General features: G+C 46.7%; 12 protein-coding genes, 1 long non-coding RNA gene and 1 other non-coding gene across 35 annotated transcripts in view; 7 read left to right on the top strand and 7 right to left on the bottom strand.

Annotated features, from left to right (window-relative positions):
* RRP12 (ribosomal RNA processing 12 homolog) overlaps window positions 1-12381 on the bottom strand; it is a 23880-nt gene extending 11499 nt beyond the window's left edge. Inside the window, exons 1-17 of one of the 2 annotated variants that reach the window (XM_032491171.1) lie at window positions 12139-12381; window positions 11336-11568; window positions 9489-9572; window positions 8295-8371; window positions 7719-7824; window positions 7423-7539; window positions 7058-7196; window positions 6826-6953; window positions 5656-5754; window positions 4911-5002; window positions 4149-4260; window positions 3837-3934; window positions 2490-2604; window positions 1304-1446; window positions 1003-1124; window positions 627-691; window positions 375-537 (exon numbers count right to left, since the gene is read on the bottom strand). In XM_032491171.1, coding sequence (XP_032347062.1) covers window positions 375-537; window positions 627-691; window positions 1003-1124; window positions 1304-1446; window positions 2490-2604; window positions 3837-3934; window positions 4149-4260; window positions 4911-5002; window positions 5656-5754; window positions 6826-6953; window positions 7058-7196; window positions 7423-7539; window positions 7719-7824; window positions 8295-8371; window positions 9489-9572; window positions 11336-11568; window positions 12139-12277 — 2032 coding nt within the window. In that variant the 5' untranslated portion in view covers window positions 12278-12381. The remainder of the gene's footprint in view (window positions 1-374; window positions 538-626; window positions 692-1002; window positions 1125-1303; window positions 1447-2489; window positions 2605-3836; window positions 3935-4148; window positions 4261-4910; window positions 5003-5655; window positions 5755-6825; window positions 6954-7057; window positions 7197-7422; window positions 7540-7718; window positions 7825-8294; window positions 8372-9488; window positions 9573-11335; window positions 11569-12138) is intronic. The other variant, XM_006185106.3, reaches the window with a different exon arrangement.
* Window positions 12382-26825: 14444 nt separating this feature from the next.
* On the top strand, window positions 26826-33429 carry PGAM1 (phosphoglycerate mutase 1). Its single transcript, XM_006185105.2, has 4 exons — window positions 26826-27099; window positions 30537-30811; window positions 31388-31568; window positions 32337-33429. Exons 1-4 carry the CDS (start codon window positions 26961-26963, stop codon window positions 32504-32506), a joined length of 765 nt encoding a protein of 254 aa, XP_006185167.2. The 5' UTR covers window positions 26826-26960; the 3' UTR covers window positions 32507-33429.
* A 1951-nt stretch (window positions 33430-35380) lies between these two features.
* Window positions 35381-42985, bottom strand: EXOSC1 (exosome component 1). Of its 2 annotated transcripts, XM_006185104.3 has the most exons (8): window positions 42902-42985; window positions 42680-42795; window positions 40743-40817; window positions 39546-39634; window positions 38729-38762; window positions 38179-38229; window positions 37962-38046; window positions 35381-37618 (listed from the first exon to the last, which is right to left on the bottom strand). In XM_006185104.3, the coding sequence occupies exons 1-8, from the start codon at window positions 42930-42932 to the stop codon at window positions 37512-37514; spliced, it is 588 nt and encodes a 195-aa protein (XP_006185166.1). In that variant the 5' UTR covers window positions 42933-42985; the 3' UTR covers window positions 35381-37511. The 2 variants fall into 2 exon arrangements, with proteins under 2 accessions (XP_006185166.1, XP_032347061.1); XM_032491170.1 differs by lacking the exons at window positions 40743-40817; window positions 42680-42795; window positions 42902-42985 and having other exon boundaries at window positions 38722-38762; window positions 39546-39591.
* A 116-nt stretch (window positions 42986-43101) lies between these two features.
* Window positions 43102-52095, top strand: ZDHHC16 (zinc finger DHHC-type palmitoyltransferase 16). Of its 8 annotated transcripts, XM_032491162.1 has the most exons (14): window positions 43102-43307; window positions 43665-43702; window positions 44530-44573; window positions 45105-45189; window positions 46537-46784; window positions 46964-47158; window positions 47284-47372; window positions 47773-47801; window positions 48425-48558; window positions 48696-48743; window positions 49580-49665; window positions 50303-50447; window positions 50630-50700; window positions 51503-52095. In XM_032491162.1, the coding sequence occupies exons 5-14, from the start codon at window positions 46542-46544 to the stop codon at window positions 51615-51617; spliced, it is 1155 nt and encodes a 384-aa protein (XP_032347053.1). In that variant the 5' UTR covers window positions 43102-43307; window positions 43665-43702; window positions 44530-44573; window positions 45105-45189; window positions 46537-46541; the 3' UTR covers window positions 51618-52095. The 8 variants fall into 8 exon arrangements, with proteins under 8 accessions (XP_032347053.1, XP_032347052.1, XP_032347054.1 ...); XM_032491161.1 differs by lacking the exon at window positions 43665-43702; XM_032491163.1 differs by lacking the exon at window positions 43665-43702 and having other exon boundaries at window positions 44460-44573.
* A 214-nt stretch (window positions 52096-52309) lies between these two features.
* On the bottom strand, window positions 52310-81293 carry MMS19 (MMS19 homolog, cytosolic iron-sulfur assembly component). Of its 4 annotated transcripts, none has more exons than XM_032491157.1 (31): window positions 81138-81293; window positions 70418-70466; window positions 68405-68505; window positions 67482-67567; window positions 67017-67091; window positions 66555-66624; window positions 66047-66175; window positions 65896-65957; window positions 62179-62265; window positions 61656-61730; window positions 61173-61250; window positions 60533-60671; window positions 60126-60280; window positions 59790-59868; window positions 59383-59508; window positions 59108-59189; window positions 58700-58800; window positions 58446-58595; window positions 57177-57332; window positions 56219-56318; window positions 55630-55732; window positions 55420-55488; window positions 55066-55192; window positions 54536-54636; window positions 54335-54391; window positions 54004-54190; window positions 53616-53698; window positions 53329-53493; window positions 53185-53244; window positions 52791-52891; window positions 52310-52711 (listed from the first exon to the last, which is right to left on the bottom strand). In XM_032491157.1, exons 1-31 carry the CDS (start codon window positions 81247-81249, stop codon window positions 52684-52686), a joined length of 3093 nt encoding a protein of 1030 aa, XP_032347048.1. In that variant the 5' UTR covers window positions 81250-81293; the 3' UTR covers window positions 52310-52683. The 4 variants fall into 4 exon arrangements, with proteins under 4 accessions (XP_032347048.1, XP_032347049.1, XP_014415111.2 ...); XM_032491158.1 differs by having other exon boundaries at window positions 58700-58797; XM_014559625.2 differs by lacking the exons at window positions 68405-68505; window positions 70418-70466; window positions 81138-81293 and having other exon boundaries at window positions 67496-67537.
* Window positions 81294-81570: 277 nt separating this feature from the next.
* On the top strand, window positions 81571-130204 carry UBTD1 (ubiquitin domain containing 1). Of its 3 annotated transcripts, XM_032491167.1 has the most exons (4): window positions 81571-82196; window positions 103480-103548; window positions 127467-127694; window positions 129098-130204. In XM_032491167.1, exons 3-4 carry the CDS (start codon window positions 127520-127522, stop codon window positions 129481-129483), a joined length of 561 nt encoding a protein of 186 aa, XP_032347058.1. In that variant the 5' UTR covers window positions 81571-82196; window positions 103480-103548; window positions 127467-127519; the 3' UTR covers window positions 129484-130204. The 3 variants fall into 3 exon arrangements, with proteins under 3 accessions (XP_032347058.1, XP_032347057.1, XP_006185157.2); XM_032491166.1 differs by lacking the exon at window positions 103480-103548 and having other exon boundaries at window positions 81578-82196; XM_006185095.3 differs by lacking the exons at window positions 81571-82196; window positions 103480-103548 and adding an exon at window positions 108932-109020.
* Window positions 87612-87683, bottom strand: TRNAV-AAC. The gene has a single exon. It is a non-coding gene; the product is annotated as a tRNA-Val (tRNA).
* A 1444-nt stretch (window positions 130205-131648) lies between the features above and the next one.
* Window positions 131649-141595, top strand: ANKRD2 (ankyrin repeat domain 2). The gene is made up of 9 exons (XM_014559617.2): window positions 131649-131854; window positions 135401-135502; window positions 136859-137017; window positions 137129-137236; window positions 138737-138835; window positions 139214-139312; window positions 140172-140270; window positions 140369-140467; window positions 141297-141595. Exons 1-9 carry the CDS (start codon window positions 131780-131782, stop codon window positions 141444-141446), a joined length of 990 nt encoding a protein of 329 aa, XP_014415103.2. The 5' UTR covers window positions 131649-131779; the 3' UTR covers window positions 141447-141595.
* Window positions 141596-142005: 410 nt separating this feature from the next.
* HOGA1 (4-hydroxy-2-oxoglutarate aldolase 1) lies at window positions 142006-166486 on the top strand. 6 transcript variants are annotated; one of them, XM_014559620.2, is made up of 8 exons: window positions 142008-142575; window positions 152819-152947; window positions 153143-153270; window positions 153739-153873; window positions 154271-154367; window positions 156033-156166; window positions 165014-165077; window positions 165287-166486. In XM_014559620.2, the coding sequence occupies exons 1-7, from the start codon at window positions 142365-142367 to the stop codon at window positions 165056-165058; spliced, it is 879 nt and encodes a 292-aa protein (XP_014415106.1). In that variant the 5' UTR covers window positions 142008-142364; the 3' UTR covers window positions 165059-165077; window positions 165287-166486. The 6 variants fall into 6 exon arrangements, with proteins under 6 accessions (XP_014415104.1, XP_006185154.1, XP_014415105.1 ...); XM_014559618.2 differs by lacking the exons at window positions 165014-165077; window positions 165287-166486 and adding an exon at window positions 156640-157125 and having other exon boundaries at window positions 142006-142575; XM_006185092.2 differs by lacking the exons at window positions 165014-165077; window positions 165287-166486 and adding an exon at window positions 162342-163278 and having other exon boundaries at window positions 142007-142575.
* Window positions 142588-148710, top strand: C11H10orf62 (chromosome 11 C10orf62 homolog). Its single transcript, XM_032491164.1, has one exon. It carries the CDS (start codon window positions 146062-146064, stop codon window positions 146827-146829), a length of 768 nt encoding a protein of 255 aa, XP_032347055.1. The 5' UTR covers window positions 142588-146061; the 3' UTR covers window positions 146830-148710.
* Window positions 164515-175880, bottom strand: MORN4 (MORN repeat containing 4). Of its 3 annotated transcripts, none has more exons than XM_032491169.1 (6): window positions 175856-175880; window positions 168304-168396; window positions 166616-166730; window positions 166065-166174; window positions 165630-165810; window positions 164515-165029 (listed from the first exon to the last, which is right to left on the bottom strand). In XM_032491169.1, the coding sequence occupies exons 2-5, from the start codon at window positions 168368-168370 to the stop codon at window positions 165662-165664; spliced, it is 441 nt and encodes a 146-aa protein (XP_032347060.1). In that variant the 5' UTR covers window positions 168371-168396; window positions 175856-175880; the 3' UTR covers window positions 164515-165029; window positions 165630-165661. The 3 variants fall into 3 exon arrangements, with proteins under 3 accessions (XP_032347060.1, XP_006185156.1, XP_032347059.1); XM_006185094.3 differs by lacking the exon at window positions 175856-175880 and adding an exon at window positions 175454-175613; XM_032491168.1 differs by lacking the exons at window positions 166616-166730; window positions 175856-175880 and adding an exon at window positions 175454-175644.
* A 6194-nt stretch (window positions 175881-182074) lies between these two features.
* PI4K2A (phosphatidylinositol 4-kinase type 2 alpha) lies at window positions 182075-207886 on the top strand. The gene is made up of 9 exons (XM_032491160.1): window positions 182075-182686; window positions 189323-189523; window positions 193877-194008; window positions 194368-194521; window positions 198144-198205; window positions 199678-199777; window positions 200515-200648; window positions 201160-201219; window positions 205511-207886. The coding sequence occupies exons 1-9, from the start codon at window positions 182252-182254 to the stop codon at window positions 205670-205672; spliced, it is 1440 nt and encodes a 479-aa protein (XP_032347051.1). The 5' UTR covers window positions 182075-182251; the 3' UTR covers window positions 205673-207886.
* LOC116667091 lies at window positions 191278-203420 on the bottom strand. The gene is made up of 3 exons (XR_004323857.1): window positions 202969-203420; window positions 194184-194187; window positions 191278-191293 (listed from the first exon to the last, which is right to left on the bottom strand). It is a non-coding gene; the product is annotated as an uncharacterized LOC116667091 (long non-coding RNA).
* A 990-nt stretch (window positions 207887-208876) lies between the features above and the next one.
* On the bottom strand, window positions 208877-216417 carry AVPI1 (arginine vasopressin induced 1). Its single transcript, XM_014559624.2, has 3 exons — window positions 216261-216417; window positions 210391-210687; window positions 208877-209467 (listed from the first exon to the last, which is right to left on the bottom strand). The coding sequence occupies exons 2-3, from the start codon at window positions 210675-210677 to the stop codon at window positions 209308-209310; spliced, it is 447 nt and encodes a 148-aa protein (XP_014415110.2). The 5' UTR covers window positions 210678-210687; window positions 216261-216417; the 3' UTR covers window positions 208877-209307.
* Between the last annotated feature and the right edge of the window lie 10547 nt (window positions 216418-226964).

The raw sequence follows: 226964 nt of genomic DNA, 5'->3' as shown, positions 1-226964 counted from the left end.
GGGGATGCAGCCCAGAGGCATCCTTTAGGGGGACCAGTGACAGGACTATGGGTTTGGGGCTTCTCTGGGACAGAAGAGGCTGAGGCCAGAGCACAGAGAACCAGATGCCACCACTGTCTATGGGGCCAGCCAAGTGCCAGACCCACATAAAGCCTTCAATACTGACTGGACAACTTCCAGCAGCTGTTGGCACATTGAGAATTAAAAGAGAAAAGGGGCGGTGTTCAGCATCCTTGGGTCCCCAAGCAGACACTCAGGTCCTTGCAAGGGAGGAGTGGTGGCTCAGGCAAAAAGCTGGCCCGGAGATGGGGGTTAGGGGACCCGTACCATTGCCGCCATCCTCCACCACCCCTGACCCCAGAGCCCACACGTACCCGCCTCACAGCCCTTGGTGATGAGAGTGCGCAGGGCCTGGCACACAGTGACCCGCAGGTCTGGGCGCTCGCTGATGGCCGTGCCCAATGTCCGTGCCAGCCCTTTAAAGGAGGTGGCCACATCCGTGGGCCTCGTGCAGAACCCAGGCAGGAGAGTCCAGATCTGGGAAGGGAGGGGATGGTAGAGGAGGGTGACGCCCAGCAAGCTGTGCCCCGCCTGTCCTACCCACGTCCCCACAACTGACCCCTGACCTGCCACTGGAGCATGTCGTAGATCTTGGACTCCACAGTGCTGCCCGCCTGGGCCAGGTCCATTGCTGGAGTGACACAAACACACAGCGTGACCCTGGGCCCCCTCCTGGCTAACAGGCCTCATTTTTACCCAACCAAAAGCCCAAAGATGGGACAGGAATGTGGGTGATTACCCCCTCCATAGATTAAACATGACACTTGTTATTAAATGAACACCAATCGGGGTGCCTGACTGTGCCTCAGACCCCACTGAGGACGGCACTCAAGCACTTGCTTGGCCCAGGGAGGCTGCTGAATGTCCAAAAGTCGGGAAGCCAGATGAACAGCCCTTCCTGACCCTTCCAGCCGAGGCTCCAGGACTGCGGAGGGCCCGTACCTTTGCTCTTCAGGGTGGTAGCCAGCGGCAGGAAGTAGGCAGTGAAGAAACCCAGTCTCGTTTCCTGGACGTGGTCTCGGATGACGGGCAGCAGCCAGCTCCGAGGGAAATCCAGAGTCTCTCTGGGAGGAGTCAGGGGAGGCCCGATGAGGAAGAGGTGACATTCTGAGGGCAGCACACCCCACAGCGTGGCCCCCGCTGAGCTGAGGAGCAGCAGGCCCTGCTCTGGCCTCTCCCACTGACCCCAGACAGCACATGGAGATGTCACCCGAGAACACCCCACCGGCAGGGTCACACTTACTCAGAACCATCGATTTCCAAAGGCACAGCCTCTAAGACCACCTCAGGGCCCATGCTGGCCACCGCTGCCCCCACCGCGTGGTCCAGAGCCGCCGTGTGTGGGAAGTGGGGGGTGAGGCGCAGGTCACACAGGGACTGGAGGCACTGGAGCAAAGAGACCAGGGACCAACATTAAGATGGGCTTGTGGAGCAGGCACCATCGGCTGAGCCTGGGCCAAGTCTCCAAGAGGATGAGGTCATGAGTGTGGGCCAGGTTACACCAGTCATAGGTTACAAAGCAATAACCAAATTTAACTGTCAGATGTGTCTGAACCTCTCAATGCTTCAGGATTGAAAAAAAAAATTCTGTATTTGTCAGTAACATGTAAAAATAGGGATTTTTTTTAACATACTAATGTAGATTTCCAGTTTACCTTTAAAAATGGAAGGTCTGAGAAAGGCACACCCACATGCAACAACTGGCAAATTAGCAGGCACTGCGGAGCAGCTGCCCCTCGAGACAGAGCTGCCAGCTTTGGCTCACCACAGCCACCCAGGACCCCACTGCCTCACTCCTCAGGGACCTCTCGTAGGAGCCAAGTTTGCCAACCAAATCTACTAGGGCCCAGGCCAGGCCTCTCCAGGAAGCCCATGACCTCCCAGGGGTGGCTCCCTTCCTCTAACCAGCAGCAGGGGAGACAGTGAGGAAGATCCCACAAGGCCGGGAGCTGCTCCACCTGTCCTCAGGCACCCCCCTGCTGTCCCCCTGGAGCTGGGGAGGACCTCTGCGGGATCCCTGATCCTTCAAAGGTTTACTCTGGGCTGTAGGATCCTCCCTAGGACTTCAGGCTGCTTAGAAAACTATATGCTCATTTGTTACAGAAAATTTAAAGAAAAATGAAATAGGGGTGAGGGAGAATCACACTGATTCCCTAAGAGATTCAAAACCATCAATTCCAGCCCAGACCAGTGAGGAGGCACTGGGGGTGGGGATGAGGGTAGGGGGTGCTTCTGTCCCTCTTCTTGTTCCTCCCACATTGGCCCAGTCACCTTCCTGGGGACACAGTACTGGGCATGTGCTGTGGGCACCGGGGGGGGTGGGAGGGGAGGGAGTGCAGAGGTAACAGAGACACGCACCCCTCCAGGAGCCCACGGTCTAACAGCCCCAGTGCCACCTCCTGCCCTGGCCCAGCCGCTTCCTGACTCACCTTCCTCATCACAGGGTGGGCCTGCCTCCCACATGCCTCGAAGAAGACACACAGTAGCTGCAACACAGAGCTCCAGGCCGCGTGGAATTTGTACGTCAGGCCCTCCTCCACCGCCCTGCCAAGGGAGCGGGCAGTCAGGGCCATGGTCACGGTAACCTGGGCCCCAACCAGGAAGTCAAGGGTTGGCACCATGAATGACAGACCACAGTAAGGGTGGAGCCCCAGGAAAGGCCAAGGGGGAGAACTAATGCGTATGAAGTGCCCCTGTGCTAAGAGTTTAATTTATGTAATCCTCACACTTAAAGGAAAAGCTGTGAGGCAGGCTATTTGTTCCATCTTCAGATGAGGAAACTAAGACCCAGAGACATTAAATAACCTGCCAGGGTCACTCTGCTAGTGGCCAAAGTGGGCCTCCAAAGCCCATGCTGTCACTGTCCCACACTTTCTTAGTGTGATCAGATGTGGGAAGACAGAATAGGAACCTGTGGCCTGGACAGAAGGGACAGAGGAAAGGAAGCTGCATGCGGTAGGAGAGAGGCGTTGGCCACTACCCACTTTCAGCCTGTGCACACTGTGGTCAGTCTGTCTCTCAAAGTCCGGCCCCAGAGGCTTCGGGCAAGAATGGCCAACAGGGCAGTGTGGGGAATGTGGGAAACAGGTAAGCTGGGAGTGGGCAGCTCTATTCCTCAGCTTTCCAGAAACTCCACTCCAGGGGTATCCACAGGAAACAGGCTTATGTTCTCACCAGGAACAGTACCCATAGCACCAACCCCCTGGAGCTGAGCAGAGACCCAGAGGAGGCACTAAGGATCCTAGCTCCTTGGTGCTCAGAGGCTCCTCACTGGTGGCTGGAAGGGCGAGGGCGGCTGGTGGCTGTGTCTGTGAATGGCTCCTCTTAATACACATGACGGTGGTCTCTGCAGTCAGGCTGCCACTTACTAGTTGAGTGACCTCAGCCTTCCCATCTGTAAAATGGGGTCAGTACCCATTTCCTAGAACCATAAGGACTACCAGTAATTTCTATTTTGGGGGGGCTTAATTACATGCCAGGTACTATTCTGAGAACTTTATGTATATAACTTCATTCAGTCCTCACCTCCATTAGACTGATGAGGACCCTAAGGTATTGGGAGATAGAGAAACTTGCCCCAGATGACAGGCCCCCAGGTCCACACTCCCGAGCATGACACTACGGCACCTGGAATGTGGCCAGTGCTCAAATCGACGGCAGCTGCTCCGGCGCCATATGCAAGGCCCACAATGAGTGACAGGATGGGAACCTGACACCATGAAGAACTTTCTACAGGTACACCTTATTCCCTCCTAACATAGAGGCTACGTTCTCACCTGAACATCTTGGAGATGTACTGGGCTGGGCCTGAGGCTGAGGAGGTCACAGAGCCAATGTCAGCCATGTGGGGAGCGACACACTCTTTCAGGATCTCCTGCACAAAGAGGCCATAGCTGTCTAGGCACAAGGCAGCCCCCCCAGTGCCACCCAGCCTTCCCAGGTGACTGCTTCCTGAAGCCCATCCCCATACCGAGAGCCTCCTCCCAGGATGCAGCTGGTGGCCTGGGGCAAGAGAGACAGGGCAGCGGGAGACCCTCTTGTGCTCTCTTGCCTCCCTTCTTAAAACTGGGGTTGGGGGGCCACGGTACCTGGAGGCACTGGGTGGCCGCTGTCACCGCCTGCAAGTGGGGGGAGAGGAGGCAGGTCGTCGCAGTTCCAAAAAAGCGAGGCAGGTGGCCCAGTCCCAGGTCCCGGCGCAGCCTGCCAAGACAAAAGGCTTCTGTGGAACCTGGCCCAGGGCTTCAGGGACCCAGGTGGCCCAGGTCTGACCCACACAGCATGTGGAGCCACTGGGGCCTTGGAGACCTCAGCTTTAGGCAAAATGAAATCAACTGATACACCATTTTCTTTTCAGCCTTATTTGGAAAAAGGAATTACCTAGTGGCTACTGTAAGAGTGAGTGTTAGGACAGAGACACAAAACAGAAACTGGGTTTGCAGGACTGAGAATCCCTCAGGAGGTCCATTAACCCAGGTGGGGGGTGGGGTGGGGTGGGGCTGCAGAAAGTGGGTGATATCCTGAGAAGGAAACCACCTGCACAGGGGCACAGCCGCGGGAGGGAGGGGTGACAAGAATCAGGATGGCAGCTGGGCCCCACCCCAGGGCAGGTGCTCTCAGCCTGCCTTGCTGCTCACAGCTGGATGGCAAACACTCCGGCAGGAAAAGCATTGGCTCTGGCACGGTCTGTGCTCCCTGGCCCTGCTCCTCATGAACACAAGAGCTGGTCTGCACACACACGTGGAGACGCCGCCACCCCCAGGAGGCTGAACTGGCTCATGTCCCTCCCATCTGCACTGCAGGGCAGGGAGCTGGGCTGGAGGCCCTGGGACCGCCCTCCACTCCATCCCTACCTGACCAGGTTGATGTGGGCTTTTTCCATGACCTTCAGCCAGGCCAGCATGGGTTGTAAGTCATTCTCGCTGGGAACGTAGTCATATAAGGCCTAGAGGAGGGACAGGGAATAAGCAGGTGACTGAGCAAGTGTGTTTAGCAGCAGTTCAAGGGCAGGACCTTGTCCCGTCCCTAAGCAACAGCACGTCCCAGTGACTGTCCTGTCCCAGAGCCTGTGCACGGGACCCCAGAACTCTTAGGCCCCTTGGCCTTCCTTTCCCAGCTCCTGCCATTCCCTGCTCTATGAAGCCCTTCCACTTCTGCTTCTATGGGAGAAAAGTCTGTAGGAGCAGTCAGGAATAACTTGGGTCACACAACCCTTTGTGCACCTGACAAAAGCCAGAATGCTTCTCCGGAAACATGCACATGAGCACATGCATACATTTTGTAAACAATTTTGGGGTTTTTTTGTCCTCTTCCCCAAATCTACCTAGAGATCCCTAACATTGAGATCCCTTGTCCAAGGTACCTGTTAATACCATGAGACCATGCTAAATGGTTTATTAACCACCATGAAGTCAAGGGTCAGGGCCCCCCAGCTCCAGTGGACACTGATATAGCTTTGGTGGCCAGTGTCCTGGCTGCCTGTCTACCTGCCTCCTGCACTGGGGCAGCCCAACCCAATCCATCCAACCTCCCTCTGCAGGCAAGTTACAGGGTTGTCCCCTACACAGCCATGCCCCCAACCCTGCCACCAGGCCTCACCGTGATGATCTGGGCATTGAGCTCTGCCGGCAGAGTACTCGGGCTGGGCTTGGCATGGAAGAGGCTGTAAAAGGCCTGCATGGCACAGGCTGTCACCAGCTGGAGAGGACACAGAGGCTTAGTGGGGAACCACGATGTCCATAGTAGCCCTGAGCTTCTCAACCTCCCACTCCAGCCGAGGGGTTTGGGGGCAGACCTGGGCCCCCAGCCCTCAAACATGTGCCCTACACCTGGACATTCAGAGGACTGTTGCTTTAGGAAGTCTTGGCAGTCACTGAAAAAATTTCAAATGATTTAAACAGTGACAGTGGACAAAATGTTTTTAACATAATGGGCTAAAAAAAGCAGGCTACAAATGGTTTGCATACTATAATTATAACTGTATTTTCATGTGTATGTTTGTTTATCTAAAAAGGAAACGTCTGAAAGGATACACAGCAAGTTGTCTGCACTGTTTATCCAAGGAAATGAAACTTGGAGGAAAAAAGAAACTTCCATTTTTTACTTTATATACTTCAGAATGTTTTTTTTTCTTTTTAACAATGATTACGTTATTTATATAATAAATGCTTTAAAATACATATATGAACAAACACTATAAGAAAACATAAAAAGATTATGGGGAGGGTATATAGCTCAGTGGTATATAGGTCCTGGGTTCAATTCCTCCATACTTGTTAAACAAATAAATAAATAAATACCTAACTACACCCCCCCAAAAAAACCCCAAAAAACCAAACCAAGAAAGATTAACAGAATTGGGCTAGGATAGCAGAAATGCAGGGGATCATTTTTATGTACCTTTAAAGTCATCATACTGATGTTAGTAAGTGAAAAAAAAAATGAGAGAGAGAGAGAGAAATAACTGTGACCATGGCTGTGAAAGAGCTTGAGGCAGGGAGAGGACCAGGGCTTTACCAGACCTGCCACGGATCCATCCTCACTTTGACCTCACGTGCCAACTGAAGATGGTCAGTCTGCCCAACACTGGGGATGGGACAGTGTCCCTTGGTGCAGCTAAGAGCAGGGTCGGGGCCACGGGGCCCCAAGCCCTGTCTTTGGCCTGAACAGTGAACTCCCTGAGTACCACCACGGTGGGCCCAGGGTCTGAAGCTATGCTTCCCTCCTCCTTGGTGTGCCCCACGTGCTGGCTCTCAGGCCTGAGCTCACCACATGGCTCAAGGTCATGACTCTGAGGAGAGTCTCACTGCAGCTCTTCACCAGGCCTTCCGGGAAGCAGGGAAGCAGGTCCTTCAGCAGGGTCAGCATGTGCAGAGTGGTGGTGGCCTCCTTGGAGCCTGGCAGACAAAGGGGAGCTGGGACTCCAGCCCACCCTTTGCAACAGGCCCTGCCCTCCCCCGCTGACCTCTGCCCTGGCCAACTCTCAACCATGCCACCCCACCTCCAGACTTCTCGATCTCCTGGATGCAGAACTTGGCGGTGGAAACGGCAGCAGGGTGATGGGCTGGGGCCTTCTCACCAAACATGAACTCACTGCCCTTGAGGACTGAGCACACTCCATGCTGGGCAGCCTTCCGGATCTGAGGGCAAGAGGTGGGGACAGGGCTGCCTCAGCATCTGACCAGCAGGGTGGGTGGCTCTCACAGCCACCAGCAACAATCATTGATTGTACACCTCCTAGCAGGCCAAGGAGAAGCTAGCAGATAGGGCCTCAGGCAGGAAGAAAACCTCGGGGCAAGAGCCCAGCACTCAGCAGGCCAGCCCCAGCCCACTTACTGGAGTGGCTGCCCCCTCCCAGGTTCTCACCTTGGGCTTGGCGTGCACGGTGAAGCTCAGCAGCCCGTGGAACACCTGCAGGGTCACAGGGTAGCTCCAGGCCTCCAGGTCCTGCTTCCGCAGAAGGGTGGCCAGGCAGGAGAGGACCTGCGGAGGAGAGGCAGTCTCTCAGCTCCATCCACTTCAGCTGGGTTCTCTAGAAAATCCCACGGGGATTTCTGAGGGTTCACAGAGTGCCTACACCCCTCCCAGGGAGTGTCCAAGCTTTAGCCAAATCAGGCGGGCGCGGGAAACAACACAGGGGACACTGAGACCCAAACACTGACCCATCGGAGGGCAGAGGTGGAGCCACTGCTGGCCTGGGCTGACATGATATCCATGAAGGCTTTGGAGGTATCGGAGAACTTCTTAATGAGCACGGGGCTGGGCACGCTGTGTGAAGAGAACAGAGAAAGTCAGAAGCCCAGAGGGGCCTCCAAGAGGAGCTGGCACAGCCCCAGCCCTGGTCTGGAGGAGGTGCGGACAGAGGGAGGCAGCGCTGGCTGGCACTCAGTGAGCCTACCCTTCCTGACCCCGGTACAGTGTGTTTCCATGGCACCAGAGCCCCCCGCCTCCCTCACCTTCTCCACTACCCACCAGATGGGCCCTTAGTAAACCCCCCCAATCCTCTCCCCACCTTCCCCGGCTGCAGGTCCCCAGATCCTGGTACAACATTCCACCCCAAACCCCCTGCCCCACTCAGGGCACCAGGGCTGCCCCCTTCCCAGGCACCAGCCCTCACACCCTGTCCTACAGCATCCCAAGCCAGCCTGGAGCCTGAGCTGATAATGCCACCTGATCTTTGTGTTCTTTCTAATGATTCCCTGATCCTCTTCCTCCCTCCACAAAAAGCCAGGACTCACCGCTTCAGGACAAGGTTCAGCAGGTAAGCAACAGCGGCCAGGGACTCCGAGGACTCCACTGCTTCCATTGTTGTCATCTGAGACCAGACCATGGGGTGTGAGTGAGAAACGTGTCACATGGGGCAAATGGAGCACTGGAGGCACCGTGTGCCCAGTAGGATGGTTATGCCAAGAACCCTGGCATCAGAGCCTCAAATCCCTGTGTTGCCACTGTGACCCTGGGTGAGCAACTTAACTTTTCTGTGACTCAGTCTTCTCATTTGTAAAATAGGGATAATGAGTTGTTGGGAGGTTTAACTGAATCAATATATGTCAGACACTTAGAACACTGCCTGACACAGGGTGAAATCTATACGCTGCTATCTAATTTACTTCACTATTCTAGAGCAGAGGTTAGAAAGCTTTTTCTGTAAAGGGCCAGATAAGAAATATTTTAGGCTTTGCAGGCCACACGTGGTCTCTATTGCATATTCTTCTTTGTGTGTTTTAACTATCTTGTAAAAATGTAAAAACCATCCTTAGCACTCAGGCTGTAGAAAAAACAGGCCACGGTCAGATTATGCCCATGGGCCATAGTTGGCCAGCCCCTGTTCTACAGCAGTGGTTCTTAGACTTTTACACCCTTAAAAATTACTGAGGAGTCCCCAAAGAGGTTTTGTTTATGTAAGTTATAACTACTGATATTTAAAATTAAATATTAAAAATTAAAACAGAATTTTTTAAAACACAAGAATAGGCAAGCATATTCCATGAGCTCTCAAAATGTCATCAGACATCACGTAACTTCTGGAAAACTCAATGGTACACTCATGACAGAGTGGGACTGAAAAAGGTAAATGATGTTCCAGCCTTATTATGGAAATAATTTTGACCTAGTCAACCCCCAAGGGACCTTGGGGACCGCCCCCCCCCAACAAGATTACACTTTGAAAACAACTTCACTAGAGAACTCCCTTGGCCTAACTCAATTTCATCAGTTAGAGGAAAATACAAAACAGAGGAGTGGATTTTGTTTTACAAAAACAACGTAGCACATCCCACCAGCCTTACTAAGCCACTTAGGAAGGACTAAAGTGCTCTCCCCTGTTCTAGGTTGTCCTTCTCTCTCCCCGCATGCCAGGGGCCCTGCCTTCTCCCTACAGCCTAGATGACCTGCTACTCAGAACACCCACCCCCAAAATCACAACCACTCACCAGGGCAGCAAAGTACTCGGTCTCTGTTTCCTTCCCGCCCTGGGAGCGAATCACCTCGGTGACAGCAGCCAGGACAGCACAGATCTGCACACGAGAGAGAAGGTCCTATGACATCTATTTTCCACCAAACCCTACCCAAGGGTAGCTTCTTTTTCTTGCTCCTTCACAAATTCATCTCCTGACAAAGGCCAGAGATGGACAAAATGAGCAGCATCCAGGGCCAAGGGTACACAGCACAGGGCCCAGCAAACAGGAAGACTCACACGTCTGCCCCAAACCTGCCTCTAGGGCTCTACCTCTAAATCACGCAAACATTCATGCACAAGTGTGTTCTCTGCAGCAACCAACTGGAACAATCACGCAGCTGTCAACAGGGGACTGATGATGGACTCTTATGTAACACTGACAGATTCAAATACCATGTAACCATCGAAAAGAATGATGAATAACTACATAGATTAAATCAGAAATACTGTTCAGTGGGGAAAAAAGTTGTAGAACAGTATGTATAAAATACAACCCTGTTTCAGTAAACCTAAACAAAATGTGGGTTAAAAAAATATACAAAAAGTCTAGAACAGTAATTTGACAAGAGGCTACTGAGCCCTTGAGATGTGGCTAGTATGACTGAGGAACTGTATTTTTAATTTTTAAAGTTTAATTAATTAAATTTAAAAATAAATACTTTTAACATATACACATTACCATACCTAAAATAGATAACCAACAAGGTCCTACTGTATACCACAGGGAACTATACTCAAAACCTTGTAATAACCTATAATGAAAAAGAATCTGAAAGAGAATATATATATACACATATATATGTATCTGAATCACTTTGCTGTACACCTGCAACTAACACAACATTGTAAATCAACTATACTTCAATAAAAAGAAATAAATAAAAATTTTAAAAATGCTTTCTCACACTATCAAAAAACAGAGATTTCAAACTACTTGGGTATATGAATCTACTTTTGCAACTGGAAGTTTTATGAACTTAAATACAAATCAAGTATTGCCAATGAAGATTTAGCATCCAAATGGAGATGTCAGACTAGATTTTGGAAACTCAGTATGAGAAAAACAATGCATAACACCTCACTTTAAAAAATATTGATAAGTTGAAAAGGTAATATTTTGGGTATACTAAGTTAAATAAGATATAGAATTAAGATCAATTTCACCTGCATCTTTTTTTACTTTTTTTAAAAACACGGCTACTAGAAAATTAAAAATTACATTTGTGGCTCACATTACATTTCTGTTGGACAGCACTGGTCTAGAAAAGTTCACAATGACCTGTGAACAGTAACTGCCACAAAGGAGTTAAGTTGGGGTAACAATTTTCATATTTTATTCTACTCATCTCACTTTGATATCATTTATAGCTTTGACACTTTTCATTTAAACAATGAAAAATATAAATATGTATAATTTTAAAATATAAACTAAAAGAAAAAAATAACACTTAGTTCTCATTAAATAAAACATATTCTAACCACTGTTACTCAGTATTAATTTACTCAACAAATGTTTCCTGAAAATATTCTATATAAAAAGGCCTGTGTTAGGTACAGTTGAAGAGAAAAATGTTTGCAAAATATTTTTTGGACATTGGGAAATTTTCTATTTTGGACATTTGGAAAATGTCAGGAAAATACCGAGGGAAGGCTGAGCTGGGAAGATGCTGGTAGAAAACGCAGAAAGTGGAACCTGCCCCATGACAGGTAATAAGCAGAGGACACAAAGGGTAGGTCATCCAGAGATTCCAGCTGCCATCACCAGTGGTCAGCCTGTCCACCCCTAACCGCCAGACTTGGCCGTCCTGAGCCTACCCTTACCTCCTTATGGGCAGCCGAGTTGGACTCCCAGAAGCGCTGCACTTTGCTGAAGGTGACGTTAGTGCAGTCGGAGAGGCCACTCAGGAAAGTGCCCGCGGACTTCTCCGTGAGAACCGGCGCCACCTCTTCTGATTCCATGGCCGTCTCAGGGGCTTCGCTTTTGCCCAGGCGCAGGGACCCTGACTGCAGCTCATTGTGTAACTTCACTGCATCAACCGTCAGGTCGCTCTTTCCTGAGAACCGGGAGCACAGGGTAAGGTCCCCACGTCTACCCCAAACTCCTTTTGGTCAAGAGAACAAGCACCACCCCCAGAAAACAAATAGGCGGAGTCCAGGCCCCCAATCCGAGAGGCTGAATTGTGAACGCGGTCTGCCTCATCAGCATGCTGTACGCCTAGCACTTAGAAAACCCGGTAAGGGAACCCTCCAAGTAAATAAGTTTCTGCTTCCCAGTCCCGACGGCATAAGCGCCGGCGGGAGTCGGCTGAGGGGTGCAGCTAGGCGCTTGGGAAAGAGATGAAGGTGAAGGCGCTTTGGAAAGAACCAACAAGGTTCATCACAGCCTTGAGTACCGACTCTGATACTCGTGGTACCCTAGCCAAGTCGTTTCCCTCCAGTGGATTCAGTTTCTGCATCTGTCAAATGGGGAGGATGGACGTTTACAGTAGGCTCCAGGTGAGACATTTTAAGAGACGAAAGGTCGATGCGTGGGCTCCGGAGCCCCCAGAGAGGCCCAGACCCGTGGAGGCCCAGACCCGCCCAGAACCCCGCCTCCGGCTGCGCCTGAGTCCCGACTCTGCTACCTGAGGGCCGGCTGAAGAAGCGGCTGCGGGCGGCCTGGCGGTGGCGGCAGATGGCCGGATTGCTGTCGCTGCTATGGCCTTTCTTCCAGCGTTTCAATTTGGCCGAGACCCCCGACGGCAACTTCCCCGAGCGTCCCATGACGAAAAAGCCGGGAGTTAGTTTAAAGGACGGAGTTCTGGGGACCTAGAAACACGCGCAGAACCCACGTGGGTCCGCAACCCCTTGATTTCCTCTTCCTCTTGCGTAACTTCCGTATTCGCGTCCGTTACCATGGTAAAAGTGTCAACATCCGGTTTCACAGTTTCTCCAGGCTGGGCTCCGGGAAGGGCTCCAAGGAGATCCGTTTTTCGCGAGTAAGTTCTAGTGCTAGGGAGTCGCTGCGGCTCCTGCTCCAGGGCTACGGTTCTTGCCCATAGGAGTGAGCCTTCTAAAGCAGGAATTCCTTTGCAGGTTAAAAAATAAACAAACGTACATTAGGTGGGTGTGTAGGTATAGCTCAGTGGTAGGATGCATGCTTAGCATGCGCAAGGTCCCAGGTTCAACCTCCAGTACCTTCATCTAAAAAATAAAAATAAATAAAAAATAAACAAACGTATATTTGTATTATTTTTGAAAGTCTAATTTCAAAAGTTAAGCGTAGAAACAAATTCATTTGTAAGAGTTAATACCTGGCCGGACCTGAAAGAGTGAAAATCAGTTTAGGCTGAAAAGAAAAGAAAAGAAAAAAGCAGCCAGTGATGCTCTAAACCTGCTTAGCTATTTTCATTTATATCTGAGGATACCCATTTGTTAACCTGCGCTTGCCTTCTGACAGCGCTCCATCCCCTCTAGTTAATCTCCTCTTCGCCTAACTCCACTTCAGAACCAGAGCTGATTCCCACTCCCCTGAGACCCTCTCCGAAATTCTTTAGCCAGAGCCCAAACTTTACAAAAGATGCTCACTTCCCTCTTTTGGAGAGCAGCATTCCAAAATTCCTCCAGAATTCTCTCCCAAACTTCAGTAAATCTAATTTTGTCAGACTAAGACTTGATCCTGGGGTTTTTGGCTAATTAGGCTTTAAACAGTCATTTTACCAACATTTTTTTTTAGCTCCCACTGAGTAAGACGATTCAATGAGTCAATCTGCTAAATGAACCAGAAGTTGAGGATGTGGAGCAACTGGCCACATATGCTACTGGTGGGAGTGACAACTGGTACAACCACTTGGGAAAATTGTGAGATAGGATGTACTAAAACTGCATATATTGATTATATTTCATAGTCCAGCAATTCACTCCTGGTTTTATACTTATATATATGTATATATTATACATAAGTAAAAAATAAACAAACGTATATTTGTATTATTTTTGAAAGTCTAATTTCAAAAGTTAAGCGTAGAAACAAATTCATTTGTAAGAGTATATGTATGTATATATTATACATATATATAAGTATACAGAGATGTATACTTATATGTATAAAAGCCATATATGATAATGTTCATAATAGCCAAATGCTGGAAATAACCTAAATGTCCATCAATGGTGGAATTGATAAGTCAGTTGCAGTATATTGATACAATGGAATAGTATAGTGTTCAGCTGTGTACAGCAATGAGAACAAGCAAACTACTGACACTTGCAACAGCATGTGTGATCTAAGTTGAGTGAAAGACTCCAGACACACAAAAAAGTCCATATTGCATGATTCCACACATAGATGAAGTTCAAAACCAGGCACAACTAATCTACAGTATTAGGAGTCAGGACAGCAGCTTTCATGGTAGTAACAGCTGAGAGTGGGCACAAGGGGAGTGGTGATATTCTAACTTTTTATCAGAAGGGAGTTTACGTGGACGTATTCACTGTGTGATGACTCATTGAATGGGGCACTTACAACTTATGCACTTTTCTGTGTATACGTTACACTTCATTGGTTTACTAAAAATAAAAAGTCATCCTTGCACACTGAGCAGAGAGACCATAAAGGCTGTTAATGTGAGAAAGCATCACTGCAGAGAAGACAGCTCAGCACTGACTCTGGGCTCCGCACCTCCAGTCTCAGGACTCACCACCCTTGGGCTGGGCCCCACTCCGGCGACGCAGGCTGAGTCTTGGGTAGTAAGACTGAGAAAAGGGGACTGGTGACCTGAGGAGAAAGAGGTAGCTGAGTATGGAAACTGTTGTAAGCAGTTGGTACTCATGATCAGAGGTCTAGTTACGAGGACAGTTACTGAGAGAACACAGAGAAAGTTTTGGGTTCGAGTGGACTTACTTTCCGCATGACACTGAGCAATGATTTAACCTCCCTGAGTCTCTATTTCATAGTCTGTAAAGTGGTGATAGTTATACTTAACCCACTGGGCTACTCTGAGGATTCAATACAAAAGCTGTGTGTCTGTCAAAATACATACAACTCCAAAAATGTTAGTGGTACCTTATGAAGGGTGCCATGGCAAACTTTTGCCACCAGAGGGGGCTCTGCAAACAATCAGTTTAAGCTAAAACCCTAACAGAGACAGCAAGAAACAGACACAAGGGCTGAGCAGGCTGGCATTTTGCAAATCAGCTGTAGAAAGGAAAAGGCCCAGGGTAGTGGCAGCCATCTTATCCTTTTCCTAGACAGCAGACACCACAGGCCTCCAAACTGAGTCTATGTCATAGCTGGATACAGCCCCTGGATGAACCACCAGTCTGGAATGACCTTGGAAGGATCACAGGCTACCTGATGGCCCTCCATCCTGAGGAGCCTCCACCAGAGGCATGTGGTGCCAGGAGAGGGGAGAAGAGACATCCAGATGGCCTGAGCACACTCTCTCCCACCCTGCACCTCCGGCTTCACCTTTTTGGCGTAGGACTAACCTCCTTGCCCCTGAATTACAGGAACAGCTTCCACCCAGAGGCATTAGCCATCGCCATGATTAGCCACTTATATATGGCTAATAAGGACCATTCATGTACAGAATGGGTCCTGTAGTCACACCCTCAGTGTTAGAATTCACTTTTTACCACTTGCTGTTTGGCCTTGAGCAGTTGACTCACTGAGCCTCAGTTTTCCTCATCTATAAAATGGAGATAAGAATGTCTACCCATTGGGTTTATGAGAACTAAATAAGATAACACATGTAAAAGTGCTTAACACTGCTTGGCCTGTAGTAAGAAGGCAGTAAATGTGAGCTCATTGTTATCCCAAAAACTCGCCTTGAGTTCCAAAACACTTTCTCACCAATTATCCAGGTGAAGAGGACAGAGCACATGTTCTCATTTCACAGAGAGTTCCAAGGAGTTCAGTGACACCTCTAAGCTCACACAGTCAAGCAGTGGCCAAAAGCCAGGAGATCCAACTCAGCCCAGGAGCCCCTGCTGTAGCACTGCTCTTAAAACCCTTTGCGAGGCTCATGTGGAGGGAACGGGGCTTCTGCATCCAAAGGGCTGAGCCCAGGGCAATCAGAAAGGCCTTTTTCTGGTCAGTGGGGCTGTAATCTCTTATAACATCGGGCAGGAGGAAAGGGAAGTTGAGGCTTAGCCTCTTGCCCCAAATAAAGAGGAAGTGATGGTTTGGGCATTTGACTTAGGGCTCAGGCTCTGGGGGAGGGAGAAGGGCTTTGTCACCCTGGGCAGCCCATCATGACCCAGGCAGTGGAGTTGTGGCTGCTCCGGAGCATTTTCCTAACTGCTGGAGCTGTGTTCACACCCAGGCTTTGGGATTAGGCAAGCCTGTGTTTGGAGCCACATCCTAGGCGTGACTGGGGGCAGGTGGCTGAACTTTCTAAGCTACAGTTTCTGCATCTGAAAATGGGGCTGCTGTTTAGAGGCTGAAATGAGATCATGCATGCTAAATGCTTAGCATTGTCTCTGGCACATCACTGCTGCAGAAGGCTGGGTGTCCTTGGCTTCTAGGGCATTGACATTCCATTTGGTCAAGAAGAGCTTTTAGGAAGAAGAGCTGGCTTCCTACAGTAAGTTTGGGGGGATAAGCGAATGGCCTGGTATACAAAAAAGGGAGTGTGTTTCTCTGCAGGTGCAGAGAGGACTAGTAGATGTGCTCTTGCTCAAAGGGGGAACTGTCTCCAAAGTAGAGTCCACCTTTTTTTTCCCACCTGACAGTTGGTGTCCACGGCTGGCATGAGGGGGGTCCAGATAAGGAGAAACAGCGTGACCACCACTCTAACCTGACATCCCGAGTCCCCCAAATTCAATCTTACTGTAAAATTAAAGCTTTCCCCACTCACTATTTTGAACCCCTCATTCTTGTCAAGATCTCTTTATCAGTAAGTTACTATAACAGAGACCTTGATACTGTGGCTTAAACACACAGGGTTAATTCTTTCACATTTAGGAAGTAAGGAGGTAGGTGGGTAGTCCAGGCTGGTATGGTGGCTCCACAGAGTCTTTAGGGTCCTGGGCTCCCTCCTGTTCTGCTCCAACTTCCATAGTGTGTGACTTCCATATTCAGAGTCACCTCATGCTCCAAAGATGGGATGTAGGAGCTCCAACTACCACATCACAATCCAGGCCAAGACCCAGACTCAGTAGGATGGAAGGGAGGAAGAGCCAAAAGGCACACCTCCCAGCCACGTCAGCTCCCTTTATGCTTGTTCCACTTACATCTGATTGATCAGGACGTAGTAATCTGGGCAAACTTCGCCGCTGAAGAATGTAGTCTTTTAGCTGGAAACACTGCAGCCCCACTCCCTCCCTCCAGATGGGAGTTCTGTTGCTAAGATAGAATGGAAGACTGGATATTGGGTAGGCAATGAGTGGTCTCTGGGTCTCAGCTGGATGTTTGGAGGACTGGTTCTGATGAATTTAACTCTGTTACATGCCCAAAAGTTATTTCTTGAGCACCTATCGTGTGCAAGGCACTGTACTAAGTAAGCATATGAAAGTAAGTAAAGATGCTTAAAGACTCTCGCTCTGCTCTTAAGAAAACTGTAGGTTAATGGTGCTAAGATGAGCACAAAACCCTTCAGACTTCTTATTTGTAAATCAGAGATGTTATAACTAATGCTCTCCAGGGCCCCTAGTAACTTCAATGCTCACTGATGCTCAGTTCATAGAACTGCATTTTGCTTCTGTGCCTCCCCACTGACTGTGAACCTCCTGAGGACAAGGACCACGTCTGGTCCACTCTTGTGCCTCAGAGCCCACCACAGTGTCTGGCACATAGTAGGTATGCAATAAATTTATTTGCCAAATGAATACATGACATTAGCCAGAGCTCAGCTAGAGGCACAAGAGATGTTCAGGTAAAGCTTTGGGGGGTCCAAGGAAATGCCCCCGGATGGGGCGGGGGTTGTCAGAGGGCTATCTTTGATGAGGAGGTGACTTTTCGAAAGCAAAACTGGCAAAGTAGATTGAGAACAGAAACCGATGGACCTTGAGGGCCTGGCTAAGGAGTCTGGATTTTAACAGGAGGATCTGGAAGCACCTCACACACACAATCCCCCTGAGTCCTCACAACCACACACTGTAGCAGGTGTTATTGCCGTCAACCAAACAACAACAACAACAACAACAACACACACACACACACACACACACAGAGGGCCACAAATAAGAAAATAGTTTATTTGAGTCTTAAGAATTGTAATTCTGGAGACACAAATTCAGGTGGAACCTAGAGAGAGTTCCAGGGAAGAAAGTCAGGGGCTTATAAAGACCAAAGCCATGAGGCCGGGCTCCGACACAAAAAAGGGGGCGTTTGTCTTTAGGAGATAGGCTGTCACAAATGTTTCAGGGTAAGGGTCCAATAAGTATCTTGAGTTTCTGGAACACTGGGCAGATGCTCTGGATGTCTGCGTTCAGACAGTAAGTGCTCAGAAGGTCAGATTTCCATCTGGGCTGAAATACACGTAAGTCATGCTTCCTCAGACGCCTCCCGGCTCTAGTTCCGAGAGCTCTCTTAGTAATACCAACTCCATTTTGGTTTTGCTTTCACGTTATTGTCCACATTTTACAGGTGGAGAGACCAAATCTGGGAAAAGTCTAGTAACTTGCTTAAGTTCCCAACAGCATTAAGTGGTGGAGTTGGCATGGGACTGTAACTTACTTTTCTCTCAAGGCTGGTTCTTCACAACCACCTGGTTACAAAGAGATGAAAGTAGCCTAATTCTCACGTCCAGCGCTCACAGGCTGATTGAGACTGCAGCAAAGAAACCCAGTCGTGGTGATCAGTGCCATCATCCAGGTACGCCCAGGAGCTACGGGAGCCCGGAGCCTGGCAGGCTATGGTCAGGCTTAGGAGGAGAGTCAGGGACTACTTTCAGGTAAGGGGACTGTCTTGGTCTATTCGGGCTGCTATAACAAAATACCATAAATGAGGTGGCTTATAACAGCAGAAATGTGTTTTCCACAGTTTTGGAGGCTGAGAAGCCCAAGATCAAGGCAGACAGATTCAGTGTCAGGTGAGGGCAGCTTCCTGATTCATAGACGACTGTCTTCTTGGCCATGTCCTCACTTGGCAAAAGGGGCAAGAGAACTCTGTGGGGTTTCATTTATAATGATACTAATCCATGAGCCCTCGTGGCCTAATCACCTCTCAAAGTCCCACACCTCCTGATACCATCACATGGAGGGGGAGGATTTCAATATATGAATTTGGGGAGGACATAAACATTCAGCCCATTACACTGACACTGGAGCTGAATCTGGCAGGGTGAGTTAGAGTTGACCAGGAAGGTGACGGTGGAAGTATAAGCAAGGCCAAGGGAACAGCAGCTGCAAAGCCACAAAGGCTAGGAGGAGTATAATATGTTTGCCCTAGAGGCAGGATGCCAGTTAGAGACTACTGCACAAGTACAGGCAAGAACAATGAGGTCTCGGGGGAGGGTGTAGCTCAGTGGAGTGTGTGCTTAGCACACACAAGGTCCTGGGTTCAATCCCCAGTACCTCTGTTAAAAATAAATTTAAAAATAAAATTAAAAATAAACCTAATTACCCTCCCCAAAATAAATAAATAAAAAGAAACCCCTGTAAAAAAAGAAACAATGATGTCTGACACTAAGGCTTTGGCTATGGGAGCAAAGAGAAGAGGACAGATGGGGAAAATGTATTTAGGAGGCAGAATGGGCAGACTCACTGGCTGACCAGTTACAAGGGATGAGCAGGGTTGCTGTGTGCAGTTATGCAGACTGTGGACTGCTCAGTTTCCCAGCTGAGGATCTGAAATCCAGTCCTCATTGGAACCTTGTCTGGAAGAAGGGTTGGCCTTTTTCTAAATAACCAACAACACCGTAAAGACTAGCAATAGCCCTAGAAGGGAGGAAAAATTACTCCCAGGAAGGCACTATTCTAGAATATGAATGGAGGGTGTCTATGGAAGACACCACCTCGTAATATCTGAAACAAAAACTGTCTCTCTGACTTACTTCAGGAGGACACAGCACTGCCGGTAGGGTCAGCCTCTTTGAGTGGAGCAGGAAAGTGATCCCTTATGTCGTGCTGGGAGGTGTGAAGGTCAGGGATGGGCACACTCAGAGGAGGGAGAGTTTAGGGATTGGCTGGTGAACCAGAGTGTGGCTGCTGCTGATTGGCTGGTTTACAGAGGCGTGGTATTGGTCCCTCAACCCTGCAAATTGTCATTGTTCAGTTAAACAGCGATGAGTTGTCATTGATTAAATGGTTTAAAACCCTTTGTGGGGGTGGTTACTTGTTGCTATGGCAACAGGACAGTCTTTGGAGTCTGAGAACTTTTTTCCCCTCAAGGGACAGCTAGCTCAAACCATTCACCCCCTCCAGGGGTGTTTTACTTTAACAATGGACCACGTTTCTCAAGGGGATAAATCTCCAGAGGGACTTAGAGCCTGTTTGGGATGAGGCACCTGCCCTGTCCAGGCAGTGGCAATAAGGTTCAGTTTCTGTCATCCTCCTCCAAGTCCTGGGGCTGACATGGTCCCAATACAGGGATTGGGGAAATTGGTTCCATAGCAGGGAAAAGTCCTGGCCTAGGGTCATGTAGCAAATCGAAACAGGACCCAGGACCAAGTTAGGTTTCACTGGGGAACCTTACTGAGACCATAGCCCAGGAGATGGCTTCTCAGGTAGCTCTGACGAGATGCTCTGAAAAGGTAAGGGAAGAGCCAGAATAAATAGGAGTTTCTGCTGGGGGCAAAAACAAACAAACAAACAAACAAACAAACAAAACATGTAGTCAAACATCAAAAGGTTACTGCTAATCACAAAAAACAGACATCTCAAATTAATGATTTTAGTGCTTTTCTATGTATAGGAAGATGCAAGACTCTGGGCTCATTGAAAGTATTCCTTAGATGTGCATTTTAGCTATCTAGGGCCAGTATCCAGAGCACAGAATATTTCCTATTTTTTCTCCATCCTGAATTCCCCCCAGGGCACACCTGGTGAAGGAGGGTGGGGGCTGCAGTGTCTAATGACTTGATGGTGGGCAACATTCCCTTTCCACACTTATCTGGGAAGGAGATGTGAGGCACCAGCAGACAGTCTGCCGCCTGATGCCGACCAAACAGCCAGTCTCCACCCAGGCCTCCCCTTCCCGCCTTCGTGTCTCTTCGTTGGCTCAGTAGGAAGTGGGTGCTTGCCCAATCACACCCGCAGCATCGTCCCTGGAGCCGGCTGTGGACCAGGGCTAAAGAAGACTGTTTTTCTGCAGCACAGTGGCTGTTTCAGACTCCCCAGAGCTCTCCACACGCACCCACCTCCCTGCCATGGAGCAGTGGCTCTTGGAGGCTGGACTCACATGGGTTTTTAAAAATTATTTTTAGGAGGAGAGTGTAGCTCAAGTGCTGGAGTACGTGCTTAGCATGCATGAGGTCCTGGGTTCAATCCCCCCAGTACCTCCATTAAATAAATAAAGAAACCTAATTAGACTCCCCCACCAAAAAATTTAAAAAATTTAAAAAAAAGCTTTTCAAAAACAGCTTCATTGAAATATAATTCATATACCATCCATTTCACCCATTTAAAGTATGCAGTTTAATGAGTTTTAGTACCTTCACAGATATGTGCAACCATCACCAAAGCCAATTTTGGAACATTTCATCACCTTACAGGGAAACCCCACACCCCTTATTTGTCACCCCCAAACCCCCCACGCTAGGCAACCACTAATCTACTTTAAGTCTATATAGATTTACCTATTACTCTGGATATTTCATATAAATGGAATCCTACAACAAATCACCTTTTGTGTCTGGCTTCTTTCACGTAGCATAACGTTTTCAAGGCTCATTTATGTAGCATGTATCTGTACTTCATTCCTTTTCATGGCTGAGTAATATCCCACCGTATGGACTTAGCACGTTTTGTTTATCCATTCAACAGTTGGTAGACATTTGGGTTGTTTCCCTCTTTTGACTATTGTGAATAGTGCTGTTATAAATATTCGGGTATGAGTTTTTGTGTGGACATGTTTTCATCACTCTTGAGTATACACCTACCTAGGCGTGGAATTGCTGGGTCATATATGGTAACTGTATGTTTATTCATGTGGGGAACTTGTGTGGGTTTCTGATGGTTCTTTCTTATCCATGTTTGTTAGGCTGGACAACCCTGAACCTTAGGCTGGCTCTTGTTGTCACCTTGGTGAGTCAGGTATGTTCCTCCACTGCCAACAGAAATATAACAGCCACCAGCTCCCCTGGCAAAATCTTTAACAGGTATATTAGAAACCTGGTCACCTTGCCATTGCCATTTCCTTAGTCAGTCAGTCAGTGGTCACTAAGTGTTGACATAAAAATATTTCTGAGAAATTTAAAAAATTTTTTAAATTAAAAAAAGCATTTCTGACATTTATAGAATGTCCTTGTGGCAGTCATGAGAATAAAGCCCTCAGATCTCACTACAGCTGCTTGACTGAGGGACCTGCAGTGTCACTCTGAAATCCCTCACAGCATTCAGACAGAGGCTACGCCAACCACGGGCTGTTCACCCATGACTGTATGTAAAGGCAGGCTGGGTCCTGGGAGACCTGGGATTCCTCTGAGGGGTGATATTGGCTTGAGGATTCTTGACAGTCCTGCCGAATGTCCCTCAGAAACGCACTGTGTCTAAGACGCTTCCACCCACCCAGCCTTCCTCCCCTCCTTCCTTCACTTGAGTTGCACCTACTCTGTCAACCTTGATCACCCACCCCGCCCCCCATTTCCGGTCCCAGGCATTTCCCCTAACACACGCCCTTCAAATCCTGTCTTGGCAACTGCTTCTCAGAGATCCTGGACCAATGTACTAATAATATCTCAGTCATTTGCTGCTAATCCTCAGTCTAAACTAAGCAGAAATGATTCCCAAATGACAAAATGTATGCCTGTTTTGTACTTAGAATTTAATCCAAAGAAATACAAATGAGGAAAACAGTTTGGTGTGAAGGAAAGCAGAAGGTTTGCTTACTGCCCTGCTTTGAGCATTTTTATCATCACAGTTAACACGCACAGGGCCTAGAGGCAGGGGATCTGGTGCACCCCTAGTGGTTTCTTTTTAGGGACTGGAAGAGTTCTATAATCCAGGGAGAAGGGTTTGTACTATGGCTGGGCTGGACACTCAAGTCTGAAGCTGGGTTTTGAGGTCAGAGAAGGAAGTGTTTTGTCTGAGAAGCTGTAGGAAGCCTCACACGCACAGCAGAACTGTCTCTCCTCTTCCTTTTCCAGCAGCACCAGCTCCAGTTCCAGCCCCATTTACCCTCAGACTGTAGAAGGTTGGAGCATGCATTTCTTCCTCCTTGAGGCACTGCTTCCTTTCTTAGACTCTCAGAGTCTTGAGGCATTAGCTATGATCATCTGGTCTCACTCTCTGAGGCAGAAATCCTCTCCTTAGACACCAGCTGAGCTGGGGAGATCTGAACATCAGGCAATGAGTCTGCAAGATGTTCAAGTAAGGATGCGGTGTCCTGACTGGGAGTCCTGTGGGTTGACTGGCAGCCGCCCTGCCCTGCCTTCCACCCAGCAGAAAACGTGATTCGCCCCATTGTGATTCTAAATCGGGTTCTTCACTGAATGTTTGGCACTTGATAAGGGAGTTGTCCTTCTGCGGAAAAAATAAATGGGAAGGGAAGGCTGAGAGAGGCCTTTATTATTTTAAGGGACAGTGAGGGTAGTGGGGCTGTGATCACTGATTATCCTTATCTGGGTTTTTGTAACAGCTTAACCAAAAAGCTGGTGGATTGAAATTGTTGAGAGTCCCGGGAGGCCTGAAGGATACTGCGCTAGAATGGAGGCTGTCTGTCCCACGGGATCAGGGGTTAGAGGCTGGCTGGGGGCCCCAGATAGAGATGAGGGTTCATTACTGATGAGTGTCCCTGGCCCAGGAAATGACGGTCAGGAGGGCTCTGGAGCACAGACCTCCAACCCACACTCCACGCAGGAAGTGTGACTTACTTGGCCACAGCTGCTCCCTGGGAGGGAGGGCAGTGACTTGGCTGGGAGCTGTGCAGTGGGTCCCTCAGGCTGCTTCCGAAGCGGGCCCTCTGTTGTGATCAGAACCTCACACTGCTTTGTTCTCAGGATGTGTGAATGAGCTCCTGTCTCCCTCAACTTCTTTAGAAGGGCCCAGGAATCAGCCTTGACAAATGTCTGTGTGTCTTGTGTTCAGCAGAGATAACAATTAAGATTTAAAAAAAAAAGTAGTAGAAGGCAACACACACTGCTTTATCCTTATCGTTCACTGTCATTTGAGAAAACTTGGTTTGATAGGCTCTAAGCTTCTTCCCAGATTTGTGATGCTCTGATAGATGCTGAATGAATCCTCCCCCATCTCCACTTGGGATTCTGGCTTCCAGATGCAAAGTCTTCAGGATTCTCTCATAGTCCTCCCCAACCCCCTCCTTTTCCAGATCTCTCCAGGCTCCTGCCTTTCCTTGACACAGCAAGCCCAACTTCGGGGCCCTTCCCTGTGGATTACCTCTGGCTTCTCACTGATGAACCTGGTCCCCTACTCATCTGCTCTTTTGAAAGGTTCACCTCGCTTTCCTCATCCGTTACATGTGAACTGGAGGTGTCAGGAGGTGGGGACTTGCAGTGGAGGATTATCAGCATCTCTCCCCGCTCTGACACTTAGGGTCACTCAGGGAGTTGACCAAGGGCAAAGGCATCATGCTTAGTGCTTGTGTGTGAGTGTATAAAATAGAGACACGGTGCCCATCCTCAAGGAGCTTCTAGTTGAATGGATCTGATGCATACATAAAAAAATCTCTGATGACCCAGGGTAGATATTCTGTAAGTGAGTTAATCAGAGTTCCTCAGAATTCCAAGGAGATGAGAGATTCCTTCTGGAGGCAGATGGGGTTGGTAAAGGTAATAAAGTAGGATTCCTGGGCTTTTTCCCAAGGCTGGTGGCACAGATGACCTTGGCCTCCTGCCCACAGTATCCTAGTTATCTGCTTAGTTCCAATCCCAGTGGGCATGCCACCCCCTACCAAGCATCCTCCTAGAAGGAAAATATGTCCACAGATCTCCAGATTCACAACCTCTGAATTGGTGCCTCATTAAATCTTTTTTGCCTTCTTGATAACATTGCTAATAATATTTACTATGAATATGTGAATAACATGATTATTATTTATGTTCGCTAGGCACAGCACTAAATGCTTCCCATGCATCTTCTCGTGTATTCCTCACAATAGTGCTTTAGGTAGGTATGAATATGATTATTGTTTCAGTTTACAGATGGGGAAACTGAGGCTGAGAAGTCAAGTAACCCATCTTAAGCCCTATAGGTAACTAGAAATAGAGATATTTTCACAGGTTTCTTACTAGCTGCACTTCCTGCTCATTACAGGATTGTGAGACGCAGATTGGCTAAGAGCACAGAAACCTTGGCCAGAAGCAGAGAGCAGGGGAGGAGCCATGACTGGGAGCATGGATGAGGGCTCAGGCAGAGGGACAGAAAAAAAGTCTGAAAAGTCAAGGTTAAGACTGGAAAAGCTCTCCCTGGGAGGGCCTGGGCATCAGTGTTAGGATGACCAAGCAGAAGGAATGACCAGAAGGAAAACTTCCAAAGAGGGAGTCTTCCAAGGACCCCTATGTGGGCTGTGCCAGGAGCTGAAATGAGGAGGCCTTTGAGGACAGTTCCTACTTTGCTGACCGGGGAGTCTGTGAGCCCCAAGTGCAACTTTTACTGCTGGACCTCATCCCAGTCAATTCTCTGGTCACTGAATTCCAGCTTTTCCCAGCTGCAAAGGAGGGAGGCAGTGGAGCATTGTGGTTACAGTGCACACTACGCCATGGACTGCCTCGGTTTCAGTCCTGGTTTCTCCACTTCCGCCCTGAGCTGTGATTTTGCACAAATTATTTCCCTGGGTCTGAGTTTCCTCATCTGTGGAATGGAGCTATAATAGCATCTACATTATATGAATTGCTGGAAGGTTGAGATAACACATTAAAACACTTGACACATTAACAGTAAACTTTCATGAATAGTAGATGATATATCTACAAACCAGGCTCATGTGTTTTGGTTCATGTCATTCCCAAAGTGCCTTTTCTCTGCCTGTCAAATCCTTCTCACTCTTCAAAGTCAAAAATGCCTAAAATGCAACAAAAATGTGGAGGCCAGAGAGATTAGTAGGTAAAAGATGCATGGACTTGGGAGCCAGCCATCCTAGGTTTGAATCCCGGTTCCTGTAACCTTGGGAAAATTACTCCATCCCTCAGTTTCCTCATCAGTATTAGGGAAGTGATAGTACCGGTCTCATAAGATCATTACGAGGATATGAGGATTAAATGAGTTAATCTTCGTAAAGCATTTAACACTGCCTGGCACACAGTAGGTGCTTTGTGAGTGCATATTAAAAACTTTTTTTACAATCTGTCGAAATATAGCACATGGGACAATTTCATTGTCAGCTGTTTACATGTGGGTCTTATTTGCACTCCATCTGCTGCAAAGAGCAGAAAACATTCAACTCACCTTTGACCCTAGCCCACTGCCTGACATGCTTAGTGCTCAACAAAGTGGCTAGATTGAAATAAACTAGGAGATGGTGGGCAGCAGAGAGCGGGCCAGATAAGCAGATACTTATGCTGCTGATTAGGTCTGTATAAGAGAGACAGGCAGTGACCCTCCTCTTTTTGGAGTGTTTGACTGTCCTAGAATTTGCTTCACTGTTGTGTCCAAGAAGCACTGACCAGAGGCTGCGAGATTAGAAGAGATGGGACAAACGGCCGCGTGTTAGATAAAGCACATGACTTTTGAACCAGCAGTCGGAGCGTTTCTTCACATGTAAAATAGAGCAGTGTACATGGAAATGAGATAGAAACAACAACCATTACTGAGCATCTTTCAGATAGATAGGCACCAGCTACGTATTTACTATGTCCACTTACACATGAGGCTGAGTGAGGTTAAGCGACCCGTCCAAAGACAGAAAGTGAGTAAGATGGAAGAGTGAAGATTTAAACTCAGGTGTGTGAATCAAACTCTGCATACGGATAGGAAAGTGACCTGGCCGAGCTGGGCGCGATTCAAATGATAAAAGCCATTTTATTACAACGGAGGGCTTATGAGTAATGGCAATAAGACAGCATTCGGGCCCGCAAGCACGCCCCGGCGCCGGCGGAAAGTCCCACCGCCCTTCTGCGCTTACGTGCGCTCCGTGACCGCCGCAGCGGACGCGGGGCCGGCGGCGGAGGCCGCATGCGCCCTGGCGACCTCGAGCGAGCCCCCTCCCCCTGGCGGCCGTAGCGCCGGCACGGGGCGCATGCGCTTACCCGGGAGGCGGAGGGCGGCCCAGAGCGAGTGGAAAGATTTGGACCAGCTAGTGCGCGGGAGCTGGGCGGTGGGGCGCGAGCGCGCAGGCGCTGCCGGGGGCAGGACTGCGACTCCGGAATCTCGGTGAGCCCCAGTCTACGCCGCACCCCGAGCCGCCGCCATGGCCGCCTACAAGCTGGTGCTGATCCGGCACGGCGAGAGCACATGGAACCTGGAGAACCGCTTCAGCGGCTGGTACGACGCAGACCTGAGCCCGGCGGGGCACGAAGAGGCGAAACGCGGCGGGCAGGCGCTGCGAGGTGCGGAGCGGGCCTGGGCGGTGGATGGGGGCTGCGAAGGCCCGGGAGGGCATCGCTGGGTCGGGGCCGCCTAGTTGTCCTCGCACCCTCCTGGAGAGGGCGGAGACCTTGGGCTTCATCTCTCCAGCAGTTTTTTTTTTGCAGTTAAGAAAATGAGTCCAGGGTAGGGGATCGACTTGCTCAAGGTCATCCAGTGCAGTATGAGGGGCCGCGCGGTGAAGAGGAACCGGGAGGTCGCCCCGCGACTTGCTGAGTTGTCTACGATAACGCCTTGCGAAATTCTTCCTTTTTCTAGTCTGAGCATTTAGTAACTCGGGGACAGGATACTAAATTGGATGGCCAGTGTCTTCCAGTAGCTATAACCAAGCCTTTTAAAAAGGCGGCTGCAGATCCCGGTGAAGCGGCTGGCCACATGCTGTCCCCTCTGTGGGGGAGTGACGCTGCCAGGGTAGGGGTGGGAAACCACAGGGTTCAAGATACAAAGACATCCTCGTGCTTGTGTAGAATGCTGTTTAGCAACATTCCACAAATCCTATGTCCAGAATGCATCCGCAAATGTAATTGAGTGAGTGAGTGAATGAATGAATGAATCAATGAATGAACGATTTGAGTTAGTCCTTTTCACAATCCCATAAAGCATACAGATTTTATTCCTCTGCTTCCCACCCCTCCCTGGCCCTCTTTCATAGTTGGGAAAAGTGAGGATTGGAAAGATGACTTGTCCAAAGTCACATCTTCTTATTCCTAGTCCACCACCCTGGCCTCAATTCCGGGGTTAAGTAACAGGTAGGTGCGAAGAACTGGTAGGCTGTTGGCCAAGGACGCTGGGCAAAGGTGGAAATGGCAGTGAGATAAGCTTGTCTACCAGGCTCGCCCCCGGTGACAGACAGCTCTCTGTGATTTTGGAATGCTAACATGGAAGCATTCTCTGCTGCCAGCAATTCAAAGAATTTTTGGACTAAAGAGGTGCTTCCATGATCCTGTCCTGCTCCCTTCTAACTTCTGGATAAGGCAGCAGCCATTTAAAAGGGTCATTGATGACTGGTTGATGTGAATCAGGTATTTGGCCCCAATTTGTTGTCTGTCTAGCTTCTTGCCTTCACTGTAGATCCTTCTGAAATGAAGCAAAACTTTGGAAAGTCTGGGAAATGTAATCCTGCTGGGGATGTGTGTGACTGCTTTGGGATGGCCTGGTGTGACCTCATGCTGTTCAGAAGCCAGGATAGGGAAAGTGCTGGTAAAGGAGGCCATTTTCTCCCCTACTCTCTGGCAGGAAGAACTGTATGAGTCTGTGGTGGTTTGCTGATGACTAGCCCAGGACAAAGCAAATTGCAGCTATCCTCTTAAGACTGATCAAATGCCTTAACTTGTAATCTTTCTTAAAATAACAGACCTGATTTCAGTTTTTAAGTAAATATTAGTAGCATTAGTTATTTGAAATCTCATTTAAAATTTTAATATCTCTTAGAGGCATCACAGATGATTAAAATTAAAAATGAAAGACTAAAAGTGAAAACTCTGAATAATGAAGACCATTATGAATACCTAGTAATATAAAGGACCTGAAATAAAATATTAAATTTCACCAGGGCTTTAAGTAATAGTAATAGTAGGGTTTATAAAATCTTGAATGATCCAGGAGGAAGCTAGCAAGAACTGAGCTTCCCCATGCAGTCTTACTCCTGGGGTAGGATGGCATCCACACTACACAGCGCCAGCCAGCGCCATCCATGGGAGTGTTCTATACTATGCTTTTGTTTGATGGCCAAGTTAAAGGAAGAGGCTTTCGAGTTCTCTGTTAAGAGTCGTAAGGGGAACTGCTTTTCTCCTTGAGGATCTATTTGTGTATCCAGTGCGTGGCACTCCGTTGCAAGTGGAAATTAACTGCAGTGAAACAACCAATAGCTTTTCAGCATGGGATGAGGCTTGCAATGTGGATAGTTGCTTCCCAGTGACTCAGCTTTTATTGGGGAGCCATTCCTCCCTTTAAGGTTAGGGAAGAGATGGTAAGCCAGTCTACTAGGACTTGCCCTGAGGCTCAGTGTTGAGGTCTATATCTTTTCCCTTGTGGGGGGTGGTGAGTTTCCTGTTGATTAATCCTTCCTTCCCCCATCAGTGTAGTTCTTACTGGCCTTATGGCTGGCAAGAAAATTCACCGCAGAGTTCATTAATTACTGTTGGCAACCTCAATATGAAGCAATGCACAGGAAAGTTTGTGCTGAATTTCAAAAAGGGCCTTGTAACCTCATGGAAAAAAACAGGCATGTCTTCCTGGTCCACTTCATAAGGAAAGGGCCATCTCCCCATTAAAGTGGGAAGGAGAATAATTGTTCATAAAACTGGACATAGGATAAATAGTTGTAACTTACTGGTTGGGCCAACATAACTCTTGATACATCTTCTCAAAACTGCTCTGTATGGAGAGGTTCATTTATAAATGCGTAAGACGGTGCACAGCATTTGCTCTTTCTCCAGTGAGTGGCTTTTCTTAAACTTGGCTTAACCATTGATGTAGGTAGATACATCTTCTCAGGGTACTCAGGAATAGGCTGGCACTTTGGCTATAGTAGAGAGGAACTGTGGGTGAAGAGATTGTGATGGGATTTCCATACTTCAGGGAAAATATAATTTCATGTAACAGACTGGTTTTATCAGCATCCTCTAAGAGCTGTTGCTGTGACCTGATTGTTGAGAGTTCAAAATCCCATTCCCCTAGACCAGAGGTTAGAGAGGAGTGAAATATATTGGTAATTATCAATCAGAAGTGACAGTTACTAAAATACAAACATCAGGATCCTTAGAGGTTAGGAAAATATGGAGGTAGCTAGAGGTGGTGGTTAGGAGTTGGATTATAGTCACATAGCCAGGGTTTTAATCTCGCCCATGTAGTAGCTGTGACCTTGGGTAATATGCTTAACTCCTCCAGTTTTTATTTTCCTCATCTGGTAAGACGGGTTCTAAGGATATAACCTCATATAAGATTGGTATGAAGACTAAATAGAACACAAAGTTCAGTGCCTGATAGATGGTAAGCTCTCTATAAATATTAGCTATTAGATTAAGAGATACCACATTTTTCATATCCTCATCTGGAAAGAATTAAAGCAAACAAGTTCTTAAAATGTGCTTAAGCACAGCATTCTGGGGATTAGGATAAGCAGCCCGGGTTGCAGTTTAGCTGGTTGACAGTATGTTTGGACCTTGGGTTAGATGAATTATTGGGGAACTGCTGGGAGGTATGTTGTCAACTGCAACATAAAGCAACAAATTTTATCTTCCCTGAAGGCAGAATACTCTTTCCTGCTAGGGTAAACAAAATAAAATATTTAGCCAAATAATTTTCATTTGGGCTACCTCTATGTGAGATTCATATGTAAGAAAATTCTGGCTCCAGAGTGGACCTGATTAGCTCATCACTTTGAACTTATAATTTCCAGATGCTGCCTACGAGTTTGATATCTGCTTCACCTCAGTGCAGAAGAGAGCGATTCGGACGCTCTGGACAGTGCTGGATGCCATTGACCAAATGTGGCTGCCAGTGGTGAGGACTTGGCGCCTTAATGAGCGCCACTACGGGGGTCTGACTGGCCTCAATAAAGCAGAAACTGCTGCCAAGCACGGCGAGGCCCAGGTAAAGATCTGGAGGCGCTCCTATGATGTCCCGCCACCTCCGATGGAGCCTGACCATCCCTTCTACAGCAACATCAGTAAGGTATGGACACACGGAGATTTGGCTCTCTCCACAGGACCAAGGGATCAGAATCTGGGCCTCACTTTTAGCTTTGTTAGTGTCTGCCTAGACATTAGACACTCTCTTAGCTTTTACTAGTGTCTGCCCACTGAGTTTCTAATTTACAATAAAATAGTTAATTGTAATCCCCCTTCTCCAAGGAATGACCTTCACTTGTCAAAAAAAATTAATATTTATGTGGTTTATCAGAAAAGAATTTTAATCTTTTTTTACATCTATTGCCCTATTTTATAAAACCCACCTATAGCCGATTGGGCTGTCCTGAGCCAATTGCAAGATAAAAGTGAATTGGGAAGAACCTTGTAGTCTGCCTTTTTATTTTTTCCTTTTCTAAGTTATGTTTGTTTTGAACTGTCAATCTTCCCAGTAGAGGGTAATTGGGGAGGAAGGGGCAGGATAATCATTATCCCTTTTCTCAAGCTCTCAGTGCCCTGCTGAGAGATCTTCATCCATCACTTTGATCCCTTAGGGGATGAGGAATAGGCAGAACAGATGCAACTGCTAATAACTGGCGAGCTTGGACTTTTTGTTGTTTAGGATCGCAGATATGCAGACCTCACTGAAGATCAGCTACCCTCCTGTGAGAGTCTGAAGGACACTATTGCCAGGGCTCTGCCCTTTTGGAATGAAGAAATTGTTCCCCAGATCAAGGAGGGGAAACGGGTACTGATTGCAGCCCATGGCAACAGCCTTCGGGGCATTGTCAAGCATCTGGAGGGTATGTACGTTTTTTCAGAGGGGCCCTCAAAGAAGGATAAAGCAGAGCTGCTACCAATCTGGGACTTATTTAGTATGAAGGAGACCTTCAGGAAAGGGCTGGACATATTGATAGCCTTAGAGACAGTCCAGATTGACTCCTAGTGGAAATACACCCTCTGTCCTTGTTTCTCAAAGCATCATTTGCAGAAGCACAGGTGGCCAGACCCTAATGGGTGCTTGTTACACATGCAGAACTTCACATCCCACTTAAGCTGCATCTATCACTCAGGTGATTCAGATGCACATGAAAATTTGAGATGCCCACCTCCAGACTAGGATTGCTAGTTGAAACTGCTGATAAAACCTTAGTCACAACCCTGTCCAACTTTATACTCAATTTGCATCTTAAATTATTTCACCTGATGGCCTAGCAGCCCAGATGTGCTGACTTTTGGCAGGCTGGATGGACTACATAGGATATCTGAGACGTGTATAGTCCTGCCTCACGGGGGGCTTCCACATCCCATTTTGGGAGAGGCATCTGTGGTACACACCTTTCATCCTTTTTTCTTGCTTTTCAGTGGCTGAGAAATAAGTATTGGGGGCATTCCCTGGGTCATGGATCTTCTAAAACACAGATCATTACTGTTATCACAAATATCAGAAAGGGTGTTTCTGTTGTAATTCCTACCAAAGCCTTTTGTCACCTGGAGGGGGAATAGTAAGCCTGGGAGGGGGTCTGTGGACTCTTATCTTGCTTGACTGATCATGGTGGGTGTATTTCCAGGTCTCTCTGAAGAGGCTATCATGGAGTTGAACCTGCCAACTGGCATTCCCATTGTCTATGAACTGGACAAGAACTTGAAGCCTATCAAGCCCATGCAGTTCCTGGGGGATGAAGAGACCGTGCGTAAAGCCATGGAGGCTGTGGCTGCCCAGGGCAAAGCCAAGAAGTGAGGGCGAGCAGCAGATTACTTTCCCAAGGACCCTCCACCCCTCACCCCGCCACCAGCCCATCCCATTCCTCTGCACCTCTCCCCTGCACATGTCACACTGACCACATCTGTAGGCATCTCAAGTTGTAGTTGCAGATGGGGACTGGTGGCTCCCAATTTCGTTTTAGCCATTTTGTCTCTTGCACCCACTCCCTTTATATAGTCTAGTCAGAATGGCACCGCTGGGGCACATCCTCAGTCCAAGCCGAGGGAAGACTTTATCCAAGAGCGCTGAGAGGTAGTAACTGGGGGTTTTACTAGTGCTTTGTTTATTACTAAGGACCTGCTTGAGTAGGGGATAGGGAGGAACCATGCTAAGGTATGACCACCAAGGAGAAGCAGGAGAGCCTATTTGTGTTCCTGGGAGCCAGCTGGGTACTGTTCTATTCAGGTGACTGAGGGCTCTAGTCATTCCAGTGGAAGATGAAATATAACCTGTGTGGTGATTCAAACATTTCCTCCCTGACTCGACGATTGGGATCAATCCTAAATGTTTATGTGTTACATTTACTTTTACAAAAAAAATTTTATATATATATATATATATATAAATTAAAAAACCCCTTGTGGGGTTTCTAGTAGCGGTTGAAATATTCCCACATGTGGTCATCAGAAAATAAGTCATTCCTTATGCCATCGTGGGGTAAGCTCCTTGACTTCTAAGGTGTAGGAGTTCATCCTGTGTGTTTTAGGATCCCTCCCCTGCCTTACTGTTTTCTGGCAGTGGAATGCCTCTTGCTCATGTCCAAGTGTGTCCTCCACTGTGCCTGATTTCTGAATCATGTTCCAGTTGCTTGGCCCACCACTGGGGCCCAGAACTCACTTGAGCATGAGTATACTAAGTCTTTTTTCCAGATCAGTATAATAAAGGAGTGATGTGCAATATTTTCTGCGTGATGTGTGGTATGTCTTGTCTGAGGAATTCAGCTTGAACATTAAGTTTGAAACCTCTCATTACCTAAGTCCTTGTATGACACGTGAAGAGCTTTAGGACAACCAGTCACAACTTTATACAGCCTGGTCCAAATATTGTGTGTCTCATTTGGTTTTCCACCTCAGGCTGGAGAGCTGAATTCTCCATTCCTGTTGTCTCTCTGTAGCTCTTGCTCAGTGGTGTTGGTTACTGAACCCTGGAAAATCAAATTCTAAAACTCCATTATGCCCTTTTTAGAGTAAGGTAAAGATTTGTTTCTTGGACTTACAAAAGCCAATCCTTTTAGTAACTTGTAAACTTGATACACCTTTTTTTGGCTTCTAAAGTTTTAACCCTGTCAGTCAACTCATTAACACATTCAAAAATTACACATGCAGAAGAGTATACAGTTATCCCTTAGTATCTGCAAGGCAGGGGATTGGTCCCAGGACCCCTGTGGATACCAAAAATCCACAGATGCTCAGGTGCCTTATATAAAATGGTATAGTGCCGTCGGCCCTCCGTATTCATGGGTTCCACATCCGTGAATAGGGAGAACCGACTGTAATTATATACATAATTGGGAAGGGGCACTGCTCACATTTACCTTCTCTCTGAGGACTTTGAAAAGGTCATTGGAATGTGAGAACACCCATAATGCCTTTCTCTTCTAGTAGGAGCAAGTAACACCCTCCATGTATTAAGCTCTTATGAAGTGCCTCTGTGCTAGCCATTGGGTGAGGCACATTACATATATAATCTTTAATCTTGGCAACTTCTGAAAGGGCTGGTACCCCCAGTTTACAGAAGAGGAAACAAACCAAAAAAGATACAGAAACTTGTCAGAAGGTATACCACTAAGTACTGGAACCCAGACGAATGTTACTTCAACTAAACCAAAGTCCTTACTCTAAAATTTAATTACTTTTAAGCATATTGTTTTAAGTTTAGTTCTTTATTTCATCTATACCCTAGGAAGACCTTTAGTAATATGTCTCCAAATAGCTTCATGGGATGTTAGTTTACTTAGCCTGTACTGAATCTTAGACCAAAAGTTGGTAATTTTGTTTGATCAAGTGCTCTTCACCCAAGTCAGAGCGGATCAGCTTGGATTAATGTTATCCTATGTCCGGATACCACTTGAGTTTACAGCAGTCTCCATTCCTTGCAACATAAGAGTCCTGGCCAGAACTGCCTTATGGGCAGGAAAATAACAGAGATCCAGCCTCTTACCTTTATCACTAGGAAACCAACAACTACTATCCCTCCAAGACAGTGCTTCTTAGAGTAGCACTTCAGAATCACCTGCGGAACTGAACAAACCCTAAACACCCAGAGGTTTGCCCCATGAGATTTGTGAGCAGAGTTAGGGCACCTGTGCTCCTTCCTCCCCTGCACTCCCCCTGCCATCCCAGTGATGCTTATTAAAGGCAATTTTGAGGTTCACCTAACCTAGGCTGAGAACCACATTTCCGGTCTCTACAACCAATTTCAGATTGGCAAATGTCACCATCACTAAATATCCCTGTTTGGGCATAAAGCTGTTCAGTCAGCTATGTGTACACTCAAAAATTTTTTATTGAGCATTTGCTATATGTTAGTCACAGTGCCAGGTACCGGACACTCAAAGATAAGACAGAATGCTGTCCTAAGACAGGTACGTAGCTACTTTGTAATACAGTATTAGATGGTTAAGGGTGAGAAAGTCTAACCTGGTTTGCAGCAGTTTAGAGGTTACTACCTAGTTGTTTCAACTGCTCTTCTATATGATCCTTTATTACTGTTTGAAATTATAAATTTCCTTATTCGTTTACTTTTATTGTCTGTCTTTTCCCCATTAGAATGTAAGCTCCTTAAAGGAAAGGATTCTATCAATGTTCACTGCTTTACTCCCTAGTTCTTAGAACAGTGGTAGGCAGAGCATTTGCTCAAATACATTTACTGAATGAATGAATGATGTCCAACAAGCATTGAAAATTAATGAACCAGTGTCAATTTGGAGAGCCTCTCATTGCATGTCCAGGGTTCTATTCAATATTTGGAAAAAGGAGGCACCACAGTACAAAAGAAAGAACCTGGGCTTTAGAGTAAAACAGACCTGGATTTGAATACTGCTTTGCCTCCTGATGTCTGTGTGCCTTAGGGCAGGTTAATTTTTCTAAGCTTTAGTTTACTTCTCTGTAAAATGTGGAAATAACTGTCACTTTCCAGGGTCACTGTGAAGTTCGGAGATAATATAAGTAAAATGGTTAACATTGCTGTTGAGAGGAAATTGGTAGCATCTTCCTGCAAGGCAATAAGGGAGAATCTATCCAAAATTTTAAATGTGCATATTCTTTGACTCAGCCCTCCACTGCTAGGGATCCCTTGCAAAAGAATTATAGGCACGCACAAAGATACATGGTACAGGGGTGTTTTCTGCAGCACTGTTTGTAAAAGAAAAATCTATAAAGTTTTAAAATATCTAACAATAGGAGACTGATTATACCAACTACATCGAAGTATCTATCATAAATCCTGGTGAAGGCAATCAGATATATAATAATAACATATAACAATAGCATTGGCATGTACTGAACACTTGTATGTATTTCCTTCTCACAATAATCCTATGAGATCGTACTATTCCAGATGAGGAAACAGACCTAAAGAAATGATGCTGAAGTATGAGTGTCAACATTCTGATTATTATATTATAATAATTTTGCATATTATAATTTTGCAAAATGTCACTATTGTGAGAAACTGGGAAAAGTGCACAGAGGATCTCTCTGTATAACTTCTTTTTGTTTGCTTTGTTTTTTATGTTTTTCTTTTTAATGGGGGGAGGTAATTAGGTCTGTTTGTTGATTTTAATAGAGGTACTGGAGATTGAATCCAGGCCTCTGTCCATGCTAGGCATGTACTCTACCACTAAGCTTATACCCTCCCCCTCTGTATTATTTCTTAAAACTGCATGTGGACTTACAATTATGCCAATATTTTCAATTCAAAAAACAAAACAACCTATAACCTGGCTCAAGGCTGGCAACTGGAGGATACAAACAGCTTACCTCCACCATTCTCACTACACATAGAAGATACAGGTTCCATGATAACATCTCAAGAAGTGATGTCTCATCATTCATCTTTCCTTTCATTCTCTCTGCAGCCTCTCCATGCCAAACCCTCATTCTTTCCTTATCCTCAAACTTATGTGTTCATTCCTGATTCTGCACTTTGCTCAAGCTTCTCTCTCTGCTTTGAGTATCTTCACTTCATTTATTTTAGTTCTTTAGTTCCTTTTACCTCATGTCACAAACCCTTTCCTGGTCACTTTACATAACAGCGCTCTGTCCCTCTTTTCAATTCACGCTTAACAAACATTTCCTGGAGTATCTACCATATTGGGCCAACCCTTCTGCAACCCTGATGGCTTTTTAAAACTATTTGGTAATTATTAAAATAAATTAAAAACAAAAATACTTTGTTTACCAGAATTAGTCACATGCTACCTGAATCACATGTATCCCATAATTTTCACTAAAATATAATCTGTCTAAATGAGGGAATATATATAAAGTGCTTGACCTAGGTAAGTACTCAATAAGCAAAAGCAGAACATAAAAAATACAAAAAAGATTGTCAATTAGGCATTGTATAGAGCAAGAAAGCATGTGACACACGTCAGTTAATGACAGGCAAGACCCTGTTCTAAATGTTATGACACTGTTTAGATTCCTTTCCCTACTCAAGACGACAGAAACCGTAAAATCCTTTTCGTAAAAATGTTTTCTTTGTCACAGCAAAAAATACATATTTATAAGACTGTCAGAAAGGACAGGCTATTTCCAACATTATACAGTTTGTTTGCTGGTGCCTCCAAAAGAGAAATTTATCACTCAAGAGAATGAAATCCATTGAAATGTTCACAAGAAAAATGTTCCATCTACAGAGTATGCTGGCAGGTTTTTCTAGAGGTGGCTGCTGGCTGACCCCAGGAGCCTGAAGACAGACAACAGCATCCTGATGTCACTTTCACACACGTACCCTCCATGGGGTAAAGTATGGCTTCTTAGGTCTGCAAGAATTCGGGCTGTACTCGGGCCACTTTCCGGAATTCTTTAGTGTGGGTCTTAGGGCACTGCATCTCACACCAGCTGATAGGAACCATCTGGACACCTGGAAGGGAAAAGCTGGTGTTGGAGCTTAGACTTCAAATAATTGCTTGAGATTCTTCTCTTTTCAGCTGGGAATGAACTGAATTATCAATATGCTGCCTAGTGAACCTTCTCTCACACAGGAAAAAACCGTGTATTCCACTGACTTGCGGAGTGAGTACCTCCTTTCCTTAGATTATACAAGGAGTATCATTTTAACCTCAGTAATAAGTATCTATACTCACAATGCTTCCTAGATAATTAAAAACAAACAAAAAAACAGAGAAATGAGGGAAGACAATGGACCAACCCTAAGCCCTAGCTCCCAGGGAAAGATAAGCACGTAGAAGGATGGACAAACTCACCTGATTCACTGTGGGCCACCACCACTCCTAGCTCATTTTCAGCAGTGGTCAGCAGGTAATTGGACTGTGCATCACCTAGGGAGATCTAGTGACATAATATCGATAAAGGACAACAACGGGTTTTAAGTCTTCCCTCCCACAGCCACCTGAGTGGTTTCTCTACTTGTATTTCTTCTTTTTTACAAAGGACTGTAAGTCTGCAGGGAATAAAGGATACTACTTTGGCCAAGACGATGTCTCCTGGGCGAAAACTCTTATAAATTTCAACCTGTAAAGAAAGGAGTGTTAAGTGAAAGCTCCAGATCAGGTCTACATGAAACTATTAACCCCTTTGGTAGAGCCAGTCTACTTCTACTTCCCAGAGGATTAGAAGTCAGTGTTATTCAAGTCAATCAACAACTTTTACTGCTTCTGTAGCATCATGATATAAATGAAGGATTTTGAACTCAGTAACCTAATCAGGAATCTGACTTGGACAAAAGGTACTATAGTTGCTCCAAAAGGGTCTAAAATAAGCCTAAAGGAACAGCAAGGAATAAATACCTGGCTTCGAAGGCAAAGCATCAACTAACCCCGGCTCTGGTCAACAAACTGAACAAAAGTCATATGAAAAGCAAAGGGACAGTGAGGTGAATTCCATACTTTCTAGTAGGAAACACCTTAAAATTCCTTGGACTCCACATACCCACATATCTTTGAAATTCACTGGAATAATTTAAAAGGACTGCAATTCCTAAAGCCATGAGAAAAAAGAATCAACCAACAACCTTGTCTTTTTCAGTAGCTCGGACATCTTCCTTGCTGTAAAAAAAGAGAATTAACAGAAAATTAATTATCTGTGAGAAAGAATTATCCCGCAGGCTCCTCTCAGGCAAAGAGCCAAAAGAACAGAGAGAACCAGTTGTAACTGGCACCCAGCTGCCACCCAGAGAAGTAGAGCAGAGAAGTATCCCCAGTCCTCATCAGAAGGAAAAAAACCCACTTTGCCCATTCTTGGATCACACAGAGCAGCAATATCAAGACCTCCCACTAGAGAAGAGTAGATCAAATTTGGTAGGAAAGGGTAAGGAACTTGGCTGCCTTAGGAGAGCTTGAACAGAAGCACCACAGAACCACACGGAATCCTGAGGGTGGAAAGAGCCTCAGATGTTAAATTATCTAGCTCACAAGAATTGTCTGTCCCCTCTCAAAGAATCCATAGGAAAAAGAATATACCATTTCACCCACCAACCTTTTCATTGTTTTACAATTCTTGGGTTTAATCTATATTAAATTCAAGAAAGAAAGATACTTCCTAATGTGCCTTCTACTTTGTTTGATAGGAATCATCCCCACAGTGCTAATCTCCAGCTTAGATCAATTCTTTTTGTTTTATTTAAAGCCCTATCTCATTAATATTTCCTTTTGTCCTAACTAACATATTACAACATTTTCTTTGGATACTACCTGGGAGAATCAAACCATACAGAGGAGAGAAATAGGCAGGAATAGGGATTGTAATTGTTCTAAAAATTCCAGTCTCCTATTCTATCCTAGTCTCATTCCAGGTGCTGAGGCAAATATAAAGACAAAAATCCTTCATACCGGATAGTTCCTCGAAAAGAGTTCTTAAGTGGTGTGGACCCCACATATAGGATGTGTACTTTGGCAAAGCGTGAATTAATGCTAGAGACCTGTGGAATAGAGAAAAGAGCAACATTAGAATATTAGTGGTTGTCAGCTCAAGGAGGCAGGAATAAACTAGGAACTACCATGATTTTAGTCCAAGCTACCCTACTAAGTACAGAATTTAACACAGGTTAACTCCTACTTATCCCTGCACAACTGATATACATAAAGTGGAATAAGAGTCACTCTGGCCACCTAATAGAGTTACTGTGGGAATTGAGTAAAATAATATGGTGGGGGAGGAAAATAGCTAAGTGGTAGAGCCCACGCTTAACATGCACGAGGTCCTGGGTTCAATCCCCACTGCCTCCATTAGAAAAATAAATGATATGGTACAGATTTTGAAAAAAATTCAAGTCTAACATTAAAACACAAGGAAGTACAGCAAATCTAGCTAGACCTTTAACAGATCTTACTAAGAGCCATGTAGCGTGAATGGAATTTAAGACTCCATTTCAGCTGCTGCATAATATTTAGATCACCGCCTCTCCAGTTATTTTCAAAATAACAAAATAATAAATAAGCATAAGTAGATTTTCTTTTAGAGCGATTTATAGAGAGAAACTAAGTTAGTTTAACTGGCAGAGTGTGGAGATGGGCAGAGAGTACTGATGTATTATAGTTACTGATCAGTACAGTATTAATTTGTACTTCTCAAAGACTTTATAAAATTTTTTTCTCTGCAGAAAAAGGTTTTGCTTCAGATGTTCAAAAATAAGCCTCCTTATCACCCTTTGGTGTTCGTTTCCCAAACAAAAGTAAAACTACATGCTGAGGAACTAGCTCTGTGAAAGAACTATGCAAGCCTGAACTTGACCACATTGTTAATTATCCTAGAAATCTCTAGATCAATACAGTCCAGTAAAACTTTCTGTGATGATAAATATTCCATGTTAACCAGTATGGCAGCCACCAATTACCTATATAAGCTAGTGAGCATGTGATATGTAGCTAGCGGAACTGAGGAAATAAATTTTAAATTTTGTGTAATTTTATTTAAATTTAAATGGCCATATGTGGCTACTGGTTACCATATTGGACAGCACAGTTCTGCAATGGTCATGATTTCACCATTGGTAGGTATCCTAAGCAGGGAGGTTACAATCAACTTACCTTACAGGTTACAATAGATCCCACATCTGGCAGTAACTGGGACTCTGTTTCTCTCATCACAGATATGACAGGAAGCTAGAGAGAGAGCAATAAAACATGAGTATCCTGGCTAAGCCTCGGGTAAAGGTATCTGTGGCTTTAGAGTAAATACAGGAATGTGTTGGTCCACAGTTGAGGTCACAAAGGCAGATGGACTACATATTCATTTGTAGCCCAGAGCAGAAAGCCTTAGAAATTTTAGGACACAGGAGGGCCAAGGGGCCACAGGAAGAATGCTGCTAGAAGGCATAACCTAACCATTTCAGATGAGTTCTAAATTTTTTTGTGATTTTCTTAGAATTTCTCAGTATACAACCATATTGTCTGTAATTATGGATAATTTGACTCTTCTTCCTCCAAAGTTGTACCTTTCTTTTTGTCACTTTACTGGACAGGCTAGAATTTCCAAATAAAATATTCTATAGTAGTGGCCATACTTGTTCACTTCTACTTTAAGGGAATACTTGTAGAATTTCCTCTTTGAGCACAGAATTGGCTATTGGTGTAGGAATGATATTTCTGAGCCTCATTTTTATTAATCTCTCCCTTGTTCACTATGCTTCAGGTCTCCTAGCCTTTTTTCAGTGTCACCAACTCACTAAATTTCTTCCTATCTCAGGTACTCTGCTCAATTCATTCTATCTGCTTACTCACCCAACTCTTATCTATGCTTTAGATTCAGCTTAAATGTCACTTTTGACTAGGGTGGATTTGCCTATTCCATGTTCTAATGGAACCCTGTAATATTCTTTCAAAGTAGTCGTCACATTTGTAAGCATACATTCATTTGAGCTTTTACTTGCTTACAGTATGTGTTTGGCCCCTTGATAGCAGAGACCTTGTGAATTTGGCTCATTACCATATCCCAAAAGGTCAGCACTGTGCCTGGCACATGAAAATGCTCAACAGATAGCTAAGTGTCTACCTATGAAATGAACAAACTTTCAAATCCGAAGGAAATTCCCAAAATAGATTAAAAAGTCTCTTATTTTACAGATGAGAAAGAACCTGAAACCAGAGAGTTTAAGTTTCTCACCTAAAGCAGAATCAAGGTTTAGTCAATACTGAAGTGTTCTAACTCTGAATCCTCTTTCTGCTACGCTCCTTGTCTTTAAGCTGCTCCTTCAAAAACTGCTTATCTGATCCTGAGCTAGTCGTGGATCAGCCTCTGGAACTAGGGAGAATATCACCACTAGGGCATTCAACAAACATCTATTGAGCGTTTAGCTTGTGCTAGGCGGGGAGCTTTACGGCGGTGAGGCCTGCTTTTATGGAGTTTAGTAAGGGAAGACTCTAATGGGGAATGTATAACAGTGTTAAATTCTACGCTGAGTTAAGTGCTTAGAAAGGGAGGAATAAAGCTCTTTGTGAGAGTTCAACAACAACAACAAAAAAAAAACAACAAAAACTCCCTTTTTCGACTAGTAGTGTCTTTTTTTCTGAGAAAGTGATACTAATGAGGCTGCCTGAAGGGTAGGCAGGAATTAAATAGGCTAAGAAAGAAATGGCGTGTGTACAAAGTCGCTGTGGCGCACTGGAGACACTGAAAGAAGCCAGTATGACTAGATAGCAGAGTGAGGCAGGGGTGGCGGAGGGAGATGAAGCCGGAGAGGTCGTCGACATTCGTATAGGATTCAGCTCACTGCAGGGCTGAGCTCGCCTCCACACTTCCTCCAGCTTGCTTCCCCAGCAACATAGCCAAGCCAGACCAACACAACTGGACTGTGATGGCTAAGTGTCCAGCATTGAAGACCAGAGCTGTTAGAAACTTAAAGACCAAATCCTTCTACTGAACAAGGCACTAAAGACGTGCCCGCAGGGCCCCTGCCTGAGGACCGTGAAATCAAAGAGCCTAAGAGAAAGGCAGAGACGGAGGAGAGGGGAAGCCGACCCCTTACCGCGCCGTTCTCGCTGCTCTTCGTCATGCAGCCAGCAAGCGACGAAAAGATGTAGCCGTGCCGGGTGTAGGTGCCGCTGCCTGGGCTGCCCTCCTCCAAGTTACATAGACGTTCGCCTGCGGAAAAACGTTGCATCAACCACGGGTCCGCATAAGCTGTTGGCCGTCCAGCCTTCCTGCCTCTGCCCCCGCCCAGGAGTTGCTCTGGGCGCAACTAGCTTACCGGGGATGCAGTACCTCACGGGCGGCGCCATGACTGCCTCTGTCCCAAACCCGGAGGAAAACGAAGCCGACTTCTCATTGGCCAACATCCAGGTGCAGTTCCGCAGTAAGAAACACGACAATTGGTGCGATATATCACGTGATCTCTGGGACCTCCCCCTTGGGAGAGAAACTCCATTTCCCAGGTTGCCCCGGGACGAGTCCGGGAACGGGGCTCCGGAACCCCTGCGCTTGCGCTTGCGCCCGTGGACCAGGGTGGGCTGGCGGCAGGTCCCGGTCGGCCGGCTGGAGCTGTGGGCGGCGGGCCATGGTTGGTTGGATTGAGCCGGGCCGGGCAGGGGTGGCAGTGAGCGGCGGCGGAGGCTGTGGGGTTCGATTTAGCTGATTGAGGAGTCGGCCGGTGGCAGGTAAGAGCGAAGCCGCGGCCTTCGCTGCCCAATCCTATCCCTTTTTCTAGGGTCCGGCCCTGTTCCGGGGCCATGTCGTAAACCCGAGTTCCTGCTCTGCACAGGCATGCCCTCAGAACCGGGCGGAGCGCACTCTTAAGGCGCGGAACTGGAAAGAGGGCAACCAATGCAACACACCCATTTCACAGATTTGGAAACTCAGCCCCAGAGATAGGATTTGACTTGTGCAATATCTTTAAGGTAGTTCAGGGTAGAGACCAAACCGGTAGCCAAGTTATTTTATTTCCAGTCCATCATATTTTGAACACGCCAACCTCATGGAGAAATAAAACCTTTTCCCGGTTTTTATAATTGCAGTTTCACATCTTGCGGTCGGATCCTGTCAAGCGGAGCCTGTTAGTGCGGAAGGGAAGTCTGCACATGAATAAAATGCTGCTCTTACTGATGATTGACGTCTGCTGCTTGAGACAGCAAACATCCTGAGAGCAGCATCTTTGTCCAAATGAGATTTGTCGACTTTCATCTCAGTTTCCTCTGCCGCCTGGTGGCTTTGGAATCTGTGTTTGTACTCCCCTCCACTCCCCCCGCCCCCCTCTTATCCCCCATATCTGGTTTCCCCTTGGGAAGGAGATGGTGACTAGAGCCTTGGGAAGAGGGGAATGCTGTGGCCAGATCCCTTCTGATCTGGTGGCAGATGTTGCTATGGCCTGTGGCTCCTACTGAGGGATCAAGAATGCTCAGGGCTTGTGCTGGGGGTAACAGTGAAGCTGTGCGTTACTCTGTTTCCCACCCTGTTCACTTTGATCAGCACCCCTTGCCCTCACCACACACCATATTTTGAGTTCTGCTTTACCTCAGTTTCCTGAGATGAAAACTTCATTTGTTCAGTTGTGGTATCTGCATACCCCACAAACTCCACTAGCTAAAATAGGGGAGGTGGGCTGGGCTTCAGAATTTACACAGATCTGATCTGTAGCTCTGCATCTACAAGCTTTCAGTTTACATGTTTGGGTTGATTTCTGGTTGGACTAGTTTTCTAAAGTAACTTCTAGCACTTAAGTGCTGTGATTCTGAAAATGGTTTTCATTTCTCTCTTTATTGATCATGAAGAATGTAGCAGCAGACGCTTATTAAGTGTTATCACATTGGCAGGAGTGTGTTTGCTGTTAGTTGTAGGAGAAAGAGACATCTGACCAGCCTTTCCATTTTGGCATCCCTCCAGGTCACTCATTCAACAAGTATTTATTGAATACTTCCATGATCCAGGTATTGTGCTAAGCACTTTATAAACATTTAATTTATATGTTACCAAGTGTATATATAGAATCATAAAGGGGTAGAGCTGAAAGGACCTTAGTATTTAGTGCTAACCTCTCACTGAATGGAAACAAAAGGAAATTGAGTCCCAGCAGGGTTTGGTGGTTTGCCCAAGGTCACAGAACTATTTAAGGGCAGAATTGAGCCCTAAGTAGTCAAGTTACGGGGCAGGTGAGAGTTGGTAAGTCTAGTCGCTGAGGCAGGCATTTCCTGTAGAGCTCAGCAATTCTGGAAGTGGTTGAGAACAATCTGAAAATGGAGAATTTGAGAAGGAAGATTTCTTTTGTGGACAGGAGAGATAGCATGTAATTCATGTTTATTACAGATGAGGAATGCATCTTATTTGCAAGCTACTGCTGTAAAAAGTATTTTAGCAAATAGGAAACTATCCATTAGCCATAGTAAGGGCATGAACAATGGCGTGGATGATCTAAGTCACCTGGATTTGCTATGGGGTAAAATTTTTTGTCCCACTCTTAGATTTGATTGTGGCTGTAAACGATTTGAAAATTCATGCTTCAAGCCAAATCATGATTCCACACAATAGGAGTCCAACTCAAAGGAGGTAGGAAGTTTGAACTTTTCCTTTTTCTCTTTTCTACATTGCCCCTTAATTCTCTTAGCCCCTCAGAGGTGATGGGAATGGCCAGTTTCTTTATCCTGATGCAGAGAGCAGGTCCCTACTGAAGTGTCTGTCTTCTCTTTGCTGTCCTTGTCTACTGGATTTCTTTTTTGCCTTAGGTCGTTACAGGGCTTGTGGAAGGAGGTAATTAAGTTTTCTTTGAAAGACGTCTTGTGATGATGATCTAGGGTGCAGGGAGAATACCTTGCTCCAGTTACTGAAATGAAACCATCCCTATAGTGGAGCAGCCTCCTCCAGTTTCTGCTGGGTTTGAGCTGCCTGTTAAATAAGTCAGTGGATTTGCTGAGGACAAGGTAGCCATAGGGGAAAACCAGACCATTTCTTTGGTGGTAAGGCCTTTTATCTGGAGAATTGATGAGACTATCATCGTGGGAATCTGTCTTCTGTTCTGGGCATTGCCTGGGCAGCTGATCTCCCATGGCTGTTGGATGAGGTAAAAACCATCTAGAGGAGATGAAGGCATTTGCAGAGGAGCCGTGCAAAGAGCTGAAGAGCTGGGAAAGCTGATTGTGAAGCGTGGGGCCAAGGACAGCAGCTGCAGAAAAAGCTCTTGAGTGTCCAGCTAGAACAGTGCAGGAAGACTCATCAGTGAGAGGGCAGGCCCTGAGGTCTTCAGGAGCCACCAGCCCCCTCCCACTGCTTGTATCCTGCCTGTGGTGGTGTTCTGCTCTGAACACCAGAAGTTGTCTTGGCTTCAGTAACCTTGGAGTGGGGCTGAGACTGAAGTTGGAGACAAAGCATCTTATGTCATGCAAGGGGTAGCTGAGCTGTCGTGATAGGAGACAAGGACTCTCATGCTGCCAGGTTGGGTCTGGTGGCCTGTAACAACAGTCCGGAAGGAGTAGGGAGGATTAATATCTTTGACTAAGACTCATATAGCACCAGGGAAGATCTAGGTGCAGGGTCCACATGCGATGAACTCACTCTCTACTGGCCGTTCCTGGTGAAGACAGTTGTTAGGAAGTAGGCCGATGGGCCAGGGCAGACAAGAGACCCCGGGAAACCTCTGCTACAGTGGCCAGGCCCACAGAGGCACATTGATGGCTTTGTGCATGTTGATTGAGTTCCACCCAATGATCTGTCTACACAGCAATTCCAGAGACCCTGCTTTGGCTTGGAGCTGCCTCCCTACTTCCTGCAGCTGGTGATTGGCTCAGCTGAGGCTCAGTTTTCAGTCTTACCTCTAAGCTGATGCTCGGGGTCTCCCCACTGGTGGGGGAGGGAGGAACAGGACCCAGGCTGGCCCTTCACGGTGGTGTCCTCTCCTAGGAGCCATGCGGGGCCAGCGGAGCCTGCTGCTGGGTCCTGCCCGCCTCTGCCTGCGCCTCCTTCTGCTCCTGGGCTACAGGCGCCGCTGCCCACCTCTGCTCCGGGGCCTGGTACAGCGCTGGCGCTATGGCAAGGTCTGCCTGCGCTCCCTGCTCTACAACTCCTTTGGGGGCAGTGACACCGCTGTCGACGCTGCCTTTGAGCCTATCTACTGGCTGGTGGACAACGTGATCCGCTGGTGTGGGGTGGTGAGTGATGCCCAGGGGCAGGAAAGGGGATGTTTTAGGGTAGCAGAGGGACATCTGTCTGAAGAACCTACACTGGGTTTGGATCCACACCTGCCTCCTACCCCAGGGAAATTCCTGAGTCTACTCTGGGTGTCGATGAGCTCTCTCATGCGTCTACCTGACCTCACTGGTGTTGGCAGGTGTTCGTGGTGCTGGTGATCGTGCTGACCAGCTCCATCGTGGCCATCGCCTACCTGTGTGTCTTGCCCCTCATCCTCCAAACATACTCAGTGCCACGACTCTGCTGGCATTTCTTCTACAGTCACTGGAATCTGATCCTCATCGTCTTCCATTACTACCAGGCTATCACCACTCCACCTGGATACCCACCCCAGGTGGGTCCCCCCACAGGGGCATGTGGGAGCTGGTCCCGGGGGTTGGGAGGGAGAGTGCCTTGGTATTTTGGGGTACAAAACTAGTGCTGCCACAGCTGTCATGGTGCTTTTCTCCCTCTGCGCAGGGCAGGACTGATATCACGACAGTCTCCATCTGTAAGAAGTGCATTAACCCCAAGCCAGCCCGAACACACCACTGCAGCATCTGCAATAGGTGGGTCTCTGGGAAGCCCAGCTGCGGCCCTTTTGCTGTAGCCCTAGGGCAGAACCTAGACCTGGGGCTGGACAAGACATTTATGAGGCACCTGTCATGTGCCAGCCAGTGTGCCCTCTGTGCAGTGACACCTGACCTCAGGATGGTCCTGCAGGTTAGTCATTATCACCACTTGTGGACAGTGAGGTTCAGAGAGATGGGCCAGGGTGGGCGGGAGACCTTGAGTTACTTTGTCCAGTGTCACGTAGCCAGTGAAGCTAGGTTTGAAGCAAGGCCTGGCTGTCCTCAAAGTCTGTGCCCTTTCCACCTCAGCAGGATGCTGGTCCTTGTAGGGAAGGATTGGCACTGACATCTCAAGAACCTTGGCCACCGTAACAGAGCCTGTGTCCCTCCCTCACAGGTGTGTGCTGAAGATGGATCATCACTGCCGTATCCTTTTATTGTCTTTTCTGCCTGAGGCCTCCTTCTTTAGCTCCAGAGCACTGAGGTTTACGGGCTGCAAACCCAAGGCTTCTAGCATCACCCTACAGAGAGCACTGGGCTCATGAGAAGTTAGTGGAAGAGCGGTTGTGGGGCTGACCATCTTCTGGGAAAAGGAGGAGGCTTGCAGACTCTCTGGGATGGATCTTGGAGTTAGGCATCTATTTGAACAGTTCTCTCTTTTGTGGACTGTCATGCTAACATCTATTGGATGGAAAGAGATGTTTGGTTCAGTGGTTGTCCAGTGGGTGTCCAGTTACAACCATTGGTCCCCTTCTGCTGTCCCACGTGGATGTCTGGGTAACCCCAGCTAGGCTGAGGTGTTGGCAGATTCATTTTCCTGAAGGATTTCAGTTTTATGATTTCCTAGTGGGATTTGTGAGGGCTCTGAAAAGCTTTAACACTTTCACCTCAACGAAGTCCCGTATTTTCCTGCCTTTGGAAAATAGCTTTTGGTGCCCAGAAGCCCTCGGCTTGGATGATGTCATTATGAACCAAGGATGAACCAGAGGAGCCTAAGACACCCCCTGAAGTTGTGTGTTTGGTCTTGTCCTTAATCCTTCCCCTGCCAGCCTGGCTAAACAACTGTGTGGGCCACTATAACCATCGGTACTTCTTCTCTTTCTGCTTTTTCATGACTCTGGGCTGTGTCTACTGCAGCTATGGAAGTTGGGACCTTTTCCGGGATGCTTACGCTGCCATCGAGGTGAGCCCATAGTTAGAAGCAGGGCAGCTCAGCAGAGAGCTTTGGGGTATGGAATCTGTCCCAAAGAAGTGGGGCTGGTAGCACCCCCCATCCCAGAGGCCTAAGAGTATAACCAGCACTGTTTTCCATCCTCTTAGAAAATGAAACAGCTCGACAAGAACAAACTACAGGAGGTTGCCAACCAGGTGGGCCGTCCCCACCCCATTGCCTCCTGCTGCTCAGGCCAGGGGTTACAGAGCTGCTGAGGCAACTGAGGGGCCCACCTGCGGCTGAGTTGTAGAGACTGGATCGGGGTGTTCTGGGGGGCTGTCTGCCGTGGGCCAACTAAATGACCTGCGAGCAAGCTGGGAGTCCCTGGTTTGTGGCAGTTTTTGGCTCTCTATCCCATTATCACCTTCTTTGGGCTGAGCAAGGGCTCTGCCTTGGTGATGGCCTGAGCAGCAAAGAGTCTATGTTAGTTTGTGTAATGGGGTTCCAGGGGACAAGGGTCAGGCTGGGCCAGTCTAATCATCCTTTGCTCCTGGTCTGTCTGTATCTGCATCAGGATTGTCCCTTCTCCCCGGGCCTTTTAGAGTTCCTTATTCTGAGCAGATCTTGGGCTTGTGATTTTACCTCTACTGCCCTTTTGGTCCTTAGTGGAGCTCACAGTTCTCTCTCTCCAGTTGTTCCATTCTGGATGTGGGTCTGGTCCCCTCTCTCGGGGATTGCAGCCACACAGTGAAGAATTCTAGCTGGGATGTGGAGTGGCTTCCCCTGGAGCCCCATTTGTGTTGTCAGAGCTAAAGGCTCAGGGTTGGCCCCTCCTGTGCTTTACCATCCTGTCCAGACCTGCTCTGCCCAGTGTTTGTCCACATGATGATGCCGCCAGGCTTGGTCCACCCCTCTGGCTGCTGCCCTGACTCCTCTGTGGCTTAACCCCCCGTTTTCTCATCCTGGGCTTGGATCACTTCCCTGCCTGAAAGTGCTGGGCTCTGCTGGAGACCAGCGGAGCAAATGAGCCAGACTTTGTTTCTTTTTCTAGACTTACCACCAGACCCCACCACCCACCTTCTCCTTCCGAGAAAGAGTGACTCACAAGAGTCTTGTCTACCTCTGGTTCCTGTGCAGGTACCGAACTCCCATTTTTGATAGTTTGAGGGGCAGCTTCAGAAAAACCTTTTTAGGTGCCCACACACAGGCAGGAACCCATCCCTGGTGAACTGCTGCTGTTCTTAGTCTGATTTAGGTTGCAAAGAGTAGTGCTTAATTTTCCTTGGCATTTTGAGGCAGGGAACACTAAGGATATTGGCATTGAGTGTCTGTTATGTGCTAAGGCAAATTAAACTCCCACTTAAAAGGGTAGGTGCCTTTCATAGCTGAGGAAAATTGCAGATGTGAGCAGTGAGGTGATTTGTTCCATGATACACAGCTAGGAACGTAGAGCTGGAATCTGAGTGTTGTGCCATCTCATCCTAACCCCTGGTGCTATTATTACCCTCTCCTGTCTCCCAAGCGTGGGTATTTTAGGAAATAAGTAATGTTTTTATTACTGTTTCCCTGTCTTCCTTTCCACATAGTTTATTCTTAGCCCCTGTTGATGCTTTTTCATGGATGCTGTTTATAGATGCAATGAAGTAAAAGTTCATCTTGGATGCATAGGCTGGGAGATAAGGAAGACTTAGGCAGAGGTCCCTAGCTAATCACTATTGCTCAGCTCAATTTCAGACCTACTACGGCCTCTAACCCCCTCTATGCTACCCAACAGTCTTTGCCCCTCTTTCCTCAGTTCCGTGGCACTTGCCCTGGGTGCCCTAACTGTATGGCATGCTGTTCTCATCAGTCGAGGTGAGACTAGTATTGAAAGGCATATCAACAAGAAGGAGCGACGTCGGCTGCAGGCCAAGGGCAGAGTGAGTAGGGCTGGGCTTGGGGTGGAGGGGCGGGTGGGTAACTGAACTTGCCGTCCTGTAAACAGAGGCCATGGTCAGGGCCAACTCAGGCAGGCATCAAGGCCAGACCTTATCTTGTTAGTTTAGGCTCAAAACTGGTTTAAGTAAAAGGGTTTGTAGAAACACGTTTTTCTTGGCTCTAGGTTTTTAGGAACCATTACAACTACGGCTGCTTGGACAACTGGAAGGTATTCCTGGGTGTGGACACAGGAAGGTAAAGTAAAACATCTAGACCAGCACTGTCCAGTGAACTGTGATGAGGAGGATGTTCTGTACTTATGCTAAGACACTAGCCACTCACTGGTGACATGTGGCTTTTGAGCACTGGAATCGTGGCTCATGTATCAATGAATTTAATTTTTAATTTTATTTTCTTTTCAGTAATTTAAATAGGCACGTGTGGCTAGTGGCTACTATATTGGACAGCACACATCTAGGCTCTAGGAATAGAGATCATTGCTCATTTGAGTCAAAGGGGCTTAAGGCCAAAACTGGTTTAAGTAGCAGATGAGAATTAAAGATGACTATGAGAGTGTCCTGAGAAAGCTGTTCTGAAGGGACCTTTAGTTAGGGTATGTTGGCTACCAGTCACCTCTCATTTGTATGGCAGTGTCTGGCCTTCAAGTCAATAATTTGTGAGATTGAAGTTAATCTATTTGTGATAGAGATCCTAAGACTATAAATGAGGCTAGCTCCCTCAGCCCAAGAGACAAAGGTAAACCATTTTTCAAATTGCAATAAATGAGGCAGGAATAAGTAGGTGGCCCTTCTCCCTTTCTCACCCTCGTTAGATTCCTGCCTGTCATTGTGCTTGCAGTGGCCCCTTTAAAGTTTAGCTCAAAACCTCTAAAGGTCTTCAAGGCATCAGCAGGCACATTTATTGGACAAAGTTACTTTTGTGATGAATGCCAAGGTAGCTTCAGACTACCCTGATGTATCCTTGCTGAGGAAATGAAGATCAGGAAGGAAGACCAGGAACTCTTGGGTCTCAGAAGTATCTCTGTCTTCTCTCATAGGCACTGGCTTACTCGGGTGCTGTTACCTTCCAGTCACCTGCCCCATGGGAATGGAATGAGCTGGGAACCCCCTCCCTGGGTGACTGCTCACTCAGCCTCTGTGATGGCAGTTTGAGCTGGATAGTGTCAGCCATAACTCGAGCATCACCCTGCTTCCTGCGTTGCCTCAAGGGCTTCCAAGGATAGCTTCTGGAAACCCTCGAGCAAAAAGAGCCAGTGGGCCTGCCGCAGGGTACTATGCAGGGACAACTCAAGGACCAGTATCCTGGCCATTGCAGAAGCAAGGCACGATGTGGAAAAATCCTAGGACTGATGTCCCTTTACTCAGGCAAACAGAAGTTCCAGCCCCAGACTGGAGATTAGGCAGCTAGCAACCTTGCCGGGTGCTGACCCCGACCTCCTCCAGGTTACAGCACCAGGGTTGGCCACCACCTCTTCCATTTGCCGTCTGAGAAAACACCTGAATGGTAGAGCTAAGATCCTGGCTTCTCAACAGGGCAAAGATACCAGGCCTACTGCTGAGGTCACTGCCACTTCTCATGTGCTGCTGAAGGGAGCAAAAATAAAGGTATTTGATTTTTAAAGATATGCAACTTTTCATTCTTTGCCTTTCCTGTGGGTCAGGGAAAAGGAGATTCAGGGTCAGGGCCTGGCGAGTAGGTGCCCTGGTCATGCCAGCTGGGCTCCACTTGGAGGGTTGGATGCCCTGAAGAATTCCTGGCTGATTCCTATCATTACTGTTCCTCTAGCTTATGCAGTGACACTGCTGAGGCGTAAGTGGGGAGAGGCAGATAACTGACAGCCCCATTAGCAAAAGAAATCTTTATTCTCCAGTAGGTACACACACACCCACCATCCCTGGTCCTCAGGGCCACACTCATCTGCATTCACTCCCAGCAGCATATCCCCCTTTCTCTGACATATAAATGGAAGAGCTCCAAGACCAAGATCATTCTTCAAACACAAACGGTCTCACACTCAGTTACTTCACAAATCCTTTAGAAATCAGGGTTCCTATGTTTCTTGTACAGCCATGCGACAGAGGCCCAGCATTTGTTCTGTGTCTGTGGGAAAGGCAGTCAGAGGCCAGTGGCCTCCCTGCCTTGGGCAAGATGGCTCAATAGTTAGTAATTTCAGGTTAGATGTCTGTTAGAACAGTCTAGGCCAGGATGAACCCTCGTTCAGCTGCCTGGGCTCCCCAGCAGAAACCTGCGGGCAAAAACAGTGTTGACAGCATTAGTGGTGAGCCTTGTTTCAATCCCATCTCTCCCTGTGACCTCAAACTCACCATTCTCCCCTGGCTGATACTGCTTCCTTACGCACCAGTCTCTTCTTGTCATCCAGAGGTCTCGCTAAGGCCCGGATCACCTGCGGTTTATACGGCAGCAGCTGTGGAGTTAGAGGAGCTAATCTGAGCCTCGTCCAACCAAGATAACCGAAAAAGCTGCTGCTTTGACTCTACAACGCTCTTCCTATTCTTCTTCAGTGATTCCAGAGGAGGGTACGCAGGAGGCTGGCCGTTCTATTACAGGGCAGGCAGGCAAGTCCTTGCCTATCTGTACCCTGCAGTTCATACCTCAGTCACACCGCAGGGTGGCTAGTCCTGCTTGACTAAGGCAAAAAGGTACCTCTGGCTTTTCTAAGATGCTTCCAGGCCAGAGAGGGACATCTGAGGTACTCACCACAGGGGTGGGCAGGCGGGTCAGAGCATGCATACACTGCAGTGCAGCGATCCGGACAGCCTGCAACACAACCGTAATCATCGGTGACGGGAGACCCATGAAGGGGAGACGTACGTGCCAAAGAGTTGTTGAGGCTCAACACACCATGGAAGGGCTGGAGCTGAGGTTCAGGAACTTGGTGACGAGGGTGTCAACGTGAAGACTCATGACCTGGGGTGCTTCCAGCAGAAGAGGCTGAAGGCAGCTGAGGGTGGAGAGCTGTACCACAGAGTCGGGGCAGGACAAGGCTTCCAGCAGCAAGGAGAGCAGCTAAGGGGCATAGGAAAGGCGGGATGACCGCATCTGTGATGAGCCTGCTTCTCCCCCTCTCTAGCCCCAGCTGGGGGACAATGGCTGGGTCCCTGCTTAGAGGCTCTGACTGCAGGGCTTACCGTGGGCAGTTCTGGCAAGAGCACAGGCTTTGGCAGCCTGTTGAGTACATGAGACAGACCCTTCAGGTAATTTGGCTTCACATCTGTAAAAAATGGTACAGCTTAGGGGAAAAACTGAGTTCAGACATACAGCTTGAGAATTCAACTCCAATTTCTGGTGAAGTTGGAACATCAGCCTACAAAGAAGTTTAAAAAAAAAAATTCCCTCAAGCTCAGAATAAAATATGCCCATCAAAGGAAAAGAGTAGGGCAAGAATCTGGACGTTCAGCATTTCAGACAGACCACACTATGGCTCTAAAGAAGCCCCAGTCCGAGGTTATTTTAGAGACTGGCCTGAGCAAAGGAGAGGTCTATATATTTACAGCCTTTCCTTTAGACTCTCCTCACCTTGGGGAGCAGCATGGAAGCCCCGGACCAAAGCAGGCACGTTATCCGTGAAGAACCGCTGGCGGAACATGATCCGCACTTCGGCGTGGCCAGCACGAGTCAGCACGTCAGTGCAGTCAGACATGAGCAGGGAGAAGCCATCGGCTGCTGCTGGGCCTAGTTCTGGATCACTCAGGAGGCCCATGAGCTGGAGAAAAGAGAGCCTTTGAGGTATGTCAGGAGGAGGGATTTTAAATACCCAAGAAGAGGACAGAAGCCATTTCTGGGAGGAAGAGTGACAGGGAAGTTCCTGTTTAGGTCCTAGGTTCTGCAGTCTCCAGAAGGGACTTACCCGGTCTGTAAGGCAAGAACTGAGTGGATGGTATCTGAGCACTAGGGCCTTTGTGACCTGTAATCAGAGAGAAGAACAGTCAGGGCATGGCACCAAACCCTAGAACCCTGAGAAGCATGCTTATGGTTCAGGGTTAAATGGAGAAATTTTATTTAAGTAGACATAACTGCTCTCTCACAGAAATCCATTCCGACTCCTTACCCAGAGAAGCAGTGTAAAGGCCTGGCTACGACAGGGCCCAGAGCTCAGCCCAGCCTCCACTTTGTCCACAGCCAGCTGTAGGAATTCATCCAGCTGTTGCCCTAAAAAGGAGGGAGGAAATGCTGATGCAAAGGCTACATATGTCTCCTTTAAGAACAAAGGGTGTAAATCATTTCAATGCACATGCCCACTCAGCTCTAGGACACCAGCGTGAGAGCCTGGTATTCTCATAGTGTAGGGTGGCTGGCATTCGAAAAGAGTCAACTTCTAATAAAGAATTACCCCTAATAGCTCCCTGTAGGGAACAGGATGACTGAACCAGATAGAGCACTCTGCTTGTAACCCCTTATCTTATGTCCTATAATGCTTTGCCCAACTCTGGTCTTGACTCTTACCCAAAGGGCTGTCCCTGGGAAAGCCCAATTATATTATTAGCAAGCTCCTTTTAAAAAGCGAATGAGGACCAAACTTTAAGATTTCGTCAGTAGTCGATTCAGGGAGGCTCCCGCCCCATAGCCTCATCCCAGTACCTGCAGGGTGCTTGTTGAGGAGGCCTGCAAAGCACTTGGCAGCAGCGGTGGAGGAGAAGGGGCAGCTGTGGCAGCAGCTCAGCTCTAAAAGTTCTCGCATGAGTTGGTTCAGCTGAGGGATTTCAACCTACAGAAAACCTGGCCATGTCATGGACCCAGAGAACACTTGAACTCCCAGAGATACCCAGGAGAGAGTGGCAGCAGGGGCCGGGGGGATAAGAAGTAAATTCTCCAGTCGGAAAAGTAGAAAATCAGCTTGGCCTGTGACAAATTTCAGCCTAGAAGTCAGCCAGGAACCACCTCCCCTTGTCAGGCTTAAACTAGGACAACTCCCCAAATGTTTCCGTCACTTACAGTTCGAGGCAGGGAGCAGACAAAGGCCATAAGCAGTGCAACCAGCCGCCTCTGCCCTGAGGAGCCATCCTATAAAGGAAGAAGAGCCCTATCAAGCTAGTTCCACCAGCAAGAGGATTGTCTGCCCTGATACCCGTCCCGGGTTAGCCCTAAAAATTTGAAAGACAAAAGTCCCAAGATTCTCCACGATCTGATCCAGCAGATCCTCACCTGGAATGGCTGGAATCTGCCAGGGAAGCTGTTTTCAGGCAGGAAGGAGATGTTGCCATCCAAGAAGAGGGGCACAATGTGGGCGACACTCTGGGCAGCTAAGCTGGGGGGAGAACACTAGGTGTCACCAAGGAGCTGGGGTTCCACAGTAGCCCTGGGGTTCCCAGCAGTCACTGAGTCGGTGGGCCAGAACATGACCACTCACACCTTCAACAGCTACTGACTCAGCACATACATGCCAGGAACCATTCCCGTTCTAGGCCCTGGTGCTACAGTAGTGAACCAGACAGATCAAATCCCTATTCTAGAGCTTAGTCTAGTGAGAATCAGTGTATATATAAAAAGTGCTCCACAAGTGACTCATACGTACATCAGCAGCTAAGAACCATTAGTTCATGGCTCCCCCACCCCACAGTCCATGGTGCTAAAAAGCCCCTTCCTCTTACTTTGCCAGCAAGACTTACAAAACAAGTAACTGCCTCCATGTTAAAATCTAGGTAGCAGGACAGTTCAGAAGGTAGTTACCTGCTGCTGCTTCCCAAGAATTCTATCCTCCCTATGATCAAGTCACATCCATGATTATACTCACTCAGGGCTCAAGTGGGTGGTGGCAGTGCCAATGACAGACACCATGGCGGCCAAGACCTCATCCTCCAACAGCACTTTTTTCAGAACTGAGTGCTCCTTCTCTACAAAATTAAAACATACACACACAGAGACACATACAATCACAGGCCATGACTGGGTCAGATGAGTAGGTCCTGTCATCACTGTGACTCTGAGCCTTGACTCTGGCTTCAACAGCAGCAGTTTTTAACCTGTCCCCTAGTAGTGCTGTAGCCCTGAGAACCAGCAAGGCACCAGAAGTGGGAGCGTCTAACGCAGGCTATGGAGAGCTCTCGAGAACTTTGTGCAGTCCTTAGGTGGGGCAACAGGGGGAAATAAGGCTAACTAATATGAACATTCTTAACCCCAGAAATAGTTACCTTGGTCTTTTCAAAAACTTAAAGGTAACATGGATTTATCCTCATGGGTCCTTTCATACAGCAGCTACCATACGTATATACATACACATACACAAACATTTCTGATGCCAAGCAGTATGCATTATCTTACTTAATCCTTACCAACTACCCTGTGATATAGATATTACTCTTTATCTCTCCCTTACAAAGGGAGGAAACAGAAGCTTAAAAAGGCTAAATATCTTCACCTAAGTCAGGAAGTGGTAGAGCTGAAGATGAAACCCAACCAGGTCTGCTTGACTTAAGAGTCCAATTCTAACTAATCTAATTACACAGCAATTAAAGAGGGGAAATGTGTGCATCCTTTTGAGTGTTGCTAACACTGGTAGACTTGGGTTCCTGCCATTGGTCAGCGTGGCACTCTGTGCTTGGAGTGAAACCTCATTATGTGGACAAAAGATTGAAAGGAAGCCTCTGCTAGCACAGAATGCAATACCAGAGGTACCCTGAGGGTGGCAGTGCTGTTCAACACTAGTGGAAGGCCAAACCCAGGGGTGGGAGGGATGAGGTGGAGGAAGTTACCTGGCATGGAAGCCTGCACGGCCAAGGCAAGCAGGCAAGGTATAGCTGTCTGGTGGAAATACCAGCAGCTCTCGGGGTCTCGCTGGCATTTCTCTGCCACCTGCTGCAGGCTCTGACAGACAGCAATAACTTCACTGGTTCCTGCGACCGTATTCCCTGTGGTGAGAAAGTATTCTCTGTAAGTTTTTCTTAAAAGCACTTCCAGGTCTGTCAGATACAGAACATGGGAAGAATACTCAAAGACAAGGGACTGAAGAGACAAAGAGTGTCTTATAAAGAGCCAAGTCACTTTATTCAGGAGCCAAGACCTGCCCTGCCAGCTCTGCAACAGAAGCATTCATACACAGCTGATCCTTGAACAACGTGGGGGTGAGGGGCACCAACCGTCCCGTGCAGTTGAAAATCCATGTGTAACTTATAATCAGCCCTCTGAATACATGGTTTCTCTGTACCTGCAGTTCTGCGTCTGCAAACTCAACTCAGATTGTGGAGGACTGTGGTTTTTACTATTGAAAAAAATCTGTGTGTAAGTGAACCTGCACAGTTCAAACTTGTGTTGTTCAAGGGTCAACTGTACATTTTTGCATTTAGTTTTCATAACAACCCTAAAGTATCATTTCTCTAATTTTATAGAGAAGGATGTGGAGGCTCAATGAATTTCCAGTGGTTTTTCCAGGGTCACAGTAAGTGCAAAGTCAGGAATCAAACCCAGGCCACGCTCTGAGTGCAGTATTCTTTCTACTCTACATCACTGCGGGATCATCCACTGGCGACTAGATCTACCACAGAGGGCCAGGCAGTGCAGAGGGGGCCCGTGGGGGGCATGCATAGGTTCACAGTGCTGTCATTTATGCCACTTATGAGGAGCAGTGCTTCTCAAACTCCAGGGTGTGTACCAGTTACCTGGAGATACCGTTACAATGCAGATTCTGATCAGTGGGGCCTGAGATTCTGCATTTCTAACAAGCTCCCAGATAATGCCCACATTGCTGGTTGATGGACCCTATTTTGAGTAGCCTAACCTTATAGTGGTGCTTTTCAACGGACTCCCCTGGGCATTCTTAATAAACGTTACCCAAGTCTCATCCCTCCTGAGAGACTGATTCCGTTGGACTGAGTGAGGCCCAGGCACTCAAGAGTTTTTTTTTTAAAGTTCCCATGCAACTCTCATAGCCACCACTGGAACCACTGCTTTAGAGGCTTCAAATCCAAACCTGACTACGGTTCCCCCTTTAGCCCAGCTCCTTGATGACTGTTCCTGGTAGTTACCTTTGTTCATATGGCAGAGGTGCTGCAGCAGAAGAGGCAGGGTCTCCTTGACAATGCTGGGATGTGTTGATATAGCTGACAAGGCTTGCAGGCAGCGCAGATGCCGGGAGCATTTAGTGGGCCCATCCCCTCTAGCCAAATCTGACTCCTCTGAAAGCAACCCAGAAGACCAGGTTTCACTGTTTGATGGCAAGCATGAAGGTGCCCAAACCTCCCTGGGAAGGGCCAGGCCACAGAAGACCAGAGACATGTACCTATACACAGCTCCTCAGCAAGCTTGGGCACTAAGTGGCTGCTGAAGGCCACAGGGTAAAGAGTGGCCAGGATTCCTGATGCTTCCAGTGCTGCCACCCTGCTGAGGGACAGGACAGACGAGCATTAGCTGAGCCGTGGCCCACAGCTCTCTTGCCTAGGCCTGCCATTAGTTAGATGCAGGAGAGTGGGCTCCCGAGGCCACCTTGCTGAAGAGTAGGACTCAAGTACCTACACCACTAAGTTGGACAGCACTTCTATTAACACCCAAGAAAAGAGAGCAGTCCCACACCTCCAACCGGTTAGCAGCCAGAGCCAAGCACAGAGCCTGCTTCCCCTAGGGAAAGCCAAGGGTCAGAAGCACAGAGCTCTGGAACAGCCTGCTCTGTCTTGCCGCTTTAGATTCTCACCAACTCGGGGAATCCTCCTCCAGGAAGCTCAGTCTGTATAGGTGACCCACTGCCAGCTCCAAGTCCCCAGGAGACAGGAGATCTGTGTTAGAAGGAAACGTGAAATTCATCTTTTTTCCCATTTAGCCACCACAACCCTTCTCAAAGTCCTCACAGAAATCCCAAATCATCCATAGTTGTAGTGAGAACCAGGGAATTAAGACTGCTCTTCACTTAAGACAGAAAATTACATGAAAGGGATCAATACTCCTCTTTTCTCTTTCGCTTAAGTATACCTGGCTGGGCACCCAAGACTGTGAGTGTACGGATGCCAACAAGCTGAAGCTGGGTGCTGGGGTCTGTCAGGGCCATGAACACCAGTGAGCACAGCTGGTCCTTGAAGCCACTCAGAGGCCTTTCATCTAGGGAGAGACAGAGTCCAGGTAAGAAGGAAGCCCTCGTCAGCAGTGATGCAAAGATAACTTGGGGCATATTTAAAGAATTTAATCTATCGGGTATCAAGGGAGTAGACTAGAAAAAAATAAACAGGCCTCATCTGTTAAGTGTTCTCTTGTGCTACAACCTCAGAACAACAGGTCCACTGTTCTAGACTACTTCTCTGTAGCACTCTTTGCCTGCCATCTTTTAGAGGGCCACAGTGCTCAGCAGCCCCCAGGATACCACAGCTGGAAGGTGGCCTCACCCTTGTCTTCATAGCTCCATTTCTGTTGCAGCTTCAAGAAACCCAGGATCATTTCAAGGATTGTCCGCCGCTGGTTGCTCTGTAATGTTTTAAGGGATATTAAGAGTCAAAGAATATTTTCTAAATGATTTCACTCCTGTGACTGTGGAAGTGGGGAGAATTATCCTTGTAGGTAAGAGTGTCAGAAAAAGAGTGAATAAGGGAGCTAGCAGCGGCTAATGGGAGCAAAACACAAGGTCTGCTATCTGAGCCCAAGCTCAATGCTTAGCTTTCTCTGCGAGAAAGGGATCCTAGCGAGGGGTCCCATCATTTCCTCAGAAGATTCTGCTTCCTTACCTGAGTGTGCTTGTGGAACTGTTCCAGCAGTAGAGGCAGCACATTGCTGGTGATGTGGTCACAGGCCCGGGCAGACGCACCTGCGGCCGCCTGCAACAGTTTGGCACTAGGCCACACCAGTTTCATATCCGGTTCACACAGATGGTGCCTGCAGTCTAGAGAGGCAGCACATCACAGATCTGGGGAGTAGGCTGAATGTTGCCTGGTTCCCCTGCAGGCCACAGAAGTTGGACGCTGAGCCCTGGGACAGTTGGCTAGCAGTTACCATTCAAATTGCTTTCAATTCAAAGCAGGGCTCCAGTACCCAAATCACTGAACATGGGAGGTTACTTATGAAAGGTTATTGGCCTTAAGGAATTTCTCTTTGTTGTGCTCACTCCCCTTTCTAGCTGCCATGGCCCCGTTACCCTGTAGAATGTTGCTAAGGAAGGAGTCAAGGAGGTCCTCAGCATCAGCCCTCAGCACAGAGCGAGACAAACACGCAGTCAGGGAGTTAAGGGCGGCCAGGCCCTCGGCCTCTACCCGCTCACTTGCCGTCTGGAACACCTGTCAGGGAGGGATCCCATGGCTACTGAGGTGAGCCTGCACCAGCTACGACCCCACCCACCTGCTCCCTATTTCCTTTTGGGGGGTGGTGAGAACCTTTAGGGCACAGCAATGGAAATTAGCCCCTCAATTTCTTCTCAATTGGTATATTCTAAGTCCTTAGTCCCACTAGGACCCATACACATACTTTCTGAGAAACTGAATGCTGACCTTGAGCAGTGGTTGTTGGGATCCCCTTATCCCACGTCTCCTCCTCTCCCCCTCTGCTCTGCATGACCTGTGCTCCTTAGCATGGAAGGACAGGAGGTGGGCACTGTGTGAAGTTGATCATGTGCCATCACCAAGCTGACCCTACCTTTGTCATTCAACTAGAAGTCTGCCCCCTTGTGCTTGCTGAATAACCCGGCACAGCAACAGAGGGAAAAGGACAGGGTGTGTTATTTCCCCTCATGCCTGACAACTAGGAGTTAACAGTAGTGAGTTTATCTAAGTAACACTCACCTCTCTGCGGATAGAAGCCCAAAGGCTAGGGAGGAAGTCCTTTAGTTCTTTCTGTCCATATACAGCACAGCAAGCATTCTGCCAAGGAAATCACAGGTAACAGCTATCAACACACCCAGACTTCCTAGAACATGCTGCCACTTCAGCATAATGGCACCCAAAAGACCCTGGTTTTCAGCAGTAAAACCAGCAGGATTTCATAACCATCCTTCCTAGGTCACTGAAAAATAGGAGCTTATCCTGATAGATGAAAAACAAGCATGATGAGGGAGACCTGGTCAGCCTTCCTTGGTTGCCACTCAGATATTACAGGACACGACAAAATGCAGCTCGGGGCTTTAGGTCAACATAGAGGCCGAGATCCTGTGTATCCCTCTCTTGAAGCCCACTGAACTGTTCTCTGGCTCTCCAAGATCCATAATCCTTTAGCATCCTTAAACTGTTTAAAGGCAGCCAGATCCTCGAAAGAGAAAAATCACTCACCAGAGTCTGCAAAGAATCCAGCTTGGCACTCAGAATCTCGGAGTCCACTTTCTCAATCATCAGGGGCAGCAGGAACTGTAGGAGAGAAGGAAGAACTGAAGCCTGAGATATGGGTAGTGTCACAACCACACCAAGGCCAACCACGTCCTCGCTGCCACCACTCCCCAGGGGTAGGTGGTACTACATCAAGGAGCTACACTTGAATCAGGAGTTGTCACTCTAAACCAACCTTCCTGCCAAGCTGTGGCCAGACTCCTAGTGACCTGAAAAATGGGACAGCTGGCAAAGCTATAGAGTTTCAAAAGATAGCACCATATAGGGATTGGATTACTATTTTAAATGAAGAAATGGTAGTTTTCTACTTTGAAGGTCTGAAGATACTTGCCACATAAGCCTGCAGACACTTTCAGGAAGCCATACCCTAAAATGTATACTGGATCTTCCTTTCCCCCATGCTTTTACTGTTCTTTCTTCAGAACCTTCTATGGGCTGAGTTTGCATCTCTAACTTTGGCTAGACCCACCTCAGCAAATCGGGGTGTAGAAGCCAGCACAGCTCGAAGACTCAGGATGAGATCTTCTCTCTGGATACCATGGGGATCATTAGGTGGCTGGAAAAGGAAGAAGGGGCATGGGCTTGTATATAATTCTTCAGACCATCCCTGGACAAAGGAATGTACCCTGCAGAATAGGGTAAGATTTATACCCAATCTGGCAGAAGAGTATGGTATGAGGCCCCAGAAGGAAGACAGCTTGCTCTTACATACTCTTGGGAATTTTTGTCTGTTGGGTGTTTATTTTCTATCTGATCACATGGTTTCTATTTGATCTATCATCTCACCACTCAGAGATAAGCATCCTTAGCTTTCTGGTGCAACTTTCTTCTTTGTATATATAGTATTATGACTATGTGATTGGTAGACACTGTTTCCCTTTAAAATATATATACTTTAAAAAGATGTGATGTTTTGAATATATGGTTTGCAATCTATTCTTTCACTTAATATATTAGGTACATTTTTTTCATGGTATTAAATTATTCTTTCAAAACATTAGCTTTAGTGGCTGATACTATTTCATTGTTGAAATAGTATTTCATGGTTGAGACACAATTTATTTAAATAATCCCCCTTGATGGACATTTCTGTTTTTTCACTCTTATAAAAAGCTGTAACTCTGGCAATATAAAAAGCATTGATGATTTCTGCATCAAGAAGCCAGATTTTTTTAATTGAAATATAGTTGATTTACAATATTATGTTAGTTTCAGGTGTACAGCAAAGATACACACACACACACAGACACAACTAGGAGTTGAGCTGAGTGCTGAGATTTTCTAACCCCTTCCAGTCCTTCTGCTTGGAGCCAGACTTCTCCTCTAGGGAGATCTAAGGTCTTTTTTCTGAAAGAACCTGACTAGCCCAAGGGGAAGAACACATTGGGGGTTCCCAAACTGTCCATGTAAGCCATTCTACAGTGAAGCTCATGTTTAACCAGCCCATTCTATGTGCTCAGAGCTCCCACTCAACTTTATAATCTTCATGTTGAAATATATGCATGGAATCCCAAGGATTACCAGAAATCTGAAGAAAGCCTCTAACCTGGAAACAGAGACCAAAATAAATTGAAAAAAACGTGGGAGGAAGCAAAGGCCACATTAAGTGGGGAGTTTTCAAAAAAGGTAAGAAAGTAATTCATTCATGGATTAAATAAGGACAGAATGCCACTTAAAAACAAACAAACCCAAAAACATTTAAGAGGTCATCAAAAATGACAACAAAAGGCCCTGGGAAATTCAAAGCATAAGTGCAGAAATGAAAAAAAAAAAAATCAACAGAAGGGGTTACTGGGAGATCCGCTGGTCCTGGGCATTTCTGTCCTCAGATCCACTCCTGGGCTGACTGCATTTCCCAGGCTCCCATAATAGCCTGGGTTCACCAATGGGAGGCACTTGTAGAATAATGCACTCAGGAAGTTAATAAGGGATGTACACCACCGAAATGAGGGAGTAAACCATAAAATGAGGAATAAATAAACACAGGAAATAGGGGGTTTAATCCAAGAGACAGGATAAAGGAATCCCCATATGATGGTAAAGAAAGATTCAGTATCTCCTCTCCATTAGGAGTAGGAAGCAACCAGTTGAGACTGTATGGCCAAGTTAAGAATGGTTTTTACATTTTTAAGTGGTTGAAAAAAAACCCAAAAGAATAATATGTTATGACACATGAAAAGTATATGAAATTTAAATTTCCATGTCCATGAATGAAGTTTTATTGCAATATAGCCATTGTACCACATTCCAGTGTCTATAGCCATTTTTGTGCTAGAACAGCTGAGGTGAGGCATTTCCACAGAGACCACATGGCCCACAAAGCCTACAACAGTAACTACCTAGCTCTAACAGGAAGTTTGCCGACCCTTGCTCTAGCGTGAGCATATAGGATAGGAACCATCACTTATCCTGACGTGATCCAGTATGATGATGGCGTATGGCTAAAACAGATTTGTAAGACCATAAAGAATATTTCTAATGTAAATTGTTACACTAAAAGCCAGCTGTCCGTATTTTAATTGACAAGAGCTTTCTGCTTCCCATAGACTGCAGTGCAGAAGAACACACACAAGTCTGCTCAAACAAGAGAAATTCTTTTATCATTGTCTATAACCTTGTTTTGCCTAGAACATCTCTGAGAAAATATAACAGCTGGGAGCAGTGATTAAAGGGAAAGTGGATGTTGGCGGTAAAAGGGTATAAAGAGACTTAATTCTCTATCCTTTAGAGCATGTTAATCATGCTCATTGTATTATCTTTCAAGAAAATAAAGGACATACTCTTCCCCACTCCAAAATTATAAGTGCATATGTTCCAGCAATTCCACTTTTAGGAATTTATCCTACTGTTATACCCATATATGTATGAAATGACACATGTACAGGTAGGGGATGTAAGTGGCTTACAACAAAAAAGATTAACAAAAGATTAACTTTTATCCCATAGAGGACAAGTGAAATTAATTAGGTGTATCCATGCAAAGGAAAAGTACACAGTCATAAAGAATAAAGAGCTAATTTATATACTATTATGGAACACTCTCCAAGATGTACTGTTAAGTGAAAAAGGCAGAGTATGGGAAAAATATACTACCATCTTTGTAGGGGAGGGGGAGCATTTGATTATATATCGATGAAAAAGCTCTGTAAGACTCAGACATAATTGATAAAACTCGTCAACAATGGAGAAATAAACTTGATGGTAGGTGGATTTTTCACATTTTTGTACCTTTTTTATTTTGAATCATGTGAATGTATTATCTTTTCAAAACAAACAAAATAAGAGAGGAAAAACAGAGAAACCTAGCAGCCTAACCAAAAGTTCTCGATTTCAAAGGCTTAAGTTCTTCTGAGTAGAAAGAGTGTTATTGATTACAAAAGAGATGAAAATGGTATTAGGAGAGAGGTGGTTCCAAGCAACATGATGTCAACTAAAATAAACTGGTGAGAAATTCCCCACGGCAAAAATGGCTGTGTAACTTTAAAGGCAGTGAGAGTCAATACTCAGATGTTTGGTGTGCTGTGATATATAACTTCTTTCATTTTTTCCAAATCACTAATGCCTGCAGTACACATACCCATGCACACCCATACAGTGATGAGACCCTGAGTATCTGTAAATAGAAGGGAAATTAAGATGCAGAGTGGGAGGAAGGTCCAAGGGGGTCAGAGCAAGCACCTCTTGTACATACTATGCTCAATTGTGTCTTTGTTTTGTCAGTTTGTTTCTATTGCCTGAGATGCCCCCTCCAACTCCAAGATCATATCCTATGCATCCCTCAGAAACCAAATGAACTCCTATCTTATCTGTGAAGTCAGTTCCTGCCTACTCTAGCTCACACTGAACTCTGTCTTCTTTGAACAACTATACCACCATCTGTTTTGGTTCATAATCTCTTATTGTTACTTAAATGTTTCAGCTTTCAAGGGCAGGAATCATGTTTTATAATCCTGTAGCCCTAAGCACTAAGTATACTGTTACAGAGCTCCCCAAATACCTGCTGAATTGAACCCTTCCTCCCATGGCAAATGTTCCTCCACTCCCCAGTTTGCCAAAATGTAAGTTCTTGAAGGCAGGGATTGTTTATTTAGTTCATTGCTGTGCCCTTACAGTGCCTAGAATTGGGCCTGGCACACAATAGACAGTCAACGAATATTTGAATGAATAAATGAAAGGTACTACTTACAGGGGTAAAATCAATAGGGAAGTAGCAGGATGTCACTTCAAACAACTCCTCCACAAAGGGCCCTAGGGCAACAGAGGAACAATGAATGAGGACTTATAAACCTCTCATCTGACATGCCCTAACCAGCTAATTCATGGCTACAAGGACATACCCAAGCTGTAGTCCCTGGAGATGAGGTCATGGACGATGCGGAAGGCCACCAGAAGATTACGGGGATCCTTCTCCCCATCCATCACCTGGATGAAGCCAAAGGTGAAGTCAGCTCCTAGGCCCTTCAGCTCTGGGGAGGAGAGAACAAGGTCACTGCTGTCTTACGAGACAGAAAGCTGGGGCTTTCTTCTGGCCTGCGTTCTCCCTCTGCTATCACTGCCTCCCCTTTCCTGCGTCCCAGAGCAGACCCTTTATGTTTTCCTATTCCATGAGAGTTCTCAGTGAAGAGGAGATGCGCAACAATATATAACTGTTACAGAGGTAGGAATTTAAAGCAGCTCACACTCTACCCTTCCTTTACTGAGGAGTGTGTGGACCTCCAGTTTCCCTTTATCATTCTCTCAGAGCCCTGGCTTTTCTATATTACCCCCAGGCTAAAATGAGTCCTAATAACGGGGGGAAGAAGATGTGCTCACTTTTCAGATTTCCCAGAAAGCCCTGCCTCTTACCTTCTTCCCGGGTTCGCATGAAGTTGGTGATGATACTGTAGACTGTGTGTCGGTCCACCTGTGGCAGGGACTTGGTGGGAGAGACAGGAAGTAAGTAAAGAATGTGCCCAAAGAATACCTCAGCTGACAAAACTACTTCCTGCTTCACAATCTCTAAGTGGCCAGTGCTCTTTATCCTAGTGTAAGATAAACCTGAGAGGAGATGCAGAGTAAGGATATTGGCCCAGCAGTGGACTAATAATCAAAACCTGTCTGCCGTATGCCTTACTTTCTTTCGGTGTAAGGCGACACAGGTCAGACATACGGCATGCCTCCCTTCCTTCTACGGTAGCAAGGGATAGCATATGAACACAGTCAAAGACCTGAAAGTTCAGAACTTAGAAGGCAATGTTTTTTTGCCATCTAATTCTAGTTATGTCAAGGGCTGGGATACAGAGGAGAATACTGACTGTTATCACTCACCTGTACATGGACCTCCTGGAAGATGGCTTTAAGCACGGAGACAGCCAGCCCTGGGGGCAAGGCCACACACAGGCTCTGGGGGAGAAGAGAAGTGTGAGCAGGGAGGGAATTCTGGGAATTCTAACACAGTCTTCAAGACACACGCCTCAAACAGGGCTAATTAGCTACAGTGTGATCACAACATCCAGGTCAGGAAGAAGGGCTAACAGGGAGAAATGTGGTCCCTTTTCTCAAGCTGATTAGCTCTCTGCAGCTCCTTCCAGTTTGGCTCTGAATTCTAGTCCTCAAAGGATACTTTTACTCCCTAGACTAAAAACAGAAGTGGAGCTGGCTGATGCTAGTGTAGTCCTAATCTGGGCGTCTGCTTTGAAGCACTTGAAGTCTTGCCCGCTAAAGGTAAGGAGAGAATTCACTGGAAAAAGGTTCCTGCAAACATGGTATGTAATACAAAAGAGGAGAACTCACAAGTGCCCTCAAACCTTGTAGGACAGATGGGATCACAAGATGATGGTCCTTCAGCCGGTTCTCATAGAAGAGGATCAGATGTACCACTGCACAAACCAGAAATTCAGCCATTAGTTTACACAGGCTGGAGGAGGGCCCACCAGCTTTGTTCCTCCCCAAAGTCTGTAAGGGCTGTTCCTGCTTGGGCTTCACTACAAATCTTCCCCTTCACCAAGAAATATGTCCAAAGCCCTCTCATTTGAGGGTGCCTTCCTTGATCTGTCAGGAAAATAGGTGAACACCTTTTATTATCCGTTCTCACATGGGTCCACAGTCAAACCCATTCTCAACCCCAGAACTGCCTTTCTACAGAACTGGGGTTGGCAAATTTTCTCAAAGGGCCAGACAGTAAATATTTCAGGCGTGCAGAACATAGTATGTCACAACTACTCAACTGGGCCGCTGTGACACAAAAGCAGCATAAACAATAGATAAATAAATGGGCATGGCTATATGTGAATAAAACTTTTTTAAAAAATAAAAACAGGCTGTAGTTTGCCTACCCCTGCTATTGAAGATAAATAAATGGTTAGCTTTTCTCATGACTTCAAAGCTCTTTGATATTTCATTACTTTTCTACCCCATCTATGAAACATTTTACAGAGAGGGGAAGATATGCTGAAAAAAACTGTCTAAGGCTACTTCTTGAAATCCATGTCCTGGGTCGCAATTCTTATCTTTCATATATATATATATATATATATATAGAGAGAGAGAGAGAGAGAGAGAGAGAGAGAGAGAGAGAGTGAGGGAGAGAGAGAGAAGAATGAAGACCCTGAATTAGGAGTTCACAGATACCTTATGTCCTCCCTCTCTCCCTATAAAGTTGGCTTTAATAGTCAAGAAAGGCCTTGGCTCAGCACTCATACTAGTGATGCCAGTACCTTCCTTCTCCAGGAGCAAGGAGTGACACTGGAGTAGCACCTGTGACAAAAGCTGGATTCCTCGTGCCCGAGTTCGGGGTTCTGGATTCTCTAGAGAAGACCTGGGAGGAAGTAAGATAGAGAGAGCCTTACATTATCCAGTTCAAACTTTTGAAGTAACTATTTTGCAGTCAGTCACATGCACCCCCCACCCCGCTTCCCCGCCCCTGCATGGAAGCCAGCCCAGGAAGGTGTTCCGGAGGTACTTAGTATTACAGATGACAGTAAGGCCAGAGCCTAAAGAGCCAATTCCCAGACTGACCTGGTATCATCAGTGGCATATGTGACACCAAAGCCAACAGAAGTGTCCATCTCCAGGCACTTACTGGGCATGGGGCTTACTCTTTCTCCCCAGCCCTGATACGATTGTCACATTCCTCTAAAACAGAGCTTAGCAGCTACAAACAAGGCTCAAGAGCTGACAGGAGGAGAATAAATCTATCACCGTTAAAGCAACCGCTCTGGTCTTAGAAGAAAAAAAAAATCCTTTATTATAACTGGAAGTTTACAAAGTAAGAGGGTTAGAATAAAGATTTTAACTCTTTAGGATTACTGATATGGGATCTAGGCTGAAGCAATAAGGAGGTGATTTATCTTCCAAATAAATCATAGAGATTACATTTAAACATACTAGAAGGAATCTAAGTAAATGTAGGAGATAGAAGATTTCTGAAGGAGAGCTGTAGCTAGGGGTAATGGGGCAAAAATAAGATTGCTCTTGACAGGATCCCTAGGATAGGAACTTACACAAAGGTCCCTGCTCAGAAGTAGAAAACTGTACATTTAAAAATAGACCAAGGCACATGAATGCTCATAGTAGTATTATTCAGAATAGTCAAAATGTGGAAACAACCCAGATATCCCTCAACTGATGAATGATTAAACAAATGTGGCCTATCCACATAACAGATTAACATTCAGCAAGAAATAAGGTACTGATACGTGATACAACAGATGAACTTTGAAAACATTATGCTAAGTGAAAGAAGCCAGTTACAAAGGTTATATATTATTGTAGGATTCCATTTATATGAAATTTCCAGAATGAGTAAATCCACAGAGACAAAGTAAATTAGTGGTTGCCAAGAGCTAGGAAGAGGAAGGAATGGGGAGTGACTGCTAACGGGCATGGGGTTTCTTTTTGGAGAGATGAAAATGTCCAAAAATTGACTGTGGTAAGGGTTGCACAAATCTGTGAATACACACTTTAAAATGGTGAACTTTCTAATATGTGAATTATATCTCAATAAAGCTGCTATTTTTTAAAAAAAATGGACCAAGACCACAACAAGATGAGCAGAAAGGCCAAATGGTCTCTTACGTGGGAGAAATGCTTAATAGTGACCTACTCCCCCATCCCTCCCCAATTTTCTAGTTTTCTCTGTTTTAGAAGACATGCTGGCCATGACAGTCAATGACCTTTGCTACTAAGACTTGTCAATTTAAATGTTCTACTAAGTATGAAATATGAGGAAACTAGGCCATTAGACTACAAGCTTGGAATACTTGGTTGTAACACTGGTCTTCCAACTGTTTTCCCAAGCCTTTTCCTATAGTGGGGAATCTGGTGCAAGGTCAGCCTCCAGGCAACTCCCCAGCCTGGGCCCACAGCCAGTCTGAGTCAGATGCAGGCTGACTAGAATCCCATGGGGGAGGGTGGGTCTGAAGAAGCAGAGAAGGAATCCCAGCTCTAATTAAGTAAGAGTTGATGGCTTTCAACCACCCATTTCACCCTAAACCTGTGGGCTGACCCCAGAGCTAACGTGGCTCAGGGACTGTATTCCCAACACTTCCTTAGGTGCCTCAGTCAGGTGGCATGAATCTGTTTCCAGGAGAAACAGGCTTAGCCTGAAGCACTGATATGGAAGGGGGAGAAAGGTGTTGGGCTACAGTTGGAGGAATTCAGGACAAAATAACTTTTTCAGAGTGCACTGGCAGGGCTAGAAAGGGGCATTCTAGAGCAGAGGCTCTTACCCAAGGGCTTCCACCACTTGTAATACTGTATAGCTTCCAGATTTCACATCTAGAGGAAACAAAAGAAAGAAATATGAAAAAAACAAAAATAATACTCTATCCCAGGGTTCAGTGGCTCTAATCACCAGTGTTTCTACCTACCCTGGGATTCACACCATGGGGCCCACTGTGCTTGCCAAGAGCCCCACGTACATGAGAGGCATTACTGTAACACTTCAAATACGCAGCTTCAAGTATAAAAATTGGGGAAAAAAGTCAATATATCATTTGTAGGTAACATGATTGTTTATCTAGAAAATCCAAGAGAAATAAATGAAAAAAAATTACAAATAAAGTAATTTATTAGGGTGGCTAGGTACAAAAAATTAAGAACCTTCACATATATACATACAATAGTCTGTAAAATGATAAAGAAAAAAAGGAAAAAAGAGCCTATTTACAAAAGAAAAAGAGAGAGAAAGAGAAAAATATAAACTTAACAAAAAATGTGAATATCTGAATAACTTAACAAAAAATGTGAGTATCTGAATGTGAAAACTCTAAAGCACCAGTGAGAAAGTTAATACGTAAAAAAGAATACATAATAAAAGGCAAATTCTGAAAATGAGTAATGAGGGAGGGAGGGTAGTCCTTCCAGATAGTAGAAGACTGTTTTAAAGCTACAATAATTAAAATATTGTATAGCCATTTTAACAATATTAATTCTTCCAATCCGAGAGCAATGGGATAATCTTTCCATTTCTTTGAATAATCTTCAATTTCCTTTATCAATGTTGTGTAGTTCTCAGCATGTAAGTCTTTCACCTCCTTGGTCAGGTTTATTCCTAAGTATTTTACTTTATTAAAAAAAATTTTTTTTATTTTTAATTGAAGTATAGTCGATTTACAATGTCATATTAGTCTCTGGTGTATAGCATGGTGATTCAGTTATACACACACATGTTATATACACGAATATATATTTTTTTCATTATAGGTTACTACAAGATATTGAATATCATTTCCTGTGCTATACAGTAGAACCTTGTTGTTTATCTGTTTCATATACAGTAGTTAGTATCTGCAAATCTCAAATTCCCAATTTATCACCCCTTCTCCCCCGGTAACCTTAAATTTGTTTTCTATGTCTGTTAATCTGTTTCTGTTTTGTAAATAAGTTCATCTGTGTCATTTAGATTGCACATATAAGTGATATCATATGGTATTTATTTTTCTCTTTCTGGCTTACTTCACTTAGAATGATAATCTCTAGTCTATCCACGTCGCTTCAGATGGCATTATTTCTTTTTTATGGCTGAGTAGTATTCCATTGTGTATATAAACCATCACTTCTTTATCCAATCATCTGCTGATGGATACTTAGGTTGCTTCCATGTCTTGGCTACTGTAAATATGCAGTAACACTGGGTTCCATGTATCTTGTCAAATTAGAATTTCTTCCAGATATATGTTCAGGAGTGGGATTGCTGGGTTATACGGTAAGTCTATTTTCAGTTTTTTAAGGAATCTCTATATTGTTTTTCATAGTGGCTACACCAAATTACATTCCTACCAACAGTGTAGAAGGGTTCCCTTTTCTCCACACCCTCTCCAGCATTTACCATTTGTGGACTTTTTAATGATGGCCATTCTGACCAATGTGAGGTGATACCTCATTGTAGTTTTGATTTGCATTTCTCTGATAATTAGTGATATTGAACTTATTGTCATATCCTATTGGTATGTCTTCATTGGAGAAATGTCTGTTTAGGTCATCTGCCCATTTTTTGATTGGGTTTTTTTTTTTGTTGTTACTGGTATGTATCAACTGTATGTATAAACTGGAAATTAAGCCCTTGTCAGTTGCATTGTTTGCATATATTTTCTCCCAGTCCATAGGCTGTCTTCTAATTTTGTTTATAGTTTCCTTTGCTGTGCAAAACCTTATAAGTTTAATTAGATGCCATTTGTTTATTTTTGCTTTTATATCTATTTACTTTAGGCTGACCTAGGAGAACATTGCTACAATTTATGTCAAAGAATGTTTTGCCTATTTTCTCTTTTAGGAAATATGGTCCTGTCTTATGTTTAAGTCTTTACACCATTTTGAGTTTATTTTTATGATTGGTGTGAGGGAGTGTTCTAACTTCATTGATTTACATGCAGCTGTCCATTTGCTGAAGACACTGTCTTTTCTCCATTGTATATTCTTGCCTCCTTTGTTGAAGATCAATTTACCATAGGTGTTTGGGTTTATTTCTGGACTCTCTATTCTGTTCCATCTATGTCTGTTTTTGCACCAACACCATGTTGTTTTGATTACTGTAGCTTTGTAGTATTGTCTTAAGTCTAGGAGTCTTAAGTCTGTCTTAAGTCTGCTTTGTTCTATTTCCTCAGAATTGCTTTGGCAATTCTGAGTCTTTCATGGTTCCATGTAAGTTTTAGGATTATTTGTTCTAGTTCTGGGGATGATGTCCTCAGTAATTTGACAAGGATTGCATTAAATCTGTAGATTGCTTTGGGTAGTATGGCCATTTTAACAATATTAATCCTTCCAATCCAAGAGCATGGATGTTTTTCCACTTCTTTAAATCATCTTTAATTTCCTTTATCAATGTTTTATAGTTCTCAGCATATAAGTCTTTCACCTCCTTGGTCAGGTTTCTTCCTAAGTATTTTATTTTATTTTTTTGATCCAATTTTTAAAGGGATTGTTTCTTTACTTTTCCTTTCTGATATTCCACTGTTAGTGTAAAGAAATGCAACAGATTTCTGTATGTTAATCTTGTATCCTGTTGCCTTGCTGAATTTGTTTATCAGTACTAGTAGTTTTTGCGTGGAGTCTTAAGGGTCTTCTATATATAGTATCATGTCATCTGCATATAATGACAATTTTACTTCTTCCCTTCTAATTTTGATACCACTTTTTTTTTTTTTTTTTTTTTTTTTTTGCCTGATTGCTGTGGCTAGGACTTCCAATACTATGTTGAATTGAAGTGGCAAGAGTGGGCATCCTTGTCTTGTTCCAGATTTTAGCGGGAAGGCTTTCAGCTTTTACCACTGAGTATTACATTGGCTGTGAGTTTGTCATAAATAACTCTAATTATGTTGAGATACGTTCTCTTTATCCCCACTTTGGTAAGAGTTCTTATCATAAATGGATTTTAAATTTTTTCAGATGCTTTTTCTGCATCTATTGAGATGATCACATGGTTTTTGTCTTTTCTTTTGTTGATATGGTGTATCACACAATGATGGATCTGCATATGTTGAACCATCCCTGTGACCTTGGGATGAATCAAACTTGCTCAGATGATCATATGATCTTTTTTTAATGTGTTGTGGATTTGGCTTGCTAATATTTTGTTGGTAATTTTTTCCATCTATATTCATCCAAGATATTGGCCTGTAATTTTCTTTTTTGGTATTGTTTTTGCCTGGTTTTGGTATCAGGGTAATAGTAGCTTCATAGAAGCTCCTCTTCAATCTTTTGTAATAGTCTGAGAAGGATTGGTATATTGTTAAAATGGCCATACTATGCACAGAGGGGATTAAGCTCCATTTCCTAGAAGGAGGAGTATTTATCTGTCTATGTTATTTGGAGTTATTCTAAGAAAGAGTCATCTCTTCTCTTCCCTTCATTTATTCAATTGTTAATTTTATATCAGCAATAAGCTCATGTACATTTATTTTATGTCTTGGGTTATAATTCAATACCAGATTATTTTGTTGCTCAAATTTTCTATCTTTGGCCATTGGGAGCTTTTTTAGGTTTGTGCCAGTGTCCCTTTGACATGTTCTATTCTTTATTTTTGTAAGCGCTTTCTTACTTTCTGGCACTACGAAATACTAGAGGCTCATCTTGTAATCTTCCTGTCCCAACCACTGAATCAGTCTTTTCTCCAAGAAGCCCTGGTTCCTTTCATTGGAGAACAGTATTAAAAACCAAGATCTGGGTGTAGCTGTGCTGGTTGCTATTAGGGTGTCACTGCTTCTAGGCCCTCCTTAGCAAAGAGAGCTGGGAAATATATAAACGTATTCTAACTCATGTATACATGCATATCTATCATTATTTCCATATCTATCCATATATATTAAACAAAACATATGATCATCTTAGCATCTCCAACTCTAGTCTAGTACCACAGGGTTCATTCTAACCTTCCCCCTTGCTTATCTGTAATTTGTTTCTTTGATGGTGAGAAAACCAGTTCCCATTATCTACCATTTATTATTCTTTTCAACTCTAATATAGCTATAAATTACTTTCAGAATTGTTAGCCTCTGTGAGAAACAAATAAGCAGAGTACAGTGTTTACATACAGTTTTGTCTTTAACCTTATAGTTTCCAGACAAAATATTGTTTTCCAAAAGTCACTTAGATCAGCTTCCCCCCACATCCCCTTTAGTGAGGATATGTCATACACGGGTACTACAGTAAATTCATTTGTCACAGTCTGCATGCCGTCTTGGGATGGAAGGAAGACACCTCACTGTGGACCCTTCTGCACCTTTTGTACCATGTGAGTATACTACTTATTTTCGAAAATGCAATTTTAACAACATAACAGTAATTCACATAGATTCAACAGAAGCATGTCAGGATAAATTTTCAAGGGAGAAACAGAGCAAAAGGTGAGCAATCTTCCAAAGTGTCTGATTAACATAGAGGAGTTTTAGCTCAATAAAGTATGGCAATCAGGGAATTACTTCTGCAGCCTGTTCTGGATTCCCAACCCACCTACCTCTAAATGCAAGGCCTAACTAGTCAGCTCTCACCAACACCAGACTTTGGCTAAAGTGAAAAAGAGGTTAGAGAAAACTCCTAAACTTCCAGTTCCCCTTAAGTCTGTCATCTCTGAACAATAGCTGTGAACAGAGCTGCGCAGAGGCTCAATCTGGTACTAGAGTAAGAAGTCCAATACAACTGAGGAAGGCAGTACTCTAGTTGGGATTCATAGCTCGTGACTGGCACCAATTTAGACATCAGGCACTCTTAGCCTTACTCGTGCCAGGATGTGGAAGGCCCAGCTGCTGCTGCCCCTGCTCCTGAGAAAGAGCCAGGGGAGAAAATGTGCAAGCTGCTGGGTGGGGGAAGGGGCAGCAGCTAGACCAACAGGACAAACCAAGGCACTGATGGTTCTACACCCAATTCCCTAATGTCAACACTTAAAAGAGAGATGCCCATTTCTGGGTTACAAACATTAAGAGTACTGCACCATTTGGGACAGTGAAAAAGGGTACTTTTCTGGAACCTCCTAGCTAGAGCCCAGGAAACTCTGCTGAAAAATTCATCTAAAAACTAATTTTGGTAGTGGCCACAAGGGCGTTAGCAGTTGTACACAGGAAGCCACAGGGGAATGATAACTGTTACCAGCAAAGAATATCACTGCACTGAATCATTCTTCATCATCAACACCATCAAAGTCCTCTGTGGATGCTGGGCTAGAGTCTACCTTAGAAATACCTCAAGTGCTGTAAGACAAAGACCTGACTAATAGGCCCCACTCAGTCACCTCTAATTTTTCATTAAAAAAAAATTTGAGGTATAATTTACATACAGTAAAATGCATAATTTGACTAGTTTTAACAAAGATTACCCAGAGTAACCAACACCCCAATCAAGATATAGAATATTTCCATTACCAGAGAAAAATTCCTTTATGCTCCCTACCAGTCAATCTCATTCCTATAGGTTGCATCAAGTTTTAAAAATGAAAAAGAATTTTTCAGCATTCAGTATACATCGTTATAAAACTGGCTGCTTTATAATTACAAAGAAACATCTATTTGTGTGTGATTTCTTGAATCCCAGTATATGGGTGAGCTCTCCAGGCAGAGCCTTTTAGGCTTTATACTTTCACAAGGATTCCATCTTGAATTAGTGCAACACAAACATTGAAAAAAAAAAAAGTAAAAAAGTCACACAGAATTAGGAAAGAATGAAGAGGTAATAAAGCTATCACGGTAGTAAATAAGAGTAAGGAAAATGGCAAGGAAGGTGGCAAAAAAACTATAATCAGTATTTTGAGGATGTTTTCACAAAGGTTACTAGATCTAACATCTTATTCTAGTTCTATTCAGTCTATCTTAGAAATGTTTTTGAAATTTTCATCTTTTCCGTCTTATCCCTATAACCAGACTATACAGGGACAGCCATCATAATATCCTTTCACTTTTTAGTGATGAAAATGTTCTGGGAATTTATATCTACCTACCTATCTATCTATCTATCTATCTATCTTAAATTTTAAAAAAATTTTGTGTGTGGGGGGAGGTAATTAGGTCTATTTATTTATTAATTTTTTTTAAAGAAGGTACCAGGGATTGAACCCAGGACCTCATGTACGCTAAGCATGTGCGCTACCATTTGAGCTATACCTTCCCCCTGGTCTGGAATTTTTAGATAGTAGTGATAGTTGCAGAATATTGTGAATATACTAAAAGTCACTTATTTGCACATTTAAAATGGTTAATCTGGTGAATTTTATCTCAATTAAAAAAGTAGCCTTCTGATCCATCCGTAATCTATCTAGAATTACCTCCCTAAAATGCACAATTACTTCCCTGCTCACCAATCTCCATTTGCTCTTCACTGCCTACGACCTGACTCCTTGGCTTGATGTCATTCATGATTTAGCCCTCAGTCTCCTCTGGCCTCACCTTTCATCATAACTCCTATCATTCAGTCAAATGAAATCTCAACATGTCAAGCTCTTTCATATCCTTAGGCCTAGAAACATATTCCTTTGGTTTGGAATGCCTCTTTCCTGCCCTTGTCAGTCTGAGGAACTTCAAGTCTTCAAAACTCAGGTCAAATATCATCTCTTTTGTGAAGCTTTCCTTGGTCCCCAAAACAGAATCAATCCCTTTTACATGTTCCTTTAAACATTCTTTTAAAAACTGTCATGTATGTTTGTTTTCATTTATTCATTCAACATTTATTGAATATCTATTATAAATCTAGAACTGGAGAGAGAAATATAGACAGGGAGTTTTTAAGGAGCCCAGTCTGGTGGGGCAGGAAGACATTTAAAACAATTGCAGAACAACAAGTTCAGTGTTACCATAGTGATATAAACAGAGACTGGGGTAATATAGGAAAGGAGTAAATTCTTGGGTGTATGGGCCATATACAACTAACTCTAAGTGATTAGTTAGTTCTCTTAACACTACAAATTCTTCCAAATGAAAAATACCTTAATATCAGGAAGTATTGTTAATTATGCACTTGGGCCAGGGATGAAAGAAGCTAATTAAGAGTTAATTTTCCTAAGGGTAGTCTCACCAGCATAAGGAAAAATAAATGTAAGTTCCTTTCCCTATATAGGTAGGTCTAAGTTTTTCCAATGTGTCCAAGATTTGCTCTCTAAAAATGGACCCACTAGCACCTCCTAACTACCCACACTTTCCTCAGCAGGGCACCAGTTCATGTGGGCACTGAGGAGTCGTCAAAGGAGTATTTATATGAGCGCTGACATAGAATGCACAATCAGACCTCTGTCTGATGGAGTTGCAGCTTCTTGAGAATCTGGAGTAGCAGCCAAGGGCGGTGGGGGTAGGATGTGAAGGAGCAAGATAGAGAAAAATCCCAATCAGGACTTAGTTTCAATTAAGCTCTCAAAATGCCCTTTCTACTGCAAATGCCACAGATATTTCTCAGAACTATATTTTATTGTTGTTTAACAATTTTCTGGTTTTAAAAATAGTGGTGTCCTCATGGAATTACAAATATGGGAAAATACAATGAAGACAAACGAAGGCAAATTCAAATAACTAAGAGGAAGAAAATTTATATCCATCACCTGTAAATTCAATGTGTTCAAAATCAGCTCTTCAAAATCAGCTCCCTTTCCAATTTTTGGACATACTACTTCATTCTCTTTTGCTCATTCTCAGGCTCAAAAAAGCTTGGGGTCTTCTTAGAGCCCTCCCTCTCCTCCAAGTCCTATAACTAGGTAGGCCTCAAATTCCACAGATTCTGCCTTCAACATCTTTCATTCCATTCACTTACGTAGTTTTTTATTGAATACCTACTCATGCTAATTAATGTCCAGGAGACTTTGGTGGTAGAAATAGGAGGGTAGGATGTGGAGATGTGTTCAGAAGTAGGTACTAAACAAGTCTGCTAATAAGTATATTAGTGGCTGAGAATTAAGTACCACAAAGATTCTGAAGTGTGAGGTGATGTCTGGCTGGCGCAATCAGGAGACACCTGGGGGTAGGCAGTGAGCACTCCAGCTGGGCCTTTAACCCCACGTCTAACTTTAATTAGATGGAGCTAGTGGAGGGATCTGGGAAGGAAAGCACTCAGAGGAACAGTAAATCAAGGTGGCTGCCTGGAACTAAGGGTCCAGGAGGGGAGTGGCAGCCCCTGAATCTGGCTAAGAAGTCTTTAACCCTTAAGCTGCCAGGTCATTTCTCTTTTATCATTTGCACCTTTACATCTGACACACACTTTCATTAGGAACCCAGGTGCAAAACAAAGGTGGTAGCTGCCTTTGTGATCACAGGCTGTTCCTTCTGCATTTACATTTTGTAGGAGAGGCTGCTGTGGTGAGTGGATGACTAGAAAGCTGATCCCTTTAGCACTAAAAAGCTTGATTTAGGCTGGAGGATTAGAGAGTATATCTTATTCTGGGGATGCTTCAAAAATCTGTCAGCCTTCAACAATCCTAACTAAGGCTGATCTAAGACTGAGAACACCAATTTAATCCTTCTCAACCTCACTTTCACTATAGAACTCCCTTGCTCAAGGCCCTCCATTGACTCCAGTTACCTACAACAATCATTCAAATCCCTCTACTTAGAATCCAAGATTATGTATAATCCAACCCCATCAAACCTTTTCAACCTTATCTGTTATTACTGCTCTGTTACTTATCTGTTACTACCAACCTCCTTTCCTAGTCAGGAGGGCTAAATTACAAGAGGGCTAGTGTTGCGGTTTTAGCTGAGCTGAGTTAAATTTGAACTAGACAATAGTTTAGGCCACTTTTTTTTAGACATAAAAAATATAAATTTTACAAAAATATTTATAAGAACTTGGCAGTTCTTACTCATGCTGATTTAAGTGCGTTCTGAATTTGAAAAACCCTAAATTATTGTGTTCATAATGTATAAATGTGAAAGAATAGTTAAAAAATGACACTTTTTATAGTAACGTTCTTTATCTTGGTAGGGGGTAGGTGTATGCATTTTTTAAAATCAGTGAATGTACACGTCACTGAATACCAAAATAAACTACAAACACTAGTTAATGATATAAATACCAAAGCAGTTGGAGGGAAGTGTACTGATATCTGCAATTTAAATATGGATAGATTTGCCATAAAGCAAATTATATTAAAATATTAATGGCAGAATTTAGGTGGTGGGTGTGTTTCTCATGGAATCATTTAGACTTTGCTGTATGTTTGAAAATTTTCATAATATTGGGGAAAATGACATTGATAAAACTGTAGTTGTTCATTGTAAGCACTGATAACACTACACTGCATAAAGCTGTTAAGAAGTTGAGCTTAGTGGAATGGCTGCATCAGGTATTTGCTCCTTGATGCTTCCACATCACCTTGCACATACTTCTTGCAGCCCTTTTCATGGTGTAGTGTACTGTTGTTTGCATGGTTGTCTCTCCCACCACACTGTAAGTTCCTGGCAGGCACATATCTAGTCTAACTTGTGTTTATAATCCTATTTGCTTTGCGTTTGAGGAATAATGTGTTCAATAATGGTGGAAGGACTGAACGAAAGTGGAATATTGCTAAGGACCAAAGTATTATATTTCTGGCAGATTCACTTTATTCATTTCTCACATATTCTAAAAGTGAATATGTTCAATTTTCAAGAGAAATGTATCCTTTACTTCTTCACAACATGTAAAATTTCTAAAAATAAAGACAAAACTCATCTGTACTGATGAGATTTTGTAGTCTATTACTGAAACACAAGGTCTGAAGGCCTCCTAACATTCAATAACTTTTTAGATTTTTTTTTCTAAAAGAGAGGTCTCAGAATTCCAAGGTAATCTGTAATTTGTTTTATTCAAATCTTAGATAAGCTGTCAGAACTAAGAGATACCTAAACTCGTCAAAAGCAGTAAACTGGAGTTCTGGGGAAAAGATTAAAAACAAACACAACATAAAAAAGTCACGAAGCTGATTAATCAAGAACTTTAACAAGAAACGGAGGGAAAGGATACGCACAACATCGCAAACTCCCCCTAGGCTGGTTTCTTTCCTCCTCCTTCCAATTACAGCCAGTCAGAAATCCGGCCTCCCGGCCACTCCCAACATGCCACGCGACTGGCTCTGATGCCGCTGAAGATGTTTCTTGTCAGGTCAACCTCCCAGAAACAACGTGCTTTCGTGGCGTGAGCACCTGATTCTGAACTGGAGGGCCTGGGTCCGAGTCCCAGTTTCCCCAGCTGCCTGATTTGCGAGTTCCTTGCCTTCGCTGGGCCTCAGTTTTCTCATCTGTAAAATGGTAACGATTCTCCTAACCTCGGCGGGCGCACAGGGTGGCTATAAACCAAGATGAGGGGCGTAAGAGCGCTTTAAGGAAGACTGCAAGCGATTAGCAATTTGGTACGGCTCTTAAGCACGCGGTGCTCACAACCAGCCCAGGACCAATCTTTCAAAGTCACTGCTGTCCCTCATTCCCTTCCCGCCCGGCGCCTGTGCTGAGGCCGCTCCCTCCTGAAGGCCCCCAAGCGGAAGCCACGCGGCGCCGTCTGCCGTACCTGCAGCTACTTGGTCAGCAGGGCCTTCCTGATGACCCATGACGAAGTCTTGCACGAGGCCCCACAGGACGCCCGTAGGCGCCACCGCCTCCAGAGCGGCGGCGGCAGCCATGACGGGAACTAGAGACCGTGGGAGGGGAAGTGGGAGGTGGCACAGGACGGGCCTCTCAGCGCACGCGCCTCCTGAGCCAATCGCCTGGCTAATGCTGAGGGGGCGGGGCGCTCCCCGGATCACGTGCCTGCCGGCTCCAGGCCAGACAGTTCCAGGGAGGGATGGGAGGGATGGGAGGGATGGGACGGTTCCTCCCTAAGGGGTGGGGCCTGGAGTCGGGGCGGTGGCTCTGGGAGGGAAGGCGGCTGCTGGGCACGCAGCCGGGGACCATTGAGGGCGAATAATTCCCGGCCCAGCTCCCCGGGAGACGGGCGGTGGGGCGGGCACCTGGCTGGGTGGGGCTGAGGGGCGGTACGCACCCTGGGGGAAACCAATGAGAAAATCAGGCCCGGCCCGAGGGGGCGGTGCCGTCGGTCACATGCGCACCTGGGGCGGACGGCGGCGGCTGCGCGGGCACCGCGAGTCGGCGGCTGGGAGCGGGGCCGGGCTGGGGCGGGGTTAGGCAGGTGAGTGACAGGCTCCGGGGGGCTGGCCCCAGCTGGGAGCCCCGAACGAGCGAGGAGTAGCTGCAGCGGTGCCCGCCCCCTCTCTCCGCCCCAACGGCGGAGCTGGTCTCCGGCCGGGCACCGTCGCGGGCCCCCCTGGCCCGGCCACCTGGGACTGTGCTGGGGAGTCGGCCACCTCCCTCTCTCCCCTCGCCGCAAAGTTTGAGGCGAAGCCGGCGCCAGGGTAGAGCGCACCCCCGGGGGAAATCAGGGAGCGCCCGATGCCTGGCGGCAGGAGCCGTTGACCCGGGACGCCGCCGTCCGGGACAGGAGCGCGGGGCAACCGACCAGCCCGCCGCCTCCGGTGCATGGGGCCCGGCTGAGGAGCCAGCATGGGCAACTGCGTGGGGAGACAGCGCCGGGAGAGGCCGACCGCCCCAGGACACCCCCGCAAGCGAGCAGGTAACGACAGGGAAGGGAGCAGGGTCACCGGCTCCCCGCCAGTTGTCCCCCTTCTTGCCCGAGAGCTAGGCTTCCCGAGCGCCCTCCCACGGCTCCTGGCGCCTGGCTTTCCCCGATGGCTGCTCCGAGCCAGAGAGGAACACCCTTCCTAGTCCTGGTGGCCGGGGGAGCCGAGTTGGGGCAACTGCGAGCGCTGAGCCGGCTGCGAGCCCAACTCGCTCCAACTGGGAAGCTCCGGGTGGGGCGGGGGCGGGGGCAGGAAATGTTTGCAGACCGCAGCGGGGCCGGCGGAGGGGAGGAGGGCCCCTGGCCGGGGCGCCGCTGGCCTGGCAGCGGGGCTGGGGTCGGACCCCCGCCCGTCGGGGCACGGCGCGGGCGGCCAGACGTCCCCAGAACTCGCAGCGAGCGAGGCGAGAAAGTCGCTCCTTCCAAAGACTGTGTCATTATCGGGCTGCAGATCGTGTCTGCCGGAATCCGACTTGCAGAAGCAGCGCAGGACTCTGGGAAAGAAATCTTTATTTCTCCCGCAGGGCTTTTTAGAGCCTCTCGGCCGTCAGGGGGTCTAGGAAAGGTGGGTGCGGGCGGGAATCGCAGTCGCGTTGTTGGGATCCTTCCCAGCTTTGGGAATGGGATCTTCTCGCTGGTGATCCGCGAGGGCCGGCAGCGCCTTCTCACTTTCTGGGTACACTCCTCCTATCCTGGCGCTTCGCCTGGGTAAGAGGTCTGGCGGTCGTTTCCCCGGGTCTTGTACTCACTTCACTTCCTTCTCTGAGGGTGTTGCAAGGACCTTCTGAAAATGATAAAATCGTAGACTTTAGAGCTGAAAGAGACCTTCGAAGCTTGTCTAGAGTCCAGATAGATCTTCCTCTTCTTGTCTATTAAAAGCCCAGATCCAGAGAGGTTGAGCAACTTTCCCCAGCCACACAGCTAGTTAGTAGTACAGCTGGGGCTAGAACGCAGTCTCCTATTCCACTCAATTGCCACGTATTCTTTTATGTAAGAGGAGCCAGAGGCAGAGTTGTTAATGAAGTAGAAACTCTAGTTGGAGTTTCCTGTCTCCTTTGACACCCAAGGTGTGTGTTGCTTGGGTTTTGGAAGCTAGGAGGGAAGATGAGGGGAAACATGGGGGAAGCAGGGAAGGATGTCTGCGTGGCGGACAAGATGACTTGTACAAGAAGCAACATGTTTTTATAGGGAGGATAGGATAAAATTTAACATCGCAATTCTTTTGTCTGAAGGCAACCCTGGTCATTCTTCTGACTGAGAAAAGTTGACTCTCAAATCCAATGGCTTTCTTCCTTTCATTCATTTATTCAACAAATATTTATTATTTATGTGCTTAGTCCACATAATTGATTTGTAGCACTTTTTACTGTTGACAACCCTCTCCCACTTGAACCCCCCCCCCCCCAGCTTTTCCCTTCTTGGCATTAAACTATCTTGGTTTTTTCTCTGATCACTCCTGCACACCATCACCTCCTAGGTGTAGGCACACCTATGGTTCTGTTTGACATTCCGTTTTTTTTTCTCATGCTCCCTCCCAGAGAAATCTTACTCAGCCCCACAAGTCTTTGTCCATTGGAAAGATCCGTATACTGTATCTTCAGCTATTCCCTCTCCAACAGACTCATGTATCTAAGTGCCCACTGGACACTGATATAGTTAACCTCAGTTTTAACACATCTAAAACCAGCTCTGCATCTCTTCCTCTCAACCAGCTTCCCTTTACTCTTCCATTCTTTCAGCTGCCTAAATTTATGCTTTGAAGAACTCTCTGCTAACATTCTTTGCCTCCATGTCCTGAAGGAGTCAATCTTTGGGACCTGCTGGTTCTTCCTTCAGCAGGTCTTACAGACCTTCCCCTTGTCACCTCAAGTCCAACTCATCTCCCAGGCTGAAGTTAGTTCCCTACTAAAGGCAAGTTCATCTTCAGTTATTCATCCAATGCCTGTACACAGTGGTGCCCCAGAAGACATATGTTAAATTAATCCGCTCTGAACCCTATAGTCCTGTGTTCAGAAATCTTTCTGGGCCTCCCACTTCTACAAGAACTTTAACTTTTGAAGCTGTTCAGGTCCAATCCTTCCTTTTAAGGCATGATTTCTTTCCCTTCCTTGACATTAAGGCCACCTGTGTTTCCTCATGCCGTTTCCCCCTTTTTATCAAGAGCCTTTCTTCCCTTCATGGTGTACCTCAAATCTCTTGTCTTTCTAGAAGCACCTTGCCTGACAAATCTCCCTGCCCCCCAGTAGACATGATTGCTCTTTCTGAGAACTGCAGATGCATTATGCCACTTACTTAACAATTATCTACTCCATATTATTAGTCATTTCTTTGATGTTACAGTCTTATATCAGCAACTACATTGCAAGCCTTGAATGCCTTGTACGTGTGTGTGTCTCTCTCTCACTCATATGGTCATACACATAGACACAGGCACACGCACACACACGCTAGGCACTTAGCACAATGACTTGTACAGAGGAAGAACTTAATATCTGTTGATTTTAGAAAGTTAACCCAACTTTTCCTACCATCTAAATTTTTCACATAAATATTTTACTGAGGTATGTATCTACATTTTTTTTCTTTTTATATACCTGCAATTTTTTAACCTACTAGTGTATCATTATTTCACTTCTGTGGGTCCCACTATGAATAGCTTTATTCATAAAGTCCAAAGCCAAGGAGGAGTTCTTGGGTAGGATGACAAGTTTGGTATAAGGGACCCTGTTAACTTCACAGCATATACCTGGCATTCCTGTAACATCTGCAGTTTACCCTTTGACGAGGACATAGTTTTATATGGTAATGCTAATGCCTAAAACTCGCCTGGTTCCTACTGTAGCTCTGACCTTTCCTTCGCCCCTGCTGTAGTGGGAAGAAACCCTCAAGAGAGAACTAAAACCCAGCCTATAGTCCTGAGCCTGTAGCTAGGTGACCCTGGGCAAGTCGTCAACCCTCTCTGGGTCACACTTTCAATATCTCAGAAAGGGAGGGGGTTATACCAGATGATTAGAGCTGTTGTTATCATCTTCACAAAGGCAGTTGTTCAAAACCAGAAAGTTAATGAGCTGAAATATTATGCCTTGTTATGTCACCCTTTGGCCTTAGTTCTGTCTTCCTAGTCCCTTGATGGGTGAAGCAGAGACACAATGCCCACTGCTCAGGGAGTGAGCATTTGCTAGAAGGATTAGGTGGTCCTCTCATCTCTGACATAGTTAACCTCAGTTTGGTGGTTATCAGTCTTTTTTTTTTTATACCCCATACCTATACCCTGGGTAGATTGCTATCTCTGCCCATGAAGTGGGTGTGGCAGCCCCTCCCTTGGCCATCCCAGGGAGAAGTAAAGGTGGTAGAACAGGCAGGTCTCTTGCCTAGCTCCACCCTTTGAGCATGTGGCAGGGCAGAAACCCAAATATCTGTGATATGCCAGGCATATCCACTTGCATTCTGGAATCTCAAGCTCGGGGTGGACAGACCGAGGGCCCCGTTTTGGGCTGGCTGGGCTTGGCACTGTGGTTGCAAGAGAGCCTATTTCTTGTTGTGTGGGCTGCTATGGCTATTCTTGAGGGAGTAATTGGGCAACTTCTCCATTTGATCAGTAAATATTTACTGAGTGCCAGGCACTTTGCTGGCTTGAACAGACATGGTCCTTGGCCACATGGAGCTTACAGTTTGAGGGGGGAGCAGACAGTAAAGATACAAATTATGTATGGTCATACATGAAGATCCTGTATGATAACACATACAATTATGTGTTATATATACTGGTGATGCCCACATATATAATTTCAGCCCATTCTCTGCAACTCTAGCTTTCTATATTCCGCTGCCTACTCAACACATCTAATGTCTAAAAAGCTTCTCAGTTTAACGTGTCTAAAACAGAATGAACCCCCACCCCCACTTCCTGTCTTCCTAAAGTCTTTCCCATCTCAGTTAATGGTGATTTCATCCTTCCAGTTGCTCAGGCCCCCAATACTCTTAGCATCATCCCTGACTCCTCCCTTTCTCTCCATCCTGCATCCACTTATTCAATAGATCCTGTTGACTTTGCCTTAAATATATCCAGAACCCGACTCTCACCATTTTCACCACTTTCACCCTAGTCTAAGTTTCTGTCGGCCTTTTAACTGACCTTCCTGCTTCCTCCCTTGTCTCCCGACAGACTATTTTCATCACAGCAGCCAGAGTGATGCTGTAAACTGTAAGTCAGATTTTGTTACGCCTTCACTCCCTGTCCCATTCAGAGTCCTTGTATTGGCCTACAAAACAGGATAGGATTTTCACCACCTTGCCTTTCTTCAACCATCTCTTGTTCTTCATCCCTTGTTCCACCCACACCCACCCTGCTCCCAGTATAAGGAATGGGTCCCTCTCTCTCCTCCTCCAACGTGACTCAGTTCCTTCTCAGTCAAGCCTTTCCAGGCCATCCTTTTAAAAATGGTCCCCTTCCCTCCACTGCCTGATCTCAGCATTATCTACCACTTTTCCCTATTTTATTTCTCTCCGGGGCACTTACCACTGTCTGACATTGGCTATCTCCCCTACTACGTGCAATCTGAGATTTATTTGTTCCATGGCACCTAGAGCAGTGCCTGGTGTATAGTGGATGCCTTATAAATATTTGTTGGATGAAGTTAGTGTGTAGAACAGCGTTGGTAAGGTCTGTAGAAGAGCAGGAATGAGCAGCCCTGATCGCTCTCTCGTCTTATGTGGGTGTTAGGGCACGTATCCTAGTGAAGGGATTTAACTGCAACCTCAATGTGGAGTTCTGTTCCTGGGACTGGCTTCTGTCTTGCCCCAAGCCTGGATAAGTTCTCGAATACCTGGGATGTAATTCTCTGTGGTTTGGGAGCCTCTTGCTAGGAGATACTGGGGCTGAAGCAGGAGGACAGAGTGATGCCCCTTATTAGGGTCCCAACCAAGCAGTAGCACCTTCTTGTCATTTTATGTGTGTATCTATGTAAGAGTGGGCCTTCTTCCAGGTACACATGGGATTCATGGTCATTAACTCAAGGGGTGAGCATGGGGTAGTCTGATAGACTGTGAGGCAGGAAGGCGGGTGATGTGGATTCCAGGCCTCTCTACCCATCAAATCGACTTGCTGGGGAATTTTTAGAATCATAGAATTTTAGAGCTGAAAAGGAACTTAAAGATTTCTTTAACCTCTTTTTCCTTTCTAGCTATTAAAAAGAGAATAAAAGGTATATCTACTCCCTGCCAAGTTCACAGAAATATGGTGCAACCTATATAAAAACTGCCTGGGCTCCTTTAAGTTTCGAGTGTGCTAAGGTCAAGAAGTTATAGGGAAGTGATCATGTGCAAGTGTATACGGGGTCTAGTCTCTTTGCCACTTTCTTTTTTTGCGGGGAAGAGGTTGAATTAGGTTTGTTTATTTATTTATTTTAATGGAGGTACTGGGGATTGAACCCAGGACCTCATGCATGTTAAGCACACACTCTACCACTAAGCTATACCCTCCCCTCTCTTGGCCACTTTTTTGAAAGGTGATCTTGGTCAAGTCATTTGTTTTTTGCTCAGTTGATCATCTCAAAAAAAAAAAAAAAAGAGGATATGATATTTCCAGTTTATTTCAGAGAGATGTTATGGGGATAAAATAAACCAACACTGTTTTAAAAATTACTTGCATGGCTGTATGCTCTGCTTAAATGTGAGGTCCCAACCTAGAGCATCATCTGGCATTGTTGGGAAATAAGGCCTTAGTTCTCTGCTCCTTCTGAGTTGTGCTTCTGAGAGACTTTGGACAAGCCTCTCAATCTCTTTGAGCCTCAGTTTCCCTATTTGTACAATGGGATGACTGCTACCCTGCTCACCTCCCAGAGGGACTGTAAGAATCAAGCGAGATCCTGGATGAAAAGAGACTTTGTGAACTTATGTAGTTTCTATTATTCAAAGCTCTAGGATTTTTACACACAAAAACCATAGCCAGTGATTTTCCCCAGATCATTGAAGCTTACTCTTTCTAAAGAGCAAAACTATAAAGGAAATGTTTAAAAACTATTTTTGGATGGGAATCTTTCTGAAACGGATGATATGCTTCCAAGCAAAGTACACTGAACATGAATAACCTCCTCTTTGCAACTCGGGGGTGTTGAGTTTGTACCTGTCTGTATAAAACACCTGCTTGGTTGAGGTGGGGACCACGAAAGCCTCTTTCTCTCAAAGGCCTTTATCTCTGAAGGAAGGTGGGGATGAATTGGTGGTGAGCAGAAGGTATATCGCTGAGGGAGAGCCCATTACACAGTGGCCTGCCTCGAGGTCCCAAGTGGTATTGGTGGGGAGGCACTCTTGAACCCTGTTCTGGGCTCTGAATGAGAGCAGCCCATCCTGCCTGATCAATTATTGTGCTCATGACAGTGTGAGGCCCCTGGGCTTCTGAGACTGTAGGGCAGTGGGCCCCAGACTGTATGATCCTGGCTGCTGTGCTTTTGGGTTTCAAGTTTACACCTATAATTGTTGTTCTGTCTTCTCCCTGGTAGTCAGCGTCACTTCTCTCCCCACCCCACCATTAAAAAAATTGTGGTTAAATATACATAACATAAAATGTGCCATTTTCACAACTTTTAAGTGTACAGTTCTATGGCATTAAGTATAGTCACATTGTTTGCAGCCATCACCATCATCCATCTTCACAACTTTTTCATCATCCCCAACTGAAAATCTGTACCCATGAAACATGCATTCTTCCCTCCCTCAGCCCCTGGCAACCACCATTCTACTTTCTGTCTCTATGAATTTGACTGCTCTGGGTACCATGTAGAAGTGGAATCATGCAATGTTAGTCCTTTTGTGTTGGTTTATTTCATTTAGCATAATAGCTTCAAGGTTCATCCATATTGTACATGTGTCAGTTTCCTTTTTAAAGAAGAATTCCATTGTTTGTCTATACCACATTTTGCTTATTCAGTCTGTTGATGGACACTTGGGTTGCTTCCACCTATGGCTATTGTGAATAATGCTTCTATGAACATGGGTGTACAAGTGTCTGTTTGAGTCCCTGCTTTCAGTTCTTTTGTGTATGTGTCCAGAAGTGGACTTGCTAGATCATATGTTAATTCTATGTTTAATTTTTTGAGGAACTGCTGTACTGTTTTCCTCAGCAACTGCACCATTTTACATTCCTACCAACAGGGCACAAGGGTTCCAATTTCTCCACATCCTCACTGATACTTGTTATTTTCTGTCTTTTTGGTAATAGCCATCCCAATGGGTGTGCAGAGTCATCTGACCATAGTGGTCGCTCCTTGAGATCCTGTCTGTTGGGTTCAAATAGCAGCCCCTCCAATTCCCTGGGGAAACACATGGCTGAGATGGTTAAAATTGTTAGAATAGAGAGAGTAGATGGGCTCAGAGTGAAGCCTAGGGGACCCTCCAGAGAGGAAAGTCCAGGAGGGTAGATTCTGTGACATCTTTTCTGGTCAGTCAGAATCTGGCTTGCTTCTGGGTTTCTAACAATGTGGTCCATGGCTGGTTTGGACGGATGGGTGTCTTACAGTTTAGCAAAGCAGTTCTCTGTTATTATAATCTACATGGTTCCCAGAGAGTGTTAATGCTCTCTTGCTCGTATTGAGCGCCCGCTTTTGCATGCAAGAGATGCAGGACTATGGTTCAGATGGGAGCACTAGGGATGGGTAAAAGGCAGGGAGTGTTAGAGCGACATGACAACATGGTGAGCTTGTCTGCCGCTCCAGGCCATGTTCTACTTTCTAAGCTGTCGGGGACAAGATCTCCCTGCTTCCTGAGCGCACAAGGAACGGGGACCGAGCTCAGTGTGCCCCCACATTTCTGACCAGCCCCTCAACTTGTGTCCGTTATTGCCCTAGGAAAGGGGAACCTGTCAGGAAAAGGGCTGGAGCACCTTTCTGCAGGGTATGGGGTTGGGGTTGTAGGGGGATGGGGATGGCTCCTCATTTGTACCTGTCTCCTCTGGGAGGTTGGCACCGGAGCCCAAACCTAGGCAGCCAGACACTTACCAGGCAGCTTGGATCTTAAAGTCAAGACTGTGGACTTGGAATTTTGTTGCGTTTAAGGGCACATAGAGATGCAGTTAGCAACAGCTCACCTTTGCTGGGTGTCTACCAGGAGCCAGGAGCCTCACATTGCAGTTATCTTGGTTAATCCTCACAACCATCCTATGGGTGGATACTGTTATCACCTTTTTACTAAGAAATTGAGCCTTAAGAAAGGTAATGTCTCCTCCCTAAGGCCATGCAGCTTGTAAACAGCTTGGCCTGATCTCAAGACTGAACTTCTGGCACTGTATAGTTTACCTTGGCAGGAATGGGAGGAAGAGAGCACGTGGTTTTTGTTTTGTAAATAAGAGTTTATTATTGAGTACCTTCAGGCACCGTGCTCACCATCACCATTCAGTCATCTTTGATTTCCCTTGTTTTGCCAGTGGGAACATTTCTACCCAGTTTACAAGGGGGAAAGTTGATGGTTAGGAATGTAAATTGATTTCTGGTGGTCATGAGGCTGTGATGTGGCAGAGCTGGAACTCAGATTAAGTACTCTGACTCGAATTCCAGTGCTCATTCCATTGTGCTGCCGCCCCCCACCCCCCTGCAAAGAATCTGGGAGGTCGGTGCCTGTGAAGCCTGCAGGGCTCCAAGGGCTGTAGCCTCTCCACTATCCCCCGCTCCTGTCACTCCCTAGCCCCTAGACTACAGCCTCTACATCTAGGCGTTACGGGAGTCTGTCATCCTGGACCTAGTACTCTGCACACAGCAGGTGCTCGTGTTAACTGTTTTTTGAGGGCTGAGTGTGGTGGAAGCAGTAGAATCTCAGTCAAGATAGTGTTCCTGAAGAGAAACACGAACAGGATGCAAATATCGTTGTTTTCTCCCTTTTCTCCCAGAAGGAACCTTCACTTCCTAATTCCCAGATGCCAGGGACTTGGAGAAGAGTGCCCTGGCTCTGCAGACTTTGAATTATCCTCAAATTCCCAAGGGAAAAGAGGCACCAGCGTCACATTAGCAAAGTGCTTGCAGGATCAGGTGTCACTCTTTGTAATTAGTAAGACTAACGATCCCTTGCTATGCTCAGCATTTTGCAGTTTTCAAAGTGCTTTCTCAAATAGTATGTATCATTTGATCCCCACAATCATCCTGTTAGGTTGGCAGGGCAGGAATCATTTTTCCCATTTTATGGATGAGGATACTGAGACTCAGGATGTTAAGCTGCCCAGGGTTGTTTACAAATAAGTGGCAGAGAGACAGAGGCCCCATTGCTTTCTCATTGTGGTGAGAAAGCCTCTGGTCAGAGCCTTGGTTTCTGCATCTGTAAAATGGGGACAGGAATTGACCATTCAGGGTAGTCAGGGATTATATGTGGTAAAGTGAGTGAAGTGATCAGTGCAGCGCTCACATATAGCAGATGCCTAGGGAGTGATGGTAGTGGGTCATTAATGACAGTAATCAAAGTAAAGTTGAGTTTTCCTTTGGGGACTTGTATTCTACTGACTCTTGTTCAGCCCAGAGTTTTGCGGAGGGGAGCATATAGCCTCCCGTAGACCCGCCTGGGAAGTCTGATTCTGGCTACCCTCTGGCCCTTTCTGTATAGTCAGAATGTATAGCAAGGGCTGACCATGAATTTCTTTTGATTTGCAAAGTCTGAGGTCTTTCAAAGAGGATGTTTGTAAGATTGAGTTTTTCTTTTGGTAACAGGTAATTGACAGTTATGACAAATATTTTATTAATGTAGTATTCATTTGCATTTTATTATCCTAGCTCCTCCAGCTCATTTGCTGTGTAACTTTGGGCAATTTGTTTTGAATTTGGGGGGCCTCACTTTCCTCATCTGTAAAATGAAGATAACAGTACCTACTCCATAGGGTTATCATGAGGGTTAAATGAGTTAATGCACATACAGTCCTTAGAATGATGCCTGTGACATTTTAAAATATTCAGTAAATGGTAGTTGTTATTTTTTTTACTGTTGTCACCATGCTTGGCACCCTATTTAAGGCAGCTGACCCCAGCCTTCCTCTTCCCCCAAGTTGAGATGCATGGCCAGTGAAGTTCATATACAAGACCTAGCTTCCGCTGTGTACCCTGGCTGTTTATTTATTGTGACTCACTCATTCAGGAAAGCAACTAGGAAGCAAGTTGCACAGGAGTGATATTATTGCAGAGATAACCTAGAATCTAGTTCCATTTTTAAAATGTGAAATCATAGAAACTTGTGAACTTCACCTCTTGTTAGTTACAGCTCTCTTGCGACACCCCTTACACTCTTACTGATTCCCGGCAATGACCAGTGGCTACTTTTCTGGGCTATCTTGGAGCCGATGCAAACATCTCTTGCCTGGTAGCTCAAGACTTGGGAGTGCCCTCCGTTTGCTGGGGCCCGTCTTCAACTTGGGTCTGCTGGCTCTCCTCCATGAACTTCCAAGAAACGTGATAAACATCCACATCAGAGCCACTTTTCCACACGTGATACACAGCCCCTTACAACTAGATTGAAAAACAGTTGTTTTATAGTTATTACATACTGCAGTTTATTGAGCAGCAACTGAGTGCAGCAGGCACTGCAGTAGAGACTTCATACACATCTCATCTGATCTTCCTGGTGATGTACTGAGAGTGAGGTTGTCCTCGTTTTAGGGGAGAGGTTCCATGATGGTAACTATTGTGTGCAGGTCACACAGTGAGAAGTGGAAGATTTCTGGATCCCAGACCACTGTTTTTGATTCTCAGCCCTGCATTCCTTCCATGCAATACCTGCCTCACTGTCAATTTCAGCTGAGGGCTCACTGGGCTCTAAACAGGTATGGCTGGTTTACTGACGTCATTGCCACCCGTGACTATCAAATAGTCTCCTGCTGGTTCTCGCACTACATATCCTGAATGTGCCAGAAAGTGCACTTTGTGACAGCCTTCATGGGTTTTCCCTCCTTCCACCTCTCCCCACCCCCCATGCAGTGTCTGCTAAACAGACCACATTGTCCTCTGTAATATGGGATATTGCACATGGCATTGATTTTTTTCTCACACACTTAGCTAATGTGCTCTGTTCCCCCAAAATAGACTGTCACATGGCCCAAGCGTTTCATTTCACAAACCCTCACAGCAGCTCTAGGAATCATCGTCCCTGAATTAGTCCTGTTTATGTGGTGATGACCATGTGTGTTAGGCACCCTACTACGTGTTTGACATCACTGCCTTCAGTTTTCACATCAGCCCGTCAGGTAGGCGTAATTGCCTCATTTTACAAATGAGGAAGCCGAGGCTCCAGGAGGTTAAGACCTTCACCCACGGAAGTGGGGGAACTGCTATTTGAATCCTCGTAGTTGTATCCTGGGGGCTTGTATCTTAACCACTGTGGAAAACTGCCTCTAAATATTCACCGCGTCTTGTCCTGGCCACGGTGTTAAGCACGGGACGTAGCATGAACAGTTCCTTTCCTTAAGGAGCTCATGGTGTGATGGGCTGAATACTGAGCTTCTGTGACTTCTTTTTATTTTCTTCCAAACCCATTTTCACATGGGCACACCCCAGTGGGCAGGCTCATGACACACAGTGCCGTGAACTGAGGGGACAGTCCCTAGATAGCTGGCAATGCTCTGCACGGCAGTGCTGACGCCTCAGGTTGACTTCTCTGTTTGCTCTTTCCCCTTCTTCCTTCTGGGCTGTCACATTAGGGTTCAAAGAACCCAGAACTCAGCCGTGTCTGGCCCACGGTGATATTCCTGTTTGTGCCCAGTGCCAGGCTGATGGCCGAGGAGAAGGGAGGTCTAATTTGACTAGGAACTTGCTGCTATTATGGCTTTTTATAAGACCCCAGTTATTTTTTTTGAAGCATCCATGTGCTGAGTGCACTGTTATTTGGGCCTGCTCCCTGGGGAACAGAATGGACTAGCCTTTGGAGTCCACAGGCAGAAGGAAAGCTACATTAGACCCTTTTATCTGCTGTTGACCCCTCCTATCTGAAGCTGAGCCTAGCTTTATCCTGCTTTAACGCGTGTCCCATGGAAGACCCAGGGCCTGGCTGTCTGGTTCATTATTGGCCATCAAGCACTCTTCCTGTAGCCCCGGGCAGAGATGCTCACTCTGCTACTTGTGGCAGCACCATTCCTTGGGCATGTGTCTATGCCAGGGGCCTTGGCCCAGGAGAAGTGTCCAAGGTGAGACTGCAGCCTACGGGCCCTGTTCTCCATGTGTCTGGCCCACCACCCAGTGCTGGTTCAGGTATGGATTGATAGGGGACCCCTTTTGTAGGCAGGGCCTGGGGCCTCAGTTTTAGAGGTGAAATGACCTAAAATCTCTGGGGTTGGCAGACTTGCTCAGAATCCATTCTTACCTTTTAGAAGAGAATTGGCATAAGTAAGGAATTCAGCTGGAGGAACTGGTTCAGAGCGGTCAGGCCACTGGTCTGTGGTCTGCCCTGCACAGTCAGAAGTGGAGCCTGGTACCTAACCCAGGCTATATAGCCTGGTACCTAACCCAGGCTGTATATCCTGCCTCATTCCTGTGTGTGCACATTATACATGTATGTCTCATCATCCCTGCTGGCTTACAGTCTATCTGGGGGAGGGAGCAAAGACAAATAGAGGTATGATACAATTTCAAGCAAGATAGTGTGTAGACAAAGGCTAAACCATGCAGTGTGGACAAGTAGAGACAAAGGCAATGTGTAGATACTTTAAAAAGAGTTGAGGCTGGATAGGGCAGGTATTGGTAAGTGAGGAAAGTTTATAGAAGGGTTAGTGACTTGAGTAAGGGGCGCAGTTTGGAGAGAGGCAAGTAATACGATTTTCTTTATTGCCCAAGTAGTATGTATTTACGTGAAAAATGTGAACAATACCAGAAAGCCCAAAGAAGAGCATCTCCTTCATACTCCCACCACCCAGAGAAAGTCCCCATTCTTTGGTGTTTATTCTTCTAGTCTTTATTTTTTTAATTTTTAATTTATTTTTTAAAACTTTTCCCCAATTCTTAAAAAAAAATTTTAAACAACTTTATTGTGATTGAATTTCTGTACAGTAAACTACATATATTTCAGATGTACAATTTGATGAATTTCTTTTTTATTTTTTAGGCAGTAGAATCAACTTGGCTGTGTACACCAAGGTTAGGGAAGGTCTCAAACAGTAAGTGAGGAGTTTAGTTCGGAGGGAACCTCTACTGCCTCCTACACTTGGGGTACAGTGAACACAGTGGTTCAGGAAGAGGCACCCAGCCTCTGTGAGCAGGCAGGACTGGAGCCTGTGGTGAAGCAGGGGCTCCTCTAGCCCAGACTTGGGACTCAGATTTCATTACCCACTGCACAAGAGTCTCAGGTTTACTCCTCACTGCTGCTGCCTGGGGGGTCAAAGGAAAAAAATTCCTCCTGAGTTGTCTCAAAAACTTGCTCCCCCTACACCACCCCCACCTCACAAATTCCTCTCTTTCCTATTTACCATCCAGTTTCTCCAGCACAGTTCTCCTCCATGGAGTTGGGGACACGCAGCCGATTTTGCCACACCACAAAGCTTTGCTGCTGCATGAGGTCATTTCAGGGGAGAAACTATATATAGCGGAAGACTAGCATCAGGACAGCTCCATATTGTCCGGGCCGGTTAGCATTGCCCTTCCGCTGATGCGGGCAGGGTCACCTGGGACTCAGTGCCCATCCGGTGGACTCTGTGTTGTGTCTTCAGCACTGTCTCTGAGTTCCCCAGCCTGTGCTCACCCACATAGGACCCGGGTTCTGGCCCCACCCAGGCCCAAGTGAGCCTTTTAAAGAATTACCTAGGGAGAGGGGCAGCGGGGAGAGTTCAAGGCCCAGAGTTCTCTTCCAGCTCTGCCACTTGGCATCTGAGTGGCCTGCCGCCCATGAATCTCTGGCTCCTCATCTGAATGATAAAGGTCAGGAACAGGAGTTTTGTACTATTGTTTAAAGCACTGGAACCCTTTCAGGTATAAGCTCACAAGGTAGCTTGATACGTACAAGCAAATGGGTGCTGTATGGATTGCCACTGGGGAGACTGGGGCCCCTAGAGGTCCCATTGAAGTCTCAGGGTCCTACCAAGCACACAGTTTGAAAACCACTAGGCAAGATGACCCTCTGAGGTTTCTTCTAACCTTAGGACTCGTGGGTCTGGTCTGATGATGGCCTCTGGCGTAAAGATGCAACAGTAGGGGTGGAAACTTTGTGATATCTTAGAGACTTTGATGGTCATCTTGGGTAGATCTTGTCGGGGTGGCGGGTGGAGGAGAACAGGGACAGAAATCTCGGGGCAGAGGTTTCTGGAGGTAGGGGGCAGCCAAGGGGAGCATAGTTTGCAGATCTAGTTTGACGTGCTGGCCTGCACTGCCACAGGCTGTTTTTCTCCCGCCTGCTCCCGCTTGCCTTTCCTCTAAGTGCTGATTTGTCCCAAAGAAGAGATGAAAATGAGGATATAATGCACTTCAGGCAAGGAAAGTGCATTTAACTCAAGTTGCCTGAGGCTGAGTTACACACTTGATATGTGGAGTATTTGTAGAGTGTGGTGGTGCCTTTGGCAGAAATTAGAAAGCTGGAATCTGGGGCCAGTTTTCCTTCATTCAGCAAGTTTGTTTGTCGAGCACCTGCTTTATATTCCTGGAGAAGTGTAAGGGAGATTCCAGCTCTGTTAGGACCCCTTGATTTCGAGTCGCAGAAACCAGCTGAGTCTAGCTTTAGCACAAAAGGTGATTAATTACAGGGTTTGAGGGGGTGCGCCGGACCCCACTGCAGGATTGCTGCCTGGCCTTCAGCAGGGATTGCGAGAACCTTCCTTGTTAGATTTTCCCTCTTTCCCTCAACTCTGCTTCTCCTTGGGCTTCCTCCTTCCTCAGCACACACAGTCCCAAGTGTTCCTACTCCAGGTCCAGTCACACTCAGAGGGACTCAGCTCTCCCAGTCCAGAGTCCACATTCCTAGGGGAGCAGGTCCAGGTGGCCCAGCTGGGTCCACTGAGCTCCAGCCAGGAGATGGGGTCACATTCAACAACATATGTCTTGTGGGGCCACTCCTGACTGCGTGCAGCTCCAGAAGAGGGGAACCTGTGAGCTGCACGACAGCTCCAAAGCTGGCTGCTCCTCCAGCCCCTGATGAGGAGCTCCAGTCCCAGGGTGAGAACAGGTGTATGTGGAACACTTATGAGCCATACAGGGAGACAAGAAAAGAAGTGACCCTTGGCAGAGCCGACTTGTTGCCGAGTGGACGTTTCCTCCAGTTGGGGCTGTCAGATGGAGGGAACAGTGTCCCCAGGTTGGTGGAGGTAGTGTTCTACACAGAACAGGGGCCCCTCCACATTAGCTCAGGAAGAAAAAGCTTGTTGGTAGGGTTACAGTGAGGCAGCCGGCTTCATGGGAGCTGGGCCTGGAGAACAGTCAGGAATGGAGTCTTCTGGGGGCCGGTGGCCTATCTGCTTGCATCTGAGCATCTGCTCCTGGCTTCCCTCTCTGTAGACCTGGCCTTCTCTTACTCATTGGCTTATTCTGTGTGCTCCGTTGAGCACACCAATGCCGAGTTCTGGCAGTCAGTGGATTGGCTTCTCTGGGTCACGGGACCACCCAGGTACAGGCAGCAGGTTGGAGGCCTGACCACATAGGATGCGGAGCTGCCCCTTTCAGAACTCTGGGCAGAACAGGTGTGAAGAAACGATCTCCTCATATCTCCTGAAGTCAGGGGATGCTTGAAAACGCAGGGGAGAGGAGCCTTGAAGATGGAATATAGGAGGAGGGGTGCAGGAAGGGGGACCAGCCTGAGCTGAAGCAAGGTTTTAGGGAGGGGCCGGGGCAGTAAGAGGTAAGGCTTGAAAGGTGCCGTGAAAGCTGAGCTGTGGACCAAGGGTGTGGAGGTGATGGGGAGCCACTAGGGGACACTGGGGACTTGAGAGGGTATTCTGGACTCAAAGGATGAGAAGGATGGCTTGGGAAGGGATGGGGCATGGTGGAAGACAGCGAGGCCAAGTAGGGGGCCACAGTGCTCAGGCAGGAGGGGAAAGTTCTGCACTGACATGTTGGGAGTGGAAGCCCCTTTGAAGAAAGTATCCACAGGATTGGGTGACAGGTTGACCAAAGCAGAAGGAGGGCCAGAGGTGTGGCAGGCAGAGGGTGGGAACATTGGAGAGGGCCTGGCAACACTGGGGACTTGGGGAAGGGAAGCTTGTTGAAAGAGAGAAACTGTTAGCCTTACGGGGCAGCAGGGCTGCTGGAGTACTTGTTTTAGGTTTGGAGAACTGAGTATAGTTAACACATTAAGTCCCAGGCTAACGAAAGGAGACTTCTGGGGAATGGTTCTGGGGCCCACAGGCTCTGCTTCTTGGGAACTGTGATCCTGCCCAATTTGCTCAGCTTCCTCATCTTCAAAATGGGAACAATAACTGCCTAGTCCCCTTCTAGAGATGTGGGGAAGGTCAGAGGTCATGTACAGGACAATGCTTTGTACACAGGAAAGCCTGGTACAGATGCAGGCAGCCTTGTTACTGTGGCTGCTTGTGTGGTGGCCTGCACGGTGACCCCTCTGCAGGGTCAGGGAGCCTTCCTTCCCGCAGCCAGCCCCCACTCCCCGATGACATTGCTGCTGACTCCGTGTTCCCTGGAGCAAAGTTGAGAACGGCGCCTGTCTGGAACTTGAGCCTGGGGGTACCTGGATGACCGATGAGGTCTAAGATTAGTCACACACACACACACACACCCACCACCGACTCCCAGCATTCCCCCACGGGTGCTGTGTGTGCGTGGAGCCCAGTGTGTAGGACTGTGGCTGAGCTCTCCCTCCAGGAGAAAGGGAAGAGGCAGCCGGGGAAGGGCGGGATGTGAGCAGGCTTAACCCATGTACATTTCACAGTGGAGCTGGAAGGTGATTTCTCCCCTGTGTGGGCCTCCTTGGCCTGGTCCCCACAGAGAAAACCATGGAGCACTTGTTTCAAAGTTCCCAGGAAAAGGGGAAATGATGAAACCTGCATCCTGTTTTGTTTTGCCACCGGCCTAGGGAAGAGGACCCAGATGGAGACAGTAGATGGTGTCAGGAGTACTGACAAGATCCTAGGCCCTGCAGAGTCAGGGGAATAGAAGGGTTGAGGAGGGGACGCATAGGCACCAGGGGAGAGCCTGTGGCCCTTCTTCCCATCCTGTCCCTACCTTGCTCCATCCAGTCACTTCCAGCAGCCTGGTTCGTTTTCTGCAGCGCCCCTCCCTCAGGATGTGGCCTGGCTTTCCCTGCTGCCCACATCCTGCTCTTCCTGAAGTCCTTCTGGCTCACCTGCAGCTTCCTGTCTCTGGGAAGGCCGGCTTCCTGTGCCCACCTGTCTTTGATTTGGGTCTTTCCCCGGTGCTTTGTCTCCCCGCTCCAGCCCCTTTGGCTGCTTCCGGTCAGCTTCCCTCCCGCAGAGCCTCTGCTCCCCCCACCCAAGACTTTGTATTCTCCTGCCAGCTTGTTTCCAAACTCGGGCCCCTTGGAGTATTACTTTTCCTAAAACACAGCAGCTGTGCATTTCGCTGGCCTACCCAGCTGTTCTTGTCCTTGACCACAGAGGTCATGTCATTTGTGACAATAAATAGGAAATGAGAATGAGAGGGTTGCCAGGTGCCTCTGGGCTGCCCTTCCAGATGCCTGCATTCCTGCTAGGAGGCAGTAATAGTAATACAAATAATAAGGCTAATGCTTATACTTTCCATTTTCACTTATCACTTTCCAGATGCTGTGCTGAATGTTTTACATGCATTATTGCATTTAATCTCCATAATAAGCCGAAGACATTAAGTTGTATTGTCATCCTCTCACAGTTGAGGGAAACCAAGGCTCAGAGAGGTTATGTAATTTGTCTGACATTACCTGCAAGTAAGTGGCAGAATGAGACAAGAACTCGTGTGGGTCTGACTCCCATGCCCATCTCCTAACTGTGGCGATGCATCTGCCTCCTGCAGGACAAAAAGTGTTGCCGCAGGGCCTGGCATCCCCTCAGCCAACTTAAACTTCAAGTCACCTTTCCCCCAGTTGCCTGTTGCAACTAGTAACTAGCCTAGATAAGGAACCCTTGTGGTGTCATATTCAGAGCTATGCTTTGTTTCTCTTTTCTCTGTAAAATACCCCAGACAATGAAAAGAGCCTTGGATGGTAGGGGTCATAGTATTTCTCTTTGCTGTGGACTTCCCTGTGCCAGTATCCCATTTTACAGATGGGAAAATTCCTCCTAGTCTTAAGAACTTAATTTGATATTATCCTGACAAGGGAGCTTCAGAGCTAGAAATAATAGCCTAATCCCTTGACTTCCATCCGATACTCTTTCCACCGAGATCATGTTGCCATTCTATTCTGAGCGTGCTAGAAATATGCCCCAAAGGGTGCCTCTTCTATGCATTCTATATTGACTTAGAACATTTCTACTCTTTGCGGTAGGCCCTGTGTGTTCTATTCTTGTCTATGAGTGGTGATTGTCAATGGAAAAGAGATTGAATCAAAATCTCTGGGGATTGGGGCATATAGGAAGTTTGAAAAGCATATTCAGTATCATAATCACATCTTAGGTTTGGAAAAATATGTTGTCTTTAAAATGTAAACTATCGAAGGTAGAGTTTGGCAAAAATCTTGCCTGATGTTATAGTAATTCTCAAGTGGGACATGGCACAGTTTTGGGCAGGGGTGTGCTTGTGAAGTCTGTCTTTTATCTAAAGGGGTATGTGCTTTAGAAGGCTGGGAAATGCAGTCTCCCAACAGGAGACTGTAGCATCCTGCTGTTCTGTGTCCAGCGGCCCTACAGGTGTTTACTGGAGGTGCCCGAGGATGGCACGCACTCTATGGGGCCATCCTGCCTGCCTTGTCTCCGTTGGACCAAACCTTCTTGGAGCTCCGGGTGGCCTACCTGGTGGCTTCGCTGTATGCCAGATGAAAGTGTTATCTAGTGTAGAGTCTTGGTCCTGGAGCGTTCAAGGCTAATCTGAAGCACAGACCTCTATAAAGCTCAGGCAAGCATTGAGTGTGCAGATGCCTGGCCCCATGCCTGGTCCTGGGTGTGCAGCTGAAAAAAACAGGTATTGTCCTGCCCTTATGGAACCCACAGAGTAGTAGGGAGACATATTATGCCCAAATAATCAAAATGTATACTACAAAAGGGAGAGAATTATAGCATAGGGGGAATGAATTATTTTGGGGTAGAGGATCAAAAATACTTCCCTGAGAAAGATACCTAAGCTGACACCTGAAGGCTGAGACTGAGGTAGCCATGTTTGTCTCCTGTGGCCCCACACCTGGCCAGGGCTACTTGCTGGCCCATGAGACACCTTTAGGTGAATTAGAAAAAGATGCCTGCTCTGGGCAGAGGCAGCCCTGCTGGGGCCCATTGCTGATGAGTGAACATGAGCTGGGTTTCAGCCTCTGCTGGCCCCTGGTCCTGGTGCTCGTGTGCAGGGCACAACCCAAGACCAGGTGGAGGGGGTAGTTACCCAGGCTGGGTAGAAGGAACTGCATGAGTGAAGGCCCTTGGGCAGCAAAGAACTTGACACCTTCCAAGAAGGAAAGGAAGCAGTAGGAAGAAGCAAGTTGCACCTCAGCTTTTCTCCTCTGGTAAGGAGATATTTTCCCTTTGAAGGAGAAAGGAGAGAGAGGCCATGTCAGGGGCACTGGCTAGAGCTTCTAGGCTGTCCACCAAGCACTTGGAGTCTGGCTTCCATGGGGCTGTAGTTGTTGGTGGGTGTCTGCTCTGACCTTCTTCCCACAGAAGATGACCCTTCCACAGTGTCCTAGGAAGAGAGAAAGGCCCTTAAGAGGGAGTTCTGGGGAAGCCAGGACAAAGAATAAAGCCCAGGGCCTGCCAGCTTCCATTCAGCTGCCCCAAGACAGGTGCCTGCTTTATGCCAAGTTCTGTGCTAATCTTTGAATTTGGAATACCATGAACCTTTAACTTTTTTCTTTGCTTACCTGGGACACACAATCTTTTATTCCACAGGTAGGGATGATGGACTCAGGCGAATGATGGCTAGTAAGGGGAGAGACTGCTGGGTGGAGAACTCTGCTCACCTTGGGGAAAGTAGCAGGGCATGCTTAAGGAAGTGGCATTTGAGTTCAGTCCTAGGGATGTGAATGCACGTGGACCATTAATTTATAGAGTAGACTAAACCCTAAGCTCTCAGAAGGGAGGGATCCTATCTTGTTGACGATGAATCTGCAATGCTTAGCATGACTCCTGGCTCACTGTAGGGACTCAGGATGATTTACAGATTCACTTGGAGATTCACCATCACTCCAGGAAGGCTGTCCAAATTTGAGTCCAGGTCTTCTGTCCCTTTGCCCAAGGCCTGCCACTATGCCACAGCTGCCTATTGGTAGAACAACTAAGGGTTGTTTGAGGAACTTGAAATCATGTCTTGAGGAACTGGGACTGCTTAGCAAAAGCACAAATGCACAGGGAGATCAGGAAGGTGGTCATTAAATCCTCACAGAACTATTATCATGATATTACTACCATTTGCTGAGCCCTTCCTATGTGCCAGGCACTATGCTAGTGGCTTCACGTATACCAGCTAATCCTCACAATAATCCAAAGAGGAGGATATTATTATCTACATTTGATGAGGAAGGGAACTGGGGCTTAGATTAAATGGCCCACCCAAGATCGTCTGCCTGGGATTTGGACTGGGTCTCTCTGACTCCCAGACTCATAATTGCTGAGAGATGTTAACCACCACACAGAGCTGCCTAGACATTTTGTCATGTAGTTTCAGAAGCTAGAGCTGGCACTTGTGGGTAGAAGTTCCAGGAAGGTAGTTTTCTGTTCCCCATAGGGTGATTTCTCTTCCTAAAGGAGGACAGTCTGAAATTAGAATGTGCTGCATTCTGAGAGCCCAGCTTCCACTGCAGGAAGACCTCCCAGGATCTCTGGTTTCGATGGGATCTGGTTCAGCAAAAGTTGAAGCTCTCCTGCCCTAGCCTGGTAGGAGCTTTTTCTGAACTGAGCTGTGAGGGCTACCCTCAGCCAACACAAGCAGCAGTACCCAGACTTCCTGGGTCATCCCAGCCTGGGCTCTGTGTTCTGTTCCCTGTTCTCCCTGAAGCCCCAGCTACAGGGCAGGGTCCAGGTTTCCTCCAATAGGAGCTGGGCAGCAGTGTGAGCCCAGCCCCCTCTGGAATGGGCCACACAGCCACCTGGCCAGGTCTCTGGACCCTGGCATGGAAGCTGGCACTTCCACCCTGGGCTTCGGGGGGGGGCTGATTAGAGTGGGCACACCTATTCTGGGCTCCTTAGGGCTACAGATGTTTGCACAGACGCATTGATTGTCCTTTGACTTTCGCTTTGCCTTACTGACTTCAGGTGACAGTGCTGCTGACTCCATGATGCCGAGCGGTGTGGTGTGGCTCTAGAGCTCCTGCCACACATCAAGTGAGTTGGTATCGGTGGGAGCCCTTTTGTAAACTGCAGGAGGTTGTGGGAGCAGGGGACAACTGATTGGAATGTTGCAAGACCTGGAGGAGATTATGTTCTCAACTCTGTCACATTATGGCCAGGAATTAGAGTTGGAAAAGCCCTCAGCTTTTCCAGCTACCTGTCAAGCGTGGAGTTGCTCCACTCAGCACCCCTGCCAGGCAGTCAGCCGGGCTTTCCTTCAACAAGGCAAACCTTGGATGGTTCTAATGAAGGAACTCCTTCCTCTCGTTGGCCTGGTCCTCTGCAGAGGATGTTCCTGTATGCTGCCTTGTTGCCCCTCACCGTGGCCTTGTAAGGGGGTCTGTGCTCAAGGAGCTTGGGTGAGCCTAGGCAGGTCTCCTTTGTGTTTCCCAACTACTGGCTCTGCACAAGTAGATCTGCTTTTATTTGGTAAAGTTTTCCTGTTACTGCTTCTGGGATTCGAGTCTGGGGTGAGCATCAATGACCTGTCTTACAGCTTGGTGAGGGTCAGAGGACATGGGCCTTACCCCAGTCATCTCACATGTGTGGCCAGGCCCTGAAACACAGCCCCCGAGGTGCTCAGTGTTGTCCTCTGCTGCTCAGGTGCATTCTGCCTCCTTCCTGACCTCCAGCATATTTTATGGGCAAGATTCCAAAAGCCCTTTCCAGACAGCAAGGTCAAAGCTTTTGGCTTCCTCCTCCTTTAGAATGTACCTGGCTGGTGGGGTGAGGGTGGTGATGGACACGTAGGAACCACATGGTACCAAGAACAGGATGTAGCAGCTGGGAGGAGGGACCTGGAGTGTGGCCAGGGTATGATGGCTGAGTGCCTCTGAGAAGGGCCACTACCATGGGAGGCTGGGGCCACCCAGGTAACTCTCTCCTATTTCTCCTTTAGAGGTCTTGCACCTCCCTGCTTCTTTCTTTTTCTGCTTTTCTTTGTTTTCTCTTCTTATGAGGCACGTCTGAGCTGTTCTGCCTTCAGCTTTTCAGCATCTTCTCTTCTGTCCACCTGGAGTTTCCTGATCTTGAGATTTAGTGTCCTTGACACATCATATTTCTATAACATCTTCTCCTTCAGGGCTCTGCAGCCATACCTGCCACTTCAGAGCAACTTCTGTCTACCTGGGAGCTTTAACATCGAACCTCAAGACAGTCTGTATGGCTGGCTGCTGGCCTGCCCAGAACGCTTAATTGCCTCTTGCAGGTGACATCTTACTCCACAAGGACATTTCATGACAGAGCCTTAATCCTGAAGGACAGGTCCAGTGGTCAGAATTTGATGGATTGTGGCAAGCCAACAAGGAAGACGTTTAGGGGCAATAGAAGGAAATCAGTCATTTGTGGAGTATCTTCCCTGTGCCGTAGTGAGTTGCGCCTTCCAGCGGGCCTGTGAGGTGGCACCATTATCTCTGTTTTACAGATTCATGAACTCAAGCTTGCTTAGGGTCACCAGGCCAGTTAATGGGTGGGGTCAGAGTATAAATCCTCGTCTGCTTGGCTCCAGAGTCCAGGTACCTTCCCCTGGTCTGTGCTTCCTTTCTGCAGGGCCTCTGCCTTCACTGTTTCCTACTAGCCCTGAGCCCAGTGCCTGGCATGAACATGAACATGTGGTGATTGTTATAGAGACAAAGCTGTCAGGCAGGGTGGACCTGGGATGGTTTTGCAGATGACTGAGGCCCCTGTGGGGTGGGAAAAGCAGCGGCTGTCTTCTGTCCTCGGAGGGGGCTCCCAAGCTCACAGTGAGAGTGTCCAGAAGTGGAACGAAGGGGTGGTGGTGCTGGGTGTAGCAGACCCAGAGTTACAGCAGAACTGCTGATCTCAGCGGGCTCCTGAGGCTGACAAAGACCCGCTTCCTGGTTCCTCTTTGGGAGGTGGTGTCAGCGAGATGATGCCCACCATCCCCTGGGCCAACCCCTTCCCCATTTCTCTTGTTCTTCCCGACCTCTGCCCCATGACAGCCAGCAGGCTGAATGTGAGGGGACCCATCGAGGGGCTAGAATAAATGTTGATGTGCATTTGGTTTTGCATCCCTTAACCCTTTCTCACCAGTGAGAGTCAGACTTTCATACCTTTGGGGACCAGATTTGTCTTTCTGGTCCCCTACTTTGGCTCGCATGCTGCCTTTTCCCACTCTCACCCCTGCTTGTGCCTCATTATGAGTTCCTCATGGAGCATTTGCCCTGACTTGTACACCCCCTTCACTTCTTCTTCTCTCCTGACTCCTAGATCTTAGTGGTTTAACTGGGGGTCAGGACTCACCCTTCCCCCACAGGCTCTGAGAAAGGTATTTGACGATGATGAAGACGTACATCCCACTGGTGCTCAGCTTGCCCTGTGAAGGCCGGTGCATTTATTCACGTAAAGCTATCCCGCTGTATGGAAGGGGCCTAATGATACAATGGCTCAAAGAATAAGAAATTGATTTTTCTGTCTCATGTAGTGGCCTTTATGTCCCTGACATGAACAGACCAGGTTAGAGGGGCGCCTCTGCTGCTTGTGGTCATTCTGGGATCCAGTTCCTTTGGAGGTGCTGCTCCATCACAGGACATCATTGTCCCCATGATTGCAGGTTGGATTCCAACCAAGGGAAGGGACAAGAGGACGTGTAGGAGGCAAGCCTGCTGTCCTTAGGCCCTGGTCCTTTATGGCTCAGGTCCCTACAGCTCACATTCCATTGGCAAGAACGTAATCACATGGCCACCCTGTCTGCAAGGGAGGCTGGGAAATGTAGTCCACCAGGGCTGCCACTTGCCAAGAAGGAAGGGAGAATGGATTTGGGTAGACAACTGCCAGTCTCACCACAAAAGATAGAGAGTATTTTCATTTGCATGCGCTAATAAGAATTTTTCCCTGGCTGTAATGTGCCTGCTCTCTTTGATAACTTGCACACATGCCTCCTTCCTTGGCAAATCTCTATGTGTCAGACTCAAAGCTGCACAAACTGGGTGAACCAGAACTGAGTAAGGCAGTTCCGCCTTTTAGTAACTCAGTGTAGTCTGGAGAGGGCATGTTTGGAGGCCAGACAGTCCATAAGTGCCAACACAGACATTCTCTTGTTCTTGTGCATGAGGCATTACAGAAACAGAGCTGAAAGACCGTGCGTGGCCTCCGTGTACTTGCAGTCGTGCGGACCAGGAGATGGAAGTGAAGTGCTGGGAGCAGGGCTGGCTTGGGCAATGAGGAGGGCTTCACAGAAGAGGTGACATTCAAGCTGGGCACAGAAGGGTTCAGTTTCAACAGGTGGAGGAGGGGATCTTCAGCAGAGACCAATAGTGAAGGCGTGCAGACTAGTAGAAGTCCGTGCAGGGCTGCTGGCTCGGGTGTGGCCTGAGTGTAGTGGAAGGGAGTCCAGATGTCTGCGTGGCTCACTCCTCGCTCCATTCTGGCCTCTACACCTGCCTTCCCTGGCTTCCCTCCCTGCAGTTGTGCCCCCTCTCATGCCTTTATATTTCTGCTTCATTTTGAGCAGAAGACATAAATACTTGGCACATCTATATTGACCTGTGCATCGTTTGTCTCTCCCTCTAGAGTGTAAGCTCCGTGAGAGCAAGGATTTTGTTTTGTACAGTACCTGGCAAATGGCAGGTACTCAGAAACTTGTTAAATGAATAAATGAGCGAATAGAAATGTGTGTTGAAGATCATATTCTTGAAAAAGCTTAATTTCCATGCTGAAGAGTTTGGCTTTTATTTTGTAGGCAGTGGGGAGCTACAGAAAGTCTTTGAGCAGGAAAGTGACACAATCACTGTAGAGAAGGTTCCTGGCAGCAGGAAGATGGGTTGGAGCAGGGAGAGAGTGTCCCTTTCCTGTCCTGCCCCAGCTCCATAGCCACATGCCCTTCAGCCCAGTGCCCTGTTTGTGCAGCCTGGAAACCTTTCCCTGGGCACAGTCATTTTGTTTGGGGCCGAGCAGAGATTCAGTCTCTGGTGAGCCTTCATTCCTAGCAGTGGGATAGATGTGAGCTGACCTCTGCCTTTGTTTTGGGAGCTGAAGAGGGTCTCACAAGCCCTCTTGTGTATTTCACTGGTGAAAGTGAAACTGGGTACAGTCTTTCTGAAAAGCAATTTGGCAAAAGAAGTCAAGAACCTTAAAGATGTCCCTACGTTTGATCTAGAAATTTTACAACGAGGACACCATCATGGGAAAATAAACCAAAGTGTGTGCAAAGCTTTATGTATGAAGACTTTCATCCCAGTGTGAAAGATTAGAAATTATCTAAATGTGTGACTCAACAACCTCTCAAATCCACCTCTCAACTCCATCCCACTAAAACTCTGCCTGCCAAACAGTAGACACTCGATACAATTGGAGTCCAGGCCCTTATTTTCTCTGCTGAGTTAATGCAGCAGCCTCTAACTGGTCTTCCTGCTGCCAGTGCAGGCCCCTCAAACCACCCTATGCACGGATTCCAGAGGGAGCGATCAAAAAACTGCATGTCCTTCCGCTGCACCTCTTCAGGTTTCTTGCATCTCTTGGGAGTAATGTCCCCCCTGTTTCACTGGCCTTGCCTTCCACACCCTGCCCCCACCTCTGCTTTGGCTTGGTTTCTGGATGCCTCCTGCCTTGCATGCTGCACTCCAGCAGCACTGCCTGTGTTTCTCCCAGCCTGCGCACCTCCGGGACCTTGCTCCCCTGTTTTCCTTTGCCTGGCTAACCCCTGCTCATGCCTAGACTCGGAGCAGACTTCAGGACTTTCTGCAGACCAAGTGAGACCCACCCCCCCATTTGTGTTCCTGAGATCCTACATGATCGCGATCCTTGCAGTTGTACCTTGGTTTCTGTTATCTCCTTACATGCTCTGTCACCCTTACCAGCTCTGACCTCGAGAGCCTATCTTACTGACTTTGTGTGTCTGTTTCTTTGCATGGGGTCTGGCACTTAGGAGAAGCTCAATTTTCTTGAATGAGTGAATGAATGAAGAATGTAAGCTTTCTGTTATGAAGAAATAAATACATCCTGTACGATGCTAAGCATGTAGTAAGTGCCCAATAAATATTTATTGAATGATTCTATGTGAACCAAAAACTACAGGATTTTTTGGAAATGTTATATTTATCCTGGATTTCATTTGTTTCCTGAGTTGGTATCTAGGGTGGAACCGGGGCATCAGCATTTGTACAGAGCTTTCACAGGTGAATGGGATGAGCAGCAAGGGCTGCAAACCACTGGTCCAGCAGCTTAAAATAAAAACAGGATCAAGGACATACTAATGTTGAGAGTTTGGATTCTGTGTACTGTGTGATCCCAGCAGTACATGTGCGCATTGAAAAGAACAGAAAGACAAATCCCTCAACGTGTTATTGTTGGGTGATAGGATTTGGGTGACTTTAATTTTTTTCTTTTTTTTTTAATTGTGTACTTTTTCTCTATTTAGCATGTGTTACCTTTTAAAGAACATAACACATGAAAGAAGAGCAGTTGGACAAGGCGGTCCTGATTGTGCTCAGCACCAGGGGCCCTGGGGTAAGTCCTGGGCTGCAGCCTTCTGCTGGCTCCCAAGACCAATTCTGGCACTGGGTCTAGAACCTGACCTGTTGGCCCTTTCTGAGCACCAGCATCCTGGTGCTCCGAGAAACTGCCCAGGGACCAGGGACCTTGGAAACTGCCATAGATAATTCCTAGGCCTGAAGCAGGCTACCTTGTCATTCCAGGTCTCCAGGTGAGGTATGTGCTGGGATTTGGTAAGAATTTCCCACCACAAGGTAGTATCCAAATGGGTCCAGAACAGAAAAGCTAAGCTGAGATGGGTTGAGGGTGAAGCCACAGACCTGGGGGCCAAGGTCAGTAGGGACATTGTGATACTGGGGGCTGGGCAGAGAGCCGCCTGACAGGTATGAGGCAGGCCTGGGCAGCCAAGTGGGACACTGAGGGTTAGAAAGATGGGCAGTTGGGGAGCAGGTAAGAAGGGACGGACTGGGTCGGGGAAAGCAGACAGCTGGAGGGAGCAGCCTGAACCAAGTAGCTCTCGGTTTCTGACCTCTTGGTTCTGGAGCTAACCATGCAGCTGGCGTTTCCACGGGGTGGGGGTCGGGGTGTGTGTGTGCTTGCTTGTTGTTTAATGCCATCTTCCTCCCAGAAGCCCTTTTGAGTTTTTCCCCTATGTTCCCCGACAGGGCAAGCTCTTTCTTTCCTTTAAAGCCCTTTAAAGCTCCTTGTTCATGCCTCTTACGGCCTTCATCACTTTCTGATTTTGTATTCTTGTTTCTGGGCAAGTCTTGCGCCCTCCTGAGGGCAGGATGAAGTCTCATGCATCTTTGCGGTCCACATGGATCCAGGGAAGGTGGAGGAGTGATTCCACCTTTCCTGTTTTCCTAGCTGGGAGGGTCAAGGCCAGGGCTATAGCAGGGAGGGCTCTGCTCCTGGCCTTGTGGCTGGCTCCTGCTGGTGCTTCCCTGGGTCACCACAGCAACAGGATGCTCACCGGCAAGCAAATAGCATCCAGTCCCCCACACAGGGCTGCCAGCCTCAGCAGTTCTTGACCCCAAGTGGGTTGAAACTGAGAGGATGCCTTTTCCAGCAGCTGGGAGCTGAGCCCACAGGGCTCCTTCCCTGTCCCTTTGGTGGCTGTGCTGAAAACAGATACCTCCTGCTGCCCTAGGTTTGCTGCTGCTGCCTCGTCCTCCGCCTCCTCCCTACTGCCAGAGCCTGTCTGCATGGATCCCTGGCAGGGAGGAAACTCGGGGCAAAACAGGTGGTCTCCTAGCACACAGCTACCAGCTGCATCCTGTCTGCCAGGGAGCCTTCTCAGGGCCTTGCTTTCTCCTGCGTTTCAGCACCCTGGGAGCCTGCCTTTCTCCTCTGCCCTTGGTGAGGGTGGGAGTGCGGGGGCGGGAGGATGAGGAGGCTGCCCCTGCCTGGCCTGGGGCTGGTGAAGCACCCCTGAGAGAATGAGGCCTGACCTGTCTGCCCTGCCCCCTGGCAGCCGCCTCCCCCAAAGTCTGACTCAGCTCTTGCTTGACACAGATCTGAAGTCCTCCTCATCAGACTGGTCTCAGGGAGAGCAGGCGATGTGGGCCATGGCCCAGCTGCCTGAGACAGGCCAGGCCCTGCGGCCTTCTACTCTGGGAAATCCTGCAGGCAGGGCCAGCTGTGACCTTTCCTGGCCACCCAGCTGGCTGCCTTCCCCTAAGACAAAGGCCTAAGGGTGGCTCCACCCAGTCAGCTGTTTTCTGCAGGTTCTTTCTGTTGCCCCCTTTCTCTCCCTCACCCTCACCTCTTCCTAGGAGACCTGCACGCTCACCACCCCACCATGTGATCCTCTCCCTGGTTCCTTCTCTAAGCCTTTATTTAGCACCTATTGTGTGTCGGGCACTGGGCTGAGCCCTGGAGCTCCTGAGATGGGTAAGGCCCAGCCCTGCCTGTATTTGCCGTGCGGCTCCCACAGAGTGACTTAAACGGGAACTTTGTCAGATCCAGGACAGCTAGAAAGAGTCCTTCCTTAGAGGTGCCTTGTGGGCAGAAGACACCCGAAGTCCTGGCTGAGCTGTTTCCGCCTTGTTACGACAAGGATCTTTTATTGCCTTTCCCCGTAAGGCTCATAAAGTTTTCTACCGAACCACACTTAAACAAAAGCTTAAAACACACACATGAGACTTTATTTTTTTTAAAAGTCAATGCACATACAAATATAAATCCTGGAATGTTAAAGGCTCATCACCACAACTCTCCAGTGGAAAGACTGGTGTGTATCCCCCAGATTTTTTTGCTTGAAGATGCTAACGCTGTCTTTATAAACTTGGGCTCGTTTGGAGCTGCCTATTTTCTTGGGAAGCACACAGGCTCCAGGGGCCATCATCTGCCCCCCGGCAGTTACTCCAGCCCTAGACCTCTGCCAAGAACAGAAACGGTGTCAAGCTCACAGTCCTCCTTGCTGTCCCCAACCCTTCCCCTCACCAGTTTGCACCAAGTCAGGATCTAAAGCTCTATGGTGAAAGCCTGAATTTCAGCTGCCAACCTCCCCTCCCCCCTTGAGCCCCAACCTCATCTTCCCTAGAGGAGGACTGTGTGGGCAGCAGGGAAATCCTACTTGGATCTGGAGATTCAGGATCTGTGGGGTTTCCCACCCATCTTCCTCTCTCTGGCCATGTCACTTACTTCCCCTGTTCCTGCCCCATTTCCTGGCCTGCAGAAACTGAGTCACGGAGACATCATAACCTTCCAAAATTGACCAAAACATCTTTTCTGGGCTGGTGTTCTGTCGGCCTCTGTGAACTACTAGTTTCCGTATGCTGAGCAGAAGCTTTAATGGACAGATATGCCTTAGCATTTCCATTTAAAAAATCATGGTCTAAGTGTAGTTGGAGAGAAATTCTTTTGAGACCTGGGGGAGCCGGACAGGAATAAAAGGTCTTTGTCATGACAGGGTTGGCAGTTGCCTCTCAGTCACCCAGTGGTGGCACAGCTGTAGAACCAGAGCCAATCATCTGGGGTGGACACTAGAAAAGATGAAAGCGGGGCAGTCCCATGAGTGCCACAGCCATGGCCTGATTGGAAGTGACCCCTGCTCACCACACTGCTGACTTGTGTTCAGGTATTTCTATAGTCCTGACCTTGTCAGCGCAGAGTGACACCAATGTTGAGCAGTAGGCCAGTGGGCCAGGGGAGAGGGTGCCCATCAGGGCCCAGGGGGGCTCATCAGCCCTCAGGCTGTCTTGCTGCCCTGCATGCGCTGTCCGAGCCTGACTCCAGGTTTGTGCTGCTGCTGTACTTTCCAGCAGCAATGCCTCCTCCCTCACCCACTTCAAGGCCAGGTTCATAATGTTATACCTCCTCCATGGAGCCTCATGGATGTGCTCACTCCCTTCTCTGCTTCCCCAGTGCCTTCTGTATCTCTTTTATGCCATTATGCCACTTCTGGCTTGTCTGGTGGTATAGTCATTCATTCATTCATTCATTCATTCATTCATTCAACTACTACTGAGGACCTACTCTGTATAAGGTGCCAGGTGCCCCTGTGCAGGAGAGCCCATGGCCCTGCCTATGAGCAGCTGGCATTCTGATGGGGAGACAGACAGAAAAATGGGTGGACTAACCAGAACAGAATTGAGATGGACACTACTTAAGAGGAAAGGAGCTGGGATGAGGAATGGGGGAGCCCACCTTAGTTAGGTCGGCAGGGGAGGCCTCTCTGAGGAGGTACTGTTTAAACCTTAAGGTAATTAAAATGTCATCCTCACATTCTCAGGCCCCTTAATTGCCTGGTAGGATCTTGAACACAGTGGGTGTTCAGGAATTATGCTGAGATGAATCTGGGCCATGACCCTTTCGTCTGGGCCTCAGCACCCTGGGAGCCAGTAATCATCACCCTCTCCCGCCTTGGGGCTCCCTAGCCCCACCTCCAAGTGTCATTTGACCGAGAAGAATTGGGTTACTTTGGCATGGGGTGGCAGGGGCCTGTGAACCTGGGTGAGGGCCAGCAGGGCTGCTCCCAGGCCAAGGCCATCAGCATCAGGGTAAGAGACAGAGATAGAGAGAGAACAGGGGCCCGGGCTGAGGACCTCCAGACAGCCTGGAGGCTCTGCGTGTGACTTGTCTTCTTGCACCTGCATCCTCCATCAGCTATGCTTCACCCCCTCCATTTCCACTGTTACCTCAGAGGGAAACTGAGGCGCAGAGCTTGGAAACTGCCTCTTCTTTTAGCAGCAGCAGAGGCCAAAGTGGGTCACTGTATTTGGTGAAGAGAGATGGGGAGTCTGAAATGTGTGGATGAGGGTGAGGCCTGCCCCCATACTGCCCTGCCAGCCAGCTGGAGCCTGCTGATTTCCGGAGTCCTTGTCACACAGGGTCAGAGCTGGAAGTGGCCGCAGTGGAGATGATCTAGCCCAGCTCCTGCCCTCCCCCTTGGCAGATGCATAAACAAGGCCAGCTTGGTCAGGGCGTGGGCTCCCAATATACTTTCCACATACCTTTGCCCTGGCACGAGGCAGTTTGCCTACTCGTGTGTGTGTATGTGGGAGGGTTTCTTTGAACAAAGTTTGCACATATAATCATTTATTTATTATGCATTTGTTTATTTTTTTAAAGTGTGCCGCAGAGTAACACATTATAAGTGTTTCCTAAATTACACATTCAAGTATTTTCAAAACAGTGAGCATGAACATAATGTGTCACAAAACCAAAAAGGATCACGGTGCATCATTTGTGTGATTCAACCCCGGCCCAGACAACGCTAGCTCAGCTGGATGGGGACGTGTCATGCTCTTCTGGGTTGCTCAGTGCCTGGCGCTGGTAGATGGCTGTGTGAGAGACCAAGCCGTTTCCACTTCAGTGCGGGTCCCCTGGGTGTGTGAGAGTCTCTCTCCTGCCAGTCTTGCAACATTTTTGTGCACAGACTCGTAGCTCTTGTGTGCGTGCGTGCGTGCATGCGTGCACGCATGACCACACGTGTGTCTTGCCTGGCGGTTTGGAGCAGGGGCTGTGAGTTTTTGGAGGGCAAAGATCTTGCTTTAACTGTCTTTGTGCCCCTCACAGGCCCCACACAGGTCTTTCCATGGGTGGATTTGAGTTGAGTCTTAGAGCCAGAGGGGGCTCTGGATCTGTTAGTCCAACCTCCTCGTTTTACAGATGGGGGCTCAGCCGAGGGCCTGCAGGGAAATGACCTGCCCCAAGTCACGGGTTCTGAATGAACCAGGAGGTCCTTCCATAGCTGAGTTGGGAGATGCCCTGGGGGTGAAGGGCCTGTCCCTGAAAGGCCAGTGGGCAGTGTGGGTGGGAGCTGAAGCTCATTTGTGCCTCGGGAGCCTGGGGCTTCTGGGGGCTGTCAGGGAGGTGTCAGGGGGTGTGAGGAGGGGTGACCAGGCAGTATGTTGTGTCTGTCTCCCCACACCCCCGACCCCCGCATCAGATCCACTTTACTTGCCTCACATGGTCAGTGGGCTTCTCTGAAAACCATTCACTCTTTTCTCTGAAACAAGGGTTTTGCTGCTTAGAAAAGAGCTTCCCTGGAGCTGGCTGAGGAGACCTCTCCTTGTTTAGTTTGGGGGCCTGCCTTTGCGGCCTGGCCGGAGGGCGGGGGTGCAGTGTGGGAGGACTGAGGGCCCTGCCTCCCCCTGCCCTCCATACCGACAGATGCCAGGACTCCTGGAGGCTGCTCAGCCCCTGTGAGCTCCCCGCCCTCCCCATCCACCCCCTCCTCAGGCGTTGCCAAAACAAACAGTTCTGCACGAGGTGCCTGGGTGCCCAGGGGCCCTTCCACACAGCCACCTCCCGCAGCACCCTGGAGGGCCAGGCGCAGCCCACACCTTTGGCCATTTCCGTCCCCTCTCCTCCTGAGGGGCTGGCGCCTTCCATCTGGAACCTTCTCTGAAGGAGGAGGAGGGGCGTGGGGAACTTCCCGGGTTGGTTCACTGCCTTTCACTCCAGCAGTCTGGATCCTGTTACCCTCCCGTAGAGAGGTGAGGAGGTCTTGCTTTTGAGAAAATGTGTTTTTCTTTTTTTACTTTATATGTCACAGAAACATCAAATAACTCAGCTAGGCTGTACACAGACCAGTACTCAGTAATAAATGCTTGCGGATGGAAATGAAATTAGACCCAGAGAGGTTCATTCATTGATTCATCTTGGAACTGCTTTCTGACCATCTCTGAGACTATCTCCCACGAAAGGAGTGCTCACAACCTACCAAGAACCTGACATTCAGAGGAGTGTTATGTTATGGGGGTTTCAGAGCCAGCCCACCACCTAGCTGTGTGACCTTTGGATTAGGAGATTTAATACATATCAAAGGCTTAGAACAGTATCTGACGTGTAAGAACTTAACCATGTTCACCATGTTAGTTAACATCCTGGTGTTTACTGTGGGTCTCATTGTAACCCTGTTACATAGCGACTGTTGTTATTCCAAGATGAGGAAACTGAGATTCTCAAAGGTTAAAGAACATGCCCAAGTCATGCAAGTAAGTGGCAGAGCCAGGGTTCCATCTCAGGTCTGGAATCTGAGGCTTTTAGCAGCTCAGCTGAGCTGCTTAGCCGGCTCCGGGCTAGGGGCTGGGCATTCAGATGCCAGCACTAACAAGACCAGGTGCTGCCTTAAAGAGCTCACAGCCCAGCATGGAGGCCAACATGCACATGGGCATCAGTGAGTGAATTTCCGGAGGCACCACGTGGGTCAGAGTCAAGCCAGGCTGAGTGGGAGGCAGGGCAGGACTGGCAGCAATGCCATATGCACTCAGGACTGGTCAGTGGTACCACCAGCTAGGCCTTCCCTCCTGGGCTGGATGCAGTGCTGGTTCTGGGCCTGTCAGCTGTGTTTGTCAGAGAGGAGAGGGGGTCACCTCTTCTCCCGTCCCCCTCCCAGTCCTACCCAGGGGGTTCTTCTCACTGCCCTGGGAAGATGGCATGTAAGACAGGGTCTGGGACAAGCACTGGGCTGGGAGTGAGAAGATCACTGGACTCCTGCCATTGCCCCAGAGTCCCTGGACCTCAGTGTCCTCATCTGTAAAATGGGAGTAATAATACTTGCCATACAGAGTTGTTGTAAGGATTAAGTGAAATGATGTTTTAAAAAATCTCTTTATAATCCTAAATCTAGTGCTTATATGACTAATAATAATCGCTACCATTTTTGAGTCCCTACTTTGTGCCTCACATGATATTTACAGTATCTTGTTTAATCCTTACACTAGTCCTTTCAGGTGGATATCATTGCTCCCATTTTATGGATGTGGAAACTGAGGTCCAATGGCTCAGCTGCCTTGGGTCACACCTGTGAGAGGTTGGAGATGGGAGTCAGACCTAGGTTCTCCCTGATCCCTAAGCCACCTGTATTCCAGACCTTCTGCGTTTTCTCCCCTTCCCAGCCCCACCCCTGGCTAGTAAGTTACTGAACCAGCCCCGGGAGGGTGTGGCTGTCAGGGAGCCAAGCTGAGCAAGGCACTCCTGCCAGGCCAGCCACTCAGGCCTGGCAGCTGGTGGTGGGCAGGAATGGAGGGATGGGCTTTACCTGCCCACGGCCCCCGGTTGTGGTGGGAGCAGCAGCCTCTCCTCCCTGCCAGTCTGGCAAGTAAGTTTTGTCGGCCTATGAGTCACACGGCACTGATGAGTCAGGTTTTTCCCTTCTTCTTGCCCAGAACAGCTGGGGAGGGGGGTGGGGGGCTTGCTTAGGAAATAGGACCTCCCTCCCTCTGCTCTCCCACTGTCCCCTGATGCCTTGGATCTGCACATTTTCTACCCAAAAGTCTCTGGCTCAGCCTGTGTCCCTACAGAAGATGGTGTGGGTGCCAGCCACACAGGCACGAGCCATCAGGCCTCGGGCTGAGTAGAGTTGAGTGGGGAAGGAAAGGCCCTCCTTGTCAGTAAGGAGAGTAAGGAAGTTAGTCCCAGGCTGTCTGCCTCCAAAGGCTCTGCTCTTGGCCCTTCATCTTGACTTACCTACTCCTTTCTGCAAAGAGGGGCTTAGCCCCTTATCCTCTGGACAGTGCAGCCGGGTTTCCCAAGGCCCAGGGTCCCCTGAGCTATCCACTCCTTGCCTCATGACCGGTCTGGCTGAGAGCCTTGAGAGGACTGTCCAGATGGTCAGCCACGGGCAGGCCTGGGGTTCTCCCTACATGCCCCACTGCCAGGCCCTCTCAGAGGCCTAATTAAACAGTTGTAGCGGCTAGCCAGGCTGGACAGTCTAGTTCCAGATCAGTGTTTCTCAGCCTGGCCACACATTAGTATCACCTGGAGAGCCTTTAAAGCCCTCTGGTGCTTGGGCCATTGAATGAGAATCCCTAGGGCTGGGTCCCAGGCAACAGTGTTTTTGGCATGACACACCATATTGCCTCTCGAGAGCCTGCCCTCCAGGAGTTGACAGTCAAGTTGCAGGGACAGCACGATGTTCAGGGAGCACACAGGCAAGGCAGCATGTGCCTCAGGGCTGGTGTGGGACATTCATATCCCACAGGATCAGGAGAGAGGTGCGTGTGGGCCTCAGTGGGAAGAGGGCTTCCTGCATCCTGATGGATGGAGGTCAAGACCAGACAAGGCTTCGGAAGGAAACCAGGGAGGATGCTGGCCTGACAGGGCCAGTGATTCACGGGCTGTAGAGGAGGAAGGGGAAAGAATGAGTCAGGCACAGCTAGCTGCCTGCAGGGCCGGAGCATGGCTCTGGAGGAGAACTAACGTGCTCCAGTGAGGAGTTCTCTGTCGATCCACTATCTGAATGTTGTGGGTCCCGAGCTGTGCCACGTGAGGAAGTGGGTGAGCCTTAAAAATGGGGTTCCAGATCTCAGGGATGTCAGGCATCTTTGTGCACCTTGCACTTGACCAAGGCACTTCACACAGAAACTCACTGGAATGTTTCAGCATCTCTGAGGCTCAGAGAAGACTGGCATCAAATTGGGCAGGTATGCTTGGAGAGTGAAGGGCTGTGCTCCTGGTCACCCAGCATGAGCCACGATGCAAATGCACCCAAGCCCTCCAACTTCAAGTTTACCCACTTAAGACAGACCTGAAAGAAAGATAGGGTGTGGGCTGTAAATGAACTCCAGGCCCAAGAGGGCGTACAGCCACGAGCAGGGAAAGGGTTGTGGGGTCTTTTCTAGCTGCAGCCCTAGCAGTGCCGGGCAAATATGCTATGGTGTTTGCTATGCAGGTCGAGGGGCCACTGCTCAGACAGAAGAAGCCAGAGCCCAGGGGGCTTGGTGCTGGGCAGACCTCACGTGGGCTGTTAGGTGAGGTGGTTAGTTGAGAGGAGGGTGGACAGGATGGTAAAGAACTTGGAGAAACAGTAGGAGGGAACAGAGGTCTCCAGTCTGGAGAAAAGCAAAACGTCACCCATGACAGATGTTTTGACTTGTTCTGTGTTGTTCCAGAGAGTGGAGCCAGTGGATTCCAGGTCAGAATAATAATGTTAATAATAACAATGTCAAAAACAATTTCAGTGACCATAATAGTGCCTCCTCTGTAGCAAGTATGGTGCTGGGGTGTGTGTGTGTGTGTGTGTGTGTGTCTTCAGGTTGAGGAAGCAAGAGCCTAGTGAGGCTATGGTGTTAGGGAGGCTGCACCTGGGGTGTGGGGTGTTAGGTGAGTTGATTTTTTATATATACTCCTCTTGATCCTATTGGTTAATGTAATATATGTGTATATACTTTCAATTCTCCCAACCTCCCTAAGAAGTGAGCTGTTACTGATTCTCTGCTTCCCAGAAGAGGAGACTAGAAGGCCTAAGATGTTCACCCAAGGTCACTTAGCTAATTTATGATGGAGCCGATGTTCAAACCTAGGTCTGTCTGACTCCAAAATCTGGACCTTCAGCCTCTGTGTTTGTCTGTCCTGCCTGCTACATAGTTAGTGCTCAGTGAAGGGTGACTGTGAGACTGTTAGCTTTCTAACCCCTTGATCCATCCGGCAATGGAAGAGGATTCCTTGTGGTGTAGGGAGTATCTCCAGAAGTGCCCACAGAGACTGAATTGCCCCAGACAGGAGAGTCATACAGGTGGGAGGTTGGTGTTCATCCCTGAGCCCCAAACTAGCCCTGTGGAATGAAAAACCTCGGGCCAGGGCGTGAGTCTGTGTTTCTGTCAAGCCCACAGGAGACCTGAATACACCGTCAGGCCCTGGCGTCCTGGGAGGGCCCAGCTCTTAGATTCCATTCTTTCCTAGTAGGGACAGGAGAGGTCAGGCCGACTCTTACTCCTCCACTCTTGCTCCTGAAGCGCGTCCTGCTTGCTGCTTGTCCTGTTGTAGTGTTCATCATCTCTGTCAGACTCCCGGCATTTTAATATTCTAGCCGTACTTCTGCTTTCACTGGCATACTGAGTGGTTTGATGGAGTTTATTCCCCCCATCCCTGACACACACACGCACAGCCAAGAGCTGTGGGGTTTGGGACAGGTCACCGCACCTCTCAGAGCCTCGGTTTCCCCACCTGTAAAATGAAGGGGCTAGACTAAATGACACTGAGGTCTCTCCTGGCTTCAGGATTCTGCCATGCTCTGGGGGACCTGCCCTGATGGAGTGGCGCGTGTCTTGAGTGAAGCGCGGGTGGCACTTGACATCCAGGGGGACAGAGTCTCGGGTGTCAGAAGTCAGGCTGTTCCGTTTGGTTTCCACGCACCTGGCTGCCAAGCTGGAGCTGGTCTGGATCCTCCTGCGGGGACCCTCCTTGACTGCAGGGCTGTGGAAAGCAGTGGCAGAGATGACATGTCTCTCTTCCCTGGAGTCCTGAGGTAGCAAGGGGAGCTGGCCAGATACTAGAGACCTTTCCAGCAACCTCTGGGGGGGTTCCTGTTTTATTTATTAGCCACCATCCTCCCTCTTCTGCCCCAGGAAAAGTGCTGGCCTTACACTGTGCAGCCGCTCAGGGAAGTGGGCATCCATCAAGCCTGTTCTTTATCCCTGTCAAGCTTGACCGCATTTAACCCCTGCATCCTCCTGCCTGTGAGGTAGAGACCAAGAGTTCACTACAGCAGGAATTTTCAAAGTTTTCAAAATCACGGCAACTTTATAGAGAAAAAGAAGTAGTAACCTTCAATTCTGTTAATTGCGTAACGATAATGAGCATTATTGACTTGGCTTGATGACTGATGACAGTAGCTACTGCTTTTTAAGCACTGGGCAGAGTGGTCTCTGTAATCCTTACAGCAATCCCATGAGGTGGGAGTTACAACCCTCTTTACAGTTGGAAACACTAAGACTTAGAACGGCGAGGGCCCCTGCGCTCACACAGGTGGTCAGTAGCCAAAGCACCCCCACCTCCACACCCCATCCATCTCTGAGGCCCATGTGCAACTGAGTCGCCCGATTGGAGAGGGATGCTATGCTAATGTGTCTCTTAATTCATTAATTATCTGTAACCTGGGTTCCCACTAGAGCTTGTAGTCCTGGAACTGTTCACATTCAGGCCAGGACTTTGATGCACCTGAGAATAAACATGAGCACGTGATGAACTTGGGAATAGATAGGAACAGGCTGGGCTTTTTGTTCTTTGTTTTTTTGAAATTTCATATGAACTTAAAAACAAGGGGGATTGCTGTCATTTCCCATACACCTGAGATTTTAACTCTGCTTGTGAAGCACATCATGCTTTCCCAGCCAGCCCCAGAAAAGGAGCTGTTAGTTGTATGGCAGGCAAGATCTCAGAGTAGACCCTGGGGCTTTGGGGGTTCTGTTTGTAGAGATCATACCGGCCACTTTTGCGTCAGGAAATGGGACAGGAGGACGGCTGGGGGAGGTCAGCTCAGGACAGGTCAGGGGAAGAGTTGGTCAGAGCCCAGCCTGGGATGCCACCTTTCACCCTGCCTGAGCGCTCGACCCGGGGGGCCCTGGGCTGGGGCACAGAGCAGAGAGTAGATAAAGGCCCTGCTCCCCTGAGCACACCACACGCTTGTGTACGCAAGTGCAGTGAAAGCTCACACTGTCTCTGCGGTGCTGTGTGCCCCTTGTCCACACCCGCAGCCCCCCACGCTGGGGGCCTCTGGGTAGGTTCATTTTTCTTGGCTGCACTTTCATCTCTCCTGTTGCCACAAAGGTTCCAGGCCCTCCCTGGGCATGGTTTCTGACATCCAGCCCCTCATTCTAAAGCAGGTTTCCTCGCTGTCCATCTCTGGGACTGGTTTTGCCCCTTCTGGACTGCCACCTCTGCTACCCCCTTTCTTCCTCATCTCTTCCTTATGGGGAAGTCTTTCAGGCAGCTCCGTCTGCCCCCCACTGCTTCCCCATCTCTGACCTGGCCTCTGCCCTCTCCAGCTCCTCCCACTTTTCCTACACTGCCTGTTCACTTTCATTCACTGCCTTTTGGGGAAATAGTTATTGAGACCTGCTGCATGCCAGACCCAGGCCTGTTCCTGGGATCCCAGTGACGAACTGGAGGTGGTCCCAGCCTCAGAGGGACAAACTGGACCATTGCAGGGACCTGCAGTTGCCTCAGGCTGGGCGCCATCACAGAGCCTCATTCAGGGCTCTCAGAGGAGCCTCCAGTCCTTCAACCCTCCCTTGGGACCCAACGTGCCCAAGGAAGGGATACAGTTTAGGAAGCATGGGCTATCACTTAGCAACTGGCTCCACCCGTTTCCCTCCCTGAACCCTGGAGCTGGGCCCACGGGAATGAATGGGAAAGATGGGCCCAGGCTATAAAGAGGCCACATGGGGAGGCCCCAGCTGAGCAGAGCTGGGCCAGCACTTTCCTTTCGAAGGTTACCCAGGCTTGGAGGGTCATCCTGGGCTAAATCTAACTATAAATACCACGCTTCCTGAAGGGATTACCTGGGCTCCGCTTCCCCTGCCTGCACCCTCCTGGGCTGGGCTGATCCTTTTCTGGGCCTGCTGTTCTTTCGGACCTCTTATCCCCTCTGCCAGGTGCCATACTCTGACCACATCTCTCCAGCCCCCCTGCAGGCCAGCCGTGACTGCTAGGGTGGGAGGGGAAAGGAGGAGAAATTGGAGTTGGCCTTCTGGCCAGAGGGCCATTGCAACCTGGCTGTCGGGTTGGGGAGGCCCTTGTCCTTTCTTCTGCCTGGAGCCTCATCTCTCACACCAGCCAGAGCAAGCCCAGGCCTGTCACATAATCAGTACTTCTGGGGAAAGCACTGCTGGCCCCATCCCTGGAGCAGGGGCCTGGGGATGGATCTTGGTAACCGAGTGTGGAAATAGAGCATTGGGATTGTGGCAGGTGTAAATAGGGCCGTCTCCTGGCTTGGGTGGACTGACTGTCCTGGGAAATCTCTGGTTCCCTTGGCTGGTCTCTGATTTGGTGTCACATCCCAGTGGCTCAGATGTACCAGTCCCTGAACCTACAATAAGGATCTCTTGAGGTCTGAGATCAAGAAGTGAAGGGACCGCCAGACTTTTCGCTCAGGACAGACCCTTCTCCTGCTTCCCCCTCCCTGCCCGCTGCTGCTGTCGGCTGTGGTTGCTCTACCACACTCCCACCCCGTTCACTGCATTTGTCAGTTCTGTTTTCAACTCAGCAGACTCTTGCTGAGAACCTTCACTGGGCCAGGGATAGTCAGAGGGAAGCGGCCAGGCCTGTTGTCCTTCCATGGGTTCTTGAGAATCCCCTCTTGTGTAGTTATTCTGAATTAAGCAGTGTGAAGCGGGCAGTGGGAGTACATACATGCACAAGCACACACATGCTCATAGAAGCACACCAGCTCTATGCAAATTGGAAAGGACCTTTAGTGTTCTCTCTCCCACTCTTCTTTCAGTACCCTCCCTTGGGGGTGGTATCTCCAGATACCATTCATTATCAAGGCCAAACCTCAGCGTCCACCATCATTATCCTCCCCCAACCCAGACAACATGCCCTCTCGCTCTCTTCCCTCTTTACCCTCCGAATCTGCTCTCAGCAGCAACTTTGGAGGCAATCTGTTGAACTAGCTGATGTCAAGGTGTGGATGAGCTGCCATTTCCACTTCTGTTTTGCTGTGTTCACAAGTAGGGTTCTTCAGTTAGAATGGAGTACGTACCCCAGCCCATCCCTTACAGCTCTAGCTCGCTGGGTCTGAGGTGGGCCCTGGGAAGCTGCCTTTTTAACCAGCACCTCAGAAGGTCCTGATGCGAGTGGTGTTTCAGGCAACCCTTCAAGACCCTAGCTTTGAGGGGAGGGTAGAGCTCAGTGGTAGAGTGCATGTTTAGCGTGCACAAGGCCCTGGGTTCAATCCCTGGTAATGCCACTAAAATAAATGAATAAACAAACAAATAAACCTAATTACCCACCCCCAAAATTTTGTTAAAGAAAGACCCCAGCTTTTGTCTCTGTACTCAGAAACACACATTCTCTGCTCAGTTGCAAGTACTTTTTGCTGTTTTGCTGTTCTCTGTCCACCACAATCACAAAAACCCGTGATTTTCATGGGTGTTTTGTACCTCCCCATACAGGTGTGTACCTTGATCTTTTATTGTTTTTAAAATCTCTCTTTTGTCAACTTCATTAGGGATAAAGACCATTTCTGTTACTCTGTCTTTGACCTGGAGCTTAACTAGGACAGGTGGGACATAGGTAGAGGCCTCCAGGTGCTCCTGCTGCTGGAACCAGCAGCGCCTGCCCTGCCCTGGGCAGAGTCACCCAGAGCTGCCAGCAGCCAAAATCCTAGAGGCTGTGGGCCTTGGGCTTGGCAGTTCACTGCTGCCCCCAAACCTCGCCCCTTGGGCCCCCCAAACTCTCCCTCCTTTTCCATGGCTACTCCCCAGAGCTTTACGTACCCTTTCTCCTTGTTAACAACTTTCATTGTATTATTCTTATTACTAAAGCAATAAATGCTAATTGTAGAAAACTTGGAAAATATAAGCAAAAAAAAAAAATTATTGGTAACTGCCAATCAGGTATGACCACTGTTAACATTTTGGTGTAAATCCTTCCAGTCTTTTTAAAGTATATAATTTTAGATACGTTTTTAGAAATAAAAGCTGGAGCACAGGGCACTCGCTGTTCTCTAACCTCTTTGTCGCTGTGTCGTGGTCATTTCCCCATGTTGCTCACCCACCTTCTGCCCCATCTCAGGATGGCCGCCACAGATGTGCAGAGGTTATTCAGCCTTTCTCCTGGTGGTCTGTGTTTAGTTTGTTTCTAGAAAACCAAGCTAAATTAAACAGCTTTGTAGATGAACCTTCACCACATACTTATAATTGTTTTCTTAGAACACTTTCTTAGAAACCAAATAGCTGAGCCAAAAGGAATGCACACTTTAAAGATTTTTGATGTCATAGCAAATGCCCTCCAGCAAATTTGTATCAATTTGTGTAGCATATGAGAGCATTCACACCCTATCCACTGCCCAATGTTTTTTGACTCAGCTAACTATACACATCATTTTTTAAGTAAGTGAAATTTAAAATACCCATCATCAGTTTGCTTTTATGTTTGAAGTAAAAGCTTCCTTCTCTGTTTTGTCTGTTATCTTGCCTAAAATTGTAAGCATCAGTGTGTAGGGATCCAGACATTTTGGCATGTCTTTTATACATGCTCGCCTTGGGCCTGGGGAACTTTGCTCCGTACATTTGTGCCATTTGACTCACTGAAGGGAGCCAGCCCCTGGCCCAGAGGTGCTGTGGCTGCCCCCTGCTGGTGAAGAGGTGCAGTGACAGCTGAGAAGGCTGGGCTCTGGCTGTTCTTTTCTTACATCAACCCTCCCTCTTCCCACCACCACCACCCCAAATCTAATAGTATCTAGTATTTTGAGCCTGAAAGGACCAGCATGCAGGGTGAGGAACCCTTAAGCCCTTTGTGTCTTGGGTGACTGCAGATGCAGTTAATATTGGAGAGGCTCACTGGCATTGTGTCCATCCTGGGGTGAGAAGTACGTCTCTGACCACATAGACAGGAAAGCATGCTGTTCTCTGTGTGGTCAGGAGGGGACTCTGAGGGCAAGATATTCAAGCAAAGCATCCCTCTGGTACGCAGGGCCTCCTGAGGTAACAACTTTGAAAAGTGGCACCATGGGGCTGTGTTTATATTAAAGTGAATGAGATGCATGCATACATCATTACACTGCAGGTATCCTGAGCTCACTAGTCCAGCAACCTCAGTTGTCAGGGACAAAACCAGAACCTGACCATTTAAGGGGGATGGCGCATCTGAGTAGGAACAACAGATGTCCCAAAGCCTAGTCTCTTTCTTCTTTAGGAAACGTCTTTCTAAGAACCAGAGGCTCTCATTTTTGACAGTGTGACAAGCTTTCTCAACCCTCAGCAGATTAGGAGTGGCCCATTAGCTGGACCTGACCTCTCCCCATTGGAGCAGCAGTTAGATGGAGACCAGTGAGAGGTGACATCTGGCAAAGAGGAAGGAGATGGGAAGACTATAGAAATCAGCTCAAGAAGTTAAAGAGCCCTGACGTCTGGGTCATTGAGTGGAGGGACGGATGTGCCACACCCCAGAGGTCCCAAGGGTGTCACTGCATAAGGTCTGTGAATCCTGATAGATCAGAGCTCTTGGTAGGGAGTCCTAAGTGCTAAAGGACCAGAGAGAACAGGGGTCGGAAATCATGAAGCAGAGCTACTTCCTTGATCCAGGCGGAAACTCCTCCAGGCCAGACCTCCAACAAAATCACATGGACAAAACTGTCATCTTCTGTTTCTCCAGTGCGTCCTTTCTATCTTTCACAGCTAAGTCTTTGATCCATCTGGCTTTGATTTTTGTGGCTGGCATGAGGTGGGGATCCTGTGTCATGTTTTTCTATATGGAGAACCCGTAGTCCCAACACCATTTATCAGTGATCCTTATAAAGAAAAACCTCCAGCATTTCTCCTCTACTGCTCACACGGAATACTTCTGACGACAGTTATGTGGGGTTTTTCCCAATACCCTGTTCATATAATTTTTAAGGCTCTTTTATTTCTTAAACTAGGTATTTCATAATCTGTGTCTGATAAATCCCATGTCTGAAGTCTTTATGAGTCTGATTCTTCTGCCTGTTGTTTTTGCTGGCTTGGGCTCATATTGCCTTCTTTGTATGTTGTGATTAAAAAAAAGAAAAAGACTATGACCTTATTATTTATTTTTCTTGGAACCTTATCTCGGGGATTCTTTAAGGCCTGGTTTGAAGTTGTTTTCCCACAAAGAGGATTTGCATTTCCCTCTGCTAACCCAGGAACACTTCAGATGAAATGTCTGGCTTGAGAGTTTTCTGCCTGCACAGGTAGCAGCAAACCCACAGGAGGGCTGTTTGTGGATTCATTCCGACCTGAGGTGGAACACTCACTCTATCACTTACTGTGTGACCTTGACAAGTCATTTAATCTCTCTGCCTGTCCCATCATCTGTGAAATAACAGTAACACTTACCACCTAAGGCCATTGGAAGGATGAAATGGGATGATGTATATAAATAAAATAACGTGTTTACATGGGCTTCTTCCACATGGTTGGTTGGCAGTGACTGTCCTTCTCTTCCCCTGAGGAGCCCCCCTCTCCTCCCCCAGCCTGTGGGGACAGCCCCCAGCTTCAGTTCCACATCTCACCTAGGATCTGAGTTATAGTGGAAGCCAGATGCTTTAGACCTCACGCCTATGGCTCATTCTGCCTTCAGCTTTGAGATGACGGAGCTCCTTAAAGCCTTTGAGAGGATACTTTTGCCCTCAGTCTTGACTGTGGTCTGGAGTTGTCTTGGAGGTCACTTGGGGCTGGGTAACAAGAATCATGACATTTAACAGAATTGTTTTAAAATGATGCAGGGATTTGTTGGTTTTAAAAAATTATTTGTAACTGTATGGCAGAACCTTAATAACAAGACATTAAAAATGTTTATAATTTTTAGTGATGGGAATATAAATTGATAGTAATGTAAGTACAAAAATTGTATATTGGCATGAAAACATTTCAAATCCCTTTTATAACAAGGAATATTTTTAAAATAAATTTAATAGTATTTTCCAACTTTATTGAGAAAAATGGGGGAAAGAAGGCTGGAAGGAAGTATGTCTGTGTCAGCAGTGGTTGGTTACTTCTGAATGGTGGAATTCTTGAGTAAGCATTACCCAGTGGCAGCACAGTACAGACAGTGGTCAGAGTGTGGCCTTCCAAGTCAGAAAGCCTGGCATTAAATTGGTACCTGTGTGGTGTTAGACAAATGACAAGCTGGTTGGGTCTTAGTTTCCCCATCTGTTGGGTTGTTTTGGGAATCTGAAGTGCCTCGCCTGTGATCTAGCACAAGCTGGCTCCCTAAACAGTGGCAGTTATTATTCTGACACAACTGCATTCCAGATTTTTAACATACTGAGCACGTCTTACTTTATAACCAAAGAAAGAGTAAAATTAAGATTTAAACAGCAGCAGCAGCAACAACAAAGGCAGTATACGCTTTGCTGACAAAAGCGGTTTATGGCCCCAGTTTGGGTGTGTGGGTTTCCAGACTCTTCCTGACTCCAGGGAAGAGCCTGGAGACCTGAATGCTCAGGAGCTCCTGCAGTGGAGGGCCAGGGAGGTGGGGCTGGGAGAGGGCCAACAGCAGCCCTGGCTTCCAGATGCCAAGCCTCTCCCTTCTGCCCTGCTCAGGACGCAATGAGCCCCTGAAGAAGGAGCGGCTGAAGTGGAAGAGCGACTACCCGATGACGGATGGGCAGCTGCGGAGCAAGCGGGATGAGTTCTGGGACACGGCACCCGCCTTTGAGGGCCGCAAGGAGATCTGGGACGCCCTCAAGGCTGCTGCCTACGCGGCCGAGGCCAACGACCACGAGCTGGCTCAGGCCATCCTAGATGGAGCCAGCATCACCCTGCCTCATGGTGAGCAGGCAGAGAGCAGGGGGCTTGGCCCACTGGAATGAGGGGGCTATCAGCACCATTCAGGGTAGAGGAGAGCCAGTGGCCAGCCCCACGTCAGGAATAGCAAGCCAAGCTGGTGGATGGCAGGTGTGGCTAGTAACTTGTCCGTTCAAGCAACCCTTATGAGCATGGATCAGGAGTGGGACCCCAAGAAAAACAAGCCACAGTCCCTGCTTGCCTAATGATGAGGGTATGAGAAGATATCATCAAACCTGACAGGAGCAAGCTAAAGATTGCTCGGGGCCCTTTGGAATCCCAGCACATCTTGGGTACCAACCTTCTGTTGAGTATTATGTGCTGGGCACTGAGCTAGAAGCTTCTACTGCATTATCTCATTTAAGTTCATAACAGCCTCTGGGGCCATATAAAGCAGAGGGTAACAATGTAAACTCTACAGAGTCAGAGACTTGGGTTTTAACTGTCCCTTTCCTAACTGTGTGACCTTGAGCTGTGCAAATTTGAAGCCTCAGCAACTTAAGGAGGGATACCTACCTCATAGGATGGCTGGTAGGATTCAGCAGGGTACATGTAACATTGTTTAGTCCAGTCCCAGCACTTAGCAGTTGCTCAAGATACAGTAAGTATGTTATTAATGCAATGCATTGTACAAGAAGAAGATTGAGGCCCACTGGGTACAAGCCATGGAGAGCAGAGCTTGTGCTATTTCATTCATCCTTACAACCCCAGCACCCAGCACATATGCTCAAGAAGGAGTTAGTGAATGAACAAATGAAAAGTTAAGTAATTTGCTAGGGTTGAAGGAGCCAATACCTGGTGGATCCAGAATGCCAGCCCAGGTCTTCCTGACTCAGCCTTGAGCTCCCTCCAGCTGTCCCAAGATCAAGATGGCAGCTGATCTGGTTTTTGGTGAGAGCTCTCTTCCTGGCTTCCACCTGCTCATTGTGTCCTCACATCGTGGAGGAAGAGAGAGAGTTCTCTGGTGTCTCTTATTCTTCTTTTTAAATTGAAGTACGATCAGTTTACAATGTTGTGTCAGTTTCTGGTATACAGCATAATATTTCAATCATACGTATACATACATTTATTCCTCTTCATATTCATTTTCATTATAGGTTACTATAAGATATTGAATATAGTCCCCTGTGCTGTACAGTAGAAACATCTATTTTATATATAGTAGTTAGTTGATGTCTCTTCTTATAAGGACACTAATCCTACCAGATCAGGGCCCCACCCATATGACCTTATATAACCTTAATTATTCCCATATAGGCCCCTATCTCCAAATACAGTGACATTGGGGAATTAGGGCTTCAATACATGAATTAGAGGGGTATGTACACACAATTTAATCTGTACCAGTGGGTCCTGAAGCAGACTTGACTGCCCTGCCTTTCCCACAGGCACCCTCTGTGAATGCTATGATGAGCTGGGCAATCGCTACCAGCTGCCCATCTACTGCCTGTCACCACCCGTGAACCTGCTGCTGGAGCACACGGAGGAGGAGAGCCTGGAGCCCCCTGAGCCCACTCCCAGTGTACGCCGAGAGTTCCCGCTAAAGGTGCGCCTCTCCACGGGCAAGGACGTGAGGCTCAGCGCCAGCCTGCCCGATACGGTGGGGCAGCTCAAGAGGCAGCTGCACACCCAGGAGGGCATCGAGCCATCCTGGCAGCGATGGTTCTTCTCCGGAAAGCTGCTCACAGACCGCACGCGGCTCCAGGAAACCAAGATCCAGAAAGATTTTGTCATCCAGGTCATCATCAACCAGCCCCCGCCACCCCAGGACTGAGGAGCCCATGGACCCCTGGGCAGAGAGGCCAAGGAGGGCGTCTGCAGGGCTGAGAGGACTCCCAGCTGGAGCACTAGGCCCCCCAACCCTGCCGCTGCCTTCAAGAGCTGTTCTTTTCTTTGGGAGTGCCTCCCCGTGTACGGCTGCTGGGCGAGCCCTGAGGGGACCTTGCTTCCCAGGGACACTATGGGCCACCAGTGCCCAGCACACAGGAAGCAGTGTGCTGCCACACGCAGGCCTTGCCAACCTTATCAGAGAAAAGGCAAACCAGGGCCCTCCACCCTGCCTCTCTCCCGCGGCAGGTTCGAGCCATGAGGGCCAACCTGGAGGCTCCTGGAGCCCAGATCTGTCATCTGGTGCTGGCGGCTGTACTCACTCCGGTTTTCTGCTCAGGGTCTGAAGCAGCTGCTGTCTCCCTCCCCTGCCCCTACCCATGACTCTGTCCTGGGCACAGTGCCAGTCCCCTGGAGGGGAGGGGACCACATGGGAGCCCCAGGGGCGGGGAGCCTGAGGCCGGCCTCTGCCTCTCCCAGCCCCCAGCACAATTGGCAGAAATGAGCCGGTGGCCGGATGGCTGGGCTGTTGTGGCAGGGGTCTGCGTAGGGCCATCTCCTGGCTGTAACCCTTGCGGTGGGGGGTCTGCAGCCTGGTCATGGCCCCACAGCAGGTCCCTGTGTACAGACATATCTGCATATTTATCAATAAAGCCTTTTGCTCCTTCCTCCTCTCTTGTCTGGCTTTGACTTTTGGGTTCTGCAGTTCTGTGGAGCCCCAATTCTAGTGTGGGAGCAGGTGGGTGCACAGCCTCCCCAGCTGCTCCAGGCACCACAGAGAATATGATAGAATGAGCCTGGAACTGCTAGTGTTGGGGCCTGTGTTCTTGTGGGTCCACAGGAAAAGCCACTTAACCTCTGAACCCACTTGGCTTGTCTTTAAAGTGATGGTGCTGCCTGCCCTGCCTCCTCCCTCAGTTGCTGGCAGGGTTAAATGGGATAACAGATGTGACCATGCTTTGAAAGCATGTCTCAGGAAGGTGGCCTTAGTTACCTGCTGGTCTGCCCCTGCAGCACCGGGTTGCTGGCTTCTGGCTCACTGAGCCAGGCCCGAAGGACTGAAGTGTGTGCAGAGATGCTGCAGCCTTGGTGTCTGACGAAGTTAGATTATGAGCCTGTGTCGGCTTGCCAGCAAGGGACCCAGAGGGAAGGAGCCAGGTCCCGTGCTTCCCCGGGGAAAATGCACATGTAAGCGGAAAAGGGGGATCTTAGATAAGGTCATTTAGCTAATGGCGGACTATGTGAGCGTCAGGGAACCACAGAGCTGTGGCGTCTGGTTCAGTGGCAGATTAAACCCAGGTCATGGTGACCCAGGACTTGCTCCCACAGTTCCAGGTGTGGAACTGAGCCATACAAGTCTGCTTTTTCTCCAGCTGGGAGTGTTTTTCTTTCTCAGTGAGCATGACCACTGGTCAGGGTGGCCTGACGGGGAAACCAAGGAGGAAAGGGTGATCAGTCAGAGCTGGTGTCCCCATCAGCTGGGCTTGGCACTGCATTCTGGCCCTACCAGTGGCTTCCTGAGGTTCCTCTTGAAGCCACACCCTGTAAATCCCACAGAGGCCCCCTGAGACAGACAGATGGGTGAGGTTTGTCAGGGATCAATGGACTCGCAGCCAAACGCAGTGATGCTTCACTAGGGGGGAGCTGTGGGATCCCAGAGAGGCAAAGGCCTGCATGAGCCGCAGGCAGAGGGAGACAGCTGCCTCACCCCGGTATACCGCCTGGCACTCTGGTCCGGAAGAGGCAGTCTGCCCCTCCCCAGAGCAAGCGGGGCCTGTTCACAGGACAGCTTGTGGGTGCAGGCCTATCTTGGGTGCCCACATTTGGCCTTTAGGTCCCCTCACTGGTACTGGCTGGGCATGGTTTCCCAGCGTCCAGCAGGTGGCACTGCCGCAGGACTAACAGCAGCCAGTGGGTCCTTTGTGCAGCCCAGCTGCCCTGGCCGAGGCCCAGCTGGGCCTAAGCACTCAGGGCACACAGGCTGGGCAGGCTGCTTCCTGTAGTCCCTGCTCTCGGGGCCCTGGGCCCACCGTCTCCAATAGACCAGGGGTTGGGGGGCAACTATCCCTGCCTCCCCCTGCTCCCTGGGGCTGCCTGGGGTGAAGGTGACAGGTGGGGGAGGCAGGTGGAGAATTGGGCCGGTGAGCTCATGGCAAAGGCGCCCAGCAGGGCGGGGGTGGGTGCCCTGGCATATAAAGCCCCCAGGGCCCCAGGGCCCACGGAGGCGGGCTGCGGACAGCACCATGGCGGGCTCCGAGGCGGTGCAGAGGGCCACGGCGCTCATCGAGGAGCGGCTGGCGCAGGAGGAGGAAAATGAGGTAGGGCCAGGGCGTGGGGGTTCAAGGGCGTTCTGAGGAGCTCCAGCTCTGTGGTCAAGGAAAGGAAGAATCTGGCTGCAGTACCTGTGGCGGGAAGGAGGACAGGTGCCCACAAGGGCCCAGCTGGCTTTATTCCAGCCCCAGGTACTGACAGTGGGAGGCGGAGGCTTCACCCTCAAGATCTAAGAGACAGTGGAGTGAGTGAGCCAAGCTGGCTCCCTGAGACCCTGTCCACCCCCCTGGGCCTTGAGAAGATGGGCTGAGTTGCACAGAGCAGGACAGTTGGGATGCTGCCTTGGAGTGTGGGGCTCTGAGATTCCCCCAGCTGCTGAGCAGGAAGCTGGGACAGGAGAAATTCCAGAGTTTTGTCCCTGAAGAAGGATAAAGACTGGGAACAGAGCAAGGAAGGAATGCTGGGAAAGGAAGCATGGGTTTTCCGGAACGACTGGCCACCCCTGGGGAGGCCTGGGATCATGGGGCTCCAGGCTGTCATTCTTTCTCTGTGGAGGGAGGAGAGTGGGAGCAGGTCCTACTCTTCATTTAATTGAAATGAATACCTGACCTAGAGTCTACTCTGCCGAATGCCTGATACTGGGAGGAATGAAAGGCTCAGTAAGGTCAGCCCTTGCCTCCTGTTTACCAACCTTGCATTCATCTTAGCCAACATTTGTCAGGTGCACGATCAACTAAGAAACAAGGCAGAGTGAAAAAAATAATGTATAGCTCAAGTGGTAGAGCACATGTTTAGCATGCATGAGGTTCTGTGTTCAATCTCCGGTACCTCCTCTAAAAATAAATATATGAATAAACCTAATTACCTTTGCCCTCAAAAAAAAAAAAAGAAAAGAAAAGAAAAGAAACAAGGCAGAGTGGAGAAAGTGTGAAATAGAGGGGAAACTCAGAAGTGAAGGAGCCCAAAGGGTGGGTGAGTCATGCCGACCGTGGGCCCTCGAGGACTTCTCTGTGGACAGGAGGGCATTTGAGCCGGGCCTTCGAGGATGGCAAGTGGAGATCAGAAAGGGGAGGGTATTCCATACTAAGGAAATGACAGGCGCCAGAGTTGGGGTGAGTGGAGGCATGACTGTTAGGAGAAAGTCTGGCAGTGAGAGAGAGGGCCATGTGAAAGGTATTTATTCTCTGGGTAGTAGGGAGCCACAACCTGTTGTTGAGTGAGGCACAGTGGTGCTATTTGACCCGTTTTAGGAAGGCAGCTCTGACAGTCCTAAGGTCTTGCAGGGGGAAAGACTGGCCCTAACAGGAATGGGAGGGAGGCAATAAAGCAGTTTAGAGGTAGACTCCATTCAAAAAAGAGTGACTGAATGGGGGCGAGGAAGGGGGAAGGATCAGGAGTCCAGTGGAAGAAGAGATGAGGACTAGGGAGGGGTGGGCAGGTTTGCCGGGGAAGATCTTGCACTGAGCCTGCTGAGTCCTGGCTGGGGCATCCCTGGCTCTCCAGGAATGCCACTTCTCACTCCCCCAAGGGCATGGGCACCAGTGCCAGGCAGGTGAGTCATGCTGCCTTGCCATGTCTGGAGTGCTGCCACTGGACACAGAGACCTTCAGCAAGGGAACACGAAACAGTCCTCATCCATTCATTCGTCCAACAAATATAGCAGCAGGGCTGTCAGGACCCTGGGTGCCCAGAGAGCCAGGATTGCCACCAGTGCCGCCTACGTGCCGGGCACTGTGCTATACACCATACAGGCATTCTCTCATCTCATCTATGCAACCATCTATGGAGTAAGGTTGCTTTTCTTTCTTTTTTTTAATTTTATTGAGTTATAGTCAGTGTACAATGTTGTGTCAATTTCTGGTGTAGAGCACAATTTTTCAGTCATACATGAATATACATATATTCATTTTCACACTCTTTTTCACAGTGAGCCACCACAAGATCTTGTATATATTTCCCTGTGCTATACAGTATAAACTTATTTATTCTACATATACCTGTCAATATCTACAAATTTCAAACTCCCAGTCTGTCCCTTTGGAGTAAGGTTTTGTTGTGTTGTGTTTCACCGACAAATGCCCAATTCAGTAAGCATTTATTGAGCACCTCCTGTATGCCAGCCCACAAAGACAAATCTGAAGCGAGGGGCTATGGAGTCTGTGTAAGGCATGAGCAGGCATTAGCGTCCTCAGTTATTCCCTCCAAGACCTGCCCCAGCAGCGTTCTCAGAAGAGAGCTTCTATCCAGCCTGCACCACCTTCTTGGGGTGAGTGGAGAAGGAGGGCCTTGGAGACCAGCCCAGGGGCTGGGGTCCTGTTATAGGAGTCTTACTGGGTTAGGTCATCACTGAGGACTCGGAGGTGGGCAGAGATGCTGAGCTCACCTGCCATGATCCATGGATTTATTCACTCATTTATTCTCCAAACATTTGCTGAACACCTACTTTGTGCTAGCCCCTGTTGCGGGCGCTGGAGATTCCAAGATGATTAAGACCAAATTCACCCCCTGGATGCTTCAGGAACCCAGCCAGGGTCCCACATGCAGTAGGAACTGAAGCCCTAGGTCATCCCTTGTCCCTGAAGGAAGATGCAGTGTTTCAGGCGAGGCCAGCCCTGGGGAGACCTCAAACCGTGTAAGCCTGACATAGAAGGGAGATGCCAGTGGACAACAGAACATTTGACATAAAGACCTGGGAAATTAGACCTCAAATCACCCTTGAGGAGTATAACACTGGAGCCCACTGGAGAGTATGAAAGGCAGCTGAGAGCTCTGTACGGGAGGCCGTTCCTCCTCAGCTGCTCTCTGGATTCAGCACCCTCCAGTCTGCGCGAACCTTCCTGGCAACCAGGACTTCAGAGGTAGGGGCACAAGCACGTCACAATGAGTGGTTTCCTTTAGAAGAGAGGAGGTGGCCATGAGCAAATAGTCCAGGCAAGTCGGAGCTGCAAATGGGGAGACTTGGATGGAGTTCCCCTGCATTATCACAACGAGAATAAGGTTAGCACTTAGAGTTCCCCTCAAGCTGAGAGCTGGGGAGCTACAGTTCCATCCCTCGTGTTCCCCAAGAGCAGCAGTGTCCGTGCTGTAGGATGTCATGGACCAGTAAAATCTGAGGGAAAGTAGTTGGTAACTGAGTTGCCAAAGTTTTGTATTGTCAAGTAAGCCCATTAAAAAAAAATTATCATCTCTTATCACAAGTATTTCATCAAAGTGAATTTTAAATGCCAAAAAAAAAAACCCCCAAAAAACAAAAAACCACCCTTCAGTGCTTGATAAAAGTGAATCTATTTAATTTCAGGAAAACTCACTCCAGTAGCGTTTAATTCTGTTTTGCTGGGGACCCTAGGCAGTCAGCAAGCAGGTGTTTGAACTGGGGTTGGGGCTGAGGCTGAGGTGGAAAGCCTGGCTCTGGCCTGGGGCCCTCCTGGACCAGTCAGGAGTGAGGCTGATAAGGGCTGTGAGGTCCCACAGGAGGACGTCCTTGGGGGATGTCCTTGAATTAGTTGGTGGTGAGGCCGGGAGGTGGGGAGGATCTCTGCCTCCCCATGCGCTGCAGGCAGGTCCTGGAACACGTCCTCTCCTTGGCTCGCCAGAAACTCCGCGGAGCCACCCATCAGAAGTTGCCCATGGACATGCTGGTGTTGGAGGATGAGAAGAACCACGGAGCCCAGAGTCCGGCCTTACAAAAGGTTAAGGTAAGTGCTGAGAGAACCCAATATCTGTGCTCAAGGGACAGGCCAGGCAGTTATGGCCTTGCTCCTCCAAGTGTGACCCCCAAACCAGCAGCTCAGCACCCCCTGGAAGATGTTAGCAATGCAAGATCTTGGCCCCACCCCAGACCTGTGATGGGGAGCAGAATGTGCCATGCCCAAATATACTGCTTTGGCATGTTGATTATCTAAAACTAAAGTTACTTGAGAAACAGCCAGTGCAAGAGGGATACCCTGACCCTCCTTTGTTCCCCTGAAAGCCGGAAATAAATCTCTCATGTAAAGACACCCTTTAGGAGGGTGAAAGCCTTCCTTATCGCCAGATACAGGGAATTGTAGGGCCAAGAAGGCTGTGTAAACAGTCTTGTTACTTCTTCATTAATTAGCTACCTCAAGCCCAAACCCTTTTGTCTTGTCAATTCTTCACAAATGTATTGTTTCCGTATCTAGAAGATATAAAAGCTACCTGCTTTGGTTACTTCTTTGAGTCTCATATTTTTATGGACTCCCATACATATGAAATTAAATTTGTTTTTCTCTTGTTAATCTGCCTTACATCAATTTAATTATTAGACCAGCCAAAGAACCTAGAAGGGAAGGGGGAAAGTTTTCCTCCTGTATATGTGCTGAGTCAAAATCTGCACCTGTACATGATCCCAGGGGACTCATTTTGGAAGCTCCAGTGATGGGGCAGTTACACAGTAGGGCATGATGCAGGTGTTAATGGGCTGGAGGAGGCTATGTGTGCTGACAGAAGAGATCTCTGTGCTAAGAGGAAAGCAGAGTTCGCAGACCACTATGTGAATGATGACCCCATAGGACACACATCTGATCATGTCTGGAGCTGTGGTAGAAATTACCTCTGGGAGATAAGGGCTTTCTTTTCTGAGCTTTTATGCTTATATATTACTTTTATTTTTTATTTTTAATATTAATCATGTATTACTTTTATGACCCCACCCACTCAGCCACCAACCCACACACACACACCCCAACACACACACACACACACACACACACGGAACTGCATGGAGAGCTGAGGATTCAGACCCTGTTCTGGAGGCTTGGGTTAATTTCCTCATCAACTACCCGCCCTAGGTGGAGCCTTGAAGCTGGGTGGCTTCCAGGCAGCTCCCGCAAGCCTCCCTTGCCCCCTGATCAGAGGCATCTGTGTCTCCATCTCTTCTACTTCACCTAGTCCTAGGTGGCTGAGCTAGACCTGGATTCTTTCTCCCTTGAGAGGGTCTCCCTCTTAACCTCCACCTCCAGCTTAGCTCAGAGGTCCCCGAGCCCGACACACTGTGCCCCAAGTGTGGGGGCTGATGGGCTATCCCCACGCAGGGCCAAGAGCGTGTGCGGAAGACCTCCCTAGACCTGCGGAGGGAGATCATCGATGTGGGCGGGATCCAGAACCTCATCCAGCTGCGGAAAAAACGCAAGCAGAAGAAACGGGAAGCCCTGGCCGCCTCCCAGGAGCCGCCTCCCGAGCCAGAGGAGATCGTAAGGGTCCTGGGGAGGACACCTGTGTGGGCAGGGAGCCTCAGATTGGGGGATGGCTCAGATCATGGCAGGGCGCCCCCCCAACCCCGTGACTGGATTCATGCCCTCCAGACTGGCCCTGTGGATGCAGAGACATTCCTGAAAGCGGCTGTGGAGGGGAAAATGAAGGTCATTGTGAAGTTCCTGGCCGACGGGGGTTCCCCTGACACCTGCGATCAGGTGATGTTCCCACTGGGCCCTGCATCTGTGCCGGCTTCCCTTTCAGAGCTCCCACCCCAGCCATGCCCACTTGTGGGTCTGTCTGAGAACAGGCATGGGTGGCCTTTGGGAGGGAACCCCTCAGAATTGGGATGCCCCCTTAGCCCCACAGGAATTTTTCTAAATCCTTTCCAACTTGAACCACCTCCAGAATAAATATTACCTGGACTTTTAGGGAAGAAAGAGGAATGGAATCAAATACAAAGAGTCCAAGACCAGGAGATTTGGGCTCGAATCCCACGTCTACCACTCCCTAGTTATGTGACCTGCGGCTAGGACTGTTATCTCTCCAGGCCTCAGTTTGTAAAGCTGCCTCCTTCCCTCAGAGCAGGTTATGGGGACCAAACAGAACACTAATGCCTCAATAAGTATGTATTGAATGAATGAAAAAACCATGAAGCACATGCTAGGATATAATATTCTTGTGTCACATTGTATATCATCACACTTTAAAAACTATTTTTATTTTATTATGAAAAGATAAACTATATAACATGAAATATGGCATTTTAACCACTTTAAGTGTACAATTCAGTGGCATTCATTACATTTACAATGTTGTGCAACCATCCGCATGATTTTCAGTATTTCCATCACATCATGCTTCTTTCTTTTTTTTCCTGAAACTGCCACTTTCACATTTTGTTGGGTGCTCTCTGGAGATCATATCCTGAGATTGAGCAAAATTAATGGTCACCGTCTTCTGCCTGCATTATTGTAGGTTTAGACTACATGTTCTTTCTCTCCACTATTTAGATACCAGGTTTTTGGTCTATCTAAGCACCTCCCACCTCTGAGCACTGTGCTAGGTGCTGGGAGCACAAAAACAAAAAGGGTTGACAGTAGCTGGGAGACAGGCATAACCAGATCATTAGAATATGGAAAGATATGCCCTCTGGCCTGAGTGTTTCAAGGGACCAAAGCAGAAATCCAACTGCATTGGGAAAAAAGGAAGTTCATTCCCTTCTCTAATCAGTGATCAGGGTGCATCCAGCCATCCTGGTCCTGGGCTAGGCACTCAGGGGAAATAGTCAGGTAAGGCTCAGCCTGCCCTTGAACACGCTGTCACAGTGGAGGGTTGTCTGGGCTCTGGAGACCACTCTGGGCCAGAGGTTTCAAGAAGACAATGACACTTGAGCTGCATCTTGATGGAGTAGCAGGAATTCATCAAGCACTCACAGGAAGTACGGCCAAAATGGGCATTTGGGCACAGGCAACAGCTTGTGCAAAGGCCTGGCTTGATGTGCTTGGGGAGCAGTGAGAAGGTCTGAGTCCCCAGCACAGAGGAGGCTCCAAGGCTGGTCTGGATAGAGCATGAAGGAGCTGGCAGAACATGGAAAATATGGGGACTCAGCCCAGGGGTCAGCATCAAGCTGGTATAAGGCCTGGAATCAGCTTGGGTGGGTGATGGGCTCAGGCCTGGAGCCAGAGATGAGGCCCTGACAGTCTCTCTGGGGACAGTTCCACCGGACAGCACTGCACCGAGCTTCCCTGGAGGGCCACATGGAGATCCTGGAGAAGCTTCTGGAGAATGGGGCCACTGTGGACTTCCAGGATCGGGTGAGTAAGAGGGCAGGTATTGGGTGGGAGGCGGGAGGTGGGTTGGGTCCAGCACTAATAGACTCCTTATCCCTGCAGACCTCCAACCTGGGACAGAAACAGGCTGCCTTGAGGGCCAGGCCCCACCTCTAGTGGGTTGTATGAGCTTGGGCAGCTCCTGTCTCCTCTTGGAGCCTCCTCTGTAAATGTGGCTTAGACTAGATGGGCCCTGAGGGTTCTTCTGATCCACCCCATCCATTGCCCAGTCACTGGAGCGGCCCTGTCCCTTCCCTGGACCCCTCCCCCCGGATATTTTCCTGCCCTCTTGGCTGGGGTCTTTTCCCCCGGGGCACTTTCTTCCCTGAAGCTCTGAAATCAGGCCCTAGCCTTCCCTTCTAGCTGGACTGCACAGCCATGCATTGGGCCTGCCGTGGGGGCCACTTGGAGGTGGTGAAACTCCTGCAAAGCCGAGGAGCAGACACCAACATGAGGGATAAGGTGAGGCAATAATGCTCACAGATGGTGGGGTAGCAAGGTGTGGGAGAAGCAGAGGGCAGAAAAGCCAAGAAGGCAGAAGGGTAGTGAGCTAGTCTGGCTTCTGGCGTGGCTGCAGAGCCCAGGGATGGCTCCCTGCCATCAACTGTGGACCCTTGGAGGCCACCATCCAGGAATGGGAGCAGGAAGATCAGAGGAGGAGGAGGGAGGAGAAGAGATCCAGTATCTTGAAGGCTTTGGGACCACTCAAAAGATGAGAGGTTTGTTCAGCCACGCAGTCCTTCATCATCCTTCTGTCTATCTGCCTCTCCATCCACTCACCCATCTGTTCATCCATTTATTTATTTATCTGCTCACTTATTTATTTATCCACCATTTTTTATTAACTCAATCTTTTGTATATAACCTTGAGCAAGTGACAGCTTCCAAGCCTCTGTTGCTCATCTATAAAATGTCTTGCAGAGTCCTTCTATAGATTAGATGGGGAAAGTATGTAACTTAATTACTTATTGAACATAAGGTTGATGTTTTGTAAGCTTTTGCCATGCCTATCAGATAGTCATCTCTCAATAAATGGCATCTATTATAAATATTTAAAAAGGGCAGAGGAGTGAGCAGTTGCTCACATCTGGATGAGAGGGGAACCATACATAGAAGGCTTCCCAGAGGAGGTGGCATACAATGCCTGAGTTAGATCGTCAGGTATGATAAGGGGAAGTTATAGCATTTCCTGCCCCTCCAGAACGCAGACCATGACACTAGGATTTGGGGGAAGGATTAGGGGATTTAAGACAGCCGCCTTCCCAGAGGCACCGTAGTCCAGGTTCCTTCAGCCATCAGTACCTGCTTCCTCCCCACCCAGCTGCTGAGCACCCCCCTGCACGTGGCAGTCCGGACGGGACACGTGGAGATCGTGGAACACTTTCTATCCCTGGGTCTGGACATCAATGCCAAAGACAGAGTGAGTGTCTGGGTTCTCTCCTGCCCAGCCCCACCATAGGGGTGTGGGCAGCCTGAAGGCTCCCACATGGGCCATGCTGAGTGTCACCCTGGCTCTAGGAAGGGGACAGTGCCCTGCACGATGCCGTGAGGCTCAACCGCTACAAAATCATCAAACTGCTGCTCCTGCATGGGGCTGACATGATGTCCAAGAACCTGGTAAGTTCATTCCTCCCCTGATTCAGTAAACAGTGTGCACTACTTTCCTAAGCCCTGTGCTGGGCACTCAAAGGAAACACAGAGATAAATGAGACTCAACCAGCCTGCCCTTGGAGCACTCTCACAGTAGAGGTTTTCTCTGGGCCGCTGGGGATTTGGGGCCCATCCATCTTCCCAACTTTCTCTATGCTTACCAACATCCAGAGAATCTAAGTGCCAAAAAATAGCCAGTAAGAGGGTCAGTAAGAGGACTTCTCAAAGGCCCCAAAATAGTCCACAGGGGGTCCTTATGTCCAGGCACAGGGAGGCCAAAATCGTGGAGGGACAGAGCTGGAAGGAAGCTAAGCACTTGGCCAGCACGATCGTTCCTAGCACCCCATGTTGGTTCCTATGGCCCTCCATTCTCTTAGGATCCTGTCTCCTAGGATCCAGGCCAAGCTCTTCTTTGGGGCCCAGGCAATCACAAAAGGGAGGAGAATTGGGTAAGGGAGGACTCTGACTCAGGAAAGGCTGAGGGGATAATGGGAAGGTCAAGAAGATATGGGGAAGGCGTAAATGAGGGCTTCTCAGCCACAGCGTTATGCACGTTTTGGACTGGATAATTCTTTGTTGTGGGGGGACTGTCCTGCGCATTATAGGATGTCTGAGCAGCATACTTGGCCTCTACTCAAGATGCCAGTGTACACCTCCCCTACCCCTACCCTGGCGGTTGTAATAACCAAAAATGTCTCCAGACATTGCCAGTTGCTCCCGGTCAGAAACCACTAGAGAAGGGCAACTTCCAGTACAGACTTCTGAACAGTGACCAGATCTCCTCTGGTTCCCCCAGGCAGGAAAGACCCCCACGGACCTGGTGCAGCTGTGGCAAGCTGACACCCGGCACGCTCTGGAGCACCCCGAGCCAGGGTCGGAGCAGAATGGGCTGGAGGGGTCTGCTGAGAGTGGACGGGAGACCCCCCAGCCTGAACCAGCCCAGTAAACACCTGTCCCAGCCCACCAGGCACCTGACCTGTCCCCTGCGTACAGCCAGGGGGTCATAAGAATGGCCCCCAGAGCTGAGGACTACACCATTCCTCTGCGTACGTCCTGGGAGCACCCACAAGTTACCACAATAAAAAAGTCCTTTTTGCTATGTGTGATATCTGTTTGTATTTGTATCTGAAATAGTTAGATGGGAGCAGTATGGGCTTAGGCAAGAGGGGAACTTGGAGCCCTTTGACCCCTGAACCAGCCCTGCTGCTTTTCCCACCCAGGGCTCTCCTCGCCTCTTCTCTGCCGCCCCTCTTCACGAGCCCCAGCGTGGGTCAGCTTCGCAGGGCTCTCGTTCTGGGGCCCCCTCCTAGCGACAGCTATCCAGTGGGGCTGTGCGTGGCCAGCACAGGCCTGTCACGTGGCAACCTTGGCAGGAGGAACTTGGCAGGGGAGTGGGGCAGTTGGGCCGGCTGATCACAGGCAGAGTCTCACCCAGCCTGCAGCCCCTCCCACAGGGCAGGGCCGGCGCAGCCAATCAGCTCCGGCTCTGCCAACTTCCTAACTGCCAAGCGGAAGCCAGCTGGGCTCCTGGCTTTGGGGCTGGGAATCGTGGGAAGACGGCCCAGGCCCCACTGGAGACATTCTTTAGTGGCAGGACCCTAAGAACCAGCTCTCTATATGGCCAGAGGGACATGGGTTGTGGCATTTCTCCAGCTGCTCCCTGGGGGAGGGGGGACCTCCTTGGGGACTCTAGGCCCAGCCTCTGACCCTGGGAACACCCAGCCCAGGCCGGCCCCAGGGCCAACAAGTCAGGGGGCAGCAAATTTTTAACTAGGCACATTGATTATTAACAGGGTTAGGAAGGAGTCCAAACTCAGCATCCCTTGGGGGCAGAGACCAGCTGGGCCTCAAGCCTCCTGAGGAGATGCTGGGCCCCAGAGTCTGGTCCTCTGTGAGGCAGGGGCTGAGCAGGGGCTTGTTTAGGACTGTAGGGGCCTGGGCCTCGGGGGAGGGGAAGAAAGTGGACATCGCAGGCATCTATCCCCCTGTGACCACCCCCTTCACTGCCACCGCAGAGGTAGACTATGAGAAACTGGAGGAGAATCTGCACAAACTGGGCACCTTTCCCTTTCGAGGTAAGTGGGTTCTATCCGCTGTGGGAGTCTGGGAGATGTGAATGACTCTGGTCTCCTCAGCCAGATACCAGAGGAGGGTACAAAGGCTCCATTGAGCTGCTCTGGGATAGCCAGGTACTGTGGAGTGGTCTTATTATGGGAGAGGAACAGGAGACAGGTGGGAAGTTAACTGCTGGCCTGGGATCTTGGACTGAATCTCTCCTGCTTCCGTTTTCCCAGCTGTAAACTGCTAAAATTTGTCTTAACCCAGCATTACTGTGGTGGTCAAACTAGATAATGGATGAAAGCCTTTGTCAACCAGGTATTCTGCACAGATGTGAGGGTAGCTGTGGTGTCACGTGGCAGCCCAGTCAGTGGGCTCATCTCCCTCAAAGCCTTGTTCACACACTCTCTTCTGGGCAAAGCCTCCCTTGGTCAAACTGATTCCTGTTCTGGACCCTCTGACCCATTTCCCCTTTACACATGGGCCTGCCCTCTCTGAGGTCAGGGACTAGATCATATTTGGGAGACCAACCTACAGCACAGCCACAGGCACAATAAATGAAGGTGAGAGAAGGGGCAGATTCCACTCATCCTGTCCTGCCCACCTGCATCCATCCCCTACCCTGACAGTTCCCCGAGTGCTCTCAAAAGGACTGGGGCTCCAAGTGATGCTGTCACTTGCCAAGGTCACTCAGCTAATAAATGGCTGAGGTAGGATTTGAACTCACGTCTGAGTGTGTAGCCCTGCTCGGTTTCTCTCCACCACACTGGCTGCTAGGTCACTAGACAAGATCATTCCTACAAATAGGGTCTGGTGGGCACCACCGTGGGAATGGAGTGGTTCCAACTGAGGTGGTGCAGTGGAGCAGTGAAGAACATGGACTCCTGATTCAAATCACAGCTCTGTCACTGACTTAGCTATGAGATAATCTCTCTAAACCTCAGTTACCCCATTGTGGGAGTAATAATAGCCACATCATAGGATGATTGGGAGGAAAATCTGAGAGAAGGAAGTGCAAGTGTGCTATAAATTTTGAAGAGTGATATAAATCAGAAGGTATGGGACTCCAATGACAATGATTATTGTATGACAGTATGATTGTCATTGTGGGCAGAGCTGCTCTGTGACAGCACCCGCTGGCCTGAGACCCCATTCGATTCTCAGTGCTGAGATGATGTGACCCTTCCCTAGGGGACAGTGTATGTCCTGTGGATGTCCACACTGAGCAGTGACACAAACCCTAAGCACATTTCTGCTGGGGCTCAGCTCACTGGAGCTTGAAGGTTTGGGCTGATGCCTGGTTCTCTTGAAGCAAAGTGAGAAGCTCCTTGAATCTCCAAAAGGAGAGAAGACTGTTCACCTCCCTGGTTCAAGGACACCCTAGTGCAGGGGGTGAGGACACTGGGCTTTACATCTGGTGTCTGCCCCTACCCCAGGCTCCTCTCTGGATCCTTCCTTCCCTCCCACCACCCACTCCTGCAGTGGGGACAGGGGTACCTGGGAGCACAGGCTGCGGTGGCTTCAGTAGGTCAGCCACTGGTCCGTCTCCCATACGACCTGTGAAGGCGCCGGCCCCCACCTCATATCTTACCCACACATACACAGTGGGCAGGGGTGCCATGGGGAAGAGCCCAGAGTCCAGAGTTAGAAGACCTGGGTAAGAGTCCTGGTTCTGCCAGTTACAGTGAACTTGGAAAAAAATCACTGAACCTCTCTAATCCGGTTTCCTCATTTCAGAATGGGAACTGGGCCAAAGCATTCATCACAGTCCTCCCAAGGAGCTCAAACCTGAGGCCCTGACACTGAGAACATCGAGCCATAGGGCCCCGTCACGGCTCCCAGGATGCAGCCAGAGTGCCCGGGAAGGGAGCAGTGAGCCACTTTAGCTTTAGAATCTGAGTCTCTCCCGCCCGATCCTCACCCCTTTTTGCAGCCCAACGCTCAGGGGCAGGGGAGGAAACATATCATGTCGCCAGGCCCTCCTGCAATTATTTAAAGGTCCTTCAAAGAGGAGGCTGAAACCTGCCCTTGATGAATCAGTGAATAGTTAAGAGATTCTTCTGGAAGGTATTGCCTGAAACCAGGTAGCTCTTTTTCTTTTTTATTTGTTTTTTTTAGCATAGTTAATTTATACTAATTATTTGAATAAAGAGTATTCTTTTAAACTAAAACTTATAACCAGAGACCAGAGGGAGGGGTTTTTGTAGAAGGGCCATTTGGCCCTGAACTCACACCCACAAACAACCTCAAAGATGAACTTTGAATTGTTATTTCCAAATGAGGTTAATGGATGACCCCAGAGCTACTCCAGCAGGACCAGGGAGATGATATTTCCCATAAAGCTTTAAGCTTCTGTCTTACTTCCTTATTACATAGAATAGACCGTGGTTTCTTCCGATAAGATATAATATTTTTGTGTATTTTAAAGCCATTACTTTGTTAAATAAAATATTTTGTTTAAAATATCACAATTTTTATAACCCTATATTGGGATAAAAGATGTGTTATATGCCTCTGGGAGTGGCCCAGGCCTGTTTCTACCCAAAGAGGCCCTGGCTGTAACTTGGATTGAGGGTCAGACTCTCAGTTGTCTGTACCTACAGAGCTCCTGGCCAGCTGGCCCACCAGCTCACAACCTGAACTATGCCCATTTACAGGGGAGACAGGGCAGAGGACACAAATTCTGGGTTCACAGGTGCATCACTAAGGCAAGGGTAACAGCCCCGATCCTGGAATGGCCCCAGGGACCTGGGACTGGGTGAAGTCTCCTCTCCTGTGTATTTTGCCTTCTCAGTCCACTGCTTGCGTCCCCCAGTTGCGACTTCATGTTATTCCAGAATGAGCTCCTTCCTGGACCCCTTTGACTTCTGGACCCTGCTCTATAATGGGGCGGAGAGCTGCAAGTGGGGATGGAATGTGCTAGGCTGGCAGCCAGGGGAGGCCCTGCATGGAGGGAGACACTAGCCTCAGGTGGCTAGGGATGGATGCCAACCCAGCCAGTGGGGTCCTTCAGCCTCTGCCCACTGTGGGCCACCAGGAGGGACGGAGAGACACCAAAGACTGGAAGCTAAGGTGGCCTGAGTTTCAGAATAGGTCACAAGCAGAATGCAGAATTGGGGAAGCTGCCCTTCTACTGACCTTGGGGACAGCTGTCACGGTGGGAGACAGGTCCCAGGCCTCAGGCCAGGCTTGTCAGGCTAGACATAAGGGATGCTGTGGCCTCTCCCCACCCCACCCCCCAACCACCTTCCTCACAATGGGGTTCATTGCTGAGGTGGGAGGGGCATCCTAGGGAGGGTGCAGCAGGGGGCCTGCCTGCCAGACACCCTTGGGGAGCCTGTCCTTTCAAGCATGAACCATACCATCTGGGATCCCCTACTCCCAGTGTGCTCTTAGCTCTGCCTGCCCGGTGTGGGGTCCTGGAGACCTTCTTGGAGTTCATCCAGCAACCATCATGCAGGGTGGTGCTGGGGACTGCCCTCGTACTCGGAGGTGGAGGCCTCATGTTGTGGATGCAGAGGAAGAAGAGAAGGAAGACAGCTCCTGAGTCTGCAGAAGATGAGCAGGAGCCAGCAGAATGCCACAAGGTGAAAAACGAGAACTGGATCAAATCGCACTTTAGCCGTCTCTCCGAAGAGAAGCTGGCCGCCGGCAGCAACACCACAACAGCCGGCAGCCTCACAGGCAGCAACACGGCCACGTCCAGCAACACGGCTACGGCAAGCAGCAGTGCCGCCACTCCCCAGCCTGTCAGTGGCAATGGAGAGGCCAACACCACGATTCGCGTGGAGACCTTCGCCACCAGGCAAGGAGAAGAGGGCACAGCTCTTCACCGGGAGTCCTTCACCAGCAAGCAGAGGATGTCTGGAACCTCAGTGATCAAAGAGACCCACAAGGAGTCTGGAAAATCCTCGTCCACCGATGAGGCCACGTGGGCCGCTGTGGCTGCCTGTACCAAGGAGATTGACACCAAGGGGCAGCAGCTGGCTAACTCCATGTTGCAGCGGGCCACGGCTTGCCAGAACTCAGGCCACCTGGAGTCCAAGGACATCAACCAGGAGGAGCTGAAGGCCCTCGAGGAGGTGGAGATAAAGTTGAAAGGGAATTTCCTCAACCAGCGGGAAACCACCGTAGCTGGCTCCAACCACACACACACCTTCCATGGCCATTGTCACCATGGCCACCAGGGCTATCCAAGCCACCCGAGCCATCAGTGCCACAGCCTGCCCACCCGCAGCCATCAGACCTATCACCCCTTTAAAGCCACCTAACCATGGATGGAGATGCCCCTTCCCCCAGCAGGGCTGGCACACAATCTCCGGCTTGTTTTCTCTCTGGTGGGGCAACCTATGTGGCCCAGAGTAAGATGCTGCCACCCAAATCCCTTCTTCCTCAGGCCCCTCCGACTCTGAGTGGAGTCTACCACTGATGGCCGCTGATGGAGAAAGAGCTGGGAGGAACTGAAACAGCTGAGACAGACTCACAGGCCCCTGAAGACCCAATGAGAGAAGACAGACAAGGCAGATCCCAGGAGCCGCTGAGAGCACCATGTTGATGCCAAATGCCTGGAAATGAGCCAATAAAGCCTTGCATTCCCTCACTCTGAGTCTGGGGGCTCTGTAGCCAGCCCCAGGTCTGGGCAGGCCTGTGGGGAGAGGGTTCCTCCTCCCACAGTCCTCTCCGTGAGGGCTGATTCGAGACTCGGTTAATTGGCTGCCCAGGTCTCCAGCCCTGGACATGGGCTGTCTCCAGCGGGCTCAGTCCTTACAGACTTGCTATTGCCAGGGAGGGAAGAAGCAGCCGGGGGTTGGGAGGAGCAGGGAGAGATCGGCTTTCAGAAGCAAGGAAGTGAGCAGGGGTGGGATGTAGGCCCACTGTCCTCTTGGTGCCACCCCCCATCCTGTGTACTGCTTCTCAGATAGTGTGGACACATATCACGGCTCTCTCTCACTGCCCCGCCTGCTTCCTTAGGCCCACTGGGATCTGTGCTAGTGCCTCCCCACCACCTACCTTCCGAGCTAATGTGTGCAATACCCTCTCTTCTGGTTTATGTTACCGTTGCTGTTGCTAGGGCTGGGGCTGGGGCTGCAGTACTACTAAATAGTAGCATTAGTACTGCCCCCTGCTTTTTTTTTTTTTTTTTTTTTTTTGAGTTTTTAGTATATGCCATGCTCTGTGTTGTGTTACAGCACAGCCCCGTGTGGAAGGTATTACGCTATCTCAATTTTGCAGATGAAACTCAGAGATGAAATTTGCCTGAGATGAAATAGTAAGTGATATTGCTGGGATCAGAGCCCCATTCCCCTAAGCCCTGCCCTGTGCTGCCCCCCAGGCCTATGCCCAGCATCCCCAGATGGGTCTACCTCTCTCATACTTATCCCTGTCCTCTTCCCACATGTCCTGACACTCTCTGCGCCCTCCTGCAAGCCTGGGACTCTCCCTGCCTCCTCTTCTGGGGTCCCAAGAAGCCACTTCTGGAGCAAGAGGTGGCCCCCAGTTAGGCAGTCAAAGGGGGGCAGCTGGATCCCCTCTGAAACTTGAGAGAAGTCAGTTATATGGTGCTGTCTAAACCCCAGTGTCTCCTTTACATAGAAATTTCCTACCTATTATGGATTTACCAGTGGTTTCCAAACTGTGGGCCTCAAACTCCAGGAAGAAGGTGCCCAGAATCATTGTAAAGGATGGGGGGAGGGTATAGCTCAAGTGGTAGATCACATGCTTAGCATGTATGATGTCCTGGGTTCAATCCCCAATACTCCATTTAAAAATAATAACATTAATTAAATAAATAAACCTAATTACCTCTCCCCCCTAAAAAATTAAAAATTAAGAATCATTGTAAAGGATGGATAAATCTATAAATATCCTAAATGTTGTCAATTGATTTTATGGAGCATAGTTTGGAGCATTTGAATATTTATGACATTACTAGTAAGTGACTTTATCTAAATGCTGATCCATATATGTGTGTATATTTAAAGTGCTTCATAATAAAAATCTTATTTGGAAAAAAAAGGGATCAATTATACTGGAAAATGTTGGAAGCTGTCATATTAGACAAAAAGCAAGAGCAGTGAGGTTTGGCTTCTGAAATTAAGATTTAAAACGCGTAAAATGCTTGCATTTATCTGGAAAACCTTGAATCCCTTATTAAAAACATATGACATAAAATTTCACATTATGACTTTGGAATCTTTTAAAAAGTTTCAAACTGGCAAGATTCAAATAAAGTCTGTAGTTAGTATTGTGCCAATGTTAATTTTCTGGTTCTGATCATTGTGCTATAGTTAGGTAAGATGCTGAGAAATGGATATATGGAAATCCCCTGTAGCATTTTTGCAACTTTCCTGTAAATTTAAAAGTATTTCAAAATTTAAAGTCAAAAATGTTTTCAGACGATTTAGTTATCAGTGCATGTCAAAGTTTTATTACAACTATGTGTATGAAAAGAGCTTCTAAACAGCCAACTCAGGTATACACACTTCGTAAGGATATCTTTATAAGAGAAAGGCTAAATCATTGTTAGACTAGTTACAAAGAAGAGTTAACAGCCAGTAGACTTTTGTCTGAGAGTCCACTGGGAGGGTGGCTGGTTTCCCAGGCTTAATTTCATTAAAGCTCATTAGGAAATGGTTGAAGCATTTCATCAAGAATGCTCACTTCTTCCTAGTGGGAGTTTATGAATTACATCATACAAGAAAGTTCCCAAAATTTTGACAACAAATTGTCAACACACACCTCAACAGGCAGTGTGCTAGGTGTCACGGAGGCTAAAATGAGGGGGACACCATCCCCAACCTTGAAGCTTCTAGACAATGTATGACAAGTGGTGGAACAAAACACGGTGGAGCGCAGGGGGAGGGGCCTGAGGAGAGGCTTTGCAGCATTTGATGGGCTGCAACTAGGGAGGTGTTGTGGGCAGAGGGAATAGCAGGAGGAAAGGGGTAGAGGCAGGAAGGTGGCAGTGTGTCTAGGGGACCTTGACAGTCTGGCTGAAGGGGAACATTTAGAGATAGGCAAAAGGGAAGAGGAAAAGCCCCAAAACTGACTCCAAAGCCTTGAGCCAAGGAGGACTTAGGAGACCGTCCAGCCTAATTTCCTCATTTCATAACAGAAGTCATTTTGAGAAATTATGCCTAGTCCTATAGGTGGCAACTAGGGACACTGAAGGGTTCTGAGGAACTCTGTGCATTTTTGAGTAGGCAGCAGGGAAGGACAAGGAACAGGTAATGGAATTTCAGAAGAGAGGTGTCCAATGAAGGCTTAATCCCAGGAAGACTTCTCAGAGGAGGTGGCAATGATGATGGGCCAAGGGGCATAACAGTGACTGGAGATGCTCCTTACGTAAAAGAGACTGTGATTCCTTTTGGCCACAGTAAGTCATCCTGTTGCTTGTGCATCCCCTGCCCAAACACCTGCCCCCACTACCAGGCCACTCTGGCTCCCCAGAGCAGCCAGAATCACCATGGGGGCAAAGGAGAGAAACTTCCAAAATGAGCCTCTTTCTTCTTACAGCTGGAGGGGACCTGAGAGGTTCTTGAGTGCAGCCTGCCCTCCCACACCAGCCATCCTCCCCCTCCTCAAATCGAAAGCTGCCACCCTCCTTATTTAAGGCTTGAGCACTTCCTCCAGACTCCATAATGACTGCAGAGAACACTTACTGAGTTCCAGGCTCTAGTCTAAGCACTTTACAAATAGTATCTCATTTAAACTTCACAACAAGTCTTTAAGAAGGGCACTAATATCACCCCCATTTTTCAGTTGAGGAAGCTGAGGTTTGGTTAAACCACTTGCCCAAGAGCTCATAGCTGGTGAGGGGCCACCCTGGGAGTTAAACCCGAGCTCCTCTGACTTCAAAGTCCATGCCTCCCATCTCCCTGCTGCCCCACCAGTCACTTTCCTCACTCCAGACCCATCCCATATTTGGCCTTTTCCTCTCCTCCAGCCCCATCTCTACACCAGGGGCGGCACATTGGGCCTGAAATGGGACATCTAGTCAAGGAGAAGGAGGGCGCTCTTGGCAGTATGAGTTCACAGACTTCAAAGTGCTTTCTTTCTCCTGCCTTTTCTCATTTCAGCCTTAAAGGCAGCTCTATAAGGTGGGATTGAAGTGATTTTATTGTCATCCCATAGAAAAGGAAATGGGTTCTTAGAGATGCAATGTGACTTGCCCAATAGCCAGAGGGGACTTGAGTCCAGCACTTGCCTGACTCTGTCACATTCCTCTTCCCCAGCCTGGCATTTCTTCCTTCTTGGGAGTCAGGCCTGGGTAGATGATCCCTTAAATGAAATGAGAAAAGGCCACTAGATGTCTTGAGCACAGGTCCCTGATTCACCCCCAGAGCCCAAACCCAGCTGTCCCGCTGTTTAGGCCAAGTCCACCCTTGGGGACTGGAGGCTTCTGGAACTGACCACCAGAATGAAAGGGGACTTGGGAGTGAGTGGCTGTGGCTGGGACAGGTCTGAAGCAAGAACCCGCCCCACCCTGCTTCGAGGAGGCTGGCAGGCAGTGGGGCAGAGGGCAGTAGCAAAAGCTTGACCTCTAAATCCTTAGCCAAAGGATGCTGGTCCGGTCGTGGCTGGACTGGAACCCTCTCTGGGGCTGGCAACTCTGCGAATGGGGTGACCCACTGGGAAAACACTGGTGCCTTATGTAGCGAGACAGGAGGCTGCTACCATGGGCTCCTAGCCTGACGAGGAGGACTTGACCCTGAGGAGGCAATCCAACAGAAGCCAAAAGCTATTTGCCTCAAGATGTTTCCAGCAATGTTACCAAGGCAAAAAAACTGGGGGAGGGGCGATGCCAGGTATCCATTGAGCTCTTCTGACAACCCACTCAGTGGCCTCTAACGATGTAGTGACCAGCATGGATAGAGGGTTGTGGTATAAAGTTGATTCTCCATCACACTGTGTCCCCTTGAGGATGACTCACAGGAACAATCTCTCTTGGTCCTAGTGCCAGGAAACTCTGTGTTTCTCCAGGGCAGCTGCCTTGCTTTGTCTTGATTTCTACATATCTGTCAGATGATCACATTTCCCTTTTAGCTTTGACTATCAGGAAGCTCCAAGTCAAATTTCTGGCCCATCTGTCACAACTGTATGGTAGGGATTTTGAATACTAATATTGGCCCCAGCTTTCTTTCCTTTTCTTTCTCCCAATCCGTCTTTTATTTATTAATAATCTTCGTGTATTATATGCTGTATTTAAGAAAAAATTGGAATGGAATGGAGAGGAGGAAGAAGAGGAAAGAGAAAGTTAAATGAAAAAAGCTGAGAGGAAAATGGTTTAACTTTCCCTTCAGATTCCACTGAAAAGAATCAATTCTGCTGGTCTCTCATTAATATAAAAGGGCTGACACTTTTGACTGATGATGTTAGAAACCTCTCAAAAGATGGATAAAACATAAAAATACAAAATAAAATAATGAAATGTCAGTTTTCGCCCAGAAAATTGGCAAAAAATTAGTTTGGACAATACCCAGTATTGGCGTGGATAAACAGTAACAGTCTCTTTTATATGCTAAGAGGGGTATGAACGGGCTAATTAAAAGTTTGGCACATGAAGATGCGTGTGCATTTGGCTCAGCAATTACACACCTATATATCTAAACTTCAGAGAAACTCTTGTTTCAGCGTTGTTTGTAATAGCAAAAATAGGAAATATTCTAAATGTCCTAAAAGGGAGAATGAAAAGTCAACTGTGGTCTAACTTCACAAGAGAATATTACACAGCAGTGAAAAAGAATGAATCAGAGCTACCTGTACTGCTATGGACAAAGCTCAAAACACAATGTTAAGCAAAAACAATAAACTGCAGAAGGTTATGCAAGTGTGTTTCCACTTCTATAAAGTTTTAAACGGCAAAAGCCATGTTATATCTTGTTTATAGGTCCAGATTATGTTTTAAGGGTATAAAGACATGAATGGGAACACTAAACACTGGAGAGAGGCCAGAGATGAAGAAGAGGGAGGTGAGCTAGGGAGGGTTGTCATGGGTGCTGGGTACACTGGTGTGGATTGTATTATTGTCTATTCTTTTTGGTATGGCTAAAACATCTCATTAAAACAAAGAAAAATGGTGAACACTGTCCCTGCAACTGGGTAAAACATTCTGCCTGCTTCAGGACAAAGATGGGAAGGACATGTGTGGAAGACTGTAGTGCTGGGGAGGTCGGAACCTGGGTGGGTGTAAGTCCAAGGTCCGGTTTTTCATAAGAGGATGGGAAGGTGCCATTGGCTGTGATGGCGTTTCTCTTGCAGGCTTCGTGGTCCAGGGCTCCAACGGCGAGTTCCCCTTCCTGACCAGCAGTGAGCGCCTGGAGGTGGTGAGCCGTGTGCGCCAAGCCATGCCCAAGGACAAGCTCCTGCTAGCTGGCTCCGGCTGCGAGTGTGAGGCCATAATGCCCAGGGCCCTGGCGGTGGCTGGGTTTGGGGATGGCAGGATCCTTGACCCTGGGGTTCAGTCTAGTACTTGTTCTGCCTCTTCTTCACCCCTTGCTTGCCCCAGGGTCATAGGCTAGCCCTTCTTCCTCCCGCCCTCAGCCTCCAAGCCCCTCAGGGAAGACTCCCTCTTTCCTCCCACAGCCACTCAAGCCACGGTGGAGATGACGGTGAGCATGGCCCAGGTCGGGGCTGACGCTGCCATGGTGGTGACCCCTTGCTACTATCATGGCCGCATGAGCAGTGCTGCCCTCATTCATCACTACACCAAGGTGGGCGTGAGGGGTGGGCATGAGTTGGGGGCCTGGGGCTAAAGGAAGGCTGAGTGAGGCAGAGACTCTGCCCAGGGAGGGGAGATGAGAGGAGCTGGGAGTGGAGTGGTGAGCCTACTTCCCGTGAATGGCAGCTTTGGGAAAGGGGAGAGATGCTACCATGTACCAGCTGTGTGACAGTGGGTGACTGACCTAACCATGCTGTGTCACTGTCTCCTCCCTTCTCAAATGAGAGGAATACTGGAATCTTCCTCCTGGGGTGGTTGTGAGGACTAACATAAAGAACAAAACACAAAATACTGAATAATCCTCAGTACTACCCAGGATTAGTGCTTGCAATCAGGGTGCATGGCACGGTGACTTCTAGTCCAGGAGGTGGGCCTGTCCAGGTAGCCCTGCAGAGACCCAGGCCCGAATTGCCTCAGGTCTGAGGCAGCTGCCTTCTCCTGTCTTCTCTGCACCCGTCAGGTTGCTGACCTGTCTCCAATTCCTGTGGTGCTGTACAGTGTCCCAGCCAACACAGGGCTGGACCTGCCTGTGGACGCGGTGGTCACGCTTTCCCAGCACCCGAATATCGTGGGCATCAAGGACAGTGGTGGTGATGTGAGTGGCAGTGACTCTCAGCCAAGGCACCCGCCTTTTCTCTTTTTTTAAAAAATTTTTTGGGGGGGTAGGTAATTAGGCTTTCTATTTATTTATTTAAATGGAGGTACTGGGGACCCAGGACCTCATGCATGCTAACGTGCACTCTACCGCTTGAGCCATCCCCCCATCCCCTCCTCTTCTCTTTTGCCACCAACTTCAGGGCAGCTCTGGGACCCACTTCAGTCCTGGGCCTTTGTGTGGGTTCCCTCTGTCGTGTGGGCTCTCTGGGATTAGTCTGAACTTTGGGGCATCTCTCTGGGACCTGGGCTTTTGTTCTCCCACACTAACCCAGCCCCCATCCAGGCTGGCAGTGGAGCCTGTGGGCCTAACTCTCACACCAGCTTTGCTGTTACAGGTGACCAGGATCGGGCTGATTGTTCACAAGACCAGGAGGCAGGACTTCCAGGTGTTGGCTGGATCGGCTGGCTTCCTGCTGGCCAGCTATGCCGTGGGTAGGCATCTCGCAGCTCTCAAACTGTGATGAGTGATCAAGATATACCTAGGCAGCTGGAATCTGCTGGGATAGACTGTGAAGGCCAGGGCTGGGTCTACAGAGGGCCTTCGCCAGCCTGCCTGCTGGGAACCCTAGAGAGGTCCGGCACACTACTTGCTTTTCTGAATAGCCGGTGCTTTTGAGTGACCTTGTTAGGTGAAGGAGGCTGGCTGAGTGCAATCCCTGCCCTGTAGAGGGGATGCCTGCAGCTTGCTCTAAGTCCTAAGCTCCCTGCTTAGCTGACAAATTTAGCTCCTCTAATCTCACCTTGTAGATCATTCTTTGAGGCCTTGGGGTCCTTCCCACTAGACCGGGAATGCATTCTCTCTACCTGGGCCCAGGCCAGAATGAATCGTCAGGCCTGCAGGGTTGGCCCGGTGATCTTCAGTTGCCTGATCCGATTCTGTTCTGGTCCAGGATCCTAGGAATGTCACCATTAGATCAACAGGTCTTGTCTGCTTGGGTCAAGGTCCTTGGATTCAGGTTGGATCTGAGCCATGGAGGGGAAGGGAGGGAAGCATCTGCTCCTTTCAGCTGAAGCCCCAGTGAATGTAGATTTGAGTTACTTTTCCAGTGATGTAGGGGGCAATGCTGATTCCTATTTTCTCTGGTCTCTGCAGACTTTGGCTTGTAGTATAGGTCCTGCATATCTCCCTTCTGCCATGTCACAGTCTGTAAAGTACAGGGGAATTAGAGAGGACCCATTTATGCTTCATTCCTGAGACTGCGGTAGGTGGAAAGAGCACGGGCTCTGGAGGCCAGGGATCGGAGCTGGAATCTGAGCTCTGCCAGATTCACTGCGCACCACTGGCAAGGTGCCTGCCCTCTCCGGGCCGGGGTAGGCGTTGTGAGGATTAGAGAGCACTGGCCCTGCGTCTGCCATAGTGCTTGGCAGATAGTAGGTTTCCAATAAATGACAGCTATATTAATAAGCTTGTTCCAAATTGCCTACTCTTTCTCCAGTCTTGAGGCCACTCTGCTTAGAATCACTCCTAACTAGCCTTGGAATCACACTCACAGGCTGGCAGAAGTGGCAGGATCTTCCGAGATCACAGCCAGCCCATTTTCATTGCCCAGACGAGAACAAAGAGGACCAGAGAGGGTCGATGGCTTGTCCAAGTTCATGCAGCCAATGGGAGGAAATGCCCAGTCTCCTGACCGGGTCTGGAGCTCTTTCCCTCCTCCACCCCCACCGCCACTGCTGTCCCAGGCTGAATTCACTTGGGGGAATAAAATTTCAGTTGAGCAAATCTTCCCATCCACTCCACCCGCTTCCAGGACTGATGAGTCAGGGGGTTATTGCAGGAGCGTGGAGGTGTCAACTGGCTGGTAGGACTCTACCCCCGGGCACAGGGGTTGCAAGGAAGGAACTGTCCTTGAGTTAGCCTTCAGGCTCTGCTCACTGCCCCTCAGCCTGTGAGACTGTACCTTGAATAGGCTGGAAGTCTTCTCTCTGGAAACCTATACTCTGTGAACTCACAGAGCATGTCTTTAACATGGCTGACCAGGGGCATAGGAATCCAGAGCTTGTCTGCCCAGAACAAAGAGGTGCTGGGGACCAGGGTTTGGAATTCTCTGCGAGAAGAGGCTCTGGCTGATGTTCTGCATCTCACTTCTGGGGCAGGAGCTGTGGGGGGCGTGTGCGCCCTGGCCAACGTCCTGGGGGCTCAGGTGTGCCAGCTGGAGCGGCTCTGCCTCACAGGGCAATGGGAAGATGCCCAGAAGCTGCAGCATCGCCTCATTGAGCCAAACACTGCGGTGAGCTCCCAGCCAATGGCCCCAAAGTGGGAGTGGCCTGTGTCCTCATTGGAGCAGGAGCCAAGGCTGGCACAGGGGTCCCCACTCTTCCCTTTCAGAAAGTTCTTTTAGAGAACATCCCAGCGTGGGAACTCTTTGTGCCTCCCCAGAAAAATCTTGACTTCAGACAAAGTTGAGCCCCATTGGTTTTCAAACTTAAGTGTGCATTAGAATTCATTTAGGGAGCTGGTTAAAATTCTACCCCTTTAGGCCCAGGAATATGCATTGAGACAGGTATCCTGGGTGATTGTGACATAAGGTATCCTGGAATCTTACTTAGAGATGCACTGTGTAGAGAGAGGGAACCATGGGCTTTTACATCAGCTTTATAAAGGGCCAGATCCTGAAAAACAGAATGGTTGAGAGTAAGAAAGGAATTGGAAAGCCAGAGGTATTCAGAGCCCAATTTTCCCTTCAAATAATCTATCCTGCAGTCAGACCACGTACCCCAACTCTGTGTTGGGCAAGTCAAGGAGAAGAGGCAAGATGGAATGCTTGTCAAGTGCCAGGCGGTGCTGGGCAGAGCCATCCTGCAGTCTGAGGCAAAGAGAAAAATGTGTGTCCCTATAGACATGTTTTTATGTATATTTCAAATTAAACTTTTTATTTTGAGATAAGTGTAGATTTACATGAAATTGGAAGAAACAATACAGGGAGACCCCATGTACCCTGATTCCCCCAACGGCAGCACTTTATGAAATTAAGAGCACAAAGTCACAACCAGGATTTTGACATTGGTACAGTCAAGATCGAGAATATTTCCATCACCATAGGGATCCCTCATGTTACCCTTTCAGAGAGACACCTCTTCACCTCCTGCCCATTGCCTCCTTAACCCCTGGCAACCACAAATATGTTTGCCATTTGTACAATTTTATCAGTTCAAGACTGTTATATAAATGGAATCATATAGTCTATAACCTTTTGAGATTGGCTTTCACTCTGCATAATTTTCTGGAGATTCATGCAAGCACATGTAGCAATAGTCTGCTCCTTTTTATTGCTGAGTAGTAGTTCACAGTGTGGCCATAAACAGCTTGTTTACCCATTCACCTGTTGAGGGATAGTTGGTTGTTTCCAGTTTTTGGCTATTAGCTGCTATGAACATTCATGAATAGGTTTTTGTATGACCACAAGTTTTCATGTTTTTCAGATGAATACACAGTTGGTGGGTTGTAGGATTATTGCATGTTCAGTGTTTTAAGAAACTGACAAACTGTTTTCCAGAGTGGGCTTTTACATTTACATTTACATCAGTGTAAATGTACCAGTGACCCAGTTTCTCTGCATCCTCACCAGCACTTGGTGTTGTGACTATTTTTTATTTTGGCCATTCTGATAGGCATGTTGTGATATCTCCTTGTGGTTTTAATTTACATTTTTCTGATGGCTAATGCTATTGAACATCTTATCATGTATTTATTTGCCTTCTGTACATCCTTTTAGATGAAATGTCTCTTTATGTCTCTTACGCATTTCCTAATTGGATTGGTTTTTACTGTTGAGTTTTGGAAGTTCATTGAATCTTCTAGATACTCGTCCTTTATCAGATACGTGCTTTGCAAATATTTTCTCCCAGTCCATAGCTTGTCTTGTCATGCTATTAATAGATCTTTTGCAGAGCAAAAGTTTTAAATTTTGATGAGGTTCAGTTTATCAATATTTTCTTTTATGTTTCTGCTTTTGATACAAGTCTGAGGGCTCTTGGCCTAATGCTAGATTGTGACGTTTTTCTAGTTTTTTGCTAGAAGTTTTATATTTTACAAGTCTGTGACCCATTTTGAGTTAATTTTTGTAAAACGTGTGAGACTTAGATCGAGGTTCTTTTTTTTTTTCTTTTGGCTTATAGATATCCACTTGCTCCAGCACCATTTGTTGAAAAGATGATCTTTCCTTTATTGAATTACTTTTGCACCTTTGTCAAAAGTCAGTTGGATGTATTTGTGTGGGTCTATTTCTGGATTCTCTGTTCTCCCCATTGATCTATCTCTCTGCAAACCACACAGACTTGATCACGGCAGGTGTGTAATAAATTTTAAAATCAAGTAGACTGATTCCTCCCACTTTGTTCTTTTTTTTTTTTCCCAAAACTCTTTTAACTAGGCCAATTCCTTTGTCTTTCCATGTAACTTTTAGAATAATACTGTCTATATCTACAAATACTCTTTCTGGGATTTTGACAGGAATGAAACCTGCATGCCAATCTGGGCACATTTGACATTTTTACTATTTGTCTTTAAATCCTTGAATATGGCATATCTCCATTTATACAGATCTTCTTTGATATTTTTCATCAGCATTTTGTAGTTTTTGGCAAACAAGTTCTGTACGAGTTTTGAGAGATTTACACCTAAGTGGCTCATATTTTTTGAGTGATTATAAATGGTATTTTATTTTTAATTTCGCTATTCGTGTGTTCATTGCTAGTAGGTATAGAGGCACAACTAAGTTTTTCTTGTTTATCTTGTATGACTTCGTTGAACTCACTTATTAGTTCTGGGAGTTTCTTTTTCTAGATTCCTTGGGATTTTCTACACAATCATATCATCTATAAATAGGGAGAACTTTATTTCTTCCTTTCTGCTCTGTATGCCTTGTATTTCCTTTCTTGCCTTATTGCACTGGCTAGAATTTCCTGCACTATGTTGAATAAGAGTTGGTGAGAGAGGACATCCTTGCCTTGTTTCTGATCTTAAGGAAAAGCATCCCCCTCTTCACCACTAAGTACAGTGCTAGCTGTAGTTTTCTATAGATGCTCTTTATCAAATTGAGAACGTTCCCCCTCTATTCTAGTTTTCAGAGAGTTTTTTAAAATCATGAATGAATATTGAATTTTTGTCATATTTTTTCTGCATTGACTGATACGAACATGTGATTTCTTTTTTCTCTTCAGCCTGTTAATATGGTGGGTTACATGAATAATTTTTGAATATTGAACCAGACTTGTATCCCTGGAATAAACCCTACTTATACATGCTGAATTTCATTTGCCAATATTTTGTTATGGGTTTTTCTATCTATATTCATGAGAGATGTTGGTATGTAGTCTCTCTTCTTTCCTTCCTTCCTGCGTTCCTTCCTTCCTTCCTGTTTTTCCTGTCTTTGATTTTGGTATCAGGGTAAAAATAGCTTCATTAATTGATTGGGAAATGTTCCCTCCTCTTCTGTATTCTTAAAGAGACTGTGAGAATTGGTGTTAAGTCTTCTTCAAACATTTAAAAAATTCTCCAGTGAAACCATCTGGGGCTGGAGATTTCTTTTTTGGGAGTTTAAAAAAAAATAATAGCTCTGCACTAGGCCTCCTCTGATACCTCCTGGTTGGAAGGGGTAGGAGTGCCTCCTTAATGACCTCCACTGACATCTGGAGTGTGTCTGGCAGGGATGGCCTCCTTAAGTGTGGGCAGTGGTCAAAGTCCTGACTCTCCCAGGCCTCTTCTGAGACCATCCCTCATGGATAGGGAGGGACACTCTTTACCTCTGAGTGTGGGGTAGAAGTTCTGGCTCCAAATTCAGCCTTTGCTGGCCTGGGTCGGGGTTGGGCCACAGTTTTTTCCTGTGGGGTTTAGCTAAAGTAGAGCAATTATAATCTAGAAGTTCTCCATCTTGCTCAGCTGTCCCCTTCCTGGTCCTGGGCCGGAGAGAACAGGCTTTTATGGGGATTTTATTGTGTGTGCTTGTTGGGTCCAGAGGTCCTAGCTGGTCTTCATTCTCTTTGCCTTTCAGACTCTTTTATCTGTTTTTATATAATGTCCCGGGTCTTTTAGTTCTACTTATTGGAAAAGTACACCTATTTCATCTTCTGGAAGTACAAGCTCTAAGCAGTTTTCTAAATGGTGAGTTCCTCACCTTGAAGAACATTAAGGTAGTTGAAAATTTTTTTTTTAAAATTTTAAAGTAGATATATTAAAACTCACAGCATTTTTTTTGGTTGAAAATATTTTATCTATACCAAAAACATAATTTATAAGAATTTTATTTCCCTAGCTTGAATGGAAGCAAACTCATCAAAATAATTTTTTTCCTAAATCTATTTCTAGGAAAAAAATTAACCATTACAAAACAGGCAAAACCCATAAATAGCGGCACACATGTTTAGTTTACCTAAGGCTACAGTAGGGCAGGGCACGGCTCTGCTGGATCCTGTCTTTATTTAAAACTTTGACACTTTGTTCTTCGTGGATTTTTTTGCACTGGTTTTTATTTTTTTTTAAATATTGCATTCAATATTTGCCTCAATGACAGAGTTTTTTGGCGTCTCCTCAAGTTTTGCCTGTGAGGTGGCTGTCCCAGAGCTAGGCAGTGTTTTGTTCAGGTAAAGAGGTGGGGGGACTCTGCATCTCCCTCACAGCTTATATCTTTAACTCAAAGGGACAGATGAACTCAGGTTTAGAGAAAGGACAGCTGAGGAGGCAAGCAGGAGTCTCCCTGGACGTGAAGATTCTCCTGGGATAGGATGCTTTACATATATGGTCTAAGAACTGTAGAAATGAGGGCCTTTCAGCTGAGCCTGAGCACAGCAGGGCCCAGGTTGTACTAGACGTCCCTCTCCCACTCCCATCCACCTGTGATGGAGAAGGTCCCAGAACCTGCAGACCACCAAGACAGGAAGAGGAGGAGCTTCCAGGCCTCTTGGGGTCTGGTCTAATAGTGGTAATTTTCTCACCCAATTCTTGTGACACGGGGTAGCTGTTGTTACCTCCTCCTCCTAATTTTACAGACAAAGCAGCTTGGGCTGCCCCTTGGGAAGAGAGGATGCTTGCGGCCATCCTAGCCCTCAGAATGCCATCCTGCTTGACCCTTCACTCTGCGCCCCATCCTGTGCCAGCTCTGGGCGCACGGTCAGGAATGCCTGGAACACCTTTCTGCTGCCTGGGCTGGAGGCTCAGCCACCCCAAGAGCAGCTTGATGTCACCTTATTGCCCTGCCCTGCTCGAACACAATGTGCTTCCCCTGCCCTCCCACCCAGCCGGCCTCCTGCCCCGGCTATATTTAGGACTTTCCATGGTTTTTATCTCTAAAGCATTCAGCCCTTTCTCAGGGTCTGAAGAGAGGCAAATCAGAGAACTTCAGACACCCATGGTGGGAGAAAGTTTTTTTCTCTGTGTATTTTTTGTTTCCATCATCTTTCCCACCCTACTCAGGTTTTGGGTAAAATGCCCAGGTTATCAGAATATCAAGGCTGGGGCCAGGCCTGGGAGGAGGCTGGCTGAAGCTTACTGGCCTCTAGTGGTGAATAGTTAGTCATTCATTCATCAGTGGTTCCCAACCTTTTTAACCCAAACAACCTCTTTTATTATTTTTACCCTTCATGAAGGCCGTATTTCTAAGGTTTTACCTTCCCTCAAAATAAAACTTTATTAAGTAATAATTACTTTCCTAGTTTTTAGGTACTCAAAGATGAATCTAACACTTCTGATCAGCATGGAACAACCAGTTGCTATGCTAAAAGCAAAGAAACTTGAGACTTCATTTTCTCTAAAACTCCATGCATGATTTGAAATTATGACAGTAGTTTTGGGCCTCCCATTACAACAGAAAAGGCTTTTGAGATCATGCTGTCTGGCCCCCTCATTTTTCAGGCAAGTGAACTTGCTCAGATCAGTTAATGATACAAGGTTACATAGTGAAACTTCTTTGGACAATGATGCATTGTTTTCCTCCCATGAGAGTATTTGGAGTTGGGGTCAGGGAGGACTGTGGGGGGATGGGAGGGCCCTGCTGCAGGGGCTGTGCCTGGCATATCAGTCCCAGTGTGCCCTGGGCCAGGTTCTAGGGAACTAGGCTGCAGACCAGTGATGCTCCAGCGCCCAGGCCCATAGTGTTGCTGCCTTCTCCCAATCCCAGCTCGAGGACTGAATGCCACTCTCCTCCCCAGTGGGGTGGATTTCTCTCTCCAAACCAAAGGAGGTGCCTTTCTTCCTTCATCCTAGGTTTTAGCATTGTGTTCTCTACCACTGACCTGCTTTCTGGTCTCAGTCTGGATTCCCAGTGTACCCCAAGTGTCATAGATTTGGTAGAGTTACTTAACGGGGGAGAAGGGTGGGAACCCTAACTTTCTAAAGTGACACACGTCTAGTTCCCAGATGTGTGTATGCCGGGGATGCCCCAGTCTGTTCTAACAGGCCCTGCTTCTCAGGTGACCCGGCGCTTTGGGATCCCGGGGCTGAAGAAAACCATGGACTGGTTTGGGTACTACGGAGGCCCCTGCCGCGCCCCCTTGCAGGAGCTGAGCCCCAGCCAGGAGGAGGCGCTGCGCTTGGATTTCACCAGCAATGGCTGGCTCTGAGGGCCGGGAGGGCACCAGTCCAGCCTGTGCTCATCTCAGCCTCCTGTGTTAAGCCGGCAGCCTGAAGAGGCACATGGAGGGACGAGGGTTCAAGGCTCCTTTTCTTACTGCAGTCCTCCAGGGAGCCCCTCAGCAGACACTGCCAGGCACGCTCAGCTCCTGTTCTCACAGCCCAGGAACTCTTGCATTTGCATCCTGCACTCTGGGTCTCTGGAGACCTTCCATCGGGGAAGGAGCAATGTCTTGTCTCCCTACTGTGCTTTCCTATCCCAAGACACGTGAACCAGAAGCCGGAGGGGAAGGGCAGGGGGCCAATCAGGCACAGAAAGGCCATGTTTCACCAAAAAGGAAGACTACTTAGACTTGGGGGTACAAACTTGCGTCTTGCATGAGACAGCCCGAAGCTAGGGCTTCTCTTAAGAACCCAAGTTCTGACTTCTAGGGAAGTGGTAGGTTAGGAAACCTGATCAGAAAAGTGTCACTGGTCTTTGAAAGGCCAGCCATGGTGCCCTTTCCTGAATCTATTTTGATTCATCCCATATTCTTGTCTCTAGCCTTGATCCCAACCGTCTAGTACATGGAGACAGACCACTGACTTGCCAGAACGGTAAATAATGACACCTGGTGGATAAATGTTACATTCTAGAAGACTAGTCTAGCCAATCCCAGTCTGAAACATTAGGAAAGGGGACTTGGCCTGAGACAGGACCATCCTCTTGCCTATACACACACTCTGCTTTTATTGTTAAGAACAATTTGTTATTGCAATAAAGTTTAATAAGTTAAACTAGTGTGACTATGTACAGATTGACACTCCACTACTATGCAGATCTTAGGTTTCCGGCCCAAATGTCAGGAACCTCCTACAGGCAATTTAGCTCCCAAGGTCTGCTTTTTCCCTGGCTCTGAGAGAGGCCATAACGGTACTGAGCCAACAGGCATTAGATTATTGGCGCCCTGAGGGAAGGCTCGCTGAAGTTTTAAACAGGAGAGGTAAGAGGCAAAAAGCTTCAAGTGAGATATTTAGAAACACTTAGTATGTTAATTTAAAAGGCTGCTTTCTCTAAAATGTTTAATCTTATTCAGTGATATCTGACTAGTGGAAGAAAACCTGAGATGAATTCTTCAAAAACTACTCTGGTTAAAAAGAAAGGTAAACAGATCCTTGTTTGGGGCAAGGAGAGACTATAAAAGGTATCAGTCTTCAGCAGAACCTGGGCATCTCGATGGCACTGAAGCTTGGGGCTTGGCACCTGGGCTCTTCTCCTGGGTAGCTTCCGGAGGATCTACCTAATCAGGTTTAGGGGTGGGGCAAAAAGTTAGGGCTAGGGAGGCTAGTGTACTGGTGAATAGCTCAGCCTCTGGGCTTAAGCTGGCCAGGCTTCAGTTCTTGGATCTGTGCTTTAGTGCCTACAGGATCCTGGAAAACTATTTAACTGCCCTGAGCCTCATCTGTAATATGGAGATAATAATGGTACCTTCCTCTCAGGGCTTATAAGATCATGTGTGCAAAAGGGTTAGCGTGGCAGGTAAATGTGCAGAGAAAGACTTGTGAGGTAACCCAGCAGGTGTGACAATAACTGGTCTCAAGACTTGGGCACCCTGATGCTCAAGGTGAGAGAAGTACACTGGAAAAGGCTTTGGGATCAGAAAGCCTGGGCTACAAATCCCACCCAGCTCTGCCACTGACTAGTTTGGGCAACATGAGCCTGTCTGATTTTTTTTTTTAGGTGTTCCTACCCTGCCGAGGTTTAAGAATTAGATGATATTACATAGTAAAGCATGCAGTGTCAGTTTCATGCCATCTGTGATTAACTTTTATTTATTTATACCTTTAGGTGGGGGAGGTAATCAGGTTTAATTTTTTTGATAGACGTACTGGGAATTGAACTCAGAGCCTCGTGCATGCTAAGCACACGCTCTACCACTGAGCTATACCCTCCCCCGTTCTGATTAACTTTTAGAAATGGCAAATGGGTTAATAGTCATAAGGATGCAAAGCAAGAAAGTCAAGAAAACTAAGTATAGGCAGTTCTGGTGACTTGTTTATTCCTCATAAACACTGGTCTCTACAGTACAATTCAGAGAATAAATAGGCACATGGCTCTAAGTTCCACCATAAGCAGTGTGAGGATGCAGGGCCAGGGGTGGGGCGGGGCATGTTTGGGTCACAGGGTAACTGGAGGCCTCTGTGATGAACTGTGCAGGGATCCCATCAATTAAGATCTGATCTCCCAGCCTGATGACCAAGGCTCACGGTGGAAGAGTTACAGTGAACCAAATGCCCTTTTAGTTCACTGCCATCCCAAGATGGGCCTGGTGCTACCCGAACCCCAAGGGATTGAGGTGGGTCTGACCCACTGGTACACTGGGAAGGAGCTGTGTCAGCCAAAGCCATCCCTAAGGATTCAGTTCATGACAGGGCCTGATGTGGCCCAGAGGCATCTGCCCTTTGCTCTGGAGTAAGTAATAAGTACAAGTTGTAAGATGACTGTTTACGTCGGTTTCTTTCTTGACTAAAGGTATCCTGTCCCACGTCTAAGGAAGGAGAGAGGGACACAAATTAATTCATCTGTTGGAACTCAGGTAAGGGGTAGGGGGAATAACACTCTCACTAGACCCTTCACAGGGGAATAGGCAGGCAGAATACCAGTCTCACACAAAGTGGAAGGCCTGGAGCCACGATGCCAACCAGCAGTGAAGGAGGGGGTAACATACAGAAAAGCTCTGGCCTTGACTTCCACAGGACCGCTGTTCTATTTAAGCCACCCCTATTGTTTTCCTTATTTCTCCAGGACAGCACAAAGCACTAGTCCAAACTGGGGGCGGCGATCATCTGCTTCAAAAAGAGGCAGAAGGAAAGATTCTGCATCACTTGGCAGGAAGTGAAGTTGAGGACAGCAGCCGGTCTGCACCCAAAGCGTTAGGGACGGAGAGTATCAGCCGGGAAAAGGGAAAGCCGGATGGGTACCTACTGCTGCAGGGCCTGGGGCCGGAGCCTCAGAACTTCCCTGTGATCAAAGCCCTGCCCAGTAGGTGCTGGGGCCCCTCACAGGGCTCTCCTCCACGGTCACTCTCATCTCCTCTCACATCGGGTTCACTCGTTCACCTTGAGCAGGTAACTGGCATTTGCTTTACCTGGTACTCGTCAGCTGGTGTGCGGTGCCCCGTCAGGCGGTGAGGCTCCTGGCGGACTTGGAGGCGCTCTGGGCCCGCTGGACCACTGCGGAGCACTTCTCGCGCCGTAAAAGCTTGTTGTTCTCAAACAGACCTTCATTTCGGGGTATTCCGTGAGAACCATCAGGGAAAGTCAGCAGGCCTTTGAGGGGGACAGAGAAAACTTGGGAGTGACAGTGGCATGGGTGGCTCTGAGATCAGCTGCTACGTCAAGGCTGAGGGACAGAAAACGTGCAGTTTTCCTTGGGGGAGCTCCATCCGAGGGGCCAATGACCCAGTGTCGGTGCCTGGTCACTAGGGCTCTCTGGGCGTCCACAGAGGGATTAAAGCTTCAAAGGTGTCCTCCCACCCACTTATGCTTGCCTAAGTCACCCGTCCTGCTGGGCTGCAACTCACCCAAACCATCCACTCTGCCATTTTTAAATTCCCCCTCAAAGGTCATGTTGTCATGTCGAATGAAGACTCCCACGCCGTTGAACTTGCCCTGGGCAAACTCCCCCTCATACCTGCAGACACACAAGATGTCAGCCTTGAGCTGGGTAGTGAGCTGTCCAGGATGACTCAGGCCACCAATGCCAAATATGTGGTTTCTTAACACCAAGAAGCAAAGCTGATTCCACTCTTCCAGAGTTTCGCCCAACCCCTCCCACCCTACTCCCAACCAGCAGAGAAGGGTCAGAGAGTGTGTATGATATGAGGCCCTAATCTCAAGGAAATAGCATCAGAGGACAGTGGTGGGGTGGGAGGTCATTCACCTCCTTGCCATTTCAAAATTTAGATCTATTTGTAAAGTAACCAATAAAAGAACAAACACTTGCTTCCTCCTTGCCTGTTTTCAGAGGGCCCGGGACAAGCTCAGGTTTGACCAGCTATTTATCACTATCATTTTTAGATCAGAGCTTCTCTTCCCTAGTTTAAGGCTGTGAAAAGAATGGCCCAGTACCCACCTTGAGCCATCTGAGAAGGTCAGTACCCCGAAGCCATTAAAGAGCCCGTTCTCAAAATGGCCCAGGTAGGTGCCACCATCTGCAAACATTAGTTGACCAAAACCATGTCTGCGGCCTGAGCAAAGAGAAGGACAGGTGTCAGGTTGGGCTGGGGCAGCTTCAGGGTCCCTCTCACCATTTAACAACCCTTGCCCCACATCACCCCACCCACAAAGGGAAGAAGAGAAGCAGTGACATTGGCAGGGCAGAGGACCATGACCCAGGGTAATAACCTGGCTCCTAGGATCTTCTGTTCTTAAGTCACAATCATCAGATTTGGAGCAAGTCTGTCCCAGTATGAAAGATTTTTGAAAGTGCACTTAAAAATCACAATAGCTAAAAAAAATTTTAAATAAAACCAACAGCTAACATTTAAAGTGCCTTCACTATGTGCCAGGCACTCTTCCAGGCACTTTGTATTTATCGTCTTGGTGAATCCTCACAACCACTTTAGAAGGTAGGCACAACACTATTATTATTCCCATTAACAGGTACACAAACCAAGGCAAGGAGAAGCTAAAAACTTACTCGAGATTACAGAGCAACTAAGTGGTAAAACAAGACAGCAAACGCAGCAGGAGGCCTGACTTGGGAGCCCTCAACACTTAACTACCTTGCCACTCTGGGAAAAAAATTAAAGTAGCCTCCGACACCATGAAGCTGCTGGGCAAACCTAACAGCCTGACTGGCAGCACTGGTTTGAGCTTCACTCCATCAGCAGGACTCTGCTCACCCACTGAACTGATTAGAGAATAGAGCAAGACGCTGGAGAAACAGCGATGCTCTTCAGAGTACGAGGGAGTACTTCTGGTGGATAGACTGCCCAGCAGAGCCTCAAGAAGACTCTCCTCTATAAGTATTTGGAAGGCAGGAGAAAAGGCTGGGGATGTACAAAGGCAAGGTCACATGCCATGTGCACAATGCCTCCTCTCAAGGCTCAAGCATTTATCATTTGCAGAGATTTACCATGATAAGAAAGGTGTGTGTCCGGAAACTATTATGAACTTCTCATCGTTGGCACAACTGTAAAGAGTCAAGTCTCCTCGGGGCAGTTCCTGGCTTGCTAGGAGTGGACCCACGAGACTTTTAGGTGGCTAGACTATTTCCAAACTGAACATCATTAAACTGCTTCCTGGTCTCGGGCTTTGAAGAATTCTGCCATTCCTATGAATAGATACTTGCAAATGTAATGAGCTGTCACAGGAAATTCAAGGAAATGAATATCATCTGGTCTTGAGTGTCTGCCCTAATTTCTTCCTTAACTTCTTAAGATTCATTGGAATCAAGTCATTGTAATGAATCTGTACTTTCTAATTTGTGGGCACTAAAAATAATTCATTTTGCTCTGCTGAGTACTTAAGCATTTATAAAAACAGTTCCCAAATAATACCACTAAAAGATAGAAGAGTGGAAACACTTTCAATTTAGAAGTGGAAAGATTTAATTTACTTCTGGAGCTTGGGGTAACAATAGCATTTTCTAGTTCCTTTCTTTATAATCCTAAAATTGAAGGAAAAGCGCTATTTAAATTAAATCTTGGAGTCAGAAAAAAAGATTCATCAGGTTGACTTATATATCCTGATGTATTTGTCCTTCGGCTAAATGGAGTATTTATCAGTGGATAATCGTCTCCCCCGGGGTCCTCTCACCCTCCTTCCACTCGCCACGATATTCCTCCCCGCTGGAGTAGGTGAAGGAACCTTTTGTCAGGGTCATGGTGACAGCTTACAGAAGGACGAAAACTGCAGGAAATAAGCAGAGAACCAGTGTCATAGGATGGCTGGAGGAAAGGCTTGTAAAACAATTTTGTAGATACCTTCTAAAGGCTACCAGCCTGGGAAGTATATACTACCTGAATACATTGAACAAAAATATCCTCTCCTCCAACCACCATCATCACCATCCCCGCCCAGGCAGTCTTATCTTCCTACTTGTCTTAAAACTTTTCAGCCAGTTCCAATTTTCTGTGACCTGGGATGGAAATTTAGGTTTAATCTACAAATATTTGCTTAATACTTACTGTGTGCTGAGTCAGTGTAGAAAATACAGTCTTACCCCTCGATAAGTTTATAATCTAGTTGGTAAGAATGACAACTGAAACACTGGCCAATATGAGACAATATAATCAAGTGGCAAACTGGATGGCAGAGACGAACAAAGACAACGGATGGGCAGAATTTAAAACCAGCAGTGACGGATGCAAAGGGCAGTTTCAGACATGGGGAATGAATGCACAAAGAGCAACAGAGACATGGGGTGTGCAGTGGGAAATAAGGAACCAGGTCTTACTAGAGCTGAAGGTTTATTTAGGGAGTAAGAGGAAACAAAATTATATACATACACTTGGCGTAAATATTAAACCTGAAAAGAAACTCTCAGATGTAATCCAAACTCCATCATTTTAGGGATGGAGAAACAGAAGCCCAAAGTTAAAAACTAGTCGGTGAGCGAGGATGACGGTGGAACTCACGCCCAGGCCTCCACTGACTGCGGCTAGTTCTTTCTCCCCTTTATGACGTGCTCTGCTTCAGGGTCAGGCTAGCTTAAGGAGACCTTTGAAAGCTAGACAGATAGCTGAGAAAGCGGAGAAAAGAGGAAACCTCTGGGGGCTTTGTGAACAGGGATGTAATATGAAAGCAGAGTCTAAGGAAAATGAGTGTGGCAACGGGAAGCAGGGTGGGTTACAGCAAAAGCCTTCAACCAGAAAAGCCTGCAAGGCAGGAGATGATATAATTCAGTCAGTTATGAAAGTGAGCACAAATTATTCTCCCTCCATCCATGCCCTTGCAACACAACACGGCGGGTCCTCCATCATGAAGGCAGTTTATTTATCCCTCCCACCCTTGGATCTGGGTGGGTTATCTGACTTGCTTTGGCTAATGAAATATTAGCAAAGGTTTTGCAGCAGAAGTTTGGAAAGCACTTGTGTGTTGGGCTTGCCCTCTCGCTGCACTTGGAACTGTTCTGCCTCCATGTGAATGAGCCCAGGCTAGTCTGCTGGATGGTGGGACGCCACATGGAGCAGCTGTCCCAGCTGACCACAGATGTGTGGGTGAGACTAGAAGAGAAGACTAGAAGAGCTGCATTTCTGAGCCCAGCCCCAAATTACTGACCCACAGAATCATGGACTAAAGAAATGGTTGTTTTAGCCACTATGTTTGGGGGATGGTGTGTTATTACGTAGCAAAAGCAAACTGATAGATCCAGGTATGAGATCATAAGGCCTGAACTAGGGAGACAGGGTAATGGGAGCAGGAATGACTATTACAGACATATCATAGGATAAACAAAAACAAGCCAGTAACATTTGGAGACTGGCTAGGTATGACTTCATGAGTGGTAGAAAATGTTTATATTCAAGGATAGCCTCTAAGAAGGGAGTTAAGATACCCAAAACATCATTAAATATAAACAGAGACAAATAGAATCATCTGACATATTTTTTTAAATGCAATCCATGTTTCTTTCTCTTCCTTTCTTCCTTCCTTCCTCTTTCTTTCTTCTTCTTATCTTTTTTATTTTTTGAAAACTGGAAGTTTGTACCTCTTAATCACACTCACTTATTTATCTCATCCCTCCACCCTCCCTTCCCTTTGGCAACCACTTGTTTGTTCTCTGTATCAGTGACTATTTCTGTTTTGTTATGTTTATTCATTTGTTGTTTTTTAGGTTCTACATATACGTGAAATCATATGGCATTTGTCTTTCTCTGTCTGACATTTCATTTAGCACAACACCTCTAGGGTTGTTGTCCATGTTGTCACAAATGACAATAATTCATTTTTATGGCTGAATAATATTCCAATCACACACACACACACACACACACACACACATATTACATCTCCTTTATCAATTATCTATTGATGGGCACTTAGATTGCTTCCATATTTTGGCTACTGTAAGCAATACTGCAATGAACATAGTGGTGCATGTATCTTTTCTAATTAGTATTTTCATTTTCTTCAGATAAATACCCAGGAGTGAAATTGCTGGATCATATCACAGTTCTATTTTTAATTTTTTTAAGGGAACCTCCATACTGTTTTCCACAGTGGCTGTACCAATGTACATTCCCACCAGCAGGGCACAAGGGTTTCCTTTACTCTACATCCTCACCAGTATGTATTATTTGTTGTCTTTTTGATAATAGCCATTCTGATAGGTGTGAAGTGATATCTCTTTTGTGACTTTGATCTGCATTTCCCTGGTGATTAGTGATGTTCAGCATCTTTTCATGTGTCTGTTGGTCATCCATATGTCTTGTTTGGAAGAATGTCTATTCAGGTCCTCTGCCCATTTTTTAATCAAGTTCTTTGCTTTTTTGACGTTGAGTTTTGCAAGTTCTTTGTATATACTGGATATTAACCCCTTATCAAATATATTGTTTGGAAATATCGTCTCCCATTTAGTAGGTGGCCTTTTCATTTTGTTGAGAGCTTTCTTCACTGTGCAAAAGCTTTTCAATTTGATGAAGTCCCATTTGTTTATTTTTGCTTTTGTTTCCTTTGCCTGAGGAAACATATCCAAAAAACTATTGCTAAGACCACTCTCAAAGAGCATACTGACTACATTTTCTTCTTGGAGTTTTATGGTGTCATGACTTATATTTAAATATTTAATCCAATTTGAGGGGTTTTTTTTCTTTTTTTATATGGTGTGAGAAAGTAGTCTAGTTTTCCCAAAACTATTTATTGAAGAGGCTGTCTTTTCCACCATTAAATACCACCTTTGAGGTAGATTAATTGCCCGCATAACTGTGGGTTCATTTCTGGGTTCTCTATTCTATTCCATTGATCTATGTGTCTGTTTTTGTGCGAATACCATACTGTTTTGATTACTGTAGCTTTGTAGTACAGTTTAAAATCAGAGAATGATACCTCCAGGTTTGTTGTTCTTTCTCAAGATTGCTTTGGCTATTCAGGGTCTTTTGTGTTTCAATACAAATTCAGACAACATTTTGGAAAAAAATTCAACAATTTTGACTAATGAAGTAAATATTAAGTAGAGGAAAAGTAAATTACAGCCACTCACCTGTTCTTTATCAGCACCTTATGGGGTATTTTGATTTTGGCCTATGTCATAATGATTTTGACACAGTTGCTACAAGCTCAGAAATGATCTAATGTGAAGACAACCTGCCCTGAACAGAGCAGGGCTCAGTAACATCTCCTAGGCCTTGGTCCTGTCTCAAAGCTCTAGTTTCTTCCCAGGTATGAGGTCAAGTGAATTATGAAGCCATGAGGACATATGAGTTCTGAGAATCCCTGTACTCTCACCCAAATAAGGAGGAACGTTTGTTCCTACCTCCATAATGAAGGCCAGCTTTGTGGAAGCTATTTTGGTGATGTTTGGAGTCACTCCCATGGTTTGCCAGGGATTTTCTCACTTTTCCAGTTACTTAGGAACTTGATGTCCAGGATCCTTCACATTGTAGAATACATCCCAAGACACGGATCATTTTCTCGTCTTAAAGCCCCTCAAAACCCTCAAAACCCTGGGGGGGCTATTTTCTCAAAGAAGTGATGGTAGTACCTGGTGTGCCATCTCTGTCCCATCAATGTTCCACAATGTCAGCATCCAATTTCAGGCTCACAAGCCTCTTATCATCAGCCCAGCATCAGAGTATGCCTGGGGTACAGGTTAATATGATTCCATTGCAAATACAACATTAATGAGAGGAAGAGAAGCAGTTTTCCATCGAAACTGCAGAGGAAAACTCTTTCCAGTCCAGATAGGCATTTTGATGCTAGAGGCCACCATCAGCTCTTCCCAATTACATCAGCGTACTAAAAGTCGGCTCGTGGTACTAATCTGAACTATTTCATTACTTCAAAACAAGGCAGAATCTGAACTATCGCATCTCCTACTAAATCTTACAGCAATTGTTCTGGTACATAAACACAAAATCATTATTTCTCCAGGAAGATAAGGACATTTCCTTTAAATGTTCAGCAGCAGCTAACTTGTCTTCACTCAACACTCTGGAAGGAGTTACTGCAGTGCAATTTGAGGAGTCAGACTGACTACTCAGGGGCTCAGGGGGGCAGCCTCTTGTATACTGACTTTTTCTCAAGGCTTCCTGAAACTTCCAAATAGTGGCATCCCACCAGTAGAAGAAACTTGAAAGAAAGGGAAGAGTGTTTCTCCAATTTGAGGATTATCTGTGGACCAAGTACTAGCCAACCCCTCCAATTGTAAACCAAGCCATTCTTTTGGTATGCTGTTAGCTGTTGGGCAACATATCCTAAATATTTCAAAGAAGCCAATGAAACTTGAAAGGTCATCTTATTACCAAGTGTGGTGGACTGTATTTTCCAAAGATGTTTGCAATCATATTTCCTGTCTTACACATTCTTCTACAATTTGACCTTGCCACAGCCCCATCAAAAAGTGGAGTCTAACTCCTTTCTTTTGAATCTGGGCAGGCTTGTGATTGCTGCGACCAATAGAAAGTGAGTGGAAGCCATGGTGTGTTCTGAGGTTATACCATCTTGCTCACTGGTAAACTGGAGCTTGGAGACCTGAACCACAACATAAGAAGTCTGACTATTCTGAGTCTACCATGCTCAGAAGAGGCGAAGCCACATAAAAAGTCACATTTGTTGGTACCCCTACCTGGCAGTCCTCATCTCTGAATCATCCTAGCCCAGGCACCAGGAGTGAGTGAAGAAGCCTTCAGAATGACTCCAGCCCCTACTCACTGAGCCCACATCCAAGATGAAGTATCATGGAGCAGAGAGAGATCATCCCCATGATGCCTCCTCCAAATTTCTGACTCACAGAATCTGTGAGCATCATATGGCTGTTTTAAGCAGCTAAGTTTGGTTACATAGCAATTGTAACTGGAACATCATCTCGCAGCCTAACTGTGTCACCATCCTCTCTTATTTGTTTTCAGAAGTATATACTACAAATTCCCATTCCTTTCTGATCTAGGGAGATATAGTAAAATTCAACAGCTGCTTGTCAAAATGATGTCTATTCCCAAGAACACAACTAGAAGTGCTCATTAAAGAGAACATATGTAGACGCCAGGGATCTCAGGCCATGGTTGAGCACATTTGACTAGACACTCCTAAATGTGTCCAAATAATTGATATTATCACTACTTTGGACAGTGTCAGAGTTTTCACTTACAACTTCTGTAATTAGCCACGCTAATAGCTCATAGCAACTAACTCAAAAAGGAACTTCACCAGTAATCACTGAGACAAATCTAGTTTAATAAAGTATAGCCAGTGCCCACGAAGACCAAAAAACTCAATACTTTAATAAGGGATGCAAATCAGTATTTGTGTCAGCTATTCAAAAAAATATTTTTAAAGAGAATAAGTAGCCTAGGAGTTTAGGTATACATATGGAACCTAGTTACAAAGCCAAGAAGATTCATGCTTCTAAACAGATAACCTTTCTGCTCTCCTGATAGATGGGTTACAAAGGATCAAGCCAAACATTTATCTAAAAGAAAACGACTATTTTGTCCCTGTAAACCAACACACTATTAGTCTAAACAACAGACTATACCCCTCCTATCTTTATTTTCTCCTGCCCCAGACATGTCCAAATAGAACTCAAAGACAGGAGTAAGAACTTCTGTTTCAGTTCCATTTGTCTATCTTTTGTACTTTCAGAAATCAAACTGGTTAAAAAATACTTATGCATTCACCTGTATCCAAATTCAGAGGTTTAAAAACAACCTAACATAAAGGAGAATAGGTTTTCAGTTTAAGCATATTGTTTGCAGGCATCCGCCTTAACTGACCACATATACCTTCGCATTGTCCCCCTAAAGCCACCCTCCCCAGAGTATGACAGGCTTGTTAAAGTTCTTTCCATTACAAAGAAAGCAGTTCTTGGGCTTTTAGAATCCTAAAGAGCAGAGAATGAAGGCTTTGATGAACAAAGATTAGGCTTATAAGGAACCTAGAACAAAAAGTCAAATGTTCTTTTTTAAGTATTTTAAATCAGTTGAAAATAACTGTCTTTGTTGTAAGTCTGTAAGTCTCTTTTACTATAATTCTTCCTTCCACTCAAAAAGTGAACAAATGTATTGCTACTAGATAAAGGTCTTATTTAGGAAGACTGTGGGACACGTAGATTGAAGAAAGTGGGAAGAAAAGCTTGAGACCAGAAAGAAGGTCAAAACAAAACTAACAAAAAATCCAGACGCCTTGGGGGATGGGGACTGCCAGGATAATACTCTATTTCATGGGGAAGTAAAATCCCTGGGCCGGGTTCTAATACGGCAGAGTGATCCCCGCTGGTACCTAGGCAGTTTGGAAATGCTAGACTGCAGGGATGCCACCATCAACTAATTGAAAACATCCCATTCCCCAAGCCTCGATGTGTGTGTGGGACGTCTCTCCACCCGAGTGTGACAGAGGCGGGCCCAGAGCAAACAAAGCCCTACACCGCAACAAGGCAACACTTCGTGGTCGACCTTCCCAATCCTTCTCCCCACCCCGTTCTTGCCTTACCAGCACCGCTCCTCCCCTCCATCCCAGGTCTGCTCTCCCGCGCGGGCGGGGACTTATGCACACACAGGTCTGTCATCCCCTCGCGAACAGCCCCCACCCACCCCACTCGTTATCCCGAACGCCGTGGGTTCTCGGGCCTCGGCCCCCGCGGTGGAGATGGGAGGCCCGAGTTTGGGACCCCCGGGGCAGCTGTTTTCAGGTCAGCGCTTCTGGGAGGGAGCCGTACTCCCCAGCCCCTGTCATCTCCGGCTGGACTCCTCAGTCCCTTCCTCCCCGACCACACTCTCCCTGTCCCCTCTCAACCGCGCTGCCAGCCAACCTGGGCTTGGCCTTCCGGGATGACCGTCTTGCCCACGCGCCGGGCTCCAGCGTCCCGGACCTCCGCTCCGCCGGGCTCGCCCCTACCACCGGCCTCTCCGCCGCCACCTCCAGCGCCAGCCCCACTTGACGCCGCCATCCCGGGCAGCTACACGGGGCACAATTCCCGCAGCCCATTGGCTGTTACCTAGGCAACAGGGAGCAACGCCACTCCCCATTGGCCCTGCCCGGGCTCTGCGCCATCTTTGTGCGGGGCGGAGTGTCTCGGGAACCCCCGGCCACATACCCCAAAGAGGGGTGGGGCTGACCCACCGTCCTACTTTGGCCACCCTTAGAACTGAAGTCTCGCCTACCTAGAGGCAGCCGAGCCGAAATGTCAACCCCAAACCAAACAAAATCAGACCTGCGTCAGACGCGACTGTGACCGCCAACTCAACTGGCTCCAATCCCGCTCGGAGCTCCACAGTTGTCAGTGGCACCGCCGCGGAGGTAAAGGACAGAACCCCAAACCGATTTTTGAGGTGCAGCTTTCTAAATTGTAAAGCGCAGAACGGGGCAACTGCAGTTTGATGAGTATCAGCCCTGCGGCAGCACTTTAATGTCAGGGCACTTCTGTACTCGTTATAGGGATTTGTGCTGTCGTTTTCATTACTCGTATCCTTTGTATTTAAAAATACAGTGCCAAGATTGGAGTAAATCCTCCCAAATACTATGCGCACCAACCGGTTTATCCATATGTTTATTTATCAAACAATATGAATACATCATGATGCTGGGTCTTGCCAGGCTAGAAAAGATATGATCACTACTCTCACAGGATTTACTTGCCTAGATGTAGAGAAGAAAAGATTCATGCACATGGAAAAATCCAAGGCTATATTTAACTGTTAAGGGAAGGCAAGCGCATGAAGAGAGTAAGCAAATTGAATTGGGATTTCCTAATCTGTAGAATAGGATGATAATAATAATGATAAAGCCTCCTCAGGGCTTGTATGCAAATACAATGTAAAATGCTCAATACTGTGTCTAACATTGTAAGTGCTCAATAAACTGCAGTTTTAGAAGACTTAGATTCTGTGTTCAAATCCCATCTCTGCCGCCAATTGTGTGTGGCTTCAAGCAAGTTGTTAAGCCTGTAAAATGAGACTGGACTAGCCAACCTATAAAATTCAATACAGCTCCAACTCACTGGTTAAACACACTGAACTGTGTGGTGTTAACTATAGATATAGTCACAGTAATTGAGATAATGAAATGTCAAGAAAACATATTTTAGATCGGAGAATGTGTATTAGAAAACATGAAGAAATAAGATTAAATAGATTGTGGTTTAATTATGGAAAGACCTGAAAAATAAGAAGATATGGTTTGCAAAATGTGGTTTCTTGAATCTGCAAATTTGTGAACACAGAAAGTAGAAGAGAGGTTGCCAACAGCCAGGGGAAGAGGGACTTACTGTTTAACGAGTACAGAGCCTTTGTTGGGATGAGGAAAATGTTTGGTTATAGATAGTGATGATGTTACTCAACATTGTGAATATATTTAATGTCACTGAATTGTACATTTAAGAATGGTTAAAATGATAATATTATGTATATTTTACCACAACAAAAATGTAGTTTCTTGATCAGAATGGTAACACAATAAAACCAGTGTTTTAAGAAAATTAATCTGGCAGTGATACCCAGAGATGATCAGAGAGAGACTGGAAGCAGAGAAAAAACCTAGAAGCTATAGTAATAATGTAGCTAAGACATTCTGAGAGTCTCAAAACTAATGAGGCATCAGTGAGGATGGAAAGAAAAGGGGGTAAATATGAGATACATTTCATAGAAATATTTAATAAGAAGCAATATAGTATTTAAAGAATGGAGCTAGTCTGCCAGGATTTGGATCCAGCTCTGCCACTTACCAGCTGCATGACCACAGGCAAGTTACTTAGTCAGTTTCCAACATCACAGGGTCTGTAATGCCAGTTATATGGCTTAATCCATGTAATGCACTTAAAAAACAATGCCTGCTTCATGTTTAGCATTTGGTAAATGCTAGCTCTTCATAGGTAATAAGGAATGTATTGACACTCTTTTCAGTAAAAGGAAAATCAAATTCTAAGAGGTAGATACAGAAATAACTTCTGAGGATTTTCCATAGAGAAAACTCAGAATTCAAGGGAGAACTCTGAATCTTGGAGCTTTCCTTGACTATTAATTTGAAGCCTAGGGGCTAAATAAGGTGAATAATACTAAGAGATCATCTCTGTGGCTAGGGCCCCTGGGATGTGAGAGGCAAGTATTTCTAAATTATTTGGTATCTGGTTAGGGAAATACATGTCTTGTAACTAAAAGAGTAAATTGAACCATCTGTATGGATTTTTGCCTAGAATGGTTTATTCGGCAAAAAAAAAAAAAAAAAAAAAAAAAAGTTTAAGACATTCCCATTGTTAAAAACAAGACAATGGGCCCTCCAAATGGAATCATTTATTCTAGGCCCCATGTCAGCAAACCCAAACTTAATGCCTTACTTAATTACAGTTTCAGCCTCTCCTAGGCATGGAATCTTAAACCAGGCAATCAGGAATTACCTGGTCAGCACTAGTGAAGTAATCTTCCTGAGAGACTCCTGCATCCTGGCCCCTAAAGGAAGGTGAACCTTGCCACAACCAGTCTGCTTTTTGCTATAACTTCTTCAGCCTGCTCCCTTCTGCCTATAAAAGTCTTTCATTTCATACAGCTTCTCAGAGCTCCTTTCTATCTGCTGGATGGGCTACTGCCCAATTCAAGAATCATTGAATAAAACCAGTAAGATCTTTAAAATTTATCCAGTTGAATTTTATTTTTAGCACCATGCATAAAATTAACAATAATTCTTTTAATTCAGTACTTCTGGTTAGCTGAGGCAATAATTTGATTCAAGAAAGAATGATTTCGAAATACTGGTTACTATGTGTCTGGTCATCTTTTGTGAAAAACCATGCCTCAACTTTGTTACTTTAGACGTAAAAACAAAAACATCAATAATCACCCTAGCAGTGATAAAAAGCTACTATTTGTTGAGTGTTTTTATGTACTAAGCACTATGCTAAGTGCTTTATATACATTTTCTTGATTCTTGTGTAACCAATTGAGGAAAGGATGATTATTCCCATTTTATGGAGAAGGAAACTAAGGTTTAGAGAATTCAGTAATATACAGAATCATAAATGTGGAGCCAGTGTTTAAACTCAGATGTCTCTGATTCCTTCTTTCCCCTCTGATGAAATAAAAATTCACATTTTAAGATAAGACAAGAAAAATTTAAACTTAAAATTTTTCTCTGTCTGTTTGGGCCTCTTCTTCCTCTCTAGTATGCACTGTGTACCTGCATTATGTGTTAACCAGACCTCCCCAATGGCAGATACACCTGCTCAGCCACAAAGATCAATTTTTCTTCTTATGGCACTTGCCATAAAACTCCTTAGAAGGTAACATTCCTTTCTCAATCCTGTAAGGAATCATGATGACCCACCACTCACCTTGTATGTGCAGATATCTTTGGTGAGCTTTATGTACAATTCTGATACAGGGGGAAAAATGTAGGATCAGAGGCTGGCCGTGTTCAAGGTCTCAGTTGAGTCCCTTGGATGTGCCCCTCCAAGTATGGGTCCTTGGCTTGGTGTAGGAAAGAATTTAAGAGCAAGCCACAGTTGAGTAAAGGTAGATTTATTCAGAGAGATACATACTCCATAGACAAAGTTTGGGCTGTTTCAGAAGGCAAGAAAAAGGCCATGAGGTATGGGGATTGGGTGCTCAGGTTAAAGTAGATACACTCCATAGACAAAGCACGGACTGTCTCGGAAGGCAAGGGAGCGAGAGGCCACAAAGCTCAGTGTTGCTACTTTTTATAGGCTTGATAGCTTCATGTGCTACCAAGTGGGAGGGTTATTCCAACTACTTTGGGGAAAGGGCTGGGATTCTCAGGAATTGGGCCACTGCTCACTTTTTGACCTTTTATGGTTAGCCTCAGGACCGTCATGGTTCCTGTGGGAGTGCCATTTACCACATTAATATATTACAAAGAGGGTATAATGAAGCTCAAAGTCTACTGGAAGTCAGATCTCCCACCATCTTAGGCCTCAGTGCCTACAAGGTGTTGAATTTTTTGCCCCCTTGGTGTTAATTGCTGTGTCATTCCTTGAATGGCTGTGCCCTGCCCCCTTCTATCCCATCTCAATTCCAATATATCATTTCTCTCAAAGATATCAATTAGTGCAGAACAGACTGATCAGATGACTTGGGGAGATACTGGGCCACAACTAATACAAGATCTTAGCTTAAATACTTATGACTTTGTTAATGTTGCTAGCTGTATTGCTTGTATGCTGCCTATTTTACAAGATTACTGTTTCTTGCATTTTCAAATGTGTGACTGAGCCTCCAATAAAATTATGATTAGGCAACTTGAAACGACCAAATATATAATCCTATATGATCAATGATTGTAATAGTGTAACTAGATATGGGAAGAAGCAATGAGAGGGAACCATTTCCTGGACCATAACAGACTAATAAGACAGGTGGTCCAGAGGCATTTGGCAGCTGTTAACAGGGCCTAGTCCAGTCATAGCACATTGAGTGGCCTATCAGTGAATTCCTCACCTGACCTGGGAATGAGCATTTCTAGCACCATGGGACAAATTGGTCACAAAATGCCTCCAAACCTTGGTTGAAGTTAAGCCCAAAAGGGAGGGGATTTTAAACCAAAGAGTGTTGCCCACCATCCCATTCTGTAAGAATGAAGTCATTAGCCACTGCAGTCCTTGACCTACAGTACACCCTGAAAGGAATTCAGGGTAGAGATCAAGAAGAGGTACTTTGTTTTCTGGGAAAACTGATATAACTGACTTTCAGATAGATATTTTCAGGAGAAAATTTTATGAACCCAGTTTCTCACATCTTCCCATACTTAGAAAAGCACTAAAACCATTAACTAAGACATCTGATCCTCTCAAATAGCAGTAACCTTCTACCAAGATGTGTGCTGATTATAATACCCATTTGTCAAAATCACATATGTACTGGCCTCCCTGCACCTCTTCAGAACAGTTCTCAGCACTCTGAGAGACTGTCTCCTGGGTTATAATCCTCAGGTTGGCTTGAATAAAACTTTCCATGTCTTTCTCAGATTGACTATTGATTAATTTTTTGTGGACAACTCTTTTTTCCCCCAGAATTCAAACTACATTCTTCCTTTAAGACTTAGCTCATAGTACACGCTGTTTAAGGCCTTTGCTGACCCTCCAGCCTACCTCCAAATCACTGAACTCCTATTATGGAGTTTCCAGCTGTCATTATTGGCTCTTTTTCCTCCTACTGAGGTGGGAAGCCCCAAGAAAAAGATGGCAGGACCCCAGGCAGGGCCACTACCCTCCTGCCAGCACCATTCAGTTCCCTGGCCTTGCACCATTATCTCGCTTTTTCAACTCTGAAATGGCTTACTTCTAAGAAAGCGGAACTTACCCCTAAGAATCTATTGGTTCCCTGCACTCACTCCTGATTGGTCCATTTCCCTCATTCCTGATTGGTCCATTTCCCTCACTCCTGATTGGTCCATTTCTCTCATTCTTGATTGGTCCATTTCTACAAAGCTTGTTCCTGATTAGTCACCTTTGTTATACCTTATTTGCATATGTTGTTACAAAATGTTGCGAAGTCTAGACTGGTAGCCTATAAAAGTCTGTGTAAACCTACAGATGGGGTCCAGAGCTTGGAATGTTAACTCTTCTGGGCCTGCTGGCATAATAAACCTGAGTTCTCCAACCCTGGGAGTGCTTCTTGGTCTCTCACCCAGATCCAGGTTGCTGTCACAACTGAGCTGTAACACACTTTGCTGCAACACTCCTGCCTCAGATAGCTGTGTGTCTTCAACTTGTGGGCAGGGACTGTATCTTCCTTCTCTTATGTACTGATCACCTGCGTCTAGACACTGAGATTTTACAGTGATTAATAAAGTAATCATGGACTATCACCTCTGGGAATTTTTTTGGAGGTGGGGGGTAATTAGGTTTATTTATTTAGTTTAATGGAGGTACTGGTGATTGAACCCAGGATCGTGTGCATGCTAAGCACATGCTCTACCACTGAGCTATACCCTCCCCCCTACCTCTTGGAATTTTTTAGTCTAATGGGACCATAGTTTTCTTCAATTAAGAAATAAGCATTGAACATTAGGCCAGGCACTCTGTAAGCTGCATGAGGGCTGGAACTTTTTTTTAAAAACTTTTCATTTGGTAGAGCAGGAATTTTTTGTTTCTTTGCTTCACTTCTGTCTCTCCAGCATATAGTAGGTGCTCAATAAATATTTAGTGAATGAGTGTATGATGGAATGAACACAGATACAAAGATTGGATTTCCCCAGTCTCACAGCTGGTTCCAAAAAATGAGTGACAGATGAGGTAGACTGCTTTACTGAAAGCTCCAAAACACTGGTCAGCAATCGGAAGCTAAGGGCGGGGCTGGGCTGGTAAGACTAGAAGGCGTGTCTGACCCAGGGCTTGCCCCTGGAGCATGCGCAGTCTTCACAAAAGGTGACGAGCGAAAAATGCGGAGGGCGCAATTGCGTAGGCGCTGGTTCTCATTGGCTACCGTTTGCGCGCGAGGGGTCGTGCCTACTCGTCGCCAAGTAAACAGGGAAGGTGGGGGCGGGGCCAAAGAGGCGCCACGACCTGGTTGGCCAGACGTGGGTTGGGGGTGTCGCGGATTGGTCCCAGCCGGGAGCTCAGCAGTGTGGAGCTCACGGGGTCCCGGAGCCGGCGGCCTGAAGGATGGACGAGACGAGCCCACTCGTGTCCCCCGAGCGGGCCCAACCTCCGGACTACACCTTCCCGTCTGGCTCGGGCGCTCACTTTCCGCAGGTGCCGGGGGGCGCGGTCCGAGTGGCGGCGGCGGCCGGCCCGGCCCCCTCTCCGCCGGGCTCGCCAGGCCACGACCGGGAGCGGCAGCCACTGCTGGATCGGGCCCGGGGCGCGGCGGCCCAGTGTCAAACCCAAACCGTGGCGGCGCAGGCCCAAGCCCTGGCCGCCCAGGCCGCGGCGGCAGCGCACGCCGCGCAGGCCCACCGCGAGCGGAACGAGTTCCCGGAGGACCCCGAGTTCGAGGCGGTGGTGCGGCAGGCCGAGCTGGCCATCGAGCGCTGCATCTTCCCCGAGCGCATCTATCAGGGCTCCAGCGGAAGCTACTTCGTGAAGGACCCTCATGGGGTGAGAGCGGGGTGGGGACTGCGGCCGCCGGCTTCAGGGAGGGTGGGCTTGTCCCAGGGAGTTTGAGGCTTCGCACTGCCAGAGGGAGAAGGCTGTAGGGGGAAGAGGGGGGTCGAAAGGCTGCAAAAGGGAGAAACTTCACAGTGCGGCCCCCCTTGGCAGGATTTTGGAATGCCTCTGAGGACTGGAGATGGAGAAGCTCTGCGGAATGAAGAAATAAATCAGAACTTATTTGGTAGGGGAGAAGTGAGCGGAAAATGAAAGGAGGAAATTGACCAGATACAGGCGAGGGGCCCAGCGGTGTGATGGGGCAATCGGCCCCTGGACAGAGATGCACGTGGGAGATGCTGCTTTCTAGTCGGTTCCTTAGCTTTAAACTACAGAGACTGCTATTCCGCCACTGACTTACATCTTTGAGCCTGTTCTCTCTTTTTGGACCGAACCAGTGTTGTCATTGTTCATTGAGAAGGACGAGTGACCCATCAGGGTCTCTGAGAGTTCATTTCCAGCCTTCTGTGTTGTGGGATGTTTCTTGCCACCGTCCCAGATCTCTTATTGGCAGATGTTGGTGATAGAGTGGGTGGACTCAACAGTTTCACCTGTCCTGGTTATTGCTCACTTCTGGGAAATCGTTCAGTTTTTAAAAAATGATTCCTCAGTTTAGAATGTAAAGCCTGAGAAACATGGGACTGTCAGCTACTTTTTACTTTCGTTTCTCACCCAGGACTATCAGCAGTTTGCTTTTTTAGCTAAGGCAGAGTGTTTGGCTAACCTTTATTTTGTCTCCTGCATGTGTATAAAGGGGGATGGGGATGGGATGGGATGGGGCTCGGAGTGACCGGGGCAGCTGAAAACTGACCTTTATTCTTTCGATAATCACAGAAGAATTTAAGACATGTGGATACTAATCTTTGGAATATCAATGAGTGGAAAATTTCGTTAAAGTTCTCAGATGGACCACAGTGGTTTATTGGGAAAATGTATTATTGCTATACTTATTAAAATGATAGATGTCAAGGGTCCCTCAGATTTTCCCTGCATCTCTCCTGTGTGAACTCTTTAGATGGGTGGTGTGCTCTTTTGATAGGTGTGCGTGCTGAGTGGCCAGGATGGACTGTGACTTGTAGCTCTTAGTTAGATTCATTGAAGGATTCAGTTATTTTATCGGATGTCCCTGAATTATCATCAAGAGCCAGAGGTCAATTCTGCCATTAGCTCAGTTAACATAAACTGAGATGGGGAAAAACTTTGCGGATAGTAAGTCTTTCCAAGTCTGTCAGATAAGGGAGCGGTGAGTTAAATTGAAAGCTCAAAGGGGAACCATCACTTCTAGAAGAAAAGAAAATGGGGAGGGGGTGAAATTTAAATGTTAGTGAGATGTTTTCATCTTTTTAATTTGGGAACTGGAATGACATCTAAGATATGAGTGTTGTTTTTTTTTCTTTTTTTTTTTTTTTTAGCTTGTTGGCTCATGTAAGAAGGGGCTAAGATTATCTTTGATAGAAGCAGGAGGAAGGTTTTTATTTTTCTTTCATGACACTGTTACAGCTGCATGGAAAGTGTGTCAGGTCAGCTGAGAAGTGATCTGTTGCTCTCACAGGTGGGAGTAATATGATCTCTCAGTTCTACCTGGCAGGTAAAGTACTACCATCTAGTACATAGGCCACAGGGAATGACAGGCTATGGATATGCTTCTTGGTGGTTTCCAGGATCTCAGTCTCTTAAATTTTCTGGCCACTATTCTTTCTTAGAGGGGAAGTCAAAACACATAGGACCTGACAAAACTTATTAATGTAACCATCCTGTTCCCACTGAGGAAAATATGATTCAGAGCAGAGGATCACTTCCTAAATGCTGTGGTGGGTTATACTGGACCACAGACTCACTGTGGTTGGTTTTGTCATCTTTGGCCCTGCTCCAAATATGTTTATTTATTTTATTTAATAAATACTTAGATAGCATTTATTGTATGCCAGGTACTATTTAAAGTGCTTTACAAAAAATAATTCACTCAATCCTCATAACACCTTTGGAGGTAGGTCCTATTATTAGTATCCCCACAGATGATGACACTCAGACACACAGTATAACTAATTTGCCCAGGATCTCACAGCTAGTAAGTGGGAGGCAGGATTCAGAGCCAAGCAGACTGGATCCAGAGTTCATGCTCCTAACCATTATGTACTGCTGCCTCAGACTTAGTCATCTGCATCTCTTGTTTTTCTTTTCACCTACCATATTGGTTAGGACTAAATTTGGCTATGTGTGACAAAAAATTTAAAATAATAATGACTTGAATAAAAGTATATTTAACTCTCATAAAAGAAGTCTGCAGGCTACTCAGATCTGGCATGCCATTTCACTTTATCGGGCTTACATTATGAACAATATGCATCCTTCCATCCAGCTGGTCAGCCATCCCTAACCTGTGACTTCCACTTCATGATCCAAGATGGCTGCTCCAGCTGCAGACACCTTGTCTGCCTTTCAGCCAGCTGGAAGAAGGAGAGGGAGAGGATGCCCTCGCCCTGTAAGACATTTCCTAGAAGTTGCACCAAACTCTTCTCCTTACATCATACTGTCCATAACTTAGCTGCAGTAGAGGCTGTGAACTATAGTCTTCACTTTGCCTGGCTAAAAATCAGAGACCTGTGTCCAGGCAGGAAGAGGGAACAGGAATTGGGGAAACCAGCACTTTCTGCCACAGCTACTTTTGGAGCTGGACGGTCTGAAAGGTTCTTGTAGGTAACAGCCCTGATTCTATTTCTCAATTTAGGATGGTTTCTTCCTCAGGACAAACAAGTTGGGACCTGAAACAGTAAGATGGAAAATGCTAGATCAGGAGTCTTGGTAGAGAGTGTTCATATTACCCTCCTCACCTGTACCCTTGTCCTTCAGGTCTCATGCCCAATTACCTACTAACATATTTTTTAAGCATTTTTTGTTTGGTGAGGCCAGTAATACTGGATGTTTACATTGCCAAATCACAGAACAGCACATGATTTGCTAATTTATTAAGAGCATTAAATGAGACATCACACTTGAAAGCCCCTGGCATAGTTTCTGGTGCTTAGTGGGAGTTCAGAGTACTTAGTTTGTTTCTTTTTTAAGTTACATGCCCACTGACCTCTAGTTAGGCTTTCTTGGATACATGGTGTTGAATAAGGCAAAGGTATGATTTTGAGAAGATGCTTTCATACTGAGAATAGTAATTCATTAGATAATGCCAGTTGGTATTTGCTTCATAATTCTACGGATACTGCTCACGTGTTCTAGGAACTTGCCTTGCATCAGTAATTTTCAGGCTTTAAAAAAAATACTTTATTCACAAAGAGTTTGTCATGAAAACGACACAGTATTATTTTCCATTTTTCAAATATAAAATTATGTTATAATATTGGTTGTGCTTCTTCCAACTACCTGTGCCTTCCAAGAAATTTTGGTATCCTTACCCTTGGTTGAGAAACACACTGATAGCCAAATAAAAAATAAAGATCTCAAACAGAATTCTTGTTTTTACTAGAGTATTAAGAGACAGTCAAGTTTGTATACCATACATAGATGTAGTTCTTGAGATTTTTCAGCATCGTCTACCATCTGGTATAGGGAGCTGTCCCAGGCCACAAGTTGTGATGGATGAGGCAGATTGGGTTGATGGCAGTGGACAGGAAAATAAATACAATCTAAATATTTTCTACTACATTCTATTTGGATCTGATCATCTTTCAGAGTCCCATATATTTGGAATAGTCCATCCTTCCCTTTTGTAAACAAGGCTTTTCTACCTAAATAGCTAAGTCAAAGAGGGCTATCCAAATTCTAATATAGAATACAGACTTGCCTTTTTCACTCTCATTTCCTTATGAGTGTACAGTGGAGATTTCCAGAGGGTGCATAATGTGTGATATCGAAACAGATTGGATATTAAGAAGATGTGAGAATATAGTTGTTTTTTATTGACAGACATTAGAGATTTGTAAAAATGTAAAACAATGCCAGTCTTCCCACTAAAAGTTGTTTTTGAAAATATAGTTATTTTTTATAAAAAGCATGTAACTTATGTTAACATGTAATAGGTTTATTTTTATTATTAGGTGAGTTAATAAATAGTTTTAACATCTTAGCTTTAATTTCTAATACAGCAAACATAGATTTTACCCACGTAAACAAATGTTTTAGGATCTTTAATGATTTTTAAGAGTTTAAAGGGATCCTGAAACCAAAAAGTTTGAGAACCATACACTTCGTGTTTACCAAACTTTCAGAGAAATGTTTTATTAAGCATTGTTTTTGGATATTTCACAGTTATGTGCTTGAACTGTCTTAATTTTTAATATAGCATAGCACCCTCCTACTTGAGGCTGCTGAGTGGATATAGGAAACCCTTTGGGTTCCAGTAATTGGTTGTGGGTCTGGCACCAGCCAGTGAGTGGCCTCTTACTTCCTTGTGCAGAGCTGTTTTTATCCCTGCTTTCATGGATTGCTGCTACTTGAGCTCCCTCACCTCAACCCCTTCGGATTTAGTAAGTGAGTGTTCAGGGAAGGTGTTTTTAAAATTTTGACATCAAACTGAAGCTTTCTCCTAAATGTAATAAAGGGATTGAAAAGTAAATTAAAGAAGAGAGAGGATGGTGAGAAAAATAGACAGTAGCCATTTTCTTTCTCAACCAAATAATGGTGGGTGTCTTTCTAATTTGAGTGGTTTTAGAGTTTGTTTTCTATGAATTAGGACAGTATTCCTGAGTATTCAGTATGTGAAGTTAACATTAGCTTTGGAAATTAGGCCAGAGGCTGTTTTATGTGTCTATCTAGGAAACCCACAGAGTGCTGACGCACTGTCTTGCACAAACTAGGTACTGAGCAAATGTTAGCAGAATTGAATTGAACTGAGGTGACACTTAGTCCTGAAAGTTACTTGTCTCCCCACCTCTGTCTGAGTGTCCTTCTGTTCCTCCATCCTTCCCACTCTACCATTCCCCCATTTGTCCATTCCAGGCGTTATTATTTCATTCATTACAAATACTGAGAGAACCATGGATGCTTTTAGAGTTGATGAAATGCTTTCTAATTCTCCTTATGATGGAAGGAAATTGAGAAGTTGGAGAGGTCAGTCAGTCTGTAAATGATTGCTTACCTGCAATCTTTGGCCTGTAAGTTCTGCTTTCTTTAAGCAGAAGTATTTAAGCTTCAGCCCTGGTATTTTTCAGCCCTGCTAATAGTAGGAATGTCTTGGTTTCCCTTTCGCTGGGGACCAGTTTGCTGAACTCCACATTATGCCTCAGTTGAACTGACTGGTGGGTTCTGGGACAGGCTTCAAGTTGTCCTGTGGTTTCACTACCCAGGTTCCAGAGAGTAGTCATCAGTCATTGTCTGTGTGGTGAACCACTTGCTATGCTGCTGTGTGACTGAGAGCAGGGTTCCAGGGGTACAGAGACAGAGAGGAAGGTGGCTAAAATAGGCCTGTGGCTGGCCACTTTGGATAAAAATGTAGTTCTGAACACTTATAATATGAATATATGATTTGACTTTTTCTGGTGAATAAGTAAGTTTGTCTTTAAGAATAAATTGATTATTTTGGAGGAGGAGAGTTCTGTATTTCTCTTGCCCTCTCAAATCCTTGCAAGGCTTCTTGAAGGAACTGGCTTCAAGGTTAACCAGTGTTTGTTGGAGATATGTGCCTAGCCAATTCCTAATATGAGTATTTACTCAATGCAGACAGATGGATGTATGTTTTCTGCTGTGACCAGCCATTCAGGAAGTGGCACTCACAGGAAAGTGTCTTATGACCCAGACTAGCTTGAGTTGGCTGTGGGGTGAGGGGAGGGAGAGTCATATGATAGAAAGATGAATCATTTGGATAGCATATCTACTTTTCTTCCTTTGAAAGCACCCGTTTGGGGACTGGAGGGAATGAGATAAATGTAAAACAACCTCAGAGGGCTGGGGAAGAAACCTTCAGGAGGGAAAGCCATAGTTTCTAGGTTGCAGCAGCATCCCATATGTCCACGGACCTTTGAGGATTAAGTTCCTTTCTGCTAGAGAAGATGGATCTTAATCTTTGTGGCCTCTCTTGTCCTGATTTCTTGCCTATCAGAATTACTTAAAAGAACCTGTTTCTAACCAGGTAGCAGATCCTTTTTCCTCCTGTGATTTTTCTCTTCTGTTGCTTTTATAGTTGGTCATTCCTAAAGTTTTTATTTTAAGGTTTTGTTAACACCCAGGGGTTGAGATAGTTAGGCTGATAGATAAAATCAAACATTGATGAAAGAATTTTCTTAACCTCATTCTATAATACCTTACTGATTTCCTTTCAGTTGAGTCTTTACTTAATTGATGCAGAGCAACAGTGTGTATGCGTGTACCTTGAAAGGTGGGGTTTGGTGGTATTAAAATCTGTTGTACCATATATACCAAACTTGGCACCTTCTTTGGCCACAGCCCTTCTGGGAGTGGGTCTCTCAGCTGCACACACAAGCTGTGTCTTCCCCTTACAAGATGGAGAGAAGCCAGTGTCTAACTGTATGTAGACTGTTTGCCTATGCCCTCTCATTTCTTTCTAGATTCCTAGCTGACCTGGTCTGTGGGCTACTTTAATCAACTTGCCTTTAATATCCACTTTTTCTTTTGTCTCTGTAGAAGATCATTGCTGTTTTCAAACCCAAGAATGAAGAGCCATATGGGCACCTTAATCCTAAGTGGACCAAGTGGCTACAGAAGCTGTGCTGTCCCTGCTGCTTTGGCCGTGACTGTCTTGTCCTCAACCAAGGCTATCTCTCAGAGGCAGGGGCCAGCCTGGTGGACCAAAAACTGGAACTCAACATTGTACCCCGTACAAAGGTCAGTGACCTATCTCCAGGAACCTTACTGCCTGGCCAGAGTTTTCCTGGGCTTAAAGCCCTGCTTCACATTATTGGGACTGTTAGGTCCAGTGAGGGCTATTTGTGTCCTGAGTCTGGGGTTCTCAGCCTTTTTATTTTTTGGTGTGTGGGTTGTAGATTTAGGCTCATGATTTGATCCTGAGAAGGATACACATAAAATTTTTGCATACAATTTCAGAAAGTTCACTGACCTTCTGATGCACATGTATGGGCTCCCTGGCTCTTTGGATCCAAGGTAATCCCAGGCTAGTTAGAAACCTAGTTACTTTTGTAGCTCACTCTCTTAGATTGCTGAGCTATTCCAGGATTTAGATACAGTCTAGAATGGGCTAGGCGATGTTAGCCAAATACTTATGCAAGGTCTGGCAAGGAGGACTCTAGAGTGGGCTGAGAGTTAGAGTAAAGGTCTGGCCTGAACCCCTATAGAGAACTGACATGGAATTCTCCTCACCCATCTTTATGCTATGGAATTCTGGTGCTTGTCTCGATATAACAAAATCGGGTTCCTGGATCCAAGCAAATCCACACTTAGAATGGATTTGTACGTATTTGGACTTAACTGAGGTTCTAATGAAGGTTCTGAACCATACCCCATCCCACCCCTGCCCGCCCCTTGCAAAAATATGCTTAAATACAGAATTGACTGCATACAATTTCAGAAAGTTTACTGACACTAGGTTAAGAACCCTTGTATTACAGGGTGTTCCATGAAACTTTCCAAGGGTTCTGAGGGAAAGAAATCTGCTGGTCAGATTTCTTTAACATTAATTTAAGGATGTCACCACCCATTTAATATGTGTCTCCCTGAGATTTGGTAACAACTTCACGTGGAACTCTGATCGGATGCCCTAAAGCTGCAGGGGCATCTTTGTATCTCTGAGTCTTAATCCTCTTTGAGAATCTGATGAAAGCTGTGAATCTTGTTCCCACAAAAAATACACATATTTGCATTTATTGTTTTGCATATAGTTCTGGGGGATGGTTCATAGACCAGTTGAAGTACATCCATTGACCCACAGGAACTAGATTAAGGGGAAAGGGGGTATAGCTCAGCGGTAGAGTACGTGTTTGGCACACATGAGGTCTTGGGTTCAATTCCCAGTACCTCTATTAAAAAAAAAAGTTAAAAACCCTGCATGAGGTTTTCTTTGCAGGTTAGAGAGCAGATTTTGGGAAAGAGCCTGATCAGTAGACAGGAGCTTCCCTTCGGATCTGTTTTTTTTTCTGTTTTCCCAGCATCCTTTAGAAAAAAATGTGATTGTTGGGGATGTTTAACTGTGTCTGCTCCTTTGCCACCAAACTCCAAACAATAAGCCAACTAGTTTGTAAGGTTATAGAAGTAAGGGACCACTTCTTGATATTTCCTTCCAGCATTCTCAGCACCTAGCAAAGTTTTATAGTTAAGCTTTCCTTAAGTATCAGCTGAATCAGTGAATAAATACCAAACCATGAAAGTACAGTAACAGAGATCCCCCAGCTTCATTCAGGTCTATGGAGAGAATGTTTGATTGTAGTTCCAGGCTTGTAGCTCCTGTCTGACATCTAATTCATTGCCTGGCCTTGTGCAATTCTTTCCTTCCCTTTATGCTTTAGTCCTCTCTGTACATATAGTTGAACAGCACACTGAACATCTTATATGATAATTAATGCTCCTTAGATCTACTGCTTAACCTAAAATCCTCCTGCTAGGCCCCTCCTAGACTCTAGAAGTGCTTTTAAGTACTACTTTCTCATCACTCTGTACTTCCCTTTCTTTACTAGGTAAAAAGCAGACCCCCTGGCCCAGTGTCTGTCTGCTCTGCCTCTGCTTCTTGCGTACAGTGCCTAAGAATCAGAGGGCTTGAGTCCGAATTCTAGCCCTGCAGCTCTTTATTGGGTGACCCTTGAACACGTCACTTAAGATACCTCCACACCCCCTACCCATTCAGTTTCCTCACTATAAAAGTAGGGATATAAAGAGTTCCTACTTTATAGGGTGGCTATTAAGATTACACAAGATAATACCTGTTGAACTTGTAGCCCAGCACCTGGCACAGGGTAAACACTCCATGCATCTTAGCCTGTGGTGTTTTTATGACTATTCTAATCATTAATGTCACTCCCCACAATCCCTTTCTTCCCCATCTCTGGTCTTCCTCTTTCCCTTTTAGAGAGCCTTAATGAGGCCTAAGGATGTTTTGCATCAAAAAGCCAGCAACAATAAAAATAGTTGTCTTCCATGAGACTGAGATGAGACAGAACTTTGCAAGCCTAACACACAGATGCTGGAGAATAGTAAGAGGAAGCCTTTCCTCTCCCTGCCTTCCCACCCTGTGACAGGATTCTATCCAGTTGATCAGAGCATCTGTCACTATGGAAACGAGGCTTATGTTACAGTGGAGAATCAAATAGTAAGGCTCTAATTCCACTTGATCACTATCTCTGTGTTCCTGTGAGGTTTCAGATTGTGGTAGTTTCATTAGTCATAGAGGAAAAGTGGTTTGTTACAAAAATTGATCAAAAATACATCTGATGGGGGGAAAGGGTGGTTTTTGGCTTGAGAGCCAGGGTTTTCATCATGGAAGCTGTCAAGGTTCTCTTAGGAAAGCCTTTTTTCCCCCCTTTATTCCTGTGCCTGTATTTCCTGATTTGTAAAACAGAGGGTACTAACCTATAGTACTTTGCGCATCTATTTTAGGTACTCTGTTAAAAGTGGATGAATGGATGGATGGGAGGAAGGGAATTATTTTGCACTCTCTAAGGTTTATGGGAAAAGTAATTAGTTATTTGTAATGAATTTTACAAGGCTTAGGAAAAGAAAGAATTTTCTTATAAATTTGATTTTAGGTCTTTATATGCTAACACTCACTTGTTGCCCTCTCTGAAAGAAGCTTGTAATTCATTCATTCATTCATTTAATAAATGAGCATGTGCCAGGCATTGTGGTAGGTACTAGGGATACTAATGTGCATAAGATGTTCTCATCCACCCTACATTTCATTAGCTTTGAGAGACAAGTTAGATATACAAATGGGTAATCATGAGACAATGTGATGTGTGATAATGGACGTATGTATGGATTATGGACTACAGCGATACCACTGTAGTTTGACAATCAAGTGCAATATTGGTGGCCCATTAAAAAATTATTTTTGAATAGGTAATACATGCATCTGGTACAAAAATTAGAAGGCACAATTGAGTAAACAGAGAAGAGTAACTCAGCCTCTCTCCCACCACTGTCTTCCAGCCACTTGGTTCCCCTCCTCAGAGGTAGCTGCTATTACTAGTTTCTTCTGTAATACCCCAGATGTAGTCTAAATATGCATATATATAGCAACTCACTAGAAATTAAAACCAATTTTAATGTTTGTTTAATTTTTAAAGGTAAATAATTGCACATAGTACAAAATTCAGCAGGTAATAAAAGGGCATAGAGTAAATTGCAATTTGCTTTTATCTATAGAGAAAATAGGCATTGGGCCATCTTCTCCTAACCCAGGAGGTGGCTGTAGGAGTCGGGGTAATTCATGTTAGCTGCTATAACAACCCCTGAGTTGCAGTGGTTTTACACAGTAGGAATTTATTTCTTGCTCATATCAAGACCCATGCCAGAAAAGAAAAAAGAAGACACTAATAAACTTATCTACAAAACAGAAACAGACTCACAGACATAGTAAACAAACTTATGGTTACCTAGGGGAAAGGAGGTGGGAAGGGATAAATTGGGAGTTCGAGATTTGCAGATACTAACTGCTGTGTATAAAATAGAGAAAAAACAAATTTCTTCTGTATAACACAGAGAACTATATTCAATGTCTTATAGTAACATATAATGAAAAAGAATATGAAAACAAATATGAGTATGTGTATGTATGACTGAAACATTATGCTATACACCAGAAGTTGACACATTCAACTAATTATACTTAAAAAAAAAAAAAAAAAAAAAGATCCATGCCAGTTAGGTAGCTCTTCTAGATCCCAAGCCACTCCATGTAGTGAGAAGCAATCTAGGATCTTTTCATGATGTGGTGGTTTTGCCATTCTAGAGCCCTTCATTTCCAGCTGTATAGATTGAGGAATGTGAACCAAAGATCATGGGAGATTTTAGGGGCCTGAAAGTAATGTATATATGTCACTTTGTCAACATTCCATTGGCCTGAACTAGTCGTACACCCTGTCCTAGCTGCTAGGAAGGCTGAGAAATGCATTCTTTCTGTGTCCCCTGGAAGAGGAACAGCACTGGTGAGCATCTAGCTATTCTCCACTATAGTGGTATATAGGTCCTTAAACTTGACTCTAACCTAGGTATCTTCTCCTTCCACTATAGGTAGTATACCTGGCCAGTGAGACCTTCAACTATAGTGCCATTGACCGAGTCAAGTCCAGGGGCAAGCGGCTTGCGCTGGAGAAAGTGCCAAAAGTTGGGCAGCGGTTTAACCGCATTGGGCTTCCGCCAAAGGTATAGATTGCACCTCTGTGGCTTATCAAAGGTGATGATGTATAGTGGCATGTCCATCCAAGTGGTGAAGCAAGGTGTCTACAGATTTGTGGACATTTGAGTAGCTCTGCCCTGAGGCTCCTGTTTTACTCATTTCTGTCAAGGTTTAGGGAATGGTTCTGCAGAGAATAGAGACTTAACTTTCTCACTTTACTCCTCTGGACCATTTAGGTGGGCTTCTTGAGTTTGGATGGGCAATCTCTGTCACAACCCTTTTCTGATACAAACTTCACAGGGCCTTAGTGGGCACCTGGCTTACTCCTGGGATCTTTGGACTTAGGCTATAGGGCAATACCTTTATTCCTCTTTTTTGGTTGCAGGTTGGTTCATTCCAGCTCTTTGTTGAAGGCTACAAAGATGCAGACTATTGGTTACGGCGTTTTGAAGCCGAACCTCTCCCTGAGAACACTAACCGGCAACTGCTGCTACAGTTTGAGCGGTTGGTGGTGCTGGATTACATCATCCGCAACACTGGTGAGCAGCTGTGGGTGGTCCTGTGCCCTATGCCCGACTGTGGTGAGGCTTGCAGAGCTTAGTATCAGAGTGCCCTATCAGGATGAGTTTTTTCTAAGACAGAAGGATAATACACATTTGGGGAGTGTCTTGAAATACTTACCCAAGACAAGCTTTGTCCAGGCATATTATGTGTAGTTGTCAGAGGTGGCGAGGACTGTGGCTAGTATTTAAGTTTTATCTTTGCCTCTTTCCTCATCCCAGACAGAAAATGCTTTGGCTTTTCCAAAGCAACGTGAAGAGTGCTCTTATCCTTGATTCCTAGTCATTCATGGTGGCCCAGCCTGTCACGGGACAGTTTTCTTTTGGTACCTCATGTAAGTGGACTTACACAGTATTTGCCATCTGTGACTGGCTTTCACTTGGCCTAATGTCCTCAAAGTTCATTCATATTGTAGCATATGTCCGAATTTCTTTCCCTTTTAACACTGAATAATAGTCCATTGTGTTATATACCACATTTCACTCATTCATTCATCTCTCAACAGACACTTGGGTTGTTTCCACATTTTAGCTATTGTGAATAATTTTCTTACGAACATGGGTGTACAGATATCTTTGAGATCCTCTCTCAGTTCTTTTGAGTATACACCCAGAAGTGGAATTTCTGTATCATATGGTAATTCTATGTTTAGAATTTTTTGAAGAACCACCATACTGTTTTCCACAGCAGCTGCACAATTTTTACATTCCCATCAGCAGTGCACAGGAGTTTCAGTTTTTCCACATCTTCACCATCACTTGCTATTTTCTGGGCTTTTTGGTTTTGTTTTTTTTTTGATAGTCTCAATCCTGATAGGTGTGAAGTAGTATCTCATTGTACCTTTGATTTGCATTTCCCTCATGATTAGTTACGTTGAACATCTTTTCATGTGCTTTTTTGCTATTTGTATATCTTTGGAGAAATGTCTGCTTAAGTCCTTTGTCCATCTTTGAATCAGATTGTTTGTTTTATTTTTGTTGAGTTGTAGGAGTTATTTATATATTCTGAATATTAATCCCATATCAGATATATGACTTGTAAGTATTTCCTCCCATTCTGTGGGTTTCCTTTTTATTCTGTTGACAGTGTATTTTTTTTATCGTGTCTTTTGATGCAATTTAAGATTTTTCATGAAGTCTTTTTTATTCTTTTGTTATCTATACCTTTCATGTGATAGCTAAGAAATGATTGCCAGATCTAATGTCATGAAGCTTTTGCCCTGTTTTCTTCTCTGAATTTTGTAGTTTTAGGTTTTAGATTTAGGTCATGGATCTATTTTGAATTAAAAATTTTGTATATGGTGTTAGGTAAGAGTCCAACTTCATTCTTTGGTATGTAGATATCCAGTTCCCAGCACAATTTGTTGAAAAGGCTGTCTCTTCCCTATTGAATGGGCTTCCCACCCTTGTTGAAAATTGTTTGATCACATATATGAAGATTTATTTCTAGACTCTCTATTGTATTCCATTGGTCTGTCTTTATGCGAGTACCACACTGTTTTGATTATTATAGTTTTGTAGTAGGTTTTTGAGTAAGTATAGTTTTGCAGTAAGTTTGAAAGTTTTGGAGGAAATGTGAGTCCTTCAGGTTTGTTCTTTTTCTGGATTGTTTTGGTTATTTGGGATCCCTTGAGATTCCATCTGAATTTTAGGATGGGTTTTTCTATTTCTGCAAAAAACATCATTGGAATTTTGATAGAATTGCATTAAATCTCTAGATTGCTTTGCTTTGAGTGGTATTGACAGCTTAACAATATTAAGTCTTCCATTCTATGAACATGGGGTGTCTTTCCATTTATTTATGTCTTCTTTAATTTCTTTCAGCGATGTTTTGTAGTGTTCATTATACAAGTCTTTTACCTCCTTAGTAAATTAATTCCTAAGTATTTTATTCTTTTTGATGCTATTGTAAATGGAATTGTTTCTTAATTTCCTTTTTGGATTGTTCATTGTTATTATAGAAGTGTAACTGATTTTTGTGGTTGACTTGTTATCCTGGTACTTTTGCTGAGTTTATTAGTTCCAATAGTTTGTGTGTGTGTGTGTGTGTGTGTGTGTGTGTGTAATCTTTAGGGTTTTCTACATATAGGATCATATCATCTGTGAACAGAGATAATTTTACCTTTTCCTTTCTAATTTGGATGCCTTTTATTTATTTTCCTTGCATAATTGCTCTGGTCTTTTGGTACTGTGTTGAATAGAAATGGTGAACGTGGGCATTCTTGCTTTGTTCTAGATCCTAGAGAAAGAAATTTACCATTGAGTATGATGTTTGCTGTGGGTTTTTCATATATACGTTTATTATTTTGAGGTACTAGTCTGCTGGTTATGAATTTCTGATTTTGTTTGTCTGAAATGTCTTTATTTCACCTTCATTCTTGAAGGATATTTTTACTGGGTATAGAATTTGGGATTGGCTATTATTTTCTTTCAGCAGTTTTTCTTAAAAACATTTCATTGTCTTCTTGCTCCCATGGTTTCTGCGGAGAAGTTTTAAACACTTTTACTGTGATATACCTAGGTGTATTTTTCTTTGTGTTTGCAGGATTCCTTGAATCTATAGTTTGATATCTTTTCACTTTTGGAAAATTCTCAACTATTATCTCTTTCAATATTACTTCTGCCCATTATTTTCTCTGTTCCTTCTGCGACTCCAGTTACATGTTAGATATACATTCATGTATATATCTTTTTTTCTTGGGTACTTCATTCTGGCTAATTTCCTGTGGTCTGTCTTTCATATCACTGCTTCTTTCTTTAGCACAATCTATTAAGCTTATCTGTGAGTTCTTAATTTTGGTAACTGTATTTTTCAGTTCCTGAATTTCTATTTGATTCTCTTTTATAGATTGCTATTTTCTGCTGATACTCTTAATCTTGCCTTTTATCTTCTTAAACATATTAAGGATTTTATCTTGAACATTTTAGAGCCTGTATTTTCATTGTTTGGTGTCCCTGTAGATTTGTTTTAATTTTCTGTCTTCTTTGTTTTTATTTGTGTCATCTTGTCTCTTTGTATACCTTGTTATTTTTTATTATCAGATACTGTATATCAGAGATTGTAGAAATATTTGGAGGCCTAAGATGCTGGTATAAATCCTGTCTGGAAGAAGATGTTTGCTTTTGGCAAGCAGCCTAGGGTCACTGGCAATCCAGGATCACTTTAATTTCAGGCATTGAGGGGAAACTGCTTACTTCCAACATGTAGCCCTTCAGGTTTCAACTCAAAGCATCAATGATTTACCAGAGTTTCCTCCCCCTTATCAGTCACCAGACTATAATTTTGTTTCCCTAGCTCCACAGTTCTGTCTCTCAGCCCTGTAGCCACCTCTTGCCAAATCAGCAAGTGCTATAAGAGAAAAGAAGCCACAAATGCTGGACTCTCCCTCTGGATTTCCTTTCTCTCCCAGATGCTGACATGTTATCTCTTAAGGGTCTTATACAATCTCTAGTGCCTTCAAGATTTAAAAATATTTTATTCATTTTTTATAGCTGTTTTTAGTAGAATGATTGGTCCAACTGTCCAAAATATCTAGTTTATCATTACTGAAAGTGAAAGTCACCCCAGTGTTTTCTGCTAACTTCATATTTCTGTTCACAGATCGAGGCAATGACAACTGGCTGATTAAATATGATTGTCCAATGGATAGTTCTAGCTCTCGGGTAAGAGGCTGATCTGTATCTTGAAGAAGAGGATGAGATGGAATATATGCATAATATGGAAGTGCATAATGGTCTGATGTCTGTGTCACATAAGTTCAGAAGAATCAGGATAGCACATGTCATTAAAATTGATAGGTTAATATTTGGTAGAGATTTCCTCAATCTGTTTTTTAAGGAATATCCTACTGAATGATGTTAATAGAGATAGAATGAAGAAAATTTCAAGTAAGTTTGGATCATATTACATACTTTGTGCCTTTTTAGGAGAGTCACATTACACAGTAGCATAATAAAGGTCTGAGAAATAGTGCATTAAATAAACCAGTGTGATTTTGTTTGGTCTGTGATTTCTAAACCTTTGACCGTGGAATGCTTTTCTCATAAGAGACTGCAATTCCACAGAACATCAGTTTAGAAAAAGCTACATTGTGCAACTTTCTTTACTCTCTCATTGCTTTTATACTCCACCACACTTCCCTATCCCTATTCAGTCTGTGTTATTTTAAAAAATTAGCAGGAAGGCTACCTGGAGCAGGAGAGTGAGGTTGGCTTTTATTCCTTGCAGTTTTTTTTTTCCTTGCAGCTTTATTGTGATACAATTGATATATAACATTGTGCAAGATGTACAATGTGATGATTTGATACATGTGTATATTGCAAAATATTTACCACAATAAGGTTCGTTAACACATCCTGATAGTGTCCTTACTTCCTTTTCTAAGAGTGGGCTTCAAATTCTGTCCATCAGAATCACCCAAAGAGCTTATTAAAAGTAGTACAGATTCTACAAGCCATTCTTCCATTAGGTCTGTGGTAAAACTGACTTCCCACTTTTAATAAGGTATCACAGAGGATTCTGATGCAGGTATCCTGGACCCACATTCCCTGTTCCTGTGATGGCACTGGTTAACCTGAAGCAGGTAGCCAAGTAGACAGTCATGGGAATGTCTCCACTCTCTGTGCATCCAGCTCTTGTCCTTTTCTTTTTAATGTATCACTGAAGCAGTGGAACAGACTGCCTTGAGCAAGAGCAGCCAACTCTTATCTTCCATGGTTCTGTTATCTTACTGGAAAATGTGGTAACCACCAGTGAAGTGGCATCTGAGTCAAGGTCCACACAAAAGGACCTTGATTGACTGAAAGTTGATTTTTCTTCTTTTTATACTCAGGATTCTCACTGCCTTTCCCTAGGAGGAATGGCTTCTAGTTATCTTTTGTTATTGTCAATGTCCCATCTTACCAAGGACTGTGGCAACTCTTGGGGAAGTATACCTTTTCTCAGATGAGAAAGGGACTCTGAGAACCTTGAATAAGCCAAATCAGAGGTCCCATAAATGTATCAAGTCTAAGTAACAATATGGAAATTAGGTCAGAAGTTGAGTAGGGATTGGTGCCTGAGGAGGTTGAGATGGGATGCTTTCTTACTACTTTAAAGGGACTCTGTAAGTATTTAATCTTTCCTTCCTCTTCAGGACACAGACTGGGTAGTGGTGAAGGAGCCTGTTATCAAGGTGGCTGCCATAGACAATGGGCTGGCTTTCCCCCTGAAGCATCCTGACTCCTGGAGGGCATGTAAGTCTCAAGACCACTGTGGTCTGGCTCTTTTCTTGCTCAGTCTCAGTTTTCTTATCTGTGCAGTGAAGATAATAATGCCTCTATCACAGGATTGTTCTAAGACTTTATGAAATAATGCAGCTCATGCACTTGAGCACAGTGGCAGCTACTCCTGCTGTGCTTTTAGTATAACTTTTGCCTTACATTATTCCCACTAGAAGCATAGAGTTGAGTTTTCACATCTCTGCTTTGCATTTTTCTTATTTTTTTCCGAGGACTATCTTATCATAATTTATTCTATTTGTGTTTCTAAATATAAGCTGCCGTCAGTGTTCTGTCTTCCTTGTCAGCAGCCTGGAAGCCAACCCCTGCCCCGCTGTAAATGAGAAACTTGGAAAGGGAGAGATACAAGAAGGGGGTCACTAGCCCCTTTGCAGTACTAGTGTGTCTTGTCAGAAGGAACATCTCAGTGTTTTAGTGGCAACTAATTGCTTCTAGACAGGCTTGTGTCTTGGAAAGTCATATAATGTCTGAGAAAGGGCACAGGCTGTGGGATTAGGCAGACCTGGGTTTGAATCCTAGTTCCTCCGCTTACTGTGTAACCTGTAGGGTTAACAGTCCTTATAACTTTTCTTCTCTTTGTGTCTCAGCTAAGAGGGGTGTCCTGCCTTTGCCAGTGATCTGATAGGTGGAGGACATAGATGGGTAGGGACTTTTTCAACAGCAGCTTTGCTTTTGACTTTTTCTCTTTTCAGATCCTTTTTACTGGGCTTGGTTGCCCCAGGCAAAAGTCCCATTCTCTCAAGAGATCAAAGATCTGATTCTTCCGAAGATATCGGACCCTAACTTCGTGAAGGATTTGGAGGAGGACCTGTATGAACTCTTCAAGGTTAGCCCTGGGAACCTCAGGCTCTATAACCATATAGAAGAAAGAATTCCAATGGTTTTTCTAATTGGACCTGATACAAGCCAAGAGAGAATGGAAACATCCCCTCTGGCTTGTGTTAGCCTGTGAAGAACAAGATTCCCCACTGTGGACAGCAAGACCTAGTTTGGATTGGTTTGAAAAAAATTGCAACTATGATGAAGCACACTGGCATGCATCCTGTGTGTCACTTGTGTCATGTGGCTGCAGCGCATCAGCAGAGCTCTCGTTTTCCAGTGCAGCACGAGAGCCTGGAGTTCTTTAGAGTTAACAGTGAGACTAAGGACAAGATACTTACTTGTCCTCTGGTTCCCCAACTGTGAAACAGGGAGTTCCTGGAGTGGTAGTTAACTTCACTAAGGCTCCTAAGCCTCACGTAGGTTTTCTTTATGAGAAAGTTTCTTATTGGGAGAAGAAAATGGGTTCTTCTGAGGGATTCATGCAGGTTCCATCTCCTTCTGCCCTTCTTTTGCAGAAAGATCCTGGTTTCGATAGGGGCCAGTTCCATAAGCAGATTGCTGTCATGCGGGGACAGGTAAGCCTGGGACATCCTGCTGGCATCATTTCTAGGATCTCTCTGAGAGGGTTATATGCTCATGTTGAGTAAATGTGCAAAGCTTGAATTTTACACCCAATTTAGTCTGTGTCATACATATTTGTAAGTCTGCCTTAATACCGAAATCTCCCACCTCTTCCATGGTATCCAGTACTTGGTGAAGCTCTTACAATGTGCTTAGTGCTGTGCCACTTGCTGGATAATTCATTGGTAAATTTACCCGGTGGTCCCTGTCCTCAAGTTACCCAAGGCTGGCCGTGTGTCTTGGTGATTAAGGCTCTGGAATCACACTGCTGCATCACTACTTCCAAGCATCATGGCTTGGGCAAGAGCCTCCGCTTCCTTGTTTATAAACTGGGACAGGAGTCATACTTTGCATGGTTGGCCAGAGGATTATAGGAGATAATTCATATCAAGTGTTTAGTAAAAACAATGCCTGGCACATGGTAAGCACTCAGATGTTGGCCATGATTATAATTTTTGTTGTTACAGTTATAAGCCATATTATTTCTTCTTTCTCCACTTCACCTTCAAAGAGAGCTAAGGAAACCCCCGTAGCATTGTTGATCTTCCAAAGAATAGTAAAGAATAGCTTGAAAAATTGTCCAGAAACTAGGACACTTACATTCTGCTTATCACTTTGAAGTCTTCTTAAAGAGAACTGGGTGGCCTAGCAGTTAGGGCACAAACTGGCCAGAGTGCCTGGTTTGAATCCTGGTTCTGCCATTTACTAGCTATGAGGTGTTAAACGAGTTAATCTCTTTCTTTTGGTTTCTCCATCTGTAACGTGGGATTAATAGGAGCACCTACCGTACAGAGTTATTAGGAGATAAATGATTGAAAGCAGTTGGAGTGGTGCTGGTGTACTGAAGTACTCAATATGGGTTAGCTGTTTTGATTATGATTTTTATACAGCTTCTCACATCTTTAAAGGACAAGAAGGTTTTCTTAGTCATAATTATGCGTTTACCTTTATAGCACTTCGTGAAAGGCTTCTGGTGACAGCAGCTCTTGAGCTTACTGCGCTCATTTTCCCTGGAAGTGGGACAGAGAGAGGTTTTAAGAGCTGTACTTATTATAGCTGCCTGAATACCAGTTATGTGGTCTTCTTACATTTTCCAAATAATGTAAAGGCCCAGTTAACTGGCTGAATTTTTAGAAACCTTTTAAAAGCTGCCTGATGTACTCTGGTATTCTGGAACTTAGCATAAAGGAACAAACTTCTTCTCAAGTTTCTGTAGTCTGTGCCTCTGTCCCCACTGTACTGTCTTCTCTAATCCCTTCCCAGCTCCAGTCACTTGCCAACATCATAGCAACCCTCCTCTCATTGTATTTAGTTAGGGTTATCATTTAAGAGTGGCAGAAAGCAGGGTGGGGTGGGGTGTGTGGTTGAGTGAGTGCAGTTTTAGCTTTCTTTCCATCTTGTGTGCTTAATGTCCTTTGAAGGCCTGTGACATCTTACAACCTAGAGTGCCTGCCTCTGAAACCATAAGGTTCCATGAGCATCAGCTCCTCCTGCTAGCATGTAAGTGGAAGGAAGTCACAGCCTTCTACCTACCTGAGCCGTAAGCACACAGGGGGCTGTACAATGGCCTGGAGCCAAAGGGAAGAATGAAGAACCTCCAGAGAGATGCAGTTGGGTGATAGAAGTTATTATTCACCATAAGGGCTTCTAACCAGGAGTTAGATAAAGATTTCAGGGTCTGAGGGAAAACTGCTTTAGATAACATTTTTTTCACACCTTTATTGTGGTATAATTACTGTACAGTAAACTGCACATATTTCAGATGTACACTTTGATGAACTTTGATAAATGTATACACCTGTGGAACCACCACCACACTCAAGATAGCTGACATTTCCATCACTACCCAAGAGGTGCAAATTTCAAACTCCCAATTTATCCCTTTTTACTCCCTTTACCCCTGGTAACCATAAGTTTATTATCTATGTCTGAGTCTGTTTAGATAACACTTTTGAAGACAGTATTTATTTTTTAGCATTATGTATGTATATTAACATTTAGCTATAAAATTTTCAACTTCTTAATTTGAAAATTTTCAAACCTTAGCAAAGTTGAAAGAATGGGGTCTTCTCCTAGACTCACCAATTATTACATTTAGTTGGCCACATTTGCTTTATCTCATATCTCTATATAGTATCAGTCTGAATAGTATCTATCTCTATATATCTATATAATTTATCTCTTTAATGTATCTATATAATTTCTCTCTCTCCCTAGATAGATTTTTCTTTGTTTGTTTTTGGCCAAATCTTTTGAAAGTGAGTTGTAGACAGTTTGACATCTTACCTCTGATGCAAGACTTAAGCATGCTTGAGAGGTGGCTTCTAACCTGAAGAGCCAAAGGAAGCACAGGGACACCTAGCCAGAGCAGGTGTAAGATCCCGTCTCTTAAGCTGGGTGGTCTCCTGCACAGTCCACCCTAAATCCATTTGAACTTCCTTTTAGTCCTCTGCCCTGATCTTGCACTCAAGGCTCTTTGAAGCTGTGTAGGATGCTGCCAAATACCAAAACAAGTAAGTAAAAAAGAAATTAATTTTTGGTAGGATCCACTTCTGCCTTCTGACCTCTGTTCCAGGTGAATCTCTGCCTCTCTGGGGGCAGCATTTGTAGCCAAAGGTATTTGTGGCTTGAGGGCTGTGTGTCTGTGTGATTTGTGGGGTGCCACCTAGCTTACCCTCCCATGTGTCTCTGGCCTGGCATGAAAATCTTCAACATCCCACGGTTTGAAGAGGGCTGTCGTAGGAAAACTTCAGCTTTTGTACTGTCCTACAGAGAAAATAAATGGTGGTGATTCTCATTTTGATAAGGGGAGGAAAATGTGTCCCTCTGGACACGTATCTGAAGTATCTGTAAAATACAGACAGAAGTTTATAAGGATCTGAATGCACTGTGGTATCCTGGAACAGAAAAAGAACAGTACTGGAAAAGCTCATGAAATCCACATTAAGTCTAGAGTTTGGTTAATCCTAATGTTCCAATGTTGATTTCCTATTTTTGGTAAATATACCATGGTTATATAAGATGATAAAATTAGGAGAAATTGGGTAAATAGTATATAGGAACGGTCTGTACTATCTTTGCAATTTTTGTGTAAATATAAAATTATTCCAAAGTAAAAATTTTATTTAAAAAAGATGAAACACAGCATCAGAGGTAGAATTCAACTGAAATGGCTTTTTTTTTTACAATATAAGAGAATTTAATGCTTTTTTAATTAAAAAATTCAACATTGCCAGAATTTAATGGTTTCATTTCTTGCACATGATCCAGAAAGCTGACTTTTTACTTTTTAAAAAAAATTATTTTATTGAGTTATAGTCAGTTTACAATGTTGTGTCAGTTTCCATTGTAGAGCACAATTTTTCAGTCATACGTAAATATACATATATTCATTTTCACATTCTTTTTCACCATGAGCTACCACAAGATCTTGTTGAAATGGCTTTTTTTTTTAACACATGGTTTTTGTGGGAAAATCAAAAAATAAGGATAAACAATAATAAATAAATAAAAATCATCTATAATTCCTTGACTCAGAGATAATCACTGCCAACTTGCAGGCTTTTTTTCTCTGTAGGTAAGTAGATAAGAAAATAGAATTTAGAAAATAAAGATAGGGTCACATTATAATTCTGGTTCCTTATCTTCCTTCTTTTTGATCTAAGACACTGTGATCAGCTTTCCATGCCAACAGAATATATTTTTAATTGCTTGTTTCTAATCCCTTAAATTATTAACTGATTTCATACTCTCCTGGACATTTATATCGTTTTCATGATACTGCACTGTTATTCATTGAAACTAAGTGTTTTGTGCATGTCAATGATTGTTTCCTTAGTTCTTAAAAATGGAGTTGCTGAGTCAGAGGGCCTGTTCACTTTTAAACCTTTATGTTCCACTTGCCTGTCTGAAAACCTGTCCCAACATCCAGCCCACAGCCATGCCTCAGAACTCTCCCCAGCTCTGAGTCATCATTTTCTCTGTATCTTTACTAACTAGGAGGGCAAAAAAAGAGGAGGTATTTGTTTTCATTTGTATGTTTTAAATGAAGAGAGAGGTTTCCATTTTCTGTATATTGCCCACTTACTTTCCTACCTTTGTAAATAGCTTATTTGTACACTTTTCCGTTAGCCCATTGTTTATTTTGTATTGATTTATAGGAGCACTCTATCTGTAGGTCTCTCTTCAGAGGCAGACCAGAATGCCCAGGCCTTTCTCTCACTGATCTCATTTTTCCCACTGCAGATCCTAAATCTGACACAGGCCCTGAAGGACAACAAGAGTCCCCTGCATCTCGTTCAGATGCCACCCGTGATCGTCGAGACGGCCCGTTCTCACCAGCGGTCTTCTAGTGAGTCCTACACACAGAGCTTTCAGAGTCGGAAGCCCTTCTTTTCGTGGTGGTAGACCCAGAGGCGGACAAAGGCATATTGTCTGAGACTTGGGCTGGGAGGAAGCCTGGGGAGCGTTGCAGGAAAAGCCACAGAAGCCGGTGGAGAGCAGTGCCCTCAAGAGCCCTCTTTTCTGCTCGCCATCCCCCTCAGAGCTTTCCCAAGCACAGGGAGAAGCACAATCAGAGGGACAGCGTGTGTTGTTGGGCTCTTCTGAGTGCTGGGGAGGACTGGTGCTCCGTGCAAGGGATCCAGATGCCTGGGAAGGAGCATCTCCCTTGGGGCAGGCTGGGAAACTCCCTTCCCTCCCTGACACTCCACTTTGTTACAATTCCTCATTATATTCTGCATCAGAAAAAAAAAAATACAAATTTAAATACTAGTAGCAAAACCCAGGCAGAATCCCAGATCCTCTTATGTTTGAAACCTCTGATCCAGACCTAAATTCACACGGACCCAGACATCCTCGTGCCTCACAGTTCCTTACTCCTGCGGACCAAGGCAGCTGGTGCCTCAAAAGTGCTGGGACAGATAGAAGCCACGCTTTCCTTTGGCTTCTTGCCAAGTCTTCTTCCCCTTCCCCTCCCATCAGTGCAATAGGCTGACTCCAAACATGATTCTCATGGTGGGGATGCTTTTGCTCTGGGACTCCCAGTAGTTTTACAATGATCGTGTAGATCACCTCTGCCCCCTGCCCCGCTAGGGACCCGTCCTCTGTAGTCCAGGCCTGTAGCTTGCTTATCACTCAGGCAAAGGCAGGAGGGAGGAAGCTGACTCCCAGCATGCAAAAGTGATCCATGCCTAAGTGTGTGCTGGAAGCTGTGATGGTCTGTGGGTGAACCTACCCCAGCCTTGCTTCCTGAGTCCTTAGCCCGAGCCAAAGGTGATAACCTATCCCAGTCCTCTAATTTGTTCCTTTTGTTTCAGGTATTTTTTTCTCAACTCTTTCGACTTAGAGGTTTGGTTCTGGGTTCTGGAGTGGCTCTTGGTTAAGGTTCTGGGATGGGTCTCAGCTCATAAGAGGACAGGATATTAGGTCCTTGGACCTTCTTTTTATGCTACCACTGCTGCCTGGTGGAGGTAACAGGACTTGTATTCTGCCTCCTAACTGGCAGCTTCCCTTTGCTTTCTGACTTCTTGTTCCAGGCCAGTTTTTCCATGGCTTCTTGAGAAAGGTGGGGCCCAAAGGAGAGGTCTTCACACTGTCCCCTAGTGCCTGCCCAGCCCAGTGTGCGTCTCCTTGCTTCCATGTCTCCTTTGCCTCAGCTGTCCCCCTTGCCAGCTGTTCCAGCCCTTTCCACACCAAAGCAAAGAATGGCCTTGGGGGGAGTGAAGAGGGTGCCACCTGTGGCTCAGGGGCAGCCCTGTGCTACTGGACATTGCGTTTCTGGCACCCTGTGATAGGCCAATCAGTCTTGGAAAGAAACTGTCTTGAAGGCTTGATAAACAACCAAAGAAAGGGAGCGAGGACTGTGGCTGTGTGCCCTCTGCTTGCCCCGCTCCCGCCGTTCAGGAGGCAGAGATGTGCAGCCCTCGTCAGCGGGGCCAGGCTGGTCCCCTTCCAGTCCAGCCCCCAGGAGCCAGCTGACCCTGGGCTTCCACCCAGCTGGCAGGAAGAGTCTGGGAGCGGGACATGCATGCCCTGTGGACGAAGGCGCAACACCCCAACCAGCCCCAGCCCTGACAATCCCACTGAGCTGGCCCAGACTCTGGCCTTGGGGGCACATTTGTGGGAACATGGGAACAGCAGGGCTCCCAGAGGCTGGAGGGGACGCAGGTGTGTCTGGCTCTCCTCAGACACCTTTACACAAACATGGTGGTAAAGTGCCCCACCTGGGTGTCAAGAGAGCTGGTTCCTTCCCCCACCAAGCAGATCTGCACGTTGCCCTCATCCAGACCAGCTCTAGGATGAGAAGGACATGTGGTCCAACATAAGATGGAGCGGGTCCCAGTCCTTTCCTGGCCCACTTCCATTCTCCTTGAAGCCTGTACTCAGGTTGCCTTGAATGTGGACTTTAGGAGAGCCAGGGCCCAGAGTGCCAGGGCAGGCTTCTGGGTGGCACTCGTGAAACGGCCCAGCCCTCTGCCAGCCACAGGTCCTGTCCCCTTGTCAGGGAGTAGGGGTTGGGCTGCGACAGTGCTGCTGCCTCTGTATTGTTCTAATGCACTGTAGAAACTGTATGTAATGTATTTAAATCATGCAGATTACGAATAACAAATCCAACTCTGACCTTTCTTGTCTAGTTTTCTTTGGTGGAAGGAAGACAATGTAGAATGCAGTTTTAAGGACAAAGAACCCTGTGTTGCCATGGAATTGCTGAGATATGGCTCCTGAGTCTCTTTTCCTCTAGTAGAGGAAGGTACATGTCCTCATTTCCCAAAATATTTTCATAAATCATCTGACACCAATACCTGACCTGAACCTACACTGATGCAAAGCTATTTGTAATCATCATGTATGCCTCTTACTGTGAATATTTATTGCAGAAATATTGGTGTTTCGTTATGAGATGTTCCCCCAATGGGGATTATACAGTACTTGGACTGACTACTTTCTAAATGCTGAAAAAATTCTGAATTCCAAAATCGTCTAGCCCCAAGGGTTCGGGATGAGGAATGTGCGGACTTCTCTTCTTGGCCACAAGAGGGCAGTGCTGCTCTTGTGTTCATCTCTGCCCACTTTGAGTGCTTTGAACCCTGGCTCCTTTAAGTGATGGATAAACAAGCAGAATGGGTGGGGAGGGGAGCTGAATGCTAACAAGCACATACATAGTAGGCTCCTTTTGAACCAAGGCCTGAATAGTTTAAAATCCTCACCTAGGGTTTTCAGGCTACAGGAAACCAGTAATACAAAGAGGCTCGAGTGGTGCAGCAGTTGAGCCACCGCAGGACGGCTGGTCCACGGGGAAGAAGCTGGCCGAGGAGCCAGTGCCACTACACTGACTGCAGACTCATCCAGCCCAGGGACCTACTGCCCGCCCTGCAGGGCTGACTGTAATGCCTCCCCCCTTCTAGAGCTGCCTAAGGGCCAAGGACCCCCTCCTCTCCTGGGATCAGGACTGTCTACAGAGGGGCTTCCATCTCACCTCCCAATTAGAAGCCTGTGGGAAAGGAGGCCAGCCCGATTTTCCCCTTCCGGGGAACAATGAGCCCAGCGCCTCAGCCCCTGGCTCCTGAGGTCCACTTCGGCATCTTCCCCTTCCGTGACAGACTCACATAGTTCTTGATGCAGATGTTTTTATTTTGCCACTTAAACCACGTTTTCCTTGTGCTGGTCTGAAGGGGCAGGGCTGTGGGACAGGCTGCTGGACCACGGGTTACAGTAGTAGCAGAAGTGGTGAGATGCTGAGTCTGCGTACCTGTCACTTGACTCCCAGGGGTATGTCATGCAGCCCAGTATAGTGTTAAATTGGGAAGGGCTGAGGCAGGAACGGTCACTTTCTTGACCTGGTGAGGAGTGGGTCCCATAAAACAGCTCAGTGGAAGCCTCTGGTCCTGTTCTGACTCGATCAGGCCAATGGCATCAGGATTTCATTTACTTATGTGAGGCTGTCTGCTTCAACTCTCTCTTCCTTCTTCTCCCCAGGCCCTTTGGCCAAAGTCCCTATGAATCCTGGGGAAGACACAGCCATTCCCAGCCCCTTCCCCAGATCAGTGTCTGATCTGATGGAGGTAGCTTGTGGGACTCGGCTTCCTCCAGTTCCGGCGGATCCTGGCACTTGCCCTCCTAGAGTTCAGATACTGATCGCCGGAAGCCATCTCCGTGGCACTGCTCTGTGGGTCGGCTGGTGGAGCGTGGGACTCTGGGATTCTGCAGGGAACAAGTGTGTGTTAAGCCAACATCAATAGGAAGGACAGAATGGGGACTGAAGAGATTTTGGTCATGATGAACTATTAAAGCACACTGTTCAGGGCCAAGTGAGACCAGGGCTCCAGTCTCATCTCTGCCCCCTGAGAGCCGCATGATGAGGCAAAGCTTTCAGACTGCTCTTCTGTAAAGAAAGTTGAACTAGATCAGGGGTATGACACTCAACATTTCCCCAGCTTCCTCATCCTATAATCATGGCAGACGTCATTAGTCAGTCATAATACGAGACCAGAAGGCAAGTATCCTTCTTAAGATGATTTCAATAGGGATTACTCAATTAGAACCAATATGAGCAATGAAACTGATTTGCTGCCCCAGACCTAATGATCTCAGAAGGCCTGTTAAGATCTAACGTGCTGACTGTGGGCCCCAGAGAAGGCAGCCATTGGAATGGAGCCCAGAGTGTAACCTGCAATGGTTGGTTAGGCCACGTGGTTCAACTCCATCTCTTGGGGCTTGCTGTTCCTGAGCTGTGGACTCCACAATACCCTCCTATGCTGTATTCTCAGTAATCCCACAGCCAAGATTTTCACCAGGCTTACTTCTGAATGTTACCTGTTCAACAGGTAAACAGGATTTTTTTTCCTTCCAAACAGTAGTTCCTCCCACCTGGTGGAGAATCACTGTGAAATGAGGTGGCACTGATAGGACTCAGGCACCCCTTCCCCATGGGAGTTCATAGGGTCACAGATGACTCCAGGAGTAACAGCAACCAGGGGGTAGGTGCCGTGCAGACCTTACAACAACCCAAATGGTAGGTACTTCACAGTGAGGCCAGGTTAGTGGCTCCAAGTCTGCCGCAGGGAAGTGGTGGAGCGGCCCGTTAGTGCTCCCCTCCCCTCGGCCCTCCAGCCCCGGGAGCCTACCTGAGCCGGCTGCAGTGGTGTAGCGAGTGGCTCAGGGGCCTCGGCCGTGGGGGCCTTTTCCTGCGCAGCCTCTTCAAGGCCTCGGCCACGTGGTGGTCCCCAGCACACTCCCAGACGATCTGCGCGCGCTCCTCGGCCAGCTGGTCCCCACTGCGCTGAAACAGGCCCTGGATCTGCAGCAGCTCAGCGTCCTGGAAGATGTTGGCCGAGGCCTGCTTGCGGCCCCGGGTCTCAGTCGGGGCCTGCCAGGGGGGCGGCTCACTCACCACAGAGGCGGGGGTGCCCATTCTGGGTGCTCTGAGGAAGGAGCATGGGGCACGTCAGCAGCTCTGCAGGCCTCTCCCTGACTAGTCAAGGGCTCCTGGTGTTTCTATTCTCCAGGAGCTAAAGTGGAGTAAGCTTTGACTTAAAATCGCTCTAATTTCCCTGGGCACCTTGGGGAAATACCATTAATAATGATAGTCAAACATTACTATAAAGTGCTTTATGTGTCTGACACACGTACAGACTTACTTAAGAATCACAGAAGGTGAGAAGTGCTTATCCCCACTCTGCAGATGAAGTGAGACTCAGACGTGAAATGACTTTCTCGCAGGCACAAAGCCGTGTGTCAGTGCAGAGCCAGAAGTAAAACCCAGGTCTGTCCTGGTCTCAAGTCCATGCAGACCCCAGGTCCTAATGATAACGCAGCAGCACTTGTATCTCTGGTTCCGCTGTCAGAGCTGTATCCACAGGACAGCGTTGAAATGTGAGCACAGCAACCCTGTGAGTAGGTACCTGTAACCTCCCCATTTCTCAGATGAGGAAACTGCGGAACAGAATCCAGAATACTCTGATGCGGAGCCCCAAGCTCTGGGACAGATGTAAGGGAGGGGCTGGGGGCTTAGGCTCCTGGCTTCCGGCCGCCTCCACCACTTTCAGCTGCTTCCTGCGTAAACTTATCAGCCATGCTATTACCTACTTTGTAGACAGACTTCCTGTGAGTGAAGGCACATAAAGCATTAAGAACATGCAAGATGCTCTACTATTCTGCTTTTCCATCTGTAACATTAAGGAGTCACCCCATTTCTTATTTTCAAGACCTGGGGGATGAACCAAGTCCATATAATTTAGCAAACACAGTGTGAAATAGACCAATCAGATCTAACTACAGTCCAAAGGACCACAGAGAGGAAGACAGGGGTACAAGAAGAGACTATAGGATTAGAATATCCTATAAGGGTGGAGGCCGAAATCTATGATAAAGTTCCATAACAGTTAGGCTCATGTCAGTGCTTCCCCTGCACCACCACCCCCCCGCCGTCCCGTATCCAAGAGATGAAAATTGAATTATTTCCCTGAGTTCCAGGGAGTTTACTTTGAATGATAAAGGAATAAGAGGCTCTGTAAAAGCTATGGGAGTAGAAAACAGACTGGAGACCAGGAAGACCAAGGACTTTGGCATTACAAAGAACTGGCTTTGAATCCCAGCTCTGCCACCTTCCTAGCTGTGACCTTAGGCAAGCTACTCAACTTCTCTGAGTCTGTTTACTTAACTATAAAATGGGGCTAATAACCACTTCTCAGGATTATTGTAAGGATTAAATGGGTCGTATCAGGTACCCAATGAGAGCTAAATAAATGCAAATAACCGTCTTCTTGGCCTGCTTGACTTTTGTACTTGGGTCAGGGGTGTGATGTGGACCCTCCTTTTCCTCCAAGCAGTCTGGCCTGAGCCAGCTGAGGACCTGCCTGGGCTTCCCCCACCCTTTGCAGCCCTGGGCCTCACCAGGGAAGGCCTGGTTGCTAAGTCAGACCTCATCCCACAGCTAGCTACAGAGATATCTGTCTACTAGCAACTGACTTAACAAAGGGGGAAATTAAAGTGAAAATATATTTAAATAAAAACTCTGCATGCTCATTGTAAAATATGCAAAAGAACAGAATCACATAAATAAAAGCATTACCAGTCTACTATCTTCAGCCCGCTTGCAGAAGTAACTTTTACTCTCACCTGCCTTTTGTGGTCTTGAGAATTTGAGCCATCTCTCCCTCCCATTCAGACTTCTCAGATTTGACTCTCATTCTTCACCCTGCCTTCCTGCCTCACCTCAATAGTCACCCTCCTTCTTCCAGCAACTTCCACATTCACCCTGTCCCAGTTTCTAGGCCTTCTATCATAAGAACTCCCCGCTCTTTTCAAAACATTTAACACCTAAAATAAATCTGCAGAAGACTTTCAGATAAATTAACTTCATAAAAATTGTGCTTTTTATCTAGAAAATCAGAATTTTAAAATCTGCCTCTCCTTAGGCACAATTATGCAACTCCAGTTAAAACCTAATATGTGTGGTAAATAAACCCCCAGAACCGGATGATATAAATATACTGTGACCAGAACACAACAGCCACCGAAAATCCCAGGTGGATAAAGAGAGATAAAAGCTAACTGTGGGGTATTTAATCTGTATCAGTGATGTGCAAGGTATTATTTCATCCTCAAAGCAGTTCTTAGGAATCAAGTACTGTTATCCTCATCCCAGTTCACAGAGGAGCAAAGAGAAACTAAGATTATGGGCACCCATGGCTCAGCCAGGCCAGAACCTGGTCTAAGTGACTGCAACCCGAGCTTTTAAACCACCGAGTTGCTCTCACAGCCACGCAGCTCAGAACACATCTCTTTCCATCATTTCTGTGAGGACTGTTTCACTATTCTTACCTAATTCACAAAGGAGGAAACTCGCCAGTAGAAGAGGAAGAACAATGGATGTCCCACCAGCCAGGCAGGAATGGGGTTGTGGAGTTTATTTTAATCTCTTTGCTAGAATCAGAGCTGTTTACAAACTCCCCAGCCTCGAAGCTGTGAACCCGCGGCACTCTGAAGAGGAAGATGCCCAGCTTCCACAAAAGAAACCTGGAACCCAGCCCAGCACACGGAGCACCGGCTTATGAGTCAGAGGTCTAGGTTCAAGCCCTAGTTCTGCCACTCACTGTCTGAGAGGCCCCGGGCGCTTCGTATGGCCTCTGTGGGCCTGTTTCCCTCTTACATGTGAAAGAACAGGCTGATGCTTTTGGTCTCGGAGGGCGTGTGCTGGTGTTGAGAGCCAATGATTCCATGACGAGAAAAGGTCTATACTGAAGCAGAGAGGGTTTTGGTTGTCTGCCAGAGCCTAGGAGCAAGTGTCGACAGGTCTGGCTAATTAGATGCCAGGGAACTCCTCAACCAGTAGCGACCCTTTTCTGCCCTCCTCAGTCTTCCCTGAAGGCCAGACGTTGTTTTGCTGCCATGGGCTGTGGGGTTAAGGTCTAATAGAAGACAGAGAACTCACTTCTCTAAAACACTCTAGTGACCTGGGCTGGCCACGGCCCAGCCCGGAGCAGACTTCTAGGCGGATCTGGGTGGTGGGAGAAGAGGTGATATTCCTTCTCTTAGACTCAGGCAATCTCACCTTCCCTTCAGAGAGAATGCAAATGGGATCAAGTAGCAGCAGCTGTCTCAGGGAGGAAATGGCTTAGAGCCTGACTTTCCAGATGGTCCCAGCCACCTCTGCCAGGGTTGCAAGGCCCTGCCTCCTGCCTCCAGCCTCCATTGGCCAAGTTACAGAGTTACAGTGAGTTACAAATGCATCATTAAGGAACCACCTGGGGGAGTCTGAGCCTCCAGCCTCAGCCATACCCTACATGAACCTCGAGGGTGGGGGTAGCTTGGCACCTCCAGATTTCGAGGCCTTTCACTCTTGGTTCTGCCTCCTAGCCTGGAATTCAGACAGCGAAGTGAGTCTGGGAATAAAAATCAGTGCATTTCATGCAGGATTAGATGGTAAACTTTGAGGAAACTGCATCAGAACAATTTTATTATCAGAAAATTTTCCTGTTTTGTTCAATGGGTTACTTTCCCACTAATTTCCTGGACAAGCCCTGAGGCCAGGGAAGTCAGCGTATACTTGAACCATGGCACTTTTTGAAACTGGAAAATGAAACCACAGGACTATTAAAAGATTATAAATGGATCTTTCATTTCAGAGCTGACATAAAAGATAAGCATGGGTCTGTGAGCAAATGAGTAAAGACTAATTGCAAAACACTTCAATTTAACCCTAACTAGCATAAAAATGAACTCCCAAAGTAAATATCAAATGTTGAAAAAGATTCTGTTCAACTTGTTTTGAAACAGGCAATAAATGTAGAGCTCTAACAAAGAAATATATTTAAGATGTGACTCACCATGCACTGAATTTACAGTATATAAATATGGTGCTCAACTGAGCATTCTTTTTAATGTATGAAGCTCAGTTCAGACAGCTGTTCTCACTGTGGTCTCAGGGAGGTGCAGGAAACTATGACAGGCACAACACACTCGTGTGACCTTGGTGGCAACTGCGCCCTCACTCAACTCACCCCCTTCAGATAACTCTGGTGATAGTAAGAATCTGAGGCCAAGGGCCTCTTAGAAAAAAAAAAGCTGGAGGCTCTGGCCCAAGGCCCAAGTCAACACTTGTGGCCTTGGCCTGCTTCCCTGCACAGACATACCACTGGACAGCAGCCAAAATCAGTGGCTCCTTCCAGCGAGAGGCCCAGTCCAAATGGCTGTGTGTGCCGCCCCACCCTCAGGGCCTAGATCAGCCAGGCACGCCAGAGAGAATGGGACACACACATTGACCTCCAAATCTGTGTCCCAGGAGGTGCAAAAAGGAAATGGGCCTTTCTCTCAAATCAATTGTCAGATATGATCTGGAAGTAAACTCCTACTAGATCTGGGAACCACTCCTTCAAGAGTTCAAGAACCACGAATTCTGGCTGTGCCACTGATAACTGGGTGACCCTGGCAAGCCTCAGATTTCCCCTGCCTCAGTCTGCTCATCATCAAAATGGTGAGAACAAATAATCCCTACCAGGACAGGGAGATATGTATGAAAAGCATCTATCTGGGTACATTACATCACGAATGAATGATACAAAGGAGAGGCTGTTTAACCACCGCGGACTATAGAACCACTGCCATTTGCACCCTCACCACCTCATGAAACTCCTTCAAAAGGGGCCTTCACTCTTGGGAGAAGAGGGTAAGGGAGATGAATTCATCTGTGGACTTTCAGATCATAGCTGCCATTGAGGCAGCTTGCTCCCCGTCAAGGGCAGAACAGCATTTTCTGAGGGGTTATATCTGTAATCCTCACAACCCCCTATGAGGAGGCACTGTTATTATCACACCCATTCTACAGATGAGAAAGCTGAGCTCAGAAAGGTTAAGTTCCCAAAGTCACACAGGTCATCGGTGATGAGGCTCCCGTATGAACCTAGTCTGAGCCCGGTGCCCACGCTCTCAGCCACTGCTATTTTTGTTTCTGCCAGATGGCTGACGAGGTCTTCACGGGGAGGAAGAACCCAGGAGGCTCTGAAACCTCTTGGAGCCCGCTATCTGCTTCTGCGGGTTTTGGAAGGCGCAGGGATCGAAAATCAGGTCCCCCGAGCCAGCCTCTGTGCCCTCGGCACTCCACGGTCCCGTGGGGAGTTAGAGCGATTATTCACCACGCTGAAGGGCAGCGCCAATAGACGTCAAATAGGGATGGGGTAAGCTAAGATGTGCCCACCCCACCCTCTTCCACGACTTTCGAAAGGGTGGGCGCCGCTCTGGGCTTCCTGCCGCGGCAATGCTCACAAGGACCGGGCGGCGTTCATCAACAGGACGAGAGCCTGGGAGGGGGTATCCTGGCTGAGGTCACACAGCGTCATGCCCAGCACCGGTCGGCCCCCGGGGATCAGACGTGGCCGCTTCGCACAACCACAGGCCCTAAGCAGACCTGGGAGTTGGGGTCCCGGCCGCATCCCTGTTCTGACGGTCCGCACGCCCACTCCCATCTCAATGCAAGCCCGGCTGCCGACCTACATACCTGGCCGTCCGAGGCGGGCCACCTCGGTCACAGCAGCGGCTCCCTGGAGAAAGCGCTCCTCAGCCTCAGAACAGCCAATCCTCAGCCGAGCCTTGGTGGGAGCTCCGGGCGAGCCTTCCAAAATCGAACGCGGAGACTCCGTGAACCAATCAGCGGTGGCAGAGGAGCGAGGGGCGTGTCCAGGCTCCACCCCCTTCCCTCCGCTGGCCTCGAAACCCGAGTGCGAAGATACCCCAGGTCCAATCAGCGGCGGAGCAGCAGCGAGGGGCGTGTCCTCCCAGGCCATTTCCCTACGCTCTAGTCCGGCCTCGCGCCTCGCCCGGAGGTGCCCCCTTCATTGACGTCAGTCCCCACGGAGAGCGCGGTTTTGCTGGCTCCGGAGCGGGGCGGGGCCGCATTCCTGCCCCGGGGTGCGGTGACGGCTGGCCCTGCCGGGTACACGTGACGGGTGCCCCCCTCCCCTGGGCCTTAGGCCATTGCGCGCGGTGCGGAGTTCCTTGCAGCGTGTGGCCCTCTGTAAATGGGCTCGCAGCTCCTTAAACTCAACTCCCAGACCACTTGTCTTATGGCTCTAGCTTTGAGGGAGAGGGAGGGACATTCAGTGCTGTGGTCAGACCTTAGGCTTCAAAGCCGTAATGTCCTGGGTTCGAATCTTAAATCAGCTGTCAATCGTGAGCCAATCATCTAAATGAGACACTATTAAAAAGATTTCATTAATTTATTCGCAGTGATCCTTTAGGGACCCAACCTGTCTGATTTCCTTGACCAGCAGTGAATCCTTAATAAGCCTTGCCCTGGGGAAATTTACAGCTTAGTAAAGGAGGCAGACATTTAAAGACTTAAAACATTTAGTTGTGATAACAATTGTGATAAACGTTTTGGCTGTAAGAGTTAAAATGAAGGAACCTCACTGAGGGAAGCCCTAGAAGGTAGAAGTAACATTTCAGCTGAGATGTGAAGGAGGAGTTGTAATTGGTCAAATGAAGAGGAGTGGGTCTGGGAAGATTGTTTAAGGAAGAGAGACCGGCACATGCTATGCCCGGAGGTAGCTTGACTCAGGAGGACTTGAAAGGAGGCCCGGAGTAAGGCCAGCAAAGGAGAGAGAGGTGGAGAAGCAGGAGGCAGAGGCAGGCAGTGAAGAAGTTTCTATTTGGTCCTCTGAGGGGAGTAGCATTATATGTGTTTATTTAATACTTAATAGCACTTACTATGTGCCAGTAATGCCAGTCAGCACTTTACAAGTATTAGCTCATCTTATCCTCGTGACAAATTTGTGTTTTTAGAAATTCACTTTGGCTGCAGCTTGAAACTTGGATTGGAGGGGCAGGAGTGGATGCAGGGTGCCAGTAGGTCCTTGATAACTGTTTGTTTACTTCATTGGAAAATGAGGAGTTGTTTGTGCACTGGTTCCAAAATGGTCACAAAGGCAGCTAGGTCTCCCTGACTTCTTTTTCACTTCAAAGCTGACCTTTGCAGTCATTTTAGTTAAGTTCTCTTTCTGTAAAAATTCCGAGGGAGAAAGAGTAAGAGCCAGCACAGTGGGATTTGTGGCTCCCTTTTTGCAAGGTGGAGGCTATGTTTGGGAGCTGTTCTTTATCCCATGGTTCCTCTCTCTGTGCTGCACAAAAACATCAGCAAGTGCTTTACTGTAGTTTAAAGGGTTTTAACAGTGGTTTCTCTTTGCTTTTCCTGAAGCCCTGTGGAAGTATTGAAAAGAACAAAGAAGTCAACAATGTTCATCTCCAATAGAAAGTATTGCTGCAAAGCCTTTCAGCCAACTGCTTGGCTAAGGAGGGCACTGTGTAGACTTCTAAACCAGGAGGCTGAGCTTCTGAACCAGGAACTTTCTCTACCCTATTCTCAGCAATATGGAGGCCAAACTCTTGGCATATTAGTGCTTGGAGAGCCTAGGAATTCTGACGCCATGAGCTCAGATGAGCATACCAGGGTGGGAACTTGTGGCTTTTAGGTCAGATGTGACTAAGGCTGGGTGGAGAATATCTGGTGTCTCCACACATCTTTGCAGGCATGTGACCATGTGCTTACCATGCAGTGGAACCATTTCTGTTGTTACAGCTTTATGATTCAGTATTTCTGATGAGAAAATGGGGCACTTCCATAGTTGTGTGGGCCATGCAGGAGTGGGGGCCCGGGATCCACAGAATGCGTCTGGGAGGATCAGGGCCCTGTTTAGAGAAGACCCCCTCTGGAGAATGGAGGCCTGGTGTAATTCAGGTCCAGACTTGGTTTTACCAGGGATCAGATTGAGGTGAGGCAAGCGGAACACTCCTCTGGTGCAATATTTAAGGGGGGGCACTAAGAAACTCACTCACTGAGATAAATATTTTAATGCAATACTTTAAAAAAATCAAAATTAATGTAAAAGAATCATGAACAAAATATCAATGTTTAACATAAAGACAGACTGTTGTTTGCTTTATGACCTTCATCATTTTGCAATTGGAATGGAAATTAGTCATTTCCAATCAGCCCTGGGTTCCCAAGCAGGTCACCATTGTGTCTGCTACCAGTTGGCTTTATGAGTGGTGGCAATAGCGTGCAAACAGATTGGGCAACACAGGACTTTACATACGGTCATGTTTTCCAACTGTAGAGTTTTATCCACTTTTTTCATTTGGTTCAAAATATGGAAGGATGTTTTGATAAGTGTATGTGGGGTACATTTTTCCTTTTGCCTTAGGCTCCCATACTGCTCAGCAAGGTGCTAGTTTTTAGGGGAGTAGATTCTAGGAAAGGGGTTCTAGCTATTCTACCTTAGGCAAATGACTTAAACTCTCTGCTTCTCTGTTTTCTCACCTATAAAATGGGAATAACCAAACCACCTCTGAGTGTTGCCTTGAGGATGAAGTAGGTACTGTAGGCACAGCACATAATGTAAACCTTGCTACAGACGCTAAGCCAGCATTCGGTTCCGCCCCTCTCTGTCCTGCAGGAGTTGTTCAAGTAGCTGGACAGCCACAAATGGCCCCCCAGTGGGGTTGAGACTTGTTCCTATGGGTTTGTTGTTGCTGAATATTCTGTTCTGAGAAGAGCAGAGAGAACTTCCACTCTCAGACGACAAGCAAAAGCATGGCTCAGGCAGGAGTCAACTCCGTTGTTCTTGATAAATGACCTGGTCATTCTAAACTTTTTAAAAAGTGCCCTTCTGCCTAGGATGTTACACAAGGCAACTTACTATAGCCCTCTTTGCTGAACTTACAACCTGAACAGGCCCCAAACATCAAAGTCCTACTGGCAAATGATACATTAGAGCAATATTTAAAAAGAAATATACCATTCATGTAGATTAGAATTCAAGGTAAGTACTGCATTTGTCTGCTTGGACTGCCATAACAAAATTCCACAGACCGGGTGACTTAACAATAGAAATTTATTTTCTCACAGTTCTTGAGGCTGGGAATTCAAGATCAAGGTGCCAGCCGATTTGGTTTCTGGTGAGGGCTCGCTTCCTGGCTTGGAGATGGCCACCTGCTCACTATGTCCTCACCTGACAGGGAGGGAGAGACAGGGCTCTGGTATCTCTTCATATAAGGACACTAATCTTATCAGATCAGGGCTCCACTCTTCTGGACACTTATTTAACCTTAATTACTTCTTTACTCCAAATACAGTCACACGGGAGGTTAGAGCTTCAACATATGAATTTGGGGGGGCACAATTCAGTCCCTAGCAACTATGAACTCATGGCTTTTAATATATAGATAAGTAGATATAGAAATAAATATAGCTATAACTATATGTGCATGATTATATTTGTATGTGTACGTGTGCACGTATACACTCAAACACACACAAGCATACACATTCCCCAGGTTTGTCTGTTGTGAGGGCCTAGAAGTAATGACACTCCAAGAGGAATAAGCACATTTAGCACCAGTTATTGATTTCTCAATACCATTCTTCACAAAAAGAACCATGGCTCCTTGGAGAAATGATTAATTCCACCACTGGGGTTGAGGAAGTTCAAGATGATCCTAGAACCTCTTGTGCTGAAAAGTAAGGAATTACTTAAAGAATGATGGAGATGTGTCAAAAGGATCAGGAGTCAGTTGATAAGGGCTCCAATTAGCCAAATGTAGAGCATCAAAATAAAGTCAGACAGTAACAGACTGTACCCCAATGAGTAAAATGAGAATATGTAAGGTCATAGTAATATCAATAAATGAATTAGTAAGTAATAAGGAAAAGAGAAAGCCCTTCCTTATAGTAGAGTGCCGGCTAATAGATGCAGAAGGAACAAGACAGTTAGAAAGTCACTGATGTTTGCTGAAACAGCCTGGTGGCTAGTTTCAAAAACAAAGACGGTAGTAGTTCTGCATGTTCTCACTTTGTAATGTATATACGGTGTTTTTGTGCATACCAACTCCCCCCTCCTTTTCCCATTTTCATTTTATATGTATTTATATGGAAGTTGTTGGAAGTTAATGTTACAGTTTAGTCATTCAGTAACAGTATTTTTTTGGACAACAAAATCTGAGAAGCATTTTATAGAGACTGTTGGGACTGTGTATCTTCTCATTTTGAAGAGAGGTGAGAACTTCATTTGTAAGAAAGGTAGCCGTATCTCATTTGATGGAAATATGCAGTTATTTCACTGTATGGAAGTCCAGATGTATATAGAAGGTAGTGTATGGAAGTGGAGCCTCTAAAGGGGTGGATTGTGCCAGTTATCTGTGAGAACATAGCCGAGGCCCTTAAGTATTTCTTTTCCAGCTGGCACTGTGCTCAGCTTTGCCAGTAGAGGGAGCTGGCAAGGCACCGCACGACCAAGAGTTCAGGCGTGCTCCTCACACGCGGCCCCTTCAGCTTGCCAAGCTCCTCCAGAACACCCTCGTGCAGCACATGTGGCTTCTCCAGCAGGTCCTGCCGCATGGGCTCCTGCAGCCTGAGTGGCTTCTTCAGCGCCTGCAACCCATACCACAGTGGCTAGCTGCTTCCTTTGTCTCTCCCCTCTTTAAGTGGCTTTGCAATGAGTTTTGAAGTGCAGTAGATCCCTGTGAACGACGTGCCCCAATACCCTAGATGGCAAATTTCCAGCAAGTTCTATTAGCACAGCACCTCAGTGAATTCCTCACCATCAGTGAACCACAGCCATGTCCTCTCTAATGACGTCTGAACCTCGGCCCTGGTGGGAGGGAGAGGGAGAGACTGCTTCCCTGGGTGTCTATCTCAGCCCCAGGGGTATTGGTGTCTTCTTTTCCTGCGTTCTTTAGAGTTCTCTTTATCCCTCAGCACTCCAGCCCCATTATACTAAACAATTCCTTATGTTGAAGTTTCCCTGTCCGACTGGCCGAGTGGTTTCTGCCTTCTGGTTGAAGTCTGACTGGTACCGTGGAGAATGGCAAGACTGCTAGGATGGTGAAAAGATGAAGAGCCACAAGTGAGAGAGGTTTTTGACTTGCAATCCAGTGATACATTGACCATTAGGGAGCAGTCCCAAGCTCTTTTAGAAAATAACTTTGGTAATAAAGCTAATACCTGTTGAGCTCTAAGCACTTTATATCTCCTTGAATCCTACAACAGCCCTCTGAGATTGTGCCATTGCTATTAATCGCATTATACCAATGAGGAGGCCGAGGTTAAGAAACTTGCAGGACGTCATGCGTGTTCCAGTTACAATTGCTGCATAACAAACCACCCCAAAATTTAGTGGCATAAAACAACCATTTGAATATGCTTCCAGATTCTGTGGGTAGGATGTTTTATACTGCATTCAGGATCCTGGTTTTATTCAAGAATAGCAAGGCCAGCAGATCAGAAAATGCCTGCCACTGAAAAGATCATTTGTTACAGTTTCTGAGAGGAGAGGGCAGGCCATGTGCACGGCAGCACGGGAAAGCACCAGGGTCAGGAGTCAGAAGAAGCAAGAGAAAAGCATGGGCATGTGTTTTTTTGTTTTTTTGTTTTTTTGTTTTTTGTAGCTTTTGTGAGAAGGAATGGGAGGGGCAAAGAAAACAGGTTAGACAGGTTTAGAATTGGCTAGTTTGAATAATTCCAGCAGGCTCTGAGGCATGGGGACTGTCTCTAGTGGTTTGATACCTGACCCTGGGATGTTTAGGGTCGAGAAATATTGCCTCCCGAAGTGTAAGAACCAAAATAGAGGAGGTGGTTTGAGGACAGGCCCAGGACTGGTTGGCTTGCATGTCAAAAAAGTACTCATAGGCAAGATGCTTGCTACCTCTAGAAATTGGCTAACCTGGGAGAGGCAGCCACTCCCTGGATCTGCAAGGTCCCAGAATGTCAAAACAGCATAGACACAAAACAATACAGAAAATAAAAAGCATGATTAAGACAGAAATTCAGAGCCTAGTGGGAGTGGCTCATCTCTGTTCCACAGTGTCAGGACTTTGGCTGGAAGTACTGAATGCGGAGGCTCGGGTTGGAATTACTTGGAAGCTCATTTCTCATATGTCTGGTGCCCAGACTGGGAAGACTTGAAGGCTAAGACTGCTGATTGGAGTTCCTCAGTGGTTTCTCAGTGTGACCTGGAGTGTGATGGCCTCAGAGCAGTCAGACTTCTCTCCTGATAGCTCAGGTAGCTCAGAACTCAGTGTGAGTTCTGGTGAACAAGGCAGAAGCTGCACTGTCTCTGTTGACGTAACTTAGAAGACCCAGTGTCATTTCTGCCATTCCATTAGTTATAATCAACTCACAAGCCTGCCCAGATTCAAGGGAAGGGGATTCTCTTCTTGAGGGAGAATTCACAGGATTTGCAGCCATTTTTGTTTGTTTGTTTTGGTGGGGGGAAGTAATTAGGCTTGCTTATTTATTTATTTTAATTAATTAATTGATTGATTGATTAATTTAATGGAGGTACTGGGGATTGAACCTAGGACCTCTTGCATGCCAAGCAGGCACTCTACTGCTGAGCTATACCATCCCTGCTGCAGCCATTTTTTAAAAAACCACCATAGAGCAGAACTAGAATTCAGACCCCAGCAGATAGGCTCAGACCCCAGCAGTTAGTCTCAAACCCCACTTGCTTAGTTACAGCGCATTTATAAGAGAAGACAGCCTTGGGAGAGGTAGGCCTCCTAAAGCATTTCAACTCCACTGAAGACTTGTTGCTTCTCTTGGTCCCTGAATGTTGGCTAATTTGGCATCTTTCCTGATGGGTCAGGGCCAGGTCCTCTTAGATCTCTAGTGACTCTTGTGAACTTTGATCTCTTTGGGCCATGGCAGCAGTGTCCTACCCTTCCTGTCTAGGTTAGGGGACATTTCTGAACAGCAAAGAAAGAACCAGAATTGGGAAAAATCTCCATGATTCACCACATCCTTAAGAGGTCCAGTGATAATGGGAGGTTGGAGACCCAAATGGTAGTGGAAGGGAGACTACATTTGCCTTTTTTAAATTGAAGTATAGTTGATTTGCAATGTTGTGTTAATTTCTGGTGTACAGCCTAGTGATTCAGTTATACATATATATATATATTCTTTTTCATTATAGGTTATTATAAGCTATTGAATATAGTTCCCAGTGCTATACAGTAGGACCTTGTTGTTTACCTATTTTATATTTAGTAGTTTGTATCTGCTAATCCCAAACTCCCAGTTTATTTTCCCCACCCATTCCCCTTTGGTAACCATAAGTTTATTTTCTATGTTTCTGAGTCTGTTTCTGTTTTGTAAATGAGTTCATTTGTGTCATTTTTTTAAGATACCACATATAAATGATATCATATGATATTTGTCTTTCTCTGATTTACCTCACTTAGTATGATAATCTCTAGGTCCATCAATGTTGCTGCAAATGGCATTGTTTCATTTATTTTTATGGCTGAGTAGTATCCTATTGTGTATACATACACACACACACACATATATATACCGCATCTTCTTTATCCAGTCATTTGTTGATGGCCATTTAGGTTGTTTCCATGTCTTGGCTATTGTAAATAGTCCTGCTATGGGCATTGGGGTGAATGTATCACATTTGTTTTTTTACTGTGTGGTTTCAGTGGGTCATGTCTTGTAAAGAGTCATTTGTAAGACTGGGGAAAAGTTCATGGCTAAAGTAGATTCAGGGAATTTAAGGCAGCTATAGAATTTCTAATGGTCTGGAAATCTAAATTTAGTTCCTAGCTTAATGAGTCTGAACCTCATTTTCCTCAACTGTCAAGTGGAGATAATGAACAACCTGTCCCACAAGGTGGCCAGGGCTGAGGAGGTGATGCAGGTTAAAACACTCAGCACAGAGCATCATCTGACGGTACCCAGGGCCGACTCCAGCCCAGCCCTTGGCGGCCACTCCTCTTGTTTTAAAGCTCCAGCTGTGGGTGAAGCGGAGACACTGGGGCCCTTTCCTGGGGCCTCCTTGCATAGCAGGGTGAGAAATGGGAATCACATACACAGTCAGGCTCCCCAAGCAGAACTGGGGACCTGTGACAACCACATTCACTCTCGAGGCCCCTTGCCTGGCCCCCTACCCTCTGACCATCTCCACCAAATTGAGACCATTCTCTTTGCTGCCACCCAGGGGCAGCCTTCTGATGTCTTCCCACCTCCTCCCAAGTCCCAGAGATATGCAGTAATTAAAAGCCTGGATTTGGAAATCAAATATCTGAATTCCATCGTCCACTAGCTATGTGATATTGGAGAAGTCACATAACGTCCCTGTACCTCAGTTTCCTCATTTTCAAGCCGAGGTGGTCTGACAGCCCCAACCTCACAGGGCTGTCATGGGAAGTAAACGAGACAAGTGCAGAAAGCACCGGGCGGGTGCCTGGCTCACGGGCAGTGCTCTGCAGACGTCACTTTTACTCTTGGGCCACTTCCACTTTTATCCAAGGCTGACGGGCAGGCTGGTGGGACTGACTCAGTCCACCCTGGCTCGGGTGTCCATCCTCACGGGTGAGGTCCCTCCTTCCCCCAGGACCATGGACCACTGAGATCTGTACCTCCCCATCCCAGGTCCCAGCAGGAGGCAGCCCCTTGACAGTGTGGTTTCAGGGCCACCTACCTTGGCCACCCACAGTTACTGAGCCTTGCCAGGCAGTGTCCTGGGTGGCTTCACATAAAGATTGGCCTCAGGGGGTATCTGTGGCTCAGGTGTGGTCCTGGCCAGCTTCCTCTGGAGAGTGAGGGCTGAGCTTTGCCAGAGTCAAACACCTTCACTACTTACCCAGGCCCTGCCCGTGGCCCCTCGCCTCTGCCTCTGCCCAAAAGTACCCAGAGTCCTGGCTGCCTCATGTCTCCAGCAGAGGCCCAAGAATTCCTTGGGAGCTGGATTAACAAATTCAAGAGCCCCCCAGAGTCCTACCTAGCTCCATCCAGAGAGGGCCCCACCCACCACCCCAGTAGCCTGTGTTCCCACAGTCTGGTGGGAGCCACATTGGGAACAGGCCTGGAGGCATAAGCCACTTGGTCCACAGATGAGAGTGTGTGTCCTGGCCTGGCTCACAGAGCTCCTGCAGAGCCCCCTGTCCTGTAGCTGCAGGGAACTTCCTGTCTGGGTGCCATCCCAATGGTGTCACAGAGTGAACATGGACTGGATTGTGAGTCAGGAGACATAAGCTCTAAACTTGGCTCCACCAGCTGTGTGACCTAAGGCAAGTCACTTACCCTTTCTGGGCCTGTTTACCCCCTTCCATAAAACGAGAAGCCTGGAGCAAATGATCTTTAAGGCCTCCTCCAGCTCAGGCACGTTCTTCCTTGTAGCACAATGCCAGGCAGACAGTAGGTGTTCAGGAAACGTTTATCTAGTAATTTAAGTACAAGATTCAAGGCAGGATTCTCCAGGTCCCTGCACCCATCTGCTTTCTCACTCTGAATTTTGCATCTGCTGCTAGCTGATTTGTGTCAAGTGCCAGCTCAGGGCTTGAAACATAATAGTGTTAAACCATGTGAGTTGAATCCGTATATGTAGTCTGTTTACAGTAACTCGGAGACTGACGGCAGAACAGAATCTGAGTTGAACAATAGGAGCTGATCATGGGATCTCAGGGTGGACTACACTTTCCTCCTTGGTACAGGTTGCCTCTCCCTCTGCGCATACTGCACGTCATTGCACTGGGGCTCAGTGTCAAAGTGCCACTACTGTTCCCTAAACGATCTAGCCCTGCTTTTGCTCACATTGTTCCTTCTGCCTTGTCCAAGACACCTATCCCCCACCTCTGCTTGTCAAAATTCTATCCATCTTCAAATGACACTTTGTTTTTGAAGCTTTCCCCTGCCCTCCCATCACACATACTCTCCCTTCCCTTTTGTATTTTCCTTGTAATTCTCATCTATGCCTCTCTTTTGTGTCCACAACTGTCCCTTCCTTGCCAGCAGAGTGCAAACACTTTGAGGGCAGGAGTTTGTCCTCTTCATTCCTGCGTTTCACCCAGACTGCATCCAGCAGGTGCTTAGACCACATCTGTTGATTTGGAGGTATCAAGATATTTGTGCATAGTTATGCTTTTGCAGAGTCTGATGGACTGACTGCCCCTTGGAATGTCTCCAAGATTCCAGAGGCTAAATATATCTCCCCAAAGCCAGGGCAGGGCACTTCCTTGTAAGGAGTAGGATTCATTTGCCTTGTGAAGCTGAAGGCTGTGTCCACCAGGTGGCGCCTCATCCTCAACTCTCCGGTTGCCTTTTTTAGAAGAGGAAAGGATTCTCTTTCCTGTCTCTAAATGTTTGTTGGCTTAGGTCCCCCACTTACAGAGACAGTTTGTGTGGCATAGTTCCCTGTTATCAGTC

Source organism: Camelus ferus, chromosome 11 (assembly GCF_009834535.1).
Source record: "Camelus ferus isolate YT-003-E chromosome 11, BCGSAC_Cfer_1.0, whole genome shotgun sequence".
Lineage (NCBI taxonomy): Eukaryota > Metazoa > Chordata > Mammalia > Artiodactyla > Camelidae > Camelus > Camelus ferus.
Note: the sequence above shows the minus strand (reverse complement) of the source record. Positions and strands in the feature narration are given on the sequence as shown.

Bases quoted from the DNA above. Each gene is read 5' to 3' on its own strand.
- PGAM1 (XM_006185105.2), top strand. From the start codon at position 26,961: ATGGCCGCCTACAAGCTGGTGCTGATCCGGCACGGCGAGAGCACATGG. The intron at 27,100-30,536 runs GTGCGGAGCGGG...TATAATTTCCAG, and splicing joins CGGCGGGCAGGCGCTGCGAG to ATGCTGCCTACGAGTTTGAT. The intron at 30,812-31,387 runs GTATGGACACAC...TTTGTTGTTTAG, and splicing joins TCTACAGCAACATCAGTAAG to GATCGCAGATATGCAGACCT.
- EXOSC1 (XM_006185104.3), bottom strand. From the start codon at position 42,932: ATGGCGCCGCCCGTGAGGTACTGCATCCCCG. The intron at 39,635-40,742 runs GTAAGTTGATTG...TCTATTCCACAG, and splicing joins GATCTATTGTAACCTGTAAG to GTCTCTAGCATTAATTCACG. The intron at 38,047-38,178 runs GTATCCTTTATT...TTATGTCACTAG, and splicing joins ACATCGTCTTGGCCAAAGTA to ATCTCCCTAGGTGATGCACA.
- ZDHHC16 (XM_014559627.2), top strand. From the start codon at position 46,542: ATGCGGGGCCAGCGGAGCCTGCTGCTGGGTCCTGCCCGCCTCTGCCTG. The intron at 48,559-48,695 runs GTGAGCCCATAG...CCATCCTCTTAG, and splicing joins ATGCTTACGCTGCCATCGAG to AAAATGAAACAGCTCGACAA. The intron at 50,701-51,502 runs GTAAAGTAAAAC...CTTCTCTCATAG, and splicing joins CTGGGTGTGGACACAGGAAG to GCACTGGCTTACTCGGGTGC.
- MMS19 (XM_032491157.1), bottom strand. From the start codon at position 81,249: ATGGCTGCCGCCGCCGCTCTGGAGGCGGTGGCGCCTACGGGCGTCCTG. The intron at 70,467-81,137 runs GTACGGCAGACG...TGTTTCCTCTAG, and splicing joins TGCTGACCAAGTAGCTGCAG to ATGTGAAATCTGGAAGCTAT. The intron at 62,266-65,895 runs GTAAGTAGTACC...TTCCTTTTCCAG, and splicing joins TCCCTATTGATTTTACCCCT to CCACCTAATGATCCCCATGG.
- UBTD1 (XM_006185095.3), top strand. From the start codon at position 108,933: ATGTGTTACCTTTTAAAGAACATAACACATGAAAGAAGAGCAGTTGGA. The intron at 109,021-127,466 runs GTAAGTCCTGGG...TGCCCTGCTCAG, and splicing joins TCAGCACCAGGGGCCCTGGG to GACGCAATGAGCCCCTGAAG. The intron at 127,695-129,097 runs GTGAGCAGGCAG...CCTTTCCCACAG, and splicing joins CAGCATCACCCTGCCTCATG to GCACCCTCTGTGAATGCTAT.
- ANKRD2 (XM_014559617.2), top strand. From the start codon at position 131,780: ATGGCGGGCTCCGAGGCGGTGCAGAGGGCCACGGCGCTCATCGAGGAG. The intron at 137,237-138,736 runs GTGATGTTCCCA...CTCTGGGGACAG, and splicing joins CCCCTGACACCTGCGATCAG to TTCCACCGGACAGCACTGCA. The intron at 140,271-140,368 runs GTGAGTGTCTGG...CCCTGGCTCTAG, and splicing joins ACATCAATGCCAAAGACAGA to GAAGGGGACAGTGCCCTGCA.
- HOGA1 (XM_014559618.2), top strand. From the start codon at position 142,365: ATGCTGGGCCCCAGAGTCTGGTCCTCTGTGAGGCAGGGGCTGAGCAGG. The intron at 152,948-153,142 runs GTGAGGCCATAA...TTCCTCCCACAG, and splicing joins AGCTGGCTCCGGCTGCGAGT to CCACTCAAGCCACGGTGGAG. The intron at 156,167-156,639 runs GTGAGCTCCCAG...TCTATCCTGCAG, and splicing joins TCATTGAGCCAAACACTGCG to TCAGACCACGTACCCCAACT.
- C11H10orf62 (XM_032491164.1), top strand. From the start codon at position 146,062: ATGTTGTGGATGCAGAGGAAGAAGAGAAGGAAGACAGCTCCTGAGTCT.
- MORN4 (XM_032491168.1), bottom strand. From the start codon at position 175,629: ATGGGCTGCGGGAATTGTGCCCCGTGTAGCTGCCCGGGATGGCGGCGT. The intron at 168,397-175,453 runs GTTGGCTGGCAG...TATTTCCTGCAG, and splicing joins TCCCGGAAGGCCAAGCCCAG to TTTTCGTCCTTCTGTAAGCT. The intron at 166,175-168,303 runs GTGAGAGGACCC...GTGTGTCTGCAG, and splicing joins TCGTGGCGAGTGGAAGGAGG to GTATGAGGGGGAGTTTGCCC.
- PI4K2A (XM_032491160.1), top strand. From the start codon at position 182,252: ATGGACGAGACGAGCCCACTCGTGTCCCCCGAGCGGGCCCAACCTCCG. The intron at 198,206-199,677 runs GTAAGAGGCTGA...CTTCCTCTTCAG, and splicing joins TGGATAGTTCTAGCTCTCGG to GACACAGACTGGGTAGTGGT. The intron at 201,220-205,510 runs GTAAGCCTGGGA...TTCCCACTGCAG, and splicing joins TTGCTGTCATGCGGGGACAG to ATCCTAAATCTGACACAGGC.
- AVPI1 (XM_014559624.2), bottom strand. From the start codon at position 210,677: ATGGGCACCCCCGCCTCTGTGGTGAGTGAGCCGCCCCCCTGGCAGGCC. The intron at 209,468-210,390 runs GTAGGCTCCCGG...TGTTCCCTGCAG, and splicing joins CACCACTGCAGCCGGCTCAG to AATCCCAGAGTCCCACGCTC.